The sequence below is a fragment of the Ceratotherium simum genome, chromosome 35 (genome assembly GCF_057802395.1).
Source record: "Ceratotherium simum simum isolate JZ-2026a chromosome 35, ASM5780239v1, whole genome shotgun sequence".
NCBI lineage: Eukaryota > Metazoa > Chordata > Mammalia > Perissodactyla > Rhinocerotidae > Ceratotherium > Ceratotherium simum.
Window position 1 is genome coordinate 15,294,987 of NC_141934.1, and position 282,393 is coordinate 15,577,379.

At 47.1% G+C, this 282,393-nt stretch overlaps 12 protein-coding genes and 3 non-coding genes across 25 annotated transcripts; 9 read left to right on the top strand and 6 right to left on the bottom strand.

The window, feature by feature from the left end:
* The first annotated feature begins 8,393 nt into the window (after window positions 1–8,393).
* On the top strand, window positions 8,394–10,574 carry POP5 (POP5 ribonuclease P/MRP subunit). Its single transcript, XM_004429906.3, has 5 exons — window positions 8,394–8,475; window positions 8,545–8,687; window positions 9,643–9,792; window positions 9,972–10,055; window positions 10,170–10,574. The coding sequence occupies exons 1-5, from the start codon at window positions 8,456–8,458 to the stop codon at window positions 10,283–10,285; spliced, it is 513 nt and encodes a 170-aa protein (XP_004429963.1). The 5' UTR covers window positions 8,394–8,455; the 3' UTR covers window positions 10,286–10,574.
* A 1,533-nt stretch (window positions 10,575–12,107) lies between these two features.
* On the bottom strand, window positions 12,108–45,294 carry RNF10 (ring finger protein 10). The gene is made up of 17 exons (XM_014787062.2): window positions 44,688–45,294; window positions 34,937–35,133; window positions 30,180–30,379; window positions 28,347–28,437; window positions 26,876–27,060; window positions 26,650–26,786; window positions 24,144–24,304; window positions 22,718–22,843; window positions 22,185–22,461; window positions 21,835–21,968; window positions 20,509–20,626; window positions 20,169–20,270; window positions 18,600–18,755; window positions 16,169–16,269; window positions 13,288–13,345; window positions 13,033–13,191; window positions 12,108–12,395 (listed from the first exon to the last, which is right to left on the bottom strand). Exons 1-17 carry the CDS (start codon window positions 44,842–44,844, stop codon window positions 12,319–12,321), a joined length of 2,436 nt encoding a protein of 811 aa, XP_014642548.1. The 5' UTR covers window positions 44,845–45,294; the 3' UTR covers window positions 12,108–12,318.
* Window positions 45,295–48,225: 2,931 nt separating this feature from the next.
* Window positions 48,226–63,843, top strand: COQ5 (coenzyme Q5, methyltransferase). The gene is made up of 7 exons (XM_004429908.3): window positions 48,226–48,442; window positions 51,836–51,985; window positions 54,573–54,794; window positions 59,895–60,001; window positions 62,135–62,223; window positions 62,889–63,000; window positions 63,079–63,843. Exons 1-7 carry the CDS (start codon window positions 48,241–48,243, stop codon window positions 63,178–63,180), a joined length of 984 nt encoding a protein of 327 aa, XP_004429965.1. The 5' UTR covers window positions 48,226–48,240; the 3' UTR covers window positions 63,181–63,843.
* A 2,530-nt stretch (window positions 63,844–66,373) lies between these two features.
* Window positions 66,374–68,861, bottom strand: DYNLL1 (dynein light chain LC8-type 1). Its single transcript, XM_004429909.3, has 3 exons — window positions 68,719–68,861; window positions 68,372–68,509; window positions 66,374–66,806 (listed from the first exon to the last, which is right to left on the bottom strand). Exons 2-3 carry the CDS (start codon window positions 68,501–68,503, stop codon window positions 66,669–66,671), a joined length of 270 nt encoding a protein of 89 aa, XP_004429966.1. The 5' UTR covers window positions 68,504–68,509; window positions 68,719–68,861; the 3' UTR covers window positions 66,374–66,668.
* Window positions 68,862–83,769: 14,908 nt separating this feature from the next.
* LOC147912461 (U6 spliceosomal RNA) lies at window positions 83,770–83,876 on the bottom strand. The gene has a single exon (XR_015549983.1). It is a non-coding gene; the product is annotated as a U6 spliceosomal RNA (small nuclear RNA).
* A 9,670-nt stretch (window positions 83,877–93,546) lies between these two features.
* SRSF9 (serine and arginine rich splicing factor 9) lies at window positions 93,547–100,116 on the top strand. Its single transcript, XM_004429911.3, has 4 exons — window positions 93,547–93,796; window positions 96,124–96,284; window positions 97,814–97,986; window positions 99,825–100,116. Exons 1-4 carry the CDS (start codon window positions 93,609–93,611, stop codon window positions 99,966–99,968), a joined length of 666 nt encoding a protein of 221 aa, XP_004429968.1. The 5' UTR covers window positions 93,547–93,608; the 3' UTR covers window positions 99,969–100,116.
* Window positions 97,811–110,454, bottom strand: GATC (glutamyl-tRNA amidotransferase subunit C). The gene is made up of 4 exons (XM_004429912.3): window positions 110,343–110,454; window positions 110,077–110,249; window positions 103,868–103,971; window positions 97,811–101,981 (listed from the first exon to the last, which is right to left on the bottom strand). Exons 1-4 carry the CDS (start codon window positions 110,421–110,423, stop codon window positions 101,929–101,931), a joined length of 411 nt encoding a protein of 136 aa, XP_004429969.2. The 5' UTR covers window positions 110,424–110,454; the 3' UTR covers window positions 97,811–101,928.
* On the top strand, window positions 110,410–112,439 carry TRIAP1 (TP53 regulated inhibitor of apoptosis 1). Its single transcript, XM_004429913.3, has 2 exons — window positions 110,410–110,681; window positions 111,488–112,439. The coding sequence occupies exons 1-2, from the start codon at window positions 110,487–110,489 to the stop codon at window positions 111,569–111,571; spliced, it is 279 nt and encodes a 92-aa protein (XP_004429970.2). The 5' UTR covers window positions 110,410–110,486; the 3' UTR covers window positions 111,572–112,439.
* Window positions 112,440–114,165: 1,726 nt separating this feature from the next.
* On the bottom strand, window positions 114,166–116,171 carry COX6A1 (cytochrome c oxidase subunit 6A1). Its single transcript, XM_004429914.3, has 3 exons — window positions 116,029–116,171; window positions 115,722–115,864; window positions 114,166–114,441 (listed from the first exon to the last, which is right to left on the bottom strand). The coding sequence occupies exons 1-3, from the start codon at window positions 116,129–116,131 to the stop codon at window positions 114,358–114,360; spliced, it is 330 nt and encodes a 109-aa protein (XP_004429971.1). The 5' UTR covers window positions 116,132–116,171; the 3' UTR covers window positions 114,166–114,357.
* A 45,251-nt stretch (window positions 116,172–161,422) lies between these two features.
* MSI1 (musashi RNA binding protein 1) lies at window positions 161,423–185,998 on the top strand. Of its 9 annotated transcripts, none has more exons than XM_087424104.1 (15): window positions 161,425–161,478; window positions 163,157–163,197; window positions 163,750–163,831; window positions 163,930–164,014; window positions 166,954–166,995; window positions 168,552–168,644; window positions 172,245–172,293; window positions 173,502–173,584; window positions 174,319–174,436; window positions 176,963–177,043; window positions 178,284–178,340; window positions 181,434–181,502; window positions 182,304–182,491; window positions 182,928–182,991; window positions 184,213–185,998. In XM_087424104.1, exons 2-14 carry the CDS (start codon window positions 163,161–163,163, stop codon window positions 182,967–182,969), a joined length of 1,026 nt encoding a protein of 341 aa, XP_087280230.1. In that variant the 5' UTR covers window positions 161,425–161,478; window positions 163,157–163,160; the 3' UTR covers window positions 182,970–182,991; window positions 184,213–185,998. The 9 variants fall into 9 exon arrangements, with proteins under 9 accessions (XP_087280233.1, XP_087280235.1, XP_087280230.1 ...); XM_087424105.1 differs by having other exon boundaries at window positions 161,426–161,478; window positions 182,337–182,491; XM_087424106.1 differs by lacking the exon at window positions 161,425–161,478 and adding an exon at window positions 162,834–162,987.
* A 7,717-nt stretch (window positions 185,999–193,715) lies between these two features.
* On the top strand, window positions 193,716–200,402 carry PLA2G1B (phospholipase A2 group IB). The gene is made up of 4 exons (XM_004429916.3): window positions 193,716–193,783; window positions 196,495–196,654; window positions 197,185–197,312; window positions 200,198–200,402. Exons 1-4 carry the CDS (start codon window positions 193,750–193,752, stop codon window positions 200,317–200,319), a joined length of 444 nt encoding a protein of 147 aa, XP_004429973.1. The 5' UTR covers window positions 193,716–193,749; the 3' UTR covers window positions 200,320–200,402.
* A 6,363-nt stretch (window positions 200,403–206,765) lies between these two features.
* On the bottom strand, window positions 206,766–219,634 carry SIRT4 (sirtuin 4). 3 transcript variants are annotated; one of them, XM_087424115.1, is made up of 5 exons: window positions 219,315–219,576; window positions 214,435–214,659; window positions 211,124–211,418; window positions 210,792–210,998; window positions 206,766–208,497 (listed from the first exon to the last, which is right to left on the bottom strand). In XM_087424115.1, the coding sequence occupies exons 2-4, from the start codon at window positions 214,656–214,658 to the stop codon at window positions 210,846–210,848; spliced, it is 672 nt and encodes a 223-aa protein (XP_087280241.1). In that variant the 5' UTR covers window position 214,659; window positions 219,315–219,576; the 3' UTR covers window positions 206,766–208,497; window positions 210,792–210,845. The 3 variants fall into 3 exon arrangements, with proteins under 3 accessions (XP_087280241.1, XP_087280240.1, XP_087280239.1); XM_087424114.1 differs by lacking the exon at window positions 219,315–219,576 and adding an exon at window positions 219,589–219,634 and having other exon boundaries at window positions 206,767–208,497; window positions 214,162–214,659; XM_087424113.1 differs by having other exon boundaries at window positions 206,767–208,497; window positions 214,162–214,659; window positions 219,315–219,573.
* A 3,662-nt stretch (window positions 219,635–223,296) lies between these two features.
* LOC147912462 (U4 spliceosomal RNA) lies at window positions 223,297–223,437 on the top strand. Its single transcript, XR_015549987.1, has one exon. It is a non-coding gene; the product is annotated as a U4 spliceosomal RNA (small nuclear RNA).
* A 655-nt stretch (window positions 223,438–224,092) lies between these two features.
* On the top strand, window positions 224,093–224,233 carry LOC147912463 (U4 spliceosomal RNA). Its single transcript, XR_015549986.1, has one exon. It is a non-coding gene; the product is annotated as a U4 spliceosomal RNA (small nuclear RNA).
* Window positions 224,234–266,327: 42,094 nt separating this feature from the next.
* On the top strand, window positions 266,328–280,610 carry PXN (paxillin). The gene is given in 16 exon segments (XM_087424116.1): window positions 266,328–266,676; window positions 268,448–268,674; window positions 268,981–269,096; window positions 269,526–269,662; window positions 269,774–269,975; window positions 270,826–270,961; window positions 272,459–273,343; window positions 274,378–274,653; window positions 274,898–275,210; window positions 275,791–275,816; window positions 275,818–275,925; window positions 276,202–276,372; window positions 276,488–276,661; window positions 277,291–277,372; window positions 277,491–277,639; window positions 278,449–280,610. Coding segments are annotated over 16 exon segments (3,357 nt in total). The 5' UTR covers window positions 266,328–266,588; the 3' UTR covers window positions 278,716–280,610.
* The last annotated feature ends 1,783 nt before the right edge of the window (window positions 280,611–282,393 follow it).

Genomic DNA, 282,393 nt, shown 5'->3' on the forward strand with positions numbered 1-282,393 from the left:
CTCCAAAGAAGATACACAAATGGCCGAAAAGCACATGAAGAGATGCTCCACATCACTGGTCATTAAGTAAATGCAAATCAAAACCATAATGAGATACCACCTCACACCCACTAGGATGGCTTTAATTTAAACAAAACAAAACAGAAAATAAGAAGTGTTGGCAAGGATGTGGAGAAATAGGAACTCTCATACATTGCTGGTGGAAATGTAAAACAGCACAGCCACTGTGGAAAACAGTTTGGTGGTTCCTCAAAAAGTTAAACTTAGAGTTGCCATATGACCAAGCAATTCCACTCCTAAGTATATACCCCAAAGAATTGAAAACAAGGATTCAAATAGATGCTTACTTACCAATGTTCATAGCAGCACTATTTACAAAGGTGCAAACAACCCAAACGTCCATCGATAGATGAATGAATAAACGCATTATGGTCTATCCATACAATGGAATATTATTCAGAAATAAAAAGGAATGAAGTACTGACACATGATACAACTTGGATGAACCTCAGAAACATTATGCTCAGTGAAAGAAGCCAGACACTAAAGATCACATATGTATGATTCCTTTTATATGAAATATCCAGAATAGTCAAATCCATAGGGACAGAAAGCAGATTGCCAGAGGCTGGGGAGAGGGCAAATGGGGAGTAATGGCTTAGTGGGTACAGGGTGTTCTTACGAGGTGATAACAAAGTTGAAATTAAGGAGGGGTGTTGGTTGCACAGCATTGTGAATGCACTAAATGCCACTAAATTGTACATATAATAATATGTACAAATAATAGTAACAATAAAAGAGGTAGTGCTTATTTCCCCTCCCCTTGAATGAGGCTGGTCTTGGGACTGGCTTTGACTATAAGGATGCAGCAGAAGCGATGTTCTGGGACTCCTGAGCACAGACATTAAAAGCATGGCAGCTTCTGCTTCTTGGAAGCCAGCTGCTATGCTGCGAGAAGCCCAAGGCGCATGGGGAGCCCACATGGAGGTGAACTGAGGCCCCCCAGCCAACAGCCCCAGCTGAGCTCCCAGCCAGCAGCCAGCACCGACTGCCAGCCATGTGGGTGGGGCCATTTCAGAGCCTTCCAGCCATCCCAGTGCCCCAGCTGACGCCACATGAAGCAGAACTACTGTCACCCCACAGAATCATGAAAAATAAGTGTTTTAAGCCACAAAGTTTTGGAGTGATCTATTATGCAGCAATACACAACCAAGTCTACCTCTAAAACCTTCACAAAATTGCCCAATTCCCTCTCCCCTGACCTCCAGCACCCTAGTCCAAGCCTCTCTTCTCCCTCCAGGCAGCCTCCTCACAGTGGTCAGTCCAGCCTCCTGAGGTCCATCCTCCCCCAAAGCCAGAGGGAAACTTCCAGCCCCCGATTTCATTCTCTCAGCCCTCCAGATAGTATCCAAGCCCCTTAGTGTGGGCAGCAAGGCCCTGAATGACCTGTCCCCGTCCATCGCTATGCCTGAGTGCCCCTCACCCACACCTCTACCCCCAGCTACTCACAGTTCCTGGAACTCAGCACTTCCTCCTTGCACAAGCTGTCCCTCTGCCTAAAACGCTCTTTCCTACCACCTCTCTCTTCTCCTGGTTAACTCTTTTTCTCCTTTGGGACTCAGCTCAGACATCACCACCTCCAGGAAGCCTTCCCTGACCTCCCAGGCTGAGTTAGGTACCTCTACTTGCCCCCATTCTTACCCTCATCACAGCAGCTGCCCCTGAATTGCTCTTGCCATTTTAGCAACCTAGCTCTCTCACCACACCGTGAGCAATTTCAGGGCAAGGATGAAGTCTTCTTTGTGTTCTCAGAGCCTAGCACAGGCGTAGCACATAGTTGGTACTCAGGGAACCCCAGGGGAATGGAGGTGGGAATTCAGTAGTGTGGGCTGGGGACCATTCCCCATCTGACATGGGACTGGTGTGTGGGGGCTGGGGTGATAAATATTAATGCTGGGAGAGTGGAGCCCTCCCCCATGAGCCCAACACCTCCTACCCAACCCCTGGACTGCACCAACTGAATGACTTGTTCATCTCCCCAGTAAAGAGAGTGTCACACGGTGGTTACTTGTATGGGCTAAGCAGGTAGGCAGCCTGGGTTTCAAATCCTGGCTCTGCTACCTCCAGGCTTTGTGACCCTGGAGGAGTGACTTCACCTCTCTGAGCCTCCCTCCCCTCATCCATAAAACAGGACATGATAATGGCTCCTCATAGGTTGGCATGAGGAATAAACAAGATAATGTAGGTAAAAATGCTTAGCACAGTAGTTAGCACCTGGCAGGCTCCCTGAAATGTCAACTGGTTTCTTCTGGCCACACTGTGAGCTACACTGACTTAGGCCTCGCACTGTGCCTGGCCCATGGCAGGTGTTCAGCCAACGCCTTAGGAATAAGTGAGTGAGGAATCTGGTGGGAAAACAATAGCAAGCATAACAGCACACAAGTATTACTCATTTGGTCTTCATAACCACTAAAGTAGGTGGATACTATTATCATGCCCAGTTTACAGGTAATGAAACTGAGGCCTGAGAGCATGCAGGTCATAAGTAGTAGAGGCTGGATTTGAACCTAGACAGTCTGAGTCCTTTAACCACCATCCTATACTGCCTTTCAAAGCCCCAAGGCCTGCCTCTTCTGTCAGCTTGGCTTCTAACCAGCTTTTGTGATCTCAAGCACGTGAACCTCTCTCTGGGCCTCAGTTTCCCCACCTGCCAAGAGCAGAATGTAGAAGCCAATGTTGAAGGGCACTTCCTATTGGTCTAAGAATCCAGGCCCGCCCAGTATCTGGCCAGTGCTGGTGACCCGCTGACCAGCCAGCCCCAGCTGGGGCAACACTTTCCCTGGGCTGGACTGTCACAGGTGGGTCACCACATATTGACAGCTGCACTATGCGCCCCCCTGCACTGGGGGGAGTCTGGCCTCTGCTTATTCCCTGTCCCCCAGGGCCCCTGAGGGAAGCTGAGGCGGCCACCCCCAGATGTCTATTCCTGTCCCTGGCCTAGCGCCGTGCTGGGGAAGCAACAGCTATTTTGAGGCCCTTCTCCCTCTAAGCATGAGTGGTGGGAAGGCGCTGGGAACATCCCGAACTGGGAGGCTGCCCGGCGCAGCCTCACCCTGGATCTGGGCCACACCAGCCCTGCGGCTCTGCCCCTTTTTTCAGCTCTGGTAATGTGATCCCTTCTGATCGCAGCCACCACATGGGGATAACCCAGGAGAACCAATTCCAAAGGACTTCGCTGGAGGCTACTGCACAGGGTGGCTGGGCCTTGCCCTTCGGGGAGAGGCCTGGAGCAGCCACAGCTGGACCCACCATCTGGGAGAAGGAACTGCTCTGAGCTTAAAATTGGTGAAGACAACATTCAGGACAATGATACAAAAATACCTAACATTTCTTGAGCACTCACAATGCGACAGGCCCGGTTCTAAGCACTTGACGTGGAGGTAAGTCATTTAATCCTCCCAGAGAGGAAACTGAGGTTCAGAGAGGGAAAGTGACATGCCCAAGGTCACACAGCTGGTGAGTGGCTGAGTCAGGGCTTGAACCCAGGTGAGCTGGCTCTGGAGTCCATGCTTTTAATTACTTTTCTCCCCTCTCAACTTTCCAAGCACGGGAGGCTAATATAAATTTGGAGAATGAGCACTGGCTTGAGAGTCCCCCCTCCTTTGCCATTCCCAGTCACGTGGCCCAACCAGATTACCTTGGTGAGCTCAGCTTCCTCACCTGCAAAATGGGGATAATGATAGTACCCATTTCTAGGATTGAGGTAAGGAGTAGTAACAACAAACTTTGGGGACTGGGGCTCAGTAACTCTTCTAAATTATGAAACTGACATATGCACTTGGTAAAATAATATGGCACAAAAGGTAAAAAGGTACACAGTAAAAAAATGAGTTCCTCCTCCTACTTCTCACCTTTAATTCCTCTCCCCAGAAGTAACCACCATCAACAGCTTTTGTGTCACCTTTGGAAATTTTCCATGAATGTAAAAACAGAGAAGCTGTACAGGATGGTGGTGAAGGACAGGGGCTGCCTGGTTCATATCCTGGCCCTTCTGCTTACTAGCTATGTGAAGCTTGGCCAAGCTACTTGTCTTCTCTGTGCCTCGGTTTCCTCATCTGTAAAATGGGGTTAATAAAATCAAATACCTACTTTAGAGGGTAGTTGTGAAGATTAAATGTCAATCTATGTAAAGCGTTTAGAACATTCTCTGCCACATGGTTGTCCAATAAATAAACACAGACAGTGGATCCTCTCTGACAGACACGGAGGTAGCCTTTTGCTATCACAACAATGCTGCAAGACACCTCCTCCTTCACCTGTCATTCGGTGCAAGTGCAAGAATCTCTGTGGGATAAATTCCTGGCAGAGAAATTGCCAGGTCAAACAGTGGTGCCCTTGTAATTTCAATTAACTTTTGGATGGGTGAATCCTCACAACAGGGAGGGAAGAGGGAAAGAGGTCCACAAGGCAGTGGGGACCGGGAGGAGCGAGATGTGGTGTTGTCTGTGAGGTCCAGGGAGGGCCATGTCTGCCCCAGAAACCTGGAGGATGCAGCAGCTCCCCAGGCCCCTGGCCAGGCAGATGGAGGGTTTAATTTTACCCAGATTGTCTCCATAAAGCTTTTACAGGGAATTGGTTGATTGGATTAGAGGAGCAGGAGCCCCTAATGAGCAGCGGCTGCTTAACAAAATGCTGAGGCAGATACAATTTTCCTTTGTCACCATCAGCGATGGCAGCATCCATGGGGACCCCCTTGATGCCAAAGGCACTTCAGAATGGCACTCCAACTGGGTTTGCCTTCTTTGAATATCCTTCTAGGTCCCAGACATCCCAGAAGAGGTAGAGAGCAAGGTGTTAAAAGCACAGGTTTTGGGATAGGACAAAAGATCTTTTGTCTGCTGAAATTACTGTGTGACCTTGGGCAACTCATTTCCCTCTCTGTGCCTCAGAGACCTACCTTCCCAGGGTTGTTGTGAGGACTAAATGAAGTCAAACACATAAAGTGTTTAGTACAGTGCCTGGCACACAGTGAGAGCCTAATAAAACAGTAGCCCAGAAGATAAAGATGAAGAATAAAGGCAGCCCCCACCCCAGAAGGCCCCGGAAGGAGGTACACAGTTTCCCACGCCCATCTAATGGAAGCATTTTAGCAGTTGCCCCAACCACCTCCTAGGGAATGCTCCAGAGGGAATTTCCCAGTCTGCGAAATGGGTTGTGATTTATGTTTCCAAGTAAATTTTAATTCAGTTTCGTGTCTGATCCAAAAGGGCAAATTGAGGGCGGGAACCCTCAGGTGGGAAGAAGGGGAGGTGCTCAAATTAAGTTTCCCAAGGCTGCCCCCTCCCATCCTGCATGTGTCTGATCCGAGACCTGCTCTCCTGAGGAGTCCCTGGAGTAACCCCATCAGCGAGCACCCCTGGATCCAGGCAGTACCTGAAAGGGTTAAGTGATAGGCCAGCGGTCAGAGAGAGCACCATCAGCCTAGCCCAGCGTGCGTTTTGCGCCTGTGTGAGTTCGCCTCTCCGAGCCTCAGTCCCCTTGCTCTCCTGTAAAGTGGGGATAATCACGGCTCTGTGACACGGCTGGGGAGAGAGTGGAGGTGACTGACGGTGGCACCTCGCCCCCGCCCCTGCCGGCACGGCGTTCCGGGGGCGGACGCGGCCCGGGCGCGCAGCCGTCGCCGCCAAGCGGACCTCGCGGCCCAGGAGGCAGCCGCCGTCCACGCCCCGGCGGGCGGATTCCCCCGCGGCCTCCCGCGCCGCGCGGCGGGGACCCGGGTGATTGCAAACAGCCGCCGGCCTCATTAGGAGACGTGTAATTAGCGGCTGGCGGAGCCGGAGCTGGCACCGGCTAATTACCGCGGGGAGCGGGCTACACAGCCGACACCGCCCGCCCCAGGCTACCGCGCTGTCTGGACCCTGGTGGGGCCGGCGGGGGCCGGGCCTGGTCCGAGGAGGGGAGGCCCGGGACCGCCCCAGCGTGCTTCCTCCGGGGGCTAGGCCTGCGGGGAGGAGTAAATCATTCATTCAGAACAGCGTTTACTGTGCGTTCACAGCCAGGCGTTTTGCCCACGTTGTCTCCTTTAAATCTCGTTTCCACCCACGAGGGAGGAGCCATTATTATCCCATTGCACAGATGAGGAAACTGAGATCTAGAGACGTGAATTAACCTCCCCGACAGCACGTGGCTGGAAATTGAGGGAGAAGGGATTCGACCCCACGTTTGTAGTCTCTGCATCTTACACGAAGTGGGCAAGCGAAACCATGCACAGGACGTCAGCCGAGTAGACGAGAGCCAGACCTGGAGTCGGATGGCTTTGGATTCGAATTCTCTCCTGCTCCATATTGGATGTGTGACTTTGGTTTGAGCCCCAACGGCAGGCATAAAACGGGCGCGGCGTTGGGATTAAGTGTGTTGAGGCTGGGAAGTGCTAGGGGCGTTATTTTAGAGACGGGAGTGGGAGGAGGTGCTGTGAGGCGGTGTCTTTCTCCACGCACTACGGGCCTCTGACGCCCCCTGCTGGCCAAGGGAGGACGCTCATCCGTTTTTGGATAATGAGGTTATATTCTTGGGGGAGGAGAGAGTAGACACACTGGTCCCTCAGCGGGGCCACTGCTCTCCCTCCTCCCCTTCCTTCCTCAGCATCCTTCCTTTAAGGTGGCGAAGAGTGAGACAGGGGAAAATTGAGAACTCATTCCACATAATCTTGCAAATAATCAGTTGTGAAACCCGCCTGCCTTCATAGACCTCACAGGGCCAGCCAAGTCCATGACAGTTCTACAAATAGCCAGGGATGGGTATAAAGACCTAGTTACAAGGCTGTACATCAAAGTGCTGGGTATAACAAGAAAATCTGGAACTAATTTAAACGTCCATCATGGGAAAATTGACCAATTTAACAGCGGTACATCCAAACAATGCAAGACTGTGCAGCTGAAAAATCACATTGTGGAAGAGTTGACATAGAAATATAGTCAAACAACAGGAATGATGAATCTTACAGATATGCTGAGCAAAAGGAGCCAGACACACACACACAAAAACGTGCTGTTGGATATTTATATAATATAGAGTTCAAGAACAGGCAAAGCTAATCTATCATGATAGAAGGCAGAACAGAGGTTACTTCTGGGAAGGTTTTTGACTGGGAAGAGGGCACAGGAACCTTCTTGGGTGCTGGAAATGCTCTATGTCCTAATCTGGGTGATGGTTACACCAATCTATACATATATAAAAATTCATTGAATTGTACACTTAATATGCAGTTTATGTATGTTATACCTCAATTAGTTTTTAAAAAAGATTTTCAAGCAGAAAAAAAGTACTAAACAGTATGATCCTATTTTTAAAAAGAAAATAAAAGGAAAAATATAATTTAACATAAGGCAGCAGCTCTCATCTCAAACTTTTTGTCTCAGGACCCTTTTACACTCAAATTATTGAGAATCCCAAAGAGCTTTTGGTTTTGTGGGATATATTGATACTTACCATGGATATTAAAACTGAGAAATGTTTAAAATACAATACACAATTCTATTAGCAGTCAGAGCAATAATGTCAGCACATATCATTGTAGCCTCTGGAAAACTTTACTGTCCACTCTGAGAGAGGGAAAAAGGCAAATAACATCTTAGTATTATTACGAAAGTAATTTAGACGTTCAGGATTCCCTGAAACAGTCTCAGAAAACCCAGTGGTCCCTGGATCTCACTTTGAGAACCACTGGCTCAAGCGGAAAACGACCGAAGAACACATCCTACATGATAAATTGTTCTCTCTGGGTGCTAGGATTATAACATTTTTATTTGCTTCTTTGTGCTTTTCTGTTAAAAAACTGGAAAATATAACGACCACAGATTGTTTTTGCAAACAAAAAACGAGACAATACACCTGTCTCCATAAGATTGTTGAAAAGCCCAAACAGTAATAACATATTTTGGTGTATGGAAAAATTAACTTGAGCTCTAACTTGAAAATAAGGGTCCCATTTCCCGCGTCAATTTCTGGCTTGTAAATGCAAAGTCTTGCCCTCAAAAGTTCCACCGTCCAGCTTGGGGAGAGAATATAAATGCATACACAACTGTATTGCAAGGTAACAGAAAATAAACGTCTCGAGGGCCCCAAATGCAGTGGCTGCATCCTACACAGTATTGCAAACTCAGGCGTGGAGCAGAACCACCCGTCACAGATAGAAGCCGCTGAACCCCAGAAGCCAGCTGCCAAACGACTAATTCAGAGACTCTCTCAGCAGCACGCACGCGCTCTGCAAACGCAGAGGGAGGCGGAGCTTGAGAGACTGACACTGGGCTTGGCCTCTCAACATTCTAGCTCCGCCCACCTATCCCGCCTCCCTCTCTGAGTGGCTGCAAGACTGCGGAGGCTATCTTCCCATTGGCCGCTGGTGGAAACGCAGACGTCCGGTTTGCGCGTCCGGCCGCCGGGCGAGGAGGCGGCCATGGTGCGGTTCAAGCACAGGTAAGCGTTCCTTCCCGCTGGGTCCCTGCGGCCCTGGCCCCGCGCTCACCTCCCTCTCGCCCGCCGCAGGTACCTGCTCTGCGAAGTGGTGTCTGACGACCCCCGCTGCCGGCTGAGTCTAGAGGACCGAGTGCTGGGCAACCTCGTACGGGACACGATCGCCCGCTTGCACGGGACTTTCGGCGCGGCCGCCTGCTCCATTGGTTTTGCCGGTGCGAGGGTGCTGGGGAACCGGAAGGACAGCGGGATTTGGAGGGAGCAAGGGTCGGAGGGGGGAGAAAGAAGGGGCAAGAGCGACCTAGGAGCTGCCAAGCCCGATGCACCATCCTCTCTACGATATCGTCCTCTTGAGGCGTCTGGGACCCCGAGCCCGAGGTCTGGACAATCCGAGGTTAGGCGGAGATCTAAGAGCAGAAGGCAGTGGAACTTTGGGCAAGAATGCCCTGTACTTATTTGACGTGTGTATATTGGGGACTGCGATTGAATTTAATAGGATGGTTAGAATTAAATGAGGGGAGCCGTGTATAGTTCCGGGCAAGTTATTTGACTAGCTACATTGACATCACATGGAAAAAACATATTGATAAAATTATCTCTGAAAAGCCCTTAATAGGGCCGGTAAGGTACAGAACACACATAGTGTGTATATAAATGAGGAAGAGGGCCCTCCCCACAGCCACACTATCTAAATTCTTCCCTTCTTTTACCATATGCTTGAAATGGAATCCTGGAGAAATGCACATAAGCACAACTTTCCTACATTAGGTGAGACTCCCTTGGCTGCTGCAAGAACCTATAGAGCCCAGATACAGTAGAACAACTTGTTTTTCAGCCAAGGGTTTTCTGAGGAAGATGGATCTCCACCCCTACCCTCATCCCCATTTACTGAGTTAACTAGTCAGTGAATTAGAAGAGCATTTAAAATTCGAAATTCATTCAACAATTCTGAGTGGTGCGTAAGGCACTGGGTGGTGGTAATCCCCCTTCCATAAATGAAGGTCCTAAAATTTTTTTTTCCTTCAGGAATCTGTTTTTACTACTGATGCATCCCAAGTGCCACTGCCTTGAACATTCTCTGGCACATAGTAGGCTCTTGGTTACCCTAAAATTTTTAACCTGCTCCTGAGAATCCACTTTCCCCAAATGATTCTTTCTTTCCTGCTGCAGTGCGATACCTCAATGCCTATACTGGAATAGTGCTACTTCGATGCCGGAAGGAATTCTACCAGCTTGTGTGGTCAGCTCTTCCCTTCATCACATACTTGGAGAACAAAGGACACCGTTACCCCTGTTTTCTCAACACCTTACATGTGGGAGGTAGGGGTGCATGTGGTATGGCTGCTGATTTTCAATAGGTAACAGGCTCAGAGTTCAGTCTTAACTGATGGGTGAGTCTTCCTGCTATCCTGCCATGAACAAGATACTTTCCCCTAGTTCTGTCTTTGAGGCAGACGCCTTTCACAAGCTGTTGACCACAAAGCTCTTTCATGTGCCAGGTACAATTAGAACATGTCAGAAGTTCCTGATTCAGTACAACAGGAGACAGCTGTTGATCTTGCTGCAGAACTGCACTGATGAAGGTAAGCAGCACTAGCCCAGTGCCCACGGAGCAGTGACTGACCTCTTCTAGCTGAGTAAGAGGTTACTCCCAAAGACATCTTTCATCCCTGCTTTTGCTGTCTGCCTTTCTCCAGGAGAGCGGGAAGCTATCCAGAAGTCTGTCACAAGAAGCTGTTTACTAGAAGAGGAGTCTGGTGAGGAGGAGCTGTCAGACAGTGGTGGTGAGGAGGCTGCTGAAGCAATGGAGTGAAGCTCTGCAGGCTGCACTGTGCTCAAGCCTCAGGACCCACTTGTTGGAACAGGACACTAGGAGGCAGCGGCATCTTCTACAATTCTCCAGACTGGATGAGTGGCAAACACAGGCCAAGTTACCAACTCGAGGTGGAGGACTTATTCACTTAAAATAAACTGAGGTCACCTTTACCTAGCGTTCCTAGTTAAGTGTTTATACAGGTTATGAACCCCTTACAGTTACAGACATCTTTGTATTCTAATTGCCTGGCCAAGAACAGTTTTAATAAATGTATTTGGCTTCTCTAGCACTTAGCATACTTACGAAGTTCATGACTTGGCCAAGTCTCTTTCCCCCTCTACCCCTGGCCTCGGTGGGAAGATTGGCTCCCTATGTGGTAGTGGATGCATAGCCTCCCATCTGAGGCCCTGTATCCCCAGACCCTAGGACGGGCCCTAAGCAAACAGTCATTTAGAGCAGAAAAGTATTAGTGAGACTCAGCTGGTCTCAGTAATGACTCACAGGGCCTTAAAAATACCAGATTCCTTGCCAATACTTAATCAGGTAACTTGATAAAAAATGCAGTTCTTGCACTTTTCTTGAGGGGGAAAAACCTGGCCTCACCTGACCTCATTATTACAAAGCCGAGTAGCAGCTGCCAACTTCTGGTAGTTTTCTGTTCCACCCTTCCCTCTTGCCTTACACCTGAAGCCAGGTGAGACTGCCACACACACACACGGATTAAGAGGGATGAGAGACTTGTGGTCAGTTTTGATCTGCTACCCACTAATGACATGACATTTCTCAGATCTGTTTTCTCCATAATAAAATGGATGTCACTCAAAGTACCTTACACATTCAACAGAAAGATTTGTGCTTTTTGCTTCAACATGCCCCCTCATCTGAGGGCTGGAACACCCTAATCCACCCAGGAGAGTTCCTGACCCAGGGTCTCTGAACCTCTTCCTTTTAAGAATTGCAGGTTAAAGCTAAGCCCAGCTCAAGAACCCTTGAGGCCTGACACTAGGAAAGACATTACTCCATGACAGCAGAATTGCTCAAGCTCATAGTAGCTGTTACTTTAATCTAGTGAAGAAGTATGTCTAGCTGACCTGTAATGAACTTTAAAAAACCAGAAAGCTCACATTGCTTCTGCAGGTGCTTTATTGCAACTATTTGCCTTCACATTCTATTACACCTGGAGGTCACTTTATTAAGCAGCAAAAGAATTCACATCACTCAAATTCAGCTCAAACCAGGGCATAAGACTGCTCTAAACACAGAGGGGTGCAGGGCAACCCCACTGCTTTCAAAGCTGCCCTGCTCTGCCTCCAGGTGTGCCAGACTCTGCTCCTACAACTCAGGCCCCTGTCACTCGAAACAGCTTGATCTAAAGGTTGGCAGGTCCCAGGGCTTCCTCAGTTAGTGACAGTTACAGCTTTCCTTGCTAAACAGAAGCCATGTTCAAGAGGCAAAACCCTCCATCACACATGCAAATGCAACCTAGGTCTGGCACCACAGCCTGGGCATTTGTCAGAAGAAAAATGGCAATTCAAGCTGGGTATCCTAAATCCATTTAATTCCCACCCTTCTGTTTCTTTAACAAGAGGAGAACAGAACAGATAGAAAAGATTCAACTATTTTTAAATGACAGACTGGTAGGTATGCTGAAACCATGATGCCTTGACATGTCAGAGCAGTGCTGGTGCTGCTATACCACTGGTTTGGGCTGCTCCAAGGGATGTTGAAGGGACTCAAACTTATTTGGGGTTGAGAAAAACTAACAGGAGTCAAACAGACTAAGCTGGCAATGAACTAAAAACCTTGGCAGGAAGAGATCTCTTATGAGTGTCAATACTTTATTTTGGTGTAAAGACAGGAAGCTGGAAAATACACTGTATTTAAAATTTTCTTGGTTCCCCCTCACACTGTGGAAACCCCCTCCCCCCAGAGCTAATCTGTCCAAACTCAAATACTTAAAAATCACAGCAGCAAAACAAAAGCACGGAAAAAAGAAAACGAAACAGAGAAGGTAGCCTGGGCCAGTAGTGTCACTTGGTGTGGACGACTGAGGTGCTGAACAGTAGCTTCTGTTTCTGTTTTTTTCTTTTCTTTCCTCCTTTCTCTTCTAGAGGGAAACACAGAAAGAGAGCTTAGCTTAGAATGCCATCCCCTTGTCCCCTGGCCAGTTTTCGTTACTGAGAGTCAGAGGAAGTAGGAATGCAGGCTTTGGAATTAAGACTGCCTGGATTCACATACCAGTCCTTGCACACTCGAGGTGTTTACTTTTGGGCAAGTCACTTTACATCCCTAGACCTCCCTTTCCTCATCAGTAATGTAAGAGTTATACCCATTTAATAGGGTTATTGAGAGAATAAAATTAGCACAATGCCAGGCACATAGAAAGCACACCATAAATGTTAGTGTTACTCTTGTCTAATGAATACCACAGAGTTGGGGTGGGCTTCGAGCCTGACTTTTCCTTCTATTAGCCACCCTTTACTAACTCAGGATTCTAAAATCCACCCTCCACTTCTGTGTCTTAGAAGGGGAAAAAAAAACATCCTCAGAATTTCACATCTAGGCCTCAAGAATTAATCTGGGGTAGCAAAAAGGTCCTGATATACCAAATGGAATGTTAGCTGACACTATAACGTGAGCCTAGAGGCTCAGAGGGAAAGTGCCCGACTGACTGATGATGTCTGCCACTGGATCCAGGTGGGAATGACAACCCTGAGCTGAGCACTCCACTCCTTTGCCTTTACCAGAGAGGGGATCCGAAGTAGCCGGTGTGTCCAGCTTCATGAAGGCTGCTTCAATAGCTTGGCTGAAGGAATTCTGGAAGCTGGGCACAGGAACACGGTCCGAGTTATCACTCTCCCCGTCACTGTCCACAGGTGCAGGAGGAACTAAGCTGTTTTCATCTAAAAAATACCAGTGTTACCATTCTAGAAACAACTCTAGAGCCTTGTACTTTCTGAAAGGGGTCAATTTCCCCTTCACCAGAGGGCCATCCTCACCTTTCTTTGGAGCAGTTTTGGGCCACACATCTGCTTTTGCTTTTCCAACCCTTAGCATCTGCCAAAATGGGAAAGGGAGGGAAACAGAATTTAAGTAACTGGTCCAATTTCTTTGCCAGACTCCTGCCTCGACACTAACTGGTTACGGGGACAAAGAACCAACTATCACCTCTGGAAAAAAGATTTTCTAGGTACTTTTCCCCTTAACACATTGTTTTGGTCATGTCCTCTATATCCTGACCAATGGAATTGGCAGTGAAACCCACAAGGTGGGAAACCAGAAGCTGTTGTGTTCCTTAGGAAACAGGTAAATATTGCAAAGAAGGAACAAGAGGTTCTTACCCAGACTCGCAAGTTGGGAATCCTGACTTTGTGTCATTGCCTGCTTCTGACAAATTTTCCTGCTCTTCTTAGGACCCCTAAAAACATCAACCTCTTGGAGTAAGCAGTGTGTAGTACCCTCCAATTTTAAAACAAACCACCTGGCAATCGAACTTCAGTTATTTAAGGCCATGAAAAGAATAACTTGATCCTGAAACTGCTCCAACAGCCTTCATTACGTTTTATAGTCTTTGCTTTTTCAATCGCTCCTTATTTATTAACTTTTAAATCCAGGCATAGACCAGATTCCTACAAGTATAGTAAAATCAGAACAATCCTTTCTGCCCAAGAAACTTTTTCATCTCACTTGGCCAAGGCCAGCTTTGTAATGGTTGAGGGCCACTATGAGTCCCATCTGCCACACATGCTGTGCAACTCAAAGCAGGGTGAATTTTACTCCTGGAAAAATACAAAGAGACAAGCTCCACAAGATTCAAGTAGGAATGCCTCGACCTAAAGTATGTTTCCCACAGTGAGGCTTGCATGTTATTCAAGATCAGTTGGATTGGCAGACAATGATTTCATTGAATAACTTTTCTTCATCATGTCCCACTTTGATGATCTCCCTGGGTCCCTGGGAGTTTGGGGTCCAAATACAGAAAGGCATCCAATCATCTTTTTTTTTTTTCCTTTTGGCTAAGGAAGATTCACCCCGAGCTAACATCTGTGCCAATCTTCCTCTATTTTGTATGTGGGTCACAGCCCCAGCACGGCCACGAGTGGCATAGGTCCGCACCCGGGATCTGAACCTGGGCTGCAGAAGTGAGGCACACTGAACTTAACCACTAGGCTACTGGGGCTGGCCCAGAATCATCTTACTCTTAAAAGGTCATTAAAACATATATCACCTATGTTTTATTCTTGCCACCAAATGTTTAAATGTTTGATCTGAATCCACTCATGAAGGAATAATCAGACAAATCCCAACTGTAGAACATTCTATAAAGCAACTGGTATGGATACTTCAAAAATATCCATGACATGGGCAAAAAAAAAAAAAAAAAACAGAGGCCAGAGGAACTGTTATGGATCAAAGGAGACTAAAGAGATTTGACAACTAAATGCAATCAGCAAACTTTGACTCCGACTGAAAATACAGGACACTGGGACAAATGGCAAAATAGAAATATGTACTACATTAGATATTGAATCAGTTGTAATTTTTTTGATGTGATAATGATAAACGTGGTTATATAGAAGAATGTCATTTTGGGGGCATGTATCTCCTAAGTATTTAGTGGTAAAGTGTCATTCATGAGGTCTGTAACTTATTTTCAACACAGCAAAAAAAAAAAAAAAAAAAAAAAGCAAATATAGCAAAATAGTAACAATTGGTGAATCTAGGTGAAAGGTATGAGTGTTCATTATACTATTCTTTCAACTCTTTAAAGTTTGAAGTTTTTCAAAATATTAAAAAAACAATGGCAATAAAACCTAGTTAAGGGGCTGGCCCAGTGGCCCAAGCAGTTAAGCGTGCGCACTCCACTGCGGCAGCCCGGGGTGCGCCAGTTCTGATCCTGGGCGCACACCAACGCACCACGTGTCAGGCCATGCTGTGGCAGGCGTCCCATATAAAGTGGAGGAAGATGGGCATGGATGTTAGCCCAGGGCCAGTCTTCCTCAGCAAAAAGAGGAGGATTGGTAGATGTTAGCTCAGGGCCAATCTTCCTCACAAAAAAAAATACCTAGCCATTTGACATAACTCCTGGGAGCCACCTGCTTATAACCTCTGAAGCCAAGCAGTTAACTTTCAGGATTGCTCTCAAATTATTTCATCCTCCTTGACTTCAGGACTCTCCTTACCAAAGTTCAATTCCTGCTTATTTCTCAGCACAAACTGCCATTTGTATGTGAGAAACATCCATTATCAACTGCTCTAAAGAACTGTTAAGCTAATGATTCCAAACTAGCCCCAAACAAGTTAATAACTTCTTATGGGGGTGCTCATCAAGCTGTCCATCTTTTTCAGTTAGCTGAATGGAAGAATGCTGAGTGTTTGCTTGTTGTTTAAAACATTAATAAAATGATTTGATGTCAAGTCTCACTAGCCTAGTGTTCTGCTACCCAGCTCCCCAAGAAACCTGGTTTGGCTCGTTACAGGATAACCAAGACAACCTTTCCCTTCCCACAGTGAAGAGGAATGGTTTATCATATATAACCGATACATACCACTTGAATCAGAGGTCCTAGAACCAGGGACCAGTTAAAATTGACTGATATATCCCCAGCCCCTCAGTACACAATTATCTAATGATCTGTTAAATAATTAAAACTCTGTTTCTCCCTGAGCTATCCCTAGCCTCTTTCCTTGGTAAGTCTACAGTAATATCTGAGACTAAATCTATGAGCTTCCCTCTTAAGACATCCTTCCATGATTATTAAAGTCAACGCAACATTAGCCTGTAAGTCTCTCCTTCGCCAAAAGAAGGATTTCCAGAAAGAACAAGCAGCAGAGTTCATGGTAAATACCCTTAGGCTGCTTCACAAGCAAAGGATTTACCTGGGCAAAGGAAGGGAAGGGTGAGTCTTCTTCCAGACTCCCAACGCAGAATGAAGGACTGCCCTGACTGGCAGTGGGTGACAGAGGGGTCAGCAGAAAGTCTGAAAGGGAACGAGAGACCTGATTATACCAGTCAAGTTCCAAAGAGTCAGTATCCTCTTAACAAGAGAGGAGAGATGAACCCTGAATCAGGTATGGATAATTACCAACCCTGCCTCAAAAAACAAACCTTGATCCAACTTTAACTCTGCCACGTTCTTACAAAGCCAAGAACATGGCCTATTATTCACACCAGTGATCAGTATAGGGAGAGAAAAGTTTAGTGGTTACAATAAACTAGAAGGCATGGCAGAATCTATTCCCACTGTAAAAGAGAAAAACCCTTTATACATCAGCTGGCTCTCAAGGCCTAGGTATTGGAGTGCCATAGACTGGTTTTATATGGATGGAAAAGCTCCAAGAAAAAGATATAAAATTTCATCAGGTCAGCTTTATGTTCCAGCCAGCAGATATCTAGGATCTGGGAATATTCAGGCAGAATCCAAAACACACACATCAACAAAATCCAGCATGATGGGCCGGCCCCGTGGCTTGGCGGTTGGGTGCATGCGCTCTGCTGCTGGCAGCCCGGGTTCGATCCTGGGCGCGCGCCGACGCAGCTTCTCTGGCCATGCTGAGGCCACGTCCCACATACAGCAACTAGAAGGATGTGCAGCTATGACACACAACTATCTACTGGGGCTTTGGGGGGGGGGGGATAAATAAATAAATAAATAAAATTATAAAACCCAGCATGAAGATGCAAGCTTTTCCCTGATACTGCCTAGGTAATAGGCTTCTCTCCATTCTTTTCTGACCTAGAGTTGAACATTTCCCACACATCGGTCTACCTACTGCCCTGATCACTGCTGGGAGGGAGGCCTATTCACTCTCCCAGTAGCAGGCCCTTCCATAGTCAGCCAGCGCTGTTTAGAGTTTAGTACTTTATTTCTAGGACCATCCAAGTGCTCTTAGCGAAACACGTTAAAGCCCATATGCCTTCAGAAAAGCTAGTATGTGAAAACACAATCTTTATATCACAGATAACGTAGTCAGTGTTCTGCCTATACTCCTTTGTACAGCAGCCCTCTTCTTAGTTAAACTGAAGAGCATATAGGTCTCGCAGCCCTCAAGATCCAGGTTCTAGTCCCAGTCCCTGCCTCAGCCTCAGGCTCCTAATATGCAAAGTGATAAGCATATGATCACAAGGGTCACCAAGAGTTTTAAATATTCTGATCTTGGACATTTTGCTTAAAATGCCTGACAGAGAAATAAATTTTAAGTGTCAAAAACTATCTGCCAGGTGGATGAGATCAGAAAAGACAGCTCTCTGAAATTACAGGAACTCTTTAAGTATTCATTTCATAACATTAATATTCTCTCTATATAAGAAAAAAATATTTTAAAAAGGTTAAAGACCTCTCTGAACAACCTCTCAATCTTAATCTCACTCCTTAGAGTAGAACACTGTTACCAGTTTGCAACATAATCATCCCAATATTTTTCTATCCATTTAGATATATAAACCCATAATGAAACGTTTTATGTTTTTTTAACCCACAAGTGGTATCATATTTTGTCTCATTCTACAACTTTCATTTATCTTAAAGGTGTACCCATTAGTTCATGAAGAGAGCTATTTTTTTCTTCAATAGGTATAAAGTATTTTATAATATAAATGCTATAATTTAGCCATTTTCCTACCAATAGACTCTGCAGGCTGTTTGTCTTTTTTTTGTCCTGCTATTATAAATAATGCTATAATAAGGAGACACATACAAAGATGCTTAAGCATACACGGGGAGTATCTCAAAGGTAAAAACTAGAAATAAAACAGCTGCGGGCCGGCCCCGTGGCTTGGCGGTTAAGTGCTTGCGCTCTGCTGCTGGTGGCCCGGGTTCGGATCCCGGGTGCGCACCGAGGCGCGGCTTCTCCGGCCATGCTGAGGCCGAGTCCCACGTACAGCAACTAGAAGGATGTGCAGCTATGACATACAACTATCTACTGGGGCTTTGGGGGGAAAGAAAATAAATAAATAAAATCTTTAAAAAAAAAAAAAAAAGAAAACAGAGACAGTATTCCATTAATATTAAAAAAAAAAAAAACAGCTGGGTTGCAGGGAAAAATCTAGGTTTAATCATCCTGCCACATGAGCTGCCTTGAGGTTTTTAGGAGCTAACAGGGCATAAAGTAGTCAATACAGCCAATGGGAAAGGTGAACCAAATGGCAAGAATTTAATGTACCTCAGGCATATATTAACTACCCAAAGTAAGATTAGTCATCGAAAGACCCCACCTTGCCGAGTAGGAGAGATGTAAATTCAGACACTAGGGGTTTTCTTAGGTCTGTGGTTGGTGCCGACTTCATTCTTTAAATCCCAACTCTATTTACCTGCTTGGGACCCCGGGCTTCTGCTAAGAGAAGAAACGGAGAGGGCCCCATGGCCCTCAGTGCTGGTGGGACCCAAAGCAGAATTGGAGGAGCAGGCATAGGAATTGAAGGCAGGAAACTGCTGTAGATTCTCTAGGGGAATGTGGACTTCAGGATCTGCAAAGGAAAGATGAGAATGGTAGGCCCACTTACAGAATTCCTCAAATTTTTACCAATGGTTGAGGACAGCAAATAGGAATCCCCTGGGGTTTGAAGGATGTAGACAGAAGTTTTAAAACCCAAATTTATAATAACCGTCACTTTATGTCTTTGTTTTAATATAAAAGCCTTGCTCTAACAACGCGTAATTGAAGCTGGGTGATAAACACGGGGGTATGGGGCCGGCCCCGTGGCTTGGCGGTTAAGTGCACGCGCTCCGCTACTGGCGGCCTGGGTTGGGATCCCGGACGCGCACCGACGCACCGCTTCTCGGGCCATGCTGAGGCCGCGTCCCACATACAGCAACTAGAAAGCTGTGCAACTATGACATACAACTATCCACTGGGGCTTTGGGGAAAAAAAAGGAGGAGGATTGGCAATAGATGTTAGCTCAGAGCCGGTCTTCCTCAGCAAAAAGAGCAGGATTAGCATGGATGTTAGCTCAGGGCTGATCTTCCTCAAAAAACAAAACAAAACAAAACAAAAAACACGGGGGTAAATTATACTGTTCTATATACCTGTGTTTGAATATTTAAGGAGTAAGTCCTTCCTAGCCAAGGACTCAATTCCCTTTTTCTGGAGGGTAACTAGGCCCTCATGTCACACCAATCTCTTGGGTTCAATGAAGCTTATTTTGGAGAACCAGACCAAAAAACTCTGTACCTAGTGGTATGAAAAAGCTCTTAAATCTAACTTCCTGCATATATTTACCAGTTCGTCAAGGTTTCTACTATATCAGACCCGCTCGGCAGACTTGCTGTGTATAGATGTCCCTTTAATAGAGAGTCAAAGGTGAGGTAGATGATCCATCCAGAGAGCATGTGGGAAATTATCCCTAGCACTCAGCAGATCTCCAATTCCTTTTCCTAGAACAAGTTTTCTCACCCACTATGCCAAGGATGAATTTAATCTTACTCCCTACTATGACCCGCATTAACTCATTTAATTCTCAAGTAAGCCTATGAAGGAGGTACACTTATTACGATTCACTTTTTTTGTTTTTTTTGTCAGGAAGATTAGCCCTGAGCTAACATCCACGCCAATCCTCCTCTTTTTGCTGAGGAAGACTGGCCTTGAGCTAACATCCGTGATGATCTTCCTCCACTTTATGTGGGACGCTGCCACAGCATGGCCTGACAAGCGGTGCGTTGGTGCGCACCCGGGATCCAAACCCGGGCTGCCAGCAGTGGAGCGCGAGCACTTAACCGCTACGCCACGGGCCAGCCCCATGATTCACATTTAAGAGTTGAAGAAAACAAGAGGCAGAGCTGAGACAGGAACCCAAGCAGTCTGGCTCCTTGGCCCAGGCACTGAGCCTCTCTACCATGATGCACAGCTGTACTAGTCAAAAATGAGAGTTCTTGAACTTACATTTGCCCTGTCTCTTGTTCTCCTCCATTTCAATTCTGCGCTCTCGGCGGCGTTCCTCCCGAGCCTTCTTCTGGCGCTGACGCTTCCTCTTCTCAATGTCATCTGTGGGGTGATCAGGTTGTGAGGAGGCAGACCCAGGACAACCTGCCATTAACTCCCCCCAGTTGACTAGCAGCTAAGGCCACACGAATGGGCCCAGCTGGACTGGATGAACAGATGGAGTCTATCAGAAGGTACTGAGACTCATAACACAGCTCCTTAATTCCTCCCACACTGGGTTTCTAGCCATAAGAATCCCTGAACCCCACTATAAAGAGAAGCAAAGTAGAGGCATTCTCACCTGAGAATATCTCTAGGGTTTCCTTAGAGACAACAGGAGGCTGCAGGGCCAGTTCACAGATGCTGAACTCACAGGTGAGCGGCAAGTGAGAGAGATATCTGTGACGCTGTCGAACATCCTACAGCGGAAAAGGGAGCAACACTCAACTAAGACCAGGCCTAACTCTGAGAGCAGAGATTCCCACCCCCATATCCAACTGTGTACACACCCTCACAGATGGCCCCGGGGCTCAGAGTAGTGCTCACGTTAGCACCATTTTGAAAAGCCAAACAGAAACTGTCAATTGACCCACAATAAGGTAGAATAAGCAAACAAAAGCAGTTTTTGGTTTGTGCTGCAAATGAATGAATCCAATCTTATAATAAATAATCTAAAGCTGATCAGTTGTTTTGATTTTCTGGGGTCCACGATTGAGGGGGGAGAACAGGGAAGATAAAAACAGTTATCTGTTGGCAAAACATCTGGGAACCACTGACAGGATTAATGATAACTGATTAGGCAGATTTCCCTACTGAATGAAGCTTGGCCTAAAAGTAAAAAATGAAGCCCATCAATTTAAGTTTAATTTTCTTTTCTATTTTTCTGTGTTTGATGGAAAGTGTATAGTACTCGAAGAGTCTCTAAATTTGAGGCTCATAACATATTTATGATCAATACAGGGAAAACTGTAAAAGGGAAAAAATTCACATATGTAAATTATCAGACAATAATTCATAGGTATCTGCTAAGCCAAAAATGCATCTGAAGCTTGCATCAGCTAGCTGAAAGCCTCCAAAGACTTTTTCGTGTTTTTTTTTTTTTTTTGCTTGAGGAAGATAAGCCCTGAGCTAACAGCTGTGCCAATCTTCCTCTATTTTGTATGTGAGTCACCGCCACAGCATGGCTGACAAGTGGTGTACGTCCGCATCGGGATCCGAACCCGTGAACCTGGGCCACCAAAGCCAAGCGCGCCAAACTTAACCACAACGCCACAGGGCTGGCCCCAGACTTTTCATTTTCTTGGACAGTTCTCTCAAGCAATAAGGAGAAAGAGAAACAGAAATAAACTCATCTTGAACGAAAATAGGAGACATCTATATTCCCAAACCACAATAAATGAACCTGCAAAGCAGAGAGCAGGGGTGACTGACTTAGAACCCCAGCATGGGAAGAGTGTACCACTTAACTTTTAAAAAATTCACAGGCACCATCACTGACAAAAATAGACTTAAATATACAAAAACTAAAGGTTTAGAAGGTTTGTGAACTTGGGTTGGCTAAGCCCACCTCAAAGAGATTAGGCTAATGCTGCTCCCCGACCCTCCACCTCTAAAGGAAGGCCCTTACCTCAGACATGGAGTACCCAGCGATCTCCACCACTGTTGCCGAGATCTTCTCAGGGCTCTGCTCCAGGCTGCCGTACTCCCGCACCAGGCAGCGCACGTTCACAGGGTGCAGGAACATGTACTGCCCGTCCTCCGCTGAAGACAAGTGGCTCTATCACACAACAGTCTCGGCCAGTCCTCAAGACAGGGCCCTCCTTATAGCTAGGCCTGCCTCTCCCTCCCCAAGTCGAAAGGCACAACAGATCCAAGCTCCCAGAATCTAATGCCAATACCTTCTTCTGCCTAGAGAGCCAGGTCATCTCTCTGAAACATCTCCGTGGCAACCCAGCCCTCCTCCTCAAGAACCCTCACCTTGGTAAAAGTAGTAACAAGGAGAGCTATTCAGGTGTGTGAAGCCTGGCTTCGTCATGAGTTCCTGCTGGCTGGAATCAGTACAAATGGTCCCCTCTCCAAGATTGTCATCTGCTAACTCTGAGTCATCACAGGCCTCTGACAACTCCTCAGGTTCCAGTTCAGACACCGCTTCCTCTTCCTTTACCAGAGGGAGAGCAAGAGGACGAGAAGGAGAGCCCAGAGAGCAAACTTCGGTGGTTTCTTCATCAAAAGCAGATAGATACTCTAGCACATCCTGTCGGGACAAATTCCAGGTCAACTGAAAGTACACATGGCAAAGGTAGGCACAGGAACCAAGTTCTCTGGATGTTTATCTTAGCCATCACATTCACTGATTTAACACCCCCGGGGAAAGAACTAATAAGCACACAGGATATACTCATAGTTCCTTCTTCTCCCAACAAGGTTCAGATCTCACAACAGAGCCTATGAGCTCAATAGCAGCATTTGAGGAACCGCAGCCATTTAGTCTGTAACAGGGGCACACTAACCTTCCTGGGTTGAAAAACAGACTCCTTTGCCAAGGGAGCCATCAGCACCAGTTGTTCCAAAGCAGACACGACACCAGTCACCTCCCCTTTGCTTTCAGCAAATCCTGACAGAGCCTCTTCCCGAGTCTAGACCACCAGAGAGAAGACCATAGAAAATTAGGTTTCCAGAAACACGCTTAGTTTTGGCAAGGGCATACAATGGCCTCTCTCAATAGGAGCAAAAGTTAAAAGGCAACAAGATCCAATGGGAAGGGTTTAAGTACTTAAAATCCTCAATCTTCAAGGGAAACAGGAAGCAAAAAGCATCTAGTACTCAAATGGAATAGTATTCAGTTTAGAATCTCTGACAGTGACAACTCTACACAAAAGCTTCCTGAACAGAAATCCAAGAACACAAAACTAGTCTTCTAGTTTTCACAAAGTATGCCTAGAGAGAGCCCCACGGCAGGAGGCAAGGGTTTGGCCAACCACGCCCCCTCAACCTAGACAGCTCTACTTCTACGTAGCTTTTCTTCTACCTGAAATGCATTTAACAAATGCTCTGCACTGCAGAAAGAAAATAAAAGTTAAACAGACAGGACCCTGCCCAAGGAGGACTTAGGAGTCAGAGAGATAGGAATTCAAATACCAGCTTCACCTCTTATTAGTTATGTGTCCTCAAGCAAATTACCTAACCCACGATCCCACTTCCTCCTCCTTGAAAGAGGACAGCTGTTATCCACCACACCAGAATACGAAGCTTGAGTGAGGTAAGTCTAAGTATAGTACCTTAGCACAGGGCCTGTCACATGCCAATCACTCAATAAATGAGGGCTTTCACTGTTCTGATGTAGATCAGTGATTCTCAAAATGTGGTCTGGGGATGAGCAGCATCAGAATTACCCTGGAACTTGTTATAATGCAAATTATTGAGCCTACTGAGCCCAGAGCTACTGAATCAATCTCTCAGGGTGGAGCCCAACAACCAGTGCTTCTGATGCTTGTTAAAGCTTGTGAATCCCTGTTGCAGAGGATACGGGACACAGAGAATTCTGTATTTGGGTAATTCTTGCTGCTCCAAGATCCTCAGCAGGTATTGCTAGGGCCTGCCGGGCAAGCCATAATACTTTCTCCACAATGTCCCTCAAATTAAACATCTCTAAAAATAAATCCAAGTGTTTTCTCAGAAAAGAAAAAAACCTACCTTGCCTAACCAAGAACACCCCTAACCTAAGAAACTCCAGTGTCACTATTAGTTATATCATTTTGACTTGCTCCTTTCAACTCCAAGGAGCGCTTTAAGAACTACTAGGTCGGCCCTTACCTCCCGTCACCAAAGCCCAGAGCAAAATCAACTTTTTTAGCCATTTCCTGCTTGTTATCTTAAATGTGGGGCTGAAGTAACTTATCCCCACCATCTCATCCCATTTCCAGGGCATCATCTCACCTTGAGCTCCTGGATAGCTGCCTCAATAAAGCAGGACTCGGGAGTGTGCTTCTCCTCTGCCAGCTGCTGCTCGAGGGCTACTTTCTCCTCCTGAACTACCCGGTGCAGCACCTGCTCCTTAGAGGCCAGCAGCAACTTGGAGTACTGGCTGTGCTGTTCATCTGCAAGAAAGCCAGCAAGATCACAAAAACACAACACTCAAAGCTCACGATGGTGAGGCTACACAGGAACTTTCACACACAGCTTTTTTTCTAAGGTGAAGATGGAGTAATTTAGCATAATTTCCTAGAAAATGATTTAGCAATGACCTTAAGGTTTATAACTCTGACCCCATAATACAAGGAATCTATCCTAAGAAAACTAAAGATGCAGCCAAAAATTTAGCGAATGTTCATTAGTTACAGCACTGTCTGTAATATCAGAAAAGCTGCAACCAACCATAAGTCTGAGGATAAAGAAATGGTTAATGACATGATGGTATATTCATTAAAGAGACTTTTGCAGACATTAAAAAATGGTTTTCTAAGGGGCCGGTCCAGTGGTGCAGCAGTTAAGTGTGCGTGCTCCGCTGTGGTGGCCCGGGGTTCGTGGGTTCAGATCCCAGGCGCGCACCAACACGCCGCTTGTCAAGCCATGCTGTGGCAGCGTCCCATATAAAGTAGAGGAAGATGGGCAGGGATGTTAGCCCAGGGCCAGCAAAAAGAGGAGGATTGGCATCGGATGTTAGCTCAGGGCTAATCTTCCTCACCAAAAAAAAAAAAGGTTTTCTAAGAAGGGAAGATGTAGTGACATGGAGAAGTACCCACGTTACATGGGGAAAAAAGCAGATGTCACACTAGAAAACTCTACCCCAATCTCACAAAAATATACATGCAAATATACATTTTTATGTATAATATTTAACATTTTGGGGTACCTCTGGGTAGAAGGATTGTGGATGATTTATTTCCTTTAATTCTCTTCCCCTCTATTTTCTGCACTTTTCAAAAAGTTTTAAACAGTGTTATCGTTTGAGACCCCTTGAAATGCCCTATGTTTTCCCACACTCTCATCCTAGTACGATCCCAGAGATAACTATTTACAAATTTGAATATATATCCTTCAAATCTTTTTCTATACATTTATATACCTACGTTTATAGAAATAAAAGCTTTTCCATAAATGGTAACTGTAAATTTTATTTTACAGTTTATTTTTCATTCAATGTGTCTTAAAATCTTTCAAAATGTTCATACAAAGATCTATCCCATTTTTACCTTCTGTATAGTGTTCCACAGTATGAAATACTCTAATAAGTTCCTTATGGAACATCTAGGTTATTGCCAATTTCTATTACATTGTAACAGAAAACTCTTATACATGCTCCTTGATACAAATGATTTCTTTATGCTATTTAAGCATAAATGTTGGACCAAAGGTTGTAAATATTGTAAGTACTACCAAATTTGTCCCCCCCCCACAGGGTGTATTGATTTACATTCCCAACAAGAACAAGAGTACCCATTTCCCCAACCCCTGCCAAAACCCAGTGTTACCAATTTTTTTTTTTTTGCATCAATCTGACAGGCATTTTGAGTTGCATAATTCTTGGCAAAGTTAAATCTCTGTAGATACTTGGAGGTTATTTTGATTTCTTCTTCTTGGAAGTGCTTTGTTACATGTTTAGCCCCCTCCTTCTACTAGGTTGTTAATCTAATTTACAGAACACCTGTATGTTCTAAATTTTAATTTTTAGTTTTAAATGTGTAAATCTTCCCCTAGTTTATTTATCACCTGTTGACTGAGGAATCTTGTCAGATTTCATTCTTGGTAAATCAAATTTATCAGTCTTTTCTTTTATAATATCTATGTTTTCAGCCTGTTCAAAAACCCACCCATACTTGAGGATTTATAAAGATTCTGTCCTATGTTCTCTTTTAAAAGTTTAAAAGTTTTAGATTTTTTACATTTAGTTCTTCAATCCGTCTGGAATTGATTTTTATGAATGGTATGAAATGAGGATCTAATTTTATTTTTTCCCATAAGAAGACTTGATTATTTCAATACCACTGAGAAATCTCTTTTCCATAGAGACTGAAATGCCATTTTAATCCAATGCTCATTTCTGCATGAAATATAGGGAAGGAAACCCCTTGCCCTTTCCCCACCATAAGCACTTACCACACACTATACCCTAATGCTTAGCTGCCAGCCTGTCTCTTCTATTAGACTACTAAGGTGCCAAGACTGGCTGACTGTAGAATCTCCAAGACCAACACAGTGCCAGACACCATTCAACAAAGCCTTATAATATGAAAAATTAAGATTTATAACTAAACTAAACTTGAAACCAAGAGTTAAACCAATCTCTGCAAACTCTGCCCTAACCTACAGGAATCCTATGACTAATTTTGAAATGCTAGAACTGGCTTGCCCAAAGGCTAAATTTCTGACACTAGAAAGATATGTTCAGTAGCCTTAAAGGGTGTACCCAGGATTATTTGCCCCCAAAATTAATGGAACTTACCTCCTAGACGAATAGGATGGTCTACATTCATCCATTTGGATTTGGGCAAGGCCACCAACACCCCTTTCTCCCTCTTCATCAGCTGCATCGTAATGGTATCACCAACAACATACTGACGTGACTCTGTGGCAACAACACTGTAACATGGACACCGAGATGTAACAAGACAAGGAGATAACATACTGGGGGGTCTAAGCTAGTAAATGTCTCAATGTCTCAATCTCACCTCTTGAGATCCTTCTTATGCACAGAACTGTAACAGATGGGACATTTACTCCAGGTCTTCTCACTCAGTGAAAGATAGTGCAAGATGCATGCCCAGCAGAAGATGTGTCCGCAACGGGTGATCTTGGCTGCAGTAGGTGGATATAGGCATATTGGACAAGATGGCACTTCATGGCTGCAAATGCGCTGAAACAAAATGCCACCACCAGTTACACAGCTTTCAGAATTGACAAGAGATTGTTAAAGGTAAACCCTCTCCTCTCCCATCCCCAACTCTGTACATCTCTACTCAACACATCTGCATAAAATTATTCAACAATGCAGGTATATGTAGGATAACACCTGAAGCAAATCATTAAGGAAACTGTAATAACAGTTTAGTATAATAAAACAACTACATAACAGGTTTGGGGGGTTCTACATCAAAGAAAAAAAATGACAGAAATCACTATATGCCCCCATTTACAAAAAAAGATTTAAATGTAGACGTACATACATAAAAGCATAAAAAGGGTCTAGAAGTAACGTACCAGTAATTTCCAAAGAAGGAGTCATTTAGACTTTATACATGTCTTTTTTTTTTTTGTTTTCTTTGTGAGGAGATCAGCCCTGTGCTAACATCTGCCAATCCTCCTCTTTTTTTTTTTTTTGGCTGAGCAAGACTGGCCCTGGGCTAACATCCGTGCCCATCTTCCTCCACTTTATATGGGACACCGCCACAGCATGGCTTGCTAAGCAGTGCAGCAGTGCGCGCCCGGGATCAGAACTGGCGAACCCCGGGCCACCGCAGCAGAGCGCGTGCACTTAACCGCTTGCACCACCGGGCCAGCCCCTACATGTCTCTCTTTTTTTTAAAAGCAATGCATATAAAACTTAAGTTTCACAGGCTTTCTATGTCATTCTCAGACAATTTTAGGAATTTTCACAGTAACAGGAGTCCAGGCTTTTGGGCCTATCATTTGAAATCATATAACCCAGGAGCAGTAAGCGGATACCCACAGCTCATAACTCGAGCAGAAAAAAAAAAGCAGCAGTGGCTTGGACAGAAGCGCAGCAGTGCAGCTCATTCACTTGCCACAAGGATGAGGCCTGATTTGATACTGATGACTATAAAAGGCTACCAATGAAGCAGTGTCCAGGTAACGAGCCCACTCTGGGTCAGGATCGTAACCAGAGTCCCTCACACATTCCCCTATTCCCCTGGTTACTACTTTCCAGGAGAGAGGAGGTAGTAGATAGGACTGCTTTTATACCTTCAGATCAGAGCCCTCCAACTCCCCAATCTTGCAGGCCAATGCCAATTAGAGAGCACAAAATGAACTCCAGGGCTGATCCCTGGGAAACGTCTACAGTGAGGCCATGTAGAAAAGGGTATCAGCAGTGAACACAGCCAATAGCTGCTTTGTCACCACGGCCCTTTTCCTTAGTTTTCTCTCTTGCTAACAGCTTATAAGCTTAGCTGAGCTACTCACCACTTGTTCCACAAAGTCCCAGTTAACTAAGGTATCAGGATCAGCAAAATGAGCTGTGTAGTCTTGGTCTTCAGACACCACAAACTGGCAGCTAGAAATAGAGAGGAAGATAGGGAAAAGGCAGACTGTGAGAATCCACCAAGTCCTCAGCAGAAATTCATCATCTCTTCACTTAGAAATCAAATGCAGGCCATTAGCAGCCATGATCTATTTAACACTGAACTAGGACTTCAGCCTCAGTTCTGAGCTCCGGCTATGAAGAGAATCCAAAGACTCAGTGGGTAGGAGTCTAAACCCATGAACTCTGTTTCTTCTGCTTCCAAACCCTGCCCAGCTGCCCTCAGGCCTCCCTTGAACTAAAATTAACCCAGACTGTGGCTCCATCAACCAGCAGGAAGCCAGATTTCCTCCCACACCCCCAGAACCCCAGAACACAGCTAGTCTTCAAGGCAGTAGAAAAGACTGTTCTCAATCATTTGAGTATCAGTTGATAAAAAGAACTAACAGCTACTTTAGTCCAGATCCACGGTCAAATTTTCCATTATAACTAATGCCACACAAAAGGAAACAAAAGGGCATCAGTATTTGAGCAAATGTATGTCAAGTACTCCAACTTATCATTCAATTCTCCCTTAAGTTATTTCTCCTCCTTTAAAGAGAAGCTGAATCTCAAAGTGGTTAGGGAGGGGCTGGCCCTGTGGCATAGCTGTTAAGTGCCCGCGCTCCGCTGCTGGCAGCCCGGGTTCGGCTCCCGGGTGAACCCCCGGGCGCGCACTGACGCACCGCTTGTCAGGCCATGCTGTGGCAGCCTCCCACATAAAGTAGAGGAAGATCAGCACAGATGTTAGCTCAGGGCTAGTCTTCCTCAGCAAAAAGAGGAGGATTGGCATGGATGTTAGCTCAGGGCTGATCTTCCTCACAAAAAAAAAAAAAAAAAGGGGTTAGGGAAATTACTCAAGGTCTAAGGCCAAAACAAGATTCAAATCTAGGTCTAATTCCAAAGCCAACACTTTTACTGCCTCATCATGATACTAAAGCATTACTTAATTTTAGCATTAATTAATTGATTTACTTAAGCATTGTATTCTTTTTTGTGTGTGTGAGGAAGATCAGCCCTGAGCTAACATCCATGCTAATCCTCCTCTTTTCTCTGAGAAAGACTGGCCCTGAGCTAACATCTATTACCAATCCTCCTTTTTTTTTTTTTTTTTTTCCCTTTTTCTCCCCAAAGCCCCAGAAGATAGTTGTATGTTGTAGTTGCACATCCTGCTAGTTGCTGCATGGGGGATGCCACCTCAGCATGGCCGGACAAGCGGTGCGTCGGTGCGCGCCCGGGTGCTGAACCCAGGTCACCAGTAGGGGAGCGCGCACACTTATCCGCTAAGCCACAGGGCCGGCCCCTAAGCATTGTATACTTTTAAGTACCAAGAACATCAACTTGAAAAGGTTTTCAACACTTGCCCAAAAAAAGAAAGAAAGAGAAAAAAATGGAAAAAGAACCACATCAACTCCCTTTCTGCCTCTCTCTCATAGTAGTTTAAAGATTTTATTTATTTTTATTTTTTCCCTCCAAAGCCCCAGTAGATAGCTGTATGTTATAGCTGCACATCCTTCTAGTTGCTGTATGTGGGACTCGGCCTCAGGATGGGCGGAGAAGTGGTGCCTCGATGCGCACCCGGGATCCGAACCCGGGCCACCAGCATTGCAGCGCGCGCACTTAACCACCAAGCCACAGGGCCGGCCCTCTCTCATAGTAGTTTAAAGGAAGCCTCTTAGCACCACAACTGCCTGGAGGCTCAATTTCACTTTCCTCCTAAGAGGAGCCATACTCACTTGGCCTGTAAAAAGAGTTCCTTGTTAAAAGGCTTATGCCCCCACTTGTTCCTTTTTCCCCAGCTGCCATGTCCACTGCCTTCAAAGTGACCCGCCTGGCCACGGGGTTCAAAAGTGAAATTCAACAAGTGGTTCAGGTTGATCTTCTTAGGACCAGAAAACTGGGCAGGGCTAAACTCTGCCCGTTGAGCCTCTGCTACCTAGGAAGAATGAGAATGAATCAGAGTATTTTAGATTAGGATGATACTTACTGACTTATACCAGAAACCAGCACAACCCCTCCTTCTACATGGCTTAAAATATTAACTAAATAAAACATAACCTTAAAGTAAACAATCTTCCTAGGAAGGGGTAATGCAAAAGTCTACCCGAGATCTAGATGGGAGTGGGGAGGGGAAAAAGAACCTTTAACATACAATTACTTAAACTGTGTAGTCTGCCCTGCTAAGCAGTAATTAACCATTAAATGACAAAACCCAGCATGAATTCCTCTAGCCATCTTGAAGCACAAAGATTTACTTAGATTAATCTTTTGACAGTCCCATAGGACTCCCACACCTTCACTCCTGTTAGCTACTTGTTCTCTGGTTTGTTTCTGGCAGTGTCAGTCTGTGGAACTATACTCTGGAGGCAGCTTGCAGGCAGCTACTAAGCGCTATAGGCTTCAGGATCCTGCCAGAGACCTCCTTTCTAAGACACACACTGCTATTCATTGTTAATTAAAACTGACAGAATTAGAACATGTAGGCAGACTAGCTCTGTGTCCAGAAATAAACCCAATCAGTAGATGCAGAAACAGTTTAGAAAGTAGCAAGAACTGACATATGAGAAATACCACTGCAGAGAAGATGGAAGAAATCGTAGGGCTTTTTCAGTCCTCTTAACGTTCCCAAATTGAAGTGGTACAGATACCTACTATAAGTCACCCAGTACATTTTCTAATCCCACTTTCCATTTAATGTCATAAACAAACATTTGCCATGTGACTAAATATTAGTATATAGTCACTTTAAATGGCTATATAACATTACATTATATGGGTATACTATAATGCCCTACTGTAGGACATAGATTGTTCACAGCTTTTCTACTGTAACAAAACAATGCTGTGATAAACACACTTTTGGATAGATCTTTTCGCACAAATGTTTGGGTACCTACAACTGTTTCTCTTGAATATATAGCAGGAATTATTGGGTCAAAGGAAATGCAAATTTAAGGCTTCTGCTGCTAAGTCAAATTTAGAGATTAGTAACCAGCACTTGCACATATGTGATAAAGAATCTAAAGAGTATAAAAACGGATATGGCGAAAGATAGCTTCTATTCCAGACGCAACCAATATCCCCTCTGAGATAGTCTATGCACATAGAATCATAGCATACGACCTTCATGATTAAACACAAACAGTGGCATACCATACAGTCAATTTCCTTTTATCTTAACAATAGATCTTGGCAGACAACATCCCCCCATTGTTTATGTAACTCACCACAGGAAGCCCAAGACTTCCAGGTCATCCCTTCCGTCTCATCCCCTAGACTCTCATCTCCATACGGCTCTGCTATCCCCTAATCAGTCTTCTACCTCAATGCCCCAAACTTAGATAAGAGCTTGTGCTCAGTCAGCAAAATCCCTTACATTCTCAGCCTTCTATCTTCAACTTGTTATCCAAGTTGTCACTGTCACTGTCACTCTCCAATACTGCCCATCATAATTCCTGATTATTCTTCCAACACACTGACCTCTCAGTTCCTTGACCTTCTCTCCTCTAATTGGCTTGCCCTCTAACCTACCTCAGCCACCATTCTGAGCATAGAGTCTAGAGCTGTGCTGTCCAATACAGCAGCCACCACTAGCCAAATGTGGCTACTGAGCACTTGAAATTTGGACAATGCTACATCATGAAAGAGCATTTTAGCTATACTGGGTTAAATATATTAAAATTAACTTCACCAGTTTACTTTTTTAATGTGGCAATTATAAAATTTAAAATTACATATGTGGCTTTCATTTCTATTGGACAGCACTGCTTTACAATCTAGACCATGCTGATAACAGCAGCACCTCTTCCATCATCTTCATTTTGTGTACCCTACATCCAACCAGCAACCCGTTCCTTTCCTAGCTTGCTCCCTTTAGTCCTGATTCCAACAATTCTTCACCTCCACTAAGATCCCCAAACCAGTGATCCAATCCCCCAAATTTTCTTTCCTTATTTGGCTTAGATCCTATGGTCCATTGCCCCCCTTCTCTTTGGCGGCTACACTCACCTGACAAAACCTTCCCCTGATTAATCCAACTCTCTGCCTATTCCACACCAGCACCAGAGCATTTAAACACGGATAAAGAACACAACCACACTGACCAGGCTCACTACAGTAGATCCTTATGCTGCCTGGCAGTCAGACTACAATCCTTTACACTTCGGTACTCCATAATTCCCCCAGTCACCCAGACAACTCCATCATTCTTCAGGCTTCCAAACCTCCTCTCTCAGCTCACCTTATATATTTCACTGAGACAATAAGAACAATCAGAAAAGACTCCTACACCCTCCGCCAAGTATTCCGCCTTCATCGTTACGTGGATGAACTGGCAAAGCTTCTATCTAAGCCAACTTCCCCCGCTTGTGCACTAGATCCCAACTCCTCAAGAGTTCTTGCTGTTCCAACAATTCTGCCCCTTTCCTCTGCACCACGTTTTCCCTCTCACCACAACAATCCCATTAGCAGAGATAGGCAGTAATTTCTCTAACCTTACAATCTCTCTTGACCTCACATTCTCAAGTTACTGCCTCACCTCTCTGCTCCCCTTTAGAGCAAAGCCACTACAAAGTACTCTCCAAACTTGCTGTTTCTTCTTCCCATCCTCCCATTCTCTCTAAATCTATGGCAATCTGGTTTTTGTCCTCACCACTCCACCAAAGCAGCTCACGGCCAACAAGCTACCTTCACATTTTCAAATCTAATGGTCAACTTTCGGTCCTAATCTTACTCAGCCTACCAGCTGCACAGGATAAAACCGATCACTTTCTCCAAATGGTTTTCAGTTCTCTTTCTCCTTTTCTGCTGGTTCCTTAGCATCCTGACTCAGGGCTCAGACCTTGAATCTATTCCCTTTTTGTAACACTCACTCCTTAACGATCTCACTTAGTTCCATTGTGGCAAACACTAATTGCACGCGGACAGCTCTCTAGCCTGGGTCTGCTCCGTGAACTCCAGACTTAGTTCTAATGGCCTATCTCTACTTAAAAATCTAACAGGCATCTAACGCAAATATAACATTTCCAAAATGAAGTTCTTTATCTCAATCCTCCTTTCCCTCTGCCCCAAACCCTGTAGGCCTCTTGAAATCTTTCCCATTTCAGCAAATGGTACCTGAATTAGGCTCCTGCCAAAAACATCAGTCATTCATTTCTCTGCTCAGACCTCACATCTAATATATTAAAAAACCCTGTTGGCTCTACCTTCAAATAGTCCCCCAAATCTGACCATCTCGCATCGCTATCACTGTTTCAAAGCTTCCGCCACTCTCACCAGGAATATCTTAATAGCCTCCTAACTAGTCTCCCTCCTTCCACTCTCTCCTCTAAAACTCCAAGTCAGATTACGTTACTTCTCTTCTTAAACCCCCCAATAGCTTCCCATCTCTCTGAACGAAAGCCAAAGTCCTTCAGAGCCCCACATCATCTGACTCCTCTTTCCATTCTTTGGCTTCATTTCCTACGTCTCTTCCAACCATCGTAGCCTACTTGATTTACCTCAGACACACCAAAAACATTACCACCTCTGCTCCCTTGCACTTGTTATTCCTTCTGGTTAAGACACTCTTCCTCTAAACTGTATGGTGCACTCCCTTGTTTCATTCAGGACTCTACTCAAAATTCACCTCCTCAGAGCAGCTTTCCTTATCCACCTTCTAAATCTGTGCTCCTTGTTACTCTCTATCCCTTTACCTCTTACTTTTTTTTTAATTCAATAAGCACTTACTATCCAATTTATCATATAATGGTTTGTTTACTGTCTCCCCAACGTAAGCTCCGGTATGACAATGTTCTACTCAATGCTATATTCCAAACTCCTATAGTATGTAGTGCACAGTAAGTGAGGAGTAAATTTTTGGTGAATGAATTAATTCTTCCATGACCACATCCATTAAATGTCTTATTCTATAATGGTTACATAGAATGGAACATTCAAACAGCAGGATAATTTATTTAACCAGTCCTTTTTTGATGGCATTTAGGTTGTTTCCTAAATTTTGCAACTACAAACAATGCTGCAGTAAACTCCCTTTGTAGAAAAGGCTTTATGCACTTACAGAAGATATCTAAGAAACTCCTAAAATCAGAGTACCTAGGACTAAGGAGATAGTATTTTACATTTTGCTAGACTCTACAGGGCAAATGTGATTAATTAATTAATGTCATCTTATTACCTAAATATTCCAAAGGGTACCTAGAATTCAAGAGTGATAATAAAAGGACTTTACAAATTAAGGTACCCCAAATTCACTGTCATTTCTCACAACCCATGGTTATGATGTCTTCCTCCTCCAAGGAAATTTTCAAAACCTTCAAGGGAAGAAAGCAGGCAAAGTTCCAAACCTAGTTAATTCTCAACCACTCAGAGACTGCTTTGGGTGTTTACTCTTCCACTTCTTGTTCCCTCCCTCCCAACTACTGATAAACTAGTGGGAAAAAAATCAGACTTCATGCTTCTTATGCTCTAGAAAGGACATTCTAAAATTCCATACCTCATCTCGTCTTCCACCATTAAAAGAAGAGCTAAAGAGTTTGCTGCTGCCGCCGCCCCTTTGAGGAGGCATCTTGTTAAAAGTTTTGCTTTTCTGTGAATTGGAGCGACGGGACTGGTTGCTAAAAGTTTCATTTTTGGGGTAGGAAGGTTCACGTTTGCGATTATAACGCTTGGATCCGTTTGAGTTCTTTCCATCTGAAAGCAAGAAACGCAAAAGAATCAGTTAAGAAATGACACATATACTTGGCCAATTGCTCTCCACCTCCCAACAGAACTGTGTTTAAACAAGGGTAAATGGGCCCTTCCATGACCTCCAGAAATCTGGGTTTGAGCCAGAGCATTAATGCTTGCGGCAAGACATCACATAGTAAGGTGGTTTCTGTTTTATATATTTTTTAAGCCTAAAGGGTCCCTCCCTCAGGATGAATACAATTCAAATCACACAGATTCTCAGTTCATAATATCTCTTTTTTACAGAGCTTAACCACTGGTCTTGTTAAAAGTCCATCCAGACGAAGTGATAGGAAAGGGAACAGCCTATTTATACAGTCATGTTTTGCTTAACAACGGGGGTATATTCTGAGAAATGTGTCATTAGGCGATTTCGTCATTGTGTGAACATCATAGAGTATATTAACACAAATCTAGGTGGTATAGCCTACTACACACCTAAGCTATATGGTATTAATCTTTTTTTTTTTTTGGTGAGGAAGACTAGCCCTGAGCTAACCTCCGATGCCAAATCTCCTCTTTTTGCTAAAGAAGATTGGCCCTGGCTAAGATCTGTGCCCATCTTCCTCTACTTTATATGGGATGCCGCCACAGCATGGCTTGACAAGCGTGCGTTGGTCTGCCCCCGGGATCTGAACCTGCGATCCCCAGGCCACCAGAAGCAGAGCGCGCGAACTTAACCACTACGCCACTAGGCCAGCCCCTATATGGTACTAATCTTATGGGACCATCATTGTATATGTGGCACATCATTGACCGAAATGTCACTACACAGCGCATGACTGTATTAGGGAAAGTATTTTATCTGAAGGCAGAACAGAAGATATTATTCTCCTGAAATTATTACAATGTAGCTAGATTCTATACAGCAATGGCTTGACCTAGGTCCTAGCAGATATGTTCGAGATGTAAAAGCAAAACAATATTTATAATGTTCTAGAGACAAACTGAGAAGCTATTAAATTGACAAAAGAAGTTGAGCTCTAAGAGTCTATTAGATTAGCATGAGTTATATCCTTTTAAAAAAAATTTCTTGCTTTTTTCCTCTAATTATAAGATTGTATGTTCAATTTTGAAATCCAGAAGAATAACTTAAGTTTGCCAGTACCCACAGAATATGAACCTATAAAGCGTTTAATTTCCTTTTACTCTTTATTTTATACATTTGCCACACAACTTCCACAAAATGACAGGCATACAAGATATACTATCTTCTATCTATTACTCCATGAGTATTTTCATGCATCCCTAGTCTTCAAAAGCATGATTAATGGCTGCACTATTGCCTACCATATGCTTACAGCATAATATAACCAATCCCCTACTGCTGTACATTTAGGTGGCTTCTAATTTTTTGCTAGTTTAATATAATAGTATTGCGAGTCTCTTTATCCAGAGGCCTACGTGTATGATTATGTCAAATTCTCAAAGTGGAATTAGCAGATCAAGTATGATCATTAAAGCCTTTTATACATCCTCAAGTTGCTCTCTAGAACCATTGTATCAATTTATTTATATTCTATATAACACTATACAACATTTATATTCTAACAACACTATAAGAGAGAATGTCTAGTTCACTACATTCTTGATAATACTGAGTTGAATAAACTGTTAAATTGAAGGGTCAAGGGGCCAGCCCCGTGGCATAGCAGTTAAGTTCACGCATTCCGCTCCAGTGGCCCAGGGTTCACAGGTTCAGATCCTGGGCACAGACCTACTCACCGCTCATCAAGCCATGCTGAGCCGGCATCCCACATAGAGGAACTAGAAGGACCCACAACTAGGATATACAACTATGTACTAGGGCTTTGGGGAGAAAAAAAGAAAAGGGGGGGCCAGCCCGGTGGCACAAGCAGTTAAGTGCACGCACTCCGCTGCAGCCGCCCGGGGTTCACCGGTTTGGATCCTGGGTGCACACCTACGCACTGCTGAGCAAGCCATGCTGTGGTGGCGTCCCATATAAAGTGGAGGAAGATGGGCACGGATGTTAGCCCAGGGCCAGTCTTCCTCAGCAAAAAAAAAAAAAAAAAAAGAAAGAAAAAAGGAGATTGGCAACAGATGTTAGCTCAGGGCCAATCTTCTTCAAAAAAGAAAAAAATTGAAGGGTCAAAATAATTTTTCTTTAAATTTGAATTTCTCTGATGACTAACAACACACAACTTTTCAGTCTGTTGACCATTTGTATTTTGTGTAAAGAGCTATTCTCTGCCCCATTTTTTCTACTGGGGAGCTGAACTGCACAGATTATTTTGTCCCAAATTGAACAAAGAACCCTGACCAGACACACTTAAAATGTGCCAAAGTTTACCAACTTTAAAAATAAAAAGGCAAAATAAAACCTATCTGAGAACCATACACAACTAAATAATTAAAGGTGAAAGAGGTCCCCAAATTAGTCTTTGGACAAAAAGACTAATTTATCTTTCTTGTCCCTTTACTCACTCCATATTGTCTTATTTTAACATCGAAATCTGACCAAACTAAATCTTCATATTAATTTAATGGCTTTACAAGCAAAAATTTAGAGAGAATGGAAGTTGGGGAACTTTTAATGAAGAAATCCATTAAGCTTACCCTGAAACTTTAATGGGGGCATGTTTTACAAAGTCAAGAGGATTCCACCATGAGTCTTAGAAACTACAGTTTTTTCCCCCCAAATACAGCCTAATCTTGTTTATGTTAAAAACAAATAATTAGGGCCGGCCCGGTGGCTTGGTGGTTGGGTGTGCGCGCTCCGCTGCTGGTGGCCTGGGGTCGGATCCCGGGCGCGCACCGACGCACTGCTTCTCTGGCCATGCTGAGGCCGCGTCCCACATGCAGCAACTAGAAGGATGTGCAACTGTGACATACAACTATCTGCTGGGGCTTTGGGGGGAAAAAAATAAATAAATAAATAAATTATTAAAAAAAAAAAACAAATAATTAATAGAAACATGTCTGGAAAGGCAACACAGTACGTTGGTAATGACAGTTACCCTTTGGGAAATGGAGCTATTTATTTTTACCTAATATAGTGGTTCTCAATCCTGCCAGGTCGTAGGAATCACCCAGATTACCTTTCAAGGGATTCCTGTGCTCAGGCCTCACCCTCTAAGATTCTGACTTGTTCTGTATACTTATTATCTGGGTAATTTTTAAAACTATAAGTACCTAGAAGACATTATTTCTAGACAAGATGATCAGCTTATTTTACAGCAGACTAAATAAATCCAAGGTGAAGCATACCTTCAGAGCAAAGGAAACGTGAGATGATAAACCAGAGTCCAAATTTTGAAAGCAGTCATCTCACACTCAGTTTGTCAACAACATGGGATAAATGAGAGCGCTGCCATCCTCTCCAAACCTGACCAAACTACAGCCTGGGAGTCAAGCTAATATTCATGCGAGGTGATGGCAATGTAAACAGAGAAGAGACCGTCACGGAAACACTGCCAGACTAGGTTCACTCCTATCAGTTACCTTTACAGCCCAATTAGGGAAGTGACCAGAGTTTAATCTGAAGTTAGAATTTAAGAACTAGACTTTTACCCACTATTTCAGTTAGCAACAGTTACTGTCAAACATGGCATCAGCAGTACCAACTAGAAAGTGAAGCATCAGATCTCATACAAATTTTGCCTTGCCCTCTACGCATAATTAGTCTATAGTAAGATTTCAGATAAATAGAAAATTCAGAGGAATACAGAACCCTAACTAACTTGACATAAGAACAAATGAGGTCTTATGAAGAGGACAGGCATATACAGAAAACCCATATTCTCCAAAGCTCATTACCCAAGACTGGTTCAAATGATCCTGCAATTGACCCTAACTGCTGCTTTCAAGACAAGCACCTAATGATTTGCACAGATTTAGGTAAAGCCAGATTCTACACTTTGAGGGCTCAAGAAAGTAAGGTGGCACTCAGCAGGAAGGCTGTTTTCATTTCTTCACTTATTACCACACTGGCAAGGAAACAGTTTCATAACGCTTACAGAACTGCTCTCTGATGGACAGTGAACTGCTCATTTCTACAACACGTTACAACAACTGACCACATATGGATTCATGATTTTAGTTACTAAAATCAACTCCCTCATCTTGTTTTCCACTTACCTAAGGGTATGAAGTCAGACATCTGAAGTGAGAGGTTGGCTCTTATCTCTAGACCCAGGCAACAGGCAGCTAAAGATTGAAGGTACAGTCAGGCCTGGGACCCAGAGATAAAATTTAGAGTACTGTTTTTAAGATGTTTAATAGACAACTTGCCAGGATATACAAGTGAATAACTCCAGGGTAGAATCTGTCCTCCTTTCTCTGATAGGAGATAACAATGAGATGATCCACTTCAGATTTTGGAGAACAGACAAAAAAGTCAAGTTAAGTTCCTAGGAGAAACATACTCTCTGCTGAAAGTTTTCAATTTCGGAGTGGTGGTTCTCTCTCTTTTTTTTTGGTGAGGAAGATCAGCCCTGAGCTAACATCCATGCCAATCCTCCTCTTTTTGCTGAGGCAGATTGGCCCTGGGCTAACATCTGTGCCCACCTTCCTCCATTTTATGTGCCGCCACAGCATGGTGGTGCATCAGTGCACGCCTGGGACCCGAGCCCAGGCCCCCAGCAGCAGAGCACACGCACTTAACTGCTACACCATGGGGCCGGCCCAGAGTGGTGGTTCTCAATCCCAGCTGCACAACAGAATCACATGCAGAGATTTTTTTTTTTTGGTGAGGAAGATCAGCCCTGAGCTAACGTCCATGCCAATCTTTTTTTGTTTGTTTGCCGAGGAATACTGGCCCTGAGCTAACATCACTGCCCATCTTCCTCCACTTTATGTGGCATGCCGCCACAGCATGGCCTGACAAGAGGTGCGTCAGTGCGCGCCCAGGATCTGAACCCAGGTCACCAGCAGCGGAGCATGCACACTTAACCACTACACCACGGGGCCAGCCCCTAGAGAGACTTTTAAAACTATGAATGCCCAGGGGCCACCCAGTGGCACAAGCGGTTAAGTGCGCGCACTCAGCTGCGGCAGCCCGGGGTTCGCAGGTTCGGATCCTGGGCACGCACCGACGCACTGCTTGGCAAACCATGCTGTGGCGGCGTCCCATATAAAGTGGAAGAAGATGGGCATAGATGTTAGCCCAGGGCCAGTCTTCCTCAGCAAAAAGAGGAGGATTGGTAGATGTTAGCTCAGGGCCGATCTTCCTCAAGGAAAAAAAAAAAAAACTATGAATGCGCAGGGCCCAAGGGCCCAACCCAGACCTAAAAAATCAGAAAGAATCCCTAAGGAAGGGCCCCAGACATCCCTATTTTTTAAAAAGGTCCTCAAGAGATTCTGATGCACAGCAATTGCTGAGAACAACTGCCAATAACTACTGTCAAGACACATTCCAAAACGGACAAGACCGTTAAATGGCTCAAATCCAAAACTCAGGATCCCAGAGTCAACAAAGAGACAAAAATTTAATCCAGAGTTTCAGTTGTTCTACATCTCCCTAACAGAATGGTCTCCCTCAAATAACAGCAAGCATATCTCAGTCCTTTCCCCCTACTACCAAATTAAAGGCCATAATTTTTTTCCACAGTTAAATAATTTGGCATCATCAACATTTCTAGCTCTAGTTCTCTAACAGGTGGCACAGCCCTAGAGGTCAGAATACCAGCCAAGAAGTTGCTGCTGCTGATTCATGCTGTAATCACAAACAAGTTGCTTACCCATCGTCCAGAGTGGTTGACAAGCACCTCCGGAGGGGCAACATATGGCCTTACTACAGAATCAACTGACAACAAATTAAAGCCAGCAGAAATTAGTAACTCTGAATGAAAGGGAGAGAGACGCAGTATCAGGAATGATGCAGTGCCAGTCAGTTAAGTGACTTGCTTGCTAAGTGCATTTATACAAAGTGTATTCAGAAATGTTGCCTAGGGGCCGGCCCCGTGGCTTAGCGGTTAAGTACGCGCGCTTCACTACTGGCGGCCTGGGTTCAGATCCCAGGCTCGCACCGACACACCGCTTCTCTGGCCGTGCTGAGGCCTCGTCCCACATACAGCAACTAGAAAGATGTGCAACTATGACATATAATTATCTACTGGGGCTTTGGGGAGAAAAAGGGAAAAGAAAAAAGGAGGAGGACTGGCAACAGACATTAGCTCAGAGCCGGTCTTCCTCAGCAAAAAAAAAAAAAAAAAAAAAAGAGGATTAGCCCGGATGTTAGCTCAGGGCTGATCTTCCTCACACACACACAAAATAACCTCTAGGTCCATTTACAGCTCAGAGACATTCTTCAAGGCAGATTACCACTAGTAACCTGGCTTGTGGTACCAGAATAAGAGGAAGAGTGTTAGGACGGTGCTTCATATCACCAACCTCAAAATAACTGCTGCATAATACGTGACCTTCCCCTAACCTCCACGGCAGTACCAGTCCCTACCCAGGCGGATGGGGCAAGAGCCTGGGTCCAGGCCAGGGTCCACTGTTTGCCTAGCCCCTCCCTTGCTTCTTTTTACTTTCTTTGCTCTTTCTAAACAACTTTCTCCACACCCTAACCCACCTCTCTCTTCTGGGCTATATTCCCAGGATATTTACTGTTGAATGTTCTTAGAACTGCATCTTAGCCCTACTGGAACAAAGCCGTAGGAATATATCCAAGAAAAGGAATGTTATGTGAATGTTTGAAGCAATTAGCCAGAGTAATGGAACTGTGGTATACCACTCTGGCCAGAAAGATCAAGAAAATCCCCGTGGCCAAATTTACCTAATTCCTGTGTGCATGAAGGGCAAATTTAAGCCAGCCCCAGGAACAAAGACTCAAGAATGTTAATCACGCAGCTAGAAAACAAATGACCATTTATGGCGCAGAGTTTAGAGAAAACAGAAGGTTTTTTTGGTTTGTTTTTTACATGAGGAAGGGAAAGGAGAGAGGAAAAGGGAATTAAATATTTAAAAATTAAAAAGTTCTTTTTCTTGTTACTTTGACAAAAGAAAGAAAAGTTACGTCTTTTCACCTTACCCTTCCTGTTCTTCCTTCAACTCAGTACTCTGAAAAGCAAGAGGTCCTTTCAACAAGTTCCGGCAAAATCAAGTACATCAAGCGGAGGGTCAGCTTTTGAAATACTACAGAAAGCTTTTTACGGAATTATGCTGAATTTAAGTCTATACCCTTTTGTGAGAGCGACCATCTAGAAGTCACTGTATAAGAGGTCCTGAATGAGAGCCGCTGTGGCAGCACCAGCCTTAGCTGTAATGTTCTTAAGGCAGCATATGCTACTCTTCAGTTCAACCTTAAAAATTAGCCAATAACCAGAGTTTCCTAAACCATTTTTAATCTCTACCACTGTGCCTTCGAATTTGTTCCTAAATGCAAACAGTGGAGTATGGTTGATGAAATACTCTGTATTTAGCTACAAACCTATCCTTCCTTTTTGGTAAGGGAATATACACAGCAGTAACCAGAAAAGTAGGCACCGGCGATGGCAAACATTGTCAAGCTTTCTAACAAACACATTAAACAAAAACTAATGCTACCAGAGGCCACACTTGTGTATTTCATAAAACCTAGCAAAAAGCCCTTTACATGAGTTTTTATTTCTTTCCTCAGAAGCTTTCAATTAAGAAGGTGAACAATAGAAGTGTTTTAAGAGCATTTTATAGTATTTAACCGTTAAAAAATAATCACTTTAGTCAGAATGAAACCCACGGTATTTATTCTATACAAGTCTGTTTGAAACATTAACACTGACAAATACTTGCTTTGGTCAAATTACAACAGAATTCTATATCATCCTGTTGAGTAATCAGAGTTAGTTACACTAATCAACATATTCAAAGTCGGGGACGATAGGAGTAAAATACCTCAGATATCTCAGTTTTTTTGTTGTTTTATTTTGTTTGAGCTGTCGCAAACTTTCACCTACTGCCTCACTAAAGAATAAACTTAAGGTATTTATTGCAACTGACTCATGATTGTATGTCAGAGGCTTCAACAGGAGCCCCAGAAAAATTAGTTGAAAATTCAGAGAGCTGGAAGACCAAAATCTTTAACTTTACATCTGGGAATAGACTGCAAAAATAAAGTTATTTATCAACTACACTGAGAAATATTCAGACCACTCTAAACCAGTTCCAACACTGGTCAGCACTGGCTACCCTGTATCTCTAGAGGGATCTGTGATAAAGCTACATGTGTGCAAAAGCCCAAAATTAGTCTACATAATACTGCCTCATGTGGCCTGAGAGTCCACACTAATCCCTGCTCAGATATTTAAAGCATTCGTTTATTATCGAGACAACTGGTCTCCACCCGAGTTCCATAAGCAATCCCTAGAAGTCCTCTGCACACCAGGTAAACAAGTTGGCTATATCCAGCCGGGAAACTCTGAACTCAAGTCAGCCTTACAGTGTTTTTTTCTTTTTGTTTTTAAGTCAGCCTTACAGTTTTTTAATCCTAAAAAAGTTTTAAACGACTGGACCTCCACATCTGGGGACTCCAAATGTTCCCCTCTCTGCCACACATCCCCACTCCCACCAAAAACATGTTCCTATTACTGCTAACACAACCATAATATAAAAGAGCAAAGATGAGTATGAGATCTTTGAAGTAAGATGGAGACCATTCAACTCCAGACTCTGCCAAGTCCTAAACTCCTGGTCTCTCAGGTTTTTTCCTTCTTTAGATGAACAATCCACCTTGCTGGACAGGTTAGTGACTGGAGTATCGGTAACAGAAATAAAAGCCTAGCCCAGTACATGGACATGGTAAGCCCTCAATAAATGGTAGCTGTTATCATCATGATCGTCATAACTTAACATGGCATGACTACAAAAATGACAAAATCTTCCCCCTACAAGGACATTACTTCAGCCCAACACATGGAAATAGGCATGATGTGTACCTGGTGCATAACAGGTGTCAAGTACTCTCCTAAGCCCTTAGTTCATTTGTTTTATAAGTGAATTTATGTAATTCTCATTATCTCCCCCTTTACAGGTAAGGAAACTCAGGCACTCGAGGTTTGGCAAATCTGAAAAGACTGAATTCAGACACTGTGCTCTTAACCACTACTCCGCACTTAACAAAGCCATTCAAGGACGAGTCCTCTTCAACAGAGGGATGGATCTGGGACCACGCTATTAAAAGAGACTCGAGTTTGAAAAGTCCCTGGGCCCCACCCTCCTCTGTTTAAACTTGAACACCATCCAGCGCTAATTCAACATTAAAGGGCAGAAAAACCTAGTGGTTTTAGGAGCGTGGCCTAATGAGTCAGACAAAAGAGGTCTTAAGGCCTGCCGTGAGGCACATACTAGCTGGGAAACCTTATCTTTATTAATGCAAGGATGCGCGTAAACAACGCAGTACAGTACTCCCTAAGCGTTAACTGGGAATAATGGGACCCACGGACAAGGAGAGAAAGGTAGGAACCGTAGGAAAAAGCAGAGCTTGTCCCTGGGGGACCCAGCAGACACCAGAGAGAGGACCCTCCCCAGCCTTAGAGGCAGTCGGACGCCCGCCCTCCGCCCTGGGAGCCCGCCCTTACCGCTCTTGGGTTTAGACTCGCCGACCGGCCCCGCCGAGGCGGAGCGGGGCGGCTGTTGCCCTTTGCTGCTGCCCGAAGAGGCGGAGGAGCTGCTGGAGCCGCTGTTCTTGTCCATGTCGGAGGCGGTGGCGGCGGCGTTGGGGGAGCTCTGCGGCATCAACGGGGGCCTCGGAGGCGGCGGCGGTCGGAGCGGAGCGGGCGCGGCGGGGACCCAGGCTCATGGCGTTCGGGGCCGGCGGGGGTCGGCGGCGGCAGCGGTTCTCGGCCTTCATGGCGACATTTTTCCCTGTTTCCTTCCTCGGCTTCTCAAACTGGGAGGAGAAGCGGCTGGCGGGGCTGTCGAGCCCGGCGGCGGCAGTGACCGAGAAGAAGGAGGAGGCCGGGGCTCGGAGGTCCGGGCCGGGCCTGGCGGGGCGGAGGCTGCGGGGGAAGGGGAGGCGAGAGAGGGTGCGCGAGCCCCGCCGGCCGGCCGGACACGCTCTCCCGCCGCGGGGCAGGGGAGAGGGCTAACTGTTTTGGTGTCGGGGACCAGTGTCTCCGACACAGCGACAGACACTCGCCTCTAGGCCGAGGCCGAGCTGCTCTGGGAATGGCGACGAGTCGCCAAACAGCATCTCGAAGAACCCGGATGGACTATATATAGAGGAGAAGTGAGAGTGACGCACTCTGGGAAATGTAGTTTTCTGCCTACATCCGGGTCCGATGCCCCCCCCCCACCATATGCGAGAGGACGTAAAGCATGGTGGGACTTGTAGTCCAGGTTTTAATTTTAGTACACTAACAATACGTATAATAATAATATATACTACTAATAATAATGCATCCAAACATCGGAATATCTGTGGAATTTCTTTATTGACTCATTGTTTAAGTTATAGTTCTTGTTCTAGTATTAATAACAATTTATTTATGGCTTTTATTCTATGTCCTAATAATAATAACAATAATGGCAACAATGGCAATACCTTACGTTTAATATCACTTTATAGCATTCCCTCATACAATACTTAATTTCATTGTTAATAAGTCATTTATTAATGTAAATCATTGTTAATATTTCATTTCATTGCTAATAATAGTTATCATTGAGTGCTTATCATTAACAGGCACTGTGCTGTACAGTTTATATGGATTATCACACTTAATCCTCACAATAACTCAAGTTTAAAGACGAGGAAATTGACTCAAAAAGCTTAGATCATTTACCCACCATCACATAGCTAATAAGGGATGTTCTCAACTACCTAGGAGATAAGACCTACTGGACACTTACATGGACACTGAGACTTAGGAAATCACATATATTTTATTTATTTATTTATCTATTTATCTATTTATTTATTTATTTATTTATTTATTTATTTATTTTTTGCTGAGGAAGACTGGCCCTGAGCTAACATCTGTTGCCAGTCATCTTCTTTTTTTGCTTGAGGAAGATTAGCCCTGAGCTAACATCCATGCCAATCTTCCTCTATTTTGTATGTGGGTCTCTGCCACAGCATGGCTGATGAGTGGTGTAGGTCGGCGCCTGGGACCCCAATGGCAAACCCAGGCCGCAGAAGCAGAGCATGCCAAACTTTAACCACTACACCAGGGGCCAGCCCCCAGATATGTATTTTAGAAATCATATCACATCCATCTGTACTTGGGAAATTATAAATGATTCCTTCCAACCATAGCAGTTTGAGATTCGAAGGATCACATGTTACATACTGTTAAAGAGGTGAACAAATAATTCTCAGACTAACGTAGCTAGTAAGAAACCTATTATATGCCAGACACTGTGCTGCGCACAAGGAATGCCAAGACACATTGAGGCCTTTAATATACTCATAGTTTCCTAAATTAGTTAAGCAAATAAGAATCTACAATGAAAGAACATGATAAGGACTATAATAAAGTTAACACAAAATGCTGACCAGAGCAGATCTCTGAGGAGAGAAGTACAAACAGTTGGGAGAGGTAGAGGAGGGCTTCCCAGAGGTGGTATCACTTGAGCTGAGCATAGAAGGATGAGTGGTATTTTAGCAGTCATTTATGAACAAATAAATAAATAGACAAAATCCTAGAATTCCCCTAATTGGGCCCTTTTTTGTTCCTTATTAATCATCACATGTATACAAAACATTAATAAGTATATATAAGCCAATCAATTTCTTGAAATTAACAGTTTTAACTGGGATAAGGGAAATTAGATCCTAGTCTCATATTTTTAAATTTCCTTAAAATGCCCTCCACCAGTCCTTATGTTGCTTCCCCTTTTCCAGTTTTTTTTCCCCCCACAAATCATACTGAAATGAGAGAATAGCTACATAACGCTGGTCTGGAAACTTAATTTGATGTCTAGAAGGAATAGCTCCAAATCCTGAGGTCCATTTTAATGTATAACTAGATGTAGAAGATATACTAAGATTCCTTAACGAACTTCCATTTCCTTTAACAAAGATGTGAGAACTCTGATTACGTGGATGAATCATTCCTTCCTCCTATCACTCTTAAAAATAAAAGAGAGAAATCCCAGCGCACTGCTTCCAAAAGAGAGCGGTAGCTATCCATCTGTCAGGCTACACTAAGCCAGAAAGAGATTTTTCGTTTTCAAAATAGTTTCGTAGGGTCCTTGGCACTTTCTCCTTGTGAAATATTTTCAGGAAACATACATTTAAAGAGAATCAAAGCAGAAACATACAGAAATCCAAGCAAAACTTACCACCTCCATCCTCTTTTGTGCAAGATGGTCTACATTATCCTTTCCATAAAAAAAGAACGGGAAAATCTGGGGTTGAAGTATAACACCCGTGCTATGCCAGTTGGAACTAGAAATGTAGCTTTGTGACAGCAGGAGAGGGAAGGTGAGTGGTGATTGGTTCTGACTTGCTAAATAGATACCACAGCTTTCTTTCCCATTTATGAACTTCCTAGGTTTATAAAGTGGAAAGAACAAAGAACAGCCTTTCCCATATTTATTTTTTAGAGTAGTCTAGCATATGTTTCTCAAGAATGGTCTGCGAATTCCTTGCATTAGAATCACCAGGGAAGTTTGTTCAAATAAAGATTCCCAGTACCCATACCAGATTTACTGATTCAAAATCTCTGGTATTGGGGGCCACGAATCTGCAATTTAAAGATCAAACCAGGTGATTCTTATACACACCAAAGTTTGCGAGAACTGACCCTGTAATCTTTGCCTTGCAACCACACAGTACCTCAATTTCCCCCTTCTGCACCAGAAAACAAGAGTTACTCGATATCTTGCGAGTTAGTACTCGTACTAACTGGTTGGCAAGATTCAGAGACCTGGCCGCTGAGGGGTGAGCCTCTCTCTAAGGTCAGCTCATTCCTGGTGAATTCTATATTCAATTTCGGAAGAGAGAGAAGAAGGGATTTCGGGTAGTATTCCAAGACTAAATAGCCTGCGGATCCCAGAGATCACGCATAACTCCTTAATATCAGGGTCCAAGAAGCGTTCGACTAATAATGTCTCCTACTGGCTGCCGTCGGCCGTCTAGTGATGCAATACGACGTACTGTCGGGTCGCTGTCACCCGACTGCCAAGATGGCGGCCCCCAGCAGCTTCGTTTTGTGGAGCTACTACGGTCACGGGTGGTCGCGGGTGATGCGGTACTGCCGGCTCCCCGGGCTTCGTAGCTCCTGGCCCGGGGGCCCGCTGGGTGCGCGGCACTTGTCCCAAGAGAAGCGGGCAACGGAAACTCATTTCGGGTTTGAGACTGTGTCGGAGGAGGAGAAGGGGGGCAAAGGTGAAAGGGGCGAGAGGGCGGATGGAGGGATCTGACCGTCTGCGATCTAGTTTCTTCTGCCCAACTAAGGGTTGATTTAACGTCCTGTTAGCTCCGATGCCGTAGCCTGTGCAGGTCCTTATCTCCAAGGAGTACCAGTAGCCTGACTCCGCAGAGCTTAGACGCCTCCTCTTTTAAGCAGAGTAATTATCACTAAATCTCATCACTTGGGCGTTTATGATGAGCCAGACACCGTGCAGACATTATTTCCAGTTCTCATTTCAACTTCCCGATGGTGGGTATTGTTATCCGCGTGTTGCACATGAGGAAATTGAGACTTGAAGGTTAAGCAAGAACTTGCCCAATTTAATATGGCTAGTAAGCGGCGGAACCAGTATTCCAACCCAGTTTGGTCTGACTACAGAGCGCACGTTCTTAACCTCTTGAAAGGATAGGCCATTGTTTATAGAAAGGAAAAAGAAAGTTATCTTCTCTGTGCCTCAGCTTCCAAATTTTACAAGTAGGAATAATAGTGACCTTTCTCTTAGAGTTGTTATGAGTATTAGGTTACTTCATACATTACTTCATACATTAAAGCATTTTGAACAATGCCTGGCACTTCATATTTACTCAGTGAGTGTTAGATGTTTTTGAGCAGTATCTTTGTGTGCAGCACTGTGCCACAGGCATGGGAAAGGAAAAGAACTGTTTTAAAACTCCAACTGTACCATTTACAACGGAAAAGATATTATGCGCGTTTTACAGATGGATAAGGTGAGGCTCTAAGAGGTTCCTTCACTTAGCCTATGGCCACCCAGGAAATGAGAGAAAGACCCCGCAATGGAATTTCCCATCTAAGAGGGAAAGAAAGACTACTACACTTTGTGTTACCTCTCACTTCAGCCTTACTAAATACATAGCTCTACTGTAATTCTTTGAATATTGAATTTAACATTTATTTCACTGGAGTATGAATCCCCAGCAAGCTAGGACAGTAGCTCATTTATGTCTATATCTTCAGTCCCTGATGCACATTAGGAGCTTGATAACTGCGTGTGGAGTGAAATAAGTAGAGCCAGGTAAAAACATAGTAAATGTTTATTAAGAGCCTGAAACCTTTTTAAATACTTTACATTAATTTTTATAAATACAATCCTATGAGGTAGGAACTAGTAACCTGGTTTTATAAGTGAAGAAACTGTTGAAACAGATATTAAGTCACTTGCCCAAGATTTTGCTAATAAATAGCAGAGCTGGGATTTGAATCCAGGTGGGTTGCTTCCAAAATAATAATAATGCCTGACCTGTGTATTCTGCTTTACAATGTGTAGACAACATTTCACTTGGAAGGAGTTATGCCCTGAGCTAAATATAGCTTCCAGATTGGGACCCAAGATCGAAGTACAAGCAGTCTTCCCTTTGCACACGTGCAAGCTGAAATTATGCACAATGATTTTAATAATCAATGGGAAAAACTGCAATTGTTCCACGACCTTTAAAAATAATCGAACATGAAAAACTCTCTTACTGTCAGTTATAATGTATGGGGAAATGAAAAAACTAGTAAAGTTAGTATTTATTTAGCACACTGTAGTTTTAAATTAGGTTTAATTTTAATTTAATGTAATTAAAATTTTTAAGTTTAACTTGAAAGTTTTAATTAAACTAAAATTCTAATTAAAAAGTTAGAAACATTGGGAATTAAGTTGTTTTATCCCTTTGTAAAAAATTTTACCAAGACTAGTTTGAACAGTGTTTGCTACCTTCTCATCATATAATTTACAATAGGGAGTGAGCATCTTGTCCATGCCTTGACAAATTGCCATAATCCTAAGTTTCAATCAGCTTCTAACATTTTACCCTTTCACTTTCAATGTTGTGAAATATCACCAAGAATTCCTTTAATGTGAAATGTTTTTGTTGGCATCATTTCCTCTGGGACATCTTCAACCATTTTTTCACAACCACATCCTCGTTTATGTCCATCAGTTCATCTTCCCAAAGTTCTTCTGGCTGCAAACGTAGAGTCTCTCCAGTGGCAGCAGCATCAACATTCTCACGGTCAGCTGTTTCTCTAACTCTATTGACATTCTATTCAAATTTCACTTCCAGCATTATCACTTTTCACTCCTTTGCTACACTTTCATTTTCATTAGCCAGTTTCCTCTTTCAATTATCCAGTTTTGTAAAATGCCTCGTGGGTTTACAACTGAGAGATAAGGAGGTAACACAACTGCATGCTTTGCTGTCTGTGTGTGACCTGAATAACTGATATATAGTGACCTGCCAGATACAAACTGAAAGAAGTGACATGACTCATTACTGATCATGATGCATATTTGTTATTTACATAGTGATTTGTGGACTGAAAAACTACTAATGAAGTTAGAACTTTATGCAATTACTCACAGTTAATATACCATTGTATTTGAATGATGTTGCTGGGAGACTGGTGTTATTTAACTAAACTACAGTAACTGAAATTCATGCATACCTGAACCATGCAAAGCAAGGAGCGCTTACAGTCAGTGGGTTGAGCGTTAGTGTCCCTCAATACCCAAAAGATGTTCAAAAGGAAAAAGCAAGCTTGGAGATCCCAGGGTTGAGACTGGACAGTCAAGATTGAGTTAAAGGAGGAGCTCTATAGTCTGCTGATTCAGCAGAGGACAGTAATGTTTTGGATCTATGCAGCACATTTCACCTGAGGAACTCAAAGCATTCTCCCTTTCATGACCTAATTCAGCCTTATGGCAGGGAGGTAGGGGGCTGGCACTGATTTTCTCATCTTATGGTTAGACAAACTGAGATGCAAAGATATTAAATGAAGCCTGTGCTTTGAAGTGTCTTGGAGAGTAAATTTCTTCTCTCTCCAGCTAGATTCCACATTCTGCCTTGATCGTATGGAGAAGATTCATGAGGACCCTCTACAGTGTAACTTGGCCCTGATTCACATCTTGCCATTAATCTGCCCACCATGTTGTACCTGAGGTTTTTCTCAGTGGTGCAGGCAGAGATGAGCTGAGACCTTGCTATCCATTAGTCATGTGTCTTTTTAATGGATTTTGTTGTCTTTGATTATAATAACCATTAGGAAAATTCCACTACCACCCCCATCCTCTACGAAGCAGAAACCTATTTAGTACCAAGTATGTGCATGGCATTATTATGAGGTAGTGGTCCTAGATAAAGATAACTAAGACATCAGAAAAGAGGTTGATTTCTTACATGAAGTAATTTAAGCGTTTTTAAAAAGAGGTAATGTTAAGATGTAGATTTGGGATGGGCATTATAGCTTAGCTTAATCTTGCAAAGACAGGCAATTTCAGGGGAGGAAACCTTCCTCCTCTTTCATTTAGGACTTTTCCAAGTTAATCTTGTTAATGGCACAATTGTGTTGTATTTCTCCCGTGTCAGTCTATCAGGTGTTTGAAAGTGTGGCCAAGAAGTATGATGTGATGAATGATATGATGAGTCTTGGTATCCATCGTATTTGGAAGGATTTGCTGCTCTGGAAGATGCGCCCGTTTCCTGGGACCCAGCTGCTGGATGTTGCTGGAGGCACAGGTAATGTCCAGTTTAGTATCCTCAGGAACCACTGAGCGCCTTTTACAGAAATTAGTGTCTCTTATTGGAATGTGCTTGCTCACGTACCATTAAGATGAAGATAGTGATTGAAAGTCAATATACTTTTAAGAAAAGTTTACTCTTTTCTTGTTAACTGAATGTCAATCAGAAGCACAGAATATCAGCTTTATGCCTGTCACTTTTCTAAAATGCACAGGATTACAAAGTAAAAAGACTAGTTTTTTACTCCAGTGGCATTTTACCATCTAACTGACTGTTTTACCTTCTGTTTAACCTTTAACCCACTTTCCCTTTTTCTTTGGGCGGGTGCCTTTTATCATATTATATAAACTTTCTAGGCAGCCTTTTCTCCCTAATCCACTATCACATCAGATATCAAAAGCTCAGTTGTTTATACATGGTCCTTTGTTACTTGGTGCACACCAGGCATTTGGAGAGAAAAATATCAGGGGCTTCTAAAATACACCTTGGTGACATCATTACATGGTTAATGTACATGTTAAATTACATTAGAATAACGTATAACATAATGAAATAATGTGATAATCTATATAATAGAATAATGTATACTAATAAATTACAGTAGAATAATTTCCATGTTTGAAACATTTTATGTGTGGCTTTGTTGGTGTGGTCCCCTCCCCAAATGGAGGCTCAGAAAGCAATAAGACACCTTGCTCAGTGGAGGACAGTTTAGCAGAATCTATCAAAATGTAAAATGTTATAGTCTAGGATCCCACAATTCCAATTCTAGATATCTAGTCTTAAACAAAGCTTACACAGGGGCCAGCCCTGTGGTTGAGTGATTAAGTTCGGCGTGCTCTGCTTCGGCGGCCCAGGTTCTTAGGTTCGGATCCTGGGTGTGGACCTACACCACTCATCAGCCATGCCGTGGCGGTGACCCACATACAAAGCAGAGGAAGATTGGCACACATGTTAGCTCAGGGCTAATCTTCCTCAAGCAAAAAAAAAAAAAACAGGAAGATTGGCAGCAGATGTTAGCTCAGGGTCAATCTTCCTCAGTAAAAATATAAATTAATTAAAGAAATAAAAAATAAATTTAAAAGAAAGCTTGCACAAAGATATAGCTACAGAAGGGATTCAGTTAGGGGCCAGCTCGGTGGTGCAGCAGTTAAGTGTGCATGCTCTGCTTTGGCAGCCCAGGGTTCACAGGTTCAGATCCCGGGCTTGCACCAATGCACCGCTTGTCAAGCCATGCTGTGGCGGCGTCCCATATAAAGTAGAGGAAGATGGGCATGGATGTTAGCCCAGAGCCAATGTTCCTCAGCAAAAAGAGGAGGATTGGCACTGGATGTTAGCCCAGGGCTAATCTTCCTCACCAAAAAAAAAAAAAAAAAGACATAGCTACAAATATGCTCACTGCATCCTTTTTAGTAATAGTGAAAAATTGGAAATAACCTATTTCTGCTTCAATAAAGATCGCTTTAAATTAAGATATATCTATTCTATGAACTATTATGTCACTATTTAAAAGAATGAGGAAAACCTATAAATACTGATGGAAAGGTCTCAAAGACATATTAAATGGGAATAAAAAGAAAACAAGTTATATAACTGTGTATAATATGATTCCCGTTTATGTTTTTAAGTTGTTTCATATGCGTACATATAAATGCATTTAAATATACAGAAAAGTGACTGGAGAATACTGAATTGGATGGAGAGACTGGAAAAACTTAAGGATGTATTTCTTGCCAATAGTGTAAGAAAAACAAAAGCCAAGAAACAGCATTATAAGAAAGGAAACATGATTCTGGAAGACACTGGCTTTACTCAAACAGTATTTTCCTGGTCACAATAATGTAAACACTTTTGATTTTCAGCTTTTAGACTCAAACCATCAACAAAGCACAGAACACTTAATTATAGCAATAGAAGAAATAACATTTATCAGTCATGACAGAGTAGAAGTACAAATGATGGAAGGTTGAAGGGAGTCAAGAGATACTGTCTGTAATTGACAGAATAAGAAAATACTGATTAGTTTGTTACTCTAGGTTACACAGGTATCTATAAGGAGATGGGGGTACAGGATATCATTATAAATTTGTAAGCAAAGAAATAACTGTAACCAGCAGAAGAAACAGCTAAAAGAGTTGGGAAAGATGGTCTCTGAGGAATTGAACTGGCAGTGGGAAGTGGTGGGGCAGGGATTGTTGCTGGTAACTATACCCTTATGTCATTTTCATAAAAATTATTAGAAAAGATTAGAAAGCTGCACACTAAGCTCTTAACACTTGTTATGTCTAGAGAGGGCATGGACAGAGAATGCAACTTTCATGTTTTATTTTATATATTTAGACATTGAGTCTTTTATAGTAAGAATGTGTCCATGCATTATTTATGCAATTTTTAAAAAAGGTTTTTTAAAGAATCTTAAAGGTTAAAAAATTACTGTTAAAAAAAAGTTACTGTAGAGGTGAGTACAAACTTCAATTTTCATATACTCCTCAACTCTTGTACCTTTGTTGCTCCTTTTGGGTTTAGGAGATGCTGTTTTTTTTTTGTTTGTGTTTGCATCTTTCCTCCTGTTGGCTCCTCACAGGTGACATTGCATTCCGGTTCCTTAATTATGTTCAGGCACAGCATCAGGGAAAGCAGAAGAGGCAGTTAAGGGCCCAACAAAATTTATCCTGGGAAGAAATTGCCAAAAAGTACCGGAATGAAGAGGATTCCCTGGGCGGTTCCCGTGTCATGGTCTGTGACATCAACAAGGAGATGCTCAAGATTGGAAAGCAGAAAGCCCGTGCTCAAGGATACAAAGCTGGTAAGTCCTACAGAAAGGAGACATGGAGGAAATGTATGTATGTTTATAAAATAAGATGGAATATGTAAAATGTTGAAGTGCTTTATTTTCCAGCTTTCAAAAACTTATAGATAGGCAGGAGTTGAAGATAATTTGTGTGGCTGAGTCCAGTTTGTGTGCTGTTATATACATTATTTCAGCAACCCAGGGAGTTAGATTATCAGCCTTGTGTGACAGGGAGGATAACCAAAGCCCAAAGAGCTTAAGTATGTTACTCAAGTAACAGAGCTTTTTTTTTTTTTTTTTTTGCTGAGGAAGATTCGCCCTGAGTAACATCTGTTGCCAATCTTCCTTTTTTTTTTTGCTTGAGGAAGACTAGCCTTGAGCTAACATCTGTGCCAGTCTGCCTCTACTTTATATGTGGGTCGCCACCACAGCATGGCTGACAAGTGGTGTAGGTCCGTGCCCAGGATCCAAACCTGCGGACCCAGGCCACTGAAGTGGAACACGCCAAACTCTACCACCATGCCATGGGGCTGGCCCCAGTAACACAGTTTAAATGGCATATCCCAAATTGGAGCTGAATCTTCAGATCTCAGCTCTTGGACCCTGAGACAGAAGTTTTGCTTTCAATTCCCAGCAACTCCTCAATGACCCGGATGTCCTATTCTTGAGCCATTCCATTCGCCTTTCACTACTAGAATGGACTGATTGATGTGAAACTGCCCTTAAAGAAAGAACTTGCTTTTCAGCCACAAGTTCAGTTAGCTGACAGCCTCCAGCTCCCTTAAGGCTCTGCCTCAGCTTTTGAGGCAGGCTCTTTCCTGGCAGCACCCAGCAGATGACTGAGCACTAGAGGGCTAGTAGGCCCCAGACATTTCCTACATGGGACTCTTGTGTTTGTTTTGGTTTTTTTGAGGAAGATTGGCCCTGTGCTAACATCTGTTGCATTAGCCAGTCTTCCTCTTTTTTTTTTCTCCTCAAAGCCCCAGTACATGGTTGTGTAACATAGTTGTAGCTCTTCTATGTGGGATGCCACTTCAGCATGGCTTGATGAGCAGTGAGTGGGTCTGCACTGGGATCCGAACCTGCCAACCCCAGACTGCCGAAGCGGAAGGTGAGAACTTAACCACTGCGCCACCGGGCCGGCCTCCCACATGGGACTCTTAATAGGCAGTCTTTGCTCCAGAGCTCCCTGTTGGGTAAGCTGAGGCTTTATCAGATCTGCATCAAGGTCTAAAGGCTTTCCCCACTCAATCTTGCTTCCTCTTCCTTTTATCTTTCCCAGGTATCTCCCTCTAAAAAAAAAACCTTTTGCACTCCTACCTACATCTCAGCATCTGTTTCTCAGGGGGCCCAACTGATACAGTTGAAGAAACACCTGTAAACAGTACTCCTCAAGCTTTCTTCCCACAGTACTCGCAACAGCAGATAGGAGAGTGACTGCATGTCTCTAGGAACACACTACAACCTCAGAGTGGACAATTTGTGCCTTAGCTTAAAGATGTACATTTTACATTTGGCTTTCTGTTTCTTTTAATATTCTGAAACACTTTGCCCCTCAAGTTTTTCAAGTAGAAGTTGTGATCTGGCAGCCGCACCACGTTTACCCAGCTTTTCAGAGCCACTGCACTGCCCTCTTCCTTTTTTTTTTTTTTTTAATAATTTTTATTTTTTATTTATTTTTTATTTTTCCCCCAAAGCCCCAGTAGATAGTTGTATGTCATAGCTGCACATCCTTCTAGTTGCTGTATGTGGGACGCGGCCTCAGCATGGCTGGAGAAGCAGTGCATCGGTGCGCGCCCAGGATCCGAACCCGGGCCGCCAGCAGCAGAGCGCGCGCACTTAACCGCTAAGCCACGGGGCCGGCCCGGCACTGCCCTCTTCCAATCTGGCCACGCACTGCAGGCAGCCGCTGTGAGAGGCAGTGGTATACAACAAAGAAAATCAAGTCCCTCAGGTCAACATCAGCATTTCTCTCCTCCCCTTCCCCCACCAGGAGTGCCCATGGTTATTTTAGCTCAATTCTTCTTCCTCCTCCTCCTCCCACCGCCAGAACAAGCTGCCTAGATGAGCCGAAGCCCACTTGGCCCCCAAGATGAAGGACTCTTTTGTTAACCATCAGCACTGATCAGAAGGCAGACAGTCACTAGTGTTTTTAAACAAAGGCACTATGTTTCCTTACTCCTACTGAAAAACGTGTTTCCCTTCTCTCTGGTGCTCAGGCATAGAGAAGGGAGACCAAAGACAGAAATGATAGGTAAGGTTCCGTTTCTGGAGTCATCTCTCCCATAGCATAGTTTGCTCCTCAAGCTCTCCTAACTGCCAAGACAAATCCCCCTGCATAGGAATCATTACGTACTGCATAGAACAGTTTTCATTATCTTTCCTCCTTGCTTTATTGATCTCCAATAATAATGGCTTTGCAAAAAATGTCATGCAGAAAAAGTTGAAACTAAGTAGGAGGATCTTAGAAATTATTTAATAAATATAAAAGTTACTGTGTAAAGGCGTTTTTTTGTGTAGCACTGTTATGTGTTTTATTTATGTTTTATGTGTAGCACTTCCTCCCCAAATGGAAGTTCTGAGGGCAGCAGCCTTAGAAAGATTATTTGATGGGTTATAAAAGTGATATCTTTGAGAGAAATTTTGGATTTCTAAATTCAAAATTTTGGACAAGTATTGAGAAGAAAGTAAATGTTACCCATAATTTCAACATCCAGAGATGCCCTTCAGTATTTTAATATATTTCCTTCCTATCTTTTTCCTAATCATTTCCTTTTTATAAAATTGAGAACATCGGGGCTGGCCCTGTGGCATCATAGTTAAGTTTGGTGCCTTCCACTTTGGCGGCCCAGGTTCACAGGTTCAGATCCCAGGTGCAGACCTATACCACTTGTCAGCCATGCTGTGGCAGCGACCCACATATAAAGTAGAGGAAGACTGACACAGATGTTAGCTCAGGGCTAATCTTTCTCAAGCAAAAAATGAGGAAGATTGGCAACAGATGTTAGCTCAGGGCTAATCTTCCTCAGCAAAAAAAAAAAAAAAGAGAGAGAGAGAGAACATCTTGTATATACAATATAGTATCCTGCCTTAATTCAGCATTGTATCATGAGATTTTCCCATGTCATTAAAAGTTCCTTAAAATCATTATTTTTTATGATATTCCCCCATATGCATGTTTCATGAGTCACATAACCATTTTACATAACCAATAAACAATTGACCTTTCATTTTTTCCTAATGTTTTGGCATATAGCACATTGTTCATCTTTATTTATAAATTTTGGGCCGGCCCCGTGGCTTAGCAGTTAAGTGCGCGCACTCCGCTGCTGGCAGCCCAGGTTCAGATCCTGGGCGTGCACCAATGCACTGCTTCTCTGGCCATGCTGAGGCAGAGTCCCACATACAGCAACTAGAAGGATGTGCAACTATGACATACAACTATCTACTGGGGCTTTGGGGGGAAAAATAAATAAAGTTTAAAAAAAGAAAAATGTCTTATTTATAAATTTTTTGCATGCATTCGTTACATTTTTTTACTAACAATATAACCTTGGACAAGGGTTTAAACTCTCTGGAGCTCAATTACCTTATCTATAAAATGGAGAAAATAATAACCACCTTTTAGTAGGAGGTAGCATAGCTGTTAAAAACACAGGCTCTGGAATAAAACTACCTGAATTCCAATCCATCGGTGTGACCTTGGGCAAGCTACTTTAACCTTTCTGATACTCAACTTTGCTCACCTGAAACATGAGGATCATAATAACAGCTGTCTCATGGAGTTGGTATGAGGATGTGATAATATAATGTATGTAAAGTGATAACACAAACCCTGCCATCAAGGGCTCAGTAAGCAGTAGCTATGATGATGTCATCAACGTCCTCCTCCCAAAAATCAAATAGCTAGGTCAAAGGGTATGCTTATTTTTATTTTTTTATTTTTTTTAATTTTATTTATTTATTTTCTTTTCCCCCATATCCCCAGTAGATAGTTGTATGTCATAGCTGCACGTCCTTCTCGTTGCTGTATGTGGGACGCAGCCTCAGCATGGCTGGAGAAGCAGTGCCTTGGTGCGTGCCCGGGATCCGAACCCGGGCCGCCAGCAGCGGAGCGCGCGCGCTTAACCGCTAAGCCACAGGGCCGGCCCGGTATGCTTATTTTTAAAGCTCTTGTTAAATACTGCTAGTTTGCTTTCCAGGAAGGTTATTTTCATTTACTTTCCTCTATAGAGCCTTCCCTCTATATCATATTTTATGTCTCATTCACTGCAAGTTGACTAATGTTAAAGCCAAATCAGGATCCTTAGAGAACACAGTCATCCTAATGGGGGGCTCCCTTGGGTGTTTTCTGAATTCATGACCAGACTTGGGGTCTAGACTTTCTCTGTGACTCCAGTAGAATCAATATAACTATGCTAAATTCTGTACTTAGAATACTTCCAATGATCCTCTGAAGTAGGTACTATTATTAACTCCATTTTACAGATGAGGAAACTGAGACAAAGTAGTTTATTCAAGATTATAGAGCTAATAAATGGTAAAGCTGGAGTTAGAATCTAGACAGTCTAACCCCAGGACCTGGGCTCTTAACCATAGTGCTCTACACAAAACACTTAGTTGGATAAAAATTGTTTGAAGGTAGACATAACTAAGTATGCAGCAAGTTCTACTCTGAGAGCCTTGGGGGAACAACTTCCTGCTAAACTTCAAGGACACCAGCTTCAGGTTCTCAGGACTGGAGGACACCGTGAAGACAGTGGCCAGGAATCCAATGGATAAGGCAAGCGTGTGATGTTTTCTGATACCACATGTATGGTATTTGCCCAGCACCAAACAGTTCTCCAATTCTCCCACACCAATGAGGTGTCCAGCAAGTCCATTCAATTCTCATACTAACTACCTGGAGTTAGCCTCAGATTCCACAGGTTTGAGGGCTCAGTGCCACAAGACTTCAGAAGCCAGCTGCAGATGGGGTGTCCAGGCTGCTCACACTTCTGCCTGGCTGACTGCAAATTTGGGAGTTCCCACAACCCCCTCCTCTGGTTTGACAATTTGCTGGGTACAGAAGAGACAGCTACTCAGACTGAGACCAGAACTGATTTTCTCTTTCAGGACTTGCTTGGGTATTGGGAGATGCTGAAGAACTGCCCTTTGACGATGACAAGTTTGATGTTTATACCATTGCCTTTGGGATCCGGAATGTCACACACATTGACCGGGTATGAATGGCTGCATCTTCAGCTTGTGTGACTCTCAGGATATTAGTTCTCCTGGGGTGGCTCCACAGTGAATGAGGAAGGAGGGAGAGATTCTTCTCTGGGCCCAGCTTTTGGGTGGAATGACTGTTTGAGGCTTAGGGGCCTCAATCCGTTAAGCTGCCAATTTTCCTAGTCACAAAATTGAAAAAGACCAAAACCACAGAGCAGATCCCCTTAGAAGCCTTTGTTGCTTGGGTTGGTATTTACATCTACTGGCTTGCTCTGGCATTTCATCTCTTTCTTCTCACTTGTAAAGCTATCTGACCCTGTGAGTTTGCAGAAGATCAGAGGCATTTCTGAGGCCAACACAGAAAAAGGCACTCAAACACTATTTTAGAAGAAGGTAGCTGGAGTCATGGTCCCTCTGTAGGGAGAAGGGAATGTTCAGCTCTTAATCTGATGCAGCACTTCTTTCTTTCTTTCTTTCCTTCTTTTTTTTGGTGAGGAAGATTGGCCCCGAGCTAACATCCATGCCAGTCTTCCTCTATTTTGTACGTGGGATACTGCTACAGCATGGCTTGATGAGCAGTGTGTAGGTCGGTGCCTGGGATTCGAACCAGCAAAGCCCGCGCTGTTGAAGCAGAGTGCACGAACTAAACTACTACGCCACTGGGCCAGCCCCATCTTTATTTCTACTTTAACATTCTGTCCAAAGCATTTGAAGACTCCAGTTACCTGGTTCCTCTGCTTTGGGTGGAACATCCTTTATGATGCTCTTTAGCTTGGTTTTTATGACCTGTCCTGTGTCTGTAGCCAGTTTATTATTTCTCTTAATTAAGAAAAAATAATTTAGAATAGAGTCAAAGTTCAAAACGTACAAAAGGTGAAAGTCTGCCTCCCACCCTTGTGTCCCAACCATTCAGTGCCTCCTCTCCCTTCATACAATCATCACGGTCTTGTGTATCTTTGCAAAGACGTTTTGTGCATATTAAATGTATTTATTCTTTTTTCTTTCTTTTTTTATACAAATATTAGCTTATGAAACATTTTGCCCATTGGTTTTTTTCCTTAAAAATATATCTTGGAGGGGTCAGCCCCGTGGTGTAGTGGTTAACTGTGTGCACTCCGCTGCTGGCAGCCTGGGTTCGGATCCCGAGCACGCACTGACGCACTGCTTGTCAGGCCATGCTGTGGCGGCGTGCCATATAAAGTGGAGGAAGATGGGCACAGATGTTAGCCCAGGGCCAGTCTTCCTCAGCAAAAAAGAGGAGGATTGGCATGGATGTTAGCTCAGGGCTGATCTTCCTCACACATACACACACACACACACACAAATATACATATATATATATGTCTTGGAGATTTTTCCATGTCAGTACATAAAGAGCACTGGCTCTTCCTTTTTTATTTATTTATTGTATTTATTTATTTTTTTTGAGGAAGATCAGCCCTGAGCTAACATCCATGCCAATCCTCCTCTTTTTTGCTGAGGAAGACTGGCCCTGGGCTAACATCTGTGCCCATCTTCCTCCACTTTATATGGGACACCGCCACAGCATGGCCTGACAAGCAGTACGTTGGTGCGCGCCCGGGATCTGAACCTGGGCCACCAGCAGCGGAGCGCGTGCACTTAACCGCTACGCCATGGGTCCAGCCCCTCTTCCTTTTTCAAATAGGTGCATAGATTCCATTTGTATAGATATATTCCATAATTTAACCATCTCTCATTAATAGTTAAGATGCTTCTAATCTTGTGTTGTTCAAATAGTGCTGCAGTGAATAACCCATATACATATCATTTCCACAGTAGAAGTATTTCTGTAAGATGGATTCCTTGAAGTAAAATTGCTGGATCAAAGAAGATATCCATTGTGATTTCAATACGTAATTCTAAAATTGCCCACCATGGGCGTTGTACCAATCTGAATCAGTTTAGATTACTCCAAGTAGCCTTCTCTTCATGGGCAACAGAATGCTTAAAATATTTAGGATATTGTAGAGTTATTTCTACTGTTAAAGCTTCCCAACTGAAAATGAACAAGGGCCGTATGCGAAATGATAATTTTTATAAGGCCCACAGAAGCTAAAGCTGTCTTGGCCTCACAGAATTGAGTGAGGTCTGCTGAGGAGTGTGTTTGTTGTTGTCTTGCTCAGGCACTCCAGGAAGCTCATCGGGTCCTGAAACCAGGAGGACGGTTTCTCTGTCTGGAGTTTAGCCAAGTGAACAATCCCCTCATATCCAGGTTGGCATTGTTAACAGGGTTTATTCTCATTGTCTAGCCAAGGGTTTCCCAAAATGGATAGAAAATAGCCAGTAAGCTATAAGCATGAACCTCATAGTTTAGAGGCCCAGAGTTCCCAAGAGACAGTGCTACCTCAGGTGTCAGCCAATTCTGAATGACAACACTTAGGTCTGAAGAGTCTCAAACCAGTAACCAGAGGCTAAGTTGGCCCACGTGTGTATTTTGTTTGACTCATGGTAGTTTAAGAAATTGACATAGATGTCCATATCTAAAAATCAGGAAATTTTACATAAAAATATGGATTTCCAGTTTCACTTGAGGAATCAGATGTATGGCAACCCTGGGTAAGCTGATATTCCCACATGGCAATAGTCAGAGCTGAGTAGTAACTGTCCCTTCTCCACTTTTTTTTTTCCTTTGGTGAGGAAGATTGGCCCTGAACTAACATCCATGCCCATCCTCCCCTTCTCCACTTTTATGGTACTTCCTAACTGTACCTGTCACCACATCCTTACCACTCTCTATTGGTCTTGCGCCTGGCCCGCTTCACTTATTTCAGGTACTTGCTTGACCCCTATAGGCATTTGAGTTTATGACCCCAAGCTTAGCCCTTGCTTCTTATCAAGAGCCATGTTCTAATATTAATCTTTTGCCTTTTTGTTTAGGCTTTATGATCTGTATAGCTTCCAGGTCATTCCTGTCCTGGGAGAGGTCATTGCAGGAGACTGGAAGTCTTACCAATACCTTGTAGAGAGTATCCGACAGTTCCCGTCTCAGGTACAAAATTTCTATAGCTTACAACAAAGGCCCTTAAGCTGAAATCCAGGTGATCCTTGCTGTATCTTTGTGTTTTAGGAGGAGTTCAAGGAGATGATAGAAGATGCAGGTTTTCAGAAGGTGACTTATGAAAGTCTAACATCAGGCATCGTGGCCATTCATTCTGGCTTCAAACTGTAGCTCTTTTAAGATCCTGGGACATGAACCAGTCACATCCTGTCAAAAGCCTGGAGCTGAAGGATAATCTGGCTAGTGAGACCAGCAGCAGAACATCTCCTCTTGGACTCATGTAATGTCAAAGAGGAAGAAACAAATTCCTGTCACTTTATTGCAGCTTTCCTTAGGAGCTGCTTCGGGCCTTCTCCTAGAGTTATTTGGTCTGCATTTTTTGCTCAACTCCTACTAATTTTTCTTGGCTGTGCAGTGTGCTGTTAAGGTAAAACCAGCACTAAAGCTCAGTTTTAAAGTGTAACTGTAGCTTCTCTGCTGGTGCTGCCTTCCAGAGGGATAATGAATCATTTGAACCCAATGATGATTTGAATCAGAAAACTTCCTAGCTGTACCTGAGTCCACCTTTCAGCCTAGGACTAAGTCAGGAGCCAAAAGCCAAGGCCCAAGTCAGAAGGCTAACAATCACAACTAGAATTACACACTGGCACTAAATGAGTTTACAATTTTTGTGGTATCTGTCATTTTTTCTTGAGGGAGGTGAAAGAAATACATTTTTATCATCATTCATTCAGTCCTCTTCTACCAAAAGCCACTATTGTGTCCTCAGTGCCTGTTATGAAGAAAACAACTCAAAAAATCCTTATTGAAATAAATGTACCAGCAAACTCCTGCTTTCACGTCTTATATAGAGAGCTTCTTTGTCAGAATACATTTGAAGAAAAGGTTTTATAGCAAAAAAGGAAAAAGTTTGAAAACTATTTATCTAGCCTAACCCTCTCAGTACTCAGGGGCCGAGCTGGGCAGAGCTCGTTTCCTTTTTTTTTTTTTTAGATTTTATTTATTTTATTTTTTCCCCCCAAAGCCCCAGTAGATAGTTGTATGTCATAGCTGCACATCCTTCTAGTTGCTGTATGTGGGACTCGGCCTCAGGATGGACGGAGAAGTGGTGCCTCAATGCGCACCCGGGATCCGAACCTGGGCCAACAGCATTGCAGTGCGCGCACTTAACCACCAAGCCACAGGGCCGGCCCATCGTTTCCTTAATATAGTCCACTATCTGATGTTAAAATGAGGCCATAAATATTTTGAATATGGATGAAGCTTAAGGTTTTTGAGGGGCCTTGCTAAGAAATTGCTGAAATCAACCTGTGAGTTGGCTAGCAGTTTGTTGATAACTTAGTTCAAGGCTATCTGAAACGGCTTCATATATGCTGCCTCTTGGCCCAGCTCAGTAGGGGTCATTTATGTACTTTCACTCACAAGATCTTGCCCTGTCATTGAAAAGCTTCCAGATACAAGTATCTATATACAACTGTATCAACAACAGCTAAGAGCAGTTGATAAAATGCTAAACCTTAAAAAATACTTTTAGCTTACATTTTGTTTTTAGCTTACATTTTGTTTTTAGCCAGCTGGAGCCTACTGGCCTTTGAAATTAACAAGGAGCAGGTGCTGGAAGGAACTTCATAAACCATCAACCCAATCCTATCTCCATGGCAATGTGGTTTTCTCACACCTCAATCAAAAAATAAAAGTTAAAAAGCTGCCACTTCCTGGCAGTAGATATGGGCCTGATCAAATGAGAACCCCCACATCCAGCTGTTTGTGGACTGAAATCAGATTTAGAGTGTTGCTGGAGAAGGACAAGACTGATAGACAGCTTTGGAGCCCAAATTCCTGTTGGGCTTCAAAATAGAGCCAGGCTCACTAAAGAGGGAAAAGAGATAGAAAAGAAATGAATTACAGGGCCGGCCGTATGGCTTGGTGGTTAAGTGCGCGCGCTGCGATGCTGGCGGCCCGGGTTCGGATCCCGGGTGCGCATCGAGGCACCACTTCTCCGTTCATCCTGAGGCCGAGTCCCACATGCAGCAACTAGAAGGATGTGCAGCTACGACACACGGCTATCCACTGGGGCTTTGGGGGGAAAAAATAAAATAAATAAAATCTTTAAAAAAAAAAAGAAATGAATTACAGGAACATTTTCAGTCTGTTTATATAAATACAAACCTAAATCACCCCAATTGCAGTCTCCTGTTCCACAGTACCTCCTCATCCTTCTTTCCTGCAGAAAGCAAAGGAAAAACTCTTCTCCCATTTTAACTACCACAGTGAACAGTAAAACAACTTTTGCCCCTCTACCCTGAAACTTTCCCACTCCTAACAGCTCAACTTCACTAGGACTCCTAAAACGCCAAGTTCTGGTAAAGAAAAATAATCCTTCAAAGATGTTATGGACCTAATGCTGCTCTTAAGATGGAGTCATCACCTACCAATTCAAACCTACCACACCCTTCTATGTAGCAGCAGCCTGACTGCTCAGAAATCCTACTTGTGTCTCCTAGGATCCAAAGTCTAAAACAAAAAGCCTTACCTCATGTGAACACTGAAAACAATATAGGGAAACTAGAAAGCCAGGACCTTCCTTTTAACTTCCCAAGATGGCTGAGGGTTATTTCAGCCTCTGGAATATTTCCTTTCTACCTACAAAAGCCAAGCCTGCCATATTGCTTTTCTTTACAGAAAAGATTTGTCTTCCTAAAGTTGATAGCAGGAAACCTTTAATGAAGGTTACTTATCCACAGCTTTAATTGGGTCTTTTAATGAAAGCTTCAATTCATGTTAATTGGGTTTCTGACCACAGCTAGTTAAAGCACAGCACAGCAGGCTTACAAGTTTAAATTCCTGCAAAGACTTTATTAGAATCACATGGAGGGCTGCTGCTCAAATACTTTTTCCCTTTTAAGATTACCTTTAATCTTTAGTTTCCTTAGAGGCAAGGCAGGGGAGGGGCAACAGCCTAGAGGCCAGCAAATTTCTCATTAGCCCAACTTTATCAGCTTATTTCCACTTTAAAGCCATAGAAAGCTTAAAGTTCTATTACACATTCATCAGCACCACCTGAGGCTTAAGGCCCAAAACATTCTACAGCAACATCTTTTAACAAAATGAGCACTTATAGAATAGGGGTAAGATTTAATCCAAGTTTCTCTGCCATGCATTTCTCGACATGCATTTCTGAGTAGTATTCTTCCATGCACAACAGTTGCAGGATGGGTGAGAATTAAAGACTCAAGACTTTGAATAGGCTAGTCTATTATATCCCCACAGAAATATCAAGGACTCATCCCCATGAACCTAGTCAAGATCAAATGATAGGCCATCTTCAACCCTAGACTATCTGAAACAAATCGTCACTAACACACACTTCTCCAACACATTTATTTTTTTTTGAAAGGAATGGATTTTGAGGAGGAAAAACATGGGGCAGAAAGGTATGGAATAGAAAATAAATACAAATGTAAGCTGTTTTGCTAGTTGTTTTATAACCACAACAAATTAGTACAGAGAATGCCCCGTACAAAACAACACAATAAAGGTTCAAAGATCGAGGTTGTTCCCTTAGGCAAGGCTGAAGAATTCAGTCTCTGGTATTTGGAATTTAGGCTGCAGTCCTTGTTTTTGGATGGATCACTGGGTGTGTGGCACAGTCCATGCTTTTAACCAGATTTGAACAGCAGAATGGCCACTTGGCCCAGGTAGAAGTAGATGAAGTGTTTGGTTTCATGTGTCACATAACTACCGAAGTTCCTCCCCACAATGCAGTGCCAGGTGGGGTTGTACTTCTTGTCAAACTCCTGGGGGGTGGGGGAGAAGAAAAAAAAACACTAGAATTTTAGTGCTAAACCCGAAGTCAGAGTTTGCCTCCTAGATAAGCAGAGCCTGTAGGGGCAGAAAGGAGGAACGTTAGCATCTGCAAATTCTTAGAAGGAAAGAATGTTCCCAAGCTCCAAGTCGCCTACATAGTGCATTAATGCAAACATACTTGCAATCCCCAGCTAAGCTGGGGGCCGGGGAAGTAGAAGGCAGAAAGGGCAGCCTCAAAGACAGGGTGCTTTGTTACCATGGTAATTTCCCCTTCATAACTTCTATAATGTTCTTATTCATTGACAGCAGGTGATCAACAGTTGTAGTTTATCATATTCTTCTGTGTTAACAGAACTATCCTCGTACTGTATGTCATGCACCCCCAAATCCAAGAAAATGATAAATATTTAGCCCCAAATACCCTATAACTCATTCCTTAACTGCACTCCAGTATCCTTGAAACCAAAAGACTTCCAAAAGGACAAAACCTCAATTAGCACTCCTACTATTGTGGATCCAGATTTAAGGGGACAAGATACTTGGCTTTCCACTGTTCCTTTAAGAATGTTGGAAGCAAGATCTGAGCCACCTGGTCAAATTTTATCCTTAATTATGATTTCAATAGTCGTCCTTTCCACATCTGTCCTGATGGCGCCAATCTACCAACTAGTCCACAAGGAGAGCAAACTGCAGGAACAACTTTGCCCTATTTTCCCCACTCGAAGGGGCTCTGGGGACTAGACTGTCTGTGTTGAAATTTCTTCACTAGGTGACTACAAGCAGGCGCTGAAGCGAATCTTTCTCTATAAAATTCTTACACATCCCTGTTGTGAATTTCACAAAATTTGGCTACTCTTATATTGTATGCAGCGTGAACGTGGTTTAAATCTATTAAAGGGAATAACATTCTTACAGGCGAGACGAATGCACTGCTGCGTTTCTCAAAAAAGGTATTTCGGTTCCGTCTTAAGTCTTTTATCTTCCCATTCTCAACTGGAACCCTCCCCGGCTTACGCTGCCAGCTTCCTTCCCTTCCAGAACACACAGCTCGGTGAAGTTGGCAGTCCTGCCAGCTTTCTACAGAGTGCCATTTACCAAGCCCCCACCCCCAGCCCTCAACCACCACTACCACCCACTTTCCCTCGACTGCCGACTACAATTCCCAGTGGAAGGCTGGCAAGATCTCCCTCTGGCCCGGCTGGAAACACCCACGCAGCCCCCCCTTCGGAACACCCAGATGGCTCCTCAGCGCAGGAATCATGCAGAAGGGGGAACCGCTGCTCCCCGATCCTAGAAACCGTTGCTAGGTGGCGCTTTCCCCCGCAGACCTGAGTAATAAAAAAACTTCGGGCGCCGACGATCTGGTCTTCCCAAGAGGAGCGCAAAATTCATTTGCGTCCTTTCTGGAAACCTCTACACCCGAGCTGCCTTGCGTGCCCCCAAGGATCTCGGCCAGGCGCTTCGGGGACGCAGGATCGGAGAGAAGGAACTAAGTTGCGACTCGCCCCGGCTGCGCGCAAACGGCCCGCGCCCCCCGCCCGCGCCCCGTCCTCACCTTCTTAATATGGGCCGCAATGTCCTTCTCTATGTTGTATTTCTCCAGCGCCTGAGTAGCACACTCCACCGAGTCCTGTTGCATCTCCTCCGACATGTCGGCATTTTTGATGACGGCCTTTCGGTCGCACATGGTTACCTGCAGGGCGAGGCCCGGGCGAACAGTGAGGAGTTGGGGTGCAGACTGCGCCTGCGAGGCGCCAGCTCCCCCGGGACGCCCCGCCCGCCCCACGCCCCCCGGGACGACGCCTCCCACCCGACTTCTTCCCAAGAGGCGCGGGCCGCGCGGACCGACGGCGGGGGACGAAACCGGGTAGCGAAGCCCCCCGAAGCCCCTGAGTCTCTCACCGCGGAGCAGGGGATGGCCAACTGCAACGGTCTCCTGGGGGAGGGGCTGGCGAGGCTCAGACTCGGCAGGAGCGGCCCTCGCTAACGAAGCCGTGGCGCATCTAAGGAGCCCGACGGCCGCCGCCGCCGCCTAGTGCCTAGGCCCCGCCCTGCTCCCGCCGGCCCCGCCCCCCGCCGAACGGCCCCATTGGCTTGACGCAGCTCCCAGGACTCTCCCATTGGCCGATGGACTCAATGGTTCCCTCAGGATCTTTCCCCTGCATTTTGTTGCAGACCACAATGCACCGCTCGCGGCGTCGGTTGCCGCGGCAATGGGCCGCACGCGGAGAGGTGGTGAGGTCAGCCCGAAGGTGGAGCTGGGACGGGATCCCTGGGACCACTCAGCGGCTAGAAGCGTGCGAGGGGAACGTCTGCCCGAGCCAAGGGAAGTGATTTCAAATTTACGGAGATTGTCCCAGAGTCGAGAACAATCTTGTGTTCTCGAACAAGGACAGTCTTAGGAGGTTGGGTGTCCTACGCACCCCTCACCTTCACCCCAGGTCAGAAGGATTTAGGGATTCTGACTGGGGTGGCCCATCCTTTCGCTGAAAGGGTATCTCTGAAGCCGGGCCAGCTTCCTGGGCAAGTGAGCAGTACAGTCTCAGAAGAGGGGCCCCAGGGCTTGCTTTAATGTTCTACTGTCTCATTCTTGAAATTCTTAATTTTTTTCCACAAGAGATCCACCTTTTCATTTTGCGTTGGGCCCCGCAAATTATGTAGCCGGTCCCCTTCTGAAATACTGGGGGCGTTCTCAGGAATGGGAGAGGGTTTCGTTATGAATTAAGGGATTATCCCCAAGAGTGGGGTTTCCCTGCTGGGCAATACAGACCTCCTTTAAGGGGGTGGGGGGGTCCTCTGGGTGGATTTGGGAGTGCTGTTCCCGGGTGTGTGTGCCCAGCGTGGGGCTCTTGCTTCGTGAGGCAGTCTTTCCTGTGTAGGAGTTTCTTGGTTGGGGGTTTATCTCTAGGGCAGAAGTGCCCTAATGGATAGAAAGACAGTCCTCAAAGGTATTTCCTCTGGCTTAGGGTGGCTAACCACTAAGTGGTTAAAAAAGCAAGGTCTTGGAGGCTTAGGGAGCCTGGGCAGATCTGGATTTAAGTCCCAGCACTCTCGTTTACTAGCTGTTTGAACCTCAGTTTTCGTATCTATAAAGGGGGACTAAATAGAAAAAGAAACCACTGCATAAGCATGTTGGGAGTATTAAATAAACTAATTCATTTGTAGTTCTCAGCACAACGTAGCATATATTAGGTGCTCAGCGAATCTTATCAATAGCTATCAGTTTATGGAACTGTCCGAAGAGTCACAGCAAGGTTTTGAACAACCAATCCTTAAATGCCTATAATGTGTTTTTGAACTTCCATAAACAAGTTAGCAGGTTAATCATGTAACCAGAAGCTTTCTGTTTACCTTTCTGCATTTTTCTTCTTGACACCTCTCATTAACCCAGAACCTCTTAACAACAATTTGACCAGATGCTCACAATGCCAAAAAGAAACAGGTGGAATAATGAGAACCTCAGGTACAACATATGCATATCAATTGAATCAAATTAAGAGGCTTTTCCTAGTTCCAGGTTACCAGTGGTGGGATTAGAGGTGCGAGGAGTTAAAATAGTTCTGTATGGTGTGGCTCCTGAAGAAGAAGTTGGGTTGGCAACAGGAGTGAGGCTAATTAGTGCTTCTGCCTGACTTGGGTGTACGATTCAGAGCTTCAGAATCTACTGATGATGCCAGATGAATCCTGAATGTCTCTTGCGGGCCTTTACTTTTCGTGTGTGTGTGTGTGTACCTCCCTTTAATCTATGGCTTGGCCAACTTCTCCTTGTTTAAACAGAAGGAGCTGAGAGTAGTTAAAGTGCATCAGGTAATAAGAATAGCAGCTGTTTATTGAGTGGCTGTTTACCACCAAGTGCTTTGTTCATTAGTTATTACTCACAGCAGCTGTGTGCCTAGGACCACTTCCTTCCCATCTCCCTCTTGGCAGGGCTATCTGCCCACTTAGATTTTAGCTCAAATGCCACCTTCCCTGAACTCCCATCTCCACTTGCCCTCTCCCAACACCTTTCAGTTACTCTCTACAGCAACACTCTTATTTCCTCCATTGTATGTGCCTCATTTATTCCTTCAGAGGAACTGTCTCACGGATTTGCTTGGTTATTGTCTATCTGTCCCTGCCTGTCTTGTTCAGTACTGCATCTTCAGCATCTAATTCAGTGTCTGCCACAGAGTATGCATTGAATCAAATATGCATTGAATTAAAAATACCAGGTCTTACATCCCCATTTTACAGATTAGGAAATTGACTTTAACAAAGTCATGCTGTTAATAAATGAATAAGTTCCAGGTCTGGATGACCCTAAAATCCATTCTCTTAACTTCAAATATATTACCTTAATACATTTAGCTGAGTAGACAGTGTGCCTTTTTCTTATTTATAACTTTGAAGAAAAGGAATGAAATGGGATGATGTTAAGGTTTTCTAACAGATAGTAGGGTTTTGTTTAATAAATGCCTATAGACGCTGGTCCTGTGGCCTGGTGGTTAAGTTCAGCATGCCCTGCTTCAGCGGCCTGGGTTCAGTTCCTGGGCATGGACCTACACCACTTGTCAATAACCATGCTGTGGTGGTGACCCACATACAAAATAGAGGAAGATTGGCACAGATGTTAGCTCAGGGCAAATCTTCCTCAACAAAAAAAATAAATAAATGCCTATAGGTTTTTCTCCATTTGTAGCACCTGCCTTCCTTAGCATCTCCTGTGTTTGCACTGCTCATCTGAACTACCTCTGGACCCTAATTATTTTCTTTAAATGTGAAAAAAGGGCACTATCAGAAACCCATGCCTTTCTGGCCTGTGTTTAACCCCCAAAGACCCTTTGGAGGTATTATTTCTAGGAACCAAAAAGCTTTCTGCCTTTTTCATTCCTTTATCACTTAGTTCTGCAGAATCATTTCTCATTTCCTATTTATTTATCCCAAAGTGAGGCAGGCAATAAGTATTCTCTAATTATCAGAGAAATATACTGTGCAGCATTTGGATGCTTGAAATATATACCTAGAGTCAGTTACAGTCCCATCCTCAAGGAGCTTCTAGTTGACAATAACCTAGTTCTTCTAGTATCATACGTTTGGGGATTTGAAAGGACTTTAGAAATACAGGGGCCCAGCAGGGAACATTAATGAGTGAGGTGAGTTAGGTGGTACCATAGGGAGTGTTGGGGACTGTGGCAAATAGAATACCCCTTTTAAAGGCGCAGCAGATGTTGCTATTTGGGAATGCTGACCTAATGTTGTTAAACATCTTCTGATTTTTCAAGTGAGACCAGAAATCTGGATTGTTTTTATGAGAAATATCATTTTTAAATATTGGTCACAAATTCATTTTTTAAAACAGAATGCAGGGGGGCCGGCCCCGTGGCTTAGTGGTTAAGTGCGCGTGCTCTGCTACTGGTGGCCCGGGTTCGGATCCCGGACGCGCACCGATGCACCGCTTCTCCAGCCATACTGAGGCCGCGTCCCACATACAGCAACTAGAAGGATGTGCAACTATGACGTACAGCTATCTACTGGGGCTTTGGGGGAAAACAAAAAAAGAGGAGGATTGGCAATAGATGTTAGCTGAGAGCCGGTTTTCCTCAGCAAAAAGAGGAGGATTAGCATGGATGTTAGCTCAGGGCTTATCTTCCTCACAAAAAAAACAAAACAAAAAACAGAATGCAGGGGCGAGCCCTGTGGTGTAGTGGTTTGGTACCCATGCTCTGCTGCTGGTGGCCGGGGTTCGGATCCCGGGCGCATACCGATGCACTGCTTGTCAGGCCATGCTGTGGCGGTGTCCCACATAAAGTGGAGGAAGATTGGCACGGATGTTAGCTCAGGGCCAGTCTTCCTCAGCAAAAAGAGGAGGATTGGCATGGATGTTAGCTCAGGGCTGATCTTCCTCACAAAAACAAAATAAGTAAAAAAAAAACAGAATGCAATCTAAATATGGCCTATGGCCCTCTAGTTTGCAACCTCTTATCCAATTGAATACCCTCTTTTTATAACAAGAAGACAGACTTGGAGAAGGTGTAGTGTAATAAAAAATATATATTTGGTCTTTGTTCAGGGTTCCTGGCACAGAGCTCTTAAAATCCTTGAAATTTTCTTTTGTTGTTCATAATGAGCCCCTATCAACTACACCTGAGTTTATGCTAATGCGGTGACTCTTTGGGGTGAGGGGGGCTAGCTAGCTTCAGATATCTAGATAGCTGGTCAGCAGAGGAACCAAGCATGTGATTAGAGGATTGAAACTTACAGCCCTCTATCCCCGCCCCTGTGTACTTCCCTCCCCCTCCCCATCTCCTGACCTCCTGGGAGGGGAGGGGGCTAGAGATTGAGTTCAATCACCAGTGGCCATGCCTATGTGATGAAATCTCCACAAAAACTCTGAAACCATGAGGTACTGTGAGGGTGGTGCACCCAGAGAGGTCATAGAAACTCTGCGCCACCCCCACCCCAATACTTTGCCTTCTGTATCTCTTCAATTTGGCTGTTCCTGAGTTGTATCCTTTATAATAAATCCCTAATAGTAAGTAGAGTACTTTCCTGAGTTCTGTGAGTCATTCTTTTTTTTTTTTAAATTTTATTTATTTATTTATTTTTCCCCCCAAAACCCCAGCAGACAGCTGTATGTCACAGCTGCACATCCTTCCAGTTGCTTTATGTGGGACGTGGCCCCAGCATGGCCGAAGAAGCGGTGCGTCAGTGCGTGCCCGGGATCAGAACCCAGGCCGCCAGCAGCGGAGCGTGCGCACTTAACTGCTAAGCTACGGGGCTGGCCCCGTGAGTCATTCTAAAGAATTTTCGAATCTGAGGAGCTGGTGATGGGAACCCCCAAATTTGTAGTCAACTAGGGGAAGTAAAGGTAGCCTGGGAACCTCATTGGCAGCTGGCCTCTGAGGTAGGGGTGGTCTTGTGGGACTGAGCCCTTAGCCTGTGGGGTCTGTGCTAACTCTGGGAGTCAAGGTCAGAATTGAATTGAATTGTTGGACACCCAGTTGATGTTGGAGAATTGGAGAATTAATGTAGAAAAATAAGTATTTGGTGTTAGGAAAAAAAGAAAAAACAGCATCAGAAGTGGTGTCAGAAAAAAGACACCATAGAAGGAAGGGACCTGCCCATGATTACACAACGACTGAGTTATGGAGTCAGATTTCTAAGATCCTGGTCTGACTCCAAATCTAGTGCTCTTTCCATCACATCAGACAGGTTGGCTTGTCCTTTGGTGCTGAGGATATCATACTTTCTAGGAGTGAATGGAGTGTGTCCTATGCTTGCTACTTGGCACGTAATATTTGCTGAATGAATGCAGAATAAATGAATGAGTACAGCACCAAAATGACTGCACTTAGAGCTGCATGAAGACAATATCTGGTGTAATTTTGATTGGCAGCAGGGATGGTTCAGCTCATTGTAGGCGCTAGGGTGATTCCATGGGAAGGGGAGAAAATGGAGCATTCTTGGTTGATCAGAACCATCCCATCAGATTTAGAGAGCCCAAGAATATGTCATTTCCAGTGTCCTCTGAAGTTCAGATGATGCTAAAGTAAACCCACTAAGACTCCACCAAGCAGAAACCCCAGAGAAGTGTGCTATGTCATCCTCATGATTTCTGCCCTACCTGCACCCTACCTCTACTATTATTTATTTTTTTCTTTAATTAAATTTATTTTATTTTTTTAAATAAGTATATATTTTTTTGTATTTGTGTGTGTGTGTGTGAGGAAGATCAGCCCTGAGGTAACATCCATGCCAATTCTCCTCTTTTTTTTGCTGAGGAAGACTGGCCCTGGGCTAACATCTGTGCCCATCTTCCTCCACTTTATATGGGACGCCACCACAGCATGGCCAGACAAGCAGTGCGTCGGTGCATGCCTGGGATCTGAACCTGGGCCGCCAGCAGCAGAGTGCACGCACTTAACCACTACACCACCAGGCCAGCCCAAATAAGTATATTTTTAAAAGGCAAATTTATATCATCACCATAAATGGAAAACTAGTCTCATTTGTCATAAGTTGAAGGTAACTATAAATAAACATTAGAATATAAGACATTTTGTCCTCATATTTCTAAACTGATCTTGGACACCACTAGTGATATGTGTCCACACTGAAGAAATGCTGTCCTAGAGGAGGGTTCTTAATGGGGGTCCATGGATGGATTTCAGAGGTTTCACAAGCCCCCTGGAATTATGCACAAAATGTGTATTCTGCTCACAGGCATTTTTCCAGGGAGAGGATCTATAGCTTTCATCAGATGCACGAAGGGATTCAGAACCCAAGGAAGATAAAGAACAATGGCTCTAGAATACTCCACAATGGCTCTAGAATACCCCAGACTTCTGGAATGAATGTAAGAGTCTCTCACCAGATCCCACTGAATTGGCCTGTTCCATAGCATCACATATCTAGGCAACTCACTCTATTCCGCTCCTAGCAGCTAAATTCGTTTTACAACCCTTGTGAGCCTAAAAACATGCATTTCTCTTTTCTTACCACAGGAAATCAAAATTTGGGGGAGGCACAGTGTCTGAGAGCATAAGCTTTGGAATCAGACAGACCTGGGAAAAACCTAAGTTGTGTGACCTCCTGCAAGTTAGTTAACCTCTTAGAGGGGCAGTTTCTTCATTTTTAAATAGAAATAATACCTGCATTATAGGGTGGTGGCAAGGATTATATTAAATCATGCATCTAAAGACCTAGCCCAGGTCCAAAAAATGGGAACTATTGCTATTATTTATTGAGACCTTACCATTTGCCAGGCATTTGGGACACATTATCTCATTGACCTCTCCCAACTCTATGAGGGGGATTTCAAGAACAGCTGGTCTCTCCATTATACAGATGAAGAAAATGAGGTGCAGAGAGGTAAAGTCCCTTGCCTAAAGTCACGCTGCTAGGAAATGATAGGGCTGGGATTTGAACTCTGGTCTGTCTGGCTCCACAGTCCCACATAGTAGACAGAACCTCTGAGCTGCCCCACCTCGCCCAGACACAGGGAGCTGAGGCATGTCCCTGGAGACTCTAAACATCCCTAGCCCCTGGCAGGAGCTCCCTAAATATATGTTGGATGGATGGATACACGGATCTAAAGATAGGTATTTCAAACTAATTCAGCATTGCTTCCTCTCAAACTTGACCCTAGATTGGTCCTTGACTGTCTTGACTTTCCCTGGAGAAATTACTTTAGCCATCAGATTTTCCCAGGGCCTTCAGAAAACCTTTTGGAATTGTTCATAAGCAGGCCGAGGGATTCTTTGCAAGGCTTGGACGGGCTGGCCCCGTGGCTTAGCGGTTAAGTGCGTGCTCTCCACTGCTGGCGACCTGGGTTCGGATTCCGGGCCTGCACCGACGCACCGCTTCTCCGGCCATGCTGAGGCCGCGTCCCACATACAGCAACTAGAAGGATGTGCAGCTATGACATACAACTATCTACTGGGGCTTTGGGGGGAAAAAAAATAAATAAATAAAATCTTTTAAAAAAAAAAAAAAAAAAAAAAAGGCTTGGAGCTCTACTCTCCCGTAAACAGGCTAGAAAGAACCACAGCTGCTCCACCTCCACCCTATCACTGGCCCAAGATTGCGCAGTTCCCAGCCCTGTCCAGCAATCAGTTTTCAAGATTTTTCTGGGACCTCAAGCCTCTTCTTGGACCACGAGTTCTGTCACCAAGCTAGCAGCTCCAGCCTTCCCTTACCTGAAAGGAAGTGTGAGATGTGACCTTGCAGCCCCCAGAGTTGACTCAAGGACCAGTGCCCAGAAAGGAGGGGCTCCATGGGAGTGTGCACAAGGCCTAGGTCTGAATCCAGAAGCTTTCTCCCCATGGAGAAGGGCTGGCACTAGCCTGGGGTTGGCAGGGGGAACTGAGCTTTGGAGCCAAGTACTGTACTGCAGTGCAGGGAGAGTGAGGCCAGAGAGGCTGGGACAACTCAAGGAAGAAAAATCTCCCCTCTGGACCATAGCCAAGCCTCGTCTGACTAGACAGACACCTCTGAAAGCTCCTTGCTTGGCCTCCTATCTATGGGAGCAGCAGATCAATTTAGGCACATTCAGAGAGGCCTAGTAGGCCCCCCTCAGCTCCCAATCAGTGGGCGGAGCAACCCAAAGCAGAGGCTAAACGTATGGACTTTGAGGCCAGGCAGATCTAGGTGTGCATCCTGACTCTGCCCCTACTAAGGTATGTGAGTCCACTTCTCTGAGCCTCAGTTTCCTCATTTGTAAAATAAGGATTGTGGGGCTGGGCCCTGCAGCGCAGCGGTTAAGTGCACACGCTCTGCTTCAGCAGCCCAGGGTTCGCAGCTTCGGAACCCCAGGCACGCACCAACGCACCACTTGTCAAGCCATGCTGTGGCGGTGTCCCATATAAAGTGGAGGAAGATGGGCACAGATGTTAGCTCAGGGCCAATCTTCCTCAGCAAAAAAGAGGAGGATTGGTATCAGATGTTAGCTCAGGGCTAATCTTCCTCTCACACACACACACAAAAATAAATAAATAAACAAAATAAGGATTGCAATAGTCCTTGTTTCTCAGGGACAATTTGGAGATTGAGATGGTGCGTATAAAGTATGTAGTGTGGGGCTGGCCCCATGGCTTAGCGGTTAAGTGCACACGCTCCACTGCTGGCGGCCCGGGTTCAGATCCCGGGCGCACACTGATGCACCACTTCTCTGGCCATGCTGAGGCCGTGTCCCACATACAGCAACTAGAAGGATGTGCAGCTATGACATACAACTATCTACTGGGGCTTTGGGGGAAAAAAATAAATAAATAAAGTATGTAGTGCAGGACTTGGCACACGGCAAAGGCAATGATCATTATTGTCATTCATGTTACCCTAAACCAGGATTTTTCAACTTTGGCACTAACCTTTTGGAGCAGAAAGTTTTTTGTTGTAAGGAGTCATCCTGTGCATTGGAGGATGTTAACAGCATCCCTAGCCTCTTACCCACTAGATGCCAATTGCACCTCACACCCAGTTGTCAACCAAAAATGTCTGCAGACAGAGCCAAAGGTCCCCTGGAGGGTGAAATCACCCCCTGTTGAGAGCCACTGCCCTAAAATATCTGGACTGAGTCTGAATGTCACAGATCCCAAACTCACAGCCCTATGTAAAGAACACAAAGCAGGCAGGTCTACTTACAGACGAAGGGATGGTATGTCCAACAATTACAGAACAAGCTCCCTCCAGTGTGGACTAAGAGGCAGGACCTGGGTTTGCTCTAGGAGCTAAGAATCCACTTTGACTAACTAGGTGACCTCGGTGTCACACTTTAATTATATGCAAAGTGGCCCTGGGTTAAATCTCAATTATTCTAGGGCCCCAGACAAAGGGACAAGTAGTTGGTATCTGATTTCTGGCATCTCCATCCTTTTCCAGTGACTAGGAGTAAACCTGACTCTCTAGAACTCAGGAGTTCATTCAGACCTTCATTCATGATTGCTGAGAGATGTTTTAGAGAGAATTAGGTGTCAGTCACTGTTCCAGGTGCTGGGGATTGTGATATCGTGATTTATAGTAAGAAATATATATTTGGTCTTCGTCCAGATTCCTGGTACACAGCTCCCAAAAGCCTTGGAATTTCCTGAGGGATAAGAGCAATGGGAGCATCTTTTGTCATAATATTTGGTATCTGGTCCTCAGTTCCTGAAATCTCTTCAGAGCCATAAAAGTGAAATGGCTGTCTTGCTACTCATAATAAGCCCCTTTCTACCACTACTGGGTTTATGTTAATAAAGTGACTTTTGGAAAGCACCTAAGGATGAGAGCTGGTTGCCAGTGGAGCCAACCATGTGATTAGAGGGTTGGAACTGTCAGTCTCATCCCTGACCTCCAGAGAGTGGAGAGGGGCTGGAGATTGAGTTCAATCACCAATAGCCAATGATTTAATCAACCATGTCTGTGTATTGAAGCCTTCATAAAAACCCAAAAGGACAGGGTTTGGAGAGCTTCCAGGTTGGTGAACATGTGGAGATGTGGGGAGAGTGGCATGCTTGGAGAGGGCATGGAAGCTCCATGCCCTTTTCACATACCTTGCCCTATGCATCTCTTCCATCTGGCTGTTCCTGAGTTATATCCTTTCATAATAAACTGGTGATCTAGTAAGTAAAATGTTTCTCTGAGTCCTGTGAGTCGCTCTAGCAAAATAATTGAACCCAAGGAGGAGGTCACGGGAACCTGGGGCTGGCCCCGTGGCTTAGCGGTTAAGTGCCTGGCGTCCCACATACAGCAACTAGAAGGATGCGCAACTATGACATACAACTATCTACTGGGGTTTTGGGGGAAAAAAGGCGGAGGATTGGCAATAGATGTTAGCTCAGAGCTGGTCTTCCTCAGCAAAAAAAAAAACAGGAGGATTGGCATGGATGTTAGCTCAGGGCTGATCTTCCTCACACACACAAAAAAAATTTATAGCCTGTCGGTCAGAAGCACAGGTAACAACCACCTGGGCTTGTGACTGGCATCTGAAATGGGGTGGGTGGGCAGTCTGGTTGGACTGAACCCTTAACCTATAGAATCTGCTGCTATCTCCAGGTAGATAGTGTCAGAATTGAGTTGAACTGTAGGATACCCAGCTGATGTCCGGAGCATTGGTTGTTGGTGTGAGGGAAAACCCCTCTTCCTCACGCACAGTAATTGGTGACAAGAACCCTATTAGAGATGCACAAGAGAACAAAACAGGCAAAGTCCCTTCTTCATGGAATTTATATTCTAGCAGGAAAAGAAAGATAATAAGCAAAAATATCTCAGACCCTGATAAGTGCAATGGATAAAAATTAAGTAGAATAAGAGAACCAAGGGTGACAGGGCGGGGGATCTTGTTTTGAATAGAAGTTTCTAGGCAGGACTCTCTGCAAAGGTGCCATTTGAGGCAAGACTTGATGACCTGGATACTGGGTGGAGGATAGAGTATGGGGAAGCGGGTGGGAGCAGAGAGGCCAGGTAGAGGCTGTTGCAACAGTCTAGGCATGAGGTGATTGTGGCTCGTGGAGAGGTAGGATGAGAGGTGGTTGGATTCTGGACATATTCTGAAGGTGGAGCTGACAGATTTGCTGATTAATTGAATGCAAGGTGTGGGAGAAAGAGAGGAGTCAAGCACGACTCCAAGACTTGTGGCCTAAACAATGAGAAGAATAGATTCGGTTGAGAAAGGCTGGTCAAAACAGAAACAAAAAATTGTTTTGGCCATGTTAAGTTTATGATGTCTATTAGACATTCCAAGTGGAGGTGTCAAATATGCAGTTGGATATGTGAGTTCTGGGAAGATGTCTGGGCTAGAGCTATAATTTGGGGAGTCATCAGCTTATAGATGACATTTAAAGCCATGGGAGTGGATGAGATCACCACCAAGGGAGGAGTACGTATACATGGAAGAGGTAATTGCCTATTCAGCTAGCAACATTCTCTGAGCTTTTTCCATAGGCCAGGCCCTAAGCGAGGTGCTAGGTATAGAGATTTATGTCCCTTGGCACCTCCCCAAGAGACACTCCATTTATTGAATTTTTCCTGCCTAAGTGCTTTGGCCACTTAAAGGATACACATTGAGAGTTCCTGCCCTGCCTCTTAGTCACTTATTCATTGTTTCAACAGATATTTATTGAGTACCTACTTGGTGCAAGGCCCCCGTCTAGGCACTAGGGACATTAAAGTCAGATATGGCTCCCGTCCTAATGGAGTTTACATTTTGTGTGTGGAAGAGGTGGGCTTTGAACAAGATGCACATGATGATGTGATTACAGTTGTGACAAATGCAATGACAGAGAAGGTAGGCTGGTATGAGAGCTGTTAATGGGGGCTCTGCCCTAGCCTGGGAGGCAGAGAAGGCTTTCCTGGGAAGTCACATTTGAGCAGCAATCTAAAGGAGCAGGAACCTAGGTAAAGGGGAAGTTCAGGGAGCTTCTCAGGTGGAAGGAACAGTATGCTCAGAGGCCTGAAGGCTGGAAGGAGGTTGAAAGCTGAAGAAAGGCCAGCTTGGCTCCAGAGAAGTGATCTGGGGGAGTGGAAGAGATGAGACTGGAGGGGTGGGCAGCAGCCAGACCTTCGGGGCCTTGTGAGCCTGGTTAAGACACTTGGACTCATCCTGGGGCCTCCAGTGGTAGTAAAAGGCCATAGGTGGGAATCAGATGATCAGAGGGTCACTGAGGAGAGTGGGCCAAGGGGGCCCGGTGTGGCAGCCGGGACACCAGTAAGGAGGTTCTTGAGTGTTGCCCCTTTGCCTCAGTCTCTCAGTTCCTCCATTTTAAACATGTTTGCAGAGGCCCAGTTCTCCCCAGGGCAAGGGGATTGTTCTCTCTCAGTAAAAGCAGAACGCTTGGTACCCCCAAACTTGTCATCTGGGGGTCTCAAAGCCAGAGTTTAAGGCTGGAGATGAAAATCTGTTTCTTCCAGGAGCCACTTCCCCCCAGAAGCTCCAACGATATTGTTTCATTAGCAGGAGTGCCAGGCGGTTCTGGCCAGAGCCTCTGTGACTCTCTTCTCTGTGACTATTTTCTATCTGAGTTCATATAAATCAGCCTCCTGGATTTATCGGCCCTTTACCACCAGGCTATGAAGTAAAATAATGTAATTAGTGCAGCCAGCTGAGGCTGTTCTCAGTCTCAATGTCACAGCCATTATGTGTGGGAAGTTTTTAGCCAATTGGTTTTCCTTCCTTTCATTTTTTATTAAAAATTACAAAAATAATGCGTACACAGTAGAAGATACAGAAGAACATAAAGAATAAATTAGAAATATTAACTGTACAGAGAAGACCATTGTTAATATTTTGCCCTAAATACATCGTCTTTTTTCTATGCATATGTATATATATATATATATATGATACCTATATATATATATACACACACACACCTATACCATATATATGATACCTATCACACTGTGCATATCCTTTTTGTTACCTGCTTTTCCATGTCTTTATTTATTTATTTATTTTTTGTGAAGAAGATCAGCCCTGAGCTAACATCCTTGCCAATCCTCCTCTTTTTGCTGAGGAAGACCAGCCCTGAGCTAACATCTATTGCCAATCCTCCTCCTTTTTTTTTTCCCCCCTTTTTCTCCCCAAAGCCCTAGTAGGTAGTTGTATGTCATAGTTGCACATCCTAGTTGCTGTATGTGGGACGCTGCCTCAGCATGACCGGACAAGCAGTGCGTGGGTGCGCGCCCGGGATCCGAACCCCGGCCGCCAGCGGAGCGCGCGCACTTAACCGCTAAGCCATGGGGCCGGCCCCTTCCATGTCTTTAAAAAGCCTTCTACAACATAATTTTTCAATACCTTCTTAATAGTCCATAACTTTTTGAAACAATGACTAATCATTGGACACTTGGGTTGTTTCCAATTCTTCAGTATTGTAACAATGTTTTGTTCTGATGAACATCCTTCAAAGTTAAAAATAATCTTTTTTTTTTTAAAGATTTTATTTATTTTATTTTTTCCCCCCAAAGCCCCAGCAGATAGTTGTATGTCATAGCTGCACATCCTTCTAGTTGCGGCATGTGGGACTCGGCCTCAGGATGGACAGAGAAGTGGTGCCTCGATGCGCACCCGGGATCCGAACCCAGGCCGCCAGCATTGCAGCGCGCGCACTTAACCACCAAGCCACAGGGCTGGCCCTTAAAAATAATCTTTGTTTTATTCTACTTTCAGAAGTAATAGGTACTCATCATAGAAAAGTCAAACACTGCAGAAATTTAGAATCTGGAAAAGAAAGTTCCTGGTAATCTTACAACTCAAAGATAACAACTGTTAAAATTAGATTTTTTTAAATGCATATACTGTAACAGTTTTTTCCTTTCTTTTTACCAAAATGGAATGATTCTGCATTTTTCATGTCATGACATATAGATCTACTTCATTCTTTTAATGAACTTCCCTACATTCCCACCACCACCTCTACCCACCCACCCACCTCTGTATGTACACACTCTGCCTCCCCTCCAGTTACCAGGCATGAACCATTCATGCTCCTATCTAAGCCCTTCTCCTTGGCGCTGAGTCCATCTCCTCCTACTCCTGTGATTGTCTCTTCTCCCTCTCCTGCATCATCAGTTTCCCCTGTCTACTGAATTGTTCCCATCAGTGTACAAACATGCTGCAACATTCTCCATCTTTACAAAATGCCTCCCTTGACTATACATTCTCCTCTAGCTACCACCCCATCTCAGCTCTCCTCCAAAGAGTTGTCTGTACTCACTGTTTCTGATTCAGAACTGTGAGAAATAAATTTCTGATGTTTACGAGCCACCCAGTATATGGTGTTTTGTTATAGCAGCCTGAGCAGACTAAGACACCTTCCATTCTCTCTTCAATCCATTCCACCAAAACAGCTTATCAAGGTCACCAGTGACTGCCATGCTGCTAAATCCAGTGGCCAGTTCTCAGCGCTCTTCATTGGTGTATTTGTCACCGTTTCTCTCCTCCTCTCTAAAGCTCTTTCTTCACTTGGCTTCCAGGACCCCCAGGACTCTGCAAGTTCTCCTCCTATCTCACTGGCTGCTCTTCCTCAGCTTCATCTACTTGTTCTACCTCTTCTCTGTGACCTCTAAGGAAGGAGTGTCCCAGACCTCAGACTTCAGGCTACTTCTCATGGTCTCCATTTTTTTTTTTTTTTTTTTTTTAATACTCAACAAATATTTATTGAATGCTTAGATGTTCCTGGCACAGTGCTAGACACTGGAGATACAAAGATAAAAGGACATAATTCTTGCACTTAAAGAATTTACAGTCAAGTAAAACAAAATTACAATTTTATTGCATTAAAAAAATGCCATGTGGGGCTAGCCTGGTGGCATAGTGATCAAGTTCATGCGCTCCGCTTCGGTGGCCCAGGGTTCATGGGTTTGGATCCCAAGCGTGGACCTACACACCCCTCATCAAGTCATGTGTGGCGGCATCCCACATACAAAATAGAGGAAGATACGCACAGATTCAGCTCAGTGACAATCTTCCTCACAAAAAAAAAAAAAAAAAAGGCAAAAAATATGGAACGCTTCACGAATTTGCGTGTCATCCTTGCGCAGGGGCCATGCTAATCTTCTCTGTATCGTTCCAATTTTAGTATATGTGCTGCCGAAGCGAGCACTCATGGTCTCCATTTTTATGACTTTAAATAACATCTCCATGCTCATGACTCCTTTCTGAGTCTGTTCAGGCTGCTATGACAGAATACCATAGACTAGATGGCTTATAAACAATGGAAATTTATTCCCCACAGTTCTGGAGGCTGGAAGTCCAAGATCAGCTGCCAGCATGGTTAGGTTCTGATGAGAGCGCACTTCCTGGTTCATAGATTGCCATCTTCTCCCTGTGTCCTGACATGGTGGAAGGGGCGAGGGTGTTCTCTGAGGCCTCTTTTGTAAGGGTCGTGATCCCATTCATGAGGATTCTACCCTCATGACCGAATCACCTCCCAAAGCCCCACCTCCTAATACTGTCACATTGGGGGTCAGGTTTCAACATATGAATTTTTGGGGGTATATAAACATTCGGTCTATAGGAACCCCCAAATTTGTAGTCAGCCAGGAGGAAGTGTGGGTAGACTGGGTACCCTATTTGCAGCTGGCATCTGAAGTAAGTCTTGTGGGACTAAGCCCTTAACCTGTGGGAGTCTGTACTAACTCTGGGGAGTATCAGAATCAAATTGTTGGGGCCGGCCCCGTGGCTTGGCGGTTGGGTGCGCGCGCTCCGCTGCTGGCGGCCCGGGTTCGGGTCCCCGGCGCGCACCGACGTGCCGCTTCTCCGGCCATGCTGAGGCCGCGTCCCACATGCAGCAACTTGAAGGATGTGCAACTATGACATACAGCTATCTACTGGGGCTTTGGGGGAAAAAAATAAATGAATAAATAAAATTAAAAAAAAAAAAGAATCAAATTGTTGGACACCCAGTTAGTGTTGGAGAATTGGTGTGGAGAAACAACACATTTGGTGTCAGAGGTGGTATCAAAAAAAGACATCACAGGAAGTCACTGGGTATTAGCACAGTGCTAGATATACAGACTTCAATAAATATAAAAATTATAAGCCACAAATAAGAGGGAAAAAAAAGACGTGAATAAATGGAAAGTGATACCAAGCTTCTGGATGGGAAGGCCAAATATAGAAAGAATAAAAATAACTTCCCCATGTAAATTTATAGATTTAACACTATTCCAATTAAATACCAACAAGAAGCCATACAGAACTTGATAAAAAGATTCTAGAATGTGCTTAGACAAAGACTGGCAAAAATACTGAGGGAATGAAAGGAGCAATAGGGGACAACTAGGCCTTTCAGAGGGACAAACTGGGAGGAAAGGTCTAGACTTGGGTCACACAGTTCTTGGCACCACTGAATACCAACTCACTCAGTCAGGAACCTGAAGGCCAAGGAGGGCTTGGCCAGGCAAAAGACTGGGGAGGCAGAGGTGGAGAGAGAATCAATGTTCCAAGGAGAATAAGTAGCCCCTGTAAAGACCCCTAGTCTTCAGACACAGTAGATCCTAGAGAAGCTGGCAGAGGAGAAGCGGGAGATGAGGAGAGGCTGGTGGAGGCAGATAAAGGGCCAAGATAAAGGTGTGGAGATGGGGCTTTCTCCCAGTGGGCAGACACTCTGTCTCCTACACTGCTCTGAACTTAGCATCTAGCATGGTGCACACAGTAGACATTCCATAGGTATCTTGGAGATCTTTCCATACCTGCACGTAAGGACTTTGTCTTTTGAGTGTCTGCATAGTATTCAGAACTATGCATTTCCTATTTAACAAGTCTTCGCTGGATGGACCTTGAGGTCGCTTCCAGTTTTTTTTGGAATCATAGTAATTATTAATAAACATCCTAGCATCTTGAATACAGCTCCCCCTGCTCCTTCTTCCTCAGGCCCCGGAGGGATCATTGGATTTTCGCTTGGTCCTGTTCTACTCTCTTTCTGTCTTGCAAACAAGCACCCTTTTGCTATTCACAGCTCCTCTCAGAGACTGTGGGACTATACTCTCCTCAGCCTCTCCCCTCCCCTCATCCTGAACCTCCCATCTTCTTTACAAGCATCCTATTCATCAGGGATATACAATCAACATTTGTATGGTAAAGGCAACTCACACTGATTTCCATTGAGCCGCTGAAGTACTTAGGACTTACATGTATAATCTAACTCTGCCAGGCTCTGATTTACATTTCGGCATCTCACCCTAAGTCACTTGTGGCTCTGGAGTGAGAAAGAACACCCCTCACCCCTACCTCATGCCTTAACTGTGCTGAACTATTTAGCTCCCCTGAGGCACCAAGCTCTTTTCTGTCCTCCCAGCACATGCTTTTCCTTCTGCCTGGAATGCTTTTCTTCTCCTCATTCACCTGGCTAACAAGAGCTGGTTCTTCAGGTCTCAGCTTAGAAGCCACTCTCTCCAGGAAGTCTTCCCTGAACACCTCACTCCAGTCTGAGTTAAGAGCTGCAGGAGCACCTTGTATTTCTCATAGCACATATGTCATTTCATTGTAATCGCCGTTTTAGTTGTCTGTGGATGGTGTGACAGCAGAGTTTGGGTCTTGTTCACCATTGTGTCCCCGGCACTCAGCACAGAGCCAGGTGGTTCTGTGGCTCAATAAATATCAGTTGAATGAATGAACAAATGTCAAGTGGGCAAGGAGTGGGGAAGTCACCAATGTCCCAGATGCCATGTACACAACCCTGGGGTCTTAGAGCTGGAGTTGAAGCATTCCATGAGGGAAAAAAAACTGGTCTCCTGTAAGCATCTTCAAGGAGGGTGCCATGACAAGGCAAACTGGCAGCCAGTGAGAAGGATGGAATAACAAAAGAAACTGGTCCCCAGCTGCCTCTCTCCAGGGAATGTTTGTCAATGTGACATTCAGAGAAGCCCTGCCCATGTGCTGACTGAGGGGGAGAGCCATTCTCAACCAGACAGAAGGAAGTTCAGCCACTGTGCATGTGTTTTTTCTTTTTTTCTTTTTGTGAGGAAGATCAGCCCTTAGCTAACATCCATGCTAATCCTTCTCTTTTTGCTGAGGAAGACCAGCTCTGAGCTAACATCTATTGCCAATCCTCCTCCTTTTTTTTCCCCCCAAAGCCCCAGTAGATAGTTGTATGTCATAGTTGCACATCCTTCTAGTTGCTGTATGTGGGACGCGGCCTCAGCATGGCCGGAGAAGCGGTGAGTCGGTGCGCGCCTAGGGCCGCCAGTAGCGGAGTGTGCGCACCTAACCGCTAAGCCATGGGGTCGGTCCATGTGCATGTGTTATCACTGGGGGATGTGTGCCTTACAAGCTTCTTGGCTCTCCGTTCGTTTTTTCCGCTTTTTAAAAATCTCCAGATATTTCCCATATTTGTGTTTTTACCTTTAAGGAATGTTTTTACTTTTGAGGTGCCATTACCAAATTATATTGACACAGTTCATTAAAAATCTGCTTAGTACAAAATTGGTTTGAGTCCAAAACACATTAGGATTCTATTAAATAAATGCATCCTCTTGCTGCATCAAAAAACATTACTAGCATTGTCATTAATCATTTCGCAACACTTTGCTTGTATTTCTGGTTTACTCTGCCGTAAAATAAGTTTCAAAGGTATGTGACAGAGTGGAAAATGTTTAGGGAAAAGTTCTGGGTTGAGGGTAGGGAATTTGGGGCTTACAAAATAAAACGGTGAACTTGAGGAGCCAATTTGACATTTTGTACCTCAGTTCCCCTTTTCTGGAGCTAGAGTAATTCTTTTTTCAGTACTAGTGAATAAAATCAACAGGTGTTTATGAAGCACCTACTATGTGCCATCACAACAGGGCTGTAAAGGGAAGCAACTGGTCCCAGTGGTTCTTAACCTTTTTTTCGGGGAGGTGGGGGCGTGGTTTACACACCTTTGAGAATGATAAACTGCACCATCCCGTATACGGTAGCCACTAGCCACATTTGGCTATTAAGATTAAAATTAATTAATTATAATACAATTAAAAATTCAGTTTCTCAGTTGCAGTAGCCACATTTCAAGTTCTCAATAGCCACATATAGCTAATCGCTACTGTACTGAACTCAGATATAAAGACGTTTCCATCATTCTACAAAGTTCTATTGGACAGCACTGCATGGATATTCTCCCCAGAATAAAGACTTTCTGCTCATGTACAATATTGTGCCATCCAACTTTACTTTTACAACTTTGCAGGGTCAGGGTGGGCCTTGGGTAGGGAGGCAGTGGTTCACTGAGCCCTGAAGCCCACGGATGCAAGAAAAAGAAGCCCTGATATGCCAAGCTATTTGAGGACTCCATGTCAGCATATAACAAGTTGGCAAAAATTGAGCAATGAAGCTGCTACAAATTCAGTACACTCACTGCTTTAAATGTACCTCATATAAAACCAGACCCTTGGGTTACTACCTGTCTGGCCACATTCAAAGAAACATCAGTTCATTATCCAAAAATAATTGAAAAACAATGTTAAAGATTTTCTTCAGTCTCTTAAGAAAACAACAAAGGGGAATAATACAACACACTGCAACTCTCCTTGAATTATCTTTCCCATCTTTCTCCTCTTCTCATCCTCCCACACATGGCACTTGCTTCCCTAAAGCTCTTTGCACCCCGCTTCCAAACTCTCTCCAAACCTCCTAGTTCTGCTCCTGATTCTCCCTCCCTGCATGGCTCAGCTCCAGAATATGTTTTATTTTACCCCATCACACAAATATAGTGGCAAAGAAAGACAGAGAGAAAGCTCCCAGGGTGCTGTGACCGGGAACACATTCCACGGGGACCCAGCCCACAGCTCTCCTTGCCAGCCTGGACCAGTTTCTCTAAGATGACTCATTTTCCCACTGATGGTCTACACCCGCATCACTTCCTCTTCTGCCCATTCCTCCCAAGGGCCAGGGTCTGGGAAAAGATCATGACTGAGCTTGACAGAGAAGAAAGCATTTTGCTGGGATGCCAGAGGCGACTGATGTCATAGGGAAAGGGAGGAAACCAGATGGGCAGGTTGGCAGCATGTTTTATCTCCAGTGTTAATTGTTTGTTTTTTGGGTTTTTTTAATTGGGCACTGCCCTACTCGCTAGTAGGGAGTAAATGGCTTGCTGTGGGAAATGCATTAACTCTTTTAACAGTCTGCCAAGGTCAAAGTCTTCTTTTCAGTCTGAAGACAAGCCAATTGGTGTCATTCTTATCATGATATAAGGACTGATGAATTTTATTGAGTTCCCATATATTGTAAGTGAAAGCTTCTCCCTGTAGGAAGGGCAGTCCTATCCCATGTATCTGAGGACTCCAATGCCTATCACCATCGTTAGGTCATGCACCTGGAATTCTGTTTTCAGTGGAGAGGGCACAGAGAGCCTAGAGCCATCACACTTTTTATCCTTCCTTCTTATATCCTCCACACATACCTCATCATCGTCCATTCCCTGCAGATCAGTTCCTTCTGCTTTATTCCCCATCTCAAAATGATAACCACTGCCTGACCAGTCCCCCAAGCCAGAAACCTGGGAATCAACCTGGACTCCTCCTCCTTCCTCAGCCCCCCTCCAATCTATCTCAAAGTCCTATGATTTCATCTCCTTGGAATCTCTCAGCTCCTTAGTATCTATCTCTATCACCTTACATCAGGCCACTGGCATCTCTTGCTTGGATGACTGCAGTGGTCTCCCAGCTGGTGTCTCCCTGCACCCGTTCCCGTGTTACTTCCCCATGTAACCTTTTAGGCAATGGGCCATTTGGGGCTATCCCTGTTCTCACCTATACTCACCTTTAGGCTAATCTAAGCACACTGTCCTATCTTCCCAGAACAATAAGAATCCAACTTTAAAATCATTAATGGATAATGTAGTTTTTAATGATGGAATCTATGAAGTCACAGGAGGAGGCTTACTCTGCAATCACACAGCAATACTTCTTACACTGGCCCCTTAATTCTCTCTCCTCTTTCCCCAAGTTTCCCTATCATGGCAGCTGCTGCAGTATCTCTCTCTCACTCCTTTTCCTTCCCCTACTATCTTGCAGACACTCTCTAGTCAAATTAGCTCTCAGTCTCCTCCCCTATTCTATATCTCTAATCCCCTCAGCTGCCACTTCCTACTGAGAAGGTCTCATCACAACATAACTCCTTAAAACCCTTCAGTGGCTACTCACTGCCTTCAGCAGAGTCCACACTCCATAATATGGTCTACTAGGCCTTGCCAGCCCCAGCTCCTTCTCTCTTCTTTACTCCACTTCAACTCCTTGCCCTAGCCATACCGTAGGGCGGTGGGATTTGTCCTCAGTCTGCCTTGCTCTCTCTTTTTATTTTTTGATGAGGAAAATCAGCCCTGAGCTAACATCTGTGCCCATCTTCCTCTACTTTATACATGGGACACCGCCACAGCATGGGCCATGGCTTGATGAGTGGTGCACAGGTCGGCGCCGGCGATCTGAACCTCTGAACCTGTGAACCTGCGAAGCCTGGGCTGCTGGAGCGGAGCTCGCGCTCTACACCACTGGGCTGGCCCCTGCCTTGCTCTCTTCATTCTGGGCAATCGCTCATGCTGTCCTCTTTGCCTGAAAGCCCTCCCCTTCTTCCCTGTGGTTAACTCCTACTGGTCTTTCAGGGCTCAACCTAAACATCTCCTCCTGGAAGCCTTCTTTATAATCTCTAAGACTGCATTAGGTGGGGGCCAGCCCCGTGGCTTAGCGGTTGTGCGCGTGCTCCGCTGCTGGCGGCCCGGGTTCGGATCCCGGGCGCGCACCGAGGAACCGCTTCTCTGGCTATGCTGAGGCTGTGTCCCACATACAGCAACTAGAAGGATGTGCAACCATGACATACAACCATCTACTGGGGCTCGGGGGGGGGGGACTGCATTAGGTGGTCTCACAGCAGCTTACCTTTATCACAACTGTACTCTAAGTGACTGAATAGCAACTTGAATATACACTTGGAGGACAGAGTTGTATTGCTACATGTTGTGGGCCTTGTACAGTGCCTAAACTATAGCATGCACTGGATGATACTGAATAATTAGGTGAGCAAAAGCTCAAGAGGGCGTCCCTGTCTAGGGACGGTGGCCTTAGCAGAGAATGGAGCTCATGGGCCCCTTAAGCATTAGGCCAAAATTCTGGCCTCATTTGTGTTCTAACCTGCAAAGGTTAGTACCTGGGATCACAGAAACAAAATTCAACTTTGGGGTTCCATGGATGATCATAAATGCCTCCTAGCAATTTAGCTGTATTCCTTCTAATCCAGAAAGGCTGTACTTGCTACATCCCCACATCTGGGCACATTTTCTAGGCTAGGTATGAACCCTTTAGTGATTGCATTCTGCAAGACTTTGCATAATACAAGCTGAATCATTACTATTTACAAGCAGTTTTCCTTCTAGAGTCCTATTAGGTCACTGAGCTGACTCCACTTCTCTCTCCTTAGGAGACTACCCAACTGCCTCCGACAGCATTTTTTTTTTTTCTGGTCTTTCCTGGCAACAATCACATAGGAGTGGTAGCACTCAGAGAGTGGTGTTAATACCCCTAAGCACATCCTCAAAATGAGGGAGCACCTGGACTTTAGCATGCCTTTAAGTTACATAAGCTCCTACAAGGCTGTGTACTTAGACTCAAGATCATATTTGGCCAGGGCTCTTTCCTGCTTGCCTCCTGAAGGCCAGCAAAGAACAACTAGAAGCTTTATGTAATCCAGAATACAACAGATGGTTCCAATTGTTTTACTTTAGAAATAATTTATTGGGTTTTATTACAATTGTAAAAGTAGTACACGCTATTTACAGACAATTTGATACATACAGAAAAGCACAAATAGAAATAAAAATATAGAAATCATTTCCATCAAGAGGTATCTCCACAAACATTTGGAAGGTTATTTTTGTCCTATACTTTTTTGTTACAAGCAATGAATATTTATATATATTTATATATAACATATATTCTCTTGTACATATATAACATATATTTATATATATATTTATATACCTTGAATATATAACATATATTCTCTTGTACAGAACTGGATAATACTGCATAAAATTTTATTTCCTTTTTTGTTTTTTTCAGAATATAAAAAATGAAACAGTTGCAGTAACATCTTCAACTTTACAAAAATGTATGACATCTAGAGTGAAAGTTCCTACAATTGCATTCTTTAGAGACAACTGGTGTCAATTAGTTTAACAGATTCCTTCAGAATATATACTCACACATGTATATGTATATATTAAATATCATTTTTAATTCATTTTCATTATAACTAAATCAGCATGACATTACTATCCTTCAAAACATGATTTAATAATTGTATAACATCCAACAGTATTGCATGGACCACTATCTTATTATCAGCAGTTTAATTTTTTTTTAATTGCAGAGAATGCAATGAACATACATAATTTATTGTCAGAATTTCTTATTTCCTTATGTTAAAATCCTGCAAGTGGAATTACGGATCAAGAGGTATATGTACGTTATCAGGGCCTGACGTATACCATCAATTTGCCCTCCAAAAAGGTTACACACTCAGTAGTTCTGTGTGGGTGCCTAATTTTTTGTTTGTTTTGATTTTTAAAAGGCTCAGAGGTGGTATAACTACAAATCAGCTACCTTCAGATTAAATGTTTGGTTTTATGCCCTTGCTATTGCTAGCATTAATAGTTTGTTTTGCACAAGTTTCATACCCCTCGACCTTTTATTATGAAAATTTTTAAGTACACAGAAAGGTTGAAAGAATGGTATAGTGAACTCACTGAATACACCCGCGGTCTGGATTCTATAGTTAACATTCTGCCGCATTTGCTTTCTCATATATTTATTTACCCACCCACCAATCCAAAGAGGTTTCATTTTTAATACGAAAAATCTTTTTAGATCAAGAATCTTCTGATGCGAGGCCTCATTTTTGTACCGTCTCCAGGTTCAATGCCCTGCACAATGGGAGGTAAATGTGAAAAGGTGCCAAGGTGGGAGTCTACCTGGGCTCCTGAGCTTCTGAAGGACTCAGCACATAGGCTGGGAGCATGGCTCTGGGTTCTAATCCCGACCCCAATACGAGACCTCAGTTTTCTCACCCGTAATATCGGAATCCCTCCATCCTGGGTGAGGATGAAAAGTACAAACCGCAGGAAGCACTCTATAACAATAGTTGCGACAGTTACGATTCTTTTCCTCCCTCTTTGTCAACTATGAACTTTAAGTCCAAGCTATGGAGTCCGTCTCAGCCCTCTTACAACCATCTTACACCCTAAGTTCTAAGCAACTGTAAAATGGGGACAGAGTGGTCCAGAGGACTACTGACCTGAGGCTGAGGGCCGCGACAGCCCCGCCGTGTCCAGCCCTCGGGACTCCTCCAGGTCGCTGCGGGGTCAGCCTGCGGCCGGGGCCTGACTCCCTCCCTCCGGTGCCCCGCACACAGAGTGACAGCCCGCGGGCGCCCCCTCCCTGGCACTACACCCGCGTCGTCTCAGTGCGCGCTCACAAAAGCCTGTGAGGTAGGAGCGCTACACAGGGAGAAAACTGAGGCCCCGGGAGCCTCAGTCACTTGCCCAAGTCCACGAAGCTGGTGAGGGAACCGCCTTCGGGAATTGAATCCGACTCGCCCAACCCCACGCTCTCCCTCTCGTCGCCCCAGGGCCCCGCCTGCACCTACCGGGGGCGCCTGCCTGTGCGCAGGCGCAGTCACGGCAGCCGCGTCCCCTTTAAGAGGATTCCTTTTGCCTCCTCCGACCCCTTCGCTTCCGCTCCGCGTTCCCACAATGCAGTGCGGCTGAGCGCCTCCGAGCCCGCGGGGACGCTGCGGGGGGACCCCGGCTGAGGCGGCGGCGGCGGCGGCGAAGTGGGCTGCGGCGGGCCCGCGGCGTCGGGCGGTGCGGATGTCGGGCTGGGCGGACGAGCGCGGCGGCGAGGGAGACGGGCGCATCTACGTGGGCAACCTTCCGACCGACGTGCGCGAGAAAGACTTGGAGGACCTGTTCTACAAGTACGGCCGCATCCGCGAGATCGAGCTCAAGAACCGGCACGGGCTCGTGCCCTTCGCCTTCGTGCGCTTCGAGGACCCCCGGTGAGGCCCCGCTCGGTCCGCCCGCCGGCCCGCGGCCCGGCCCCGCCTTCCCGCCTCCCCTCCGCCTCGCGGCTCCCCTCCCCCCCGGCGCAGACCCCTCAGGGCGCCCCCGGGTGGAGCATGAGGCCTCCTCTCGCCGCAGGCTCCGGGCCGTCCTCTGTCCCGTCGCCACTTCCTCTATTATTATTTTTGGACTTGACTTGAAAACACAGAAGCTGGGCCTGTGGAGGGCCGTGCCGGCGCAGACCGGCCTCCGGGACGGTGCAGATGACCATCCTCTCCCTCACGGCCGGAGAGGCGCCCTGAGGGGAAGCGGCCCGGGGCTCGGGAACCCTGGCCCCTGAGCCAGCCCGGAGGGACTCCGGGAAGAGCGGGAGTGGCCGACCGCCCTCCCGGAACGCGCCGTTAGGGGGCACAGACTGCGGGGCTGGGGCTGCCTTTGCAGGTCGTAAAGGGGTCTCTGTGACGGGTCAGATCTCCGTCCGCGCGCCCCGCGCCGCAGGGCCAGGGCTGCGCCTTGTGAAGGCACCGGGGATTTGGAAACACTTCTGAAGCAGTCTGAGGGGTCTCTGAGTTCACGTCCCCCCGTCTAATGAGGGAGGCCGCGCTAGGTGCTAAGGGCCCCCCGGATTCGGAAGCTCTCGATCCCTAAATCGGCTCAAAGGGGTCTTTGTGCTTTTGCAAACATCGTGGGCCCTCGGCCCGGAAAAGACCCAGGAACTTTCAGGTGGTTCCTAGAAGCCACCGCACTGCCCTGGTCACTGCGCCCGGGGTAGACAGGAGCCCGCGCTCTTTTCCAGCATGGTCTCAGGGAACGCCTTACCTGGGCTGCGCCCGGCGGCTTCACGACAGGGAGGGGGGCAGGGTGTCTTGCCTACCTGGCGGGGTATGGGGCGAGGAGGGCATCCAGGACGGGGCGGCGGGAAGCACCCTGAGGCGTTGGGGGCTGAAGACTGACGGAGCTCATTCCCAGTGTCTTGCCGTTTGCCTCAAAATGGAACTAGGCATTTTCACACCTAAACTGGAGAAGGTTGTGCCTCTATTAATTAGTAACAGTTCGGTGTGTTTTTTGAACAGTCATCATGCTACGTATTATTTAGCATTTTCCTCAATGTATAAGGTAGGTACTGTTAACCACATTTTACAGATGAGGAAACTGAGGGTTTAGAGAGTTGATAAAAGAGAAGGCTAGTAAGGGATTAAGATACGATTTGAACCTCTGTTCTGCCCCTTAAAATACAGGCTTATTGTATGATATGCTACATTGTCATCTCTTTCCTCATTCCTTTCATAAGAGAAAAGCTTTCTTTTGATATCACGAGATGCCAAGTTTCAAGCAATGCACTGCACACATAGTATCTTATTTAATCCTTACAATTACTCTGTGAAATAGGCATAGTACTCACATTTAGAGATGTAAAATCCTGATCCCTTACTTACCCAGAGACAGCTACTAGTAAGAAGCAGAAGAATGATTTGAACGCAGGTCAATTTGTATTCAAAGTCTGCTCTTAAACCTTAACAGTCTCCTTTCTCCCACTGCGTTATAAATAAATGTAACTAGGGTTGCACTGGATGTGGTCCTCATTGCTTTTAATCCTGACTAGAATCTTGATAAGTGAGTATGTGCCTGTAACAACTGAATGATGCCTTCATTAGTACATCCTCAGCTCTGCTTGTCCACCCATGCTCTGAGGGCATTCTTTCTCCCATCCAATACTGGAGAACCAACTTGGCATTCTAACTCACCTAGAGCCCTAGAAAAGACTTAAAGAACTTTATTGAATATCTATCTCTTTTGGCAAAATCGTACCCAGAGGGTGGTTTTGACAACTTAGTTCCCAGACCATGCTGAAAAGATACCCTTGAGAGAGTTCCATATTCCTCACAAAGCACTAATTTGCATTTGTCTTTTGAGCCTTCTTTTTAAATGGGTTTTTCTGTTTATAGACTTGATGGTACTAGGCCTTGTGGAAGAATATTGAAAGAATAGTGTATGGTATGCATTTTGAGAAACTGCTCACTAAAGTTAAAGAAACAATTTTATTGGCAAAATCAAACATCTATTAGCAATTTATTTTTTTTCTGAATAAGTCTTAAGTTATGTTTACCCATTCATACCTAGAAAACCCAGTGTGTGACATTTGTGAAGTTTAATTCTAATATCGTGAAAGGTCTTCAAACCAAAACAGTAGTGCATCAAGACCCTGTTTGGTTTTGTTTTTTTTTCTCACTCTAGGTTTTCCTCTTATACTTGTTACTCATGCCCCTCACTGGGAAGTCAGTCAGCCTCCTGAGAAGCACTGACTCCAAACTTTTCTTTGCAGAGATGCTGAGGATGCAATTTATGGAAGGAATGGTTATGATTACGGCCAGTGTCGGCTTCGTGTGGAGTTCCCCAGGACTTACGGAGGTCGGGGTGGGTGGCCCCGCGGTGGGAGGAATGGGCCTCCTACAAGAAGATCTGATTTCCGAGTTCTTGTTTCAGGTATGTTCCTTTCAAACTGAATGAGATGATACATGTAAAATACTTAGCACAGAGTCTGGCCTCCAAGAAATGTTAGCTGTTATTCTTCAGTGCACGGGATATGTGGGGCTTTCTTTTCAATAGCCTACGCACAGTGACAGTCTGAAGCCCTGCCCTGTCTTGCCATTGAGGCAGGTATCTTGCAAATGAAATTGCACCAGTAGTGCAGCCTTGGTAGAGTATAAACTTGCTTCTTATAAAGGAGTTTTCTAGTGTTGAAAGGGAAGATGATGGCAAAACCCCTTGAGCTGGAATTCTAAAGGTGTTTTCTTTTGGAATGTACCCTGGTATCAGACTAGCTAGAAAGACATTCCAGGACCCAGATTTGAACAATTGACCCAGCTTGAATCCTGAAAAGGGCCAGATTTTGTGGTGGTTTTGGAAATATGTAAAGAAGAAACAAAACAACAACTTGAAGTCTTAGGGATTGTATTGCAAAGTATAGAACAAAATGTCTAGTATTGACAAGTGATGAAATGCTAAGCTCAGAGGTTTATGCATCTTTTTGAAATATTAACACACTGGTAAAGACCTGGGGCCTTCTGCACATTGCAGGGGCATTTTAGGGCCCTGGTGGAGTGAAATCTATTGAGGAGCGTGGCACCTTCTTAGATGTGAATGTCACACAATCAGCAGACTTCCATGGTGCTTAAGAGTGATACTGTCAGTATCTGCCTATCTTGTGTCCCTTTGTAATTTTTTAACCCCAGAACTCTATTCCCTCCTTCAGGATGTCATACATATTTTTTTTTCTCTCCATGCTGCTCTGAAATCCTGCTTAGAAAACTATTAGGAAATGGCTGCAGTCCTGAGCTGTGAGCGGTAAACACAGCCTTTGAGAGCAGGAGCACATTTCCCTTTCATGACATCAGGTAGGGTTGTATGACTCCCAACTAGTTTTAGCGTCTGAGTCTTACCTTTTCCCCCACTGTATTGAAGAATGTTGGTGATCTTTTAAGAGGTACTTTGTCTAGTTTGTAAGTCATTCACACCTATAAGAAAACAAACCTTAGATTTTCGTTGTGTTGTTACTTTCAGCTACACTTTGGTTATTTCATTGGATGGTTTCAAAATTTCTTTGTCCTGGTAACCCAGTCAGGCAAGAAATAATTGGCACTGATAAATTGCATAATGGAAGAAATTAGAACTCAAAGTCTTGCGAGTTTGGTATTAATCATGAAGGACAAAGAAAGGAAGGCTGTGAATTCTTAGAGATACTAAACCTGTAATGGAATGGACTTCCTACTCTGTTGGAAAGGCTTGGTCTCTGGAAGATTAGCCTAGGACCAGCTTCTTAAGGTGGTTTACCACATATACTTTAGTTTTCTTCTTTGGTCTCGTGTCCCTTATCAAGATTTATGATTTGGGGACCCTCAGAATTTAAAAGTAGTGATTGATGGAGAAGGGACTCTAGGTATTGCTAGCTCTTAACAGGGCATTTAACATGGCTGAAGGATGTGGTTTTTTTCTCTTATGTTCTCCGTGCCCAGGACTTCCTCCATCAGGCAGCTGGCAGGACCTGAAGGATCATATGCGAGAAGCTGGGGATGTCTGTTATGCAGATGTGCAGAAGGATGGCATGGGGATGGTTGAGTATCTCAGAAAAGAAGATATGGAATATGCCCTGCGTAAACTGGATGACACCAAATTCCGCTCTCATGAGGTGGGTCTCCACCTTCTGTCAAGGAGCTTATACTCAGACCACTCCACCTGAAGCTGAACTAGCAGAAGTAGCAACAGGCCATGTGTTTGCCATTTGGTGACCTCACAGTACCATTAAAGATCTATCTTAAGTGGACAAAGCCAAGGAATTCATCATGCCTAAGCCCTGCAGGGTCATAACAGAGAGAAGTCTGCAGTCATAGTATTTTTAACCTAGAGAGAAAACTGGTACAGTCTGTCATAATGTGGTGAGCTATGCTGTGATAACACCCCTTTCACAACTGGCTTAATCTGCAATGTCCCTCTGTGAACCTAATTATTATGGCTGTCCTTCTGGGTCTAGTCTGGGCTCTACAAGCCAACTTCATCATCTCAGCCTTTCTAGGTACTGCTATTGGGGCTGAGTTGTCTCTTCACTTTTCCTTTCCCAAAAGTAGTACAGGATCCTTTTTGAAACCTGAGTCAGGTTGTCGTTTTCTTGTGGTTGATCACCTCACCCTTGGGACTTAGTTTAGTTCTCGATGTCCTTTCTTTTAAGAAGGTGGTTGCTGCTTTGGATCTCTCGGTCTGATTCAAATGGTGACTATCCCTTTGATATCATTGAGAGCAGATACCAGACCACCAACTGGATATCATTTTTTCTGGTTATCCTGTCCTGACTTGGTGTGGAATTCAGGGATGTCTGGGGACATAAATTTCTGGGCCCATTTCTTTTTTAAGGACTCATACATATAATCCCTAATTTTATGGTATGGAAGCTGTGCAGTTTAACAATGCTTTGCTCAGACTATCCTTTAGGACTTGAATTTGGAACAGAAACAAAACAGCACCTGGTCCTCAGTTACTCTGCAAAGGAGGCTCTCAGTAAGGGCAATTATTGACTTCACCTGGGGAAAAGCATTTGGTTTCTTTCATCTTAGCATCTTTGTTTTTTTTTTTTTAAATCTCCATGACCTTGGGTTTGGCGATGAGTTTTTATTTTATTTTTTTTATAATTTTTATTTATTTTTTTCCCCCAAAGCCCCAGTAGATAGTTGTATGTCATAGCTGCACATCCTTCTAGTTGCTGTATGTGGGACGTGGCCTCAGCATGGCCAGAGAAGCGGTGCGTCGGTGCACACCCAGGATCCGAACCCGGTCCGCCAGCAGCGGAGCGCGCGCACTTAACCGCTAAGCCACGGGGCCGGCCCCATCTTAGCATCTTTGTATCTTCTAGTAATGCTGGCTGAGGGCAAAGGGCCTGGAGATAGGCCAGCCTGGACATAACTCCTCTGCTGCTTATTAAAGTCTTAGCCGAGCTACTCTCTGAACCCTGGTTCCTCCGTATGCAAAATAGTCACAGTAATAGCACTGTCTTATATGACTTGCCAGGAAGCTAAATTATGAAGAAAACTAGGGCATCTAGCCCAGGCCTTTACACCTGCGAGGTGCTGAATACAGGTTACCTCCTTCCATAGGTGCCCATCCAAAGATGCATATATGAGGTGGCAGAGGATTGAACCATATATATGACCTCTGAGATCCTTTCCAGTTCTTAGATTTTGGGGCTCAGTGGCAGTAATTCAGATACGTTAACAGTATTTAGCATTTACTACATATCAAGTTGCCATTTATTATCTGTCACCTTGGGCAGATAACATACAATTTTTCCCATTTTTGCAATGGGCTAATTACTTATCTCATAGCATTGCTGTGAGGGTTTAAGGAGATAACATCGTGCCAGATAAACAGTAAGTGCTCAATACTTAAATATTATTGTTAGGCAGCCATGTTAGGTGTTGGCGTGCTTTATTCTTCTGGGTCTGACTTTTTCCTTTACTCTTTTTGTTTGGATTTCAGGGTGAAACTTCCTACATCCGAGTTTATCCAGAGAGAAGCACCAGCTATGGCTACTCACGGTCTCGGTCTGGGTCAAGGGGCCGTGACTCTCCATACCAAAGCAGGGGTTCCCCACACTACTTCTCTCCTTTCAGGCCCTACTGAGACAGGTGATGGGAATTTTTTCTTTATTTTTTAGGTGAACTGAGCTGCTTTGTGCTCAGACTCTACATTCCAGATTGATGATTTAGTGTCTTAGGAAATTTTTTTAATTTTTTTTTAAAGGAAATAAAACTACATAATTTCTACCAGGGCCATATTAGCAGTGAAACATTTTTAACTGCAGAAATTGTGGTTTTGGTTCAGAACAAGTTGTATATTTTTCACCCCTGATTATGGGAAAAAAATCAGTGCTGTGTCTTTGTGGGTTGCTCTGCAATGGAGATCAGCAGTTACTGTGATTGAGTCGGCCCATTCTGTTTAGAAATATATTTTAAACGTTTAGTAATTGACATGTGTGGTTGTCCTTGATTAAGTTCATAGATTTCACCAAACAGGCACAGTGATTAAAAAAAAAAAATCATTGAGTTGAAGTGGCAACTTGTAACCAGTTGGTAAGGAGCAGGAGTGGATAACTTTATTTGGGGATAAAGATGGTTGCTCTGGTGGTGGTTTGAGAACTTCAGTCCTAAGGGCAGATTCAGAGTTCTCTTGTAATTCAAGCCCAAGCTTGTAAGTTAAGCTGCTTTAAAGAAAAAAGGAGCATTTCAGATAGGGGAAGGGAATGGGAAGAATAAAAACAGACTTTTTAAAGTGGGTAGCAGCATAAAGATCATGGAGGAATTCTTAGCCAAAACTAACTTTGGCAGTTTGATTAGGAAAAAAACAATTCTGGTTCTATCACTTTTAGTCCTAAATCAGTCTCATTTATCATTGGTATCTGAGCTTTTTTTTTTTTTTTCCTTGTGAGGAAGATTGGCCCTGAGCTAACATCCATGCCCATCTTCCTCCACTTTATATGGGGCGCCGCCACAGTATGGCTTGAAAGCGGTGTGTCGGTGTGTGCCCAGGATCTGAACCTGCGAACCGCGGGCCGCCAAAGCAGATTGCGAGCACTTAACCACTTGTGCCACCAGGCTGGCCCCGGTATCTGAGCTTTTTTAAAAAACAAAAACCCTACTATCTTGGATTCCACTCAATTCAGTGATTATGGTGGGGAGGGGCTACTTTGTTCCAGGTCCGGGGCTATTTTTAAAAAAAAACTTTTTTGAAGTATGATTGACACGTAAAAAGCTGTACTTATTTAATGGATCCAACTCAGTGGGTTTAGGGTTACATATACAACCATGAAACCATCACCACCATCAAAGCCATAAAGATATCCATCACCTCCCAAAGTTTCCTCCCTACTCCTTTATTTATACCTGGTAAGTTAAGATGTACCCACTTAGCAAATTTTTAGTATACAATACAGTATTGTTAGCTACCTCAGGGCTATTTTTATGATAAGTTCTTTTCAGAAAGAGAAACTCTAGGTGCGGCTAGTGTCCTTTTGGCAAATAATCACTTTTGTGGGAGTGGACGGTTCTAGGTTAGGAGCTCCCAAGCTGTAGTTTGCTTTGAATACTCTCCAGACTTGAGCAGAAAGTTAGCCCTCTGCTTGGAATAAAGTGAGTATCCAGGAAAAAATTCAAGTGTGTTCAATAAAGATAAAAGGTTGATGGAAACAGGAACTAAAAAGCACAATTTAGGTTGTCGCATGGTGATCAGATACAGTGTCTAACAGTTATGTAAACAGGAAAATTCACCAAAGTGTAGTTTGGTAGACAGTCTTTTGGGGTAGAGATAAATGGGGATAACATCTTCCATACGGAACAGCCTGTGAGTAAATACTTGATCCATTTCCTTGGAAACTGACAATACCTTTTCTATTAGCATCAGGAACTCATTGCCTTGTTTTGATGAGATCTTTGCCAATTCTGTCTTCAGAAGAGTTAGTTACAAAAAAATACTTAACCATCAATTTTTTCAGGTGACTGAAGGAAGTGGGAACATGAGTGTTCATAATAACAAAATATCATTGCGCTTCCACGTGTTTGCAGAGTACCCTTCCCAGAATAGCTACTCAGCTATGTGAGAAGCGCTCTTGTTCATCCAGCTTTGGCAAAGAGATATTACCTGTTTGAAAACAATAACAAAAAAGAATGTTTATAGCTGACCTTGCTTCCCAACTGGCTCTACTGAGCTAACTTACCACTTGATTTGTCATGGAAAGTAAGCAATGGAAATAAGTGTAGCTACTATCCTGTTTTTCTAACTATCTGAAAGAATCAGTTAATAAGAGAAGCCTAATAATACTTTTAAGTAAGGAGCAGAGACAAGTTAATCAGCCATTTATATGCATATGGGAGTGGAAGGAAAGACTATGAATGTGAAGTCAGTTTGCCCCAAGAAGCAAAGTCTGACACAAAGTTCTACTTGAGAAATAGCATATATGATCAATGGATATGTCTGCTGAAACAACTCTGAGATCAGGCTCTGAGATAGATTATAAAATCTTATTTCTCTCCACAGTTAACTCAGGTGGCTTAGTGAATCAGAGGCATGATTAAGAGTAGCGCTCACAGGGGCCGGCCCCATGGCTTAGCGGTTAAGTGCGTGCGCTCTGCTACTGGCGGCCCGGGGTTCAGATCCCGGGCGTGCACCGACACACCGCTTGTCCGGCCATGCTGAGGCGGCGTCCCACATACAACAACTGGAAGGATGTGCAACTATGACATACAACTATCTACTGGGGCTTTGGGGAAAAAAAAAAGGAGGAGGATTGGCAATAGATGTTATCTTAGGGCCGGTCTTCCTCACAAAAAAAAAGAGTAGAGCTCACAAATTTTTTAGCTTTCCTTCCCATCCTTGCTTCAACCAGAGCTTTCCTTTAACTGGTTGGTCTTGATCAAAGAGGTAATCCCTGAGCTGGAGGGTTAATGTTTATCTCTGAAGCCTGTTCAGAATGGTTCTCGGAGGGGATCTGAACCTGAAGTTGGCACTTGGAAAGCTGTCTACCCGAGTACTTACGCTAGTCTATTCCCAAATGTCCAGAGGGATGTAGCAGCTCTGAGAACCCACCTATCTGCAGAGGAGATGTTAACCGTTCAACCTACCCAAGGTTCTTGATTTTATTATTGGCCCAGTGTTATTTTAAAGCTTCCATTTAAAATAGTTACAGTGAGGTTTAAAGATGCAAATCTCCACACCAGTAGTTGCAAACTGATGGCTTACAGGATGCATCTGGCTTGCAGGTATGTTTTATTTGCGTGGTATTTTATTTTTTTAAATCTTGAATTAGTTGCCAATACTTAAAATTTCAGAAATATCAGAAAAAATGCCAGGTGTCCAGGTTCTCTTGGAAAATGGACTCACATTCTTCCCTGGCACTGAGTGAGAAGCAGCAGATGCCAGTTGCCCCTTTAGGGAGAGCTTGAGCTCCAGATTTGCCACTGGACACATCCCTCCCTGCCCCAGTCCTGTTTTGCTTGTTCCTGTTACTGACTGGCCCCTAGAGGTGAGTGTGACCCTGGGACTCTACTGCCACCTTAATGCCACCACCTATATGCACTTTATACTTATTTTTATTGTTAATACATGTGTTTTTTATTTTTTATTATTTTCAGTTTTATTGAGATATAGTTGATATATATCATTGTATAAGTTTAAGTTGTACAACATATGTATATATTGCAAAATGATTACCACAATAAGATTAGCGAACATCTGTCACCTCACATAGTTACAGTTTTTTCCTTGTGATGAGAACTTTTAAGATCTACTCTCTTAGCAACTTTCAAATACAATACAGTATTGTTAACTATAGTCATCATGTTGTACATTACATCCCCAGGACTCATTTATCTTACAACTGGAAGTTTGTACCTTTTGACCACATTCACATAATTCCCACTTTATACTTTTCAGAGTGCTTTCACATAGCAAATGTGGGCCTTACAGTTTCTACTATTTTCTTAGGTCACTGTGGAACAGTCTGTTAAATCACTTTGTGGGACACGTACCTGGGGGGGCCACAAAATACTCCTCCACAACTCGATGAGAGTTTTGTAGTACTTCTTCAGCACAGTTGCCTTCTATCACATTATCGGATCTCAAGTATAGACATCTACAAAACCAGAAGTTTAAGGTTACCTTCTCAGAGGACAGGGCTTCTAGGGCATGGGTGGAGAGGGTCATGAATGGGAGAACAAGGGAGCAGCATATTCTTGAGTTAGGTTCGAAGATGGAGGAGCTGGGGTCAACAGTAGACCAAATAACAGTCTACGGTTTATAGATTCTCCAAACAACCCTGTGAGGTAGGTGGTAATTATTCCTTAGGATTGATATGTTTAATAAATATTTTTGGATGATCACTATGGGTAAATTGCTTGTGGTGGAGATATATAAAGGCAATTACAATACGCTGTTAAATCTAACAAATGTAAGCAAAGTTTGCCAAGGGAGTAGAAGGGCACCTAACCCAGCCTGGGTGAGGAACAGGTACTCAGAATAGGTGATGTCACTGCTAAACGATGGGCAAGAAATAGCTGGATTGCGGGGATGGGAAGATGGACTTCCTGGCAGGTGCAGAAACTTGCTCAAGAGTGGGTTATAAGTGACTGAAGGATATTAGCTCTTAAGTGACAAGACTGAGATTTGACCCCAGTTCTGGTACCCCTAATATGAGTGCTTTTTTCACCACAGCCACCTTTGGGGATAATAAAAGTGCCTGCCCTTGCAAGATGCACCACAAACCATAGCTCAAGAATCTGCCACTGTTCTCTGGGCCTAGTGGCTTCATTAAAGTATCCAGATGGCAAACCAGTGAAACCAAACAGGAGGTGAACATACCTATGAGGTTTCACTACTGTTTCAAGGTTTAACAGTGCATGATGGGGCCAGCCCTGTGGCATAGCAGTTAAGTGTGTGAGCTCTGCTGCTGGCAGCCTGGTTTGGATCCCGGGCGTGCACCGAGGCACCGCTTGTCAAGCCATGCTGTGGTGGCGTCCCATATAAAGTGGAGGAAGATAGGCACAGATGTTAGCTCAGGGCTGATCTTCCTCACAAAAAAAAAAGTACATGACAAGAGGTCTGAGCCTGCTTCCAGATACTTGGGCTGGAAAATAAGCAGTTTGTTCAATCACTGATTGGGGAGCAGCCAAGCTCTTTCTGCTTTGAGCCAGACATAGACTGAGGGCTAAACCTAATGGGACAAAGGGGCAAGCATGTGACATGAACATCTGGACAGAGGCTGCCTAAAGGGCTAAGCTGTCATGATAAGATTCTTTTAGGAAAGGACTAGTTCTATTTCTTTTGTGGCACTCAGCCTAAGACTAGACACAATAAACATTCATAGTGTGGAGAGTGGAGAGTTGGAGTCTATTCCAGGATCTGGCACTGTCTTAACTGTGTGGCCTTGAACAAGTATGATCTTTCCAGGCCTAAGTTTCTTGCCAAAAAAAGTGAAGGCTGCACTAGATTTTTATTCTTTAACCGTACAAGGATTATGCATTCATTTAAGAAAACTTGGAGGGCCAGCCCCAGTGGCCTAGTGGTTCAGTTTGGCATACTCCGCTTCCGCGGCCTGGGTTTGGTTCCCAGGTGCAGACCTATACAACTCATCTGTTAGTGGCCAGGCTGTGGTGGTGGCTCACATAAAAGGAAAACAAGAGTAAGATTGGCAACGGATGTTAGCTCAGGGCGAGTCTTCCTCAGCAAAAAAAAAAAACAACAAAAAAACTTGGAGAACAAAAAATAAAAATCATCCATAAAGGTGACCATTGGACTTTTCTGGAGTTTATATTTATGTTGGGCAGTATAACAAAATGGCTAAGAGCTTGGGTTCCTGAATCACAGCTGAACTCAAATTCCAGAGCCACATGTGGCATGTGTGCAAGTTACTTATCCTCTCCATGTATCAGTTTCCTTATGTGTAGAATGCTTCATAGAATTTCTGGGAAGATTAAATGAAATGATGTTAAAAAAAGATGATCTGCTAATGCTAGGCCTGCATTCTCATGGCAATAAGAGGAGGGTGCTAAAGAGCACCTGCTCCTCCTTTCAGAAGGAGTTAGTGCACCCCAGGTCCACCTCAGTCTCCACCACTCAGAGTATGCCTATGCACATCACCTGCTGTAATCACACATAACCTGCCTAGTACATACAGACTGGATGGAGGCTGCTAATTGTTCCTGAGTGCTTGGAAATTTTGACAGAAGTAAGACTACTCTGCCGACAGGTAGTTAAAAGCTTCTGCTTCCCAGCAGATCTAATAGTAAATGATTTATTTACTCATTTGGTAATCAGGTTTCCTATGTAAGTGACATTTCCAAGAAAAACAAAATTCACCTCTTTCACTATCACACACTTCCACCTAATTACTGTTTATGATGGAGTTGTTTCTAGAATAAACCCACACCACCCTATTTTCTTAATCATAGGCTACTGAACCCAGGATCTCCTTGAGGGTGGCACACCAAGCAGACCCCTCAGTTGGCAAGTCGCTTAACTTTTCTTGACCTCGGAATCATGCATAAAACACAGAATGAGACCAGATGAGCTCTTTAGGTGCTATCAATTACTGATTGACTAAAAGTCCACCTCACCTCATCTTTCTCAGTTGGGGTTCTACAAGAGAATTAAGCTCACATACTGTAGGACACCCATTTTGAGAATAAATCAACTTATATGCATCTGGGCTAACAGTTATGTACCATCCTTGGGAGAACTGAAAAAGTCACTTGAATCTTTCTGTGTTCTGGTTCAGGTGAAAAACCCTGGTTGAGGAAGGCTTCACCTGTGAACTAGAAATTCCTGCCCTCTAAAGCTCACAGACAAGGCAAAATTTAAACCAGTAACTGGGAAATGCTAATAAATAGCATTTAATTTAATGGAAAGCACTATGGCAGCATGGAGGAAGAAGCGCCTCTGTCAGCCCTTGGATTGACCAATGGGACAGTTCTGCCACTGTTTTAATTTCTTTCTGCCTCTTTTCCTGGTATTAGGCTGCCAGGAGTCATTTCTGTGGGCACCACTCTACTTCCATCTACAAGCCTTTTCCCTCCCTCCTAATTTATTTCTAGTTTAATGCAGACTGGAATGAGAGCTAATCGATTTGGCTAAGAGTTTTTGTTTCAAATGAGGCTCTGAGGGACATCCTTTTTTTTTTTTTTTTTTTGGTGAGGAAGATCAGCCCTGAGCTAACATCGGATGCCAGTCCTCTTTGCTGAGGAAGATCGGCCCTGGGCTAACATCCGTGCCCATCTTCCTCCACTTTATATGGGATGCCACCACAGCATGGCTTGACAAGCGGTGCGATGGTGCGTACCCGGGATCCGAACCTGTGAACCCCTGGCCACCACAGTGGAGCGCGCGCACTTAACCGCTTACACCACCGGGCCGGCCCTCTGAGGAACATCCTAAACACTGAAGTATTTGGCTGCAATCAGAGACGTCGTCATCTGAGTCAGTCTCTGGATTTGAGATGAAAGTGTATAGTAAAGTTTCTAGGGGTTGACTTTAGATGGCATATCTAGAGCAGTATTTGGGAGCAGAGGCTCTGAGTTCCAAGTCCTGGCTTCACCTCTTACTACCTATGAAACTTTGGGGCATAACCTTTTTGAGCCTCAGTTTCTTCACCTATAAAAGAGATACTAGTATTTACCTTCCAGGGTTGTATGTGATAACTGAGATAATACATATAAAATCTTAGTGCTTTGCACATAAGCACACTAATGCTTTTTAGCTCAAACCAAATGATAGGTTATTAATGTGCCAAGAGATTTCTATTAGCCAGTCAGGGCTTTTACAGGTAGTGTGGCTATCACCTAAAACCGTTTAACACTTGTCTTCACTTAACTAGGTTCTGTTTCAAATGCCAGACAGTATGTTCAAAATGTCGAAGTCCTACAAGTGTCACATGTCTAAAATAGAATCATTAACCCACACTGGTTCCCAAATTTATGGCAAGATTGCAGATCGCTGAATACGAAGTCACTGTTCCAGCTGCCGGATCCAAATCCTTCATCTTTTTCACAGACTCTTCCCTGAGTAATATGTGCATTTTTTAATAGTTACCCTCTAGATGACCTGGGAAATTCTGACATCTCTTTGAGCTTCTATTCCCTCCTTTCCCATAGATACTAATAAGGAACATTCAACAAATATTTACTGAGTGTATGCTCAGTGCTAGATACTGAGAACATGATGAGCAATAACAGACATGCTCCCTGCAACATGGATGAGCAGTAGGAGAGGGGCAGAGAATGAAATATCACTCAAACAGATGTATATAAATACATGTAAAATTACAACTCTATTGAATACCATGAGAGCCACAGGTCCTGGAAGGGAACTTGACTTAATATAGAAGAATGAAAACTTCCTTGAGGAAGTGGCAGTTGAAATCTGAAGAAGAAAGGAAATTGAGTAGGCAAAAAAGAGGAGTGGGATGAGGTGGGGGTAAAGGCAAGGACCCAGAATTCTAAGCAGGAACAAAAATGGAGAGCTCAAGGAATTGAAAGTTACAGCCCTGTCTAGGAGAGGTGGGCAGGGGCTAGGTTAAATGATGCCCTGCAGACTATGGTGAAGCTTTTGTCTTTATCCTAAAGAGCACTGGGAAGCCACCTGAAGGGCTTGGGTAGGAGAATGACATCAGATTTCTGTTTTGAAGTGCTGTATAACTTTGGGCAAATTGGTTAACCTCTCTAGACCTGAGCATCTGATTACAAAATAGAGACAGGATTTGAAGGAATCAAAGCCTGGAGGTGAGAACAGGAGGCTAGAAAGCACTTTACACAGAGATTATGGTGACATATAGGTCTGTCTCTCCCTATTGGCACTGACTAATGGCAGCTAATCTTTCTTGCTCCCACCTGTACTAGGAGTTTGTTTTTTTTAATTCCAAGAGGAAAAGTTGTAGATTGCACCTATCTGTATGAGCTACATACCCATCCTTTCTAAGAAGCTGTAGTCCCAAACAGCAAACAAGTATGCTTTTCAAAAAGAAGCATTTTCTTTAAAAATGTATTAAGCAACAATAGGTAGAGGTGGGTAGAGGCTTTAAGGTGCCCTTTAAGTATAGTGTTCACAAGCTCCTTTGTCCAAGACCCACCCCTCCCTATTGCATTATACTACACTACTTCACTACTTGTATTACTACCCTGCCCCCTTAGGCATTTGTGTTTTTGGCCCTTGATATAAATGAAAAGTTAAAACTTCACTCTGCATCTCCACTTTCTTTAAAACTAACCACAGTTAACAGTTTCCTGCATGCCCTTTCAGGAAACAAAACAAAACTTAATGCATACACCAGAATACATAAAATAGTCTACACATAAAGTATCAATAATACCATACACAATGTTCTCAACTTTGCCATTTTTATTAAATATATCTTGGAGACCTTTGCATACCAGCATATACTATGGTTATCAGTTTCACTGTATTTAACAACTGCCAAATATTACATTTTATGATAATGTGTTTAGCCATGAAGGACACTTAGAATTTTTTCTCTTTTTTGTTTGTATTGTAAACAGATGTGCATACTTTGGAAACTGGTGCATATATCTTGATGCACTTTCACAGATATTTCCACAGGGAACCACTAGGTCAGAAAATATGTACTTGTAAAATTTTGAGACAGGAATCCAACAATAAGCAACTCAGACATAAGCTCACGTTCTAACAGCAAGAGGCACAAATCAACAAAAATAAGATGATCCAGAAAAATATTAGAATAAAACCCAACAGGATAAGGAGTTAGTGACTGGAAGAGGAGAGGGGATTTGGAGTGGTCAGGAGAGGCCCTTTGGAGGAAATGAGCCAAAACCTGCTAAGGAGACACTGTCCAAGAAAAAGGGAATAGCAAGTGCAAAGATCCTGGAGGAGGAACGAATTGCGTATGCTGGAGAAACTGTAAGGAAGTCAATGTGGCTGTACTGATGAGTAGTATGTCCAAGTAGTAGGCAGGGACTCTATGAAGTAGGGCCTCGAGGGCGATGATGAGCAGTTCGGATTTTGTTCCCACTTACACTGGGAGGCCTCGAGGATTTTAAACAGGAGTCAAAGGATCCACAGTGAATAAGGAGAAGAGTGAAACCGCTTACCTGCACGGTGACTGTGGGCAAGTTCCTGCATCTTGTTAAGGTTCTTTCTCGCTCTGTGAAATGAGACTGATCGCCACCTTAAATGGTAGGCAAGGCTTTGGGGGCCGCAGCCGCGAGTTTACCTGTCCTCCAGTACTGACTCCATGGGCTCCACTCCGTCTGTGTCCACGGCGCCGAGCCGGTCCGCAAAGGCGATGGCTTTCTCCAGCCGTGCCACGGCCTCTTGGCTCCCGAAGTCCACTAGCGCTAAACGCTCCAGGTGCTCGATCATCTCGGCCGTGATCCGAACACTTCCCTGGGGGATGAGGCGGAGGGTATGGGTCACAGGTGGGGCCTGCTCCGCCTCCCGACCTGCTGCGCCACCCGCCTAGACGCTCCTGGCCTTTACCTGAGGACCCGCCTTGGCGGTGAGGCCGCGGCGCCCGCCCGCCGGGCCCCGAAAGGCCAGCCACACCGCCCGCGCCCACATTCCCCTCCTTCTCAGCCTCCGTAGTGCGTCTTCACATAAAGCCAAGCGACGCGCCTAAGAGTGATGACATCAGAGGGCGCCGCTACTGCTGCCGCCGCCGCCGCCGCCGCCATGAACAGCGTAGGGGAGGCTTGCACGGACATGAAGCGCGAGTACGACCAGTGCTTCAATCGTTGGTTTGCCGAGAAGTTCCTCAAGGGGGACGGCTCCGGGGACCCGTGCACCGACCTCTTCAAGCGCTACCAGCAGTGTGTTCAGGTGAGCTGCGGCCCGAGCCTTCTCGCCTCTACCCCCGGGTTCTCTACGGTGTCCCCGGCCACAGGCATGTTACTGGAACACGCGTCCACTTGGTGCTCATCCTAAACTTGCAAAGTTGGCATAGTTATTCGTATTTTATACATGGAACACTCACGCCCAGAAATAGGAAGTCATTAGTCCAAGTTCACTAGAATCAGTTTCCTTGATGTTTGCAGTGGTGCACTTTTCCACTATTGTTGGGGGGTTGGGGGGCGAGGCGGGATGTTAGCCTCTCTCGGGCCTGTTAGACATTATGAAGGGTCTCTTTTTTGTTGTTGCTATAATCCCTTCATTGGCCTGTTTTCTCTCTCCTGACCAACCAGGAAATTTTCATTCCAGCCCAGTGAATGTGCAACTGCTTTGAATTTTAAGAATAGCACTGGGCAAAGTACTCCCAGTTAGTTAACTTAAAAACATCCTCAGGGTGACTCCAGGTGGAGTTGCTATCTTTATCCCATTACAGATGGGAAAGTGAGGCTTACTTAAGGTCAAATAGCCAGTAAGTCCTGGAACCCAGATTTGTACTTGTGCCTGTCACAAGAGTGGTGATACTGTTTAAATTCCACTTCTGAATTTTGACGATTCCCTCACAACTCCTTTCCAATCTCTCTCTGGTCTTAAACTTAATTTCTTTATGAGGTTTGAATCATGGTTGGGAGTCCTTATAGTCCAGTCTGATTTTACTTTTGTACCATCATATTTTCTTTACAAAGTTTGGTCCTCAAGCTTCATATAGACCTTTATAATGTGTTGTTTCCTCCCATCAGAAAGCAATAAAGGAGAAAGAGATTCCCATTGAAGGACTGGAGTTCATGGGACGTGGCAAAGAAAAGCCTGAAAGCTCTTCTTGACCTTGACAGTCACCTTGAAAATGGACTCCTCATATCAGGAAATTGAGGAGTTCTGGATTTTGTCAATTAAGGCTGTGAAGATAGCCATCAATTTGATGAGTTTAGGAGGGAGGAGTTTTCTTTCCTCTTTGATGTTTTCCTCTCACTTGTAAAAGATGAACCATCTCTGCTTTGAGATGATTTCTCACTTGCTCTGGCATCTTGCAGGAACTCAATGTGCTAAAATTGAATGATTTCTTGGGATTATGGTTGCAATATTTGATCTGGCTTTAAATATACCTTGTATGTAAATACTGATAAACTTGTCAGGATGGTCAGGGTTGCCTGACCTCTTGAGTTATACTGCATAGGAGATTAGGCACACTGTACTGGGGTAATTGTTCATAGAAGCAATTGGCTAGGACCTCTGTTTTCTCTCAGGGAGCTAATGCTCTGAAAAGGGATCCCAGCACAACAGTTTCAATCAATGCTTGAGAACAGTTTTATTTTTATATAGTAACTTAACTGTTAAGATTGCTGATGGACTGAGTTAGCCAAGAGGAGGACAGATTTTAACAGACAGTGTTATCTCTCAGATTCAGACCTGAAAGCTTCAAGAATGTTGCAGTGAGCACCATTTCAGAGCTCATAGTGTAGAATCAGGAATTAAGATCCTTGGATTAACTATGGAGGAAGATCCTAAATTATAAAGATTTGCTGTTGCCAGCTTTCAACCTAAGTCAATGAATTAAATCAATCTATATATCATAAAATGCCAAAATGCTGCATCTGGTTAAATAGGAGAAGAGTGATTTGCCTTGTGTGCCCACCCTGCCCTGTAATGTCTGTAATCATGAAGATGGAATAAACAGTAACATTTAGCTCCTCTCCCTGGAACTCAGTGCACTTTATGGAACAACTATTACTCTAACCTCACATATCCCATATATACACTGGGAGGAGTTTTATGTTTTATAATTTAAAGGTGAAGAAACAGTGAAGATTTATCTAAGCTAGGTAGTATGGTATAGTAATTAGAAACCTCACTGATTTCTAAAATTTATTTCCACAGTAGGCTACACAAATATCCTCTTAAAATGTTTATATGATGGCACAAAAAATGTCAAGATCAGGTGAGCACTTCAGAATGTCACGTAGTCCCCCACAATTGCTTACGTTGAGTAATTTGGTTCAATTTATTCTATATGCCCAAAGACAGTATGAAACTTGATTTACCCATTACTACTTCATATTTAATGTGACCACTCCTTAATGTCATTTCAAAACATTCTTAAAAAAAACTCTACATTTACATTTTGACTGTTTAAGGTCCATTATAAAAGATAACTGGAACCTAGCTGAGGGACGCCAGACAGCAAGCTAAAGTACATCTGTCCTGCGCTCAGACTGGGCACAAGCACAACAGCTCTCCAAGGACATGGAAGCACAGGCTGGGGTTAGATCAGGAAATGGCAAAGACAGCAGGGATTCTTTTTTCCTTACTGTACACGGTTCCACATCGTGCACTTCCATATGCAGCACCTTTGCTGTACAAGCTTGTATGTACTACACAATACCAAAACCTTGTAGCCTCTTGAATTTTACCACAAAACTGTCTGGTTGAGCCTTGAGAATAAAACTAGCTCAAAGCCAACCATGTTCTTTTACTGTAATTGCTACTGAAGGAATAAGTTTTTCTGATTGTTCCTCATGCTATTTTGACTTTATCCTTCCCATAAAGTGCCCCCAACTATCTTAGCCTCTTCAAAGGTTTTAAATTTTGAGGAGGAATTCTTAAGTGCTCTTTTAAGTGATTTTGTATATTGTTTCTCCCTACTTCTTATGGCTACAGGAAGGCTTTAATTCCAGAAACAAATAAAGCCACTAGGGCAGAAATGTATTATACTGCCTTTATTTCTCCAAAGGTTTCTGACCCTGCCAGCCTTCAGGGTGCTGAGATATGACCCCAAGATGAGAACTTGACATGGAGAAAATTATCTGACTACAGGGAGTATCCTGCAGCAAATGCTGGTGGAATGGGACAGGAGAAAGCTGAGACACAGAGGAAGCACTTCCTTTTGGGCATCACAGATCTCCTTCAGATGTAAACTGCAGCCATTCTGCTGGCCACGCAATGTGTTTGCCATCCAAAGTCTGTCAGGACCCAATCTTGATCCTTAATTAGCTCCACTCATGGTACCTCTGCTTTACCCACCTCAGGCACAAGAAACCAAGGACAGGCCTGTTAGAAACACTGTTATTCTTGGGCCGGCCCCGTGGCTTAGCGGTTAAGTGCGTGCGCTCCGATGCAGGCGGCCCGGGTTCAGATCCTGGGCGCGCACAGACACACTGCTTCTCCGGCCATGCTGAGGCCGCGTCCCACATACAGCAACTAGAAAATGTGCAACTATGACATACAACTATCTACTGGGGCTTTGGGGGAAAATAAATAAAATTATTAAAAAAAAAAAAAAAAAAAAAAAAAGAAACAGTTATTCAGAGGCCTGAACTGGACCTGAAACAGTGTAAACAGCAGCCATAGACCTTCACTGCAGAAACAGAAATAACAGTAATGCTAATTTCTGAGGGAAAAACACCACCAAAGAATGCAACTCTCAGCTCATGACTAATCTATTTATTTAAGCCATCTCCTGCCATAAGCAAAGACGGAAGATCAGTATATTGGTCATCATTTGATACAAGTGAGGAAGGCAAGCTTAAGGTCCCATACACTTTTCTGGTCCATGTGCAGAGTAATGGTCCAAACCAGTGCTGTGGTCCCCATTGGGCGGTGGTCCCAGTTCTCTTTATTCATCTTCATAGCCGGTTGGAAGTGGATTCACATGAGCGTTATGGAATAGAGTATGGTTACCATCTCCCCAGGGAAACGGCTGTGGAGTAAAGATGTCAATTAGGCAATTCCACGAACTGCTTAAAATAGGGTAAGTGACAGATAATACATAAAAGAATATGGAAATTAGTCCTTATAACTACTGGCATAGTTTAGGCTTCCCATAATTTAAGGGAGCTCTTATAACTTCCAGAGGAACCCTTAGATAGGAAAAGCAAGCTCAAGTTCATGACTCATAAGCTTCTCCCTGGTAACTACAGTCTATCACTGCCATGTTTATGAAAGCATAATCCTCAAATCGACTGTATCAGAATGGCAAAGGTGGGTATAGGAGAGGACATGCTTATTTTAAATGCAGATTTATGGGATCCATTTCAGACTTGAAACAAATCTCTGGATTGGAAACTGCAACCTACCCTCAATTATTTTGCATACTACCTTTGAAAAGCATTGTTCTACGGCAGCGGTTTCCAACCCAGGATGATTTTGCCCCTCCAGAGACACTGGTTATATCTGGAGACATCTAGGGGAGCGAGGGAGAATACCAGTATCTAAGGGGTAGAGGTCAGGGATGCTACTAAACATCCTGCAACTCACAGGATAGTTCCTTGCCCCCACAAGAATTATCCAGCCCCAAATGTCAATAGTACTGAGTCTCAGAAACCTTGCTGTATGGCTTCTAATTCTTCTATACCAGGGTGGAAGTGGGACTCAGACTCAAAAATTCTTTCTCAATCTAACAGTCTAGGTTAAGTCTCTATGAGGCCAGTCTTACTTGGGCTAAGTGATGTAACAGTTATTAAAGAAGCAGAAGAGGCTCTTGTTAAGACTCTTTACAGCAAGCAATGGAAAACAAATGATATTATATCTATATCAACAGCCAAAAGATAAAATAGTTGAGAAGGTGGGGAACAGGGGAAGCTGTCAGTCTCTAATTATTCGGCTAGCACCTGCCAGAGGCCCAGGTTCTACAAAGGTGAACCACCTTCCGACTTTGTCACTCTAAGGTGGTTTCCCAAACCTTCAAGTTTTATACAACCGACAACTGTTTCAGAACACAATCAGAAGGCAGAACGTGGGATGAATCAGAGAAAAGGAAAACTAAAAGGCACTTATTGTATGACCTCGAAGAAAAAAATTGAAACGTGACTCCCGAGACTCAGTTTCCCTTCCCATAAAACCGGAGGAAATAAAAATTTGTGAAGATTAAATGAGAAATCGTACCCGCCCAGCATCCACGCTTTTAGAGAATAAAGAACTTGGACTAGGGCATTCGGAATGAAAGGAGAACGGACACTCCGAGAGGCTGCAAGGGCGTACCTTGGACCTGATGCGGAGATGAGGGTAGGCGACGAACTCGGGTCTCTCGTGCTCCCCGTGGTGCGACTTCAGGAAGACGTTCAGCATGCTCACCCCGACCCCGGGGAGCGCGACGAAGTAGGTGAGGGCCTTCCACATGCGAGCTGCGGAGGGGGCACGACCGCTCAGGCCCCGCGCGGACTCGCGCCGTCTCGCCCCCGCCCCGCCCCGCCCCGCCCCGCCCCCAAGGCCTCAAGCCAAGGTCACAGTCCCGCCCTGCCCCGCTCGAGTGCGGCTGAGGCCCGCCAGCCGACCCCAGCCCCGGTACCTGAGCCCTCCTCGCCGTGGGCGCCACTCGACATACGCCGCCCCAGCTGCGCCCGGGAGCGACCCAGCAGCCCAGACACCCGAGACGCAGCCACCGCCGCCATTTCCGACCTGGACCGCCGCAGCGCCGGAAGCGGAAGCAGGGTGGTGCGCTTGGGGGCGGGACCACAACCTCGAAAGGCAGCGCCTATTGGGCGGCGCCTTCTCGCTCGCCTTAACCGGGGAGCCTGCGCGCTCTCCTCCCGGCTGGCCGAGTCCTTGTCAAAATCCTCGCAGCCGCTGAGCTGGAGGGAGCATGCGCTCTGCACCTTCCGTCGCACTCCGCTGTCCCCATCGTCCCCACCCTGGTGAAACTAAGCGCAAAAGAAAGGTTTGTGGAGGGCACGCTGGCGTCCGGGATCGCTCCCTTCGTTGGAGTCCGTGGACAGCAACGGGAGGTTCAGAGCACAACCACCCCAATTTAAAATGCCATTCCCTTCCTCCTCCTCGGACATCACTTTTCATCGCACCTGACATAATAATCGTCGTCATCATTATTATTATTTTGTCTGTCTTCCCTACTGGAATTTAAGCTCTGTGATGCAAGAGTTTGCCACTGCAGCATTTCCAGAGCCTGGAATCGTGCCTGGCACGGAGCAGATGCTCACTACAAATTTGCTGAATGAATGAATGAGTGAGTGAGTGAATGAATGAATAGCAACGGGAACCAGAAAGAGCCCTGGAATTGGTGCCAGAAGATCTGGATTCTAATCCCAGCTCAACATCCTCAGCTTTTGGCCTCCTTAGTCACACTAGCCTTCTCTCCCTTGAAACTCTGGAAACAAAAATTGGCATCTGTTATGTTTTGTCTCTACAATTCTTTTTTCCCTCCCACCTCTTCCTTCTTTTTTCTTCCTTCTACTCATCTAAAAACAGTTTTAAAATAAAAGTGAAAAGGAGCCGGCTTGATGGCGTAGTGGTTAAGTTCACACGCTCCACTTTGGCGGCACCAGGGGTTCGCAGGTTCGGATCCTGTCGCAGATCTATGCACGGCTTATCAAACCATGCTGTGGCAGCGTCCCACATATAAAGTAGAGGAAGATGGGCATGGATGTTAGCCCAGGACCAATCTTCCTCAGCAAAAAGAGGAGGATTGGCAACAGATGTTAGCTCAGGGCTAATGTTCCTCACCAAAATAAATAGATAAATAAAAGTTAAAAAATAAATACATAAGATAAAAGTAAACCTTTTTGGGCCAGCCCCGTGGCTTGGCGGTTAAGTGTGTGCACTCCGCTACTGGCGGCCCGGGTTCGGATCCCGGGCGCACACCGACTCACCACTTCTCCGGCCATGCTGAGGCCGCGTCTAGCAACTAGAAGGATGTGCAACTATGACATACAACTATCTGCTGGGGCTTTGGGGGAAAAAAAAAAAAGGAGGAGGATTGGCAATAGATGTTAGCTCAGAGCCCGTCTTCCTCAGCAAAAAGGAGGAGGATTAGCATGGATGTTAGCTCAGGGCTGATCTTCCTAAAAAAAAAAAAAAAAGTAAACCTTTTGATCGTAGACCCCTTTAAGAATATGATGAAAGCTATGAACCTTTTCCCCCCAAAAACGCACCTGCTCCTAAGCACACACAGTTTAGTAGACAATGTTGGGGGAAGAAGGTACCATAAAGTACATCCAGAGACCCCCTGGGAGTCCTTGTACCCCAGGTTATGAACCCCTGAGTAGGGGAACAAACAGGGACTCTGGCATGGGAAAACTGGGTTCACATCTCATTTCCTTCCCTTACAGAGTGCGTGACTGGACAAGTTAGATAAATGCTTTAAGGTCATGCAGTCTCATGAAAACAAAAATTTAGGATCATATTACTAGAGCTTCACAATTTGATCTAGCATTCGATCTTTCTTTCTCTGAGTAGCCTGGGTTTTTATGTGTTACGGTGTAATCAGGGTCATCAAATCCCTGGGCATCCTCAAACACAGCCAAAGAGTGTAAGGTGTCACGGTGTGGCCGTGGAAAGGGTCCAAGCTCAGTGATCAGGAAATCCTGGGTTCAAATGTCTGGTCTGCCACCAGCTGTTTCCTCTTCTCTAAAATGGGAATGTAATACGCATTTATTTATCCCTTCATCTAACAAATATGTATTAAAACCCAGGTCCATTGGAAAGTTACCCACCCGCTATCTGTAATAATGAGGGTTCATTTAACTGATATTAACTAAGATGCCTACTGTGTTCCAGGTGTGTGCAGGAGTACAGAAGAGCTATAGGGTCTCCCTTATGTAGCTTACACTCTAGTGGTGGAGAAGGGATTAAATGACAAATGCCCAGTGCCTGGAACATGTTAAGAATTCAACCAATGCTCATTTTCTCATAGGGCTTTCACCCACCATGCAGAGTGCTACGGTGCTACTGCTAAGTAAAAATTCTGCCTATCCTGTGCTTGGCACACAGGACATACTCTAGCATGATAGCTATGATGTTATTGCCACATATGCTCAACATTTGCAAAGCCTTGGGTGCCTGAGTTTAGACAGCCCAGGAAACCAAAATCATCAATACAAAGACTAGCTAATACTTACTGAGCATTTATTTCGTGCTTGTATCTATGCTAAGCACTTTGCATAAATTGTCTTCCCCACCTCAGTAAATGGCCACTCCATTCTTCAGGTCAGATGCTTTGGGGTCATCTTTGACCCTTCTCGCACTCTACACCCACACACACACACACACACACGCTTTATATCCAATCCATCAATAAATCCTTTCAGCTCTTCCTTCAGGCATATCCAGAATCTGACCACTTCTTACCACCTACTGCTACCAGTTTAATCAAAGGTGTTTTCATCTCTCACCTGGACAATTGCAACAACCTCCTAACTGGTCTCCCTGCTACCTGGTCTGCCTACAGTCTGTTCTCTACATGGCGGCCAGAGGAATCCTTTAAAACCTGTCAGATCATCTTCCTCCTCTGCTCAAAATCCTCCAGTGCTCCCATCTCCCTCAGAGAAAATGCCAAAGTCCTTACAGTGGGCTACCAGGCCCTCATACCCTGCCCTCAGCCACCTCTCTGACATCATCCCAATAACCCACCCCCTTGCACACTTCATTCCAGCTACACTGCCTTTCCTTGAACATCCCAGCCGCAGGACTTTTGCACATGTTTATTTCTCTGCCTGGAAGTGTTTCTCCCCAGAGAGCCCCATGAATTTCTTCCTTATTTCACTCAGGGGTCTGCTCAGAAGTCATCTCATCAGAAAGGCCTTCCCAGACCACCCTGAAATGAAATAACTCCTCCCCACCCTGACACTCTATCTTCCTTACTGTGCCTTATCTATTTTCGTGGCACTTACCACCATCTGCTGTATTAAATATTTATTGGTTTATTGTCTGCCTTCCTTCGCCAAACACTATGGGAGCAGGGACTGTGTTTTGCTCACTGGTGTGACCCCTGCACTTGGCACACGATAGACACTCGTTGAATATACATTAATCCCAACCATGATCCTGTGAGCTAGATACTATTCTCCCCACCTTTTGGATAAGGAAACTGAGACTTTGAAATGTGCAGGAAGTTGCCCAAGGTCACAAAGCTTTAGGCAAGTGGTGGACCCAGGCAGTCTGGGGCTCAAGCCAGTTTTTTTAACCTCAAAGCCATACAGACTTTGCTTTTGGTAGCATGATACCAACTCCGAAAGGTCACCCTGTCAAGCTCCTGCTGATCTGATGCTCTGAATAGGGGTTAGCAAGAAAAGCAACAGCTATTTAATTTCTGACTTCAGTGGGTTTGGAAAGGAAAATATTTCAAGTTATGGGGTCCTTGAAAATGGACGGCACCATCAGATGTGTCCTCAAGGTGCTGAGCTGGCAGTTCGCAGCGTGTGCTGCCTCTTACAGTGACCCCCAGGGCATCAGGCCTCTCTGTGCAGGGAGCTTCCCAAGGCCATGGCCAGCCAGGCCTGGATTTGACGTCATCCTCTCCAGCAGCTGCTGATGTTTACGCTCATGCTGAAGCCACTAAGGTCTCTAATGCTCTATTGCTTTGAAACAGGGAGGGAGCAGGTGGGCACCTCAATAGTGAGGGCAGCTGCTGAGGGCGGGAGGCATTGGAAAGAGACCTGGGAGAGGCTGCCTGGTCAAGGACATGGCTTGCTTAGAGGAAAGCTTATCTGAGGCATCCTGCATGCTACTCCAGAAGTGGTTTTGCCCAGTTAAGAGCACCTTCAGTTCCTGGACCAATAAATATTTATCTGTCAAGAGACTAATCCTAGGAGAAGGCACTGAAGCATTTTTCCAAGCAGGCTGCAGGGGAAGCCAGGGTGTTATGATCACCACCTGCATCCTCTGAGTAATTTGTCTGAGCTGCTCAGCATCATTAATTCATTTCATTAGGGTCTCAACTGTGTCCTTGGCCTGGGGTGACAGCAGTGACCCTCATGGAATACACACTCTAGAGGGAGAGACTGATAAGTAAATAGTTGTTACAACCAGTGTGGTGGGCTGTACAATGGGAGGCAGTACAGCGTGGGCCTTGACATCAAATTCAAGTCCGAGATCTGCCACTTAGGTACGTAGTCGTGGGCAAGTCAAGTCACCTCTTAGAGCCTCACCTGTGCATTGGCGTCATTACGAGGACTTAAAAGGATAGTAGATATTAGCTGACATTAAGCATTTATGTACTGGGCCCATCACATGTATTAATTTAGTTATTAAGACACTCCTGTGAGATAGGTGTTATTCTTATCCTCATTTTACAGATGAGGAAACTGAGGCACATAGAGAGTTTATGTCATTTGCCTAAGTTTTGCAACTCTTTAATTGATCAAGCCAGGATTTAAATCCAAGAAGTCTGACCTCAAAGCTTGCACATTTGACCACTATGAGATGCTGTTTCAATAACTCCAGGGACTTTAGCATAGTGCCTGGCACAAAGTGAGTGCTCAATAACTGTTAACTATTATTATTGCCATGATCAGGGAGAGGGTACAGGATCTATGGAAACAGAGCAGAGGGGCATTTGGCCTGGACTTTGGAGGGGCAGTCAGGGAAGGCTTCCCGTAGGAGGTGGCATCTAAGTCATCGTCCACCTCCCCCCCATGTAAATATGAGTGAGTCAGGGACAAGTTTGGGTTGGGAGGGAGATGGGAAGAGTTTTCCAAGCAGACATCAGCACAGAGAAAAGATGTGGGTACTGTATCCAGAACTCCAAACAGTGCCTTAAGCATGGAGGGTTCTGCAGACCATGCTGAGTTAGGATTTTATCCGAAGGGTACAGAGAAGCCTTGGCTTTAAGCAAGGAGAGAGGTGATCAGCTTTGCAATTGAGAAAGATCCCTGATTGCAGCGCACCTAGAGGTTTGCATAGGGGGCTGGATGTGGAAGTCTGTCTCTTTGGGACAGGAGGGGGGCGTTCGGGGCATGCAGAATAGTGTAGCTGGGCAGGTTAGAGCACTGGATGTGGACACTGAGCCACCTGGGTTGAGTCTCTTGGCCCTAGCCCTCTCTACCCGGAGGACCTAGAGCAAGCCACTTTACCTCTCTGAGACTTCCTTTCTTCATTTACAAATGGGGCGAATAACTGCTGATCTTCCAGGGATGTTGTGAGTTTAAATGGGATAGTGTAGGTAGAGAACCTGGCATGCACAGTGAAGGGTAGCTGTTACTTATTTCTATGGTTCCCTCCAACCCTCTGCCTAGCTAGATTGTCACTTTTGGGAGGGCAGACCCCAGGTATTGTCCCTCTCTCTAACGCCATAGAACTTGGCGCTCAATTATCGTTCCTTACTGCTCCCTGTTTATGCTCATACACTTCTCTGCACCTAAGGCTTTGGTCAGGCTGGCCCCTCTTGGCTGGAAATGCCCTTCCCACCCTGTAGCACACACCCCACCCAGTCCTCACCTCCTACAGGCAGCCTTTCCTGGTTACACCATGCCCCCTGGCCTCTGGGCCCCCAGTGATGTTTAAGCTTACTTATCTTGTATGAAGACTGTTCCATTTCCTCATTGCTTAGCTGCAGGAAATCCCCCCCCCTTTTTTTTCCAGATTCCTCTGAATTCCCATGCAGCATAGAGCAGAGTAGGCATAACAAAATGGTTAATAACTCAAGTTCTCAGACAAAGCTGGATTAAAATCCTGGCTCTGCTACTTTTGCTGGACAAATCACTTACTTTTCTATGCCTCAGTTTCTTCATCTGCAAATTGGGGAAAATCATAGTACCTACCTAATAAGGTTGTTGGGAGGACTGAATGTGATGTCGTGTGTAAAAACACTTAGCACTTTGCTCAACAAATAGCAGAATTCATATCATATTATTATTAATCACCTACTGTTACATTAAGTTAAAAACAAGGCTGTTGTATGGTATGTGAAATATATCTCAATAAAGCTGTTAAACACAACAAAGCAGGCTACAAAATATTGTGAAATACATGTATCCGTTTTTGTAAAATGCATAGAACAATACTGTAAGGGTTATATTCACACGTTAACAGAAGTTATATCTGGGTTTTAAATTTCTTTTTGAAGATTTTATTTATTTATTTTTCCCCCAAAGCCCCAGTACATAGTTGTCTGTCATAGCTGCACATCCTTCTAGTTGCTGTATGTGGGATGCGGCCTCAGCATGGCTGGAGGAGTGGTGCCTCGGTGCGCACCCGGGATCCGAACCCGGGCCGCCGGCAGCGGAGCGCACGCACTTAACCGCTAAGCCACGGGGCCGGCCCTTAAATTTCTTTTTAAAATTTCTACAGTGACTATATATTACTTATGCTATAAAAACAAAGCCTTTGCCAAAAAGCAGATTATGAAGTTAGTTGCTATCAGCACTTCCGCTGCTGGTATTCGTCCCGTTGGACTGTAAGCCTCATGAGGGCAGGGACCCCTTCTGCCTGGCGCCGGAAAGGCGCTGAGGAAATATACAGAAAAGTGACTGGATGGGGCCCTCTCTGGCACCCGCGCCTGCAGTACCGCTCTCTTCCTGTGGGTGGCAGGCTCCGCATGTGCGGGCGCCGCCCACGAGTCCGGCCAGAGAAGAGTCTGCCTGCGACCTTCAACGTGGCTGTCTGGTCTCAAGATCCTTGAAGAGGCGAGGGAGGTGGAACCTGAGAGAGGGGTAGAGGGAGCCCAGCCTGGGCCTCAGGACTCCTTCTTAAGGTCTTGCCTCTGAGATTTCCGTATCTTCCCCGGATTGGAACAAGAAGAGAAAACTTCACTTCCTGGAGAATGTCCCCCCTCCCCCGCTCACCCCTTAGTGGAGGGCAGAGAGGAGAGACTGAAAGGCCCCCTGGGCCTGGGAGACAGAGAAAGAGAAAGAGAGAGAGAGGCCATCCGGAAAATCTTCATCTTCATAACTCATAACTCACAGGGCGCCGCACTTGGCAGTTGACTAACTGTCCCCACCCAGTAGCCCTTTGATCTTAGGAAGGAGGTGTGTTAGCATCCCATTGTGCAAAGGAGGGCCGTTGTGGCTTAGAGAGGTAGCGTCCGCTTCCAGAGACAGACCTCAGCTGTGTCTGATTCCAGATCCCCTCCCTAGTCTCACCCCGGTGTGTCAAGCTGAGACATCTATGGATGGGGCGTGTGCCCACCTAACTGATCATTATTAATTATTAATACTAATTGCATCTATTTAGCTTATTACTGCGCTGCTGGCACTGGACATACATTATTTCATTTAATCCTTCCAGCAACCCATGAAGTAAGAACTACTATTATCTCCATTTTACAGATGAGGAAACTGAGCGTCAGAGAATCGAAAACCGACACAACTCAAGACAAGCTTGACAGAGCCAAGATTGAAATGCATGGCTGTCTTACCCTAAAGTCTTTGCTTTCAACAAGTACAAGTATTATTTCTTAATAATTATTTAAGTATTGAAGTAAGGAATAGGTAATACATCTACATGGTTCAAAATACAAAAAAAAAAAAAAAAAAAAAAGAGAGAAGGCTGTCCTCCAGCCATCCAGTTTCACTCCAAGGATTACCATACCAGAGATTTCTGATGATCCTTCTAGAGATATTCGGTGCATAGATGAGCACCTATTGCACTGCCTTTCACACACTCACCGCTGACTTTCTAAAATATAAGAGGGACCACATCCTCTTCTTCTAGAACCGGTGTAATTTCTCTTCACTGACTCCTTGGATTGGCGTATAGGGCCTCCCGGAGGCACCTCCGCCCACTTTCTGTGTCAACCACACAGGTCTTCTCCAAGCTCCGCATCCTGCTGTCATCTCCCCAGCCTCCTTGTCTCCAGCTTCCCCCTAACTGCGCCATCTATTGTGATCTCTTTACCCTCGGAGGCTCCCCAGCCAGAATCTATCCCCCACCCTCTCTGCCCCCAGAGGCCCTGCCAGCATCTCTCTTTTAGCACATTTCATTGTACCACGTGTGATGGATGGTTGTCTCCATGCCTTGTTCTCCCACTAGATTATTAATTTCAGGCGCCTCTTGTCATTGGGTAGGTGGCCTTATAAGGGCGCCACCATCCACCCAGTCCCCAACTGACAAATGGAATCAGTCTTCTCATTGTCTCCTTCTCCTTCGTCCTCACAGCCAATCAACCACCAAGCGGATTTCACCTTAGAAATGTCTCTCTAATCTTCTCCAGCCTGCTTGAATCATGGCCACTGTTCTCTCCCCTGGATTATTGCAGTAACCTATGGACTAGTCTCTTTCCTCACAGCTTCCCCCTCTCCAATCTGTTCTCCACACAGCAGCCAGGGTGATCCTTCTAAAGGGCAAATCTGGCTATACCTCCACCCCTCTTTCAACCCTTCAATGGCTGCCTGTTCCCTTAGGATAAAATCTAAATGCCTTACTCTGACCTCCAGGGTCCTAAAGGATAAAATCACTGCCTATCTCCACCATTTTCACTAAGGACACCTCATTCATCCTCTGAGCTAGCCTTCTTTCTGCTTTTGAAATACTGTATGCCAAGCCACTTCCGACCTCAGGGCCTTTGCTCATGCTGTCCCCTTTGTAGGAATGCTCTTCCCACTCCTCATCTCACTAACTTCTAGGTTAGCCTGGGAGCTCCATGAAAGCAGAGACCTTGTCTGTCTTGCTTACTCCTGTATCCCAACACCAAATACAGTGCCTGACACAATTGCATGCTTAATCAATATTTCTTTAATGAGGTGATTCTGCTTCTTTAAATTTTGACACAACTTTTAGACTGTACCATGCCATAACCTCATGAGTTCTGTTTTTATCTGACAACTTCGTGTGCTCCACAGCTATATCCTAAAGTCCACCTGGGCAATCACCACACCCCTGTGTCTGCATTTCCCATGACAGGTTGTACAGTTATAAATACTAATTGTTCTAAAAAAAATTTCTTTACATTCAAGATTTTTATTGTTATTTTGCTGTAGTGGTTCTTCTGATGACAAAAGAAAATATGCCCGCTGTAAAAACTTCAGACAGAAATAAATTAGAAGGTAAAAGTCCCCCATGGGCCCATCCTTTAGAGCTATTGTTGATTTAAATGGCACCTGTAACCTTGTTTCCATGTGTAGACTTTGCAGGGGAGGAAGAGAAGGCAGCCTGGCCTGCTTGGGAGCCTGACCTTAGACCCGTCAGTTTCTTTCCTTAATTTCTAGCCCCTACCTCACCCCCGCCCCCAGTTATACACATAGCATTGATCTCGACATTACACATTATCCGTGCTGAAGTTGGCAGACTGGCACAGATGACTCTGGTGGAGAAGTCCATTGAAACCTCACCTGTGATGGAGGTTGTTCTCAGGGTTCAATCAGACTCCAGGTCTCCATTCAAGTTCGTGAACATTGAATGAACTTGAACCCTGCTGCGAAATGGTGAAATTAAAACTTGATAAAGTTCCTGGTCAAACTGAACCCAGGTTCGCATGTTGCCACCATCTCTTCCTGGGTCACACTCCAGCCTTATCGGGCTTTTGTTATTCCTTCAACAAGCCAACCTCATTCCCACCTCAGCACCTTTGCAATGGCTGTGCGCTCTGCCTGGAACCCTGTTCCTCCAGCTTGTCACATGGTGTGTCTCCCCTTAAGTATCAGCCTTCTCAGAGAGGCCTTCCCTGGTCCCTCTCTCTGAAAGAGGCGCTCTTTCTTTATAGCAAATATCACATTTTTTTATAGCACAAATCATAATCTGTGTTATTCTTTCTATTTAGTTTACTTCGTTGTTCATCTCTCCCCTTACGGTACAAGTTCTATGAAGGCATTTAACTTGTCTTTTGTTGGTGTATCCTCAACACTTTGCACTGTTCCTGGTGCCTAAATGATCATACCCAACATTTTCTGAGGTCCTACTGTGTGTCAGGCACTCTTCTAAGCATTTCATAGGAAAATTCATTCCATTCTCAAAACAACTCTTTGGAGACAGGTGGTACTATTATTAGTCTCCTTTGCCAGAGGAGGAAATTGAGGCATTGGAAGGTCATGTAACATGTGCCCGAGGACAGGTCATTAGAAAGTGGCGGAGAGGAGGTTTGAATCCAGGCTGCCCGGGGTCAGAGTCCTACTACCCCCCAACTATGCGTCATCAGTGGTGGCCACGAGGGTTATTCCGAGAGGGAAGGGATCCTGTGCTTCCTGCGTGATAGGGTGGCTCTAAGACGCAGGTGTTCTCCCGGTCCCATTACAAAGGAATTCTCCTGCACTTATTCAAATGTTGCCATTTCCCGCTGGGCATTGAGAACTTTAGATAGAAGGACTCAGTTCAAACAAACAAAGGCTTAGCGTTGACAATGGAGGTGAAAACAGCATCCAGATTAGAGGAGGATTGGGCTTCCACCCACCGTTAGTCGGCTGATAAGAGGCCTCTAATGTTCCGGGAGACCACACCTCTTGCCAGCCCTGATTCTCTTCCACGCCCATTCTCTTCACCCAAGATGTGATGAAGCAAAAGCTTGTGTCTGACAAAGCATTGGAAAACACAGTCACTTCCTCTGCGAAGTCGCCCCGATTCCTCAGATTCCTCAGGCTGAGTCAGGCGCTCTTCCAAGTTCCCACAGCCCCCTGGGTGCATCGTTCTGCTGGGTTGCTATGCTTCTTCCCGCCCCTTGCTCCCCTGACTGTGAACTCCCTAAGGGCGGAGACTGGCTCCTTCCTGCTGTGTCTCTTCGCCCTTCCTCTTGTCCTGTTTACTCCTACTCACCCCTCAGGGCTCATCTTGAAGGTCACCTCCTCCAAGAAGCCTTCTTTGGCAATCCCCACAATCCATCTAGAAAACTTTTCTCTGTGTAATAATTGCTTGTTTGCTCATCTAGGTCACTCCACCCTCCACGCAGGGGTTCCCACACCTCAGTGTCTGTAAGTCAGCTGGGGAGCTTGTAAAATCCCCAGGCTCCAACCTCAGAGAGTCTGATTCCAGGGACTGGAGTAGGGCCTGAGAATCTGCATTGTAACCGCTCACACCATGAATCTGGTGTGAGGGGCGTCAAAATGCGATAAACGAGGCTGCTTGAGGGCAGGGACCATGATAGTCTAGAGCCCCCATCAGCCAGTCTGTGCCTGGTACACAGGAGGTGTTCATACGTGATTGTTGGATGAATGCTTGAATGAATGAATGGTTGCCAGGTTATAGTACATTCTCCAAACACAGCAACTTGAGTTTGGCCTTGAAAGAGCCACATGGAGGTCATATGTTCATAGTCTCCCGGAATAGAGATGGGAGAGAGTCGAGGTTCTGGTGTCCACAGTGCTAAATTGGAAACTAAGGACCCTACTTCCTGACTGGTGATATGAGCAAGTTATTTAGTCCCTCTAAGCCTCAATGAATTCATCAGAGAGGATAATAATAATGCCCGCATCACAGGGCTGGGAAGAGACTGAAACAGGTAAAGCTCTTAGCACCGTGCCTGGCCCAGAGTCAGTGTTCAAAACCTTCTGGATCCTATTGTTATTATCATTACAACTATTAACATCAGAGTGGGAAGGGACCTCAGATCCTCGAATTCAGGGGATCCCTACTCAGGGTTCCAAGGATCATCCCCTCCTAAAGAAACTCTAGTGGGGGTTCGGGAGGGTGTTCCAGGACATCCAGAAATAGAGTACAAAATCGTGTACGTCTGTCCTTTTTCCTAAGGAGGAAAACCTTAGCTTTCAACCACTTAAAGATGAGGAAACTGAGTCCAGAGAGAGAAGGGGCCTTGCTCCAAGTTTCTCACTTCATTCATTCATTCGTTCCTTCATTCACTCCTCATTTTTTCAACCAAGCACCAAATATTTCCTGAGGGCCTACTGTCTGCCAGGATCCAGAGATGAACGAGAGACAGTCACATCGTAGACTCTATTTGTAACTTCCTAACTCCCGCCCCAAGGCATCTCCTCCTCGACTGGTAAGGGCTTAGTGCTTTTATTCTGAATCCTTTGCTAACACGATGCCCCGGGGATAGTTAGGCACTTCCTCAATTAAGTCTAAGTTCTTCCTCAGTTGAATGTCCTACCGGTAGGTTACTTGAAGTGTTTATTTCCCTTCTCTGAGCCTCAGTTTCCCAACCTGTAGAAAGGGGGTAATAATGCCTGCTGCCCAGCATTGTTATGAGAAATAAATGAAATAAATAGACTTGAAAGTGCTTTATAAACTGTAAAGTGCCGTGCCAATATTAGATATTAATGGCTGGAGAGATATGAAATAGAAATCAATAAATAATTAAGAACTGTATCATCCCCTCCCTCTTTTTAATTAAAAAATAATCTGTAGTAGGAGCTCTCTTATCGAATCTGATCAGATGAGTAGTTGGTAAGTTTATTGAAAAAGTCCGCTGAAGCAGGAAATGATTAAAAAAATAGTTACGACCCTTAAATATTCTATTTTAACTTAAAAACCTATTCCTGTATGTTCATTCACCAACCCTTTGATGGAGGGCCAAAGCCTTTTCTTTGAGCCTGATCTGAGTCAGCTAGTTGGCGTTTCCCCGCATCTTTCTTGCATGAACCACTCCCCTGAGTTCTAGTTTGGGCTTCTTAAAAGTTGATGTAGATTTGAAGGCCCTAGTTGTCCAGATTTTTAGAATTCCACCTGCGTCCCCACCCAATAGTCTAGTTGTCTAAGGCCACACCTAACCCAACTAACTCTTCCCCCGAACCAGTGGCGTATGACAAAAGTTTATTCTTGGTTCATAATATATGGCACTGTGGGTCGAGATGGGACTCTTTCTTTCTTTTGTTTCTTTCTTTCGTTCTTTCCTTCCTTTTTTAATTGACTTTATTTTTTAGAGCAGTTTTAGATTCACAGCAATATTAGCAAGAGGTACAGAGCTTTCCCATATATCCCCCACACCCACACATGCACAGCCTCCCCCATTCTCAACATCCCTCACCAGGGTGGTACATTTGTTACAATGGATGAACCTACATACAATGGATGAATGTCACATCATTATCACCCAAAGTCCACAGTTTACATTAGGGCTCACTCTTGGTGTTGTACATCCTATGCGTTTGGATAAATTTATAATGATACATACCAACTAACTTTCCAAAGCATTCAACTGTGTTTATAGAAACATCAGTTTTCTTTTCCCACTCCTATGTCATCAGTTTGTCATATAAAATTATGTGATTTAATAACAAGAGTAGCTGGCTGATTGGAGAACCAACCCAGCTGAGTCTTGGTACGCACACAGTCACATCATTAAATCAGCAGGAGGAGTTAGTGGCTGGTCATACTGGAGATGAGTCCCCCAGCGGCTGTGGGCAATGCATAGTTCTGAGTCCTACAGTAGTCAAGGTTTGTTACTCCAGTGAGCCAGTTCCAGTGAGTTCTTAATCCAGCAAGTTAGTTCATCCAGAAACTTCTACTATACAACCATGTATAACAAAAAGCCATCTCTCTGAGTAATTGATGAGACCAGAGCTAGTTCTGTCCTTCTTTCTGCTCATTTATATTTTTTAGCTATTTTTTGTACCTTTAAAATAGATGAAAGGTTTTTTTTTTAAGAATATAGGGTCATATGTGCCAAGTGCTAAATGAACTATACTAGACTTCAAATTCTTTGAATTGAGCCTATTGTAGTAGGCTGGACGTGACATAACACGCCTAATTGGGATAATGACAGTGGAGAAATCTTGGTATTAGGCAGTGGTTCTCAAAGTGTGCTCCAGGACCAGCAGCAGCAACATCATCTGGGAACTTGCTAGAAATGCAAATTCTCAGGCTCCACCCCAGACTTGCTGCATCAGAAACTTCAAGGTGGGACTCAGCAATCGGTGTTTCAACAAGCCCTCCAGGGGGTCATGGTGCTCACTCAAGTTAACAGATGGTTCACAGCCCAGGCTTACCACGTAGAGGCTGTGTGATCTCTGACAATTCCCTGCATCTTGCTGAAACTGTTTCCTCTCTGGAAAATAAGAACAATAGCAAACCTACCTTATGAGGTGCTTGTGATGATTAAATGAGGTAATACATGTAAAGTGCACAGGACAGTGCCTGACACACAGTGGGCACCCCAATAAACGTTAGGCATAGTTAATATTATTATTGAGAACTCATGAGTGGCAGCTCTGATTAGGGTGAAAAACATTGGGGAGAAAAGGAAAAAGATGTTAGGGAGTTTAAAATATTTCTGAGCAGCTACACAATAGCAGGCACTTTGACCTCATTATCTCCCTTTGCCCTCCTAATGAATGCATTGAAGTGTAACTATACTCCCTACCCATTTCACAGATGTGGAGACTGAGGGTTGGTGAGGCTGAATGACAGCTAAGAAGTAGAAGAGCTGGAACCTGACCACATCCCTGTGCCCCACGCATCCCACCCCACCCCCACCCCCAAACAGATGCAGGCAGATTGACGGCTCCTAGTGCTGGGGCCCCCCTCCAAACCATCTGCCCTGCAGTGTCTGGCTGTTCTCCTCCCGGCCCCCTGTGCAGGAGGAGGCTTGAATTTCCTGCCGAGGTCACAGCAGGATCGTTTCCTCCGTACTCTAGAAGACAGGCCTTTCAAATCATCTCTGCTGCACAGGGATTTCCTGGTTCTGTCCCCTGGCCCGTTTCTGCTGCTTCGGACGCTCACCCAGCTCCAGCCAACACCAACAGGATTCAGTTGGGACCTCAGACCAGAACTATTAAATGCATTAATTCATTAACGCATCAGACATTCCACCTGCTCTGTGCCGGGCACTGGGAGTACTGAGATGAGCAAAACAGACACAGGCCCTACTACGGAGAACTTGAATATTCACATGAAGGACACACAGAACCAGACAAATACCATACAGTATGATCAGTGCAGGGATGGGAATACAACCTGGCTCTGTGAAAGCCCAGATGAGGAGCCTGATCCAGTCCGGAAGTGGGAGGGGATCTGGGAAGGCTTCCTGGAGGAGGTGACCTCTGAGTTGATTGGGACGTGTTCCCCTTAGTGTTTCTTCAACTTCTCAATTTATAGATGGAGAAATGGGTCCAGAGAGAATTATTTAGCTCATTCATTCATTTAAACAAGCCAACATTTCCCCAGTATCTACATTTCCCCAGTATCAGGCCCTGAGCCTGAGGATACAGATGCAAATAAGGAAACAGCCCTGCTAGAGGGAAGGGTCCAGAGAGGCCCCATTGGGGAGAATGAGCACCCAAGGAACTTCACTCACTCATGGCCCATGGGCGTCTTTGGGTTTTTTGTGTGTATTTTATTTTTTTTTATTTTTTATTTTATGTTTTTGAAGTCGGGGTTATTGCAGTATACTTTACATAAAGTAAAATTCTCCCTTTTCAGTGTATAGTCCTATGAGTTTTGCCAAATACATACAGTCCTGTAACCACTATCATAATGGAGGTGGAGAACAACATTTGCATCTTATGCTCATCCCACTTCCTGAGTCCAAGCTTTCCTCCTAATTTCCTGTGGAACCCCCAGCAGGTCTTCCCTCCCTGAACCTCAGTTTCTTCATCTGTAAACTAGGGACCATCATGTCTCTCTCACAAGGGGGATGTGAGGATGCCAGGCACAGAGTAAGCACTCAATAAACACCAGCTGTTATTAGGATGCCCCTCGTTCACGCTCCCCCTTTCTGGCTGTTTCTAGCTCTCTCTCACCCACTGGGTCTCTCCCTCCCTCTCTCTCTCTCTCTCTCTCTCTCTCTCTCTCTCGCTCTCGCTCTCGCTCTCTCTCACACACACACACACACACACACTCACACACACACAAAGACATTTCTGAAGCCTCTTGTTTCTCAGAGAGGTTTTATTTATAGGCTGCGCCTCATTGTGAATGTGAAAAGGAGAAAGCCCAGGCCCTCCGTAGACCTTTCATGTGTAAATCAGCCCGGCCCCGGAGCACCGGGGTCACCAGGAGGAGGATTTCACTCTTAATTACTCCTAGAGAAAGCCGGCGGGAGGGAGGCCCGGCGCGGACTCCACCCACATTGGAGGGAGGCCTCGCTGGGAGCGCTGCGCCTCGCCTGGCCCTGGGCCCCTCGCTCCCCGGGCTGGGAGCGCTGGCTCTCTGGGCCCGGGCGGGCCGGGCTGGGGCGGGTGCTTCCTAGGCCTGGCCTTGATTCCTGCTGAACCCGAGCCAAGGCAGAGGCGCAGGTGCCTCCGGGGAGCAGGGCCCCCAGTGGGTTTCTTTGAGGGCAAGATGCTTGGACGTGGAAAGAGGGCAAACAGCTTGGTGGAGTGGGAGGTAGGGAGGGATGGTCCGCCAAAGGGCCAGGGGAAGCCTTAAATTAAAAAAAAAATTTTTTTGAAGGTCTTTTATTTATTCTTTCTTTTCTGGTGTAAAAATAACATGCTCTAGAAAATATGGAAGTATTCTCACCAGGCCTTGAACATTGTTTACTTCAGGAGATGAATTTGGAGGTGAGGAGAGGGACATTATTAACATTTTTATAACACATTTCTTTATTTTTGACTTATTACAATGACTATGTATTGCTTTTGGTAATTAAAAAAAGAAATACTTTTCATAATTATCTTTGACACTGTTTTCTGATTAGAAAAGAAATTCATATTCAGTGTAAAACACTGAGAAAATAAAGTATAAAAACACCCATGATCCCTCCCAAAGAAAGTCACTTTTAATATTTTGGTATTGTATGGCCTTTGATGATTTATTTCTATGCGAAGTTTTTATTTTTGTGTGTTTGTTTTGCATACTTATACTGCACAGTTTTGACACCATGTGTGATTTTCTTCCATTTGTCTTTTCTCTTCTTGCGTTATATATATATATATATATTTATGTTACTGGATGGCAATATCTTGAGATTTAAAATACGCAAACCCTTGGGTCAGCAATTCCACTTCTGAAATTCTGTTCTACAGATATACTCACATGAGTGGGGTAAGGTAAATAGTATAAACAAATATATTCATTGCAGCAGTGTTTATAAAAGCAAAAGCTGGCAACACCCTTGATGTTCATCGTCAACCTTGATGGTCATCAGGAAAGGGTTAGCTAAATTATCAAGTAACATTGCAGTGGAATATTTTGTAGTCATTATAAGATAAGATCATACATGCGAAGATACGAAAAATCTGTACTACATTGAATAACAAAGCAAGTTTCAGAATCATTTATATTGTGTCTTTCTCTCTCTATTTTTTAAATGGATAATCGTATCTAAGTGTATATGCACAGAAAATTCCCAGAAGAACATACATGAAACCAGTAACAGTTACTGTGGGGGAAGAGACTAAGGAGTAAAGAGGGGTTGAGAACTTTTACTTTTCACCTTATACCTTTGTGTACTGATTGAATTTTTCTTTCAATGTGAACATATATTATATTTGTAATTCAAAAAAACTGGCTAATAAAAAAATATATATTTATATATAATTCTAATATATGTTCCTTAAAGAAAATACAATGTTCATTTAATAAACACAAAGTTCATTAAAGAAATACAGTGTTGATGAAAGAAAATATAATCCCCTCTACCATCACAAGACAACCACTGTTAACGTTTTGGTTGATTTCCTTCTAGTTTTATCTCTAAATATATTTTTTTAACTTAAAAAATATATTAATGGAAAAATGTACATGAATGATATATTTGTAGAAAAGTTAGAAAGTAAATACCACTCAAACCCTACTATTCAGAAATAACCACTGTTTACACTTTAGTGTATAAACTTTGAATGCCTCTCTGTAGTGTTTTCTCTGGGGAGTTGATTTGGGTCTTTTTTACACCATTCCTTCTATATATGTAAATTTGTGTTTTTCATTCGCTTATTTTTGTATGCTTTTCCAGGTTATTATAAACGATTGGCAAATATAATTTTAATAGTTACAAAATATCGCAGCAATAAAAAATCCTTCACTCAAACATTCCAACTGCTAAGTTGTTTCCAAGTTTTTGTGATTATAAACAACTCAGATGAACATTTTATGCTTATATCTTTTCCTCTATATCAAATAATGTCCTCATATCTCAGCAGTGGAGTTATTGGGCTAAAGGGTATACCCATTTTTCAGGCTCTTAAAAAGCATCGTCAAATCATTTCTCAAGTGTTACTCTTCTTTACAACCCCACCCATAATCTAGGCGATGTCCTGTCCATTTCACTAAGTGTGAAGGGGGTAGACATTCCGGGAGGGGAGGAGAAAAGATGGGAAAGGGAAGGTTCAGCTTGGCAAGACTGTGTGGGAACACCTGGAATTTAAATATATATCACTGCCTGTCTGCTGCCAGCTCTCGCTCTCTTCTCTAGCATTGTAACAACTACCACCAATTATTGAATGTTTACTTTGTGCTTCACACTTTACGTGCATTATCTCATTTACTTCTCACAAGAACCCTATGAGGTGGGTGGTCTTATCATCCCCATTTTCCAGATGAGGAAACTGAGGCTTAGAGAGGTAAGTGTCTTTCCCATGGTCCCGTAGCTGGTTAGTGTGCAGCTGAGATTTGAACCAGGCAATCTGATTCCCTTGACATGAATTTACAGACTGATCAAGTTCTCATTTTACAGACAGAAAAGCTGAGGCAGAGAAGGGATGTGAGTTGCCCAAAGTCAGAGGAAGAACCTAGCCCAGATTGCTGGACTTTTTCCCACTATGCTCCATTGTCTGGTCTTAGGGCGCTAATCCAGGGAGTCAGGACTACAGTAGCTCCAAAATTCTTTGCCTTAGAAAATCTTCCTGTGGGGCTTTTGGGTTCCAGGACGACTCAGAGTCTCTCAGAACCACGGCCCCAGCTGTGCGTCTCCCCTCCAGGGCTGGGTGCTGCCTGGCTGTCATAAAAAAAGGGAAATAGCAGTTAAGCACCCACATGCCCAGACAGGGAGGAAAGCAGGCAGCCTCGGTGCATGTTCAGCCATGGCCATTCCATGGTTAGAAGCATGAAGTGTTCAGATCAACAGAAAAGAGGAGAGAAAAGAGGACAAGGAAAATGCCCGAAGAAGGAGTGCATTTCTCGGGAAAGCTGCAGAAACAGGCAGTGGAGAAGGCCATGGTGCCTGGAAGAAGTGAATGGGAAATTGGCTGGTCCCGCAGATGAAAGGTGACTAAATGTCCTCGCTTGAGTTCGCACTCCAGAGAATTGTAGGGTGTCTCGCCTAGAAGTTCCAGCCACTGCATTTTACACATGAGGCCTCAGCAGCATGGAGAGAGAGAGGAAGGCTCTCCCCAGGCCACAGAGCTGGCAAGCCTAGGATTCTGCCATTGCCTCTGAGGTCTCCTTTTGTTACATTGTCCCATCATCTCTTGGCTGAGGGTCAGAGCTCCAGGAGGTGAAGATCTAGACCTGTCTTCCCTGCTAGGGGCTGGGCCATGCTCCTTGCTCATTAGACCCAGACGCTCAGATGCCAAGCATGGAAAGGCATCATCCTTGATGGAAAATTTCAGGAAGTCCAGGACACTAGGTATCCATCCATCCATCCATCCATCCATCCATCCATGTATTCATCTATCTGTCCATCCAACTGTCCATCCATCCATTCATGCATTCATGCATTCTAATATCCATTGATTTGCCCATCTCTTTATCTACCCACTCATTTATCCACCCACTCATCCATCCATCCATCCATCCATCCATCCATCCATCCATCTGTCTATCCATCCTTCTGTCTATCCATGGATATCCATCATTCGTGTTAACACTAACCACTAGTCACAGGGGCATGCTAGTTAAGACTGAGTTCTGGAACCAGACTCTCTGAGTTAGAATCCTGGTTCCACCACATACAAACTGTGTGACCTTAGGCAAATTACCTAGCCTCTCTGTATGTTAGTTACTTCATCTGTAAAGTGTAGATAACGATATTATATCCTCTTCATAGGGTTGTTGTAAGTGTTAAATGAGTTAATCCATTTAAAGTAGTTAGAACTGGTTCATATCTATTGAGCAAATGCTCCTTAATGTTTACACCACTTATTATTATTCAAGGATGTGCTAAATGGTGTCCTGAGGTTTGAATAAGGTGTTGTGGAATAAAGAGGCAAAAGCAAACAGCTCGGTCTGAGGCCCAAGTCAGGGAAAGTTGAGGTTCCTGTTCCTTGATTCATTGCTTTCAGGGTCCTCTTTTAGAGTCCAGAGATGAGAGGAGGGGAGAATGGACCCCCTGGCTGTGGTCTGGGGGGCTGTGTAGCAGATGCTGTGGGGCACTGCCCTGAACCCCCTTTAGGACCCAGGCATGCATTTCCCTAACTGCTGGAGGTGTTAGGTGTCATAGCTGAGTCATCTCTGTGGCTTGCCCACAGTTGAAGCGAGCCATTGCACCAAGGTCACACCCCCTTCTCAGGGCAGCTCATATCCTTGGACTGGTCAACACAGGTATAAATACTCAGTCCCCTCATGTCAACTCAGGACAACTCTGAGGGACCATCTCAGCTTCATAGCCCCCCATAGGGTTGGCTGAACTTCCATTGAGACTGCATTACAGCAGCCCAGTTCCTCCCTCTTCCTGCTTCCTTCCCTTCCTTTCCACAGGTGTTGACCCCAGCAGCACCTCTTAATAAAATTCTGCATGGTAAGCTCCATCTCTGAGTCTGCCTCCCAGAGAACCTGACCTGTTGGATAAAGGATACAACATCACTTCAAGGCTGTTCACCATGTGCTCTCTCTATAAAATTCCTGACAACACCCTCAGGGAGTAGATACTATGATTACTCCCATTTTCAGATGCGGAAATTGAGGCATAGAAAAGTGAGAGGATTTTCCCAAAATCACACAGCTGGTATGCCGCAGAACCAGGATTCAAACCCAGCAGTCAGGGGCCGGAGTCTGTGTGCTTGGCCATTCCACTATGCTGCTTAATGAGGTTCTGACCAAGCCAGGAAATTCAGCATAGGGTGGGGTGGGTGGAGGGGTGAGTGTGTGAGTCGGGGAATGCATGTACTTGTGAGGTCACACAAGTGCACACATGGACACGTGTGCTCTGCTCGCACGAGGGTGACCAAGCAAGGCGTGTGGGGATATATGTGCACATGGAGTCCCCCGCTCAGGTTCCCACAGGACCTGACGCTTTCCCCGTGGTACACAGGAGGCATGAGTGTGTGTATGATGGAAGCGGCAGGATTTGGATTCCAAAGCCAAATTGCCATTTCCTTATTCCCACCCTGCCTCCCAAGAGTAGGTAGTGTCTGGACTTGTGGAACATCAAGCTCTCTGAGGAGGAGAGTTGGCATGCGGGGCAGGGAAGTCAGAGAATGATGTGGTTCCCCCTAGGAGGCAGCAACCCCAGCCTTTGGCCCTGCCTGATCTCCAGTGGGAGTGGCTGGGATCCACTACCTCAGTAGGGGCCCTGGAGTGATGGGTAAGAGAAGGCTGTGGAGTGAAACCGTTGGGTTCGAATCCCAGCTTAGCCTCTTAGCTGTGCGACTTCAGCAACTTACTTACCCTCTCTCCTCCTCTACTCCCTCCCCTGTAAAGTGGAAATCTAATAATAGTAACAACTTCTTAGGGTTTGTGGTAAGGCTGAACACCACTTGGAATAATACTGAGCCCATAGTAAATCCTCAATAAATGCTAGTTTTATTATTATCTTGAACCTACACTAGACAAGCAAAGGGCAGAGGAAAGTGCTTTTGTCAAGTAGCTACATTATCCAGTCTTGTGAAGCAGGTACTATCATGCCCATATTGTAGATGAGGAAACTGAGGCACAGCAGGATGAAGTAACTTGCCCCAGGTAACACAGCAAGTGAGTGACAAAGCCAGGTTTCCAATGTTGGTCTCACCTCAATTCCAGTGCTCTTCCTACCCCCCCACAGCTGCCTCCTTGTTTGGCCTAGAAGCTTCCGGGTTGTGACAACTTGTCCTGGAAGCTCCATTCAACGTAGATATTTTGCTGCCTACGTGTTTTTCTCTCATGTTGCCTACTAGCAAGAGAATATGTAGAGATTTGCGGGTGGTCAGACTTTATGGAAAAAAATAGACATTTCTCTTTGTGCAGAAAGAGATACAAGGGAGACAGTTGAGCGGAGGCTCTTAGAGGAAAATGGGAGGTTCAAAAGGCAATTAATGCTTCTGTCTGAAACTGTAAACAGATAGTTACCAGCTCTGACACCACCAGCGCACAGACAAAAGGCAGACAGAAACAGCACACCACAAGGAAGCTGGGATAGACTACGCCCAGGGTGGAAATTAAATGTTTTCCTGAAAGCAGAAAGGAAAATCATGGTTAAAGCCAAGCCATGACTCCAAGTCTGTGACTCCATGGCAGTATAAGTTTAGTGAGTTAAAGGTCCATAATTTGTACCTAGGTGTTGTGAATCTTAAAGTCTTACTCGACATACTCTCTTGACCTAAGTTTGTAAAGCAAAAGTGATAATTAGAAGTGAGTCGTCAATGCGCACTGTCATTTTAATCAAAGATATATATGTGTGTGCATATATTTATATATATATATGGAGAGAGAGAATCATTGGTCAGAATATTTAGTCAGAAGTCGTGGTTGTAAGCAACAGAAAACTCAACTCAAACAGATGCAGACAAAAAAATTGTTAATAATAATTATTACTTAATGGCTCACGACTGGATCCAGGCATACAAAGATTTCAATTAGTGTCCTGGTCATGTCTTAGCTCTGCTTTCTTCTGTGACTTTGTTCTCAGGCAGACACGCTCCTCCACAGGGTGACAAGATGGCCCTCAGAAGCTCCATGCTTGCTTTCTTTTCCTAGTGGAAAAGAGATTGCCTCTCTCCAGCTATAATCTCAGGGTTCCCTCTGATTGGCTCTCATTGGGTCACATGCCCATCTTTCAACCAATCCCGTGGCCAGGCTGGATCACAAAGACAGAATAAGCTCCATCCATGGTGCAGGGACTGATATTGATTGGCAAAGGGAGAATTCCCCAGGGAAATTGGGTGTTGTTTCTAGAAGAAGACACATATTCACCATCTGGTTGTTTCTGCCTCTCTGTTTAACCAAGCCTAAGGAGAGGCTGTCATCAGGAATAATACTAATTAATAATTAATAGCAATAATAGCTAGCTCACTGTGTGCCAGGAATTATGCTAAATGCTTTATATGCATTATCATATTTACTCCTCATATTTATTCCTTATCATCATCTAAATTTACCAATGGGCAAACCGATGCTTAGAGTGTTTAAGGAACTGGCCCAAGTTCATACAGATAGTAAGGAATGGAACCAGGCAGTCCTTTACCAAATCCCGTGCTTTTAGCTTCTCTGGGAACTAAGTTTAGAGCTGGTCTATCTCAGAATTGCCAGTTTCATGCTAAAGAAGAAGCACTGAGCCTTCTAAAGGGCTACCTGCCAAAGGCTACCCGGTGTGGGGCGGCAGACAGCATCCTGATGCTCATTTAGAGCCATTCATGATTTTCAGAGGGCTTGTCCTGGAGCAGCGCCCTCGACCCAGTGCCATGGATACCGAGAGGTTTGACAACAAGGGAAGTCCGATCCAAGGATCATTGTGGGTTTAAGAGCCTGGATTCCTTGGTGCCCCTGCCTTCCCACCCACCGGGAGTGGTAGAAACGAGTGTGCCATGGAGGATGTGCCAGGTTTGAGCCCTTTACTGCCTCTAACCAGCTGTATGTGTCCTTGAATAAACTCCCTGGATGTCTCTGAGCCTCAGTTTCTGCATCCACAAAATGGGTATAATAACACCTTCCTCAGAGGGTTGTGAGGATTTGCATTGCATGCAAAATAATGCCTGCTTGTCACCCAGGGGTGTCACCCAGAAGTTAGTTCTCTCGCCTCATCCTCCTTCTCACCACCCCAGAGATTTAGCAAGGGGCACAGCAAGGGGAGAAAGGAAAGCCCCTTCTGCCTCTTCTGGCCAGGATGCTGGACTCTCCTCCTCACCCCCTCCTCTGTCGAGCATCGTTCTTGGATTGGAATCCCCAATCGGTTGTCCTCTTCTTGGTGTCGTGACCTTGGGTAAGTCCCTGTCACCCCCCACTCAGCTGAAGAACACACCTCCCTCGTGAGGTCGGATGAAAACCCCTCTGTAAACATGCCTGGCACACAGGTTGTTTATCCTCCGGGTCTGAAAATGTGAAAGGGACAGAGCTGGGGGGTGCTTAGGCTGCTGTGGGCAGGGCCTGAGATGTCTGGTCAGCAGAGGGGCCCTCTCCACTCTACTCCCCATCTCCTGAATAATTCATGACAAACAAAATGGCTGGCCCAGACTTGGGCCCTCCCTCCTCCAGGCTGGGGAAGGGAGAAAAGTTTCTAATTACAGGTCAGCCGCCTGGCTCCCCAGCTCCCGGGCCCCTGGGCGCTGCACACAGGGGGGTATTTATGGGAAGAGATGGGAGGGGAGGGGCTCAGTCCCAGCCCCTTTCCAGAAGGAACTTAACTCCTTTTGAAATTGTAGCCTGAGCCTGCCAAGGCCGGGGAGGGACTGGGAAAAGAGACTTAGAAACGGCAGGAGGAGAAAGCCCTGCTGAGGGGTCAGAGAGAAGTGTCCAGAAAAATGGCAGGTCGGGGAGGGGCTCTGGGGAAGACCTGGCAAGGGGAATACACTGTCCAAGTCCCATGGAGAGGGTGGCCAAGCTGGCTTCAAAAGGACATCCTGACTCCAAAACCACAGCCTCTCAGCTACCTGACAATTTCCTCACCTGTAAAATGGGGAGAAACATGGAAACTACCTTACATCGTGGTTGGGGAATTACATGGATTAATATATGGGAAGTGCTTAGAATACTGCCTGGCACATAGACCCCCCCCAAATTTATTAGTAGTAGTATAGTTCTTTTATACACTATGCTGCCTGCATGGGGAGGTCAGTAAAGGAGGAGAGTGACAAAAAGAGAAGGTGCAGGGAGATTGTGGGAGAAGAGGAAAGTGACTCGTGAGGCAGCTTAGTATAGTGATTAAGAGTAAGAACCCCATATATTTTGCCATAATAATAAAAAAAAAAGAGTAAGGACTCTAGGATTAGCCCGCCTGGGTTCAATCCCAACTCTGCCTCTTACTAGCTGTGTGATGTTGGGCAAGTTGCTGTACCTCTCTGAGCCTCTGGATTTACCACCTCTAATAAATGGTAGCCACTGCCATTAATGGAAGGTGGTGAATAAAACAGAAAAGGTCCCTGTCCTCATGGAGGTTACAGTCTAGCAGAAAGGTTATGCTAACCAAGAGCATTTATTCAATGCCTACTATGTGCAGATTTTGTGCCTACCGTGTCATGGAGCTTGCAGTCTACCAGAAAAACTATACTAATCTAGAACATTTATTGTGTGCCTACTGTGTGCAGGTCCTGCACACTTTGAAGACACTTCCTCCACTAAACCTCACATCTTTCACCTCCATTTTCTGGAAGAAGAGGCTGAAACTCAAAGAGATCAGAAGCAGAGAAGGGACTTGAAACCAAGGGGTCATTCAACAGCATGGATAAATCTCCAAACTTGCATGTTGAGCAAAAAAAGCCAGACACAAAAGAGTACACACTGTATGATTTCATTTATATGACATTCTAGAAAAATGCAAACTAACCTATAGTGACAGAAAGCAGATCAGTGGTTGCCTGGGAACCGGGGTGGAGGGCGGGCATTGACTGCAAAGGGGCACAGGAGAACTTTTTGGGAAGATGAAAATGTTTTACATCTGGCAGTGATGCTAGTTATATGGGTGTATTCATTTGTCAATGGTCATTGAACTGGACACACAAAATGGGTGCATTTTATTGCATGTAAATTATATCTCAGAGAAGATGATTTTTTAAAAGAGGGGAAATAAAACTGCGCACCAGCTTCCGGAGCCCTGCAACCTTTCTTATATTATTGGAGTGTCTGATTTCAAGCTCATTTGTGGGCAGAAACTAAACAGGATTCATCTTTAGATCCTCCCCCAACTTCTCAACCCCAGGGCCCAGCAAAATGTTCTCAAACCCAGTAGTTCAGATCAACAAACATAACTTGGGCACTTCCTTTGTGCTGAGTGCTGAGGTCACAGAGCAATCAGTATACCGGGGAAACCAGAAGAATATGGGCAAACAGACACAATACAGTGCAGTAAATGTTCTGATGGGGTAAGTGAGACATCAAGCGCGCCCCTGCCGGGCCACAGTAGTGAATCCTGCAGAGCCCCGGACTTGGGGCAGTGAGGATCCTGGGCTCTGGAATCGACCACCTGGGTTCAAATCCCCACTCTGCCACTTGCTAGCTGTGTGACCTTGAGTGATCATCTTAACATACCAGGCTTCAGTTTCCACCTCTGGAAATGGCGATCATGGTAACTCCAACCTAGAGGGCTGTTGAGAGAATGAAAGAAGGTGGGGAATGTCACTTGCTTAGCGCTGCGAGCACGGTAAGTGTTCAATAATTGTTAGCTGTTCCCATCACGACTGAAGAGTAGGGAGCTTCAGGGCACACACAGGGTGGGGTGGGGGTGGGTGGGTGAGTGGGTGGGAGAGAGGTCAGGGATGCTTTCCCAAAGAGGTGATACTCCCAGGAGGAGTTGGCCAGTTTAAGTGGCCATAGGGGCAAGAGAGAGTGGGAACAGCTTGGAGGAAACTGCTCAATAAATATTTGCTCAATAAATTAAAAAAAAAAAAAGAAAGGCTGTGCAAGGCCTGCCTGTAACCAGGGGGACAGAGGAGGCCTGCCAGGGCAGACTGGGGGGTCCTCAAGAGGCTGGATCTGGGTGGCTGGCCCCACTGGCAGGCTCCAGATCTTTCTGAAATACAAGGCCTTCCTTGGCCTGGCTGGACCCCACCCTGTGCCACGCCCAGTGCCCCCGAAGGGATGTGGACACCCCCTGACCTGAGGCCCGGGGCCCACCGGAGCGGAAACGGTGGGGCGGTTTGGGGGGGCGGGGGTCCTCCAGGGCCTTCTCCCCCTAACGAGAATGGGCCAAGTCCCCGCGAGGCGCCTCCCGCGCGCCCCCGTTGTCCGAGCCACAAAGGGCTGGGATCAATGGAAGGCGGGAGCGGCCGAGGGGGCCTCCTCTTTGTGCGGCTGTCTCAGGCCTGTTTGCGCCGCCGTCTCCGCGCCCCCATTGATCAGGCATGTGGAAAGATTCCGCCTCCCCGGCTCCCTTTGTGGCCGCGTTGCCAGGCTGCGCCCGGAGTGACTGCGCCCGGCGTGACTGCACCGCGCAGGGCGCTCCCGCCGGCGGTGGGCACCGGGCTGCGAGACGGGGCGGGGTCCCGCAGGGGAGGGTTGCCAGACTCAGCAAATACAAATACAGGACCCCCAAGTAAATCTGAGTTTCCGATAAACAACGAATAAAAGCAAAAAAACATTTTAGGGTAAGTCTGTCTCAAATATTGCATGGGACATACTTATACTAAAGTATTTGTTTTTTATCCGAAATTCAAATTTAACTAGGCGCCCCGTATGTTATTTGGCCCCCTAGGACAGGGGGAAGCCGAATAAAACCCCACTGACCAGCACTTATGCTGATAGTTTTTCCAACTTCAGTCACTGGAGTTTGTTGGTTTTTGCTTTTTGGCTGTTATCTGCATGCCCCCTGAACTATTATTAGATAGTTTATTGTCTAATTATTATTAGAACTATTATTAGATAATACTAGATATTATTTTTCTTTAAATGAATTTTTTTAAACTTGTTAACAGTGATTTGCTGATGCATACATTAACTTGAACAAATATTAAGTATACCTCCGAAAGTGTTTTTACCTATGCAGACCCCCATGTAACTGCACCCAGATCAAGATATAGTATAGTCTCATCCCTCTAGAAGGTTCCTTTGGATTGCTTCCCTGTCAAGACCCTCCTCCCCAGTTGGCAGCCACTATTCTGACTTCCGTCACCATAGATTCCGTTTAGTTGTTCTTGAACATCTCCTAAATGGAGTCGTATACTAGTATGTACGCTCTTGAGTCTGGCTTCTTTCGCTCAACATCGTGTCTGTGAGATCCATCCACGTCGTGGCTTGGATTAGTGGTTTGTTCCCAGCTGCAGAGTGTTCCAGCATATGGCTGGACCACGGTTTGTTCATCCGTTCTCTCATTGGTGGAAGTCCCAGCTGTTTCTAGTTTTTTCCCTACTATGATCAGACTTGTACTAGTCATTTATGGACTTAAATATATCTAACCTAAGCAATACTATTTGTGAATTCATAGGCTGGAAATAATAGTTTCTTTTTTCTCCTGCACATTAAATATATAGCTATTACACATGTTTATGTGAGCATCTTTGTACCGACCAAGCTCACCTTCTGCATCACCAATGGCCACGTGCTAAGCTGCAGAATAGGGGTTAAGAGAACACGCCAGCTCTGGGTGGATCCTGGGCAAATGAGTTAGCTCCTTTGAGCCTCTGTTTCTTTCATCTGTAAAATGGGGGTGATAATGCTAATTACCTCACAAGACAGTTGAAAGGCGAAATGGGATAATGCCATATAAAAGGACTCAGCACAGGGCTGGATCTACACTAGAGCTACTGTGTATGGAGTGCTGGATTGATGAGCTGGGCACATGAGATGCCTGCTCTCATTCCATCCTCATGTCAGTCCTTTGAGGTAAGAACTATTTTTGTCAGCCTATTTTACAGATGAGGAAACTGAGGCTCTGGGAGGCAAAGTCATTTGCTCATGATGACCTAATTAGTAAGTGGCAAAGTCACCACCCAGTGTGGTTTCCAGAGCTGAGGGGCAGGAAGGACCCAGGAAGGATGAGGTTCAGGGCCTGGAAATGAGAGTGGGCTATAAGGAGGAGCTGAATACCTTCCCCTTCACGCCTCTGTGTCCCCCAGGAGCATCCAATCCGAAGGCAAGCAGGTGGCTGTGGACCTGGTTTCTCTTTGGAGAGTGGAAAGAGTTGGGCTGGACATTTCTTGAAGAGGCCAAGCCTCCCAGCCAGCGGGCAGGTGGGAGGACAGGCAGGGCGACTCTGACAGGGTAGGTGTGGTGGGGGGTTTGGGGGCTGGGGTGGGAGGGGAGCAGAGGAAGCAGGAAGCAGGAGGAAAAGCCCGGCCCCCTTGCAGAACTGCAGCCACAGCCGCTGGGCAGAACCCAGCGTCGCTACCTGCCATCTGAAGGGCACGGGAACTGCTGATCTCAGGCGATTAGCATAATAATCCCAGATCCGGCATCCTCGGGGCCCAAAGCTGGGTCTGCACAATCCCATTTCAAGCCAGCTCTTTCTTTAGCTGGCTAATTATGGGGGGGCGGGGGCAGAGAGGGGAACACCATCTTCTTAAAGGGCCCCTGCACCCTGGGCCCAGGCTGGAGCTGGGAGCAGGAGAGAGCTCCAACAATACCTTCAGCTCTGGCAAAGTGTGGATGCCACCACTCTAGGCCATAGTCTCTCTGTCCTCACTGGGGATTTCAAAGGGCCTCCTGTTTCAACCCTCCTCGGCCCCATTAGTGCATAACTCTAGGATATGTCCTGTTTACAGCTGTATTCTGATGCTTGGCACAGAGTAGGTCCTCAAATAAGTAACTGAAGCACAGAGCCCGTGGCTCCAGAACTCAGGGCTCTACCTACTGATATAATGAGGCCCTAGGCTGGGTGCTCACGGAGGGCACTGAGGCAGCCCCGTCTTTGCAGGTCCTTCAGGGTCTTCCTTCTGTCCATTCCCACCGTCAGGGTCCTGAACCAGCAAAAGAGATCCCTTCCAGCCAAAGAGAACACATGGATTAGAATGAGCAGAGCACAGAGGTAGAGCTGAGTTTGAATCCTAACTCTGCTGCTTATCACCTGTGTGATCTTGGGCAAATTTCTTAACCTCTCTGAGGCTCAGTTTTCTTTCTTTTTTTCTTTCATTTTTTTTCGCTGAGGAAGATTTTCCCTGAGCTAACATCTGTTGCCAATCTTCCTCTTTTTGTACGTGAGCCACCACCACAGCCTGGCCACTGACAGACGAGTGTTGTAGGTCTGCGCCCAGGAACCGAACCCAGGCCGCCAAAGCGGAGCATGCCAAACTTAACCGCTAGGCCACTGGGGCTGGCGCTCAGTTTTCTCATCTATAAAATGGAGATAATCTAAACCTTCTTCAGGGGCCAGCCCAGTGGCGTAGTGGTTAAGTTCGTGCACTCCACTTCAGCAGGCCTGGGTTTGCTGGTTCGAATCCTAGGCACAGACCTACGCACCACTCATCAAGCCATGCTGTGGCAGCATCCCACATAGAAAATAGAGGACGATTGGTACAGATGTTAGCTCGGAGACAATCTTCCTCACCAAAAAAAAATCTTCTTCAAATATTGTTTATAAGCATTTGCTAAAATACCATATGAGAGTGCCTGTCACATGATTGGGGCTCAGCAATGAGAGTCCTCTCTCTGCCTTCCATAGAATCATCTGCCCTGTCACTACCAATGTGGCTATTGTTTATCAGGTGCCCATTATATGCCCGTCTGTGCTCAGTGCTTAAATTCTCGTTTCAATCCTCAAAACACCCCCGCGAGGTGGGTTCTATACTGTTTGAACAAGAGGAAAATGAAGTCGAAGAAGCCAAGTGACTTGCCCAAGGCCGCCCAGCTAGAAAGTTTCAAAGGGAGGCAGGAGCCCAGCTGACCCTAGAAACAATGGCTCCAGAGCGGGGAAGTGATAGGAGTTACTGCGGCCACTACTGCTTTCCCACTCGGCCAGCTGGAAGCTCAGGTCTTCTGATCATCTCCTGTGTGTTAAGCATTATGCTGAGCACTGGGGATAGAGCTGAGCACAAGATGGGTATAGTCGGTCATTCTGCTCTCCTGGAGTTGGAATCTGACAATAGTCAGGTGATTTCTGTGAGTGATAAGTGCCTTGAAGACAGTGAAACAGGGTGATGGGCTAGAGTTGTGGGGGTCCAAGAAGTCCCCTCTTGAGGAAGTAATATGTGAACTTCGGGATAGCCCTGGGAAAATGGGAGCGAGGCAGGAGAGCATACCAGGTAGAGGGAAGAGCAAGTGCAAAGACCCTGGGGCAGGATGGAGCTTGGGCTGTCTGAGGAACCAAAAGGCAGCCTTGAGCCTGGAGCACTGGGAGAGAGGGTGAAAGTGGGGTGGGAAGAGGTTGGGGAGGGAGGAAGGGCCCTAACCAGGTTGGGCTTATGGGACATGGTAAGAAATGTGGATTTCCTTCTTTCCTCCCTCTCTTCTTCCCTCCCTCCCTTCCTTCCTTCCCTTTTCCCTTCTTTCCTTTTTTCCCTCCGTGCCTACCATTTTCCAGGCACTGGGCCCAGAGCTGAGGGCTGTGAGTTTCTCCACGCTTCTCCCTCTCTTCTCGTCTCCCCTCCTCTCCCCTCCCCCTCCTCTTCTGAACAGCTGCCCCACCCCCACGGGTCCAGCTCTTCCCCCTCCACCCCACCCCACCCCACCCCACCCCTTCCTCCTGACAATGAGAAGAACCCTGAGCCCAGCTCTCCATAGTATTGTCCCTTTAAGGAATCCCTAAATCTGGACACCCCTCTCCTCCCCCACCTGAGAACCAATTAGGGTTCCCGAATTCAAGTAGAAGCTTTTGTGCGTCACGTGTTTGGGGAACAAAGCCCTCTCCGGCAGGAATAAAAGCTTCTATTCAGGAGCCAGTTTGTTCTCATTCTAATCGTTTCCACTCCAGCCTCGCCTCCTTCCCGGGTTCCCAGGGCCGCCCAGCTTGGCCTCACCTTCCCGCCTCAGCACCCCGCATTAGAGCCCTACCCAAAAGCAGGTGGCCACAGACCCAGGGCTCAGCCCACCCTTTCTTCCCGAAAGATCATATGACACCAGGCGGCTCTGAGCTGGGCCCTGTGCTCAGTGCTTCACGAGGATCATCCTATAGGACTGTTACTATCCTCAATGCCACTGAGGAAACTGAGGCTCAGAGGGGTCAGAGAACTTGTCTGAGGTCATACGGTTAGTAAGAGAGGGAGTCTAGACTCTTGAGCATTATTCTTCAGTACCCTCAGCGGGTCTTAGAGTAGGACAGAATGAGGGAGAGGGGGGCTGTCATTTTCACAAAGCCCCTGGGGCCAGGCACCTGCTGGGTATTAGAGACTCTGCACAATGCCTTATGACGAAGCAACAATCTGGGGTCAAAGTCACAGACATGTCTGTGGCAGGATGGGAGTTGGAACTCAGGACTCTGAGGCTGGGGAAATGGGGAGAGTATGGGACATTCATATAATGGAGCCATTAAAAAGAATGTATTGATATGGAATGGTCATTGATATATGGCCAAGAGAAAAAAGGCAGTACGCTGAGCGTAATATAATGCCATTTGTGTAAGAGAAAAAGGAAATATCTACACATAAGCACACACACACATATTGCACATTTCTACATGTATAGAAAACAGTTGAAGAATACATAATAAATTGTGGTATCTGTGTTTACTTCCTTTGGGGAGTGGAAATGGGGAGTGGGAAGAAATCACTTAGCACCGTTCTGTGCTGTTTGAAAAAAATATTTTCTTACCACAATCATGTATTTCTCCTATAATAATTAATTTTGTTTTATTGAGGTTAACGTAACCATTTTAAAGTGTACAATTCAGTTGCGTTTGGTACATTCACAATGTTGTGCAACCATCACTTCTATCTAGTTCCAAAACATTTTTATCACCCCAAAGGCAAACCCCTTACCTGTTAAGCAGTTACTCACCATTCCTCCCTCCTCTGGCCCCTGACAACCACCAACCTGCTTTCTGTCTCTATGGATTTGCCTACTCTGGATATTTGATATAAATGGAATCATAAAATATGTGACCTTTTGTGTCTGGCTTCTTTCACTCAGCATAATGTTCATTCATATTGTAGCAGGCATCAAGACTTCAATCCTTTTTATGGCTGAGTAACATTCCATTGTATGGCTATACCATATTTTGTTTATCCATTCATCATTGAATGGACATTTGGGTTGTTTCCATCTTTTGCTGATTGTGAATAGTACTGCTATGATCATTCATGCACAAGTTTTTGTTTGAATATCTATTTTCAGTTCTTTTGGGTATATTCCTAGGAGTTGGGTCAAATGGTAATTCTATGTTTAATTTTTTGAGGAACCACCAAAGTGTTTTTCACAGCACCACACCATTTTACATTCCCACCAGCAATGTACAGGTTTCAATTTCTCCACATTCTTGCCAACAGAAAAGTAAAATTAGAAGACTCATAATTTTACTTAAAAATTTTTATTATAGTCATCCTAGTGGGTATGAGGTGGTGTCTCGTTGTAGCTTTGATTTGCATTTCCCTAATGGCTAATGATGTTGAGCATCTTTTCCTGTGCTTATTGGCCATTTGTATATCTTCTTTGGAAAAATATCTAGTCACGTCTTTTGCCCATTTTTAATTGGGTTGTTTATCCTTTTGTTATTGAGTTGCAAGCATTCTTTATATATTCTGGATACTAGACCCCTATCATATATAATTTGCAAATATTCCTCCCATTCTATAGGTTGTCTCTTCACTTACTTGAGAGTGTTCTTTGAAGCACAAAAGCTTTAAATTTTGATGGAGTCCAATTAATCTATTTTTTCTTTTGTTGTTTGTGCTTTTGGTGACATAACTAAGAATTCATTGCCTAGTCCAAGGTCATGAAGATTTACCCTTATGTTTTCTTCTAAGAGCTTTGCAGTTTTAGGTCTTCGATCCATCTTGAGTTAATTTTTTAATACGGTGTAAGGTAGGGGCCTAACTTCATTTTCTTGCATGTAGATATTCTATAGTAATTGTTTTTAACCCTTGTCCTTGCTGTCTTAACCAATGATCTCCAAATTTTTGTGATCATCCATCACCAAGAGGAAATAATCTTTGAGCCCATATCTCTAGTACATGTAGATGTACTTATTTATAAAATATATATATGTAATTATACTGTTATAATATCTATGTTATAAAACATACACAAAAGAAAAATTTGAAAGATGAAATAGAACAAAATACATCTAGAAGGCCTGGCCTTTTCTTGGTGGATCATCTTGGGTGCTCCCAGGGCTCTCAACCCTCTCTGGGGCCCGCTGGTCCTGATGGCAGAGCAAGGTCAGCAGTCTTTCTAAAGGGACAGCACAGGCTGCCGCAGTGTGGCATGGGAGTGAACTCTCCAGGCTGGATCTGACTTCCCTCTTCTGAGTCGCAAAGTCCAATGTCGGGAGGACAGGTGTTTGAACCCTGGCTCTCTCTGCTTCCTAGTTGTGTAAACTCAGGCGAGCGGCTTTGCATTTTTGAGGCTCAGATAATAGTCCTTAGTTCATAGGGTGGCGGTGAGGGCTCTGTGAGGTGACACAAGCGAGTGCCTGGCACCTGTCATCTCTCAGTAAACAATAACAAGGATCATTATTATTATATTAAGAAGCCAAGGCCTGACAGACCTTCTGATCCTCTTCTGCTAGCTAAAGAATTCAGAGCAGGTACCCCTCATTGGAGAAACTGAAGGAAGGGACAGGAGAGGAAAGCAGGGGGAATGACCCTGCCCTCTGAGAGGCCATATGGCGTGAAGGGTGAGACGTGCCTGGACTGGAAAGGCCTGGGTTGACGCCCTACTCTTCCTCTTACCACTCACGTGACCTTGGCCAAGTGGTGACACTTCTCTGAACCTCAGAGTCCTCACCTGTATAATGAAGATAGTAATAATTATACCTGCATCATAGAGTTATCTAATGAGTAAATGAAACAGCATGTGAAAGTGCTTTCTGCGATAAGAGCTTGATAAATATCAGTAATTATTATTGTTACTTGAGGCCTAAGGAAGATAATGTGTCTACCACACTATTTACCTATCTGCCAAGATTTTTCCCAAGATTTATAGAGTGCCTACTATGTACCAGCATACAACGGGGAGCAAGGGGAAAACAGTCCTTACTTTCAAGAAGCTTATGACCTAGGGATGCATAGACATTAACCAAGCAACAAACACATACAGATACACGTGGTGGTAAGCACTACAAGGGAAAAGAAACAGAGAAAAGGCAAAGGAATAAAGGATCAGAGAAGTGATCAGGGAAAGTCTCATGGAGAAGAGACATTTATGCCGACATCTGAAAGATGGAAAGGGAGTAACCAGGCACAGAAAGGAGAGACGGCTGTTCCAGTCTGGGGGATGCACGGCCAGGTTGGAGAAGGATGTTCAGGCTAAGACGAAGGTGCTCCACGTTACAGAAAGGATGCTGCAGGCTGAAGGATGGGTGCTCAAGGCTGGAGGAAGGCTATTCAAAGGCCCTGTGCTGAGAAAGAGCTTGGTGATTTCCAGGCTCTGAAAGGCCAGTTGACCAGAAGGAAGAGGGGCAGTAGGGGATGAGGGAGATGAGGCTGGAGAGGGAGGCAGGGGCCAGATCATGCAGGGCTTTATAGGCCACTGTAGGGGTTTGTATATTGTTCCACCAGTGCAGGGAAGCCATTGGAGGGTTTTTAGCTGGGGCAGATGGCGACAGCAGCTGCCGGAAGATCAGGTATGCTGCTATAGACATCTTACTGAGGAGATGGTGCTGGGACTTGCGTGGTGGACAAGAAGAGGATAGAAATAATTAGGTTGCAGAGTAGTTTAGAACCTACCTGTGTTCAAATCCCACCTTCCCATTTCTTTGCTGTGTGGCCTTAAGATGCTACACACGCTTTCTGTGTCTGACTTTCCTCTTCTGTCAAGTGAAGATAATAAATGTACCTACTTCAGTTTCGAGGGGAAGATTAAATGAGTCAATTAATGTAAATTGCTTAGCACAGCACCTGGTGCATTGTAAGCATGTGACAAATGGTAATTAAGCTCCTACTCCTGCTGTTATTGTTGTTGTTCTATTACGTCAGATAGAGAGAGGTGGACCTGGTGACAGTATATTTGACTCAAGTTCCAGGTAAAGTATTTAGCATTATGCGCGGAACATAATAGACATTTAGTAAATATTTGTTGAATGAATGAACGAATGAATGAATGAATGAACATATCTTTCTCTTGCCTCTTCTGATTAACGAGTTCCATCCTGTCAGTCAGCAAACACTAGTTGAGCCTTAATGTAAACCCAGCACCAAGCCGGACACTAGATGTAGGGCAATAGTTGGGCAGATGGGAAATACACAATTCAGCCAATAAGAGTGCCCACTGGCTCTCCTTTGGGGAGTGGCCACACCTCTATTTCTGCTTTTGTTTTTTTAAGCTTCAGTGCATAGTTGTGTATCCTAGTTGTTAGTTTAGCTCTCTATGTGAGCCAGTGCCACAGTATGACAACTGACAGATGTGTGGTGTGGTTCCATGATCCATCGGGAAACGAACCCGGGCTGCCATGTGGTGAGAGTGCCGAATCTTAACAACTAGACCACCAGGGCTGGCTCTATTTCTGATTTCTGATCCAGCTCAAATGCTGGTCTTTCCTTTCCTCTCCAACCTTCCGTACTCCCTCCCTCCCTTGAGCCTCCAAAGCTCTCTTAAGCTCCTCATACTTTACTTGATATAATTTGTCCCTTTCCTGGAGCATAAACTCCTCAAGAACTGGCAGCAAATCTTATTCAGGTTTAGATACCTCCAAAGTACCTGACACGGTGGAAAAGGTGTATTTGATTCATTCAATGGGGAGTGAAGAGGCCAAGATGAGCCACCGAGTACTGGCTGTGTGACCCCAGGCAAGACTCCTCTCTCTTGGGATCTTTAAGTTTCTCTATCTGTAAAGCAGGAAGGGAGCATCGGAGGCTCTCCATGGCAGCTGTTCTCAACCTTCTTGAAACTGGGACACTCCTGATGGATGACATTCCCCTGTGACGCACATTTCCGTGGGCATTCAGATAAGATAGCCTGAAGCTCTGTATAAACCCAGCTCTCCTCTCCCCCGTCAGGAGAGCATGTCTGAAGGCCAGGGAGCAAGAGTGACGTTATTTATAGACATAACCTTGAATCCACTCTTCCTCATTTGTTTATTTCTTTTTCTTCCTCATTTCTTTCTTTATATTTTTAAAGCGAGTAAAGCATTTTCAAGCTTCAGTAGAGGCAATGGTTAAGAATACCAGCCAGAAGCTGGGGAGACCTGCTTTGAAATCCCCTCTTTGCCACTTCTGAGCGGAGTGACCTTGGGCAAGTTACTGAGCCTCAGTTTCCCGGTCAGCAAAATGGGAGGATCATAACACAACCAACCTCAGAGGGCTGTGAAGAGGATTAAATGAGATCATGCAGGAAAGTTCTTAGCACCATCCTGAGCATATGGCAAAGGCTCAGTAAAGTTGTCAATATTTACTTTTACTGTTATTGGTTACATGTAACCTAGAAAATTATGATACAGCGCTGAAGACTGAAAATTAAGCTCTTGATTAGCTTCCACCAAAGTTGATCTTTTGTGGTTTTCTGACCCAGTCTTGGGGGTCCTGAGTGGGGGTGGATTTCCCTGCTAAGATGGGAAATAGATTTACGGATGTAGCTTTCTTTCTTTGCCTGGTTACTCTATCCCCACTCTCTCATCCTATGCCCCTTCAAAATTTTTGTTTATTTTGCCTTTTTTGCAAAGTATCAGCCAGCTCTGGTGGTCTAGCGGTTAGGATTTGGCACACTCACCGAGGCGCCCCAGGTTCGTTTCCCTGTCAGGGAACCACACCACCCATCTGTCAGTTGTCAGACTGTGGCGGCTGCATGTTGCTGTGATGCCGAAAGCTATGCCACCGGCATTTCAAATACCAACAGGGTCACCCATAGTGGACAGGTTTCAGCGGAGCTTCCAGACTAGACAGACTAGGAAGAAGGACCTGACCACACATTTCTGAAAAAATAGGCCACGAAAACCCTGTGAATAGCAGCAGAGCATTGTCTGAGACAGCGCTGGAAGGCGAGAGGATGGCATGAAAAGACTGGGTAGGGTTCCACTTTGCTGTAAACAAGGTTGCTAGGAGTCGGAATTGACTCGACAGCACTAACAATGAACTAAAGTATCATTCTCTCTTTTTTAATTTTTTTGTGAGGAAGATCGGCCGTGTGCTAACATCTGCCAATCCTCCTCTTTTTTTGCTGAGGAAGACTGGCCCTGGGCTAACATCCGTGCCCATCTTCCTCCACTTTATATGGGACGCGGCCACAGCATGGCTTGCCAAGCAGTGCGTCGGTGCGCGCCCGGGATCCGAACCGGTGAACCCCGGGCCACCGCAGACGAGCGCGCACACTTAACTGCTTGCGCCACTGGGCTGGCCCCTCATTCTCTTTTTTATTGAGCTATAATTTACATAATGTAAAGCACACATATTTTAAGTGTATACCTTGACGAATTTTTATATATAACTACAACCCAGATTAGGATACAGAGCTGTATTGTCTACTGCAGTGACCACTCAACACGTGGCTACTGAGCACTTGAGATGAAGCTGGTCCAACCTAAGAAATGCCGTAAGACGAAATAGACATTGGATATCAGAGAATGTAAAATATTTCATTAATTTTATATTGATTACATGTTGAAATGTAATGTTTTGAATTTATTACTAAGATAAATTTTGCCTGCTTCCTTTTACTTTTTTTAATGTGGCTACTAGAAAATTTAAAATTACATATGTGGTTTGAAACTGTGGATTGCATCTTCTTTCTATTGGACAGTGCTTTTTGTGCTTTTTACAGCACATTTTCATCCTCCAGAAAATTCTCTTGCTTCCCGGTCAATATCTGCTCCCTTTCCCTCAAAGATAAACACTGTTCTGACTTCTCTCACCATAGGTTAGTTTTGTCTATTCCAGAACTTTATATAAATGGAATCATACAGCATGTATTTTTTCATGTCTGGCTTCTTTTGCTCAACATAATGTTTTTGAAATTCGCCCACGTTTCAGTCATTTGTTCCTTTTTATTTTTGCGTAGTATTCCATTGTATGACTATACCATAGTTTATCCACTCTCCTGTTGATGGACATTTTGATTGTTTCCCATTTCTGACTATTATGAATAATGCTGCTATGACTATTCTTGAAAAAGTCTTTAAATAGTCTCATTCAAATTATTTTTACTATGTCTTTTGATTGTTAAGATGAATCCATACCCAGAGAAAAAAATCCATATACATATTAACACACAATATGCGCCCCTCCCCCTGCCATGTTAATGGCTTGATGTTAGTGGTTTATAGTTTGATGTAAATCCTTTCAGATCTTTTCTGCCACATATAGAATCATGTATTCTCCTTATTAATAAAATTGTCACTTTGGTGGTTCCTCCCTTGGCTGCTTGACCCCTGGAGATGGCTGCATAGCTCTTGATCCTTACCCTTCTTGTTCTAAAGTCTCTAGAAGAACAAAACTAGAAAAGAAGTAGGGATAGTATAGGGATGGCAAATATATGATGCTCTTTCCACTATTCCCTGATTACCTGTATCCATGGCAGACATTGCTAATCAATCACAGCTTTCTATCCATTCCCAGCCCCAGCCACTACTAATCAATAGAAAAACTGAAACCAATTTCCCATCTCTGAAATAATCTGGCCACCTTTCATTTTGCTGATGAATAAACTAGGGCTCAGAGAGGGGGAGAGCCTGCTTCAAGGTCAGAGATAGAGCCCCAGGCTCCTGACTCTCTGTCTAATGCTTTTTCTACTACATTCCCTGACTCCAAAAACCCTTTCCCTGGGGTCCCTGAAAACCTGATCTCTAGGAAGAGAGCGTTTGTTTCTCAGATAGGGCACGGAGATGGGATCCTCCCCTCTAGCCAGCCCCTCATCTTTATGCCCTGCCTGAGTGTAACCGGAAGGCCCTGCCAAGAGCCTGGCATCCCCTCCCCTACAGTCACCCCCGACAGACCTGCGGTTGCTGTTCTCCGGGTCTGCAGTTTCAGGTTCCCAAAATAAACATTTAAAAAAATAAAAAATAAAGGAGGCATGCTCTGAGCATCTTTGTCTTCTGCCCCAGAGTTGTGGAATTATTAATTGACCAAACTAAATCACATAGTTAGTTACAGCAGAGAGACGACTTCAGATGCTGAAACCGTGAAACTCGGAAAGCATGCCCCTTCCACCAACACATCAAACCGGCTCTGGCTGTCATTGGAAGCGACAGTGAGAAAGTGGGAGAGTCAGCAGGTCTGGACAGACTGTGGGTGTTCTCAGCCGGGCAAGCAGAATAGTTTATTTAATTCCCTCCCTGCCAGGGCCGGGGGGAAAAAGTCAGGGGGAGAAAATGGAGACAGAATGTAGCATAATGTTTGTGTCGGGTGAAGCTGGGTTTTTAGACTGGCCCCACACACTTGCTAGCTGCGTGACCTTGCGCATGTCATTTCAGGCGTCTGAGTTTCGATTTCTTCATCTGTAAAACAGGCATATGAATAGAACCTACTACACTGGATTATTGCAGCGATTAAAATGAATCGGTTAAAAAGATGCATATAAAACTCTTGCATCTGTCGCTACATTGTAGGATCTGAGAGAGTAGGGATACCGTCTGTCTCATTCACCACCGCATCCTCTAGCCCTAGCACAGTGACTGGTTTTAGGCAACTACTTAATAAACAACTATTGAGCACCTAGCGCAAGGTATCGTCCTGAGGATGGGGACGGTGGTGTAGGAGACTGAAAAAGGCTTAGCACAGGGACATTGCCCTTATTAAGTAGCTCTCATTCCAGCATAACAGACAGTCCAGAACCATCTATGATAATAAGTGGATTGTGTATGCATTAAATAGGTAGATGATACGATGTAGTGGTTCATGGTGGAGATTCTGGCATCAGACTTGAGTTTAAATCTCAGCTCACTCACTTGCTACCATTCTGATCTTTATTAGCAAGATTATCTCCTTTTTTTTGTGGTGAGGAAGATCAGCCCTGAGCTAACATCCATGTCAATCCTTCTCTTTTTGCTGAGGAAGACCGGCTCTGAGCTAACATCTATTGCCAATCCTCCTCCTTTTTTCCCCCCTTTTTCTCCCCAAAGCCCCAGTAGATAGTTGTACGTCATAGTTGCACATCCTGCTAGTTGCTGTATATGGGACACCGCCTCAGCACGGCCGGACAAGTGGTGCGTTGGTGCGCGCCGGAGATCCGAACCCGGGCCTCCAGTAGCGGAACACGAGATTTAACCGCTAAGCCACGCGGCCCCCAGCAAGTTTACCTCTTAATGCTTCTGTTTCCGGATCTGTGAAATAGGGACATACCCCATAGAGTTTTTGGAAGGATTGAATGAATTTTCTGAAGCAAAGGGCTTAGTACAGTGCCTGGAACACAGTAATTGCTCAATAAATCTTAACTACTACTTTTCCCATTTACTATGTGACTTTGGAGAAATTACTTCTCTAAGACTTGTTTTCCTGATGGGTAAAATAAAAATACAATCGTTCCTACCTTGTAGAATTGCTGGGAGAATGAAATGGGGAAATCTCTGAAAACTGCTTAGAACAGTGTCTGGTATATGGAAAGTATTTAATAATTTCTAGATAATAAAAAAATAAAGATAAAGATAAAAACAAGCTGCTATGGGAGAAAAGAGTAAATTTATTTTGAGGGATAGGCACTGGGATCAGAGAAAGGTTTATAATAGGTAACTGATTTTTTTTTCTTTTTGGTAACAACTATATTGAGATATAATTCACATACCATACAATTTACCCATTTAAAATATAGGATTCAATAGTTTTTTAGTATATTCACAGAATTGTGCAACCATCACTGTAATTGATTTTAGAGCATTTTCATCACTCCCAATAGAAACTTGTACTCATTAGCAGTCACTCCCCATTTCCCCTCAGATCTTCCCCCCACTCCCCAAGACCTAGGGAACCATCAGTTTACTTCCTGTTTCTGTGGATTTGCCTGTTGTGGACATCTCATGTAAACGGAATCATACAATATGTGGCCTTTTGTTTCTGGCTTCTTTCCCTTAGCATCGTGTTTTCAAAGTTCGTCCATGTTGTAGCATGTGTCAGTACTGCATTCTGTTTTATGGCCAAATAATATTCCATTGTATAGAGTTGATGGACCTCTGGGTTGTTTCTACTTTTGGCTGTTATGAATAATGCTGCTATGAACTTTCATGCACAAGTTTTTGTGTGGATATATGTTTTCGTTTCTCTGGGGTATACACCTAGGAGTGGAATTGCTGGGTAGTATGGTGATGCTTTGTTTAACCTTTTGAGGACCTGCTTTTCCAGACTGTTTTCCATAGTGCTGCACCATTTTACATTCCCACCAGCCATGTACAAAGGTTCCAATTTCTCCACATCCTTACCAACACTTGTTATTATCTATCTTTTTTATTGTAGCCATCCTAGTGGGTGTGAAGTGGTCTCTCATTGTGGTTTTGATTTGCACTTCCCTGATGGCTAATGATGTTGAGCATCTTTTCATGTGCTTATTGGCAGTTTACATATCAGCTTTGGAGAAATGTTTATTCCACTCCTTTGTCCATTTTTAATTGAGTTATTTATCTCTTTATTATTGAGTCATACAACCTCTTTATATATTCTAGATACAAGTCCCTTATCAAGTATATGATTTGCAAAAATCTTCTCCTATTCTGTGGATTGTTTTTTCACTTTCTTGATGGTGCCCTTTGAAGCACAAAAGTTTTTAATTTTAATAACATCTGATTGATCTTTCTTTTTATAGTTTTAGCTCTTTCATTGAGGTCTTTGATCCATTTTGAGCTGATTTCTGTATGTGGTGTGAGGGAGAGATGCAACTTAATTCTTTTGCTGATGAACATCCAGTCATCCCAGCACCATTCGTCGAAGAGACTCTCCTTCCCCATTGAATTGTTGGTACCCTTATCAAAAATCAGTTGATTGTAAATGCGAGGGTTTATTTCTGGACTCTCAATTCTATTCTACTGATCTATGTGTATACCCTATGCCAGTCCCACACTGTCTTGAAGGTAACTGAACTTGAGCTGAACCAAATTAACTGTATCAGGGAATGCACAGTCACATAGCTTCCTTGTCTTTCCATAGTGCTCTAGAATTTTTAAGATGCTTTAATATACATGATCTCGCTTAAGTCTTGCAGCAACTTTGAGAGTAAATCGAAGCTCAGAAGGCCGAGTGGCATATCCCTAGACTCACTCAACCAGAAACAGTGGCGGTTCCAGGACCAACCTATGAATCTTTTAACTCTCAGTCAAGTGCTCTCATTACCCCAGGCAATCGCCTGCCAGTTGAGTCCAGAAATTTGGGCAAAAGAAAAAGTATAGAAAAAAATTATGGCAGAGAAAGGGGGAGAAGGGTATAAAACACTGATTATAAATGTTTGGCTCTTAATCAGCTTACGATGTTTTCCCTTCTCCTGCATGGACAAGAAATGAGATGTTCTGGGTAATCCAGGCTCTTGCTTGGGTATTGCATTTTCAAAGAATGAGAACACAGTGAAATACTCTCAACACTAAAACCACATGGACTGTAATTTAGTCTTTAATTTTGTTGTTGTTGTCATTCTAGAAGACTCTTTAGTATATTTTAGGGCAGTATTTCTTCAAGAGTGGTCCGAGGAAAACCTCAGCTATCAGCATCCTCTGATAGAGGTGCTTGTTAAAAAATGCGGTTTTCAGGGCCCCGGTCCACCCTGCATCTACTGAAAACGGGTGATTTTTTATGCCCATTAAGGTTTGGGAACCACTGTTTTAGAGTAGCAAAAATCAAATTATGAATAGCAGTTATCATTGCACTCAAGAGGTGCAGACACTCTGTTTAAATGAAAGTTGTGGATAATACAGTAGATTAATGTACCTCATTTCCTTCAAGTCTTTGCTAAAACATCACCCCCCCATGAGAACTTTCCTGATTTAAAATTGCATACCACCCTCTCCCCTATGCCTCTCACCCTCCCTCTCCCCCTTCCTTCTGCATAGCACTTACCAACATCTAATGACATATTACTTATTTATCTACTTATTTATTTATTATCTGACTCTTGTCTCTAGAAAGCAAGTTTCACAAAGGTAGGTGCTAGGAATACAGCACCTAAGACAACGTCTGGTAGTTGGCAGATGTTTAATAAATATTTGTGGAATGAATGAATGTGCCAAGTTGCGTCTTAGTGCTTGGGCATAATGTCATTTGCTCACTGTCTTTCTCAAAAGGATTTTTTTTAACCATAAAGCAAATTATTCTTTAATTCTCTGAGTGATGCGCAGTGTATGTAGTACTAGAGAGAAATAGCTGGAACCTCATCCTCTAATCTCCTAATTCTGGAGTCTGGGCCAGTTGCTCTAAAGATCATTTTTCCTTAATACTGCTGAGATCCTCAATTTACTATAAGGATCATGCATTCACAGCTGCATTGTCCTGGGAGGACTATCCCAGAAGGACTCGTTGCCCCTACCCTGAACAGAGTAGACTGCAGCAACGCTGAGATGAACCTGCAGTAGGAGGGGACTTCTGTAGGTCCTCCCCCCAGGTTACTGTTACTGTGCTACAAACCAGGTATTGACAAGTAAACACTTTCTCCTCTGAGGTCCTGAATGAGGACCTAATAAATGGATCCTATCTCAATGTACCACTCATGCAGGCTTGGCTGCCTCTGAATAAATGATCTTTACCCATTTCCTAAGCTCCAAGCCACCTGTCCAACAGCACCAGCACATAAATCAATGCTCATGGACACTTGGGGCTCCCCTCTCCCTGCACCTCCCCATTGGCCCCATTTTACACACAAGGAACCTGAAGTTTAGACCTAGGAATAGTTAGTTCCCCTAAAACTGGAGGTGTTACCCGCTGTCCCTCATCTGTGCCTCTCCCAGGACACACCTGATGTTCTGGTTTGTATTGAGATGGTGAGAAATGCCATGTGTGGGGTGCCCCCTACCCCCAGCCCAGGGAATGCTGAGAAACTGTGGGGCAAGTAGAATGATAAAAACAGGAAAGAGCAAGTTTGTCCCTAGTGTTATGCGCACAAGGTGGCAGGATATACCTGCTGAGTGTTCCCAGAAGGTCCCCGAGGAAACCATTAACTTGAGTCTCTCACGTTCTTATATGGGTGGTGGTTGGGTGGGGGGAGGGAAGGTGTACTAAGAGGAGGGGAAAGGACGCCCTTCCAGGGGTCAGGGTTTTGATGCCCAGAGTTGTTGCACACATTAATAAAAGGTGGCTGACTGGAGGATGGACGTCAAGGTGAGCTGCAAGAGGCCGTCATCAAAGGTTGTCATTGGGTTACACAGGGTGGATTTAAGGTAGGAAGGGGGGAAGGAGTGGGAGGTGAGTTGGGAGGGAGGGGCTTGTGTGGCAGAGAGACTCCCAGCAGGGATGGGGACGGAGGGAGGAGTGGCTGCCTTAGCCTCTTCCGTTGACCCTTTCTTGGCTGGTTTCTGCCAGGGAATTGAAGAGAGAATATGGATACGGTGAGGTCCCCCCGGCTCCAGAGGCGATCCAGAATGGACTTTCTCGGGATTCCTAGGCTGGAGGGAGGATGTTTTTGTGGTGGGTGAGGTGGCCCCCAGGAGCCTTGGGTGAAAGTTCTGGGGGATCTCAGAGACCCAGAAGATGGGGACGTGGGGAGGAGGAAGGAGAAGCGAAGGCATTTGCCTTCATGGGGAGTAGTCTCAAATTGAGATGGACTGAGAGAACTAACTCCAAACGCAGTGGGTAGGCAGCTTAGGTTCTTCCAATCCGATGGCGTGGGGCTTAGAACTCTGCAAAAGAAGGGGGTCATTCGGAGGGGAAGGTGCACAGCTGAACCATCGGGCTCCTAAAACTGGAAAAGGGAGGCTCTAAGAGGGACTGACTTCCCCCCGCAGCCTCGGTGGGGAGGGGGCGGTGAGCGTCTGGAACTGGCTTTCCCGAATCCAGACAGAAGTCTGAGTGAGGCTGACACGAGTGAGCCAGGGAGGGAGAGAAACAGTGGAGACTCCTCATACTGAGGGTTGGGGGTGGCAGCTAACTGGGAACCCGGGATTGAGGCAGAGGGTTTTCTCAACCGACCACATAGAGTCCACAACTGTGGACGGAAGGGACGTGGGTGAGCTGAGGGGGATTCTCACTCGGGACAGTAAGGGCTGAGGAGGGGTTGGGGAAATTGATACGGTTTCTACTGGCGTGCTGATAGAGGCTCCCCACTCGGGACGTGAGGCACTGAGAGGGTTCCCCAAATTGAATATGGGGGATATGGGACACTGGGAGCGGACTGAGGCCGGCTAAGGGAGGACCCTAAGTTAGGTTCAGAGGAAATTCGGGGCTCTGAGGGCGGCATCTCGCTCCAACTAGGAGAATGGAGGGGCTCTCACCAGTTGGAACGTGGGAGGATTGGGGGGCACTGGGGCTATCTCCTTCCCGACCCAGGGAGATTGGGGAATCTCTTAGATTCTGGATAGCGGGGACCTGGGAGGGAGGACTAGGGGTTCCCCGATCCGGAACCGAGCTACCTTGAAGGCACCGGGAAGCGCTTCATTCCGGGAGGGCGTTCCCGCGGCCCGGCCCCCGCGCTGGGGTGGGTGGGGGTGCAGCCCCGCCCTGGTCCCGGCCCGCATCGGGATTCGGGGTCTCTCGCCCTCGGGGACCCGGGAGCCCGGCGGGAGCGGGGTCCCGGCGCCGCCACCTCCGCGGGCGCCCGGGCGCGCGGGCGAGCGCGGGGCTTTATGCGCGCAGGGCGGCGGGGGGAGGAGCCGGCAGGTCGGCCCCCGGCGGGCCCTCCCCTCGGCCGTCCCCGCCCGCCCGCCCGAGCGGGGTCGGGGGAGGGGGCAGCATGGCCTGTCCGTCCGGCCCCCTTCGCCGCGCTCCTCATCTGCCCCGCGCCGAGCGCTGCCGCCGCCGCCGCCGCCGCCACTCCGCTGCCCGCGCCGCCCGCGGCTCCCGATGGAGACTGACGCGCCCCAGCCCGGCCTCGCCTCCCCGGACTCGCCGCACGACCCCTGGTACGGCCCGGCCCGGCCCGGCCCGGCCTGCCCGGCCCGCGCCCGCCCCGGCCCCGCCAACATGGCCGATCTGGGTCGGGCCGGGCCTCCCCGGGGCCCGGGCCCGCGCCCCCTGCGCCCTGGCGCCCGGCGCTCACGCGGGCCCTTTGTGTCTCTTCTCCTCCCGCAGCAAGATGTTCATCGGGGGACTCAGTTGGCAGACTACGCAGGGTGAGCGAGCCTGGGAGCGCCCGCCGGCCCGGCAGGGCACCCCGGACCCCCCGGCGCCCCGGAACCGGACACCCCAGCCCGGCCCTGCGCCCTGCTGACCCCGGGCGCCCCCGCGCCCTCTTTCGCGCCCCGCCCAGGGACCCCGAGAGCGCAGGGCGATCGGCGAGCGCGCACGGCCCAGCGGGTGGAGGGGAGGGGATGAGGGGTTCAGGGGGCATGGGGAGGTGGGCTGGGCCCCCGAGACCCGCCGGCGGCAGCGCCAACTCCGCTCGCACCTGCGGCTCAAACTTTTGTGAGGCGGCTCCCGGAGCGGCGGGAACCCGGCCGGAGCCGTCCCCCTTCCAGCCCAGTTCGGCCCTCGGCTTCCTGGGGCCCCGGTGGGCGCCAGGAGGCTCCACTGGAGCCGGGTGAGGGCTGGGGGGGCAGTGGAGAGCTCGCAGGCAGCTTGGCGCGGGGGTGGCGGGGCCGCTCCGGGGTCACTGGGGGCAAAGGACGGGGGAGGGGGGAAGGGCGCGGGGCTGGGCTGGTACGAAGGCGGGTGTGTGGTTACAGAAGGGCTGCGCGAATACTTCGGCCAGTTCGGGGAGGTGAAGGAGTGTCTGGTGATGCGGGACCCCCTGACCAAGAGATCCAGGTGAGCCCCTCACCCCCTCCTCCTGCTCCCGGCTCGCCCCCCTCCACCGCCACTCACTGCCTTGTAACCATCTGCCTCTCCCTCACCACGGCGCGCAGGGGTTTCGGCTTCGTCACTTTCATGGACCAGGCGGGGGTGGATAAAGTGCTGGCGCAATCGCGGCACGAACTCGACTCCAAAACAGTGAGTGGCCCTCGGGGCTTCGGGGGTCCTTTGGGAGAGGGAGGCTGCCGGAGGAGAGGGTCAGGACTCTCCCCAGGGGACAGCTGAACGGGGTCCTTAAGGAAGGAGGGAGTTTTCTGAGTAGAAAGGCTGCCATGCTCTGAAACTTTGTCACTAGAGTTGAGAAGAGAGGGAGGAGAAAAATTCTAGGCCTGCCATGAGATGCTGCATCCCTCCACCCCTCCTGTATTGGTGAGGGATGAGCAGCCACCACCTCCTCCCTATAGGTACTAATCTTGATGCCTCAGAGAGGAGCTGAGGGTGGGGCCAGGTCCCTCCCCTAACCCAAATTGGGTGAGTCAGGGCTGCAGCGACCCACCCCGTGGCTTCTCTGAACTCTAACTAGTATTTGGCTCTGCGACACCCCCCCATTCCAGACCAATGGCAAAGCATCACTGAATCCCCCTCCCTTCCTCCCTCCCTCCCTCCCCCGACTTTTGGTCAATGAGCTCCTTGCTTTGTGTGGAAGACTGGGACCTGCCTTGCCCATGAAGGGATTTATGAGAAGGGAGCTAGCTTGCCTGGAAACAGCCCTTCTGAGGGCTAGGTCTTAGCTGCTTGTTGTGGCATTCAAACTCCTGGAACATTTTGCTGCTGTCCCACTGCTCCCCAGTGTCTTGGGCCCTGCAGGGGGCGCTGGCCCAGGCCCTGGCTAGAGGGGAGAGGGAAAAGGAGAAAGTCAGAGGAGGGGTTAGTCTGTGATGGGGGTGACCGTCTGCCAGGGGCTGGGACACTGTGATCTCTCTCCACACTCCCCCACTCTTCCCTAGCCCTGGGCCTCCCTGCTTGGGTCAGCCACTGGCTCCTGTTTACCTGCAACAATAGCTGGCTGTGCCCAAGAATTTGTTAAATTACCGCCTGTCCCCAGCTCCTGTTATCTCTGCCCAGTGGCTCCCACTCCACTCTCTTGCAGTAATGAGCAAATGAGGCCGGGCCTCAACTTTGCTGGCTCTGAAAGGATCTTCTTGGCGCAGACTGAGTGACCCAAGCTGGGAATGGAGAGACAGTGGCCTATTGTTTTTGGTGATTATCTGCCATCGAGCTGCCTGTTCTCCTACCATCCCCTGTCCTCAGAATGCACTGATGGCTTCTGCAGCGCTCAGGAAGCTGAGATTTAGGGGCCAGGGCTGGGGGCAGGGGCAAGGGAGATTGATAAAGGGAAGAGAGGGGAGGAAGGAGGGTGAGATGGGCATCCTTCTGAGATTCAGGACTCCAGAAGGGCTAGGGCTTTGTGTTTGGCGTTCTCTGGCCTGGGGAAGGGGGGAGGGAGGTTTATTGTGGGGAGTCTATTTTGGGTTCTGACTTTCACCTTTTATTTACTTGTTGGGTTTTACTTATGTTGCCAGCTGTGAGTCAGAGTGGAGGTGGGGTGTGTCAGGAATCGGGTGTGCGTGGGTCTGCGGTTCGTGGCTTGGGTACCATCTCCCCATCAGGGTCTGCACAGGGGGACTGTCTGAGGTGTGCTCTGGTGGCTGGGGAGACTGCTTCCAGGAGAAATAGAAGGATGGAAATGTCCATGGAGGTACGAAATCACACCTTCAGATAGGGGAAATGGGCAGCTACAGTTTTCCCTGGAGCCCCGTGGGACTTTGGGAGAGAAGAGGCATTGCCCCAGCATGGATTTTGGAGTTCCTTCTCTGTGGGCAGATTCCAGTGGGGAAGCCTGTAGGACGCTGGTCCCTGTTCGTGGCATTCAGGCAGAGAGGAGCCAGAGCCAGTTGCCTAGAATGAGGCTGAGTTTTGAACAGAAGGAACTTTGGGAAAAGATAGATCTTCCCTGCGATTGGCTGGTGAACTTCTGAGTGGTGTCCACCCATGTGAGTGGCAGGAAACTCGGGAATGACCGGGCCTCATAGGTCCTGCATCAATCAGAGTGTCTCATGCTCTGGCTTGTGCTGTTTGTCAGTACAGGTATAGGACCCAGGTAAGTCTTGCTTTTCCCCTCTGGTTGCTCACAGCCAAGGGCAAAGGTGGCCCGCTGGTAATAGCACCTTTGTTTGTGCAATGAAGGGCAGTTCACAAAGCGCCGCTTTCACTCATGTTATCTCATTCACTTCCCCACAGCTGCCCCTGGGAAAAGTGGGTGTGATTGTCCCCACTTTGCAGATGAGGGAACTGAGGCTCAGAGGGGTCAGGCAAGTTACCAAGATCACAGGCCTGGCCGGGGGCCCAAAGTTTCTGAGTCCAAGTGCCATGTCCTTGCACGTCACTGAAGCCTGCGCTCTGATTTACCCCAAGCCCAGCTGCATCATCAGGGCACTGTTTGCTTGCAGCCTCAAGGAGGGCGTTAGATGTCGATGGTGTTGGGGAAACAGAACTGAGTCTACTCCTGTTGGTTTATGAAACCTTATCTTGAAGCTTTTTTCAAGCAAAGAGTATTTCCATTCACAAGGCTTCCAGAGCCTTCCAGAGTCTGGATTGCATGCCTCACCTAGACAGGTATCTGTGTGAAGTCAGTTAGGCAGGGAGGGCCCCCCATTTACCTGCAGCTTGGAGGAATAAGACTTTGCTTACTTTTTTTTGGTTCTTGCTGTGAGCTAGACCCCATGCCAGGTGCTTTGTAAGCATTGTCTCAAATAATCCACAGATGACCCTTTGAGGTGGATGTTATTATCTGCCCATTTTGCAGGTGAATTGGACCCTGAGGCTCAGAGAGGTTAAGTAACTTGTGCAAAGTCTCACAGCTAGGAAGCAGTGAAAGGGGATTCGAACCCAGCAGCCTGGCTCCGGGGCCTAAATGCTTAACCACTACACTTTCCTGCAGAGGCTGTGGTGGTTTCTATCACCTCTGTGTCACCTCTATGTCCCGGGACGAGAGAGGTCCTCAGGGCTGAAGGCTGTGTGGTCACCATCTGAAATATGATAACCAAGGCCCCTTTTACCTCTTTCTTGTCTTTCAGATTGATCCCAAGGTGGCCTTTCCTCGGCGAGCACAGCCTAAGGTAGGTGTGTCTGTACCTGGGAGGGGTCGTGTTACTGCGGGCAGTGATTTTCCCAGTGTTCCCATCTATGGAAGATGCTTCTGGAACCTCTGTTTGGAGTGTTTCTGGAATGGACTGGGATGAGAGGAGGGAGGATTCTTGATGTCCTTGCTCTGTGGATTGCATCAGAGATCATGCATCTTCCATCTGTGCTCTGGGGTGGACTGGGGTGGGGGCTGCCTGTGTTGAGACGGGGGAACCCCTCAGGGGATTCATTGTCCTGTATTTGAAGCCAGTACAGTTTGGGCCCTGAGTCTAACTCTGACCTCAGAGATCACAGCATCTGTGCCCCATGCTTCTGGAGATCAAACACAGGAGAGACTTGCCCCCTGAGGCTGAGCTAGAGTCGGGCCATGGAGCTACCTCTGACCCCCTCAGTCACCCTCCTACCTCTAGGGTGAGGTGTGTTGGGCTTGCAGAGGGGCAAGGGACCATAGAGTCTGTTGTCTGTTGTCCTTCAACTTGGGTGACTGGGGCTGCCCTCCCAGTGCTCTCTTTCCTTGGTGCTGTGGCAAGTTTTTCTGAGTGTGTGGGAGGCAGATTTCTGAGCAGTTGAGCTATGTAGCACCCAAAACTTTGGGTGCAGGGCAGGGACCTAAGATTCTATTCCAGGCCCGAGGGCAACTAGCCAGGTCTTAATTTTTAAGCGGTCAAAAATGGGAGCCAGGCAGAAGGCTGATTACAGTACAGGGAGCAGGCGCCCCGAGTTGGCTGACTTATCGTGTGTCCTAGGACCTGGTCCCTCTCCAGGAGACCTCAGTTTCCCCCTTTGCAAGGGGGTTGGTGGGAACGAGGATGCTTTCAGGTTTTGAGCCATGGCACCGAGCTCCTGCTATGGCAAAGAGAGAGGGGCAAGTTTTAGGAGACATCTCTGGAAAGGTCCAGCAGAGGGCCTGAAAGCAATTATGGAGCAGGTATTCGAAGGCAGCCGCACCAGGGAGCACATGGTTGGAATTGGGTTAATTCCATTAAGCAGTTTGGTGACAGAAGGTGCTTTAGTGTTAGGATGGGGCTGGGAATTGCCGTGGATTAGCCATGCGCTCCTGGGGTAATTAGGACCATGTGTTCTTCCTAAAACAGGACTGGGCCACGGGGCTGCCAGAGGTTGGGTTGGGAGGTTGATGAGGAAAATGTCGGCGTTGAGTTCTGGGGACCCTGTGATGGGCTTTGGTCTCTCCCAGGGGGGCTGGTGGGGTCTTTGAGGTAGGCTGTAGCTCTGGGTCACTAACCGCCCCCCCTACCTGTCTTGGTCCTTGGGGAAGGCATTTTCACGACACAGACCCCAGGGAGGGAGGCTGGAGGGAGGCACACTCGAACCAGCCAGGGTGTGGGGTGCACAGCTGCCCATGACAGGCCTAGAGGCGGGTGTCCAAGGGGGAGCTCGGGGGGGCCTTCCGAGTAGCTGGGGCCACAGAGAGCTTGTCAGCTGGCGCCCTGGCAGGAGGGCTCGAGCCCCTGCTGGTGGCGGTAGGCCACAGGACTCAGATGCCCACTTTCTCATTCCCTCCCCCTAACAGATGGTGACTCGAACGAAGAAGATCTTTGTGGGGGGGCTATCAGTGAACACGACGGTGGAGGACGTGAAGCAATATTTTGAGCAGTTCGGGAAGGTGGGTCCAAATGGGGGGTGCTTGCTGGGGCTGTGAAAGCTCTGTAGAATTGGTCAGTAGCAAGCAGAGTCCAGCCAGGTGGTTCCAGTTCCTGTAAGAGGCGAAAAGGGGGCTGGATCCTTCTGTGGGTGAGGCTAGGTCAACCCGCTGTTCAGGCTCCTGGCCTGTGTATGGGCCTCAGACTCTGGACACATCCCCGGGGAGAGAAGCCACACAGTAGCTGCCCCTGTTGTGGCCCTTCCCCTGTGTTTTTCTCTTGCTTATCTTCATTCTCCCGAGGGAGGCTGCGCTCCCATAGCCAGTTCAATCCAGTCGCCCCTTAGCCTCCTGGGAGTTTGCACCTGTCCAGGCCACAGGCGGTTGTGCCTTCCCCCACCCCTTCCTGGTGAGGATGATAAGGAGGCAATAAATAAGACTCCCAATTGCACTCAGCACCCTGCTTGCACAGGTGGGGAGCTTGGGGCAGAAGCTGGGGTGGTGGGTAGTGCTGATCCCCTGGCTATTTGGGGAGGAGTTGAAGAGAGCACCCCAAATTCCTGATCAGGTCCAGAGGATTGGCTTTCAGCTCTGAGGTGCATCAAGCTTAAATTTCTGGGCCATTTAGTCTACGAAAAGGTAGGAGATGTGGCGACATCAGACAATAGGGTGTCCCCAGACAGGTGAGCAATGTGAACGTCAAGGTGCCATGGAGAGATGGCAATGAGGGGACCCAGTTTTAAGTCTGGGGTGAAGTAGGGCTGCTTAGTGCTGGGGTCCCTGGTCTTTCCCTATGGGAGAGAGACTACAGGCTGGGTCTCTACCTTCGCATCAGGGCATTTTCTGTTCCCTGATAGGCAAAGGGCAACGGAGAAGTGTCTTGGGAGTGGGATGTGAGCTGGGGACTGGGTGGGTTTCCAGCCCCGTCTCTAGGGTAGAAGAGGAGAGAGTGGGAGGTCCCCTGGCCAGCGGATGCTGGCGGCGTGAGGGCCAGAGGCCTAGGCTCAGGCACCTCCGTGGGGACCCGGGTACAGGACCGAGGGCAGGTCGGCGGCCTGGGCCCCAGAGGGAAGGGCGCTCCTGGGAAGCAGCAGGCCCCGCTCGGCTCCGGCGGGGTGTCTTTGTGTCTGAGCGCCGAGCATTAGAGCTCGCACTAATCTGATCCAGCAGCTGTGATTGGAGGCCGCCTGCCCCCGGGGCCGGCGTTGCCATGGCAACCGGGCCCCAGGAGAAGCCGTCAGCGGCCGCGTCTTTTGTTCGGGCCTAAATCGGCGTTGGCATGTGAAACCGGCCCGGGGAGGCCAGGGGGAGCCGGAGAATAGGCTGCCAGGGAGCGAGGGGGACAGCCGGGAATGCCAAGGGCCCCGCGGCGGGGGGCCCCCCGCCCGGATCGAGGGGCCGCCGCCGAGGGGGGAACAATGGTCAGCCGCCATGGCTGCCACTCAGGCTTAGCGGCCGCCGAACTTGGCGGCTCCCACTGGTCAGCAGGCCTCGGCCGCCTCCCCTCCCCCCGCCCGAGCCCCCTTGCCCCCGGGTTCCCATGGAGACCAAAGCCTATTAAGGACACTGAGCTGGGAGCCTCCCTCCCCTCAGCTGGCCCCAGGAGGGGACACCAGTGGGGGTCCCCTGGACCCCCAGCCACTTTCCTTGCTCCCTGCCCTGGCTTCAACTCTGTCCAGCCAAGGCCCAGGTTGAAGGGTCTGGGGGGGTCGGAATGGTGGAGTCGGAAGGTTGGGTGGAGGAAGGTGAGAAGGGCTGCAGATTTGGGCTGAATCAGTTTGTGCGTCAGGCAGGAGCTCAAAGCTGTAGTATCAGGGAGGAGGGCGTGGCTGGTTCTTCCATTCATTCATTCATTCAGAACTAATTATTGAGCACAAGTCAAGGTGCTCAATAACTGGTCATAAATGACACAGGCACTGTCCTCATGGAACCTTCAAAGCCAAGGGTGTTGGGCTACTCTCTCTCTTGCTTTGCTCCTCTCCCACATGTGACTGTGGGCAAGCCCCTCCATAATATAGGTAATAATAGCTGTTATTTATTAAGCACTTACTGTATCCCAGATACTGTGAGTTGTTACATGCGCTATCTCATTTAACTCGTCCCTATATGATAGACACTGTTACGCCCATTTTACAGATGAAGAACCTGAGTCATGGAGACACAAAGCCACTTGCCCGAGGTTACCCAACCAGCAAATGCAGGATCTAGGATTCCAATTTGGGCCTCTCCTACTCAAAGCCTGTGTTTTTATCACAAGCCTCCCTTCTGGGTTTCTCTTTTCCATTGTTTAAGTGAGGGAGTGGGGAAGATGTGCTGAGCCTGAAGTGATTGGTCCAGTTTGGATGGTCCAGCTGATTTGGGATTGGGCCTTAGAACGGGTCCATAAGGATGGGAGCGAGGGTGGCACTCCACTGCGGGGCCCCCGGGCAGGAAGCTCCTTGGGGAGGGAGATGTCATTTCCCTCAGAGATTCTCCGGGTACCCAGCTGCCTCCTGGCTCAGTGGGGTCCTGGTACTCCCGGGGAAGTCAGAGGCCCAGTGTAGCTTGGTGCCTGAGGAGAGCTGGAGGACCACCCTCTTGAGGGCTGCCCTTTCCACTTTAGTGAGGCAGATGACGGGCCTGGAAAGAGAGTGCAGGAGAGTAGGGGAGAGGCTGTGCCCCATGGCCTCAGGGAGTTTTCCTTCATCCTTTGGGTGTCTCACCATTTGGGGGAGGGTCGGCAGCTGGAGTGGGATGGGGGGTGTGGTATCAGAAGCAGCCCTGATTTCCACCCAGGATGAATCAGACCTTAGTTTAACCCCATGAGATAGCTGACATTGGCTGAAGAATTCAGAGGGCAAAGAGGAAGCACCAGATGTAGGCAAAGGGAGGGAGGTGGGACTGCAGGAGGGAAGCTAAGGCCTTTGGCTGTCCTTGTAGCCAAGGGGATGCCTTGAGGGAGTAGCCAGAAGAGAAGACTGGGGTCCAAGGGAGGGGGGATAATGTAGAGCCTCCCCCTTCCTCAGCCCCTTTCCCCTCCCCCAGTCAGTGGGAGGCAAGCAGCCCAGGCACTGAACTCTACTTGCTTTAATTACAGCCTCTAGCAAAAGGAAACCTCAATTAGAGGAAAAGATCTGTACCAGGAGAGGGGAGTCAAGTCTGGCTGGAGCGGCTGCTGTCCTCCTGGCTTTTTGCAAAAAGAGAAGAGACTTTCACTTCCCCATCTCGTATCTTGCGCCCATATTTCCTCCTCTAGCACCCACTCTGTGCCTTCTCCTTCCAGGCTTGGTCTAGCATTTGCTGTGTGACCTTGGGCAGGTGACTTCACCTCTCTGAGCCCATTTCCTTATCTATAAAATGAGGATCTTACTATGTGGGGAATGTGGAGAGGATAATGGGGCAAAGTGCCCAGCACATATTTGGTGCTTAATATTTGCAGGCTGGTCCATTGAGAATTAGGAGTTGAAAGAGAGGTGCTGTAGCATTCAGTTGGGGTTGCAGATGGAAAGCTGTCCCCTGCCCAGGGAGCTGGTTTAAGATAAAGCCTAGACTGAGCAAAAGGGGGTGGGCGTGGGAGCCCCTGCTCCTGGGTCGTGGTGGGTCCCCTGGTGTCTGCTGAGTCCTCCATGGCAGGCTCTGTTTCAGGTGGACGATGCCATGCTGATGTTTGACAAAACCACCAACCGGCACCGAGGTGAGTGTGGCCCCCTCCCCCTTCCCAGGCCAAGCTGGGGGCCTGTGGTCAGCCAGGGGGCTGCAGGTCACAGCTGTCCTTTCATCTCGCCTCCTGACATCCTATCCCCAAGGATCTGCATCCTCTCCCGGGCCTGGCCTTACAGAAGGCTTTTGTCCCGCCATTTCCTGTGCTAGAAACTTGCCGAATTGCAGACACCAATTGCAGACACTCGAGAGGAGCAGAGGAGCAGACCTCCCCACTACAAACCGAGCCCTCCACCCCCGCCCGCCCCAGCTGGTGTCTGCCCAGCCAGTGTCTGCTGGGGCTTACCTTGTCCCTGGTAACCAGAGCTTGGGCCAGGCCGCCCCAGGGTCAGGCTGACTCCACAGCCCCGGGCAGTCTTCTCCTACCACTGCCCTCTAACCCCCACCCACGGGCAGAGCCCAGCCCCCAGCCCCCTTGCCCCTGAACCTGTGAGCATCTGGGCCACAGTGTGCACACTGCCTGCTTGTTTTTCTCCCAAGGGCCTTGCCTTCTGAGAACTCCCATTCCAGCCCCTGGGGCACACCCAGGAGGAGGCGGGGTTGTTTCTCCAGTTGCTTCCGGGCTTTGGGTGTTTTAGCCTGTTTTCGGATTGGAGTATGAGCTGTTGTGTGTGTGTTTATATCTGTGCATATGAGGGTGTCCGTGTCTGAACATCTGTGTATATCTGGTGTGTCAGGGTAACTGTACATGTAGGGGAACCTTTGTGAGCATTGGCGAGTGTCTGTGTGATATATGGGTACCTAGTTGTGTATGTATGCACGTGTGTTCACTACGAGTCGTGTATATGTGTGACTGTGCAAGCATATGTCTGAGTGTGTACACCTTTGTGTAAGTTTAAATAAGTATTTGTATGTATCTGGTGGGTACCTACTTTCCCTCTTTGGAAAGCATCTGAGAAAGAGAAAGGGCGTGTTGAGTATATTCATCACAGCTCTGCCACTTTCTAACTTGCTGTGTGACCTTGGGCAAGTCACTTCACTTTGCTGAGCCTTGGTTTTCACATCTGTAATTTGGGACTAGAAACCGCGTCTCAGCGGATAGTTGAGAGGTTCCTAGGCTGTGGGCAGAGCCTTTAGTTAACCTCAGACACGGGCCTGCTAGAGAGGAGTGGTGGTGTTGGTATGACTAGGGGCAGCCTTTTGACCGTGAACCCTGGTTCTGACCCTGCCTTTGCCTTCCAGGGTTCGGGTTTGTCACGTTTGAGAGTGAGGACATCGTGGAGAAAGTGTGTGAAATCCACTTCCATGAAATCAACAACAAAATGGTGAGGGGGGATTGGATGGGGTGGAGGTGCAGAGAAAGACTGCGGCTCCAGGCTGAGCCAGCCAGGGATGCTCAGAGGTCCTGGAGGCAGGTAGAGGGGCAGAGCCAGTCCTCCCAACTCCTGAAAATCGGGACAGGAAGGCAGTGTCCCATGACGGTTAAAAAGCATGGCTGGTGGACTGAGAGAGACCTGAGTTAAAATCCTCACTCCATGGGCCGGCCCGGTGGCTTGGTGGTTAAGTGCGCGCGCTCCGCTGCTGGTGGCCTGGGGTCGGATCCCGGGCGCGCACCGAGGCACTGCTTCTCTGGCCATGCTGAGGCCGCGTCCCACATACAGCAACTAGAAGGATGTGCAACTATGACATACAACTATCTGCTGGGGCTTTGGGGGGAAAAAAATAAATAAATAAAAATTATAAAAAAAAAAAAAATCCTCACTCCACTGCTTGCTAATCTAGTCATTGGGCAGATGACTTCTCCCCTCTGAGCCTCAGTTTCCTGCTCTGTAAAATGGGAGTGGCAATAGCACCTCCATCACATGGTTGGTGTCAGCGTTCGATGATCTATTGCATGCAAAGCCATTTACACAGTGCCTAGCGCATAGTGAGTGGTAACTATGTCAATAGCACATCGTAAATGGTAACTATGAAATTAACAATACAGAGGCCTGCCAGGGAGCAGGAGGGTTGGTGATGCTAGGACTGTAGGAGGGACTGACCCCAGGCCTCATTGCAGGTGGAATGTAAGAAAGCTCAGCCAAAAGAGGTGATGTCGCCGACGGGCTCGGCCCGGGGGAGGTCTCGAGTCATGCCCTACGGAATGGACGCCTTCATGCTGGGCATCGGCATGCTGGGTATGTGCTAGGCCTGCACCTGTGGCTTCTTCCTGCCCGGAACTGCTCCCGGGGCTATGAGGGGCTGCGTGGGTGTCACATCTCCTCTGTGGTCTGCCCTCCTGTCTGAGTCATTGGGTAGGAGTGGGGACCAAGGATCTCAGGTCTGGCAGTCCTACCAAAGGTGGGGTGGTTTGGTTTGGGGGTGCTGCCCTCTGGTGGTAGCCAGAAGAATGGTCCAGTTGCTCCATGTTAATTGGTTCTTGTGTCCGTCTGTCTGTTCATCCGTCTGTCCATCTATCCATCCAGTAAATAGTTATTGAGCAACTGTAAATGCTAGGCACTATGCCAGGAAGTACAACAGAGACTTTCCTTGGAGCTTACAGTCTGGCAGGGAAAACAAATAAGGAAGAACATAAACAAACAGGTTTCGGATGGAGAGGTGTAGGGTGCCAAGGGAGCATGGTCATAGGGAACTTGACCAAGACTTGGAGAAGCCAGAAAAGAAGTTACATTTAAGCTGAGTCTTCAGGTTGAATAGGAGCTGGTTATGGGAGGACAGGGGAGAAGGGAAGGGAAAAAGTGTTCCAGGTGGAGGGAACAGCATTTCCAAAGACCCAAAGGCCTTTGGGAAGGCAAAAAGAAGGCTACTGCTTCTTGTTCCTTCAACTAATATTGATTAAGCAGCTTCTGAGAGGCAGGACCTGCCCCCCTGGGGTTCTCTATCAAGTGGAAGACAGGAGTAAATGGGTAGTGTCACCACAGAGGGACTGGAGGCTGTAGGAAGCCCAAGGAGGTGCCTATACCCATCTGGGGATTGGGGAGACTCCCTGGAGGAGGTGAAGGCTGCCATGAGCCTTGTAAATTGAGCAGGAGTCGGCAGCCCTTGGGGCCCACGACTGAGGGTAGAAAATCTGAGCTGGGCCCCCAGGAAGCTCAAAGACTCCCTGGAGAGGCAAGATGTGTACACAGAGAGAGAAGAGTACAAGGGGGTCTTTATACCAGGTATGGGGGAGGGGTGTCTAGGAATTCAGAGGAGGGGGCATGGCATGGGCTAGAGGGCCAGGATTGTAATTATAGATAGGGTGGGCGAGGAGAAAACCCTCCAAATGGGGCACTGTCTTCTCTTAAAGTTTTTAACTTTTTATTTGGAACTAACTTGAAACTTTCAGAAGAGTTGCAAAAATAAAGTAGTACAAAGAACATCCATATACCCTTTACCAGATTCACCTGTTGTTAACATTATACCCCATTTGTTTTATTATTTTCTCTCTCTGTTTGTGTGTATATGTGTATATATACATGTATATGTGTATACACGCACAGTACACCTGTGATTTTTCCCTGAATCATTTGAGGGTAAGTTACCTGTGTTATGGCCCTTTATCCTTAAATATTTCGGTGTGTATTTCCTAAGATTAGGGATACTTTTTCATGTAACCACAGAATAGTTATCAACTAAATTTATATTAATACAATATTTTGATCTAATCTACTATCTATTTTTCTGTTTTATCAATTGACCCAATAATGTTCTTCATAGCATATTTTTGACCTCCAGAAGATGCTAGAATCAGCTATTGCGTTTAGCTGTCCTGTCTCTTTGGCCTCTTTTGATCTGGAACATTGAGAAAGTTTTCTTTTCAAGGTGATTCATGAGCTGGTTTTACCCCATTTAAAAAGTGAAAGAAAAGAAAAAGAAAACCTCTAAGAAATAGTGAGAGTGGTGGTTAAGAGCCTTGGAGCCAGTCAGATCTGAATTTGAATCCCAGTTGCACCATTATTACTCACTATATGATTTTTCTTTCAAAGCTGCAAATATTTATTAGATGCATACTAAGTAGTAGGCGATGTGCAGGTGCTGGAGATACAGAAATAAAAGATGGGGAAGACAGAAAATCAGCACTTAAAGAAATCCTGAGATAACTTCAGAGAATGACTGTCAGTGCTATGAAAGTGACATGATAAATATTGTAACTAATGGGAGGGAGGGAGGACTCTTGTGGGGTGACCTCCCTGAGGAGGTGACATTTGAGCTGAGACTTGCACAATGAGAAGGACACAGTCATGTGAAAACCTGGGGGAAGAGTGTTCCAGGCAGAGGAAACAGCATGTGCAAAGGCCCTGAGATGGGAAGGAGCTTGGTGAATTTGAGAAACAGCGGGGAGGCGAGTGGGGCTGCAGCAGAGTGAGCGAGGGGCAGAGGGTAGATGAGGATGGGAGGTGGGCAGGAGCGGGAGCACAAAGGGCCTTGACAAGGAGTTTGGAGTATTCTCAGACAATAAGTGTCACCTCTCTGAGCCCCATCTGTAAAATGGGGCTCTGAATAGGACCTATCTCTTAGGGTTCTTATGAGGTTTAATGAGTGAATAAAGGGTGCAGCGGGCTTACTACAGAGCTGGGCTTGCAGAAGGTATTTGGCAAATGTGACCAACTGTTATTCGTGATATGAGGTGGGGAGGGAAGTGAGAGGCTCAGATCCTTCCCCACTGAGCAGGGTCCGAGCTGGAGGCAAGGCATCTGATTCTAGCCCCCTTTCCCCATCAGGTTACCCTGGTTTCCAAGCCACCACCTATGCCAGCAGGAGTTATACAGGCCTCGCCCCTGGCTATACCTACCAGTTCCCCGGTAAGTCCTGCTCAGTGTCCCTCTGCTGCCAGCATGTCCCTGGTTCCTGGGCAGTCTGACTCCTCAGGGTGGTGTCTGGGGGTGCATGGCTGGGGGGGGGTCTGCCTGCTGGAGGCTTGGAAGGAAGGGCATGTCTGAGGAAGGAGCGCCTCTCCCGACCCATCCCCTCCTCACCCCCTCCCTGGAAGCTGGGGGCGGGGGGCTCCTGGAGTGGCCCTGCATGGCACCGTTCTCTCCCAGGCCGATCTCTGCCTGCCTCTTGCCTTTCTCTCCTCCCCATCCCACTCTGGGGTTGCCACTTCCACCAAAGAGGGCACCGGGCTTGTGCGGGGAGGGGGTTGGGCTCCCTGAGGGCCAACATTGGTTGTGTCTTTATGGACACACTTAGAATGACCTTGTGGTACACTGAGCCCACTCAAGGCCAAGACCTTTGGAGACCCTGAATGCTGAAAAACTATTTAAAAGCATGATGATTGCCATCCTCATTTGTAATTCAAAATAAAAATAACACTAGACCTTCAAATAAGTGGCAGGGAGCCCAACAAAGATCTGAACTTTCCCATGATGACTTTTCCATGTTGTTTTCTTTGAAATATCAGACTTTTGCAAGGCATTTTTTTTTTTTTTGGTCTTATTTTAGAGAGTCTCTGAGCGCTTGCATCATTTGCATCTTGAGCTGTCCAGGTTGGAATCCTCTGTACACATTATGTTGTCTAATCTTCACAATAATGTCATGGGAGAGGGATGTGATCCCCATATATAGGTGAGGAATCGGGCTCAGAGAGGGAGAGGGACTTGCTAAGGTGGCTTAATTAGAAGGTGATGGAGCTGGGAACCAAACGGAAGCCTGACCTGCTCTAGGGTCATCACTTTTCATCAGTGCTGCCTCCCTGGCTCCTCCTTCCCCCCAAAAATAGAAGAGGAGGATTCTGGGAGATATTTTGGTGCAATCTCAAGCCTTTTAAGAAACACCGGGAACAGTAGCCCCAGCATTGCCCTGTGCCCAGGGTATAGGTGGCAACTCTGCCCAATCTTTCTCTCTCTGTGTCTCTCCTCTGTGTCCATGTCTCCTTCCCCAACCTTGCTTGCTGAGGACCGTGCTGTCCCCATCCCCAGCTCTTGGGTCCTATGCATGGCCTGTCTTCCCACCTAGTATCCCCGTGGGTGCATTTGTCCTCCGTGGGCCATGCCCGAGGGACCTCCCCTGCATCTTCCTAAGCTGTTTTACGTTTCATTTTAGAATTCCGTGTAGAGCGGACCCCTCTCCCGAGCGCCCCAGTCCTCCCCGAGCTTACAGGTCAGTCGCTCGGATTTCATACATCTCACAGGCCACATGGGGAGAAAGAGAAGGACCCAGGGACCTTTCTGGGGAAAGCTAGCAGAACCCTTTTCTCCGGCCCGCCAGCCCTCCGGCTGTGGGGATACAGCAGACTCTGCCCAGGCACTGGCCAGTCTGTGTAGCTACATGGCCCTTAAGGGTGGGGCATAGGGCCAAGCCCAGCAGATGGAGGCGAAGTTGCTCATTCATCCATTTGGCAAATATTTATCTAGCACCTCCTGTGTGCCAGGCACCATACGGGCACTGAGATCCAGCGGTGAACAAGCCAGGGTCTCAAACTCAGAGCAGAGCGGGCCGGGTGAGGACTTTGGCAAAGTGGAGTGGGCGTGCCTCCACTCAGTGCCAGCTGACCTTGCCTGGAGGGGATGCAGACCCAGTACTTTCAGATCTCACTTTCCAAGAGAAGCCAGAAACCCGGCTTTTGCGTTTGAATGAATTTTTCAATTATTGTCAAATGTTGGCGACAAATCCCAAATTTTTAAAACACTTCAGGCCAAATGAAACATGTTTGAGGGCCGGCCCTGTGGCTTGGTGGTTAAGTGCGCGCGCTGCGATGCTGGCGGCCCGGGTTCGGATCCCGGGTGCGCATCGAGGCACCACTTCTCCGTTCATCCTGAGGCCGAGTCCCACATGCAGCAACTAGAAGGATGTGCAGCTATGACACACAACTATCCACTGGGGCTTTGGGGGGAAAAAATAAAATAAATAAAAAAATCTTTAAAAAAAAAAAAAAAAAAAAAAAAACATGTTTGAGGGCTGCATCCAGCCCTAGGGCTGCCCGTTTGCAACTTCTGGGCAAGAGGGATGAAAGTGCTTGTTCATCCAGAGGCCACTCTCTAGCTGGAGCTTTCCCTTGGGCCAGGCAGCTCAGCTCTGGAGCTGGGGGCAAGGCCAAGGCCAAGGGCAGGGGAGGGGCATATGCAGATGAGGGGGCCTGCAAGGGGTTCTCTGTTCAACCTGCTTCTCCCCCACCCCACCCTCAGACTCTACCCCTCAACCTGGCCGCGTGTGGAGGACGTGAGCGTGGGTGCTGCGTTAGATGAGACCTTCCTTCCAAGGGGTGCTCAGGGGTCCCCCAAAATGGGGGAAGGGAAGAGAAACGTGGAGTGAAGGAAGGGGAGGGAGTAGAGAGTCCTGGAGGTGGGGGTGATGGGCACTCTTCCCTGAGCAGAGTGAGGGGAGGTGGAAAGGGGTCTTTTTCACTCATTTAAGAACTCTGTGTTGAGGACCTACTGTATGGGACCCTGCCAGGCCCTGGAGGCAGAGCAGGGACAAGACAGAGCCAGGCCCAGCTCCACAGAGCTTGTAGTCTAGAGAGGGAAATAAATACTTATTATACAAATGAGTGATTCTTTCTGGTTGTGATAAGCACTTGCTCAGATTGGCCACGCTGACTTTGCTTTGTGGAAATGCCCAAATGGGCCCCAGACCAGACCTCAGAGCCCAGCCCCTGCCCTTAAAGGACTGAGGGAAGAAGTGTCCCCTCTGCAGACATCTTGGCAGGGGAGGAAGTGGGTTCAAGGCTTGGCAATTGTTGGATGGCTGAGATCCAAACTTTCCTCTCGCCTTTAGGAGACGTAGGTGTTTCCTTCATGTGTTCAATAAATATTTACTGTGCCAGATGCTGTTCCAGGCAGTGGGGATACAGCAGTGAATGAGATAGATGAGGTCTCTGTCCTCCTGGAGCAGGTATTCTAGTGGAGGGAGACAGCAATAAAGAAGTAAACAAACAAGTAAATAATAAATACTTCCAAAGAGTAATTTGCACAAGGAAAATAAAACAGGGAGATGTGCTAAGGTGTTAGGGTTGGAGGCAAGGGGCTGCCTTAGCAAAAGTGGTCAGGGAAGGCTTCTCAGAGGAGGTGACGTCTGAGTGAGAAGGAGCCAACTGTATGAAGATCTTAGGCAAGGCTACTCCATGGTGTGGGAACCATGCTGTCCTAGACTTTAATCCCCCAGCTCAGTGACTTTGCCAAGGATTTTTGGGGGCCTTTTCCAGGGTCCCTAGCCACAGATCCAGTTCCAGTTCAGGGTCAGGGTCACCAAAACAGCCCCAAGGAGTGCATCTTGGGATGGGAGGCTGGTGTTCCTGAGGGCAAATGCCAGCTCTGCAGACACTGGCTCTGGGCAAGCGTTGTAGCCTCTCAGGGGCTGCAGGGGCAGAGCCGAGCAGTAGGGGGCGCTCACCCCAACCCCGAGGAAGCTCCAGGCTCAAGCGAACCAGTTAGTGACAGAGAGGTCCCTTCTAGTCCTTCAGCTGGCATTTACTGCACACCTACTGTGTACAAGGCGGGGTGCTAGGAGCTGTGGACGTGGGGGTGGAGGCAGACAGCAAACAAGGGATTAGCAAGATCCCTGTGTCTGAAGGGGCATCAGAGAAAGGGGGCTGAGGGATTTGGGGGTGGGAGTGGGCATCTCTGGCTGGCTGGTGATCAGGGGGCCCTGAGGCAGGGAGATGGGGGCACACTGCTTATTGGGGGCGTGCTCTCGGGAGAAGGGGAGTGAGGGAAGCAGGATTGTGGCCTCACCGGGGTCTAGCTCCGGCCTGATCCCACAGGGAGCTTTGGGGCACGAACTGTACCCCAGAGTCGGTCCCACCTTGAGGCAACGGGCCTGGCTTTTTGTACCCACGTCAGTCAGTCACTGGCTGCGGCTGGCTGGGGTTGGGACGAGGGACATAGCCTCCCGGGGGACCTCTGGGCTGGTGGCCCGTTTTAGCAAGGGCACTCCCTGGGGAAGTGGGCAGCTGCAGGCAATGCTCAGAGCCGCTCAGGGTGGGGTGCCCGCCCCCACCCTGTGTGAGTTTTGGGTTGGTCAAGTGTGTCCCTTGAGTCCAGGGGGGAAATTGTGGTCTCTCCTACCTTTCTCCCTCCATTCCATGGGTCAGGACACGGATGGCAGCCCGAGGGACTTCTTTCTGCCTTGACCCTGGGGCTGCACTGACCCCTCTGAGCTGGGCTCAGGCTGGAGAGGCTCTGCCCAGGGCGGGCTGCTTCATCCACCTCTGTCCCCTCACCCGCCACGCTGAAGAGCGCACGCCTTTCCTTTCAGCCATTCCTCTCACTGCTTACGGACCAATGGCAGCAGCGGCAGCAGCGGCGGCTGTGGTTCGAGGGACAGGTGAGGACTTCTGGGGCGCAGGAAGCGAGTGAGGGGGTGCAGGGGGCAGAGAAGTCTAGAGGGGAGGGGAAGTGGCCACTGCCACCCCTCTTCAGAGGGACTCATTTATTCATTCAGTCAACAAGGATTAACTGAGCACCTGGTGAGCCAGCCAGGAAGGAGCCTGACATGGTCTCTGCCCTCCAGAGCTCACAGGCTGGGGGGGGGCCTCAGGTATTGGAAGGCAGTAGTACTGAAGGATGATACTGCCTTGCTGGGGAAGTCAGGTACCAGGGGAGCTCACAGCTGCGGCCTCTCGGGAAGGCTTCCAGGAGGAATGGCCTCTCAACTTCCAGTTGGAAGGCAAAGAGGAGGAAAAGTGTTCCCAGCAGAGGGAATAGCATGTGCGAAGGCGTGGAGGCCAGTTAGCATGGGTGTAGTGCAGGAATGGGGAAAGGAGAGGAGTAGGAGGAACTAGGTCCTGGGGAGACACTGAACATTTTAAGCAGTGGTGTGGTGTCAGTTTTGGAAAATGTGCTCAGCTGTGGTGTGGGGACAGGTTTGAGGGGCTCAAGAAGGGAGGCCTGGAAATCAGTGGGGAGGCTGTTGAGTGGTCAGACAAGAGATGATGGGGCCTGGGCTAGGTCTGGTGGGGTGGATGGACTTGGAGAGATCTCCAGGAGGTGGGCCCACAGGCCCTGCTGGGATGTGAGGGGGAGGGGGAGGGAGAGGGCAAGATCAGGGGGGTGGAACAAATTTGAGGGGTGCCATGGCGCAGCAGTGGGCACCGGGGCTATCACCGTCTTCTTTCTGGGTTGCCAGGCTCTCACCCCTGGACGATGGCTCCCCCTCCAGGTTCGACTCCCAGCCGCACAGGGGGCTTCCTGGGGACTACCAGCCCCGGCCCTATGGCCGAGCTTTATGGGGCAGCCAACCAGGACTCAGGGGTCAGCAGTTACATCAGCGCTGCCAGCCCCGCCCCCAGCACCGGCTTCGGCCACAGTCTCGGGGTGAGTGACCGGTCCTGGAGGACCCTGAAGTTGGAGGTGGGAGAGGCCTTGTCTGCCTGCGGGGGCAGAAGGGAGGCAAGGGATGATGGATGGAGAAAGAGTGTCACCAAGGGGGACATCATTCATTCATTGGGCATTTACTGATTGCCCTGTGTGTGCCAGGCATTAGGTGGCCCTGGGGATACTGTGCAAATGAGACTCATCGTTTCTGCCTGCACAGAGGCTAGATTCTAGCTCAGGGGTGCTCGAATTTTATCCAGGGTCCTGGTTATATGCAGATTCCCAGGCCCTACCCCAGAGAATCTTTTAGTGGGTCTGCAGTGGGGGCAATATGGGCAGAGCTGTGCCTCACCTCAGGTTTCCTGCAGGAGAGAGGAGCCCCTGGGCTTTCTCTGCTTCCCCTCAGAATCTACGAGTCAAATTCTTTTCTTTCCAGGGCCCCTTGATTGCCACAGCTTTCACCAATGGGTACCACTGAAGCAGGAGACAGGTGGCAGATGGTGAGGAGATGGGGAGGGGTCTTGGGATGGGGATGGCACTGGGGAGGCTGGTACCTGGGCAGCCCAGTCTAGGACACAGACCCCATCCCTGCCTCCACAGAACCCCCAGTCCAGTGGGGCAGCAGACTTTCATACCAGCAATGGTCAATGAACATGAAAAGCTGTTCAACCTGCTACATAAAAAATGTAAATGAGGGGCCGGCCTGGTGGCCTAACGGTTAAGTGTGTGCGCTCTGTGGCCCAGGGTTCACAGGTTCGGATCCCTTGGGCACACTGAGGCACCACTTGTCAAGCCATGCTGTGGCGGCGTCCCATAAAAAGTAGAGGAAGGCATGGATGTTAGCTCAGGGCCAATCTTCCTCACCAAAAAGAGGAGGATTGGAAACAGATGTTAGCTCAGGGCTCAGCTTGCTCACACACAAAAAAAAGTAAATGAAAACAACAATAAGACAGCACATGCTACTCATCAGGCGAGGATTTTTAAAGATTGCTGATGCTCATCATTGATGAGGGTGTAAGGGAAACTGTGCAAATTGGCTTGGGGTTTCCAAAGGGCAGTCTGGCAGTGTTTATCCAGATTTTAAACATTGATTCCCTTGACCCAATGATTCTGCTTCACATAACTGAAATGTCCTCGAAAGGAGAGTGGTTAAATAAACTCGAGTGTATACATACAATGGAATATTACACAGCAGTTAAAACAGGATACCATGGATATATGTCCATATACAGAGAGAGAGCCAGCGCCCTGTACACACAGTCCTCCTGTGGTCTATAGCCAGATGGTAGGGTACTCGTGAACCAGTGACATTTCATTTTTTTATTCATTCATTCCAACAACTATTTATTGAGCACTATTCCAGGAAAGAGTGATGTATAAGACAGACAAGGCCGCTCTCTCATTCTACAGACAAAAATCAAACGAACAAATGAGATAATTCCAAATTGTGCATGAAGAGCCTACTTCAGATTAGGGCTTCGGAGAAGGCATCCCTGAGAAGTGACATATGAATATATCCAGCCATTCAAAATCTGGGGCAAGAGCGTTCCAGACAGGGAACAGAAAGTGCAAAGTGTGTGAACAAAGCTTGTCTAGGAGGGGATTACAGAAGAGGCCTTATGCACTGGGATGTGTGTTCTGGGGGCCCCAAAGAGGCGGGGTGGGATGGAGGGTTCAGGGAGCAGGACACCGGGTACCCCTAACCTCCCGCTGTGTTCCAGCGCCCCAGCCTGCAGCTGACTTAGGACCACGAGTGAGCCAGCGAGGGGGCGGGGACACCTCAGCCGCAGCCGCCGCCCCCTCCCCCGCAGCGACTCGGACCCGCTACTGCCTGCCCCCCACTCCCCGGGCCCGGCCCCTGCCCTGCTGCCCCTGGGCAGCGTCTGGCTCCCCTACTAACTTCCCCTCTTCTGCCCCGACCCCCTCCCCCGCCTGCCCCACTCCTGCCCGCTTTTATTTATTTTGGATTAGCCGGTTGCCCCCACCGTCCCTGGTTCTCCCCTCTGGCGTCTGCGCCCCTCCCTCACTCCCTGCCGCGCCCCATAGGACCCCCCCAAGAAGGCTTTTGTATTTGTGCATAGCTAGAGTGAGGGCGGAGGGGGCCTGCTACAGGCCACAGCCCCAACGCTTGTTTTTTATTCTGATTTTCCCTCTTCTCGTTCCTTTTTTTTTTTTTTTTTAAAGAAACTGTTTTTTAAACTATTTCTAGGTTTGTGAATGTGAAGCCCCAGGCCGCAGGGGGCGAGGGGCCAGGTGCCCCCCACCAGCTGAGAACAAAATGTCTATGTGGGTGTGGGCCCCTGGCCACCTCCCTCCAGCCCTGGAGAGGAGGACAGGGCTGCATAGGCCAGGCCGAGCCCCTGGAACCATCCCGTCCTGTATCATATGTAAATACTGTGAGGTGAAGCCCCCACCCCTCTCTAAGACCCCTTGGGGGTGCGGGCATCGCCTGGCCCACCTGGCAAAGGTCTCCCCCTGTGTTTCTGTCCCCTCCTCAGACACCGTTACTGTAAGCTTGCAGGCCTCACCTGTGGCCAAGGCAGGCCCGCTCTCTCAGGCCCTAGGGGTCAAGGCCTTGGGCCTGCCCACCCCGGAAACCCAGTGTGGGGGCAAGGGGCGAGGGAAGAGAAGGGCTCGCCCGGTGCCACTGCTGGAAAGGAATTAACTCTCCAAAGGTCTCCCCCTGCCCCCTACCTAGGTCAGGCCTTCATGGTTTCTGCTCTGAGCCGCCCCCATGAGTGGGCAGCAGGGGGCACTTTGGGATGGGGCAGACCCCAGGGGAAAGCAAAGGGCTTCTCAGGGAACCCCCACATTCTCTCACTGAAGTTTCCCACCAGGATGGTCCTATGGCCAGAGCCCCTTGGTAGCCCCCCACCCCTGAGTCCCCTTCAAAGGAAATGCTCAGGGCCTGACTTGATGAAGAGTGAGTGACTGGGCTGGCGTGGCAGGGCTGAGGCCCACCCGTCGCCGTCCCCCCCTCTGTGTCCCTCTCCCCCAGATCTGAGGCTGGGGACCTAAGCTCCCTTCCCCATCAAAGTCTCTACTCCTTAAGACCCCCTTTGGAGAGTTAATTGTCTGTGTGAGGTGCTTAACCTATTAGCCCTGAGAACACAAAGCAATAATCTTTGTTACTGAGATGCGCGGCTGTTCATGTTCTTTCTTTCTTTTTTTTTTTTTTTAATGTTTCCTAATAAAAGAGAAGCTGCATTTTATTGGTTTTTATTTTTAATTTTCTACACATTTGAGCCGAGTCGTGAGAGACTTGGCTTCCCTTTCCTCCCCTTCCTGTGACACCCCCACCCCCACCCCACTGGGCCCACCCATGGGCTCAGGGCCCTGGAATTCCGTTTTCTGATTTGTTTGGGGAATTTTTTAAAAAGATGTTACATGGTGTTTCGAAGCCAGCAAGTTACCACCCTCCGATGTCTCTTCTCTCCACATCTGTAACTTCTTTTTCCAGGTTTTATTTTCAGTTTTAAATTCCTAATAAATTATTTGAAAACGGTACTTGGCTTGAGTGTCTTGCATCTCTGTGTGGATTCAGGTCTAGGCACCCCAATGATAATCTGTTTTCCCTTCCCTTCTCCTGTTTTTCTTCTGGAACAGTCTTCACTTTCCACTTGACCCAGCTTCCTTCTCCAACTTCTTGACCAGCCTCAAAGCTGAGCGTTGATGAGATACCACTTCATGCCCATTACAATGGCCATTATCAAAAAAACAGAAAATAACAAATATTGGTGAGGATGTAGAGAAATTGGAACCCCTGTGCATTGCTGGTGGGAATGTGAAATGGTGCAGCTACTGTGGAAAACGGTTTGGTAGTTTCTCAAAAAGCTAAATGTTGAATTACCATGTGACCCAGCAATGCCACCCCTAGGTATACACCCAAAGAAACTGAAAGCAGGGACTCAAACAGATACTTGTAAGCCCATGTTCATAGCCGCATTAGTCACAATAGCCAAAAGGTGGAAACAATTCAAGTATCCATCAACAAAAGAATGGATAAACAAAATGTACTCTAGCCATACAATGGAATATTACTCAGCCATGAAAAGGAATGAAGCACTGACACCTGCTACAACATGGCTGAACCTCGAAGACGTTATGGTAAATGAAAGAAGCCAGACACAAAAGGACAAATATTGTATGATTCCATCTGTGGGAGTTACCTGGAATAGGCAAATTGATAGAGACAGAATGTAGATTAGAGGTTACCAGGGGTGGGCGAGGAGGGAATGAGGAGTTATTCCTTAATGGTTACAGAGTTTCTGTTTGGGGTAATGAAAAAGTTTTGGAAATACATAGTGGTGATGGTTGCAGAACATTGTGAATATAATTAATGCCACTGAACGGTACACTTAAAATGGTAAATTTTGTTATGCATACTCTACCACAATTAAAAAAAAAAAAAAGAAAGCTTAGCATTAGACCCCTTGCTCTGGTTTGCCTTTAACGCAAAGGGAATCCTAAGAGAGCGAGGGGGGACACCAGCTCAGGTTGGGGTGGGTATAGCCAAATGGTTAGATGTGTGGGTTCCAAGACCCAGCTCCTCCCCTTCCTAGCTGAGGGACATTGAACAGGTTCCCCAACATCTCTGAGCCTCAATTTTCATATCTGGCAAATGATAAGGAAGCCAGATATAAAGGGCCACATATGGTAAGATTCCATTTATATGAAATATGCAGAAGAGGTAAATCCATAGAGATAGAAAACACATTGCAAGGGGCTTGGGGGGGGGTCAATGGGGAGTAATCGCTTAATGGTAAAGAGGTTTCCTCTGGGTGATGAAAATATTTGGAACTAGAGGTGCTGGTGGCCCAACATTGTGAATGTATTAAATGCCACTGAACTGTTCACTTTATCATGGTTAATTTTATGTTACAGGAATTTCACCTCGATAAACTTAAAAAGAGAGCGCTAGCAGTAACTTGGGGGTTAAGAATTAAGTGGGAGGGTGAGCACAGAGGCCTCAACACCAGGCAAGGCACACAGTAAGAGCTTGGTAAATAGTAGCTGCTATTAATACCGGGCTGCCCCAGGTGCCTGGCAATGCGTGATTGGAGCTCAGCAGTGGCCGCCCCCTCCCGAGTGGGACCAACAGCTTGTGGTTCACACGTTCGCTCAACAAATATTCCCTTAGCATCTACTGTGTGTAAGACACCGTGTTAGGCACTTACAGGCTGACCAACTTGTCCTGCTCTGCTGGGGACATTCCTGGTTTGAAAACAGGAAGCTCTGAGTCCCAAGAACCCTTCAGTCCCTGGAAAACCAGGACAATTGGTCCCCCTAAAACATTGATTTAGTTTGGGTGTGGGTGTGGGGTCAAGTTCAAGTGAGATCTGACAGAAGAGTAAGAATGAACCTGGCAATTTGAGGAGGAGGGCATACCAGGAGGAGAGACCAGCATGCAAAAGGCTTGACATGGAAGAAGCACGAGGTCTTTAATCAAGGAGCTGAAAGAAGGCCTGTAGTGGCTGGAGTAGAGGGTATCTCACCCCACTCCAGGTGGAGAGCTAGTAGCAGCAGATCAGACCGGGCCTCTAGGCTGGTTTTATTTCTTACATAAGAGCCACTGGGAAGACGTGAAGTGGAGTGGGAGACTGATGACACAATCAGGTTTGCATTTGAAGAGGTCTTCAGGCTACACAATGGGGAACAGATTTGAGGGAGGCCATTTCAGAGCGGAGCAGGGAGACACTGAGGAGGCTGCTGCAATCATCTGGGCGGGAGATGCTGAGGCATGGACCAGGGTGTTGGAGGTTGAAAGAAGGGTGTGGCTTGAGAGCTGGACTTGGGATGGGACTAGATGGAGAAGGGGGCGAGGAGAGGGAATGTTTGGGACAGTTCCTAGGTTTCCAAAGACCTGGGCTTTGAAGAAGGTCAGCTTCCTGGGTGGCTGTGCTCAGCCTGGGAAATAATCTCAGCTGACCTCAGATGCAACTGGAGACACGGTGTGATAAGAGGAGGAATGGGAATCAGCACCTTAGGGTGACCTTGGCTAAGTTAAACCCACCCCAATGTTATCTAAGGCCTTCTGGGAACCTCCCAAAAGACACATACGGGGCTCAATGCTTTATCACATTAATCCTCCCAGCACTCTCCTCCTACATATGGGGAAACAGAAGCTCAGAGATGTGACGTATCTCACTCCAAGTCACACAGCTTTTAAGTGGCAAGGTGGGACTTCAAAACTAGGTCCTCTGATCCCATAGTGGCTTTGCTTTTATTTTTCTTCTTTCATACAATACTTGATTCACACATAAGAGTACATATAGCTTATTTGGATATGATTTGGAAAAACTCACTGTAAAAAGACATTTTGAGACAATTGAAGGTCTCCGAAAGTGGTCTGGGTATTAGATAATACTAAGAAAGTATTGTTATTTTTGTTAAGTGTGATCATGGCATTGTAGTTAATGTTTACAAAAATTTCTGCTGTAAGCTTTTCTCAGATCAGGAACAAAGCAAGGATGCCTGCTTTGGCCACTTCTATTCAACATAGTATTGGAAGTCCTAGCCACAGCAATTAGGCAAGAAAAAGAAATAAAAGGCATCTAAATTGGAACAGAAGAAGTAAAATTATCTCTGTTCCCAGATGACATATTCTTATGTAGAAAACCCTAAATATTCCACAAAAACTGTTAGAACTAATAAAAGAATTCAGCAAAGTTGCAGGATACAAAAATCAACACACAAAAATCAATTGTGTTTCTATACATTAATATGAACAATCAGAAAAGGAAATTAAGAAAACAGTCCCATTTACAATAGCATCAAAAATAATAAAATATTTACCAATAAATCTAACCAAGGAGGTAAAAGACTTGTACTTTGAAAACTACAAAACATCACTGAAAGAAATTGAAGAAGACATAAATAAATGGAAAGACATCTCATGTTCATGGATTGGAAGACTTAATATTGTTAAGACGTCCATACTACCCAAAGTGATCTGCAGATTCAATGCAATACCTATCAAAATCCCAATGGCATTTTTAGCAGAAATAGAAAAATTCATCCTAAAATTCATATGGAATTTCAAGGGACTCGAACAGTCTAAACAATTTTGAAAAAGTTGGAGGATGCACACTTCCTGATTTCAAAACATATTACAAAAGCTACAGTAATCAAAACAGTGAGGTATTGGCATAGAGACAGACATAGGCCAATGAAACAGAACAGACAGTCCAGAAATAAACCCCCACTTGTATGGGCAAATGATCGTTGACAAAGGTGCCAAGGTCACTCAATGTGGAGAGGACAGTCTCTTCAACAAATAGCATTGGGAAAACTGGATATCCACATTCAAAAGAAGAAAGTTGGACCCTTATCTCACACCATCTACGAATATTAGCTCAAAATGGATTAAAGACATAAATGTAAGACCGGAAACTATAAAACTCCTAGAGGAAAATATAGGGGAAAACCTTCACGGTATTGGAGTTGGCAATGATTTCTTGGTATGACACCAAAAGCACAGGTAAAAAAGCAAAAATAGACAAATAGGACTACATCAAACTTAACTTTTGTGCATCAAAGGACACAACAAAGTGAAAGGCAACCTATGAAATGGGAGAAAGTATTTGCAAGCCATCTACCTGATAAGAGGTTAATATGCAGAACATATAAAGAACTCCTTCTCTGGATGGATGGGGGAGGTAGGGAATGGATGCTGGTACAGTTAGGAGACTGTGATGCAAATCCACATGCTGAGGATGGTGGATTTGGGTATGGAAAAAGGTTTAGATACTTTGGTATGCTGCCTCAATTTGTTCATCTGTAATAACACTTAATTGTCAGCTAACCTGTGTAAAGCTCTTAGTATCTTTCCTGGCACAGCACTCAAGGGATATTAGCTGTTGCTGCTGCTGTTGCTGTTATTATTATTAGCTATTATTATTATTATTGAAGAAAGCCCTGGACTGAGAGACAGGTATACACAGGTTCAAATCCTATCTCCACCACTTTCTAGCTGTGTGACTTTGAGCAAGTTACTTAAGCTCTCTGACCCTGTTTCATCACCTGTAAAAAGGGGAAAATGATGACAATAATAACTAAATCAGAAGATTGTTGTTAGGCTGAAAAACAATATATGTAAAGCCCTTAGCACAGTGCCAAGCGTATAGAAGCACTCAGCAAATGGTAGCTGGTAGCTGCTTTTCTGCATTTCTTGGAAGCAGGAGCCTTGTCCTTCAGGACTGGCTGGTGTGACCTTGCTGGAGTGTGGGTATGCTGTCACCTGAAGGAGACAAGAAGCTATCCTTAGCTGTTCTTTCCACTGGAGAGTGTGTTTTTCCCAGGCTGGGAGAAGCTATGTTGTACACACCTGTGCATGGAGCTGGGGAGCTGAAGGTCATGGTACAAAGAGTGTAGGGGCTTCACAGCCTCCGCAGTGACCTGCTGGGTCCATTCCTCTGCCACTTGTGTGTCCTGTGCAGAGGTTTGGACTGTCACATGTAGCACATCTCTTTCCAAGGGGAGGAAGGTTCTAGAAGCAGCCTGACCCCTCCCCCACCAGGTGCTTTGGCTAAGCCCAGGCACGAGTGGCACGTGGGAATTTGTCCAGCCTGTCCTTGTGGAAGGCCTCCAGCTGGCTAGGGGAGGGAGAAAGGAGGGAGGTAGGCAGGACTCAACCTCCTCCTGGCCTCAAGGGGCTTTAGGAGCTCCCACCCACTACTACAGTTCCCTGTCATGAGGTGCTATGGTGGTATCATAAGCACCAGATCTGACCCACATCTTGGTCTTGCTGTGTGACATTGGGGCAGTCCCTTAACCTCTCTGAGCCTCAATGATCTTCTCTGTAAAATGGAGTTTGTAACTGGTCCTACCTCAGAGGTTTGTGCCAGGTTCTCAGCATGATGGAATAGAGTTAGCGCTCGGTAAATGGTAGTTAATACTATTAGCCTTAGTGGATTTTGTAGCACCATCTACTCCTCCTTCCTCAGACCTTCCCAACAGGAGCAGCGCCTGTTCCTCTGTTTCGTTCTGACCCCAAAGAACCCACATAAGACGGACTTAGCATTTTGCTAGCCAAGCCTTCCCTTTCCTTGGGCAGCCTTCACTCATTTGGGGGGCTGAGGAGGCAGAACCACCTCCTTAGCTGAGGGACTTCTCCTGGAGCTCCTGGACTTGAGAAGAAGCAGGGAAGCCCTTCCAGATGGATTTCTTCTTTGTTGGCCCTGGTGCTTGCTCAAGGGAAGAGAACAGAGAGCTAGAATCCTGGAGTGCATGAGCAGAGGCCATGGGGTTAGAATTAGGCCAGTTGATGCTGTGCTGACTCACATACCACATAACCTCGCCCCAGATGGAGCTAGGAAATGGTTTAGGGGGAGGGGCAGGTGTGGGTCCAAGTCTGGACACAACCCTTCCCAGCTCTACCCCAGGCTGAGAGCCTCGGTGTCCTCACCTGGAAACCGGCCCAGATGCCTCCCAGGACAAGAGATAATTAAACAGAACATGGCCATGTGATGAAAAGGGCACTTTACCTCTGTGATCTTCCTCCCGCAAACCCATAACCAACCCCCAATCTAATCCTAAAAAAAGAAACATCAGATTCCAGTAAATGGGCATCCTACAATCTACCTGACCAGTATTCCTCAAAACCGTCAAGGTCATCAACGATAAGAGAGTCTGAGCAACTACCACAGCCACGAGGGGCCTCAGGAGACATGAGGACATTATATAATGAGCTGTCTTTGAGTGGATCCTGGAACAGAAAAAGGACATTTGGTAAAAACTAAGGAAATTTGAATAAACTATGGGCTTGAATTTATTAATATTATTTTCGATACTAATAATATATCAATATTGGTTCAGAAATTGTAACAAATGTACCATACTACAATAGACAAAACTATGGGAGAGAACAGGGGCGTATGTAGGAACTCTCTGCTCAAGAAAAATAAGTAAATGAATAGATAAATAAATTAAATTAAATTAAAACAACAGGGCCTTCCTAACTCACAGGGTTGTTGCAGAGATCACATAAGAATTCAATGGGATGGGGCCAGCCCAGTGGCACAAGAGGTTAAGTGAGTGCACTCCGCTTCGGCGGCCCCGGGTTCGCAGGTTCGGATCCAGGGCGCGCACCGACGCACCGCTTGTTAAGCCATGCTGTGGGGGCGTCCCACATAAAGTAGAGGAAGATGGGCACGGATGTTAGCTCAGGGCCAATCTTCCTCAAGAAAAAAGCGGAGGGTTGGCATCAGATGTTAACTCAGGGCTAGTCCTCCTCACAAAAAAAAAGAATTCAATGGGAGAGCACCGAGTAAACTAATTATAAAATATTACATATTATGTGAAATATCCAGAATCGATAAATCTATAGAGACAGAAAGCAGATTAGTGGTTGCCAGAGGCTGGGGGAGAGTGACTGCTAATGGGTACAGGGTTTCCTTTGAGGCAGATGAAAATGTTCTGGAACTAGATAGAGATGGTGGTTGCACAACCCTGGGAATGTACTAAAGGCCACTGAATTGTTCACTTTAAAAATAAAATGGTTAATTTTATGCTATGTGAATTTCACCTAAAAAATGTTATATAGACATTTGATACAACAGTTCTAAAACTGTTTTTTTATTCTATAAGTCAGATGCAAGACTTTAGAACTCCAAAGCCCAGGGTTTTCTTAGAAACCCACAGTGGGGAATGGGGGAGCGCTGGTATTAGTATAGTGGGAAAAAATAAAACGGGTGCCTTAGGATCAGACATACCTAAGTTTGAGCCTCTGTTCTGCCATTTACTAGCTGTGTGACCTCGGGCAAGCTACTTCACCTCTCTGAAACTGTTTCCTTGTCTGCCAAGTGCATGATTGATGGGACCAGTCAATGAGACCCACAACTCAGACCCAGGCACATGAGAAGAAATAGAGGCAATATTCATTTCCTTCCCATTCTCCTTCTCCCAATATTAAATGGAGTTGATGGCTTTGCCACCCCACTTCCCCCACAACCATGAAGCTGGGCTGGGTGCAGAGCGGTGGGTGTGAGGGTCAAGATTCCAAGATGTGCTACTCCAGAAATAATCCCTTTCGTTAACAAGTGCCAATGACACATACATGCACTACTTCCAGCGACCCCTTGCTGGCAGGACTTGCCCTTAGGTCAGGGTTATTCCTGCAACATACAAACTCAAGGCCAACCCGGAGTCAGCCCAGGAGCAAAGCAAACACTACAGCCTTATCTTGGGGCCGTGGAGCAGTTATAAGGAGGGAGGCCGGAGGTGGCTTGAATCCCTTCACTCACCAACTTGACACCGAGATGAAGCTCCTCGTGCTGGCTGTTCTGCTTACAGGTAGGCGGGTCTCCCCACCTCCACCCACTTCGCGCTGTCTCACTCCTCTGGAATGGGGGCCACAGGTCACAGGCCTGGAGTCTTTATTCAGGGCTCCCTGTCGGCCTTAAGAGCTCCTATATTGTTCCCTCAAATGCCCCACAGCTGGCACCTTTTCAACCTTCAGGTCTGAATTCAGATGGCCCCTCTCAGAAAGGCCTGCCCCTCCAGCTACGAGAGCCCCCTCTCCTTTCTTTCTACCATACCGCCTTGCTTACAGGGTCTTCCCAGCACCTACCTTTGCCTGCAATTTGTATCTCTTTGATTCATTTCCTTTTGTATCCCCCACCCACACTGAAGCATACACTCCGTGAGAGCAGGGGTATGCTGTTTGTACAGTTTATTGAATGAATTAAAGGAATCAGATACATTGGAATTCAAATCCCACCTCATTCATCCGTGGTTCATTCATTCATTCAACATTGATGGTATCAGAGCCTTTAAGGGTCAGGCTTGGAGTTGAGACTGGGGACTCAGAGATGAAAGAGCCATGCTCCCTGTCCAAGGAATACACATGCACACACACACATGCACACACCCACACAAGCAGTAGATTTGTGCAGCTCTGGCCTCTGCAAAGAGCAGACCTGGCTGGATCGGAGAGAGAGAAACAGAGGGAAGCAGGAGAGGGGTCTGGAGACGGGCCAAGGTAGCCAGGCCACTCCTGTCTGAGCAAGCTCCAGGCCTCTGATCCTGGATGCAGCCTCTGTTGGCCACGGCGGAGGCCACTCAGAGGGGACAGCAACGAGCTGCCGCCCCTTCCTTCACCCTGGAGCAGCTCCAGTGTGCACAGCAGATGAAGGAAAGAAAGGGCAAGTCATGCGGCAAAGAGACAACGCTGGCAGCTGATTGAACAGGACCCCAAATCATTAGTGCCATCATCTCTTTAGGGCTCCAATCTCACAGGGTAGGGCTCTGCAAACAGGATGAAGGGGTCCTGCTTCTCTGAGTCTGCCGTGCTGAACCTTGTCTTCAGTTTGGGCAAACACTCAGCTAGAGGCAGACTTTTTTCACTTATTCAATAAATATATATTGAGTACCCTCTATGTGCCAGGCCATTTCTTTAATCCATTTATTGATTGTTCCATTCATTTAACTCATCATTTATTTACTGAGTGCCTACTATATGTCAGGCACAATGTTAGGCCCTGGGGAATAAAAGCCGTGAAGCCTGTCCTTGAGGAGGTTCTGGTCCTGTGAGAGCGAGGCATTAAATACACAGATGGATACACATTGTCAGAGGTCCTATGAAGAAAAGAACGTGAAGAGAAGGGATAGCAGAGGAGCCACTTAGCTTGGATGCTCAGGAAGGGCCTTTTTGAGGAGGTAGCATTTCAACCAAGATTTTCCAGCCTTTTGAAAAGTGAGATGACAAGTATGCCAGGGAGAGGGAACAGCAGCTGCGTGGGCCTTGAGACAGAAAAGCGGTTGTTGTATTGAAGATGGGAGGCCACACAGGCCTCCTCACTATTCCTTACACTCCTGCCCCATCTCAACCCGGCCATCCGCCTCCCGCCATTTTAGATTCCCCTTACTCTGTTCTAATTTTCCACTCCAACATAATATCTGATTTCCTTATTTATTACATTTATTTCTTATTGTTTTCTCCCCCACTAGGATGGAAGCTCAATGAGGTTATAGATTTTTTATTTGTTCACTGATAAAGAATGATAGTTATTGATAACTGATAAAAACTGATTGTTTTAAACTGTCCCCATTGAAAACATATGTTTACACAAAAACTAGTACAGAAAGGTTCATAGCAGCATTATTCACAATAGACAAAAAGTAGAAACAATGCAAATGTCCATCGAGTGGTGAATGGATAAACAAAATGTGGTCTATCCATACAGTGGAATATTATTCGGCCCTAAATAGGAATAAAGCACTGACACATTTTATAACATGGATGAACCCCAAAAACATTATATTAAGTGAAAGAAGCCAGTCACAAAATGCCACACATTGTATGAGTCCACTTATATGAAGTGTTCAGAACAGGCAAATCCACAGAGACAGAAAGTGGGGAGAAAGGCGGTTGCCAGATGGGTGGGGAGAAAGGCAAGCAACCAGAAAGGGTGTTCTTTTGGGGGTGATGAAACTGTTCTGGAATTAGTGGTGATGGTTGCACAACCCTGTGAATATACTAAAAACCACTGAATTAGCGGCCAGCCCCAAGGCATAGCAGTTAAGTTCCAGTGTTCCACTTCAGTGGCCTGGGGGGTTTGCAGGTTTGGATCCTGGGCCAGGACCTACTCACCACTCATCAACCCATGCTGAGGTGGGGTCCCACATAGAAGAACTAGAAGGACCTACAACTAGGATATACAACTATGTACTGGGGCTTTGGGGAGAAAAGAGAAAAAGAGGAAGATTGGAAACAGATATTAGCTCAAGGCCAATCTTCCTCAAAAAAAAAACCCCACTGAATTATACCCTTTAAGTGGTTTAAAAGGTGAATTTTATGTTATGCAAATTTTATCTCAATAAAAAATTATTTTTAAAAAGTTTTCATTAAAAAAAATCCCTACTCACTTGGCCAGGTTCCTTTGTCCAGCTCTCTTCCGAGGAGGCGGCTGGCAGGGATCAGGCGGGCAGCGTGGGGCCTGAGCGAGCAGGCAGGCAGTGAGGCCCCCGGGGATGGATTGAACTCAGGCTGCGTCTTCTTGCAGTGGGCGCTGGTAAGAGCGGCATCAGCCCGCGGGCAGTGTGGCAGTTCCGCAAAATGATCCAGTGCACGATCCCCGGTAGTCACCCCTTGTTGGAATACAACAACTACGGCTGCTACTGTGGCCTGGGCGGATCTGGCACTCCTGTGGATGAACTGGACACGTGAGTAACTGATTGATCTGCTGGGAGAGTGGAGCGTCCGTGCGGTGAGGGGAGAGCACAAACCAAAGATGTCACGAGGAGGCACAGAAAGGGGATTTGCATATTTGCTAAGGATAACATATTTTCACCTCGTCATATTAACAAATACGTTCCAAAAGGACCCTCAATCTAGTGCTGTTAGGGATGGAAGGGGAGGGTCGGAGATGTAAAGTAGTGGGTGCTGCTGCCCTCTCGTGGCAAGACATTGAAACACAAAACGTCACAGCAACGATCCAGGTGTTAACCTCCAGCTGTGGTTAAAACGATCATTGCATCTTCAGAATATATGATTGTACTGTATTTCTGCAACCATTATTAAACCGCTTCAATAAAAATGATAAAAAGTACTTAAGTTTATTCAAGCCACAGGACCCATATCTCCCGGAGTATGTCAGCTAAAACCTCCCCACCTGATCCTGAGAGGGCAGGTGCAGGCTGGCCTGCTGCCCAGCACCTGCTCCTGCCTCATCTCTGTCCCTCCCCCTCTCCAGGTGCTGCCAGACACACGACGAGTGCTACGGTCAAGCCAAGAAACTGGACAGCTGTAGATTCCTGGTGGACAACCCCTACACTGAAAATTACTCATACTCGTGCTCTGGCTCTGAGATCACCTGTAGCAGTAGGTTTACCCCCTTGTTGGCTCTTAGGTCCTCAGCAGGCATGGGGGGAAATAACAGTAATGATAGCTACCACTTATTGATCATTTTCTTGGTGCTAGGAAGTGTACTATTATTTTCCCCATTTTACAGATGAGGAGACTGAGGCTCAGACGGCTCAGCCGTTTACCCAAGGGCACACTGCTTGTAAATGGTGGTGTTTGGTTTTTGAACACAGGTCTATATGACTCCAAAGCTTCTGCTCTTAACTGCCATGCTATACTGATTTGTTATTTAATAGAAAGAGCTTAGCATTCATTAGGCTTTTATTACATGCCAGGTACTAGGCTAGGGGTGCATATGAGATAAGTTTTATTAACCCCATTTTACAAGTTAGGAAGCTGAGGCTCAAAAATAGTCATGTGCCGCAAAATTATACAGCTTATAAGTGGTAGGGTCTGCATTTGAACTCAATTGCTTCTGATTTCAAAGCTCTGGTCTTAATCGCTAGGATAGGCATTGCTCTTGGTGAAATGTATTCCTCCATGAAGGCAGTTCTGAGGAGCAGACAATTCAGAGAGGTGAGGGGTATTGTCACGCCAGGCGAAGATTCTGGATTTTCATCATCTTTGTACTCAGACAGGTCTCACTTTTTAAAACTGTACAAACAACATTGGAATAGCCATAATTCAAATCCAAAAGTGCCAAGAAAAGAATTACCCAGAATCCCACCATCCTAAGAAATAAACAGTTTCATGCCCTTATCCTTGGAATAAGGTTCATATCATTTTAATCATGGCTAGGCATGCACCCGCCTCAAGTCCTTTGCTCCTTCAGCATGAAACGTTTCCCACCACATGTCTGCCTGGGTCACTCCCTCATTCCAGGTCTTTCTTCAGAAGTCGCTTTCTCAATGAGGTCTTCCCTTACCACATTCTTTTAAATCACATACCCACTCCCTCCATCTCTCCACCATTCTCTATATTCTTTCTCTGCTTTATTTTCTCCACAGAATTTATCAACATCTGATATATTTACGTTATTTCTTTATTTTCTATCTCTCCAATAGAAAGTAGGATTCATAGGAACAGGGGTTGGTGTCTGTTTTCCTCACTGCTGTGTCTCCAGAATCTAGAGCAGTGCCTGGCAGAGAGTATGTGCTCAGGAAGTATTTGATGAATTCAGGGTCTAGAAACAATCTCGCGTTATGCTTTTTCTCACTTATCACCATGTTATGACCATATTTCCACATTGCCTTATAGTCTTCATTGTTACTCCTTTAATTGCTGCATAACATGGCTTAATTTGCTTAGACACACCCCTGGTAACAGTTCAGTTGTGCTCCACTTCAGAAAGTTAAATTTATGGGTAATCATATGATTGACATAGAAGAATTCATTTCTATGGATTCCAGACTCCCTTACAAATCTGATGATAGCTATAGACCCTCTTCCCAGGGGAAACACACACACATATTTTTGCAAATAATTTCTTTTTAATGCACCTGCCCTCCTCCAAACCAGGTCAAGAAAGCTGCATCAGAGGTGTTTATTCATATTAATTAACAATAACTCACTAAATATCTCATTGTGTACACTTTATAATCTAATTGCTAATTTATGCTGTAATGGACGTTCACTAGATGAGGAAAATATTTGTGATCTTTAAAAGAAAGGATCAGAGAGAAACAAAGCTTTAGTAAGATGATTGAAGGTAAGCAGAGATACACAATTAAATTATGGATAATGAAGTTCAAATGCATTTTAAATGTTATCTGTGTTGTTTCTTTTGGTTACAAGGTAAGCAAGGCCAAAGTAATGTAATTTCAAACTCTACAGAAATATATGTCATGGAGAGTGGAAGGCATCTTTAATCCTACTACCCAAAGATAACCAGTTAGATATATATCTCTTCAAAATTTTTAGGCATTTACTAGCTATTTTTTCCTTTAATAAGATTTATTCTTAGTGCCGTCGAGTCAATTCCAACTCCTAGGGACCCTGTGTACAGCAGAGTAGAAGCCTGCCCAGTCTTTTTGCATCATCCTCTCACCTTCTCGTGCTCTATCAGACAATGCTCTGCCGCTATTCATAGGGTTTTCACGGCCAATTTTTTTGGAAGTGGGTGGCCAGATCCTTCTTCCTAGTCTATCTTAGTCTGGAAGCTCTGCTGAAACCTGTCCACCATGGGTGACCCTGCTGATATTTGAAATCCCGGTGGTGTAGCTTTCAACATCACAGCCACATGCAGCTGCCACAGCCTGACAACCAACAGATGGGCCTGGGCCATGGCAGGGAGAGCAAAGAATCTTAACCTCTAGACCACCAGGGCTGGCTTTTAATAAAGTATCTTGGAAATATTTCCACATCTAGACATACTTAATTCTTTCAAATGTCTGTGTAATAGTCTATTGTAATGATGTTCTGTAATTTTTAAAATATGTGCTTTAAAGTAGAGAAATTGGCTTACAACCTAAACTTCGCTAGGTTGAAATGTACAATACTTTGCTGCCTTAAGTATATGTTTTAGTGTTTTCCATATGGTTTATAATTGCTTGCCTAGGTCATCAGCGATCTGTAGCTACATGGGTTTTAAAAGCAGTGAGCTCATTCAGGGGTGTGAAATAGACAAGACTTTCCAAAGGCAGCGATCACCCCTAGGATCACCAGATAAAACATAGGTTGCCCAGTTACATTTGATTTTGAGATAGACAACAATTTTTTAGTCTAGATCCCAAATACTGCATTCATTGTTTATCTGAAATTTTGGCATTTTTATTTGCTGAATCTGTCAACCCTAAATTTGCACCGAAGGAATGGTCATTGGATTATTCTAGTTAATTCTTCCTGCCCCTGGATTGTACAAAGAAAGGCCCACCTTGGCTAAGTCTTCCCTTGCTCTTTTCCAGGCACTAACGACCCCTGTGAGGACTTTATCTGTAACTGCGACCGAACTGCTGCCATCTGCTTTTCGAAGGCCTCATACAGCTCGGAGAACAAGAATCTGGACAGCAAGTACTGTCAGGACTGAGTATCACCTCTGGAAAGAGTCGTCCCTACCTGCCTCATGGCCTTCTCCTTACACTGTGCCCTCCAATAAAGCATCTTGTTGAAAAGCCTCACGTTTGGAGATTGTTTTATTCTCTATCTACTGAACATGACTAAGTCTCTTCCTAGTCCTTTGTGATCATCATTCCTTCCAGCCTTGGAAGTCGAATTAGAGGGATATTTCCAGTAAGTGAGCACCGAGAGACCTAAATATTGATTACCGACCACTGATTATTTACTCTGTGCCAGAACTGTGTGTCTCTAAATTCTCTGGACAGCCCTATAAGGTTTTGACACTATTAGCAAATCCTATTTTTCTAAGCCGAGCTCAATGGGAGAGGTCACTTGCTCAAGGCTATGCATCTAGTAAGTAGCAAAGAAAGGATGTGAACCCAGCGAGTCTGACAACAGAACACACACTCTTAACCACTACTCTGCCCTGCCAGAAGTGGTGCGCTCTTGTTTCAGTGTGAGCCAGATCTTGCCCCCTCTCATTTCGCTGCCTCCATTCCCAACTGTGTTAAACCATTGTTTCTGCAACTCTTTTTCTTTCTAAGCCCTTCAAAGACTTCACCACACCCTACAAGCTGATTTTTACTTTGCAGTCATCAAATATAACAAACAATAACAGCTTCTACTTCTTGAGCACTTACTGCATATCACTCTGTGCTAAGGGCTTTCCACATCTCATTGCATTCAATGTTCAAACCAGTTCTGAGAGATCGATATTACTGAGCACATGTTATAGATGAGGAACTAAAAACTCAGAGAAGTTAAGTCATTTGCCAGAGATCACACAAATGCCAGTCACAATTTGATCAGATCTGTCTGATGGCAATGCCTGAGCTCTTAACCACTAAGTCACTCTGCCAAGTCTGTCTAGGAGGATTTATGACTAGGCACTGAAATTCACCAGAGAGAGTGAGGAGGGGTAGGAAAGGGAACTGAAATAGAAAAACGAAGATGAGAAGGAGCAGGGGCTGGCCCTATGGTGTAGTGGTTAAGTTTGCATGCTCCACTTTGGCGGCTCAGGGTTCACAGGTTTGGATCCTGGGCATGGACCCGCACACCAGTCATCAAGCCACGCCGTAGCGGTGTCCCGCATACAAAGTAGAGGAAGATTGGCACAGATGTTAGCTCAGTGACAATCTCCCTCAAGCAAAAAGAGGAGGATTGGCAACAGACATTAGCTCAGGGCCAATCTTCCTCACCAAAAAAAAAAAGAAGAAGAAGGAACAAGGCAGACTATGAAAAGCCACCACTAAGCAGTTTTAAACCACCAGAGGCTCACAGAACAGGGGCCACTGCTGGGCATATGGTGGGCAGCAAAGCAGTGTGTGTGTACTTGTCTTTTGGCCCAATTTCTCCCTCATTTCCTTTATCCATTAAATGAATATTTACCGAACATTCACTCTGGACTGGGCACTGTACAAAATGCTGAGAATACAATGTATTTAAGGCTGTCCTCAAGACAATGATTTATTGTTAGTAGCTGCCTGCAGCTTAGTCTTCTCTGAGACATTTTTTCTTGCTCTTCAAACTGGCATGTGCTATGTTATATATGCTATGCTCTATGCTCCAGACTGTGCCAAGCATTTTGCACAATTACTTCATTATCCTCACAAAAGCTCTACAGTTGTAGGTGTTATTACATCCTCATTCTACAGACGAGGAAACTGGCTCAGGGAGGCAAGTGATTTGCCAAAGGTCACCCACTCATAGGTGGCGTAGCCGAGACTGGAACCCACATTTGGATAATTTAGAGGAAAAGTGCCATCACACTGTGAACTTGCTGAAGGCAGAGTGAGGTGTCTTAATCACTTCTCGATCCCTATCTGCCTAGTACTATACTTGACACATAGGGGTCGCTCAATATATAATTGCTGAATGCTGAATGAAGTATTGGTCATTAGTGTTCAGGATCTTTTGGCAGGCTAGAATGGGACTATTTTCAAATTTAGATTCAACAAGCTTAGATTGAATAGCCATTCTGTGCTACAGTAGGATTGCAAAGGATGCAAAATTAAGTTAGACCTGGCCTCAGCTTTCAATGAACTGTAAAGGTCATAAATGTCGTTTCTCAATGGAAAGAAACTACACGCCCCTGTTTGGATGGAAGAAAGGTGAGATTTTAGAAGATTGTTGCTGGGGCTGGCCCCGTGGCATAGCAGTTAAGCGCGTGTGCTCTGCTGCTGGCAGACCGGGGTTCGGATCCCGGTCGAGCACCGATGCACTGCTCATCAGGCCATCTGTGGTGGTGTCCCATATAAAGCAAAGGAAGATGGGCACAGATGTTAGCCCAGGGCCAGTCTTCCTCAGCAAAAAGAGGAGGATTGGCATGGATGTTAGCTCAGGGCTGATCTTCCTCACAAAAAAAAAAAAAAGAAGACGACTGTTGCTTATTCCCATTTTTTTTCTGATGATAAACAACAGAGAGAGAGCAGTCACAGGAGTACTAAAAACTATAGCTGGCTCTAAAAATATCCTCTAACCTAAAAACCTACCTCTGTTTCATCATCACAAGGGTTGAGGGAGAGAGAGAAGAAATTCCTTTAACAATCTTTTAATAAGCACCTGCTGGGTGCTCATTACAGGAAACAGAATACAAGAAACACTAGTACAATGGCTGGAGTAATTTAAATGAATAAATAATTAAACTGGACTGAGAGTAATTTGAAGTCAGGATTACATCCTAGCAGCCACAGTGTCTTCACAGAGCTTAGCACATCACACACGCTCATTAAACAATCGTTCAACGAAGGTACTAGCGTGGCACAACTGTTCGCCGCAGTCGAGGAAAACCCACGTGGCCGTATTTACCTTTTCGGATCACGTGATCTTGCGCGCCCAACCTGGTCAATCCGCCGGCCACGCCCCGGGGCTGGAGGGATTTCAGAGTAGGAAATGTGATTGGGTATCTTGTGGGCACGTGGCTATAGGTTCCTCTTTTGTATTGGCGAACAGCGGCCCACCCCGGACTACCTCCGCCCCTCCCAGGCTCAGGCCCCGCCCCTCCCAGGCTCAGGCCCCGCCCCTCTCGCGCTTAGGGCCCGAGACAGCGCAGGCGCAGTGATTGGTAAGGGTAGCTGGGCGGTGGGGCTTCGGTGTGCTCCAGTCCTGAGCCCGAATCCAGCAGGAAGGACAGAAGGACAGAGTAGACGAGTCGACTGTGAAAAGAGGGCGAACTCACGTGCGTGTGATGTTCGGGCCAACTTTCCTGTGGTGCTCGTCCCTCTCCCCCACCCACACACACGCGCCTCCTTCCCCAGCTCTCCCTTCCCGTTTCCGGTTGCTAACTCCTCCATTGCCTTTATCGCGGGGAGGGACCGAGGGGGCTGGGACAGTGGGGTGAAGGGAGTCAAAATGGGGCGCGGAGGAGGAACGGCCAAGGAGAGAGGCGAGTGGGTTTGGGGACGAGCCAAGGGCCTCGGGGGCGCCCCGAGTTCCCACTTGAGTTACCACCCCCACCTTGAAGAGTGAAAACAAAAAAAGAGTGGAGAGATTTGCATTCTGACCCCCATGCTTTTGCTTTTGTTGTTTGGAATGCTCTCCCTTTTCTCGTCTGGTGATTGCCCATTCATCTTTCAGGACCCAGCTGGGGTCACTTCTGGAAGTTTCTTGAGCCTTGCCCTCTTGCCTTCCAAAGTACAGTTGCTCAGTTACCCCACCGGGTTTCCAGAGCATTAAAGAGGGAGAGCGAGCTCAGAACTGGACTGAGTGGGTTTGATTACTAGCCTGGTCACCCTAGGTGACCTTGGGCAAATTACATAAGGTCTCCAACTTCAGGGTCCTCATCTTTCAAAAGAAACAACAGTGCGGGCCTGGCCCCGTGGCTTAGCGGTTAAGTGCTCGCGCTCTGCTGCTGGCGGCCCCCGTTGGGATCTCCGGCCATGCTGAGGCCGTGTCCCACATACAGCAACTAGAAGGATGTGCAACTATGACATACAACTATCTACTGGGGCTTTGGGGGAAAAATAAATTAATTAATCAAAAAAAAAAGAAATAGTGCGCAGATCATAGTATTGTGGGAATTAGGGAGTCAATACGTTGAAAAATGCTTCCTACAGTGCTTGCTGTACGGTAAATGTTTAATGTTTTCCCAAGGGAGCAGAGAGGGAAGAATATTCACTTTTTATTTTCTTTAGAAAGGCTTTATTACATCAAGCAAGATTTGGCTTTTGTAATTTTTTAAAAACGACGAACAGGTACACAAAAAGGAAATGTGGCTCTGGGGAAGATCCTTGTGAGTCTAGTTAAAGGAGTACTCAAGAAGGGACAAAGGTTTGGCAGGTATGATGGCTTCCCCTCCCACCCACCCTGCCCTCCTTCCAGATCCTAACCATCATGGCTGATGTTTGCTTATCACATGCCAGGCACTGCTCTGAGCTCCACGCACATCATTACCTTGTTTAATCTTCATAACAACCCAATGAGGTAGCTACTATTATCCTCATTTATAAAGAGACTGAAGATTAGATGAAACAACTTGGCCAGGTTCACCTAACTGGTAAGTAGCAAGACACGGATGGAAATCCAAGTCTGTCTGTACCCTAAGAGTTTCGGTTCCGTGCTATAATTCCTTTTCTAATAAATTGAGAGAAAAAAAACCCCAACATTCTCCCTTCTTTGATGAGTTTAATTTTTTGTCTTCATGCGATAGAATTTATCTGTTTTGTGACATATATAATAAAAAATCTGGATCTTAGAGCCCCATCTTGAACCTCAACAAGGATAATATATCTGGAATTAATGATTATATCTGGTGGCAACCTCTAGGAACAAGAGGACAACTTGTCCCGGTTTTAGCACTGAAAGTCTTGCATCTCAGGAAACCCCTCAGTACTGCGCAGTCCGAGATAGTTGGTCACCCACCTAGGAGTGTTGAATTTCCTATAGGTCTGTCTTTTGATCCTCTTAGGAGAAGTCCAGCATTCACTGAGAACTGACCCTTATGCAGGCCCAAGCATCTCTTGTGGGCTTAACTCATAAGTGAGCTAATGTGTTGTAAATGTTTTGCACAGTGCTTGGGATATAGTGTACTCGATAAATGCTGTTATTTAAGGGAGAGGTCAGAGGATATTCAGTTTATGACAGCATAAAAGGAGGAGTATGAGTTAGTGGGAAGGAGGTTTGAGTGTTATATACTTGTTTGCCTTTGTGACTGCTACTTACTAAAAGTGCATTAGGAACTGCCATCTAGCAGAAAGCAAAAAGATGTAAAGTAAGGAGCCATGAGAAGCATCACCTTCGAGAAATACCAAGTTCCTCTTGAGACAGATTTTTTGGAAAGAATTCCATCTCAGGAGGAAATATGAACAAAACGAACATTCCTAAGGCCCTCAAGACTTGGTTTCATGAGCCGTGTCAGCATCAAGGTGATGACAAAGCCTGCCTTCTCTCCCTAACCTGCTCTCACCGCCCACCACATTTTAACCATTTCTGGTCTCCTTGGCCAGGTGTACTGCTGGCTTCTACTTCTACTTCAGGCTTTTTGTGTGTGTGTGTGTGTGTGTGTGTGAGGAAGATCAGCCCTGAGCTAACATCCGATGCCAATCCTCCTCTTTTTGCTGAGGAAGACTGGCCCTGAGCTAACACCCGTGCCCATCTTCCTCTACTTTATATGGGATGCCGCCACAGCATGGTGTGACAAGTGGTGCGTTGGTGCGCGCCTGGGATCCAAACCCACAAACCCCAGGCCGCCGAAACAGAGCGCACGCACTTAACCGCTGCACCACTGGGGCGGCCCCAACTTCTTTTTTTTTCCTGCTGAGGAAGATTCACCCTGAGTTAACATCTGTCGCCAGTCCTCTTTTTTTTTTTTGCTTCAGGAAGATTAGCCCTGAGCTAACATCTGTGCCAGTCTTCCTCTATTTTGTTTTTTTTTTTTTTTTTTTTTTTTAAAGATTTTATTTATTTATTTTTTCCCCCCAAAGCCCCAGTAGATAGTTGTGTGTCATAGCTGCACATCCTTCTAGTTGCTGTATGTGGGACGCGGCCTCAGCATGGCCGGAGAAGCAGCACGTCGGTGCAAGCCCGGGATCCGAACCCGGGTCGCCAGCAGTGGAGCGCGCTCACTTAACCACCAAGCCACGGGGCCGGCCCTTCCTCTATTTTGTATGTGGGTCACCGCCACAGCATGGCTGACAAGTGGTCTAGGTCCATGCCCAGGATCTGAACCCATGAACCTGGGCTGCTGAAGTGGAGTGTGCTGAACTTAACCACTACACTGTGGGGCCAGCCCCTCAGGCTGACTTCTTTCTAACCATAATCTTCAAACAAAAGAGAAGCACATTGTTTAAAAGGAAAAGAACTGGGGCTGGCCCCATGGTGTAGTGGTTAAGTTCAGTGCACTCTGCTTTGGTGGCCCAGGTTCACAGGTTCGGATCCTGGGTGCGGACCTGCACCACTTGTCAGCCATGCTGTGGCGGTGACCCACATACAAAAGTAGAGGAAGATTGGCACAGATATTAGCTCAGGGTGAATCTTCCTCAGCAAAAATAAATAAATAAAAAGAAAATAACTGGGAGGAAAGTCTACTTGGATTCTGGTCCTGGCTCTGAAACTTCATACTATGGCCTTAGGTAAGTCTGGATCTTGGTTTCCTCAAAAAGGAAATGAAGGGAGGATGGACTAAATTTTTTCTCATTCTGTTATTCCAGGCATGACTCTGACACTTTCTGGTAGAGAATAAGGGTGGGGGAAATAGTTCATCCTCAGTGAGACACTTGAGGGCAAGAGATTGTATCTTTGTAGCCTTAGGACCTTAATACAGTGACTGTCAGTAACCATTTATGAGATTTGTGGATGAGAATGGCTTGATTCAAAGACCCAGATTTGAATGCAATTATTGGTATTGACTTTGGGTAAATGAGCAAATCTGATTCAAAGCACCTTAGCATCCTCATCTACAAAAAAGCTGGAATGAGATTTACAACAACCTTACACCTCTTCAGAATTAGTTAACGACTGTGAGCAAACCTACAGTTGTGCAGGTGAAAAGAACTCTTTATGTTTTCAAGATCTTAGATTATCCCAGTTAACTGGAATTTGCTTCCTAGGCAGGTGTCAGATGAACATGTATTGCTTGCCCTAATTTTAGACAAAAGACTACCTGAAATAGGCTGTGATTCTTTCATCTGCTTCGCTTTTTGATGAGATTGTGCAGAAAGCTTTAGCCTAGTTCAGTGATTCTTTCTGGCTAACACAGTAATCAAACGAGTCTTGCCACTTTCCTTGGCAAAAACAAATCAATTTAAGAGCCCACTTGGGAATTCACTGTTTCCTTTCCACAGACCAGATTCAATGCAGGTATCTCAGGGGCCAGCCCAGAAGGGTACTGTTAAGTTCACACACTCCACTTTGGTGGCCTGGGGTTCATGGGTTCAGATCCCAGGTGTGGACCTACATACCACTGGTCAAGCCATGCTGTGGCGGCATCCCACATACAAAGTAGAGGAAGATTGGCAGCGGTGTTAGCTCAGGGACAATCTTTCTCAAGCAAAAAGAGGAAGATTGGCAACAGATGTTAGCTCAGGGCCAATCTTCCTCAGCAAAAAAAAAAAAAAAACAACAAAAACAAGGCAGGTATCTCGTTCTGGCAGTTTAAATCAAGCAGAAATCCTTAGAGAACTATGTCATGAAGCCTCATTCTCTTGCCGCTGATTAAAAAAAATATATAAATGTACAGCCCACAAACCTAGTGTGCTATAAAAAATGATTCCTTTATTCCTTGGTTAATAAAAAATTAATTCATACCGTTACTCATCTTTTCAAAAAATATATCAGAATGGTTCAGTTAAAGACATTTAACCATTTGGGATTATAAAATTAAGTCATGTCCTTCTCCCCTTACCCCCACATTAGTGAAATCCCTAGATTAGCACTCCAAAGACCATTCTGGCCCACATATTAACCGGGCCATTTCTTCTGCTTAGTGGATAAAAAGGAAGTGAAAGCAGTTTTCCTATTAAGAGAAGCTGCTGCTTTGAGAAAGTCTTTCTTCAGGGGCAAATCTCATCAGCCTGAAGATCTGAACTGCTTGGCTCTGAAACCTGCCCAGGTCCGAGATGGGCTGGCAGAGAGATACTGGTTTGCTGCCCTCTACAGGCTGCACTCAGCGAGCTTCGATTAGTTAGAGGAAGAAGGGATGAATCTTAGGGATCTGAAAAAAAATGAAACAAGTTAATGCCAAAATAAGCAGAGAATGGGGTGGATGAAATGATTGTGAACATCAGCCTACCTTTCAAAAAACCATAGCATTTAGGACATGTAAAGATGGCCACTATATATTATTACATGAAAATAGGATATAATAAAACATTATGCACAGCTGGATTCAATTTTTCTAAGAACAGATTTAGTTACACCAGAATGTTAAACTTTGGTTATCTTGGTATATATGTATCTTGGTGCTGGGATTATGGGTAATTTCTATTATGTTCTTTTTACTTAATTGTATCTTCTAAACTTTGTACAATAAATATGTATTATTCCAGTAACAAGAAACTAGTTTAAAAGTATATTAAAAATATTTGTGCCAAGGGGACTTGTTGGGTATAGTAATGTTCTGTTCCTCAATCTAAATGCTCTATATCTTCATCAAGCTGTCCACTTATGATACGTGCACTTCGCTGTTACGTATAGTATACTTCAATTAAAACAGTTTGAAAAAAGTGGTTGTACAAGAACTCTCATTCATTGCTGGTGGGAATGCAAAATGGTACAGTCACTTTGGAAGGCAGTTTGGAATTTTCTTACAAAGCTAAACATACTCGTATTATCATGCACTCCAGCAATCTTGCTCCTTGGTATTTACCCAAATGAGTCGAAAACTTATGTTCACACAAAAACCTGCACATGGATGTTTAGAGCAGCTTTATTCATAATCGCCCAAAACTTGGAAGCAACCAAGATGTCCTTCAGCAGGTGAATGATAAATACCGTGTGAGTATACAGAGGTAGGGGGTATATGGGAACTCGCTGCACTTTCTGCTCAATTTTGCTGTAAACCTAAAACTCCTCTAAAAAAGAAGGTCTATTTAAAAAAACAAAGTGGGGGCCGGCCCGGTGGCATAGTGGTTAAGTTCTTGCACTCCACTTTGGTGGTCCAGGGTTCAAGGGTTCGGATCCTGGGAGCAGACCTACACACCACTCATCAAGCCATGCTGTGGCGGTGTCCCACATAGAAAATAGAGGAAGATTGGCACAGATGTTAGCTCAGGGACAATCTTTCTAACCAAAAAAAAAAAAAAAAAAGTGGTTGTACTCCTCTGGGAATATATTAAAAACTGTTGAATTGTACACACTGAGTGAACTGTATGGTAGGTGATTTATATCTCAGTAAAGCTATTTTTTTAAGTGGTTGTACTCATAGATTAAAATAGATATAAAGTACTGACACATGCTACAATATGATTAACGTTGTAAACATTAGGCTAAGTGGAGAAGCCAGATACAAAAGGCCACATATTGTATGAGATATCTAGAATAGGCAGAAACAGAAAGATTAGTTATTGTCAGGGATTGGGGCAGGGGGGTGGGGGTGGGGGTGGGGAATGACTGCTAATGGGTACAAGGGTTTTTTTTTTGGGATTATGAAAATGTTCTGGGGCCGGCCCCGTGGCTTGGCGGTTAAGTGCGTGCGCTCTGCTGCTGGCGGCCCGGGTTCGGATCCCGGGATCGCACCGACGCACCGCTTCTCCGGCCATGCTGAGGCCGCGTCCCACGTACAGCAACTGGAAGGATGTGCAGCTATGACAGACAACTATCTACTGGGGCGTTGGGGGAAAAATAAATAAATAAAATCTTTAAAAAAAAAAAAAAGAAAATGTTCTGGAATTAGTGGTGATTAATGTACAACTTCATGAGTGTACTAAAAACAAGTTAGTTGTACACTTTTATTTTATTTTATTTTATTTATTTTTGTGAGGAAGATTAGCCCTGGACTAACATCTGTTGCCGATCCTCCTCTTTTTGCTGAGGAATATTGGCCCTGGGCTAACATCCATGCCCATCCTCCTCTACTTTTTTATATGTGGGACGCCTGCCACAGCGTGGCTTGATAAGCGGTGCTTAGGTCCACGCCCAGGATCCGAACCTGTGAACCCCAGGCTGCAAAAGTGGAGCGCGTGAACTTAACCACTGCACCCCTGGGCCGGCCCCTAATTGTATACTTTTAAAAGGTGAACTTTATGGTATGTGAATTATATCTCAGTAAAGCTGTTTATTTTTTAAAAACAGGAAAAGAAGCAATGGCAGATTTTGGAACATTGTCTTAAATAGCCATGTGCCCAGAATCTGAAAATCATAGTCTTTCAAACACTATAGTTTAATGCACATTAAAGAATTGGTTTTAATTAAGAATAGCCATACATGAAGAAGCCTAGAACTTTCTATATTTTGTCAGTGCTCTCAGTTGAATGGGAACTGGAATCTGATATCTGAGAAGGTATTTACCTTTAGCAGCAAGATTCAAGTTCCAGTTTCTGGCTCAGGAACATCAGGCTGTGGTCAGTGCGGGTCTATTAAAGGCAGCAACTCTCCGCAACGAGAATCCAGTTTCAGACATGCCAAGTCATCCGACCGTGTGGGCCCAATGTTCAGTATTGCAATTGGTAGCTTCTTCTCCTGGGCAGTGAGGATAAACCTGTAACCAGAGTACACCTGTACGAGGAGAAGTCACAGATGAGAGCTTTCTAGATGCAAGAAGAGATAAACCAAGTGGGGAGCTTCTCCAGGGCTCACTATCCCACAAAAGGGGCAGTTACCACCCCGACCAAGTCAGATACCTGCAAGGATGATCCCACAACCAAGAGGGAGTCGGCTTCTCTCACACGCCTGTGCACAAAGTCAACCTTGTCAGGGCTCACTGCATCCCCGAAGAAAACGACATCTGGTTTCAGGCGGCCTCCACATCGAGCGCAGGATGGGACCCGAAAGCTCTGTACCTCCTCCTCTGTGAGAAAGACGTCACCATCGGGAGCCAGGCCATGGGCCTCGGCACTCCAGCTGGGGTTCAAGACTTCAAACCGCTCCTGCAGCACCCCACGGGGAGTCTGTTCACCACAATCCAAGCAGAGGACCCTGAAACCAAAGAGGAGGCCGACTGAACAGTCTGTCCTGGGGAGGCACAAAGCTGCTGAAGACATTTCACCCCCAACCATTTTCAGCCCCTACATCGTTGCTTTCTTTTCCTAACACCTGGTTTTTTCCCCTATTTTAGGAATACCTTCTCATGACTTCTTTATCTATCTCTCACCTTCTTTCCACTGCAGCCTTCTAGAACAAGTAATGTACATCTGTTTCCTTACTACACACTCCCTGCTCAACCTTCTGCTAGTTCATTTTTATCCTTAACATGACTGCAAATGCTTTACCAAATGATTTCCTTAATGCCAAAACCAGTGTTTTCCCCTCCATCCTCTGCTCTCCTCATCTGCTGTAACAGTCGCTGTCTGTCACCATCCTCTCTTTAAAACACATTCCCCCCTTGGCGTCTATGACACAGTATCTTCTGCGCCTCTTCTCACCTCCCTAACCACCAGAACGTGAGCTCTGTGAGGGCAAGAACTTGGAGTCTTTTGATCACTGCTCTATGCCCACCACCTAGATCAGGCCTGCACACTGTGGACATTCACTAAATAGCTATTGAAAGAAAGAACAAAAAGGGACCAGCCTGGTGGCATAGTGGTTAAGTTCATGCACTCTGTTTCAGTGGCCCAGGGTTCGCAGGTTCGAATCCCGGGCGCGGACCAACGCACCGCTCATCAAGCCATGCTGTGGAGGCATCCCACATACAAAATAGAGGAAGATCAGCACAGATGCTAGCTCAGGGCTGATCTTGCTCAGCAAAAAGAGAAAGATTGGCAACAGATGTTAGCTCAGGGCCAGTCTTCCTCACCAAAAAAAAAGAACAAAAGGTGGTTTAATTGGCTCCTCCTCTGCTCTTCAATCCTCCAGCCTGTTTTCTTCCTACGTTCCCCACCTTGGGGATTCTCCGTTTTCACTGCTGAACGCCTCTGTGCTCATGGTTTCCTCTTCTATGTAAGACTCCACTCCTGCTCTTTCTCCCAAACTCTAGTCCAATTCCAAGTCTTCTTGGCCGTCCTGTCAAGCTTACCTTCTGTCTTCAACCCCACCTCCCCAACTTCTCCATCACCATCATTTCTCCAGTTACTTGGGCCGAAAGCCTTGGAAAAAACTTGTTACTCCTTCTTTTCCTTTTACTCTCTATTTAGTCAGACATCAAATTATGTTGACTTTTTTACTTAAAAGGCTCCCTGTGAAATGACATGAAGTCTTGGATTTGTTTTAAAACATTTAAGAAGAGATAGGGAGAGAAGGGATAAAGTAGATGTGATAAAATCTTGATAAAACTCATTGAATCTGGGTGATGGTATATGGGAATTCATATACTAGTCTCTTTACTTCATGGATGTTTGAAATTTTCATCATGAAAAAATAATTTTTTAATGGACGCACAGCCATCATTAGCTCTCTCATTCCCTTGATACCACCTTAGTCTGGGTCCTTCAGGCTGACCTCCTTGAGCCACACTCTCTAATCCTGTCTAGCCTTCCTCAAATGCTATTTTTATCATGCTGTTTTCTTGCTCAGAAACCACTAATAGTCCCCTTCGGTCTCTCACAGTAGCCCCAAATTGCACTTCATGATTTTCAAATGTATCCGTGATTTGGGTCTAGCCTTCCCAGACAACCTGATTTCATACTAGTCTCTGCAGAGGCCAGGCCAGATTACTCTGGGCTTTATAAATTCCCTTCACGTAGAAAGCCCTCTTTCCCGCTCTTTGCCTAGTCAAACCTGAGCCAGTGGTAAGGCCCACCTTACCCATAAAAGCTTTCCTGATTACTCCAATCTTTACTAAATCTCTGTCTCTCTGAACTTGTAAAGCATGTCTATCAAGGATTACACAATTTAACAATCATGTGTGGAGTTGTGTGTCGTTAAACCTGTTATTTTTGGGTCCCCCCCAAACAGATTGCAAAGTTCTTGCATATAAAGTAGGCCACATTTTATACTTTGGTTTTAACCCCTCCACACCAACAAGTAGCACACACCACTCGCTGCAGGCACCCAATAAACATTTTACAATTGGCAGACTGATTTTAGTCCTCAGCAGAGGATCTCTGGGCTTAAAGATAAGGAAATGGTCTGCAATTAGCTACAAGTTATTGCCAGGGCTACATGTGTTCATTCCATCAGTGTTTATTGGGTTCTGACTATATGCCAGGCTACACTGTGTTCTGTGTGTCGAGGCACCTGAGACCCAGCAGTTTGCAGCATATGCTGCTGGTGCTCTGCTCATAGTCCCCTCAGGACACCCTAGAGGCCACTGCACACAGTTCTCCTATAAGCAGCTTCCTGCATCTCTCTCGCGTTATGGTGTTCTCCGGCTGAGGAAGCCTTCTCGGGAGGAGCAGAGTCACTGTTAGGGAGTTAATTCCCCAAGAGTACCCCTCAACCAGTGAGGGATGGGAGATGGAGGATAAACACCCCATCTTCCTCGACTTTCAGTGAGACAATTCTGAAACATGCTCCAGACAGTCAGAGGGTCCCTCACAGGACTGAGCCCCAGCTGCCCAAAGCAGTAACCATTCATTAACGTACCCTTCTCTTGACTTTCCTCCCTTCATATCGCACTTCCCCACTCCCTCACTGAGTGCTGGGATCAACTCCAAAATAAACAACTTCCTCCCAAATCCTTTTCTCAAGGTCTAACAAAGACAGCAGTGATCAAGACAGCCAAGGCCCCTGTTCTTATGGGAGCATACGTGTCTGTGTTCCAACTTTGTAGGCCTTCCTGCACCTGTGCATGCATCCGTGGAGTTCTGTCAGGCGCTGACTGCCTGCCTTGGTGTGCAAGGCATCCACATTCTGAGTCACCAACCAGTATACCTTCCCAAGTCTCTCCCAGTTGCTCAAAGCCAAGTGTGCAGGGTTAGGCTGGTGGGAGGAGAACTGAGGCCAGCCCACAAAGTTTCTCGCCCAGTACCGCTGGCGGATTGGAGCACTCCGTACAAAATCCGCATGCTGGATGGGCCTCCGGTCAGTGCGGGCATACAGTCCCACCTTTTCTGACCTGTAGTCTGGGATCCCCGACTCAGTGGAGATTCCTGCCCCAGTCATCACTAGGAGTCTCTTGGAAAGGGTGATGAAGTGCTGTAATTCTTTGACCTTCTCAAGGTCCAGAGGAGGACTTGGTGGCACAAATAACCCCATGGATCCACGTGAGCACTGCCGGCTGAGATTGGCCATGCAGCGGCCTTTTGCTGTCCTGAAGGTCAACCCGAAGCTCATCCTCATTCTAGAGAGAAAGAAACCTCATGTGAGAAACTTTTGTTTGTTTATTGAGGTATAATTGACATATAGCATATTAGTTTCAGCTGTACAACATAATGATTCGATATTTGTATATATTATGAAATGATCACCACAATAAGTCTAGTTAACCTCTGTCACCATACATAGTTAAAAGACTTTTTTTCCTTGTGATGAGGACTTGTAAGATTTGCTCTCTTAGCAACTTTCAAATATGCAATAGAGTATTATTAACTATAGTCACCATGCTGTACGTTACATCCCCATGACTTATTTTTATTTCATAACTAGAATTTTATACTTTTTGACCCCCTTCACCCATTTCGCCCACCTCCAACTCCCTGCCTCTGGCAACTACCAATCTGTTCTCTGTATCTATGAGCTTTGGGGTTTTCTGGTTTGTCTTTTAGAAACTGGTTTTTAGGGCCGGCCCCGTGGCTTAGCGGTTAAGTGTCTGCACTCCGCTGCTGGTGGCCCAGGTTCGGATCCCAGGGGTGCACGGACGCACCGCTTCTCCCGCCATGGTGAGGCTGCGTCCCACATACAGCAACTAGAAGGATGTGCAGCTATGACATACAACTATCTACTGGGGCTTTGGGGGAAAAATAAATATATAAATAAAATTATTAAAAAAAAAAGAAACTAGTTTTTAAAAACAAAGGTAACCATTAACTATTGAATGGATAAATAAAATGTGGTCTATCCACACAATGGAATATTATTCAGCTATAAAAAGGAATGAAGTTCTGATATGTGCTACAATATGGATAAATATTGAAAACATTATGCTAGGTGTAAGAAGCCAGTCACCGAAGGACAAATATTATATGATTCCCCTTATATGAAATGTCCAGAACAGGCAAATATATAGAGATAGAAAGTAGATTAGTAGTTGCCAGGAGCTAGGGAAAGGGAGAATGTATCAGAACTTCCTTCATTTTTATAGCTAAAAAACAAAGGTAGGATCTAGGGACTGAGCATCAACAGCTGCTAACATTACTAAAAAACCAGAATTATGAGACTCTTGATGGAGGAGCACACCACCACCCAAGATGGGGTCTTGGCAAAAAAACTGAACTTGACTCTGATCAAGTCTCTAGAGCTAAGTAATAATTTATAGGAAATGCAGAGGCCAAAGCAGAGTGTTAGATGATGCCATTTGTCAATCAGCCAAGTCAGACTATGGGAAACTCTACAGGACAGACAAATCAGTTTCTTCAACAAATAAATTGCGAGAGAGAGAGATATGAAAGGGTAATTATAGATTAAAAGAGATTTAAAGACATACCAACCAATTGCAATATTGTGGGCCTTATTTGGATCCTGATTCAAATAAACTTTAAAAATATGACATAGGGGACGGCCCAGTGGTGTAGTGGTTAAGTTTGCGTGCTCTGGACCCCAGGGTTTGTGGGTTCGGATCCCAGGCGTGGACCTATGCACTGCTCATCAAGCCATGCTGTGGCAGGCATCCCACATATAAAGTAGAGGGAGATGGGCATGGATGTTAGCCCAGGGCCAATCTTCCTCAGCAAAAAAAAGGTTAGCTCAGTGCTAATCTTCCTCACAAAAAAACAAACAAAAAATATGACATAAGACAATTGGAAAATTTAACATTAACTGGATGTTTGATATTAAAAAATTACTGTTGTGCCGGCCCCGTGGCTTAGCGGTTAAGTGCGCGCGCTCCGCTACTGGCGGCCTGGGTTCAGATCCCGGGCGCACACTGACGCACAGCTTCTCCGGCCATGCTGAGGCCACGTCCCACATACAGCAACTAGAAGGATGTGCAACTATGACATACAACTATCTACTGGGGCTTTGGGGAAAAAAAAGGAGGAGGATTGGCAATAGATGTTAGCTCAGAGCCAGTCTTCCTCAGCAAAAAGAGAAGGATTAGCATGGATGTTAGCTCAGGGCTGATCTCCCTCACACAAAAATAATAATAATAATAATAATTACTGTTAATTTTTTATTGTATGACAAGTGGTATTGTGATTTTTAAAAAGTACTCATCCTATAGAGTTATATATTGAAATATTTGGATGAAATGATATATCTGGGAGGATTTGTTTGAAAATAATATGGGGGGGTAGATAGGAGTATATAAATGAAACAAGATTAGCCGTGAATTGTTAACTTTTGAAGCTGGGTGATGGGTCCATGAATGGGGGTTCATTATGTTATTCTATCTCCACAATAAAATTTTTTTTAAATTTTTTTTTGCTGAGGAAGATTTGCCCTAAGCTAACATCTGTTGCCAGTCTTCCTCTTTTTGCTTGAGGAAGATTGGCCCTGAGCTAACATCTGTGCCAGTCTTCCTCTATTTTGTATGTGGATCGCTGCCACAGCATGGCTGCCGACGAGTAGGTAGGTCTGCGCCTGAGAACCAAACCCAGGCCACCAAAGCAGACCACGTTGAACTTAAGCACTAGGCCATAAGGCTGGCCCCTAATTTTTTTTTTAAGTAATTCCTTAGAGGAATGTCTGGATTAAAGATGTCCTAGTGTACCCAGGACAGTAGAAGAGCAGAAATGCCAAAAGCCATGAGATGAAGGAAAATGCTTATATCTTTTGAATATTTTAAAAGCTTAAGAGATATGATCGGAAAAGTGAGAAGAAAAAAAAAGAATGGAGAAGTCTGAAGAGAAGCTAAAATGTGGAATGTTTTACCTTAAAGGTAGACAAAACTCCAATATCTGAACCATATTGACAGTCATATAGTATTTGGAGAAAGCATATGTGAAATTAAATGCACAAAGTGAATTAGAGCAGGTATCTTAAAAGTATACCTCTCTCATGATGCCCTTGACCTAGACAAAAATGAAAGCAAGGGGACATGATTATCCACAGAGATAAACAAGGGCCAAGCTTGGCCTAAAAATATATAGACAAACTCTAACTAACTCTAGGCAAGAAACCAGAAATAAAGAAAAGCTTGGGTAGCACCTTTATTGTCCCCAAATAGTCTGCCCTAAATGGGATTTGGGAACAGGTTACTGATGAGATTTCAAGACTCATACTTATATCTGGAAGCTGCCAACCCAAATGGTATCTAATAATCAGCAAACTTGTGCACTGAAATATGTTATGAGAAGGGTGATGAGAGCCAACAGCATGATACTAAGAAATGGCTGGGGAGTAGGAATTTGTTGGCATTGCATACAATACTGTCTTCTGGAAGATAATATCTAGGTATTAGAAAAATGTATTGGAGAGGAGTATGGGTTTTTACATAATCTAAGAAAGCTAACCATCCAGACCATACTACTTCCGGTGGCAGATTTCTTGTTTATCCTAACAACCTATTGATAATGAATTAATCAATGACTTCAGTACCTTGAAGGATGGCCCCCAAATAAACAAGAATATCTTTCGTTGGAAAGGTATGGTCCCCTTCCCCAGACACATACCTAGAGAGTATTTATAATTTTACTTTGTAATCCAAATCAATCTTTTTTAAAATTTGGAAGAGTGTGAGCTTGCTCAGGATCTGATAACTCAAGGATGTAGTGAACACTGGGGCTCCAGGCTTTAGATAAAACTGACCCTTGCCAGAGGTGTGCTGGTACACTGGCTCCCCTCATACCCTCCCCCTCAAAAAGATAAAAGAAAAAGATCCCATCATGGCTGACTTCAGGCTACCAATGGTTTAACAACTGGCCAGCAAATTCCTGAATATTTAACAATTGACCCTCATTGGTACAAACTGATTCCAGCATACCCTCCTGGGTCCTATGAAGTCCAACCTGAACAACAAGACTACCTTTTTGTTATCTTTTTAATAATTTGTTTTGGTCAACAATTTCTGATACCTTCCACAAATTAAAATCTTGTCTCCACACTGGACTATTTCATAACAGCTCAAGCCAATCTTGTCTTCCTGACCTCTTAAGAACCTACAGCTCTACTATGCCAGTGGCCAACAGATGGAAATAACTTAAAATGACTGGTGAATCAGCCAACCCTTTCTGCATCCAAGGGAAACTATATATTTTGGTTTATTTTTTTAAAAAAAGAAGGGGCTCTAAAAAATAAAGTCTATTTTAAAAAGGAAGGAAGGTAAAGTAAAAATTGGATTACAGCCTAACATAAGGCCTGTTCTGTCTCCCCCAGTAACATGTGGCTGGTCAGAACTGAATTCCTTATAAACTTCGAAAGGTTAATGGCTTACCCTCAAATCCTTTAAATCCCTTAATAGCCCATTATTGTTCTATCTATGATTAATCTAAACATGTCTCTATGAGAGGAATACATTTATATTTTTAGTCAATACCATCCCTTGGGACTGTGTGCTCCATAAACCGACTTCCTATTTTATAAATTAGAATGATCTTATTTCTTCATAAGCTAAGAGAATCACATATGAGTTCTAGTATACCAGGTGTTGATGAAGAAGTTGTTGCTCAGACTTTTCAGGCTTTTGATTTTATTAATGTAATTAAGCGCACGCACACCTTTTATTCTTTCATTTTCCCCATATTCTTTTACTTTACCCTCAATTGCAAACTCTGATACTTGCACAAAGAGGACTGAGACCAGACAAGACATTCCACCCGTGCGTATCAGCTTTTGTAGCTGTAAAAACAAGGCTTTGACATATTATTTGATATAATGCAGAAATTCTCCAGTGACACTTACGCCGTATGTAAACATTATTTTATGCTTGGCTCTCCAGATCTGGGTTCAGGCCCCCAATTTCTCCTTGACATTCCACAGCAACACGTGAACAGCTAAACAAATACATAGTCCAGATTCCTGAGACGAAAGGGCTCGGGAAAGCCCGCTGAAAACACGCTCCACTGGAACAGCTGCTCTCTCTCAGATCCCACCAAAGGGCAAAGAGGAGAAATGCAATCTCTTACAAGAAATCCACAACTTGTAGAAACTTGCAGCCCGCACAGAACACACTTACCTTTCACAGCTTAAAGGACATTATACACCCGACGGTGGGACTGACTGGCCGCATTTGCATTCTGGGAAATGTAGTTCATGAGGCAGAAATTATGCAAAGAACACTACAAGTCCCACAATCCTCTGGGTTTCGCAATTGAGCGACTCAGATCGTCCAGTAGCGCCCCCTGTCCACCTCTCCTCCAAGGTTCAGAGGTTTGAACCTTGGTTCGCGATGTGGCCTTCTCACCTAAGCCAACATGTTGTCTTCCCTTAGAGAAATGGTTAAGACCTTCGACACCAACGTCCTGAGTGCAAAATAGTACATCCAAACAGCGCTAACTTAGGAATGCATCCTCCCTTAAGATGGAAGCTTTAATAATGGTTCTAGATTTGACTCATCCTCAACTTCAGTGTTTATTATCCTTTCCACTCACGGTGACAGAGTCAAGTTCCCACACTGCAGTGGGTTGTGAAAAAATACATTCACAAATATCTGAAAAATTGACGTTTTTACAGTTAATATGAACAACGAAAGCCAAATATAATATATAGGGACTAATGTGTTTACCCACTTGGCTTCTCAATTTTATTTCTCATCTTGTGTTTTTATTCAAATAACCAACACCATGCTTGGGTTTCACTGATTTATGTGGTCTGGGGAGACGCCTGGACATCAAGTCGGTTTACAAACTTGCCTATTGTTTCTAATGCGTAGCGAATGAGAACCGCTGCTCTATAGCATCGCCTAAAAAAGACATCAATCAATCTGTAAGTGTCTTACAACATAATCAAAGGGCAGCTAGCAGGGACCTTGAAGACCACCTAAGGATCCCCTTCCCCACTTTTAAGATGAACTGAAGCCCAGAGGAGTAGTGTGGAAGCTGGAGTCAGAGTGTGACTCCTGGTCCTTTCATTGTACGTATGGAGGTAAATATTGGTAAAATAACTCAGTTTAGTAGTTTGGGAGCAGTACCTCCAGCAACAGCTGGGATAGGTCACTAGCTGTAGGATTTACTAGGTGGGGAGAAGCCCCTGACATGACAGCCTTTTGTGCCTTAGTTAGCATGACCACATTGACTGAAAGAAAGGACCAAAATGTAGAACGGAAACTTTTACCAAGTCAAAAAATTGTCATCCAGAATGTTTTCTGCACACATGGGTATTTGATCAAAACCTATGGAGGGGCCGGCCCGTGGCTTAGCGGTTAAGTGTGCGCGCTCCGCTGCTGGCGGCCCGGGTTTGGATCCCGCGCGCGCATGGACGCACCACTTGTCCGGCCATGCTGAGGCCGTGTCCCACATACAGCAACTGGAAGGATGTGCAGCTATGACATACAACTATCTACTGGGGCTTTGGGGGAAAAAATAAATAAATAAAAATTATATATAAAAAAAACAAACCTATGGAAATGCCAAAACAGTGACATTCCCCCCCCCAGCCAAATTTTATTATGAAAAATTTCAGAGCCACATTATTTTTTCAGTTCTCTAAGTGGAATGAGCATCATTAATAGAGACTGGCTGGGAATACAGGACTATTGTGCTTTTAGGCCCCAAAGAATGTTCTGGGGAGAAGTGAGCTGAGTTTTCCATTTTTCTCATAGCACTGAAAAGTCATCCTTGGAGGATGAAGTCATCCAAGACAGCTGGCGAAACACACCATTTCCCTTGATAGCTACTGACAGGGTGTAATGAGCCACCCAATCAAGACATTCTCGAGGGCTGAGATGTTCTTTGGATAACCCTAGTCTTTTTATTTCTCACAACTCCACCACACCAGGAATTAATGACTAAGTCCTTGATCGGATCAGAGCAAAAGAATCTAAATTAATCAGATTGCTAGTCTTTTCCTCTTTTCTGCTGGTTTTTCCTACCCTGGCACTTATGGCTGTGACTAAATACATAAATAAAAATAACTACATATTAGCATCAAACAGGCCTTTAAAAATGGTATTTTGGGGGGGCCGGCCCGGTGGCGCAAGCGTTTGGGTGCGCACGTTCCGCTGCGGCGGCCCGGGGTTCGCCGGTTCGGATCCCGGGTGCGCACCGACGCACCGCTTGTTAAGCCACGCTGTGGCGGCGTCCCATATAAAGTGGAGGAAGATGGGCACGGGTGTTAGCCCAGGGCCAGTCTTCCTCAGCAAAAAAGGGGAGGATTGGCATTGGATGTTAGCTCAGGGCTGGTCCTCCTCACACACACAAAAAAAACAAAATGTCACTTTGGGGACAAGCCCGTTGGCATAATGATTAAGTTTGCACGCTCCGCTTTGGAGGCCCCGGATTCACAGGTTCAGATACCGGGCACGGACTTATGCACGGCTTATCAAGCCATGCTGTGGCAGCGTCCCACATATCAAGTAGAGGAAGATGGGCACGGATGTTAGCCCAGTGCCCACCTTCCTCAGCAAAAAGAGGAGGATTGGCAACAGATGTTAGCTCAGGGCTAATCTTCCTCACCAAAAAAAAAAAAAAGTCATTTTTGCAACTAGATGATGACAACGTGAATGTTCACTGAACAATACTTTGAATGTTTCATGTTTGAAATTTTTTATAATAAAATGTTGGGGAAGATGTCACTTTCTCGGAGTCTACTATTTGCATCTTAGTAAGTAGCAAAAGCCAAAAGTATTTTGGAGAATATAGTTCAGGGAGAAAACAAGTCCAGATATAGTTTTCTAAGAGCTTTCCACTTGCCGAGGGAAAACAGCCAATGGGAGTGAAAGTTACTTCAAACTACGTAAACTGTGGACATTTCTGTGGAAACAGCGTCTTTCTTTCAGCCTCTCTCCTCTGAATTAAGATGTCTACGGAAAACCCTTTTGTGTTAAACATAGAATTACCATATGATCCAGAAATTTTACTTCTAGATATATTCACAAAAGAATAAAAACAAGGACTCAAGCACACCGATGCTTGTATGCCAACGTTCCTAGAAGCCTTATCCACAATAGCCAAAACGTGGAAGCAACGCGTGTCCGTAGAAGAATGAATGGATAACAAAATTCCATACAATAGAATATTAGTCAGGCATAAAAAGGAATGAAATTCTGATATATACTACAACACGGATGGACCTTAAAAACATTACGCTATGAAATGTTGGACACAAAATGCTAAATATTATATGCTTCCGCTTACATGAAGTACTTAGAGTAGTGAAATTGACAGAGACAGAAAGTAGAATAGAGGTTGCCAGGGGTTAGGGGAGGGAGGAATAGGGAGTTAGTATTTAATAGGTACAGAGTTTCAGTTTGGGATGATGAAAAAGTTCTGGAAATGTATAGTGGTGATTGTTGCAAACAATGTAAATGTACTTAATGCTACTGAACTGTACCTTAAAAATAGTTACAAAGTAAATTTTGTTATGTATATTTTATCACAATTTAAAAAAAAACTCTTTTAGAGACTTAGTTACCCTGGGAAACCGAAGCCAAGTGAACAGCACCCCGACTCTGAGTCTATTCTTCATCCGCCCCATTCATTCTCCGAATTAAGTTATTAGCATGTTCCCTCCCATAATGCTTTGCTTCATGCTCCACCAAAACCTAGTTAAGTGAAATCAAACAACTGAATCTTCAGAAACAGCTTATGCATTTCCAAGAGCTCTTCATATGCTTGTATAATCTTCAACCAAACAATACTTGAAGGTTTTTCCGGCAGACTCAAACTCGCCTTTCTGAAATAGGAACCTTGCTTATTGGGGATGATCCGTGGGGGCGGAACTCGTTAGCTTTGCGCAGTGGCAGTATCGTAGCCAATGAGGTTTATCCGAGGCGCGATTATTGCTAATTGAAAACTTTTCCCAATACCCCGCCGTGACGACTTGAAATATAGTCGGCATTGGCAATTTTTGACAGTCTCTACGGAGACTGAATATTTCAGTTGAAAAGCAGTGTTTTTATTTTACTTGTAGTTAAAACCATTTCGACAGTCGGATAGGACTTGAGAACTACTAGCTTTCTGATTAAGTGTGCTTTTTTTTCTACCTCGTTTAGGTTGTCAAGTCGCAGTGGCGTTGTTCTGGACTTTAGACGTTCAAAGTAGTACGCTTGTTGTCCTTTTTTCTGGGGTTATTTTCTCTTGCAACACTGATTTCTGTGTTCTGTCTTTGACACGCTAATATTTGAGATTTTAACTCAGAAAATGCTCTCTCCGGCCCCAGCCTACTGTTTCTGCATCCTCACCGCCAGCTACTAGTCCCTCTTCGGCTCACCCTCGCTTTCCACGCTTTCCCGCGTCTCAGTTTCTTTTCACTCAAAATTCGAGTCAACCCAGTCATGTCTGTGACGTCATAATGATTTGCATAAGATTCCCCAGCATCCTCAGCGAATGTGCTCTCATTTCCAAAATCTGAAGGTTCCTCAAGAGATAATCCAACAACAAGAAGCCTGCCACGCAGATGGGTCGTAAATATAACTTCTCGAAGGGGAACGCGTCTTATCCACGCACTCGCTGACAGTCGCTCACCCTCAATGTTAGGCTGCTGTCATCCGTAGGGGAGCGGGGTGCGCGTGGCTGTTTTTCAGCTTTGCGCAGTGGCAGTATCGTAGCCAATGAGGTTTATCCGAGGCGCGATTATTGCTAATTGAAAACTTTTCCCAATACCCCGCCATGACGACTTGAAATATAGTCGGCATTGGCAATTTTTGACAGTCTCTACGGAGACTGAGTCTTATCAGTTAAAGAAAAGGTTGTCTAGTAGTGGTAGTGTTCTTTGATCTACTTTTTATCTGTATATTACTGGGTATTACTTGTGTTCGTGTCTCAGTCACTTAGTTTGGGGGTCAGGTCTTGGGTTTTCTCAGAAGGTGTAGCACTTGCGTTTTCTGGAACATAGGCTCCTTTCTACGCGCGGGAGTTGCAGGCTGCAGGCATCCCACTGCTGAAGGTAATACATGCTGCTGAAGGTATACGTATACGTCAGATTGTGATAATTATCGTAACTATTTTCTACCCATAAAGCTCACCACGAGTAGCCGAGTCCACCTGCATTCCCGCTGAAGTAGACAACCCTATCCAGAGGGTCACAGATTTCGCAGAAATGGAAGGGAACTCGGAAAGCATCTCGTCCAAGTTCTTCCTCTTAAAACAACTGGGAGGGAAATGGACGCAGTAGACTTGCTCAGGTCCCATTGTGGAGTCCCGGGCAGAGCTGAGCTTGGAACCAAGGCCCCTTACCCCTAGTGGTGTGCTGGTTTCCACTACACTGGCTGCCTCCAGTCTTGTCCTTTTAGGAAGGCCAGGGGTGTCCCGGCGCAGAAGCCTTCCTAACCCCTGGGCATGGCAGATCCATCTGGATCGGCTTAGGCCACCACCCATCAAACACTCCTCTGGCCTGTATGTAAAAGGATGTGGTTACTAAGGGCGAAGGTGGTGGAACAGCATCTATTGGTTCAAAGTGGTGCTGGGGAAAATCGCCCCAGGGGTAAAGTAGACCCAGTCCCTGTTTTAGGGAGCTCACAGTCTTGAGACACACCACAAAGGAGTAAACAAAAACTAGATAATTACAGATTATTTCAATGCTATGAAGAAAATAAACAAGATGTGATGGAGCCACTCAGGAGACCAGCAAACTTCCAAAAGCAACAACTATTGAGCACTTACTGTGTGCCAGACTCCACACAAAGTGCTTAATATGCTTCATTTCATTTAATTCTCACAGAAACTTCTCTCTTCATTCCTTTTTTTTTCTTACAAATGGCTCTATTGAGGTATAATTGACATTTAATAAACTGCACATATTTAAAGCATACAATTTGATGTTTTGAAACATGTACACCCATGAAACCATTACTGCAATCCAGATAGTGAACACATCCATAATTCCCAAAAGTTTCCTGGTGTTCCTTTGTCATCCACCCATCCCTTCCATCTCTATCCTCTCCCCCACACCCTTCTGTCACTATAGATGTTTGCATTTTCTACAGTTTTGTATAATGGAACCATATGGTATGTGATTTTTTGAGATTGACTTTTTTCACTAAACATAATGTCCTTAAGGTCCATCCAGGTCGTTGCATGTATCAATAGTTCATTCTTTTTTCTTGCTGAGTAGTATCCCATCATATGGAATACCAGAGTTTGTTCACCCATTGAAGGACATTTGAGTTGTTTCCAGCATTTTGCTATTACTAATAAAGCTGCTAAGAACGCTCCTGTGGGCCGGCCCAGTGGCGTAGTGGTTAGGCGTGCGTGGTCTGCTCTGGTGGCCCGGGGTTCGCAGGTTCGGATCCTGGGGGTGCACTGACGCACAGCTTGTCAAGCCATGCTGTGGCGGCGTCCCATATAAAGTGGAGGAAGATGGGCACGGATATTAGCCCAGGGCCAGTCTTCCTCAGCAAAAAGAGGAGGATTGGCAGATGTTAGCTCAGGGCTGATCTTCCTCACAAAAAAAAAAAAAAAAAGAACTGAGCAAAAGTGATGGAAAGAGGGGGTCAGTGGAAACTGCTCAAAGAGGCATCCTGGAGACCCCCACATTGAATATGGGAACTGCAAGGCGAGCCAGCAAGTGTGGCCCAGAGCCTGAAATTTCAAGGAGCTATAAATATCTTCGATAGTGTGGTCTGAAAATGCACTCCAACCATTTCTTTCCACCTTAGCTGGTTGCCGAGACGGCTAATCTGGGTGTCAAATCAGGCCTGGAGGAAATAGAAGATGTATGCTCCCTCCTGTGGCAAATTTTGTATTGATCAGAAAGCCAGATGATGGGGCCAATCTGGTGGTGTAGTGGTTAAGTTCTTGTGCTCTGCTTCAGCAGCCCAGGGTTTGCAGATTCGGATCCTGGGCATGGACCTATGCACTGCTTATCAAGCCATGCTGTGGCAGGTGTCCCACACAGAAAATAGAGGAAGATGGGCACAGCTGTTAGCTCAGGGCCAATCTTCCTCAGGAAAAAGAGGATTGGCAACAGTTTTTAGATCAGGGCCAATCTCCCTCACAAAAAAAAAAGTCAGATGATGCTCTGGCAAACACTGTCCCGTGTGATTTGTGTGTGTGTGTGATTTTCTTAGAATTTATAATAGCAAGTAAGTAAAATAATGATTCATTTGTAAGCAAACACAAGAAAGAAAAGTATGAAAAAAAATCACCGAAAAGATGAACAAATAGCTTAAGGAAAGCAAACAACATTAAAAAAAAAAAAGTGAAATTTATAGAACATACATGTGATATTTTTGCTCTCAGCTCTACTAGAATCTTCCTCTGGCTGGTAGTTTGAGTTACAATGACTTTTTTTTTTTTTTTGAGGAAGATTGGCCCTGAGCTAACATCTGTTGCCAATCTTCCTTTTTTTTTTCCTTTTTCTCCCCAAAGCCCCCAGTACATAGTTGTATATCCTAATTGTAGGTCCTTCCAGTTCTTCTATGTGGGACACTGCCTCAGCATGGCTTAATGAGCGGTGTGTATGTCCGTGCCCAGGATCCGAACCGGCGAACTCTGGGCCTCCAAAGGGAAACGCACAAACTTAACCACTGGGCCACTGGGCCGGCCTCTGACTCTTTTTTTTCAATTGAAGCAAAATTCACATAACATAAAATTAACCATTTTAAAGTGGATTCATGTGATTTTTACATATTACTGTTTTCTGTTTCACAACCTATTTTTTTTCTGGTTACAAAATTACCATGTTTGTATATAAAATCCAAACGTTATATATATGCGGCAGACTCCCACTGTAATCCCACCTCTACCACTAGAGGAGATCTATTCATATGTCAACATAATTACTACCAAACATTGGATTAGACTCTGCATACAGTTCTATTACTTCTTTTTTCTTTCTGCTAAACAATATATCATGGACATATTTTCCACGTCAATGCATAGCTCCCGTCTTCCCATATGGATATACCCTACTTCAGCTAACCTCCCCCTATGCATGGACGTGTAGGTTGTTTCCAGTTTTTCCCGATTATAAGCAATGCTACAATGAACATCCTTGGATGTGCATCTTTGTCTATTCGTGGGCTATTTCTACGGGACATTCCTATAGGTGAGATTGCCTGCACAAGGGCCATGCATATTTTGCATTTTAGAGGTGCCCCCAAGTTGGCTCCCCTAAGACTACACCAATGTATTCGCCCACAAAGCCACGAGGGAGAGCATCTGGAAAATGTTTGATGTGGATGTTTGGACATGCTCTGCAGCTTTCATAGGACTCGCCCGGGTTGGGGAGGGGACGAGGGAGGAGGGTGAATTTCATATCCAGTTCCAACACTTGTTTGTTCTCCAGCTCCTTTCCAGACAGAGAGCAGGGAGAAGGGGCTGGGTGGGTGAGGTAATCCTGACCCTCTCCCCCTCCACCATGTACGGAAATATCCTTGGAAACATCAGCCCCTAGTGGAGCTAACCCCCACCCCACCCTCCCACCCTCCCACTGGCTCCAGGGGGTGGAAAAACTGGACTCAGAGGACTATCTCAGCAGGGAAAGGGTCCACCAGCCCCCAAACAATCCACTCACTGCAGATGTCTGCAAGAACCACTGGCTTCTCTAGGTTAAAAATATCCCATGCCGGAGGGGCTTTCAGTGTCTGTCTCAGAAGACAGCCGGCTCACAGCTCTCCACCACTGGGGAAATTAACTGAGGCCAAAGGATTTTTTTCCCCGAAGTTTCGAAGCCAGACTTTCTGGGTTCAAATTCTTGCTCCACTATTCACTAGCTGCGTGACCCTAGACCACTGACTTAATGTCTCTGTGCCTCAGTTTCCCTGGCTGTAAAAGGAGTGTCAGGGTCACATCTATCTTAGAGGCCAGTGGGTCTCCACATTGGCTGCTCACAAGAATCGTCTGAAGAGCTCTTAAAAATCCTGATGCCCAGGCTGCTTTCCAGGCCAATTAAATTAGAGTTTCTGAGGGTTAGTTCTGGGCAAAAAAATGTATTTTAAAGCATCTTAGGTGATTCTGATGTGATGTGATCAGAATGAGGATCCACTGCCATAGAAATACAGGGAAAATGCTTCCAAAGGTACCTGACACAGAGTTAAATGCTTTGGTGGGGTTTGTGGGACCAATTATTCAAGGCTGAGTGGTAATCAAAGAAGGCTTCCTGGTGGAGGGGTTGGCTGAGCTGTGAACTGAAGGCAGAGAGGAGTTAACCAGGAGAAAGAGGACAAGACACCTTTCAGCTGGTTTAACAGCACTTGCAGGGGTCTGGAGCAGGAGGTTGTGGCTTCTTGGAGGAGTTGAAAGTCATTCCCTGTGACTGGAGCTGAGAAGGCAGAAAGCAGCGAGAGTTGGGGAGAAGGCACATTGCAGTGGGTCCTCTACTGAGGTCAGAGATCGTGGAAAATCACTGGGCTTTATTCAGGTGTCATGAAGATTTTCAGCAGGACAGTGAGTGACCCAGACGGTGCCCTCCCCCCAAATTCAGAGGCAGCAGGGCCTTCCCTAGTCACTGTGTCCAAGACAGCTGGGGAGCTTAAACTTGCCGAGGGACCGCGACACAACCCCCACGCTCCCCTTCATGAGCCATCTCGTGGACTCTGGAGTCAGACAGTCCTGAGTTTGAACCCTGACTTTGCCACTTCACACTTGGGTGGCCTTGGGCAGGTGACTTTATTTATGAGCCTCAGTTTCCTGGCCTGTAAAATAGGCATAAAGCCCCCATTGGATCTTTGCAAGGATTAAACGAGATAATAGTGTAAAATAGATAACATGGTGCCACCCACCATGAGAGAAGCACCATTTTAGAATTATTAGAATAATAATATATAATGATAATTATTAATATTGTTAATAATATTCATGACCTTGATTCTGCAACCCTTTGGTGGCTGGGTAAATTCCCAAATCTGTCCTTTTTTCTCCTAGCCCTAGAGTCCCACTTGGTTTCTCCCATGATAATTATACCTACAATTTCTGAGCCCTTTTCCGGCATTTTTGTTGTTGTTGTTGTTGAATCCACATCACAACCTTGGGAGGTATATGTTTTATTATCCAGAATTTATAATTAAGGCAACTGAGGCTCAGAGTGGTTAAACCACTTGCCCAAAACACCCAGCTAAGTATCAGACCTGCAGAACCTCATGCCCATTGTACTGATGAGAAAACTGAGGCTCAGAAGGATGAGGATCATGCCCAAGGCTGCACAGATGGCAGGTGGCAGAGCCAGGATTTGAACTCTTGTCTGTCTTGGGACTCCTGGACCCTAAGGGTTTCCCCAAGAGGGCTGAAGTGCCTGCTAGGACCCACTCTCTGAGCCACCTGGCTCATTCTTGCAATAAGCAGGGGAGGCTGGAAACTTTCAGTCTTGCTGCCCCTATTCTGGGGCTCTGCACATACCATTCTGAATACCAGCCCCTCCTTCTGGAATGCCCTTCTCACCGCCTCCCATTCTCCAAAAGTCAGGTCAAGTTAGCTCTTTTCCAGGAAACATTTTCCAAGCCTCATATGAATCACTGTTAAGCGATTGATTCCCCTTCATATTAATGTCAACCGTGTCATCTTTACAATGTAGTTGTATTTTATTTTTAAAACATTAATTCATTTTGGGAATAGGTAAAATTGTATACATGGTTCAAAATGCAAAAGATTCAAAAGGGTATTTAGTGAAATCTCCTTCCCACTCCTGATCCCCAGCCACCCCATTCCCCCCTAACCCCCACCAGGTGACACTAGTATTTATGTATTCTTCCAGAGATGTTCCAGCATGTGTCAGCATCTCATAAACAAACATATTGTTTCCCATTTTTTCCAACAAATGATACACATGTTACACATACTGTTCAGCTATATTTTTTTAGATCTTGGAGACTGTTTTATATCAGTACATAATGAGCTTCCTCAATCTCTTCTGTGGCTACATAGTTTTGGGGACTGGATGTAATTTACTTAACCAATCCCCTATTGATGGACATTTGGGTTGTTAAAAACAGCACTGCAGCTAAGAACCGTGTACTTGAGTCTCTGCTGTCAGTCCTGGGAAGCTCCGTGAACGGCCTGTGATAAAGGAGAGAGGCTTGGGCTGGGTAGGATACTGGGGTTCTCATCCTGAACCTGCAACTAACTCCACAGCCCAGCCAACTCAACTCTTTGTACCTCGGGGTCCCCAGCCTTTTATTCTATCAAACAGTATTTACTGAACACCTGCCATTCTAGACACTGGTGAACAAGATAAGCCCAGTGCCTTTTCTCATAGTGTTGACATTTTAACAGGGGAGAGAGAGGCAAGTAATAAACAGGTAAACAAATTAACACAGAACATAATGTCAGAAGGGAAAAGTAAATACAATAAACCAGGATAAAGGAACGGGGTCTGATGGGGGTTGGGGAGATTTTAGATAAAATGTCCAGGACATGCAGAAGTGATGTGTGAACTGAGACCTCAATTACGAGCAGGAACAGCCTTGCCAAGATCTGGGAAGAACATTCCAGAAAGGGGCTCACAGCTGCAAACACTCCAAAGTCAGAACTAGCTTTCTGTGCTTGAGGGACATAGCTGAGGCCATTGTGGCTGGAGTGTAATGGACCAGGGGAGACTGGAAAAAGACAAGTTCTGAGGTGTGGCCTTGGAGATCCTTGTGAGGAGTTTGGATTTTATTCCAAGTGCAACAGGAAACCGTTGGAATGGTTAAGCAGGGAAATGATGATGAGACAATACACATTTTTTAAACGTTACTTTGTGACCCAGCCATTCCACTCCTAAGTATTTACCTAAGAGAAATGAAAACATGTCCACACAAAGACTTCTGTATGAATATTCACAGCAGCTTTATTCATAGTGGCCAAAACTGGAGAAATAACCCAAATATCCATCAACAGGACAATCGAGAAACAAACTGTGGTATATCTAGACAATGGAGTACTACTCAGCCATAAAAAGGAGCAAAGTCTTAGTACATGCAAGATGTGGATGAATCTCATGAACACACTAAGCCAAAGAAGCCAGACCTCCCCACATCCTGTGAAAAAAAAAGAGAGAATACATATTGTATGATTCCATTTATAGGAATGCATTATAGAAAATGTAAACTAATCTGTAGTGACAGAAAGCAAATCAGTGGTTACATGGGGCCAGCAGTGGGCGCGAGATCAAATGCAGTGGGCGTGAAGGAGTGGTGGAATATTTTGTATCTTGATTGAGGTGGTGGATACATGGATGTATACATCTGTCAAAGCTCATCAGACTAGTCTGCTTGAAATGGGTGCATTTTACTGGCTATAAACTCTACCTCAATAAAGTTGATTTTTTTTGTAAAAGAGACGTTAGCTTCTGGGTGGAAAATAGATCATAGCGGCCCAGTTTGGAAGTTAGTGCAGTAATCCCAGGTGGTGGATTGGCTGCCACTAGGGAGATGGTAGCAGAGGTGGAAATAGGGGAGGGACGCAGGCTGTGCTTGGTAGGTTGGCGGGCAGGACTGGCTGTGGAAGGTGAGGACAGGGAGGACTCGGGGATGACTTCCAGGTGTGCATAGGGTCAACGTGTGGGGCCCATGAGGGAGACTGGGGGCGGAGAGCTTTGGAGGGAAATCCAACTCCCTCCAAAAAAGGGCTAAATAATCTCTTGAGATCCCTGCTGGCCCTACAATTCCTGTGTGTAAGTCCTCCCTGACTGGGAGGTATGGAATGTCAGTCTTCGAGAAGAATCCTCAGCATTCCTGCCTTATGGATGAGAAAGCTGGGGCTTTGAGAACTTCATCAGCTTTCCGGGAATCCTCCCACTGGTAACTGAGGAGAGCTGGGATTCCAGCTCAGCTCTTACTTTCTCTTACATTGTTTATTTTTTTCTGAGTGCTCCTCTGCTCCATCTTAACCTCTTCAGCTACACAGTGCTCTCAGGGAGTGATCATACATCAGGAAGTGTCTCAAACTCCAGTCACGATTTTTGCTGTAACTCAAAACCCACTGTGCTATCACTTACTAAATATTTTTCTGTAAATGGCCCAGTTTTTTTTTTACTTAGCCTCATCCTAATTATAATATTGGTTTTATGTGCTAATTAGATGTTTTTCCGTTATACATAAATATATAATTATTAAAATAAGAAACCTCTGTCCATGTACCATTACACATCTCTTATTTCACTGGTAGTACTTGTACCAGTTTTGGGGGGAATTCTTCGTGGGATCACCCTAAAATACTGTGTGCAAGTCAGTGCTCATGAAATCTTTATTCTATATTGATCTAGATACAGCTCTTTTTGTGTGTGTGTGTGTGGAAGATCAGCCCTGTGCTAACATCTGCCAATCCTCCTCTTTTTTTTTTTTTGCTGAGGAAGACTGGCCCTGGGCTAACATCGTGCCCATCTTCCTCCACTTAATGTGGGACGCCGGCACAGCATGGCTTGCCAAGTGGTGCGTCGGTGCGCGCCTGGGGTCCGAACCGGCGAACCCTGGGCCGCCGCAGCGGAGTGCGCGCACTTAACCGCTTGCACCACCGGGCGGGTCCCCTAGATACACCTCTTATGGATATCACTTTCTCAACACCCAGCTAAAGGGCCATGAACAGTGCGCTTAACTTCCGATACAGCACTTCCACTTCTAGGAACTGATCTTCAGGAAATAATTAAGGATGTGCTCCAATAATTAGCTACACAGACGTTCTTCTCAGCATTGCTAACTATAGTGAAAACTTGGAAATAACTGAATGTAACCAGGGAACTAGGTAAGTAACTACTGGTACAGTTATGTGATAAAATGCTATTTTGCCCAAGGAAATGATGTTTTAAAAGAATACTGAATGCTATGAAAAGATGTTCACAAAATATTAAGTGAAAAAAAAAGGTAGGTTTAGGGCTGGCCGGATGGCGTAGTGGTTAAGTTTGTGTGCTCCACTTCGGTGGCTTGGGGTTTGCAGGTTTGGATCCCAGGCACAGATCGACGCACCACACTTCAAGCCATGCTGTGGCAGCATCCAATATACAAAGTACAGGAAGATGGGCACAGGAGTTAGCTCAGAGCTAATCTTCCTCAGCAAAAAGAGGAGGATTGGCAATGGATGTTAGCTCAGGGCTGATCTTCCTCACACACACACACACACACACACACACACACAAAAGCAGGTTTCAAAGCAGTGTGCAGAAATATAAAAATATATATTGAAACATTTTATATTTACATATAGATGCACGTGTGTGTAAGATAATGGTCTAGGAAATACACAGTTGGTTATTAATTTTTTGGATTATGGATAATTTTAATTTTCATCTTTTAGTTTATCTGTTTTTTTCCTAAATTTCTTCCTAGAATGAACAGCTAAATTGTAAAGAAAATTTCCACACCTGTTTCGTAAGCTCTGAAATTTACTCTTCTACATCTTTTTTTTCTTAACCCCCTCTTTCTTCTCAACATCAATTAGTGCAGTGCTAAGCTTAATTCATTAAGTGGGTGCTTAATAAGTGTTAGTCACACAGTATATTTTTATTGAGCACCTACTGTGTGCTGTGCCTTGTGCCAGGCACCGGGGTGGAGTAGACACGGTCTCTGCAGACAGGTGTGGTCTCTGCCTTCCTAAAGTGTAGAGTCTAGTAGGAGATGGACAGACACAAACAATGATTGCATAAGAATTGTTTAATTATAACTATGAGGAGTGCTTCCAGGGTGCTAAAAAAAGATCTTAATAACAGGGGTCCTGCAGGTCAGGAAATGGTTTTCTGAGGAAGTGGCTTTTAGGTTGAAATCACCAAAAATAATGATGCCCGGTGACATTTAAAGCTGCGCTGACCATCGTGGTAGCCACTAGCCACATGTGGCTACTGAGCACTTGAAATGTGGCTAGTCCAACTGAGACGTGCTGAAGGTGTAAAATACACACATTGGATTTTGAAGACTTCGTATGAAAAAAAGTGAGATATCTCCAATATGCTATTTTTTTTTGGAGGAAGATAGGCCCTGAGCTAACGTCTGTTGCCAATCCTCCTCTTTTTTGCTGAGGAAGCTTGGCCTTGTGCTAGCAACATCCGTGCCCATCTTCCTCTACTTTATATGGGATGCCGCCACAGCATGGCTTTGAAAAGCGGTGCGTATGTCCGGGCCCAGGATCCGAACCTTCGAACCCTGGGCCGCAGAAGTGGAGCACTCAAACGTAACTGCTACACCATGGGGGGCCGGCCCCATCTCCAGAATTTTTATATTGATTAAAAGTTGAAACAATAATATTTAGGATATACTGGATTAGATAAAATATATGAAGATTAATTTTACCTTTTTTTTTTTTAACCTTTTTTAATGTGGCTACTAGAAAGTTTTAAATTACATAGGAAGGGTGACTATGGCCTGTTTGCTCTTCTGCCTCCCCTTTTGGACAGTAAACCTCAAGAAGGCAGGCAGCATATCAGTTTTATTCATCACTGTATCTCCAGCCCCGGCACAGCTCCTGGGACAGAACAAGCGCTGTTAAACATCCCATCATTGAGCGAATTAATGAGTGATCTCACTACTTTAGCTTCCATTTCTTCCATCAAACTGTGAACTTTCTGAGGAAAGGGACTATGACTTGCTTTGTTCCAAGTGTCGGGCGCGACGCCTGCTAGTCATTCAGCAAATATATATTGAGCATCTCCTACGTGCCACACATATGCTCAGTATGGATATGTGGTGAGCAGAAATGCACAGGTTCCTGCCCTCACATACTTTAGTCTGATAAGGAGATATTTATTAAATAATAATCCTACCACTAAATGTAAATTGCAGTGGTGAGAAGTGCCTACAACACAGAGGTACACGAAAGGCGCCAGAAGAGAATGAAATAGAGAGACTGCCTAGTTGGGGAGCAGTCTTGGCTCTTAAATTTCAGTATGGGAGGATGTAGCAGCTAGGGAGGTGAGCCACTTGGTTCCACCTTCAGAACAGAGCTTGTTATCCAGTTCCAGGAATGACAGCTTCCAGATGCAGGGCCTCCAGGGGAAGGCCACACTCATCCTGGGCATCCCCAGGCAATGGCTGAAGACCGGCCTGGACACTTCTGCCCAGTGGGGACTCTTCTAAGGAATTTTTGCTCTGGGGCTCCCCTTGGGTTGGCTTGTCTTTGTCAGTTCTGAGTCTCTCCTTGCTCAATCTTGCTTCTTTCCCTTTGTCTTTCACAGGTGTTACTGCCAACACTTTCTGAACATCTGCTTCCTGGAGGACCTGACCTGACACACAGGGTCTTGGGGGCTGGATTTTTGTGGGAAGGGGAGCTCGAAGCCGTGTTTACAGAGGATTTTTCTATAAAGTCGACAAACTACCATTGCCCATTCCAAAGTGTGGGGAGGGGCTCATAGTCATAACTACCTCTGTGACAATTAATTTAGATAATAGCTACATAGTATCTGACACTCAGTAAGTGGCGGCTGTTATTATCACCTGATTTCTGAGTGTGGGAGCGGAGCCCCTCTGGGGTCTGGGATGGCAGTGGGGTGTTTCAGGAAACTGCCCCGCACTGGGTGTAACTTCCCTGTAGTTTTTCCTTTAATGTCTAAGGTGGGGTTCTCTTTGCTCCACGCAGAGTTTTGGAAAATTCTCCCTCTAGGGAAGGCGGACATGTGGAAGATTAAAGGATATGTAACCTCGAAAGAATTGAATCTGGCCCCACAGGCTGGGCTTTCAGTTGCACTGTCATCGGTCCAGAGGGGAACCCCAGGAAAGGTCCTTCAAAGGCTCCTGGCCTCGCCTGGACTGATTTAGTGTTCTTCTGGGAGGTGACCTACTAGGAGACAGACAGGCGGACAAATCTGACTCTCCAGTGGACAGACATGCGATGAGTGAGTGACTGATGGATGGACAGACTGTGAGACGTCAAGACAGGCGGATGGATCTGTCAGCCAGACGGTCAGGCGTGTGACTTCGAGACAGACAGAAAGACTGGCGGGGGGCGGGGGGGCGGGGCCTGAAAGCCTGGGCACCTCCTACCTGCCGGCTCGGCCGCGAGGGGGCGCCGCCGCCCCGCCCAGCGTCTCCCACCGCCCGCGCTGGGCGCGCGCTCGCGGGCCGGCGGCGGGGGCGGGGCCAGCGTGCGCACTGGGCGGCGGGGGCGGGGCGCGCGTGCTCGCGGGGGCGGCCGGGGGCGGGGCGCGCGGCGGGCGCGGGCGCGCGCGGCGGCGGCGGCGCGTTCCGTTCCGGGCCGAGGCTCGCGGCGGAAAAGTTGCGGGGCGGAGAGGAGCGGCCCCGGGACGGGCAGCGAGCGCGACGCCGAGCCGGTTCCCGGCGCCCGCGGCCCCGCCATGGACGACCTCGGTGAGTGAGCAGGAGGCCGAGGGAGGAAGCGACGAGGGGCGCGCGGCCCCGGGCCGGGCGGGCGCGAGCGAGCGGCGGGGGTCGCGGGATCCCACCCACGGCGGCCCGGGTCCGGGGTCCCGGCTCCGGTCCCTGCTAGCCGGGGCTCCGCGGGGCCAGGTCCCGGGCTGGGCCTGAGTCCCGGGCCAGGCCGACCCCGCCGCCGTCCTCACAGCCCCCACCCCCCGCCTCGGGGACGGCCCCACCTCTGGACCCCGGACTCGGGGACCCACCTCCATCTCCCAGACCAGCTTGCACCTCAGGGACCTGCTCTGTCCGTCTCAGAGATGGGACCCCCACTGCCTGGACCAGATCACCTCCCAGCTATGGGACCCTGAATTCACAGACGCTTCCCCACCCCCACCTCACAGGTCGACCGCCCAACTCGGGGAGCAGCTGCCTAAACTCATGGGCTGGTCCCTCATTTCCAGGACCTGCTCCTATTCCCTCGAGGACCGCCCCCACTTCGCAGACGGGTACCCCCACTTCAGGGATAGCCACTCCGAGCCCACCTCTTTCATTTCACAAGTCAGATTCACAACTTAGAGATGAGCCTCCGATGACCACACCCCCACAAAGACAAGTTTGCCATCTGCCCCACCAACCCCCCACTTCAGGTCCGGTCACCCTGTTTCACGGACTGGTCACTCTGTTTCATAGCCTGCCCTCTGCACTCTATGGACCAGCCCATCCCCTTTCATGTCGCAGACCAGCCTAATCCTGGGAGAGTAAGCTGGGACATAGGATTCTTCCCCCGCTCCCCGGCTCTGGTGAAATGCCAGGGGAATGAGGAGGGAAGTGGGCCCTGAGGTACAGCCATCTCTGAACTTGTCCTGGCTGGCAGAGTCCCCCAGCCCCCTAGTATCAGATCCTGCTGGAAGCCACACAGGTACCGAGGACAGGATGCCCGGAACAGAGTTTTACTGTTTTCATGTTATTGGAGCTCCAAAACTGCTCTTTTCAGTCTGGACTTGATCTGGTGTTAGGGCAGGAGAAAGTATCTCCTGGAACCAGACGCTAAACCCAAGGCGGTTTGGGCCCGGGTTCTAGGAATGCCTTGAGTGGCGTGAACCCTGGAATGGGAGGATTCACTCTCTCCCTCCCCTTCACGCCTATAGCTGGAGGGCCTCTGAGCTGGGGAGGTGAGGAGGGGGGCACAGTTTCTTCTCTGTAGGAGCCTTGTCTTCCCTCTCTGGACTGTGGGTGGCTTGTGTGACCACTGATGCTTTCTCTGTCCCAGCCTCTGAGTAGTGGATTCATCAGACAGGACTGACGGGCCTCCCCCAGGCACACAGGGCACTAAGTTAAGACTGGCTATTTGCAGGCACTGGACTTCCAAGGAGACAGGGAGAAGGACTGGGACTTGACTGCTTCCTGGCAGCTTCCTTTTGGGATCAGGCTGCCCCTGAGAGATCCTGGAGCTGGGGATGCTGTACAATCCTGCCTGTTTTGCAGAGTGTGGTGGCTGCCAAGCATAGTTCTGCCTCTGGGTCAGGCTTGGCACCCGTTTTTCCAATACATTTAAGATTGGCATGGCTTCCAGGCAGGTATTTTTTTCACATAACAATAACTAAGCTGAAAGATGGCTGGGGGATATTTTTTTTAATCAGGGCCTGAAAGTCTCCATGCTTTCCCAGTGAGAAGTGGGGAGCACAGTTACTGAAATACTGATGCGGTTCTGTTGCTTCTACACAGCCCCGGTGCTGTTTGAAGGCCTGAGAAAGTCTTCGTAGAGTTTGCAGTCAAAGTCCGGAATTCCTGTCCTCTGACAGTCTTCCATTTAGGGCCAGGAAATTGAGTTAGTCTCTGAAAGGAAAGAGAGTGTACTGGCAGAGGGGATTATAGGAATTGAAATTTGCTCTTTATGCCGTACTTCCCCGTACCTCAACTTGTCGTATCCTCATCGCAACCCTTTATAAGAGCCCTTTAGGGCCACTGCTGTCATTACTATTGCCTTTTACAAATTGAGAAAACTGAGATTAAGAGAGGTTGATACACTTGCCCAAGGCTGCACAGCCATGAAATGACAAAACCATGACTAGAAGCTCAATCTCTAGCTTCTAGCTCTGCAACTCTTGTGTACCCAGAGGGCTTTCTTCCTGAGGAGGGGTCGCAGCAGGGTGATGGCTGCCACCTGTAACTTCTGCTGCCTTCGCCCCCAGGCTCTGCCTTCCACCACTCTCCCCAGTTGTTTGAATCCGGGCTGCCTGACTTCCTTGGCCTAAGCTCCCAGGGGGCCAGCCACGCCTGGCTGATCAGAGCCTGGGGGTGGGAGGAATGGGGCGTGCAGGAGGGGAGAGGAATTTGCCTCTGCGCTCAGGCCCCATCAGCTGTCTGGATGGCTGCTCAGCACCCTGCCCGTCAGCTGTTTTTCTTGGTTAGGGTGGACACCAAGGCCAGGCCTCTTGTTTTTATTTTTCTCCTGAGAGTGCGCTCAGCTGTGAGCCTCCCGGTCCCTGAAACGGGAGAGTTAACAGTCTGTCCTGTGGCAAGGCCAGAGGGGGCAGAGTCTCCCCCGTGACTTTGGTTTTTGTTCTAAAAAAAAATTGGGGAATTCTCTCCTCCCCTTACCTGCTAGTGACGGACTCACCATGTGCTGTTTAATAAGTTACAAATTTATAGCACTTTGGACAGAAAAACATAAACACAGCCCTTCCCCGTGTGTTCTCTTCGCTTTGTGCTGCGGGGTGGCTGCTGGTGGCTTTTCTCATTACTGTTTAGACGCTGGTTTGGCCGGGAGTTCATCCTGTTGGAGTTCTGGCTGGAGTTTCCTGGACAGGGTTCCCACAACACTGAGATGCCTCTGATTACGTTTTCTGACCCAACTCCTTGCTCTGCCCTCGTCCACGTTCCTAGTGCGCTTGGGGGGGCCTGTGACCACAGCTGCGGTCCCATAATGATCATACATGCTAGATGGGAGAGGCACCATACTCAGCCTTTATGCATATCATCACAGCCATTCCAAGAGGGAGGTGTTTTATCTCTGCTTTACAGATGCAGAAACCTGAGCTGTGGAAAGTTCACCAGGGCAGCTGGGATTGGAACCCAAGCTGATCCAATCCAGATCTAGTCATCTTAATCGTAATAAGGTAGTAAGTGCTTGGTGACTAACCAGGGGGATGAGCCATGGGGCCTGCTGAGTAGTTGCTAGTTACCTTTAAAATTTCTGCCCTGGGGGCCATCTCCAGGAAATGGCCTCTATGGCAAAGGGTGGGTCCAGTTCAGGCATTGATAGTTTGCCTTCACCATCTCTCGCTGGGGGAACAGCCAGCTGTTGGCAATGCCCAGTTGCTGCTGGAATCTGGACGTGTCTTCTTTCAGCTTCTCAGCAGTCTTGACCCTCTGGGAAACAGTGCCTCATTGTCCACAGGGGTAGTGCTAGGGGGCAGGGGAGTTGCCTGGGGCATTCCGGGCTATGGAGCCTCCCTGTTTCCATGGAAAGTCTGGACTTTGGGCTTGCCCATCTGAGGTGCCTGTGTGTGTTAGGCCAGGGTCAGGGCACCCAGCTGCTGGGCCTGTGGCAGAGGCAGCCTGTAGAGTGATGGTGCGTACCTAGTAGACTGTGTGTCTGCACCGGATCTTCTCCTGGGCTATACGCTCGTGAGGGGCAGAGCTGGGATTCAAACCCTGGTGTGTTTGATTCTTAAGCAGATGCCCTTTCTGCTGTGCTAAGCTGCTGCCTCGGCAGCCACGGCTTAACGTGGAGAGGTTCGGGCTGCTGGGGGCCATAGCCTCGTCACTGTGGATTTGAGGTCCTCCGAGGGAACATATCAGTATTCTTTTCTTCCAGCTCCCCCGGTCATGGCCATGCATTGGCAAAACTGTGTGGGCCCTCAGCTGGAAGGGCCAGTGGAAGGCCAGAGTTACCGCTGAGGCGCTGAGCACCCCTCTTTCCCCGTTTGCTCATAGTGCATGGAGGGTGCTGACCCTCAAAGCTTCCCTTGGGCCTTTACCTTGTTCCAAGGCTAGAGCTGTTGAAAAAGCTTCCTCCCAGCTTCACTCTCATTCTAGCCCTTCCCTGCATTGTCCTAGTCTCAGTGCCTTCACTAATAATACCAAACATCTGTAGAACACTTTTCTTTTTTACATTGTTTACAGAACTCTTTCCCATAATGTTAATTGAGCACTTACTCTGTGCTGGCACTGTGCTGGGCACCTTACACACATTATTTCACTGAATCCTGTGCGCCATATGAGGCGCAGATTCTATTCTTATTACTACTACTACCCATTTTATAGATGACGAAACTGAGGCACAGTTAGGTTGAGCCCACTTGCCCAAGTTCTATAATTAGTGAGTGGCTGGGCTGGGATTTAAATCCAGGTCTGGAATTTAAATGCAGAGTCTGGCTTGTCACCATTCTTTACACCTCAGTTCATGATACTGGATCAGATCTTGGTTGCCTGTTGATTTGATTGCTTTCCATTTCTATGATGCTAAAAATCTTTTCCGTCCCCTTCCGACACCCCCTATTCTCTGTTCAGTCTTCCACATCTGTCCTTTTTGGCTTCTTCCCTCTCCTTTGTTCTTTACTGGGGACTCAGGATGGGACACGGGGCACTTATGGCATGTCTCCTGCTCAATGGCCCCACTCCTCTGTCATCTGTCACCTCTCTGGTCACCTGTTACCCTTGAGACAGAGCTGCGAGCTTACAGCACAGCTGCTGGGGGGAACCTGGGGCAAGTCCTGCAAGGTTCTTCTTCTACTCCTTCTGGTTGGAATCAGAAGCGTCTGTGCCCCCCACCCCATATGGACACTCTCCTCTCTTTGTTCAAGTGTTTATACATGGCTGCCATTGGGAGCCATCCCATTTCCAGAGGAGGAGGTCATTGAAAACTTTTGAGGTAGAGAATTGAGGATGTCCTGTGAGAGGGAGAGAGGGAGAGAAAGAATTAGGAAGCTGAGTTTCCCTAGAAATCTTGACAAAGCAACTGATTAAAAGGGGCGTCCTAGGATCATCTCCTCACCTGGGATACGCCTGGAACCTCCACGGCCTCCCAGGTCTACTTCGCCTTTTCTGTTAGGGTCTTTTGGGAGTCTCGCTTCTGGCCTTGAGCCGGCTTTCACATCCTGATAAGTCTTCCAGCTAATGAATTGATTGCCTAACCAGTGGGGCCCAGGGCTGACCTCTCCAGGGAGGCCTTGGACGCTGGGCCAGTGGCAGGCAGAACGTGTTGTTGGCCAGGCCCAGCCGAGCCCTGGTGGCCAAGTTTTCCCTTAAAGATGGCCTTTTAATGCTTATTTCTTGTGTGATTGTGGTATTGTGGTTTTATGGGAGAATGTTGTTATTGTTAGGTACATGTTAAAGTATTTGGGAGTAAAATGTCATGAAGTCTGCAACTTAGTTTTAAAAAAAGATATATATAGAGAAAGAGTGAGAGCATGTGCGTGCACATTTTTATACAAAATGGCAAGATGGTAACAGTGATTGAATCTAGGTGGAGGGTATTCGGGTGTTCATTGTAATGGTCTTTCAACTTCTCAGTATTTTTAGACATTTTCGTGATAAAAAGTTGGAAAAAAGTAAGAAAACATTGCTTTTCCATAGTGGGCTTGGAGTCACTTGGCCAGGGGTGCTTGTAAGCATCTGTCTGTGGTTGACCTGAGTGACTTGGCCTCCTGTGATTCTCGGCCAGGTGGTAGAAAGACTGGGTGGGCAGAGACAGGAGCCAAGCAGGCCTGGGATGATAGTGACTGGTGATTGTCAGCTGGGCATGGGGGTGCACAGCTGCCATGACCTGTGCAGAAGAAGGGACAGGTTCGGCCAGAGGCAGTGAGCTTCCATAATGTGGAGGCAGCCTCCGGGGTTATTTTGGGTGTGGTGACATTAATCTGACCAGGGTCAGGGCAAGGAAGATGCTGAGCTCTGGTTGGAGTTTGAAAGGGGTGGTCTGGCTGGTAGGATGCAGAGCAAGTCTTCGCAAAAGGCAGAGACCAGCCTCTGGGCAGCTGGAGCCTGGGGGAGGGGATGAAATGCCATTCTCTTCACATCATGAACCTCTTATCTGTGGCCAAGGGAACACCATTAGCCTGTGGGCAGCGTGGGCAGGAGTGGCCCCAGGCTCTTGCTTGCAGCTCAGATCTGGCCATCCAGTTCTCCAGACTTGAGGCTCCCTCTTCTGGAATCCTCACTCCCAGGTCCCTCTGGTTTGTGCTGACTCAAAGCCGCCACTTGAGCCTCCCATCCTTTTGGGAGAAATAGCTGGATTCTGGCACCCCTTGGCTTTGAGGGCCCTGTTGCCTACTAGAAACATTTTGGGCAGCCAGCAACCCTCATAAGGGGAGCGCTTCATGCGAGGGTCTCCTTTGAGCCTCGCAGCTGTCTGTCAGCCTGCAAGGACGCAGAGGCTGCCCACTTGGTAGGGATCATGGGATCTTCCTAGTGTGGTCTCAGAGTGATGTGTCTCGGCCCTGCTCTGCCTGTTTGAAAAGCAGCATGATGTGTGTTTTAGTGGGGGAGGGGGAGGGGGTGGTGCTGGGAGGAAGCTTTATGTAATTCTTGGCTGGGGCTCAGGTAATTGTTTTAATGAAATGGAATGCGGCTTATTCAGAACTCACTTGGCAGAAACAGCCATGTTCTGTTCTGTTTTCTTGTTGGGGAGAGCGGGGCACACATTTCCAGCTGTGTGGAATAGTAGAACCCTGGGTAAGCACAGCAAGGTGGGGGGAAGCCTCCCAGGAGCTCCTTTCTGGTTTAGCTCAGGGATCCTCAGGGGCTTGATTCTCCTCTGGACACCAGTCTGAATCTTTTTGAATGAGCCGTGGAGACTGGGCCTCTTGCAACAACAGAAAAACCCTATTGAGAGCAGGCTGTAAAGTGGGCCTGCATGCCCGCCCCTCACTTAGCTGGGTGGCCGAGTGAGATGAGGGATGTGGTCGTGCCTAGCACACAGCAGACAGACCCTCCACGACCGTCTCTGTTTATCCACTCTTAATTCTACCTCACACATCTCTTTTTCCACCTCAGCACCTTTTATAACTCCCCATGCCGCCCCCACCCCCCAGTATCTCCCATTGGTGTAGACAGCCTGGCCTAATGTGACCAAATGTTCTCCATCTGCAGTTTACCTCACCCCCTTTTTCTTCTGGTTCCCTCTTTTTACCTTCTGCCCTTCCTAACTTCCTTACTCTGCTCCTTTTTTTAACACAGCCTGGGCCATTCTTCCACCTGTTCTCTTTTGCTAAGAAAGCCTGTCACTCTTTAGCTGCTATATTTCCCCCTCTCTTCCTTAAGACCCACTTCTCAGAACCTCCCTTTCTCCTTAGAACCCCCTTCGCTTCAGAACCCCCCTTCTCTTCAGAACCCCCTTCTCTTCAGAACCCCCCTTCTCCACAGAACCCCCTTCTCCACAGAAACCCCTTCTCCTCAAAACTCCCCTCTCCACAGAACCCTCTTCTCCTCAAAACCCCCTTCTCCACAGAACCCCCTTCTCCACAGAACCCCCCTTCTCCACAGGACCTCCCCTTCTCCTCAGAACCCCCTTCTCTTCAGAACCTCCTTCTCCTCACACCCCCCTTCTCCCCAGAACCCTCTTCTCCTCAAAACCCCCCTTCTCCACAGAACCTCCCCTTCTCCTCAGAACCCCCCAGCTGCCTTCCCTGCTTCCTTCCCTGATCCCTCTCTGGGGGTGCGCTTCTGCGTTATTCCAAAGGCTTTTGCTGGGCCACCTTTTTTACTCCGAGATACCTAGGTCAGTTTATCTACTTGTGTGACCTCTTTTATCACTTGTGTTTTGGCAGCTCCTAAATTTGTATTTCTACCCTTGACGTGGATTCTATTGTCCAGATTCTTCCGGTCTGCACGCCAGCAAAGACCCAACTCATTTCCTTCTCACTCTCTCTTCGTGGCCTCCTCTATTGTCTGCTCTCTCTGTTATTGTCCCCTCTCTTCTCTTGGCCTTTGTGGAATCATGAGCATTTGTGCAGCACTTTCAGATTTAGGAAACGTTTTCATGTGCTTCATCATTTTTTATGTGATCCAGAAAACAACCCTTTGGGGTGGGTGGTGGTTTTCCCTGTTTGACAGATGAGGAAGCTAAACTAAAGCTCAGGGGACTTAGAGGAAGGGGACACACCCAGTGTCACCACAGATAATGATGCAAGAGCTTGACCTAGGTCTTCTGGCGCCCAACCTATTCTCTTTTTGGTACTTCGTACTGGAAATCTTAAGGCGGAGATGAGAAATCACAGGTTGGGTTTGGCTTGCAGACCTGTGTTGCTTGGCCTTCATAGTATTTACAAATATTCCAAAGTTGTTGCCAACATTTAAAGCATCAGGAGATTGTACCTAGAAATCCATATGTCATTTCTTTTGAAAAATCAGAGTTGGCCACACTGGACGCCCATCCTCCATGGCACCGCTTGGCTGACCTCAACAGCTCCAGCCCTCGCAGTGGCCCCCTCTGTTGCCTGAAGTGGGCCTTGCTCCCTTGTGTGTATTTCTACCTGGCCCCACTGTGGGAGATTCTAAGAATGCCATCTCTCTGCCCTATATTTACAGCAAACACACAGGTGCCAGGTTTAGAGGGTTTCTTGAACTGCAGTCTCTAAGTTAGATTTGACTTTTGACCACTAGAAGTGCTTAGCTATGTGTGGAGTCTGGATCTTTGTTCATGTTGCAGGAGATTGCCTCCTCACCTGTCTCCCCGCCTCACCCTCCACCTTTAAGATCTCAGCTGCAGCCACCTTCTTGAGAAGGCTTTTTTCCAGTTAAAACCAGCCAACCTCTTGGCCCTCCCACTTCAGTATAACTTCACAGATCTATGTGAATTGGGCTTCTTTCCTTTTGTCTCCCCCTCTGCCCTGTAAGCCCCTTGAAGACAGGGATCTTATCTGCCTTTCAAGTGTCTCTAACTGCCATGTACAGCTCCGTTCTCTCTGTGGTTTCTTAATAAATATTTGATGGTGGTTGATGATTAAATGGGTATGAACTGTGGACACGCACTATGATGCCGAACCTCCAGCAAACCACTTCCTCTGCCGGAGAATCTGAGTGAAGAACTTTCTGGTTTCCAGGTGGGGAGGCAGCATGGTGTCACAGATAGAACACGGGCTCCGCCATCAGCCACTCCTGGGTCTGTATCGGTGTTGTCACTTACTGTGTGACCTCAGCAGGCCAGTTTACACCCTGAGCATCAGTCCCCTCATCTATGAAACAGACGCATTTCCTAAAATACTTTAAAGTGCTCAATAAATGGTAACGATTATCATTATTATTCATCCTTGGAATAATCTAGACATTACTCTGGGGGTTTGGCTTTCTCTGCCACCCTCTCTACTTCATGTATCTGCAGCCTGTGTTTGCTGTGGCCTTGGTGGTGGGCATTTAGAGCACATGAGCCTGGTTGACCAGTCAGCTGGGCCTGGGAGAGGGATCTGACTTCAGACATCTCCCAGGAGAATGTGATTTGTGCCTCTTCATGGCCCTGTGGGGTAGAGAGTGTGTGGGGCTCTGCTCTGCAGGTGAAATGGTCATACCATAGTGCTGGTGGGGTTAGGTTGGATTTTGGTTATGTGATGTTTAATTTCCCCTGACCCTCTTTGGTGGCTTTGAGGAGGAAGTGGCTGGGGGAGAGGTTGCTCAGTGGCTTGGTTTATACTAATCGCTCATCTAACATCAACATTTGAGAGCTGCTGCAGAGAGCCACTCTCAGATCCGCTTCTAGTTAGGCATTGGGCTTCTCCCAGAACCCTCAGGCCTTCCTCTGGTCAAGGCAGGCCGTGAAGCATACTCCGTGACATCTACGAAGCCTCACAGGATGGGCCTGGCCAGTGAGGCTCCTAGTAGCAGTCGAAAAGGGAGAGTGGTTTTCTGTATTGTGACCTGTGGTTTTTTTCAGTTGAGTGGGCGTTGCCATTAGCTAGAAGCTGGCCCAGTGATGGGGCTGCTCTGCCTGCCTCTGTAACCTTTTAAGGGCAGTTGACCTGTTGGGTCAGCCATGGGCCTCACTGGGGGTTTGAAGTGGCTCAGAGTCCTGGCCAGGCTTTTTCTCACTGTTTCCAGGAACATTCCTCTTCCCTAGGTGGAAATGGGACTGTCCCATGGCCTGCACTTGGTTTTCTCCGAATTTGCTGTTTCCTCTGTGGGCTCCTGGCTTGGCTGGCCAGCAGTGGTGGTTTCTCATTGCTGGTGAGCTCCAGGACAGCCGAGTCAGCTGGCTCCTCCACGGTGGGCGTGCAGGAGCGGCTGCGGTGCCTGGAACACTCCATTCATGCCTTGGAGACCCGCCCTGGCTGTCCTCCTGAGTTTGTGGGTCGCGTGCTGCCTGTCTTGGCAAGTCCTCTGTCCCCGTGAGTGGATGTGCAGTTTCCTACCCCCTCTTTAGTGGTGTCAGCCTAGCTGCGTCTTCGGGGTGAGGTAGCTATTGGGGTAGCTGGGTGGCCTTGTTTCTTCCCTGCCTCACCACCTCAGATGGCCTCTTCGGCTGTGTCCTGGACTGTCCAAGAATTCCGGCCCCTTCTCTCTCTTCGGAAGTCGGCACTCGAAGTCTTTTTGCCTGGTCTGCTGGAGCCAGCCACGCCAGAAACAAGCTGGGGAAGAAGAGGAGTGTCACCTGGAGGTGGTTGTCATGGCTTCCTGTTGTCCCTTGTGGTCATCTGCTTCCAAACATCCTGTTTGTGCCCCTAGAGCAGCAGGAACTGACCTGGAGACAGCTGTTATCTGTCTGACCTTGGACAGAGGCATGGGGGCCAGGGGTGTCACAGTCTGTCTGCCCCAGGGGTACCTTGGTTTGCTGGTCACCGGCTGTTGGTAGCGTTGGCTGGTAGCAGCTCCTTTTGGCGTCGCTGACTTGGGCTTCATCCCAGCTCCGCCCTTTCTCTTCTCCCAGCTTCTGGTGCCTGTGAGATTTTTCCTCCGAATGTTCTGTTGGGTGTGGTCAGTCAGCACTCCCTTCTCTGGGGTTCTGGACCAGTTCAGTCTTAGACCCCCATGCTTCCAGAGCTGGAAGGAGCATTAGGATGTCACCTGCTCCTGTGGTTGGGGTCTCTGCCCATCACCTTCTTCAGTCAGAGCTGCCTGCTTTTTATCCATTTAGGTATTGGGCTTCCATCGAAGAGTGTAATTGCAGAAGAGGTTTTGTGGTTTATAAAAAATTTGAAAATAAAAATGTAAAGCATTTGAAAATCACTTATGAGGTTCAACTCACCCATTTTACAGATGGACACACTGAAGCCTGCTGAGGAGAAAGCACTTGCCTGGACACTTAGTAGCAGAGCAGGCTGTGCTTTTTCCTCTTTCTAGCCCTTTTTTGAGAATATCTGGGGTCCTAGTTTTCTTCGTTTCTAGAACTACACACCTGCCACAGTGTAGCCTCAAGCCCTTGTTTTTTTCTAGGGATCTTTTTCATGTCATTTTGTATCCAATATTGTTATTTACTTTTGTAAAAGTTTTTATATTAAAGAAGATACATGCTTACTGTAAAAAGAAAAAAAATAAGGAAGTGGAAGTCATTTCTTCCTTCCCCTACCAGGGGTAACTTGTTAATAGTTTGATATGTATCGTTCTCAGCCATTTTCTATATATTTATAAATATATAAGCATGCATATGATATACATACCCTCCATTGTTTCTTTTTAACTAAGATGAAATTCACATAATATAAAATTAACCATTTTAAGTGTACAATTCAGTGGTATTTAGTACATTCACAAGTTGTACAAACATCACCTCTATCTAGTTCCAGAACATTTTCATAACCCCCAAAGGAGTTCCCGTACCCATTAAGCGGTCTCTTCCCCTTACCCCTTCCCTCAGGCCCTGGCAACCAGTAATCTGCTTTCTGTCTCTACAGATTTGCCTATTCTGGACATTTTATATAAATGAAATCATACCATATGTGGCCTTTCATGTCTGGCTTCTTTCACCAAGGATAATGTTTTGGAGGTTCATCCATGTTGTAGCATGTGTCAGTACCTCATTCTTTTTTAAGGCTGAATAATATTCCATTGTATGGATAGACCACATTTTCTTTATCTATTCATTTGTTGATGGACGTTTGGGTTGTTTCCACCTTTTGGCTACTGTGAATAGAGCTGCTATGAACATTTGTGTTCAAGTATTTATTTGAATACTTGTTTTTAGTTCTTTTGGGTTTACATCTCTTTGTTGTTTTTATTTTTATTTATTTATTTATTTATTTATTTATTTATTTTTGTGAGTAAGATCAGCCCTGAGCTAACATCTGCCAATCCTCCTCTTTTTGCTGAGGAAGACTGGCCCTGGGCTAACATCCGTGGCCATCTTCCTCCACTTTATATGGGACGCCGCCACAGCATGGCCTGACAAACGGTGCGCCGGTGCGTGCCCGGGATCCGAACCCCGGGCCGCTGCAGTGGAGTGTGTGCTACGCCACCGGGCCGGCCCTCTTTGTTGTTTTTAAAGTTTTTTTTTCTATGTTGTTGTAAATGTCTGTTAAAAGAACTAATTATATTTATGTTCTTTTTAATATTTAACTGTTTTTTTACTGATTATCAATGTTGTACATGTTCATTGTAGAAAATTTGAAAACTACAGAGATGCACAAAGAAGGAAATGATGAAAACTTATGGAGATAATCATCCAGAGATAACCACAATTCATATTTTAATGCAATTCTATAACAGCTTTTCAGTGCATATATATTTACGTAATTGGAATAATAATTACCGGCGTTAATATAATGTTTGCTCTGTGCTAGGCACTGTTTTAAGTGCCTTACTTGCGTTAGCATATTTTTTCCTGGCAACAACCCTACGAAATAGGTATTTTTATAGATGTGGACACTGAGGCACAGAGAGGGTAAGTGGCTTGCCTGTGGTGAATTGCTGGTAAGTGCCCACACCAGGATTGGAATCCGGAGACTTCTGTAGTCCACTGTGTCCCATGCAGCCCCTTTGATTACACTGGTTCCCACTCAGTGATGCCACTGAGTGCCACTGGAGAGGGAGGAGGAGAGGGGATGAGCGGGTGTGTGTTTGTGTGTGTATTTCATGTATGTGGATCAGGGTGTGCTTGGGAGTGTAGTAATTGAGAAAATGATCAACCAGCTGTATGAGGGGGGTGTTGAACACTGATCCCACCCAGATTTATCAGGGACTGAAAACCACTGCGAAGTGTGGTGTGAGCTGACGTGCCTCCCTCCCCTCCAGGGGAGGTCTGTGGGCCCAGCAAAAGGAAGGGAGCCCTTCCTGCTCTGTGGCCGCCACCCTCAACCCCCTCTGCTTCAGTGAGCGAAGGCCTGGGGTCCCTCCTCTTCCTCAGACCAGCGTTCCATGGGCCCTCTGTCCTCCTGCTCTTCAACTCTTAGATTATTTGCTTGTATCTTCCTCTGGTTTCCTTTTTTTTTTATAATTTTATTTATTTATTTATTTTGCCCCCAAAGCCCCAGCAGATAGTTGTACATCATAGTTGCACATCCTTCCAGTTGCTGTATGTGGGATGTGGCCTCAGCATGGCAGGAGAAGTGGTGCGTCGGTGCGCACCCGGGATCTGAACCCGGGCTACCAGCAGCGGAGCGCGCGCACTTAACTGCTAAGCCACGGGGCCGGCCCATCATTGAGTACTTTTTTAGCAGTCCATTTTACCCCCACTGTTGGTTTATTTAGCTAGTCTTATTCGTTTGCTTTTTTTAGCAGTTTTTCTACAGTTTACAGGTTTAACTTATCACAGTCTACCCTCAGACCATACTAAACCATTTCATGTATAACATAAGAACCTTACAATGCCATATTTCCATTTCCTCCCATCCTTTGTGTTATTATTGTCATAAATTTTACGTCTCCATATATTATAAAACCCACCCTATATTGTTAGTCTTTTATATTTACCCACAAATTTACTATTTCTGGCACTCTTTGTTCCTTTGTAAAAAGGGCCTTTTAAAGTCTAAAGAAATTAGCAAAAATGTTTACAAAACATTATAGTTTTCCTTCCTCTCCCTTTCAGTTTCTCTTCCAAAAACTTGTCTTCCTCTTTCTTTCCCTGCCCGTGGAACTTCCCTCAGCATCGCTAATCTTCTCGGCATGCTCTGGGGTTCATCTCCTCTGCAGCTCAGTCATGATAATCAGTGATGCTATCAGCTGCTCCAGGATACAGAGCCCCACGGCTGGTGTTGCTAACACATTCCAGCGGTGATGGTTCAGAAATGGTTCAGAAATCCGCACATTCCAGCTCACGTCTCCTGCCCGCTCTGCCCCCTGGGGAGAGGTGTGACAAGATCCGAGGACGCTGGGCCTGCTGTGCTTCCTGTTCCTTCTTGCCCTTAGCTTGGTAATACCTGCCGCCCTCCTCTAGCACCAAATGAAAGTGCCTCCCAGTCCCAGGTCCTGACTGCCTGGGTACCCAGACTGCCTCCCAGCGGCCTCACTCCTGTGAGCCAGCCCACCTCACCAGCTTGCCCTCCCCCTCCCACAGAGGAAGCCAGACAGGCCACACAGTGAGTTTAAACCTTAAGTACCCACAAGGGGCTGCTGTGCTGCGGCCACAAAGGCTTGTGGAGTGTTCTTTAATTTTTTTTTTTTAAGGGTAGGCGTGGTGCCTGTTGGGGAGAGTTGGTGGTAACTAGATCACAGTACATGGAAATTTCCTGCGATAGGAGAGTGGGGAGGGCTTGGGCTCTGTGCTCATGTGTTGCTGGCCCCCATCGTGCTTTACATGTAGTGAACACTTTTGAAGGGCCTGGAGGTGGCACGGACTGGAGTGGTGAGGCAGGTGCCTGCAGCACATGGGCTTGGCGAGGGTTGTTCGTTCATTTGTTCGGTGGTCATCCATGGAGCACCTATTATGTGCTGGGCTCTGCTCGATGCAAGGAAGTGAAGGTGGATAAAGACACACTCCCTGCCTTCCATGAGCTGTCACAGGCTGGTGGGACATAGGCACTTAGGCAGACAGTTCCTACCAGTTCTATATGTGCTTTCATAGGGGAAGTGCACAGTGCTTTGGGAACTCAAAGGAGAGAGGCCTCGAACCCTGTGCAGGGAATGTGGTCAGGGAGGGCTTCCTGGAGGAAATGGTACCCTAAGCTGACTCTTTGTCTTGCATTTACTTTAATTGGAATCTTGACATTAAGAAAAGCCCCAAACCTTCATCCTTTATATAGATAGATGGCTATTCCATAATAAGATCTGGGAATCTCACAGAAGAGGCCCCTAGCATAAAAACCACACATTCCCTTTTTTTTAGATAAGGAAGGTGGATCCTTTTTATCCTCATGTTGCAGAAGAGGAAACTGAACTGTGATGAGTTTCAAAGGATAAGGAAGGATTTAGCCTGGTAAAGAGGACAGGAGGGTAGTCTAGGCAGAGGGAACAGCCGGTGCAAAGGCTGGGAGGGAGGAGGCTTTTGTGTGTGTACTAAGTTCATCGGCTAGGATCTGGCACTTTGTGTCCTCCCAATGGAATCTTACAAACTAATCAAACTCAGCCTGAGCCACAAGTCCAAGGACAGTTGCTGGCCTTGGCTTCCTCCGCGGAATGACCTTTTGGGGTGGCCTTGGTATGGCAGCTGAGTTAGGGCTGGCCTCCGGGGCTTCTGTTATCCTCCCGTGCAAATTCTTCCTGGCCTCAGCTGGGGTGGGGCCCTGGCCAGTTCTGAAGGGCATTTCCACGAGAGTTTGGGGCCCGAGATTGTGTCCTGGGCCCGCCAGCCCCAGTAGTGAGCCCGTGTGCTTGTGTGGCAGGAAGGACCTGGTTCCTGTGATAACACGCTTGGCCGAGCCCCTCTTCCGGAGGGCGGCTATCGGGGGACATAGTTGGTTTTGTATTTGGATTTCAGGGGCGGACTTCAGCCCTGAGAGAGTGGGCTGAGGGAGGGAATCCGTGCTATTCCTGAGTGCTCTGAGAATTCCCAGAGCAGGCTGCATGCGATTTACAGCTTCCCCCAAGGCTGGGCTGGGAGAGCTACTTGTTTTCAGAGGAAGAGCGAACTGGAGTGGCAGCCCTGTATCATTTCCCAAATTGCTACTTTCTGGGCCCCTGAGAGATTTATAGGTGACTTGGCTAGGGGAAAAGAAGGGCCCTCGGGCCGGCTCGGGTAGCCACGTGGCTTTGCCTGTCCTCGATTACTGCCCTTGTCACCCTGACCCTCCCATGCACCTTCTTCCCTGCTCCTCCTCCCATCTTCCCTATCTCATCTGATGGATGTTCCATCCCTCCCGCAGGAAACAAATGTGGGAGGCATCCTGCACTCCTCCTTTTCTCCATAGCCACTCAATTCCCAGTTCTTGTTGATTTTACCTAGTTTTATTTAGAGCATTGTGACTTTGGTCTTCCTCAGCTCGAGCCCCACCTCCCTCTGTCTCTCCTGCACGCATTGCCTGAGTGATGTGAATGCAAGCCTGGTCCTGCCCTCCCTGTCGACAGCCTTCCGTGGCTTGCCCTTGTAAGTCCAGATTCTGCAGCAGGCCCTGAGTCCTCGACTCCTCTTCCACCAAGCTGGGACTTGTACTCTGAGCTCCAGCCCCCTCTGTCTGCCAGGCTGTTTCTCATCTCTGCCTCTGTTCCTTCTTCTGCCCAGAAAGCCCCTCCTGCCCTCTCACCCTGGCCCCAATATGACAGTCTCATACTAGTTGGCACTCCCTGGGGACAGACACTGTATTTTGGTCTCCCCTGTGCCCAGCATGGCGTTTGTGGATGCTGTCAGGGCCACCACTGGTAAAGATGAGGCAGCATCCAGGGAGAGGGATAGAAGGCCTGGAGGCGGCGGGTGGACACATACACGGAGCTCGCCCTTTTTCAAGGATAGCCTTGGTTACCCAAGTGAGGCTGTGCGTGCCCGCTTTGTGCCTCCTGAGTGGTGGCAGCTTTGCTGGAGAGGAGTGTGTGTGCTGCCTGATTCAGTGCCCAGCAGGGCCCATTCTGGAAATTCCAGTCACCTGGGATTGAGACGAAGACGAGGCTGCCTCAAGCGATCAGACTTGCCTTCAGAGGATCCAGCAGTGAGTTGAGAGGTGCAGGGTGGCCACTGTCAGCCCTCCTCCTGGGCAGTGGCTTCACCATTGTGGATCCTCAGGACCATGAACACTATGAACTGTCTCCCCAGAGTAGTGCCATAGGGGCATGCACACGACGTTTTGTGTGTAATTTCAGGCGGTCTGCACATTCCCTGGAGGGTCATCTGTGCATGCTGGGTTCAGACCCCTGGTGTAAGGTTGAGTTCCCTTGCTATGGGGGCTCTCCGCCTCCCTTGCCCTGGAAAGGGGAACGAGGAATCCTTTTGCCTGATGAGTGGGGAGCTGAACTGAGTCAGCAGAAGGAGGGGGGATTGCAGAACCGGGTGCTGGCTGCAATGCGCAGGCAGGCGCTTGTCATGCCAGACACTTAGGGCCTCTGGAATAAGTCCAGGGTAGCCTGTGTCCATGCTGCTCCAAAGGCTGAAACCTCTGGCGAGTTAGGAGTTAGAGACCTCAGACGTGCAGCAGGGACTGCCCCGGCCCATTCCTGGACTCCGTTCTCAGAGCTTGGATTGTCGGGAGCAGACAGCACTGTGGGGCTGGGAGGTTGGCCTTTGGACGGGGCTCCCAGGAGGACCAGCAGCTCCCTTCCTTCTGTTGGCCTTGTGCACTGAGCTCCCCATGCCTTGAGACTGGGGCCTCTGGTTGCTCCCACTTGGCGAGTCTTTGAACTTGGGAATGGCTTTGAAGCCAGGGAGAGAGATCAGTTTGGGGCCCTGTACAAGCCTGTCGACTTGTTAACCAAGATCTCCTTGTTGGCAGAGACCAGTGATCCGGTCCTGGTATATTAACAGATGGATCTGGGGGGCAGTGCGGTAGGGTCGGGCTGCCCGCCTGACACCTTTCAGAGCACCGTCTCTGCAGTTGCTTGTAGCTGGTGGTGCTGGATGCTCTCTCACCCCTGCTTAGTCAGGGATGTCGGGTTTGTGGGTGGGACAGCTACTCAGCCCCCGTCTGTCACCTGGCATCACCTGGTGTCACCAGGTGAGGTAGGCACTAATGATATGAACGGGTGGTGTGCTTGTGATACGCCAGGCCTGCTTTATGTTCTTTATGTTACCTGTTCCTCCAGATGGCTCGAGCGAGGCTTGGAAATTCCACAATCCCCATGATGTTAGAGGCTGTTATTAGGCCCATTCGATAGATGAGGGAACTGAGCTCAAAGAGGTGTTGTGCTAGCAAGTGGCAGAGCTGAGACTTAGACCTCAGTTGTTCAACTATAGAACCCACACTACAGTGTGTTGCAAACTCACATCCTACTGAGGCTGGGCAGGGGTTGTGAACAGATGAAGTGGGCCAAAAAGAAAGGGAGCTCGATTTCATGCTGCAGCCACTGGTTGCCCTGCAGGGAAGTAGACTAGTATTCGTAGCTCTCCTGACTGCTCCTGGGAAGCCGAAATCCTGGCTTTCATGTGAAATCTCTCGATTTCTTAAGACTAACTCAGATTTCTTAAAAAGCACAAACATCCCTGTAGGGAGTGGGGTTCAGCCTGCAGGCCTTGGGCTGGTGGTCTCTGCTGTATTCTGTGTTGCTTCCCTTACCCCCTGGTCCTGCTGCCCCTAGAATTCCCTCTGGAAGGAAAAGGGTCAGAGTTCATTGCTGAAAGAGATCTTGGAAGATTCTCGGGGCCAACCCTTAGTCATTTATGATTCCTATTTCACCAAAAAGATGGTAGGTGTGGAAAGGTAAGGAACTGTAGAATCTACACGCAAGAGTCCATGCTTATGGGCCTGAGCAGTCAGGGCTCTGCCCACCAGCTGCTGGGCGCCTATTTCCCAGCCCCAGAGGCCGCTGGCACTTCCTGCTGTCTGCCACTCCACACTAAGCTGCCCTGGGCTCCGAGGCTGGCACAGCCCCTGGTCTTCCCTCGGAGGACCTGGGCACTGAGGGAAGGCCGTGGCTGCTCTTGCCTGGGTTTTGAAGTTTGTTCCTCTCACATGGAAACTGGAGTCACTGTTCATAGTGAGATTTGAGTCCTCTCATCCCAGCTCCTACCTCAACTAGGTGTGGGGTAAGACGATGATGGAGTGGGGCCAGGCACCTCCACCCAAGGGACGGTGCCCTTGGAGGAGGACATCACCGTTTGGGGCACAACAAGGAGGGGTTGTGGCGACAGAGACTTGCGCTTTTAAAAAGGAGAAACAAGTGCTGTCGGAGAGGGCAGTTAGAGGGCGGTGCTTGGTCAGCTTGCTGACTTCCTGGGCGACCACTTCCTGTCCAGGCAGGGGGACAGGCAGCAGCCCCAAGGGGCAGTTTTCTTCAGATCAGAGGTTGCCAAGTTAACCACGAGGCTCCCTGATTTTCCATACAATTGTCTGGGGGCAGAGCACAGGATTTCTCATCCCTGCTGTCCTGGGGAAGTTTTTTTTTTTTAATTTTATTTATTTATGTATTTTATTTTTTCCCCCAAAGCCCCAGTAGATAGTTGTATGTCATAGCTGCACATCCTTCTAGTTGCTGTATGTGGGACACGGCCTCAGCATGGCCGGAGAAGTGGTGCGTCGGTGCGCGCCTGGGATCCGAACCCGGGCCGCCAGCAGCGGAGCGCGTGCACCTAACCGCTAAGCCACCGGGCCGGCCCCCTTGGGAAGTTTAGACCAGGAGCGTCCAGGGCAGCCGCACCCCCCAGGGCGCAGCACACCACTGGGCACAGAGCATGCGCCGTGAGTGTGGAATGATGGGGTTCAATGCTCCTGACATGCTGGCCTGCCCCCTGCCCCGGATGGCTCTTCTCCTTGGCACCTCAGAGTGAGGAAACCTTTCCTGCAAACACTGCTGAATCTAGCATCCAGTGGAACGAGTGACATAAATGGTCTACCTGAACAGTCACCCCAGTCTTCCCCTCAGATATTGTTTCTGTTAGAAGACAGTCTCTACGGTTCAAAATCCAACTTCCAAACAAACTTTTGGAATACTCCATGCGTGTACCTTGGGACTTCCTGTGTGATGTTTTGGGGCATCACGTCTGGGCACTGCTGTTGCCATCTGTCCTGGCTCTGCTGGGTTGGAGTCCCAGAGTTCGAGTATCTCCTCCAATAAAATCCAAACCAGGGTTGAGGTGGGTATGTCCCCCTCCCCCCATCAGTCAGCTGGTTGCAACCAGCTGGGCTTGGTGGAGGGGGGCCAGCCACGCCATGCCGCACCAAGGCAAGCCAAGCTGGAGCCTGGTACCCTCTCTGCCGCATGAGCCCGGGGCACAGACCACTCCTTTCACTTCTTCCATGAGGCTTGCGATCTGCTTGGCTCGCTGCCTCAGCTCTGCGGTTGGTTGGTGGGCTGCTTGCAGGCAGATTACAAGGTCTTATTTTGGTTCTGTTCCCACCCTGTGCTCCTCCTCTGCACCTTGATGTCCCTACATGTGAACCTGATGATGAGACTGGCAGCCCTGAGGTCTCCCTTTCTTTCCCTCCTTTTTTTCTATTGTGGTTTCTCATTGTGACTCTGGTTAGCCAAAGCCATGAGGACTGCAGCCTCCATGTGCTGTCCAAGAAGAGGCCAATTTCCCAGTGCGGAGAGTCGGTAGGGATCTGAGCTTGGGGAAAAATTTGTCTCTTCCTCCTCAGGACAATAGTTGAAGACATCCCTCCCTTGTAGATCAGTGACACCATCCCATCAGGGCCTCGGGTCTGTCAGGTCAGGCCTGCCACCTGCCAGCGTGGGGAGTGAGCGCAGGGAGCTCGGGAGGGATCAAGACAAGGCTTGGGGCTTCTGTGTGTGTGATGACCATGCCCTTACTCAGGAGGTGCCGACAGTCAGTCGTGACGTCAGCTGTCAGGTGGCCCCAGGAGAACTTGATCTTCCCCAGAACTGAGCAGATGGCTTCCAAAACTTGTGAGATGGAGAAGAGCAGGGCTGGATGGCGTAGATGCCTCTAGGGAAGTGAAAGTGTCATTGAGGGTCGACTGGGGGATGTAGGGGTCAGCTGGCCCTGGCTCTCTTCCTCTCCTATCTGCCCCTTCTCAGAGCTCTTGACTATCTCAGATAGTGGTTCCAACTTGTTCCACGGTGACATACCCTAACGATAACACTTGTAGATAGGATCATGCGCTGCCTGTCCTTCTTCCTGGGGTTCCATGCACTTCCCAGCTCTTTCTCTCACTCGAGAAAGCACATTGGAACACATGTGGGTGGGGCTGATGGTCATGGGGTGATCTTGGACCCACTTCAGCAAATCAGTTGCAAATGTCAATACTTTATGACTGTTAGTCAAGGAAGGGTGGTGGCATACCTCACGGCTGATTGGTTGCACATCAGGCTCGAAATTCTCTCTCTCCCGCCCTCAGTTGGCTGTTTGGTGCTAGTTGGCTATTTGGTGCGTTCAGTGGGGCCCTGACCGCCTGTCTCCTGATGATTCTCATGCTGCCTCTGCCTGTTTCTGAGGGGGCTGAGGAACCACTGATCTGTCTGTGCCCCGGAACAAATGGCCCAGGCCCCCTCCTCTCCAGATAAGGAGACTGCCTGGCAGTAAGCAAGGGTGGAGGTCAGTGCCTGGGGCAGCCCTGGCTTGCATCATGCTGGTCAGATGGGGCCGCTGGCCATATGGCACAGGAGGAAAACACTCATGCAAGTCAACCCGTACAGCGGCAGGTTAGCCTAGAACATGGGGCTCCAGCCTTCTCTGAATTCTTGAGCTCCTAGTGCCACCACTAGGGGCCCATCAGTGGTTCAGGACTCTGCCTGAGGCAGAGGATGAGGAAGAGAGGGAGGGGGAAAAGAAGAAAGGAGACCGAGAGCAAGGGACCCAGAGGAGGCAGCAGTGGAGTGGCACCCCAGTGGCCAGCCATTTTGGATTGCTCCAGGGACTCCGGGGACTGGTGCATTGGAAGCAAGAGAGTGGTGACAGGCAGAAGGATGGCTGCCGAAAGTGCTTGTTCCTCTCCCAGTGGGGTGTCACGGCAAGAACACGGACTAGCTGTGCAGTCAGGCAGAGCTGTCCTCGTGGGGGACTCCGCCTGCCTGCAGAGCGTACTCGTTGGACGTCTCTGAGCCTCTTTGTCCTTATCTGTAAAATGGGGCTGCAAGGCCAGGATCCGAGTAGATGCCCAGTAAGGATTATTTCACTCTTCCCCTCTCCCCCTGTCTGAGCTTTTTTCTGGCCATGCAGGCCTGTCTTTGGGTCCGTTTGTGGCACTCTGCTGGGCTCGGAGCCTCAGTGGCAGGAGCAGAGGCTGCTCTCTCCTGGGCTTGCTCCTCTGGGAGGTCAGAGGCTAGGGACTTCCATGGAACTTGGGCAGCTCCTTCTATTGTCGTGATTCCAGGTTCAAAGCCACAAGGCTCTCAGACAGCTGTGACTTCCCGGCAGGCAGTAGAGCTGGTGGGGGTGGGGGCACTGGAACCCTGCAGGTTCTCTCTCTTGCCTCTGTCCTTGCTAGGGAATGAGTGGAAGGCTTCTGGGCTCAGCTCATGTTCTCTGAGGAGGGCTTGGAATGAACCCGAGGCACGGAGGGGTGAGGTCAGTGGTTTGCTCAGCAAGGAGGCCCAAGTTAGTGACAGACCTGTCACAGCTCCCAAGATTCCTGGCCGCAGTCCCTGGCTCCACCTCCTCCCCCTCCCATCCTTAAGGGAGATGAAAATCAGTGACGCAGATTTATTTACCAAGTGTTTCCTCTGTGTCACAGTGGGAGGGCAGAGGAGGCTCTCCCCAGCCCTCATGGTGGCTTTCGCATACTTTTTCATTGATTACTCACCATGTGCTCTATGAGGTGTCTGAGTAACTAAAGCCCAGAATGCTCTAGTAAATTGCCACTCAGGCTAGTGAGTGGTGGACTTGAACCCATCCGCCTCACTACTTGGAGGCCACTCTGCCACACTGTCAGGTGGCCTGAGATGCCAGAAGGGTAGACAGCTAATGTTACTGACCCAGCTCCCAACACCACCAGAGCAGCCAAATCTATGGTATGGACAGGAGTGGCTTTATGTGTGGACAGTGGTGGCTTTGTGGTGCTGCTTAAAATTGTTCACCAAAATCCCCAAGTACAAGTGCAAAAAGTCTCTTTGAAGCCTCACTTTTTTTTTTTTTTTGCTGAGGAAGATTGGCCCTGAGCTAACATCCATGCTCATCTTCCTCTACTTTATATGGGATGCTGCTACAGCATGGCTTGACAAGCGGTGCGTCAGAGCGCGCCCAGGATCCGAACCTGTGAACCCTGGGCCGCTGCAGCACAGCATGTGCACTTAACTGCTTGTGCCACCCGCCTGGCCCCAGAAGCCTCACTTCTTCTTCTTTTTTTTTTTTTGTGAGGAAAATCAGCCCTGAGCTAACATCCATGCCAGTCCTCCTCTTTTTGCTGAGGAAGACTGGCTCTGAGCTAACATCTATTGCCAATCCTCCTCCTTTTTTTCCCCAAAGCCCCAGTAGATAGTTGTATGTCGTAGTTGCACATCCTTCTAGTTGCTGTATGTGGGACGCGGCCTCAGCATGGCCGGACAAGTGGTTCGTCGGTGCGTGCCCGGGATCTGAACCCGGGCCACCAGTAGCGGAGCGCGAGCACTTAACCGCTAAGCCACGGTGCCGGCCCCAGAAGCCTCACTTCTTATCTCACATTTAATTTGCATTTTGCATTTGACTCCATAACATAGCCTTGCTGGTTAATTTAAGGCAATGGTTTAAAACTTGCTCCTGAGTAAATTTGATTGTCAGAAGATGTTCTGGGTTTATCCTGAGGTGGGTCCTGTGCCCCTGGCCTCCAGCTGTCCCCTGGGAGTATGGATATCCTGGTAAAAGATGGTGCTGGTGGTGGTAGGGAGGCACATTCAGTGTTGTGGATAAAGGCACACAGCTGGGAAAAAAGAGGGGCTGGGTTTGGCTGGAGAGGCAGGTTGCAGTGAGGGGGCCCAAGGAGGAGGTAAAGGCTAGTTTGCAGCCGTATTCTGAGGAGCTCAAGACCAGAATGCCAACCCCAGGGGTTCTGATCTTATCCTGTAGGCAGAGTGGTCATCAGTGGCTAAGTTTTGTGACTCCTCCTTGCTCGGCACACATTCATTCACTGTATGAGAGGCCTGAGAGGGTGTTCGAGCTGTGGGGATCTAGCGAGGGGAAAGCAGGTCCCTGTCCACAGAGGGTGCAGTCTAATGGGAGAGGCGAGACTGACGGGTGGACACACACAAGAAAGGTGAGCTTCCCAGAAGTTCAAGCTGCTGGTGTTTGCTGGAAGGGTTAGAGAGGGAGAACCTGGAGGAGGAGCTGTAGGCGAGTTCCGGAAGGGGCTGAGCAAGGATTCGGATGCCAGTGGAAGTTGTCGGCTGCCTGTGATGAAAAGAAAGAGAGGCAAGTAATGGAGAGAGGCCCGTGAAGGAAGAATTGATGCGACTTGGTGATCAGTGAAACGTGGGGAACTAGAAGAGGGCTGGAGCTATTACAGGGACTAATAGGAGAACCGTGAAAGGCAGGCAGGAGAGAGCTGGGGTAGGGAAACAACCCAGCTGCCTGAGACCCGGAAGCACCAACCTGTTCTGTGGCCACCGTGGGCTGTGTTCATTGTCAGAATTCGACCGGCAAAGAGAAGGTAGCTAGTGCTGTGAAATCTACACATCGTGAAAAGACTACAGCTCATTCCTGGAACAGGCAAACTTGTGAACTTTCTGTTCGAGTCTCTGTAGGGCGGGTGACTCACTTCTGCGCCCCTCCTAACCTCTGTTGGTGATTAACAGGGGTGAGAGGCCCGAGGAGCCGCCCTGCTCTGCCTCGAAGAGCCGGATTGCAGGAATGGATTGGAGTGGATTTGGAATAGCTGAGAAAATTTCCGGCACGGGAGCCTCCCAGGTTCCAGGCTGTCTGTCTTTTTGTATGTAAATCATATTTTACCCATTGAAGCAACTGAGGGATGGGCCTGGAGTTGGGCCCTAGACTTGACCTTAAAAAGTCCAGAGTCTCTGGGTGACCTGAAGAGGTGAATGAAATCTGACCAATGAAATGGGACCTGTGGGGGAGGGCGGGGCTGCTGATCCTGGACAGAGAGAGGAGTTATTTACAATAGAAGAGACACTGCGATATCCTGCCAGCCTGGACCTGCTTCTGTGCCCGCAGGGGGTGGAGGTGTGCAGAGTAAACCTGGGCAGCTCCTCCCAACCTGCTGCTCAACCTCCTGGAGCCCCATCAGGTGGGGAAGCCTTGATGGCAGCCAGGAGGCTGATCAATGGCAGTGGGGTCCCTGCACGGGTGCCTGGTGCAGATGGGGCCTGGCACGTGGGGCTTCTGCCTGGAGCTCAGAGTGACCTCTGGAGTTGCCTTTCCGCCTTTATTCTCTCGAGTCTCTAGTTACCTGTGCTCTCTGACCTTGGGCGCAAGCCACGCACCCAATAAAGAAAGTGAGCCTGCCAGCACACTCAGGTTGTGTCAGCCCCTGCCAGGCTGGGCTCCTCAGCAGACAGGAAGCCACCCACCTATGGCATGTGGGAAGCTCAGGGAAGAAACACCTTATCCAAAGGGCCACTTCCCGCCTCTCCCAGCAGCAGATTGGAAGACTGCAGCCTTCTCCCCTGGTTTCCTGTGTGTCATACCCAGCCCAAACTTCCTTCAGGGCCCTGACAGGAAAATGGCTGTTCCTGTTGAGTGAGGCATGAGTCAGCGAGGGAGAATGGTGGCTGAGTCTTCATAACCTCCAGGCACGGCTATTAAATATTTAAGTGACACTACGGTATTGATTGTTTCTCATCCATCCCCTAAGGGAGAGCAGTTCCTGTCTGGGATTCAGATAATAGCCATGTCTTGGATTTAGACAAACTCTGAAGTGCTTCAAGGTGCTATATAGTAAATCTCACCCGAAGTTGTATTATCTCCTCCTCAGAGCTTGCTGCCAGAAATGGGGACAAATTGGGTTCTGCCCATTTTACGGATAGAGAAGACGACCCAGAGAGGTGGTACCGCCCATTGACAGGCACCCAGCAGGCTGGGCCTGGAATCATAGTGTCCTGGCTCCTGCTTGGCACCGGCTGTTTTCTCTGCTTGCTGCTCCTTCCCCGTTTTCCTCCTCCTCACAGCGCCTCTGTCAGTCAACCATTCATTATGGGGATGCGGCATGGAGCAAGACAGACAAGGCCCCTGCTCTCTAGAGCTTAATTCTTGGAGAGGAGACAGTCAGTTGACAAGAACCCAAATTGGCAGGGAAGGCCCCTCCAGGAGATTGAGTTCCTAGTCAGTGTCCAGGCCCTGGGTCCCCGGGCTGGGTGGGGGCAGAACAGATCTGGCCTAATTGTGGATGGGCCCTTACTGGTCACAGATCTGCCTTTCCTCCCAGGACAGTTATCAGGATAAATATACCCAGCTCCCCATTCCTGGGGAGTTACTCACTGAGTAAAAGTACCCCGCTGCGGATTAGATTACCTCTGCTCCAACTGCTCATGTGCTCGGGGCTGGGGGAGGGGGCAGACCCGCCTTCTGTTCTGCTCTCCTTCCTAATCTGGAAGAGTGTCAGCAAAGGGGCTGAGATGAGACCATCCCCGAGAAGCCAGTCCTGCTGTTTACATAGCTCCTTCCTTAGGAAGGGCCAAGCCCCGCTCACTGCTTATATCCCTGAGCTCAGGCAGCCGTAAGGAGGCTGGGCAGCTTCTCCTCTGACACTCGAGGTCACCAAAGCCCCTGCAACAAGTAGCCAGCAGGGGGCTGAAACCTCCCTTGCCCAAAGTTCTGATCCCAGTAGGATAGACAGGCAGTAAGGCTGGGCTTCTCCAGGACCCGTAGGGAAGGGACTTACCAAGCTGGTGCTGTCTCTCTGAGAGTTCGGGTCTAGTATTAAATGGCAGGGATAGATAGCTGGCCCTGGGCTGTTGGGAACGCCTTTGTGCCATGGCAGCCCCTTGCTGCCTCTGCTGGGGCTCTCAGGGTGGTGTTTTCTGTTCTTTCTTTCTGCTTGTCAGCTCCTAAGGAAACTGTGCCAGCCCCTGTGTGGGGCGATGAAAGCTGAGTTAAACTGGCCTGCAGAAGGAAGGTGGGTGAGCCAAGTCTCGAAAAGATCTTGTTCATACAGTGGGCCTCTCCTAGGCCAGGCCTCAAGAATATAAGACGTGTCAAGGTGGAGTCTTCCTGATGGCCAGAGGGCCTCACCTCTTCTAGGTCTGCCTGGGGCTGCTGGTGGAGGAGTCCAGAGTGGCAAGGGAGGGCGCGGTGGTGAGGGGCCCAGCACTGGGGCAGGCATGGCAGGGGAGCCTCTGAGCTCTGGGACGAGATGATGCCCACATTTACCTGCCTCATCCCTAGAGACCTGGGTGAGGGGTCTTTTCCAGGGCAGCTTTGTTTTCCCCAGAATGGTGCCTCTAACTACTAGTCCAGGCTTGCAGCATCCTTTGCCCTTAGGAGTGGGGTGGGATGGGGAGGCACTTTCTCTTCCCCTCCAGGGCCAACCATCTTGCTGATAGAGAGCTTTCTCTTTCGCCTCCAAGGCTAACCATCTCTCTGGGAGGCAGCTTCCGTCTGCTCAGCAACTCCCATTTACTGGGCGTGTGTTCCATTCTAGGGATTGTGCTAAGCAAGCACTGTATATCCATTTTCTCATGTAATCCTTATTCCTGTGAGTAAGATGGTGGAATTCCCATCCGACAGACAAGGAAACTGAGGCACAGGAGCAGTTAAGCAGCCTGGCCAAGCAACTTGGCCAGTGAGCAGAGTCTGTGTGACTCAGAATCCCCCTGTGTGAGTTTTAACATCTAGTGTGCTCAGAACCTGGGAGGAAAGAATGAAATAGCTCTGGGTCCCCTCTCCTTCCCCCAACACACACACACACACACACACACACACACACACACACACACACACACACTCTCTCTCTCTCTCTCTCTCTCTCTCTCTCTGTCTCTCTTGCTCTCTCTCTCTCTCTCCCCCTCTCCCTCCCTCCCTCCCTCGCTCTCTTGGGATCCTGGATGGACCTTTATCTCACTCTCTTGTCATCTGTCCAGCTCTAGGCCTCTGGTCTTGACAGTCTTTATCACATACTAAGAAGTGGCTGGGCTTGGGCAGGAGGAAGCAGCCAGGCCTTTGAAAGAGCCCTGACTTGTTTTTTATTGGGGGTAGAGGTGGAAGGGGTTCATTGATTCTCTTTAACTTACTGGGTGCTGTGTGTCAGTGGGTCAGCCTAGGTCCCCAGAGCCGCAATCTGGGAGACATCCCCTACACTGGGGCATGAGGGGGTCTGGGGTTCCCGCCTGCGCCCCTGGGCTGGTTTGGGAATGCGAGGGGCGAGGGGCGCAGCTGCGGCATTCGCCCTGGAATGCGGGCAGACCGGCCCCTAGGTGCCCTCCCTCCCAGAGCAGCGATCGGGACGCCTGCGTCTTAACTTCGTGGCGGCTGCAGACCCTGCTGCTCCCACCCCGCCCTCAGAATTCTGCTCGGCCAGTGGCTGGGGCCCGGGGGAGGGTCTCATCTCGGCCTGCCCCCGGTGGACCATGCTGCCCAGCCGCCTGCCCCGTGGCGGCCTCCCGGCCAAAAGCCGCTGCCGGTCTGAGCGGCCCGTTTGGGCCCAGACGCGGCCGCGGGGTGGGGACAGGGGCTCCCTGCGCTGCGTCTGCGGAGGGGGCGCTGGCAGCCGGGGCGCGCGTCCCTGTGGGTCTCCGGAGCCCCATGGCTGCGTCACTCTTGGTCGCGCCTTCAAATGATAGTGTGCTTCAGGCACGAGCCGGAGGCGTGGCACTCAGCCCCGTCGCGCTCCTCTCCGTAGCCTGCTCCGTCCCTCCAGGTCAGCCGAGCTTTCTCGGCATTGAGACTTTCCCAGTGCACCGTGGCTGGGGGCTCCCTGGTCTTCCCTGGCACGAAAATTCCGTGTTTCCTTAGGTTACCTTGGGTTACTCCCGCGGCAGGGAGCCCACGGGCCAATAGCGCCCTCTGGCGGGCAGTGGCTGATGGTCCGCACCCCTTCGTCGCCAGGGCATGGCTGGGTGGCCTTTGCCCCTGATGGGCTGGAGGCTTTGTGCTCAGCCCCCTCGCTCCCAGCTGCTAGAGGAGAACCCCTCCCCTGGGCATACATGTTGGAGGGACTCACCCAGAGACCTCGGCTTTGCCTTCTCTGTGGATGGAAGTGGCAGAGCCTGCAGAGGCTGGCCCAGAGAGGCAAAAACCTGCAGAATCGAGGGCACACTCAACTGCTTGCGCCACTGGGTTGGCCTTGCTTTTCTCTTGAAGGTCACCCTTTTCATGCCTTGCCCAGATTCTACCCATAGAAGACTTAGGAGGAGAAGTCAGTACTTGGCATCCCACCCCAGTCTCCTCGGAGGAAAACCTTTTTCTGAATTTCACAAAGCAGATAAGATCTGTTTGTAGCTTTCCATGTACTATAGCATCTGCTGTCCCATACAAACCCCACACCAACGCTGTGAGGTAGGAATTATGCACCCTGGCTTCCCAAGGAAGCTGAGGCTCGGGGAACCTAAGCAGTCTGCTCTGTGGCCACGGATAGAGGAGCTGAGACTTGAACTCAGGTCTGGCTCGACTCCACAACTTGTCATCTTTGTCCCCCAGGACTGCTCCTTCCAACCAAAGATGTTTCCATGTTGAAAAGAGCCTGTTGAAATCATAAACCAGAATCCAGGCCATAAACCAATAAGCCAGACTGAGAGTCAGGTCATGAGTGAGGGGGAGGGTGTTTGGTGCAGAGGGCAGTGGCGTCCCCCACTCAGAAGGTGTGACGTGGTGGGAAGGTTAACCACCTGTCGTCTACTGAGTGTTTGGAGCCCGAGAGACCCAAGTTCAGATCCCAGCTGTGTCACTTCAGTCAGCTTTGGCAGTGTGGGGATGTGACTCTGCCTCTCGGAACCTCAGTTTCCCCATTTGTGCTAGTGTCCTTGTGAGGAGGAAGGGAGGTAACACAGGCGAAGCTCCTGGCACGTGGTGGGCGTTCAAGCCTGACAGCAGCTTCTGTTATCCGTACCCTACCAGGGCTGCACTTGTTGCTTGCTCTGGGGAGCTGGCTCTGCCCATGATGGAGGAGGGACCCCCCCCACGCGCCCCCCCTGCTGAATTGGGCCCGGAGGAAATGGAGACGCTGTGTGAAGCCAAGACAGCAGGTGTGGCTGTGGAAAGGCCACTGGGATTGGCCCTGGACACTGGTTCCTTTTCTGCTGTTACCTAGACACACACTGACTCCCTCTAGTTCCTGTTTGCTAGAGACAGGAAGCTAGAGCTCTTCCCAAGGACTCGGAGGGGGAGGGGGCTGCAGGAACTGATCTTTCTCTGAAGTCTGGGAGACCTGTGCTAGGCTGCTGGCCCTGGGGTCCTGGGCCTTGGAGCAAGCTTCCCCTGTGACCTGCTGGATAGGAGCCTGGGGTAGGTGTGGCCGGCCTTGGGGGTAGGAGATCAGGACAGGCAGCTGGGAGAAGGTGTGGGCCCACAAACCAAGGCCCTGGGTGTGGGCCTTGCCTCCCTCTTACTTCCTCCGAGCAGGGGTGGGGTTGGGGACACACCCACAAGGAAGGATCAGACAGACAGCCCTCGGAGCTCAGGCCCTGTCACTCAGGAAGTTGTACCGTTTGAATATGGCATCATCTTGTGGTCACAGCAGCCTCTTCCAGGCCAGATTTTTGGGGTTTGGGGCTTCTGAGGAGTCAGTCCTGTCACTCACTGGCTTTGTTATCTGGGGCAAGTCCCACCACCTCTTGAAGCTGGTTTCCCCATCTGTAAAGGGAGGATCAGAATTCCAACTTCATAGGGTATTAGGAGGATTAACTGAGAGACCATGTATGCCAAGTGCCTAGCATGGATTCCTGTTACTAGCAAATGGCAATAAATACAGTCATTTCTTTCTGATGATTATTATCTCAAGGGATAATAGCCAGGGGCTGAACATTCCCTGACCCCCAGTAGGTCACCGGAGGTGAGAGGGAGCAAGTCCATGAGCATGGCAAGAATGAGGGTGTGGTATCGGGCCAGGCTCTCTGGACTGTAGGGCTGTTGAGGGTCCCAGGAAGGGAGTTCCTACCCCCACCCCGCCCCGAGCTATACCCTTCTTGTCTGGAGACTGGGGAGCTCCAGGGCCCCCCTGTTGGCTGCCCAGTGCCAAGGTAATGGAATCTTGCACTTGAGGGCTGATTCGGCTCCCTTGTTGCTGTTAAAAGCAGAATAGTGGGGCCCTGGAGCCTTTGGGGCCAGGCTGCTTGCCAGGCTGCTGCAGAAACAGCCTATGGAGCAGTCCTGGCCCCCTGCTTGGCCGAGGGGGTGGGGAATACTGCATCAGCCTCGTTCCAGCCCCCACCTTCCCATACACCTCGCCCCATAGCCCAGAGCCTCGGGAGGAGCTGGGAGCTTGGGGTTCTGCTTCTACCTGGTCTGGAAGGCAGGTGCCACCCCAGCAGCCTCTCCAGTCTGGGAGCTGAGGAAGCCTAAGCTCTTGGAAAGTAAGTGGGACCTGGCACTGCCTGGGCCCCTCCCTGTGACGTGGGGCCCCTCCTGCCCGTTCTCTCCGCCTTGCCCTGCGGACTTTGAGTGCTGAGTTCCAGGCAGGCATTTCTGACTCCCAGCCAGCCAGCTGCACAGCCGTGTCGGGAGGGAACGCAGAGCCAGGTGCCTGGCTCCCAGAGGTAGGAGAGCCCAAGGGCAGCCCCTGGAGCCTCCAGAGCACCCCCAGTCTTGGGCTGGGGAGAAGAGGTCGGCTTTGGGAGCTGTTTTTAGCTAGGCTGCTCTGGGCTGGTATCATCCTGTCCTGAGGCTGGTCATTTCTCCTGTGGGTGGGGCAGGTGCTCAGAAGTTCTTAGCTCTTGGGTGCAGGAAGGGAGGGTACTACCACTGGAGAGTTCCTGGGATCCCTGGTTCTCACCCGCTCCTCGTGCCTCCTCTCTGTAGACGCCCTGCTGGCGGACTTGGAGTCCACCACCTCCCACATCTCCAAACGGCCTGTGTTCTTGTCGGAGGAGACCCCCTACTCATACCCAACTGGAAACCACACATACCAGGAGATTGCCGTGCCACCCCCTGTCCCTCCACCCCCATCCAGCGAGGCCCTCAATGGCACCATCCTTGACCCCTTAGACCAGTGGCAGCCCAGCGCCTCCCAATTCATCCACCAGCAGGTAGGTGGGGACAGAGGCTTGGAGGCCCCCAGAGGCTTTGGGGTAAAAGGAGCTTGTCTGGCAGGGGGTTGGAGAGCCAGCAGAGAAATGGGATCAGGGGAATGGAGAGAGGGGCCAGGCAACGTCTGGCGCTCCCTGCCAGACGCCACGTGAGGGGGGCAGTGACCAAGTGTTAATCACCTGTCTCCCGACCAGAGTGTGGAAATTCCCTGGTGAGACTGGCTGTGCGTAGGAGCCTCCTGGGGGTGACTGGGCTGTTCCTCTTCCTCCCCTCAGAGGAGGCTCTGAGCATTCTTCTTCCCACAGCCTCAGTCCCCATCGCCCGTGTACGGCTCCAGTGCCAAAACTTCCAGTGCCTCCGTCCCCCAGGACAGTGTGGGCCCTCCGTGTCCCCGAGCTGGTGAGGAAGAGCACGTCTACAGGTACTCCCCAGCCCCTCCCCGCACACCTTCCCCTCCTGCTTGGAAATCCCAGGGACCGGCAGTGCTGGAGGCAGCTGAGGCCAGGGACCAGGCATGGCAATGGCCAGAGGAGGGTCCCACCTCAGGGTCATTGGGTTAAACTGCGGAAGGCCCCGAGGCTCCTGTCCAGCTCATAATGCCTCTTGACTGGCCTTGTCTCCAGTGGCCTCATCGCTGCCCCCTCCATGCGGCGGCTGGGCTGGGCTGTCACATCACCCTGGGGAGCTGAGGAACTGAGGCAAGACTTCCTTCCTCCCTCCTCTTACCACATCCCTTCCCCACTATCCATCCTCCTGCTGGGGGAGACTCCGCCTTATTCTCCTTGAGAATTTGGGGGCCACCAAAGCTGGGGAGCATCTCTGACTGTTGTCTTCCCCTTGCGTCTCAAAGCTTCCCCAACAAGCAGAAGTCGGCTGAGCCTTCACCCACTGTGATGAGCTCCTCTCTGGGCAGCAACCTTTCCGAGCTCGACCGCCTGCTGCTGGAACTGAATGCCGTGCAGCATAACGCCCCCGGCTTCCCCTCAGGTAGGACCGGGTCCCTGGGGCAGGGGCCTGCCAGACCCCCCAGGCCCTGGATGGCCTCTGGATCCCCGGAGGGCTTAGGGCTGAGCAGCCTTTCTCTCTCCCTTTCCCAAGATGAGGCCAACTCAAGCCCCGCGCTACCCGGGGCTCTGAGCCCCCACTATGGCATCGCGGAGAATAACAGCCCGCTAGGGGGCCAAGCCGGGCCCCTGACCAAAGAGAAGCCCAAGCGGAACGGGGGCCGGGGCCTGGAGGACGTGCGGCCCAGCGTGGAGAGTCTCTTGGATGAACTGGAGAGCTCCGTGCCCAGCCCCGTGTGAGTATCCATTGGGCTCTCCCAGGCTGGGGAAGGTCTTGCCCAGCCAGTGCCCATGCTCCAGTGTCTGCCCACTTAGCCCTGGTGTCACCTGTCCCCTCTGCAAGTGCTGGTTGTTTGCCAGGCCCTGCATCAGGCACTGGGGGATAGTGGTGAGTCACACGGATCCCATCCCTGCCTTCAGTGAGCCACCATCCATCAGACAAGACGGACGTCATGATACCCTGGGCACACGTAGCTTAGTGGCTGTCAGCACAGGCTGTGCAGCCACATAATAGGGTTCATATCTTGGTTCTACCTTTACTAAGTGTCGTCTCTCAAGCCTTAGTTTTCCCATCTGTAAAATGGGTAAATGGATATGGGGTAGTGGGGATAAAGCCAATAACACACGTAAGGCACTTGGAATGGTTTCTGGCTCATAGCACATAATACATAAGGCAAGTGCTTACTAAATGTTAGCTCTTCTCAGTGTTACCATGTTGTTAGAACAATCTCACATATACATACAGTGTAGTGGAAGATGCACAGGGTGCTCGGGCTTGTTTAACAGGCAGGCTTGAACTTGGGCTAGGAGGGCCAGAAGTGTCTTCCTGGGAAAGGTGCCATTTGAGCTGCCCTCTCTTCTCCTGTGGCAGCTTACCTCAGCACTGTGTCCCCTAGCTGACAGCAGCCCCCTCCCAATGATGGGTCCCCAGGAGATATTGGGAGCTAGTGGGCTTCCCCGGGGTTGGGGGTGGCAGGACCCCAGTGTCAGAGCTGAGATGTTGATCCGCTGAGGAGGGGAGGGCCACTCCAGGGGAGCATGGGCCTGGACTCTGGGGTTCCCGCTGATGCTGTGCCTGCCCTGCAGCCCCGCCATCACTGTGAACCAGGGCGAGATGAGCAGCCCTCAGCGAGTCACCTCCAGCCAGCAGCAGACGCGCATCTCGGCCTCCTCTGCCACCAGGGAGCTGGACGAACTGATGGCCTCGCTGTCGGATTTCAAGGTGCCCCGAGGCCCCTCCTCTTCCATGCCCTGTCCCCTCAGACTCCCCCCTTCTCCCTCCATACCTCAGTGTGAGTAGCTGGAACTTGGCTCCTCGGTGTTTGGGTGCTTCTCCCTGAGCCAGGGACTCTTCAGTGCCCTGGCCTTGCCAGCCAGGCTGTGTGGGGACTGAGCGGCCTCACAGCCTGTGAAGGCAGAGAAGTGTGCAGCAGGGACATTCCTTCCTCCTCGGGGCTCCCAGCTCCCAGCCACCCAGGCGAGGGGATCAGGAGGCTGGGACAAAGGGCTCTGTGTTGATGGCTGCTCTTGGTGGGGGAGGGCCCTCTCTGCTGGGCCATGTAGGCCTTGGGATCCTGTCCCTGAGAGGTCATTTGCCCTGGAGCCCCATCTCCCACGCTGGCTGTCCTCAACACGTCCTCTTTCTTTCTGCCTCTGGTTCCTGAATCCACAGGCCTCCTGCGCCAGCCTCCCTTCGTCCTTCTCCCTCTCCCTCCAGGGGCCTCTGAGTCCCCACAAGTTCTGTCTGTGGGAAACCTAACCCGTCAGCTACTGGGCCAATCCTGCATGAGGTGACCCCACCTCCCCTCCCGGGCCTCCCCAGGTCTGCCAGACCCGGGATGTTTTGTTTAGAGGATGCAGGGCCTCCACGGATTTGATATTGACTGAACTTGCCAACAGTTGCTGATTTCACCCTTCCATGTGGGTCGGCCCAGACCTTTGGGGCATACTTAGGGAATCCGAGATGGGGAGCCAGCGGTCGAGTGCTCTTGGCCCTGATGGTGTCTCCAAGCCTCCCCTCAGCTGGGGTTACACGATGGGGCGTGGGGCAGCCTGGGCTTGTGACCCTTCTGTGCGGGTTGTTCTGAGCAGCCACGGTCAGAAGCAAGTCAGTAGGTCTCAGGTGTTGGCCTGTGGGAGCCCTGCCCCCACGCCCTTTAGGTGGTGGTTGCTTTCTGAGACAGCCAGCCTCGTCAGGCCCCATGAGAAGCTGTGCTGGTTCTAGATGTGCCCCTAGAGCAAAGTTTTGGGGGACATAGGAAAGCTGGCATTGTCTGGAAGAGACAGAGCCCAGAGTTGAGCCGAGGTTGGAGGAGGCAGGCAGCTGCCTGCAGCTGCCTCTCCCTTGCTTGGTGCCTGGGCTGACCTCCCTGGTCACCCGTCTCCCCATGGTCACCTATCTCCCCATAGGCCACCTCACCTAAGCCTCTTCTCCCTCCAACCTACTCTGGGTGGCCCCACAGGCGTGGCTCAGTAGCTGCTTCCTGCTGCCTGGATTTGATGGGGGCCAAGGATGTGGAGTCCAGGAAGACCTTTTTGGGGGTCTGGGTCTTCTTTGACTGCCAGTCGTTGTGCTTCAGCTTCCTAGGCACCATGGTCAGTGTAGCTGGTGGCTCTCAGAGCCCTAAGGCCGAGCCTACCCCCTGCAGCAAGCCTCATTTCTCACCTCTCCCATCTCTCTCTCCTCTCCTCTCTGCCTTTTGTCTTTCTCCTCCTCCAGACCAGCTCCTCTGCTGTGGCCTCCAGTGCCCTGGGGCTGCCGCCCAGCTCAACTCCATCCCCACACCACATACTTCATTCTCCTCGTCCTCCTGGGCCCTCTGTATTCTTGCCATCCACTGCTAAACCCTCCCCTGGAGGCCACAGTCACGCCCCGCAGGTCCTCTGCACTGAGGGCAAGGATAGTAGATGGGGCCCTCTACCTCCTGTGGCCCCCAGCTGGCTTGATTTGGCTGGCCTCGGGGTAACACCTGATACCCCCAACTCAAGATCTCCCTCTGCAGAGGGTTCTCTGGGGTCGTTTGGTGCAGAGAGCCAGGCTCAAGTCTGGAGGGACCTACCAAACCTCATGAGTGAGCTCTCCAGGGCTCCCCCCTGCCACACTCTACCCCAGGCTGGGTGTGCAGGTCCCCAGGAGCCTGGAGACCCCCAGGTGCCGCTGACCAGCCCTTTGTACCCAGAGGAAGCTGTGGCTGCCACTTGGGAGCAGCCGTGGGCTTTGGAGGCACTCAGGCCTGAGACTCCCCACGGAGCTATGCCCAGCTTCCAGGGAGTAACCGAGCCAGCTGTCGAGGCCGTGGACCGTCAGGCTGTCTTCCCAGATACCTGGAGTCTCATGAAGGAGCATGGACAGAGGAAGGAGAGGGCAAGGCCAGAGCCAGGGGAGCCGGAAAGCAGCTGCCCTGCCCCAGTTGCTGTGCAGTTAGGTGGAGATACGGCCATGAAGGGAAGCCTGGTCAGGCCAACCCCGGGACCTGAGTCCCCCAGGAGGCCAGAGGGCACCACCAAAGCTGCTGCCGAGGCCAAGAGGGAACAGCCAGAGCTTCCACGTGCCGTGGTCATGGACACACCCAGCACCAATGAGAGGATTTCCACCTCTGGCCAGGCAGGCGCAAGCTCGCACGGCTGCTCGGCATGGCCCTTGGCAGGCCTGAGTGTGGGCCACTCCTGGCTAACCGCATGCAGCCTCCCACTCTGCGCATGTCTGCTTGGGCAGCAAATCTCGGGAGACCGTGGCCTGTGGCCCTGACGACCAGCACTCGGCAGTGGGATCTGTGGGGCCAGTGGACCTCCCTGGGCCCCAGAATTTCTCTTAGTGACAACCCACCTCTTGCTTGTCTAAGGCTTTTGCTTTTAGATGAGCTCCCCCTTCATCCTGATGTGATGTGCGCGAAATGGTTGGAAGCGTGGGCTTTGGAACCAGAAAGAACTGAATACAAACCACCCCTCCAACACTTGCTGCCTGTGTGACCTTGGGCAACCCCCACTAGCCTCAGTTTTCTCATCTTTAGAGTAGGGGTAACAAGAGACCATTTTCCCCCAAGGTTGTCCAGAGGACTGAATGAGATAATGCCTGGAAAGTGCTTAGAAAACAGCACACGGTCCTCAAGCCATGGCTGATGTTACTGTTATTATTTGCTTCTTACTTGATTAAAATTTTATGCCCTTTCCAAAAACAGAACAAAACAACAACAACAAAACTGCTACAAACAAATAGGCTGTAATATGAACAAAAAAAACTGGTTAAAAGATTTACTGGAGGGAAAGACCTCATTTTTCTATTACAAATCAAAGAAAGAAAGAAAAAGCCTCATGCCCTTTCAAGAATGTCCACTTAACATCCTCTCAAATCATTCTTGTAATAATCCTGTAAGGTAGCCAAGAAAATACTGTAACCCCATTTCAAGGATAGAGAAACTGAGGCCCCGGAAGTGAAGTGTCTTGCCCAAGGTCAGTGCTGCCTTGGAGGTGAGCACAGGGTGAAGGGACTCTGCTGTGCCCCTGCCTCCACCCGACCTCAGCTTGGCTCTTCTCTAGTGGATTTGTTCTGCCTTCCCTTCCCTGGGCACCTGAGTGTGGACTGAGCAGCATTGGACCGAGCCCAGAGGGGACTGTGACAGCCTCCCCCTCCCCCCTCAGATCCGCTCCGTGATCAGGAGGAGCCGGGAGACAGGCCACGCACACCCCATGTCCCGGGAGCCCTCCCCTCGCCGCCGGCTGGACCCTGCCACCCTGAGCAGGACCCCATCCCAGGAGCGGCTCATCGCAGAGCTGCAGGGTCGGCTGGGCATCCAGCCGGAGGCGGAGGAGGCAGCGGGGGCAGCAGGGCTCTCCGCCGAGGACTGGCTGACCGAGGGCGTCGTCATCACTGTGCAGCCACGCGGGAGGCGGGCCGGGGGGCAGCTTGTAGAGAAGGTAGCCAGGAGATGGCCAGGGCCAGGGCAGCAGGTGCCCCGATTCTTCCCCAGCACTGACCAGAGGGGAGATTTGGTGTGTGTGGGGGTCCTGCATCCTGTGGCCTTGTGAGGCTGGCCTCGCTGTGGGTGCCAGAGTGGGGAGGCCCAGGGTGGCCTGGGAATGTCACCTCTTTGTGTCCTTGCTCGCTGAGCTGATGTTTCCTCCACTTTCTTTGTCTCTCTCCCTCCTTTCTTCTTCCCAGGTTGTCTTCTCTCCGGGCTCTCCCATTCCCCTGAGAAGAACCTTCTCTGTTCGGGCTCCTCCTCCTCCTGTCCCTTTGCTTCAGCATCGCAAAGACGCCTCGGCCAGCAGCTCTTCTCCCCAGGCCAGCCCGCCTGCCCCCTCCATCCTGGGGCCCTCAGCTCTCACCTGTGGTTCCCTTGGGGTCCAGAGTGCTGAGACAGGGCCCCGGGAAGACGATGAGCAGGGCCCCACCCCTCCCCCTCCTGCGCCCCACACCAGGAGGTCTGTGGGCTGCCAGACTGACGAGGACCCGCTCTTCCCGCCGATGCAGGCAGGCCTCCTGGGGCCCCAGTGCTGCCCCTGCCTGTCCCCGTCCTGCTGCCCAAGCCATGTGCACACACAATCTCTGCCCCTCTGTCCACAAGCCTGGCACAGACCATAGTCCTTCCTTAGACCTTGCCCTGACCCTGGACTCTCACTTAACCTGATGTCCACTCTCTCATCCCTGGGATGTCAGCTGTCCTCTGCTGCCCCATGGGGCTTCCCTCTGCCTGCCCCTTCCTGCCACCCCTCAGTCCTGCCCCAGGCCCTGTCTGAGAAAGCCAGTCTCTGAAGGGAAACCACAACCTGTTCCTCCTCCCGTGGACCCTAGGCCTGGTACCTGGAGGCCTCTCTGCTTTCTGGCCCAGTCACCTGTCCTTCCTGTGTCCCATGCCTTTGGTTGGCTCATCTCCCTCTCCCTCTGCGTCACTCCCTGGGCCTCTCTCTCTGGGTTGTTTTTTTCTAGACTTTTTCTTCTGATTTTGGTACTGCCAGTAGGGGAAAAAAAATCCTCTTATCTCATCCTAAATTCCCTTTTGTGAAATGGTCCAATAACAAGGTCTCTCTTCTTTTCTTCCTTAATTAAAAAAAAATTTCTTATCCTCGTTTCCTCCCCTATCTAAGGTCCAGGGCCTGGAACAAAGAGCGGATGGAGAGCTGTGCTGGGCGGCTGGCTGGCCTCCGAACAGCAGGCAAAGCAGTCCCGAAGGGCAGGACGAGGGAGGGGTCAGTGCCAAGGCTGGGGGCTCCGTGTCCTGCTTGCCGTGTTTTCCCGGGCCTTGGTCAGGCCAGCGGGGTGCTCTGAGCCCCTCTGACCGCCAGGACGTCTTGCGGATGCCGCTCTCACCTTGAGGGCTCTTGAGGCCCCTGGAGGAGGTTGCACTTCTTGCCTCAGTCAGCCCCTCTGTCCAGGAGGGAGCAGAGCCCCCAGTGCCGCAGCGCTGTGAGACACCGTCCCCAAGCCCAGAAGTCCTGACCCGTCCTCCCTCCTTGTCTCCACAGTTCATGGCCCAGGGGAAGACGGGGAGCAGCTCTCCCCCAGGGGGACCCCCAAAGCCCGGGAGCCAGCTAGACAGTATGCTGGGGAGCCTGCAATCCGACCTGAACAAACTGGGGGTCGCCACTGTCGCCAAAGGGGTCTGCGGGGCCTGCAAGAAGCCCATCGCCGGGCAGGTGATGCGGGGTGGGGGCGGGGCAGGGGAGGGAGCAGCAGGTGGGCCCTTTGCTCCTCTCCAGAGGGTGCTCTGTGGCAGGCCAGGGCTGAGCCACTTTCCCCCTCCCTCCTCAGGTGGTGACCGCCATGGGGAAGACATGGCACCCGGAGCACTTCGTCTGCACCCACTGCCAGGAGGAGATCGGATCCCGAAACTTCTTTGAGCGGGATGGACAGCCCTACTGTGAAAAGGACTATCACAACCTCTTTTCTCCGCGCTGCTACTACTGCAATGGTCCCATCCTGGATGTGAGCTCCTGGGGCACGGCAGGGAGGGGCAGCTGAATGAGTCGGCTCATTTCATCTTCATTACAACCCTGTGAGGGTTCAGGTGGTGCCATCTGAGGCTCAGCGAGGTCACATCACATGCCCAAGCTCACACAACTAGGAAACAGTAGGGCTGGGATTCAAACCCAGGCCTGATGCACGTTAAGCAGCCCCACCTCCCTTCCACCTCCCATCCCGAATTGCCTTCTGCGGAGACTCCCAGAGGTTAGGAGCCCTGCCTGGATAAATGGAGTGGCATGCCAGCTCCCTCACTCTCCCGCTGTGTGACGTGAGGGAAATGCCTAGCCTCTCTGAGCCCAAGTTTCTTCACTTATAAAATGGGAATCACAATAGAACCTATGACCTTGACCCCATGTAAAGATTAAAGAGAGTGTGTCTGGCATGACACATCCTTCAATAAATTGGAATTTCAGTGGTATTCAGAGCACAATGAGGAGAGACCCCAATCTTGGGAGTGTTTTGCTCTTTCTTGGCAGTGTGCTGGGGGTGGGGGTGGGGGCGGGAGGGACAGTCTTGCCTGTGCATCTCAGTCGTGGGATCTCTCCATTAGGGCGGCAGCTTGGCTCTGATCCCACACTTTGCTTTCACAGAAAGTGGTGACAGCCCTTGACCGGACGTGGCACCCCGAGCACTTCTTCTGTGCCCAGTGTGGCGCCTTCTTTGGTCCTGAAGGTACTGACCAGCAGACTAACTTGCGGCCGCGTTGCGGGTGGGAGACTTGGCTGATGTTGGAGTCAGGGTGGCTCCGCCTCTGGAGGCCCTAACTGCCCCGCCAACCCCTGCTCCTTAGGGTTCCATGAGAAAGACGGCAAGGCCTACTGCCGGAAGGATTACTTCGACATGTTCGCGCCCAAGTGCGGCGGCTGCGCCCGGGCCATCCTGGAGAACTACATCTCGGCCCTCAATACCCTCTGGCATCCCGAGTGCTTCGTGTGCCGGGTAAGAAGCCCCCTGCCCCTGCATCCTGAGGGGCCGGGAGCAGGCGGTGGGGAGAGAAGGGCCTCCTCCTGGTGCTCTCTGGATCCAACTTGGTGGCCTCATTTGGGGTTATTAATGGGGTGAGCAGGCAGCAGGTACACTTCCTCAAGTCAAGTGGGTCCTGGGCTCATACTGAGGCTGGGAGAAATCAGGAGCGAGAGGGACGTGTCCCTAGCCTTGTCCTTTGTCTTGGCCCTGCAGCTGGTGATGTTCGGGAGAAGCGCATGTGAGAATTAAGTGGGGTAATGCAAGCATTTAGCCGCCTCAATGGAAGTAGGCAGTGGTTTCCAGACTGCATTCTAGGGGGTAACAGGGGCCCACAGATGTTATTAGGGATCTGGCAAGGGCCCTCTGACCAAATAAATTTGGGAAACACTGTTCACTGTATACCTAAGTGTACACGTGAATCTCCAGACGGGAACTTAGGATGCAAAGTTGGACCACGGAACCCTTTTCTCAGCACCAAGGTTTCTGAGCACACGTTACAGCCACTTGGCTAAGGGCCTGGGAGTCAGGCCTATGTTTGAGTCCAGGCTGTGCAACTTAGTAGCTGCCTGACCTTGGGCAAGTCACCTAACCCCTACACCTCTGTTGGGAGAATTCATTAAGTGTTTAGTGCGGCACTTGGCACATAGGAGATGCTTAGTGAGTGGGGGTCGTTAGGAGTGTGCGACCGTGACTGTCTCCTGCCATTACGCTGGGAGCTGCCTTAGCCCCCCTGCCCCAGCCTGAGCCCCCTTCCCTCCACCCGCCCCCGCTTCTGCCTGCAGGAATGCTTCACGCCATTTGTCAACGGCAGCTTCTTCGAGCATGACGGGCAGCCCTACTGTGAGGTGCACTACCACGAGCGGCGCGGCTCACTGTGCTCCGGCTGCCAGAAGCCCATCACGGGCCGCTGCATCACCGCCATGGCCAAGAAGTTCCACCCGGAGCACTTCGTCTGTGCCTTCTGCCTCAAGCAGCTCAACAAGGGCACCTTCAAGGAGCAGAACGACAAGCCTTACTGTCAGAACTGCTTCCTCAAGCTCTTCTGCTAGGCGCCCTCGTCCCTTCATCTGCCCCTCCCCCGGCCCAGCCTCCCCGACTGCTACTGTGACCCAGAGGCCTCCCCCAGGGGCAAAGGGGCAAACCCCACTGGAACTGGAAACTGTGTCCTCAGCTGGTGCAGGGTGGCAAGAGGGCCGCAAGGGGCCCTGCCGGCTTTTCTTACCCCCGCCAGAGCCTCTGGGCCTCCTTCCTCCTCCTGCAGCTCTCCCCAGGCTGCCAGCTCTTCATCCTCCCTGGCGATGGGGACTGGAGGACCCCACCCCACCCACACCACGTGTGTCCCTACAAACTCGCCTGGCCAGGCCAGCACCCCACACTGGAGCCATCTCTTACTCATTTTGGCAGTGGAGCCAGGGGAGGAGGGTAAGCGGGGTCAGATGGGGTCTCTCTTTATCCTTATTTCCCCCTCGACCTAATTATCTTTGTTCTGAGAGTATTGGGGGACACCCGGCTCCCTCCAGACAATGCCAGCATAAATCCATCCATTCAAGGGTGGAAGTGCCCAAGGGGCCACGGAAGGTTCCTTGTGCTCCTCCTGCCCTTCCAGTCTCCCCAGGCCTGGGCAACTGCCCCCTACCCTCCCATAACTGCTCTGGTTCTACTGAGAAAGGCCTCTCCAGCAATAATGTTTTATAGTCACTTCCTCCGTCTCCGGGGATGGCGTGAGGTGGGGAGTCACCCCATGCCTGGACACTGTACCGACTTTGATAGATTTCTACACTGAGGTTTGAATTCGTATCATTTGCGTTGCTTTTACTTCTCTATACAAAATGATTTTGAAGAAATTTTAAAGGTGTCCCCTTTTGTACTCTCCTCCTTGTCTACCGCCACTGGTCCTGTTGATGACAGTGGCTGTGGTATGGAGTTTACCTGTACTGAGGGCTTGGGGTGGGGGGAGCAATTTGTATTTTATTTTTTCTTAGCACAAGCAGGTGAACTGGGAGCAGCTCTGAGACTCCCCTTCTTTAACTTCACGGCTCACCGGGACTGTTTTATAAACTGCTGTATTTTGAAACCCCTTCCTTACTACCCAGGCCAGCAAGCTCTTAACTGAAACTGGCTTAAGGGTGTCTTGCCCTTTGGCTCCTAGAATTCTGAACCTCATCCGTCCTGTTCCTGAGGGAGGAGAAGGGGAAAGTACACTTTGAGGGTACTTTCCTGTCTGTCTAAGCCATTAGGAGCGTCTGCTCCCCTGGGAACTTTTTGACAACAGAGAACCCACTGAACATTCTCGGCCTCCTCACCACTTCTCTTCTGCCTTCTCAGGAAAGCTGGTGTCTGATTTGGGCCATTGGTCTTGTTGATTCCACTGGGCGCATCACTTCCCCCAATTTCCTGCCCTCCCTGGAGACTGGGGGTCTGGGGAAAGGGCCCAGGTTGTTGCAAGGGGGCCTGATAGGATTCTGGGCAGAGGGATAGGATCCTGCTGAAGCAATGGGAAACCCCAGAGCACTCTCCCGCAAGGATGCAACAGGAGCAGGCAGACCTGGGGTTCCTAGGAGGTCACTGGAAGGGGACCCCAGTGGGGTCTGAGGTGAGGAAGATCCAGACCACTCTGCTAGCCTCAAGGCAGAGGCTGAGTGTGCTGGGGTCTCAGAAGAGGGTCCCTCCTTCGTGGCAGGGCTGGGAGCAGCCCAGGTCTGGGGAGGTCAGCCAGGCCCCTCTGCAGGTCTGATGTCTCCACTTCCACCCATAGGCCTTATTGCTCTGTTTACAGTGACCTGCCCCAGGCCCCTCTCTTCCAGGGACTGGGGTTTCTGGGGTCCACCCTCTGGGTCAGTGGCTATTTGATGATTTGATTTTTTTTTCTCTGTAAACTTTTAACCTGGCTTTTCCCCATTTCAGTTCCTGTGATTTATGCCAATAAAGTTTGCCATTATTTTCACCTGTGTTAGTGCCTTTTCTTTGTGGTCTGAGATAGCAACTCAGGAGACTGAACCCTCCCCAGACTCACTAGGACCACAGTTTGAGGGTAAATCATTGATGTTCCCTTACTTGAGGCAAAAATCCCTGGGGATGGGATCCCTGCGACCCTTGTCTGTGGTCGCAGGTCCACCTGGCTCCTGTGTGAGCTTTGCTCTTTCCTCAGCAGTTGGTGGGGGCAGGCTGGGGAGCAGTGTTCTTGGGCCCTGCGTGGGTCAGGCCCTGCCCCAGGTGCTTTGCGGTGGATTCCCTGAGGGTATCCTCACATGGGCCTGTGGGTGGCCTTATCTTCATTTGCAGATGGGGAAAGAAGTTCAGAGAGGAGAACCAACATGCCCAAGGCAAGCCTCTGAGTGAGCACAGACACAGGATGTGAACCTGGGGCTTCCCTCTGCCTGTGTTCCTCCGTTGACCAGACACCCCCACCCCCATGTGCTGGCACACCTTGAGTGTAGAACCATCCCAGCTGAAGGTGGACTTACGGTTGAGGATGGGTCTCTACTGCCCCCTCGTGGTCATGTCCATATTGCATGCTTCCTCCTTGCTCTTGTCAGAGCCGAAATTCCAGCGCTGGGCACCCAGAGCTTCCTGGACAGCTTTGTTCCCCTCGAGCTGCGGCTTCAGTTTCCCTGTTGTTTGGAATAGTCCTCCAAAAGCAGCATGTTGAATTCTAGTCTGAACTCGGACCATTTCACAGTGAGCTCAGAAGTGAAAATTACCTTCAACTCTCACCCAAAGATAATGACTTGGTTTATTCTTCCAGCCCATGTTGGATTTATTTTACTTTTAGAAATGGATGTGGTACACTTCCTTGTAATTTGCTTTTTCACTCGACTGTACTTTGTGAATATTTTCCCATGTCAATAAATATAGATTTGCATCATTTTTTAATGGCTTCATGGTATTCCATTATATTGATATACTACAACTAGAGATGATATTTATATAATCAGAGCCAGGATGTCCTTGGAAAGGTACCATGGGAGTATGTATGTACTTGGAAAAGTGTGTTTAGTGGGAGACAGTGTTTGGAAGGAACTATAACATAGTAAGGGCCATGGGCTTTGAACTTGCTCCTAGATTTCAGTTCTGAAGCCATCATTTACTGGCAGAGGGACTTGGGCAAATTATTTAACCATTCTGTGAATTTTCTTATCGATAAAACGGAAATACTAATACTGTACCTCCTCAGGATTGTTGCAACGATTAACAGCAGTGATGTGCAGAAAGTGCTTAGCACAATGCTGAGCATGCAGTAATACGTTGTCATCAAAAAGGGATCTTAGCAGTAACCAACTCCAGCAGTTCTCTAAACAGGCTCATCAGCAGAGGCACCAGGAGGCTTTAAAACAAAATACAGAGATTTCTAACTTGGTCAAGTGAAAAGGGTGGAGATAGGGGAAAATATTCCTTTTGCCCTAGGATCTAAGCTCATTCATTAAAAAAAAATTTATTGATATAGCACAATTGTTCAAATAAGTGTTGAGCTAACGTTTAGTGACTTCCTCCTATGTTCCAAGAACTGTGTTAAGTCTTAACACATATCTCACGTAATCCTTATACAACTCTACAATGTGGATACTAGCATTATCCCCATTTTACAGATAAGAAAAGGGAAACAGAGGGTCAGCAAGGTGAAATCACTTCCTAAGATGACACAGCTAGGAAGTGGCAGAACAAGTAAATGGATCCAGGTCATCTGACTGCAAACTCGGCATTCATTCATTCAACAAACACTTATTATA

Coding starts and splice junctions, on each gene's coding strand:
- MSI1 (XM_087424106.1), top strand. CDS start 162,929: ATGGAGACTGACGCGCCCCAGCCCGGCCTCGCCTCCCCGGACTCGCCG. Junction 166,996..168,551: donor CTCGGCGAGCACAGCCTAAG/GTAGGTGTGTCT, acceptor TCCCCCTAACAG/ATGGTGACTCGAACGAAGAA. Junction 173,585..174,318: donor ATGAAATCAACAACAAAATG/GTGAGGGGGGAT, acceptor GCCTCATTGCAG/GTGGAATGTAAGAAAGCTCA.
- SIRT4 (XM_087424114.1), bottom strand. CDS start 214,658: ATGAGGATGAGCTTCGGGTTGACCTTCAGGACAGCAAAAGGCCGCTGC. Junction 211,419..214,161: donor CTCCACGGATGCATGCACAG/GTGCAGGAAGGC, acceptor CTTTGGTTTCAG/GGTCCTCTGCTTGGATTGTG. Junction 210,999..211,123: donor TTGTGGGATCATCCTTGCAG/GTATCTGACTTG, acceptor CTCCTCGTACAG/GTGTACTCTGGTTACAGGTT.
- SRSF9 (XM_004429911.3), top strand. CDS start 93,609: ATGTCGGGCTGGGCGGACGAGCGCGGCGGCGAGGGAGACGGGCGCATC. Junction 96,285..97,813: donor TTTCCGAGTTCTTGTTTCAG/GTATGTTCCTTT, acceptor CTCCGTGCCCAG/GACTTCCTCCATCAGGCAGC. Junction 97,987..99,824: donor CCAAATTCCGCTCTCATGAG/GTGGGTCTCCAC, acceptor TTTGGATTTCAG/GGTGAAACTTCCTACATCCG.
- DYNLL1 (XM_004429909.3), bottom strand. CDS start 68,503: ATGTGCGACCGAAAGGCCGTCATCAAAAATGCCGACATGTCGGAGGAG. Junction 66,807..68,371: donor TTGCGGCCCATATTAAGAAG/GTGAGGACGGGG, acceptor CCCACCCCCCAG/GAGTTTGACAAGAAGTACAA.
- PLA2G1B (XM_004429916.3), top strand. CDS start 193,750: ATGAAGCTCCTCGTGCTGGCTGTTCTGCTTACAG. Junction 193,784..196,494: donor GCTGGCTGTTCTGCTTACAG/GTAGGCGGGTCT, acceptor GTCTTCTTGCAG/TGGGCGCTGGTAAGAGCGGC. Junction 196,655..197,184: donor CCTGTGGATGAACTGGACAC/GTGAGTAACTGA, acceptor CCCCCTCTCCAG/GTGCTGCCAGACACACGACG.
- TRIAP1 (XM_004429913.3), top strand. CDS start 110,487: ATGACATCAGAGGGCGCCGCTACTGCTGCCGCCGCCGCCGCCGCCGCC. Junction 110,682..111,487: donor GCTACCAGCAGTGTGTTCAG/GTGAGCTGCGGC, acceptor TCCTCCCATCAG/AAAGCAATAAAGGAGAAAGA.
- POP5 (XM_004429906.3), top strand. CDS start 8,456: ATGGTGCGGTTCAAGCACAG. Junction 8,476..8,544: donor ATGGTGCGGTTCAAGCACAG/GTAAGCGTTCCT, acceptor CGCCCGCCGCAG/GTACCTGCTCTGCGAAGTGG. Junction 10,056..10,169: donor GCAGAACTGCACTGATGAAG/GTAAGCAGCACT, acceptor GCCTTTCTCCAG/GAGAGCGGGAAGCTATCCAG.
- RNF10 (XM_014787062.2), bottom strand. CDS start 44,844: ATGCCGCAGAGCTCCCCCAACGCCGCCGCCACCGCCTCCGACATGGAC. Junction 30,380..34,936: donor ATGGTGGAAGACGAGATGAG/GTATGGAATTTT, acceptor CATTCTTCCTAG/GTAGCAGAGGCTCAACGGGC. Junction 20,627..21,834: donor CTGGGTACTCCATGTCTGAG/GTAAGGGCCTTC, acceptor TTTCCGCTGTAG/GATGTTCGACAGCGTCACAG.
- GATC (XM_004429912.3), bottom strand. CDS start 110,423: ATGTGGGCGCGGGCGGTGTGGCTGGCCTTTCGGGGCCCGGCGGGCGGG. Junction 103,972..110,076: donor GAGTCAGTACTGGAGGACAG/GTAAACTCGCGG, acceptor CTGGTTTTGTAG/ATGTCTATACTTGAGATCCG. Junction 101,982..103,867: donor GTATTTTGTGGCCCCCCCAG/GTACGTGTCCCA, acceptor GTTTTCAAACAG/GTAATATCTCTTTGCCAAAG.
- COX6A1 (XM_004429914.3), bottom strand. CDS start 116,131: ATGGCGGCGGTGGCTGCGTCTCGGGTGTCTGGGCTGCTGGGTCGCTCC. Junction 115,865..116,028: donor CCACGGCGAGGAGGGCTCAG/GTACCGGGGCTG, acceptor CCCCCTCCGCAG/CTCGCATGTGGAAGGCCCTC. Junction 114,442..115,721: donor ATCTCCGCATCAGGTCCAAG/GTACGCCCTTGC, acceptor TTTACTCCACAG/CCGTTTCCCTGGGGAGATGG.
- COQ5 (XM_004429908.3), top strand. CDS start 48,241: ATGGCGGCCCCCAGCAGCTTCGTTTTGTGGAGCTACTACGGTCACGGG. Junction 60,002..62,134: donor ATGTCACACACATTGACCGG/GTATGAATGGCT, acceptor TGTCTTGCTCAG/GCACTCCAGGAAGCTCATCG. Junction 63,001..63,078: donor TCCGACAGTTCCCGTCTCAG/GTACAAAATTTC, acceptor TTTGTGTTTTAG/GAGGAGTTCAAGGAGATGAT.